Genomic DNA, 288358 nt, shown 5'->3' on the forward strand with positions numbered 1-288358 from the left:
GAACCCATTGAAACAATATTGCAACAACTCCTTTCTCAAAATTTGGTCACTCTACCTAAAACATCAAACTATGAACCTCAGGTCAAACCTGCATGGTGGAGAGATACTGAACACTGTGATTTCCACCAAGGAAGAGGACACAAGACAAGTAATTGTCACCAGTTAAAAGATCTTATTCAGGATCTTATTGACTGAGGAGAAATTGAAATTGAAGGACATGACCCAAAAACAATAAATAATGATCATCTGATGTTCAAAAATTCACTTCCATCACAAGATCAAAGGGGTCCTTCCACTTCCAGGCGAGGCACTGATACCACAGACTATACACAGGCTGCGTATAATTACACTGTAAATCACTTGTATGATGCCAGTGAACAAGTTGCAACTATAACCTTCAAAAATCCCATCTCGAATTGCAATGTTGTTACACGACGTGGCAAGGTTACCATAAAAGCTGCTTCACAAGGCACCCCCGCCATACCAAAACAGTACAATCTTGTGGAACAATTAGACAAAACGCCTGCGCTTATATCCATTTTAGAGCTATTGCGCCTGTCGCCATCTCATAAAACTATCTTGGATCAAGCACTCCAAGAGGCGTCAGTCTCTGCAAATCTGAATACAGACCAATTTCAAGCCATGGTTGGAAGTCTAAAGTCATCACCTTGTCTCACTTTTTCCGAAAGGGACAACTCTTCTTTCTAGCAACCTCATAACGCTTCACTACACATTGAAGGCTTCATCAACCAACACAGGATCAAGTGAGTCTTGATCGATAATGGAGTAGGCCTGAACATTTGTACACTATAGTTGGTCACAGCATTGGGATATGCGGTAGAATCAGTGGATCCTCGTAAAAAGATCATAATCAAAGCATATGACGATGCGGAGCATTCATCCAAAGGAGCTGTGGTGCTACCAATCTGAGTGGGCCCCGTGGTAAAGCACATCATCTGTCAAGTTCTGGACCTTCCTTTGCCATACAATCTATTATTAAGAAGACCTTGGATACATGCCATGCAAGTCGTTCCATCTACCTACCATTAATGTATCAAGTTCCCATGTAACGGTGTAGAGATCGCAATCCTGGGTGATGCAAATCCCTTTGCGTATTGCCATAATATCAGCCATCAACCAGAGATTACCGTTCCTAATAATAGAGAAGCCATTTCCTCCACATCATATATAAGTCTCGCCTCTCTTGCCAGTTCGAACACCACTATACCAAAGCAAGAAAAGCTAAAATGAAAATAGCAGAGGAAGGTCCTGGGGAATACAACTTGAGTCAACTCTTTTGTGTGGGACAAATGCCCACTTCTCCTAAAACACATGGTAAACCACAACAGTTACTCCAGCAACCACTAATCACGCCCGCATGTGCTTTGACACCTTTCATCCTTGCAAAGAGTCAAGAAGAAGAAACCCAAGATGAGGACTTAGCAAAATGGATCTATAAAGATCCCATCACCACTGATCTACCACAAGTTAAACTTCCTACAGATCAGTATGGCAAAGGTCTCCTCATTATGCAAAGAATGGGGTATGATGGTCAGAGTGCTTTGGGATGTTGCAAACAAGGACGACATGAACCTCTGCTACCGGAATTAAAGCCCAAAGGTAATATAGGCCTAGGCTTTGAAAAAGAGATATTTCCTAAACTCAAATTCAAAGGACAACCCAGCAAACCATTATGTCAGCCTACTGCAAAAAAGACACCTTTTATTATTAAAGCAGCATCAAACACCATCCCAACTGCCCCATCGAGGCTCAAAACCCCAACACAACCATCACCAACGCCATTCATCCCACCAAGTGAACCAGTAATCCAATCCACAGCAGCCATCACATCAATTATACCATTAGCAACAGTAACCGTATCAGAACCCGCAGCAACATCTATGGCACCACCAGTTCCAGCAGAAGCCACCGAGTCAACACTGCCGATACTCCCTGTACCATATTCTTTTATCCCCATCAACCTCCCCGCAACACCGATCACTACAAAGGTACATCAACCAATCACACCTGCAGTATTTAATTCAAAAGACATCCCAGTATGGTATAGTAATCGGATGTTGGAAAGTGACTCAGAGACCGACTCACATGAGTGGGAATTTGATTCTGTACAGCTTAACACTTCAGATGAGGAAGATGCATCACCACCTCCCCCACGCAAAGACATCCCTATTTACGGAGAAGCACAGATAAAGACCACTTGGGTTCCTGAACTGGAAACATCTTCCACAGACCCTACGTCTCATCCTACGCCTGATCCTGAAAGGGAGAGTACCATTAACGACCTTCACCATAATGTCTCGACCCTCACTGATACATCTAACACACTTAACCTAATCGATGAAGTAATGCCCATTATCCACCCTAAACTCATCGAATGGAACCAACCAAATCCTCCATGTCTTGACTTCTTCCAAAACGATGAGGCCATCATTGACTTTTTGGAATTAAGGGATAACCTACCAAGCAGGGATCACAAAGCTGGATTCGCCATTGAACTTAATAGCGCAGCATACTTCGGGGCGGATGCCAAACCTTTCAGCTGCAAAAATATAACAATAAAACATGGATCTTCCAGTGAAAACCACACTGTGGCACTGTTTGATCCAACAAAAGTAAAAAAAAAGAGCGTATCCAATGGTGAAAACCTCTCTGAGGCGCTTGAGGACGAAGGGTTTGACATTCTCCCTGCTAGTACACAACAAGAACGATCAACGATTCTCATCGAGGAAACCAAAGAGTACAATGTGGGGACTCCTGAAAATCCTCATCTCATACATCTGGCATCTCTTCTCACTCCAGAGGAACAACCTAAATTTATAGAGATCTTCTAGAAGCGTCAGATCAACTTTGCATGGTCATATGTAGACATGTCTGGGCTTGATCCTGATTTAGTCATGCATCACCTCACCGTAGCAGAAGGAGCCAAACCTGTCAAGCAGAAGCTTCATAAGATGCATCCTCAAATTGCAGTACTAGTCAAAACAGAACTCAAGAAACTCCTAGATGTTGGTTTCATTAGGCCAATTGATTATGCAGAATGGATCTCCAACATTGTGCCTGTCGGCAAACCAAAAGGGGGCATCCGCATTTGTACTGACTTCAAAGATCTGAAAAAGGCATGTCCTAAGGATGACTTCCCCCTACCAAATATTGACATCATAGTGGATTTGACAGCAGGACATGCCATGCTTTCACTCATGGATGGTTTTTCAGGATACAATCAGATAAAAATCGCACAGGAAAATCAACATAAGACAGCCTTCACCTATCCATGGGGCACATATTGCTGGAATATAATGCCTTTCGGTCTCAAGAATGCAGGAGCAACCTATCAAAGAGCAATGACCACCATTTTCCATGACATGATGCATACCATGATGGAAGATTATGTTGATGACTTACTAGCAAAATCACTCACCAGAGAAGTGCATCTCCACATCTTAGATAAAATCTTTGATAGACTGGAACAGTACCATGTTCGACTCAACCCAAAGAAATGTGTCTTTGGAGTAACCTCCGGGAAGCTTCTAGGATACATTGTCTCAAGCAAAGGCATTGAGGTCGATCCAACAAAGGTTAAGGCAATCATGGACATGCCACCTCCAAAGAATATCAGTTAGCTAAGGACATTACAAGGGCTACTTCAATCCATCCGAAGATTCATTGCACAATTGGCTGATAAGTGTCACCCATTCACACATCTGCTACACAAGAACATCCGCTTTCAATGGGATGCCCGATGCCAGCAAGCATTTTAGACGCTTAAAGACTATCTCATGAATCCACCATTGTTGATGCCACCAGATCCAAGTAGACCGTTGTTACTCTATATATCAGCAACAAGTACAACATTGGGTGTACTACTGACACAACATAATACATAAGGAAAAGAGTGTGTTGTTTACTACATCTCTCGCACACTGGTGGGCTATGAACTCAATTACACACCTATCGAACGAGCTTGCCTAGCAGTAATCCTGGCAGCCACTAAACTAAGGCACTATCTGTTAACACACAAGGTACAACTCATTGCAAAGATTGATCCACTCAAGTATTTACTCAGCAAAGCAGCATTGACAGGCCGCTTGGCCAAATGAGTGATGATTCTAAGTGAATTTGACATCGAGTACGTGGACCATAAAGCTATCAAAGGTCAAGTTATTGTAGATCAGTTGGCCGATGCACCACTCATAGGCGATCATCCTCTCATTTCCAATTTTCCAGATGAAGAGATATTCATGATCACAACAACACAACCATGGAAACTATATTTTGATGGTTCATACACTAGGCATGGCTCGGGGGAGGCATTATGTTTATCACACCTCAAGGTGACAGCATCCCGAAGTCTTACAGGCTCACATTTCCATGCACTAACAACATAGCAAAGTATGAGGCCTTGATCACAGGACTCAGGCTAGCCGTACAATGGAAGTTACAAGAACTACAAGTATATGGCGACTCACAACTGGTCATTCGACAAGCAACTGATGAATATCAGACCAAGGATGATAAAATTATGCCATATAAGCAAATGGCGGACAATCTAAAGTCATCATTTACTACAATTTCCTTTGAGCAGATACCTAGAGATCAGAAATGAGCTGCTGACGCTATGGCTACCATCGCATCTCTCCTAGATCTTCCACAGAATTCAACACGCTACAAGTTCTTGGTAGAACAGCTTTGGATCCTCGCTTATGATATCCCAGAATTCGAGATGATATGTCGCCTTATCGGTTCTGACTCCCCATGGTACGGTGAATTCTACACCTATCTCCGTGATCACACCCTTCCTCCCAACCAATCGAATAACCAACGTAAAACCTTCATTCGCCAAACTGCTCGATATACCATTATTGCCGAGACCCTATACCGATGCAGTCTTGATGGTACTCTCCTTCGATGTCTGGAACAAGATGAGATAAAAAAGGCCTTAGAAGAAGTAAATGAAGGAATTTGTGGAACTCATGCAAGCGGTCTGTCACTAGCCAAGAAACTCCTGCGCAATGGATACTATTGGCCATCTATGGAAAAAGACTCCTACTACTTTGTCAGGAAGTGTAAGAAATGCCAAATTCATGGAGACCTAATACATGCACCGGCACAGGAATTGCAACTAATCACAACACCATGACCTTTTTGTCAATGGGGCCTTGACTTTGTGGGTAAGATTCATCCATCTTCATCCAATGGCCATAAATTCATTATTACCGCCACCGAATATTTCACAAAGTGGATCAAAGTTGTTCCACTTACCCAAGTCACCGACAAACAGATTGTCTCATTCATCCTCAATTACATCATCTGGCGGTATGGTGTACCCATGTCCATCATCACAGATAACGGGCTTCCTTTCAAAAATCAGGATGTCCGCGAACTCTGTGAGAAATTTTACATCCAACACCGCTTTTCCACTGCCTATTACCCACAAGGCAATGGTCAGGCCAAAGCATCGAATAAAACCATATTGAGGATCCTAAAGAAGACAGTCAATGATGTCGGTCATGATTGGCACGTTCAATTGAATCCAGCACTATGGGCATATCGAACTAGCATTCGAACCCCTACAGGCGCAACTCCCTACTCATTGGTCTATGGTGCAAAAGTTATCTTACCTATTGAAGTCGAGATCCCATCACTACGGGTTTCCTTGCACAATCTCATCGATGATGAAGCATACAGAGTATCCTATCTTCAGGACTTGGAGCTACTTGATGAGAAGCGACAAGCTGCATACAACCACCTCAAAGCCTATCAACAGCGCATGAGCAGAAGCTATAATCATCGAGTTAGACCTCGTACATTCGAGGTAGGTGATCTTGTTCACTGAGAAAATCCTCGTAACCAACCAAACAGAGAACATCAAGGAAAGTTTGAATCAAATTGGCTGGGTCCATATGTTGTCACTACTATATTTGGGTCAGGGGCATATCAGTTGGCTACTTCAGAAGGAGAACCGCTAGCAGATCCGATCAACAGCATGCACCTCAAACGGTTTTATACGTAAAGCTGTACAGAGTATCAGGCTCTCATACATATCAGAAAAACAATCCAAAAACATTCAGATAAAATGTCCTGAAGAAATACAAAAACATCCAAAAAGTAAAGAAAAATCATGCATCCAAACGGTGAACAAACCACTCCGGTGGCACCTTGGGTAAATACGATGGTGAAAACCTGGCAAACAGGCACCACTCGTAAAGGCTATGGCTCCATTGTCTTTCAAACTTGTTGCGATCACATCTACTTCATACATACATCCATCCATCCATCAACCATGACTTGTTATAAATCTACAAATCCAAGAAAGTACTGCATGCATCCTGCATCCCACTTTTTTATAGACATGTCTAAAAACTGGGGGCAATGCCTTTAACCTATTGATGGAAGTGGATTCTACATTGTCTTGTGATTCATTAAAGTTCTTCATTTAAAACTATCTCACAAAATCCACAAACATTCAAAACAATTCAAAATCCAAAAACATCCAAAACACTTATGTAATCACATAAATCTGTCCACTTAATTAAATGAATACTTAGTATTTATTTGATTATTTAACCATCAATTAATAATTAATTAAATTAATATTTAATTAATTCATCTTAACCCTCTTCTCCTATTAATTAAATAAATTATTCAATTTATTTGATTTAATTCACTTAACCAAATTCAGACCATTAATTAAATAAATAAATCATATTTATTTGATTAAATATTCTCTCACATTTAAATAAATTAATATTTATTTAAATCCCCCAAAATCCCACCTCTCACATTTAAATAAATTAACATTTATTTAAATCACCTTTATCCTCTACCCACTTGCATTTTCCTACTAATGCAAGTTGCACAATTATTTTAAATAAATAATTTATTTAAATCACCTTTATCCTCCACCCACTTGTATTTTCCTACAAAAGCAAGTTGCACAACTATTTTAAATAAATAATTTATTTAAATCACCTTTATCCTCCACCCACTTGTATTTTTCTACAAAAGCAAGTTGCACAACTGTTTTAAATAAATTATTTATTTAAAATCCTATTTATTCTCACCCACTTGAAACCTTTAATGGTTTCCCTTAAAGTCTTCAAACTTGATGGCTTCCTTCTATAGTCTTCTTAAGTTTTTAATGGTTTCCCTTAAAGTCTTCAAACTTGATGGCTTTAAAGTCTTCAAACTTAATGGCTTCCCTTAAAGTCTTCTTAAGACTTTAATGGTTTTCCTTAAAGTCTTCAAGCCTTTAATGGTTTCGCTCAAAGTCTTCAAGCATTTTAATGTTTTATCTTCCTTTTTCTCATTTAAATAAATTAATATTTACTTGAATATTTATCCAAATGCAAATTACACCATTTAATTGAAATAAATGATTTTATTTTAATTGAAAATACCAAAATTTCTCCCACTTGCATTTTCCTACAAAATCCACTTACATGCCTAAACCCCTTCTATATTCTTCTAAACCCTTCCTAATTAACCTAATCCATCCCCTAAATATTGTCACATTCCTAAGCAAATTGGAGTCACTTCTCAAAGACTCCAAAGTCTTTGAAAAGCAATTAATGCTTTGTGTGTTCAACAAATTAACCTCTAAAGTCTTCCAACCCACTTATGACTCTTACATGACCATTAATGGTTAATTCCACTTGCACCCCTGGTTAAGGACTTTGACCCCTAACTTAACCCTCATGTAACCCATGTGTCTCTTCAAAGCATTTATTTCTTTGACTAGGGTAACCATCATGTCCCCTCAAGCATTTAATGCTCCTTATCACTCCTCTCAAGCCTCCTCATGGTGACACTTGTCAACATGGGATTGGGTTGAAAGTCTCACATGGATTGAATATCTTTCAATCCTAACCCTTGTTAAGATTACTCAATCTTAACCCTTCATTCCCCCATTTCTTCTATAAATAGAACCCTTCTCCTCAAGCAAAAAAAAAGCATTAGAGTATTGTTGTTATACTGGCATTAACATAGAGCTTTCTCATAGCATCACTATCTACACTTGCATAGCATTTGCTTATCATATTCAACTATCTTGAATCTCCATATGGCATCCATGGCTAGTGCTAAAAGCTGAGAGCTACACTCATTTGAGACTTGGAGAGGAGAGGAACAAGGGAGGAGCAACTATGAGCATCTTGATTAGCTATTTTATTCTATGTTTATATGCTTTCTATTTCATGCTTAATATCTCTCTTGATATGCCTGTTTAGGATAATCTTTTGTTGCTAACACTAACGTTTGTTTCTTGTGCTCTTGTGTGTGTTGCTATCAAATAGATTTTCTAATCCTTTTTGCAGAACATCAACTTCAAAATCCAAAAACATTCAAAACAATTCAAAATCCAAAAACATTCAAAACAATTCAAAATCCAAAAACATTCAAAATAATTCAAAATCCAAAAACATTAAAAAACATCGAAAATCACACAAAAACATGGCAACACATTGTACATACTCGTCCGCGCAGATACTAAACAAGCATTGAAAAAATCCTCGCACAATGATCACTTCTCAAATTGACCAAAACAATCGATATCAACAATCAAACTGTTTTCAACAAGGATGCATCCTTCCTTACCAAAACAAAGACAAAATGACATTTTCTTTGACAAGAAAATTGTGTTAAGCTATCAAATACTTGGTCGATTTGTGAAGTAATTCATTCGTTTATATATCAGGTTCCTACAACATTGTTTGTGTATCTTCGGCACATTATTCCGATGAAGTTCTGGGGCATGTACTAATGGTGTCTACGTGGGAAGTTCACTAAGCTACGTGATCATAGGCAAAAATACAGTCATAGATCACTACGGCTTGCTAACTACAGCATATACCTCGACCATATGAGCATGAACCATTACCAAGGATTCATATTCTTTACTCTTTATGTATATACTGTTTGTTTGCAGGTACAATGCTCTTTCTTTGGTTCCTCCTACCTCATCCAAACTGGATAAAGGTTTTATCTCTTATTACGGTATGCACTTGTCTCAGGATATGATCAGCCTAAGATCAAGGAGGACGATCCAAGTCATGCATGAAAAGAGATAATCCTTGTCTGTTCCGCAAGCAATACTCAGGTCAACTTGATTCATTATATCAAGTTGCTTGTATTAACTTGCTACATCAAATCCATGTAAGAAATACTGTGGTCGTCTTGAATCTTTATGTCAAGTTGCTTGTATTTTCTTACAACATTTTAAAGCTCAATGATGAAAATAGAGCACTATGGATCATCATCTCATCTCATCTGTATATATTGCATTTTGTTGCATTCCACCCATCCATACATTCATAATAGCTGCATATCATGCATACATAGTCATAATAATGCATACTTTATTTTACTCATCTTCTTCCATAGGACTCGGTCCTAATCCTCCATATCTTCTATCTAACATCGAATCCCCCCTCACCCTCCCTATCTTGATCATCAACATCATTCTAATCCCTTCATCGCTTCCCATCCTCACTCATCCACAAAATTAAGCCAGTTACTCTATCTACACAAATACATCGACTCCCACACACCTAGACTATCAACAGATACTCTGATCAAGTATCTTCGGGTCTCAACAGGTAATCGATCATGGTAATCCTAGACTACATCAGACATTTATCATAATGACCTAGTCTCAACGGGGCTGCCACGATTCCCCACAACCATCCATCACACGCACACACTATCAATTGATCAACTAATCAAACACAATCCAATGGACAATTACATCAATTGTCTACGTCTCAACTTGTATTTTGTTTCATATACCTTGACTTTATCGGGCAATTACATCAATTGTCTAAGTCACATTAGGTCACTTTGATTCACTTACTCAGACTTTATCATGTCTAAGCGACCAACTGACATCAACTGTCACGCTTTGACTTGACCGGGGCAATTAAATCGATTGCACCAGATTGTCCAACCAATTTTGATCAATTGTATAGCATCAATCCAAACTCCACACTACATCTGCTATGTATCTCTTGCATGACCTCAGGGTACTCGTTGGGTACTCGCTGGCTTGTTGTTTCTTCATATTCACTCCATTTTCTCCCATTCTTTCATCATTAGTTCTAATTTCTTCTATTCTACCTCCCCTCCACTTTTCATTCTTTTTCGAGAGATCGCCCGATTTTTCAAAAAAAATCGGGCCATCTCTTGAGGGGGCATACCACCCATTAAATTTACATTTTATGGGGCATTTCTTCACACCTATTTTTCTTTCTTTGAAACGACGCGATAAACTGCACCGTCTCAAAGAGGGGCAAATGTAGTCACATAAATCTGTCCACTTAATTAAATGAATATTTAGTATTTATTTGATTATTTAGCCATCAATTAATAATTAATTAAATTAATATATTTAATTAATTTATCTTAACCCTCTTCTCTTATTAATTAAATACATTATTCAATTTATTTGATTTAATTCACTTAACCAAATTCAGACTATTAATTAAATAAATAAATCATATTTTTTTAATTAAATCTTCTCTCATATTTAAATAAATTAATATTTATTTAAATTCCCCCAAAATCCCACCTCTCACATTTAAATAAATTAACATTTATTTAAATCACCTTTATCCTCTACCCACTTGAATTTTCCTACAAATGCAAGTTGCACAGCTATTTTAAATAAATCATTTATTTAAATCACCTTTATCCTCCACCCACTTGCATTTTCCTACAAATGCAAGTTGCACAACTATTTTAAATAAATTATTTATTTAAAATCCTATTTATCCTCACCCACTTGAAACCTTTAATGGTTTCCCTTAAAGTCTTCAAACTTAATGGCTTCCTTCTAGAATCTTCTCAAACCTTTAATGATTTCCCTTAGAGTCTTCAAAACTTAATGACTTTAAAGTCTTCAAACTTGATGGCTTCCTTCTATAGTCTTCTTAAGTCTTTAATGGTTTCCCTTAAAGTCTTAAGACTTTAATTGCTTCCCTTAAAGTCTTCTTAAGTCTTTAATGGTTTCCCTTAAAGTCTTAAGACTTTAATTGCTTCCCTTAAAGTCTTCTTAAGCCTTTAATGGTTTCCCTTAAAGTCTTAAGACTTTAATTGCTTCCCTTAAAGTCTTCAAGCCTTTAATGGTTTCCCTCAAAGTCTTCAAGCATTTTAATATTTTATCTTCCTTTTTCTCATTTGAATAAATTAATATTTATTTGAATATTTATCCAAATGCAAATTACACCATTTCATTGAAATAAATGATTTTATTTTAATTGAAAATACCAAAATTCCTCCCACTTGCATTTTCCTACAAAATCCACTTGCATGCCTAAAACCCCTTCTAGATTCTTCTAAACCTTTCCTAATTAACCTAATCCATCCCCTAAATATTGTCACATACCTAAGCAAATTGGAGTCACTTCTCAAAGACTCCAAAGTCTTTGAAAAACAATTAATGATTTGTGTGTTCAACAAATTAACCTCTAAAGTCTTCCAAACCACTTATGGCTCTTACATGACCATTAATGGTTAATTCCACTTGCACCCATGGTTAAGGACTTTGACCCCTAACTTAACCCTCATGTAACCCATGTGTCTCTTCAAAGCATTTATTTCTTTGACTAGGGTAACCATCATATCCCCTCAAGCATTTAATGCTCCTTATCTCTCCTCTCAAGCCTCCTCATGGTGACACTTGTCAACATGAGATTGGGTTGAAAGTCTCACATGGATTGAATATCTTTCAATCCTAACCCTTGTTAAGATTACTCAATCTTATCCCTTCATTTCCCCATTTCTTCTATAAATAGAACCCTTCTCCTCAAGCAAAAGAGAAGCATTAGAGTATTGTTGTTATACTGGTATTAGCATAGAGTTTTTTCATAGCATCACTATCTACACTTGCATAGCATTTGCTTATCATATTCAACCATCTTGAATCTCCATATGACATCCATGGCTAGTGCTAAAAGCTGAGAGCTACACTCATTTGGGACTTGGAGAGGGGAGAAACAAGGGAGAAGCATCGAAAGGCATCATGGAAGCATCTTAGGGAGGCTCTTCTTCTTTCTTTTATTTTGTTAAACTTTTTTCATGCTTTTTGAAATCTCTTTTGATATGTTTGGAATGGTTTCTAGTTCTTTGTTTTGTTTTTATGGTTGAAACTAACTTATTAACATTGAACTTTGTTGTTGCCTTGTCCCCATTTCCATGACATCACTAATTTTAAGGTTATAATTAAAATAAATGATTATAATTTAAATTATAATAATTATTAATTATTTTATAATTGTAAGCTTAATTTTTATTAATTATTATAATTATAAAATCATTATAACTATGATTGGGATTAAAATTAGGTTTACAACAACACTTGGTATTAGAATAAGGGTTACGGTTGGGTATAGAATTATAAATTATTTTTAAAATCAAGGTTAGACATATGCTTAGACTTAAATTAAGGGCTCGAGCTACACTTGAGGAAAAAATAGCATTAGGGTTGTATGTAGTGTTACATTTAGTGTTAGAATTAGGTTAAGAATTAGGGCTAGGGTGCAAATTAATGTTAAGGTTAGAACTAGGGTTGTGGTTACAACTATAATTTAATTCAAGCTAGACATAAGGTTAAAATTAGGGTTAGGATTAACCTTAGAGTAAGGTTTAAGATTTATTGTTAAGGTTTGACTTAGTTATGGAGATTATTGTAATTTTATAATTATAGAATTTTAAAGTTGTAACATATTAATTATTATTAACAATGAAGCGGGTGAGTGGGATTGTGTACACAAGAGTTATGGTTTTGAGGACTGGTGGAGTGGATGGTATAATTGTAGGTGATGAGGCAGATTCTATTGATGATGATGATGACTAGTTAGTGGGTGCTCAATTTTTGCTAGTTATGTTCAAATATATATGTTTTGCTAGCTATCTCTCCCCCCTCTGGTCTCTTTTCTTGTTGGTCGACCCTCTCTTAGTGGTGGGTGATGGTGTTTCTTTTGTAGAGGATTTCTTTCTTTAATCTTTTCAGTTGATAGGGTTTCAATCTGGGAGGTGTGGGTGTGGTGTCAGGGTTGCTGGTGTCACAGAGATTGGTACGGATTTGGTTGTGGGGGAGGTGTTTATTAGTGTGGGAGACTTTGAGGGAGATGTTTTTGTAGTCTCTTTAGAGGAGGATGTCAATTGTTTTGTGGATGTTAGGGGTGTTGTGGTTTTGGTTTGTGATAGTGGAGGTTTATATATTACAATATGGGCATTGTGAGTTTTTCTCTCTAGATGCTTTCCTATTCTTTTGTGGTGTGTCTGGCCACTCTAAAGTTGGAAGATGCTCTTTTTGCAGCGGCCTTTGGTTGCATGAGATCCCATTTAGGGTTTTTTTTTTGTTCATTTTTTCAGGGTGATGTAAGGGGCCTTGTTCCTTGTGGGAAGGCCTATTTGAAGGGTCTCTTCATTGATGTTGCCTCTGTTTCTTTGTTCTATGATTTTGGTGACAATTTTGCTAGGGTTTCATCCCTATCTAATGTGCTTGAGGATTTTTCTGCTCCTTTTAGGGCTTGCCTCTTATTCCTTTTGTTGGGACGTGTTTCCTATTTTCTCATCCTCTCATACCATTTTTTGTTGTTCTTGGTGGGGCTTTTGTTGTTTTCCCCAGGCTTGATTTATTGGATTCCATTCCTCATGGAACCATTTTTGTTGTTTCTAACTATTTTTGGTTAAGGGTTCTCACTAGTTTTGAGGTGATGTCCATCCCCGAGCAGTTAGTTGGAGCTTTGTGGTTTCTTGTTTCCAATTTTCTTATGTGGGTTGGTAATGCTTTTTCTCTGGTCCTCCTTTGGGATACTCCTATTGAGGTGGATTGTTATCTTATTGAGGTGGAGAACCTTCTTGTGGGGGTGGTTAGGGCTTGGCTTTCTTTGCTTCCTTCGTCCCCTCTCGCCAATCCTATTGAGGTGGAGGGGTCTCCTATTAAGGTAGAGTTTGGTTTTGTAGGTGAAGTTGGAAGCTACATTAAGGGGGCTATTATTGCTTTTGTTTTGATGGTTGGTTGCATTGGTGATGTTGATGCCTTTAATATTTTTTTATCCTTATTATTTGATAGAGGTGGAGACCTTGGTAGAGTTTAAGATTTTGGTGTTCGATGGGTTTGCGTTTCAGCACCAAATGAAGGTTTTGGGAGCCTTTACAAACCTGATTTTTTAGAAGGTTTATTATGTTTTATCTTTATGTCACTTGAGGTGAAGGTTATGGGAACTCGTTAAAACCCATTGTTAAGGTTAAGGGAGCCTAGAAAAACCCTTTGTTCATGTTGTTTGAGTAGTTTGGTTTGATGGCTTTGGCCTTTTGCTTTTGTAGTCAATTCTTTGATGATTAGTATTTATTGTTAGGTTGCATGTTGGTTATTGGTTGCATATGTTGTATCTTATGGCAGCGTTCTGAAAGTTGGTTTTGGATCCCCACAAAATCCAATGGTTTTGGGTCCCTTTAAAACCTATTGTATGGGGTTTCGGGTCCCCTCAAAACTTGCTCTACCCTTAACCAAAAATATATTAATTATTGTAAAATTTAAAATAATTATACAATAACTATAAATGTTTTAACCAGTGAAATAAATTGAAATAATTTTATAGAACATGTTTCTAAATTGACATGTTCGAACTCGTCTTTCAACCAAACAATTTTTTTTATTATTGCAATACTAATAAGCCAAGTATTGGCCATAATTATTTATTTAATATAAATTGATAAGTATTATTTATATAAATATTTATTTCATGTTAAAAATATAAATAATTGTGTTTAAAATTTAATTCTATATATGATATAAGTAAAAAAGAGCATATATTAAGAATTGTTTTACTAGAAGTATTATAGATAATAGTAGATAAGAAAAATGATGTATTGTTGTTCCTACATGTCTTTATTGCTCTTCGATTATCCCTAATCCACAAAAAACCTTAGATACTCCATTAGCAATAATGAAATCCTTTTCAAAGTTCCAAATAGATTTTCATGAGTTAACTATGGTAGGAAGGTCTGATTTGGTTTCTCGAACATCTACCATAGCAAAATAATGAACTTGGATGAGACCTTTAAGGTAGTTTTACTTGAGGGCACTTATTTTTTATGATACTCACCTTTGAAGGAATCTTCCAAAGTTTCTTAGGTTTTCACCACAATATTTCTTTCTTCTCCCACTCTAACTTCTTAACTTGTTTTTCTTTGTGGCTTAAGTCAATCTAGTGAGAATGTGATCCGAGTTGGTCCTAAGGACAAGAACATCCTCAATTATCTTTTATACAATGTTTGCATTTGTATAACCTAGAGGGGTTTTACGTAAGCATTTGGAAAGATCTAGTGATGCAAGAGGGAAATGTGAGATGCATTCTAGTTGTCTTAATCTTGAGGTTTATTCATGGGCTCTAAGCTTAAATGAACAATTTCAAAATTTGATGAAAAGCCAAGAAATTTGTTAGAACTTTCAAGAGAATGAGAAATAGATTCAGGTTTCAATTTCTTTTGAATAGTGTATATACTGTGGATCTATTTGTGAATTTACTCTTACATGTTGTGTATACCTCTCCATGGCATGTGTTACTCCCTATGAGTATTTGTGTTTTGTGTTTATATGAAAGCATGCATGTGTGTATGTATGTATGTGTGTATGTATGTATGTATGTATGCCTACATGTAGATCTCTATACATTTATGTATATGCAACTCAACCTCTATGTATGTGCAAAACCTTTTTTTGTCTCTACTCTTTTGTATCTTGCAACCAAAAAATGGGTATATGTAAAAAACCGTATGCAAGATGATATGACTTGTATGAATATATGGATTTTAATACATGGGATTTTTAGAATTCCTAATAAATAACTAGATTTTTGGAAGCTAAAATATATTAAATTATATGTTAAAATATGTCTCTCAACCTCTTCAAATGAAAATCACGACACCCTTTGCACTAGAAGACTACTAGAAAAATTTGACTCCCACGACCACATAAAAAAATCACACACCATATATCATCCTACCAAAAAATTCATTGCAACAAATAATAGATACATGCCTTGAATTGGAGACAAAAATCATGGTTAAGGATAAATGAATCCTAACCTCAATTAATGATTACACCACCTTCATTAAAACAACCACAAACTGCCATGATGCCAATATTCAATATATACAAAATCAAACTCTTTATAAATTCGATGCAAGAAGTAGTTGCATGGATTTAACTTGTCGAATCATAAAACTCAACCACCTTAATATACAATGTTGTCAAAAATGTGAATCACCATTGACTGGAAATGCAAATCGCAATGGTTAATGAAAAAATCAATGCAAAAGAGAAAAATGGTTGACTGCAAATAAACTATTACTCCTCATAATAATATTTATGCCTCATAATAATTGATTAGAGATATAACTATCGTTGCACGTAAACTCAAATAACTAGTGCAAGTATGAAGGGACTACAACAAATAATAATCGTTGTCTTCACCAATTGAAATTGTTGGTAGGAAAAAACTTCACAAATTTAATGTCAAATTGCTCTGTCCAAATTGCATTGATAGACTAGAGAGAGGAAACCAAATAACTATATATCACCATAGTCAAGTATAACAATAATGAGGTGACTTCTGAAAATTTCAAGAATTTTTAATGGCAAAGCAATATCAAATGCACGAGTTGACCTATGAGAAAGATGGAAAAGGATCTTATCAAATACTCAATTCTTTGAACGAGAAAGAAATTTTCTTGCAAAGATTAAGATCCCATCGTGAACCTAGCCCAACTTCAAGGGATCGATAGAGAAACTATCCAACCACACAAGAATGTTGCAACTCAAACAATAATGAACAATGGAGATCTAAATGAAATGCTAGACAAGATTTTGTTGCGAATTGAAGTGTTACAGTGTGTTAGTGAGCTTTCTTATATAGGCAAGAGATGATAAGTAGTTACAACTACCCTCGAGACAAAATTAAATACAAGACTATCTATGAGACTAATATTAAATAATGATATATGACTCATCTCTATCTAGAATGACATCTCAGATAACTAACATGAACAATATTAAATGATTGTTTCATGTGACAACTAAGCTATCTAGAGTAAAATTAAGCATGTATGAATAGGCGCTAACCAAGAACTAGTTGGGAAATGTTCTTATTCACACCAACATATCTTTGATAAGCACTAAATCAGGGATGAACTCAACTGTCTTGCCTATTCCACTGTGAGTAATTTGGTAGATTGAAAAGAGGTCGAAAGATAATGAAAGGACGCAAAGTACATCATTGAATGTGCCAACATCAACCTCGATAGAACGATGCCTAGTAACAATTGTGTAAGTGTTATTACCCATCAAAATATGTAGAAATGTACGATGCTCAAGAGAAGAGAACATACCCTCTCATGATGCTATATGATGTGAGGCTCCTAAATCAAGAACCCACCTATAAAAATGATGTGTGGAGGCAAAGAGAGCATGGCCCTTCATCTTGTCTTCGCCACATGCCATAGAAGATGACCCAAAATGTGTAGGTCCTTAAGTGGTAGAGGAAAATGTACTAAATGAGGGAGACTAAATATTGTGCTTTTGGAGAAGATGCATTAGTTCATCAATCTTCTTTGCATAACATTGATGCTCATTGTGTCTTGTCTTAGTGCAATATACACACTTTGACTTATGCTTCTTCGATCATGACCTCTTCAAGAGGAAAAAGAAACTGAAGAAACATGTAATTGTGTGTCCTTGGGTTGCTCATGTGACTTGGAATTTTTGTGTTTTTGTTTCTTGCCTTTGTCACGTGAAGTGTTCTAATTTGTGGTGTCCTGGGAGGTAACAAGAACTTATAATTTGGAAGACTTCAATGGACCCATTTGAAGTAACATGGTTTTCTCTTGAGTGATTTGAGAAGCAATCTCATAAAGTGAAGGCATGGTGTGATGAGATCCAAGTGCATCTTTGGTGGCTTGAAAGGTAGAAACAAAAAACTAAATAATCAAGATTGAACTTGGCAAGGATAGAGAGAATCAACTGAGAGTCTATCATCCAAATACCAAACTATTGCAATTGTAATCTAAGAGAATCGAGTTTGGTGAAGAAGTCTTGAATGTTGTCAAAATCTATAAGATTCAAGGCAATAATCTTATTCTCCAATTGGAATCCCCTCAATGTATCTTGATTCCCAAACAAGGACTTTGATGTACTTTAGATTTGATTAGGTGTGGTGCAAGACTCAACAAAAAGAGAAAATATGGAGTCATAGACATGCTTAATGTCCGAAAAGCCTCATCACACTTATTGAACTACTTTCTCTTTTCAACAATAGTTGTAGGCTCAAGTTTGGTACCCATGATTACTCTATATAACCCCTATTTCTTCAGATGAATCTCCATTTGTTTTTCTAACCACAATAGTTGAATGGAGTGAGGGGAGAAATGGTGTTTCAGATCCATGATAAATCAATGAAATAAGTACATAAATGGACTGATATAGCAATATAGATCCTCTCAATGTTAATTTTTTTACTTAAATCACAAAAAATAACTAATTTGCAACATGTTTTCCAAGAAAGAAAACCAAAAGGGCAAGATTAAAATCTCTAAGCACCTAATGAATATTCTACAAAAAAAAGATTTGAGATTTGGATATAGGACTTTGAGAGCTTTTCAACAATATTTAGTTTTGAAAAAATGAAGTCCATATATGCAAGATATGGCCCTAAAAGCGTGAAATTGAAGGTTGACATTGGAGGCTTGGTACGAAAAAATGGAGCAAAATATAATAAAACCACCTACACCATTGAATCGGTGTCAAATCTAGCTTTTTAACAATATCTCATTTGTACAATTTGGAGCATCTATGACCAAGTTACAGGGTTGATCATACCTCTAATGTTAGTTGAATACTCCCTTTGCTGGAAAAAAGAAATAAAGGCCCTTGCAAAAACATGTGCTTGTTGAAATATTTTGAGATGCCTCTTCTAAAAATAAGGGGTTTGATATTTTAAGAGGTGACACCAAATTTATCAAAAAATGCTAAAGTGTCGCTAATGTAAATACAAAGAAGGCATGCAAAGGTTCGTACACTTGCATAGGTACGAACTTGCAAATAATAAATTTCTTACAAAAAATTTGTCCCTTGCCTATAATAAAAAAATTGATTTAGTCACCCCCTTTTGAAAGTGGTTTGATTAGCAATTTTTTTAAAAATGCAGAATTTAAAAAATTTGAACCTGCATGTGAGGAGAAGGTTTACACCTACCATTGCCATGTGAATTTATAGAAATTTGTACAATCTACAAAGACCCTCCCAAAAATGCCTCAAATTTTGACAGTCATATAATTTGACAAATTGATAAGCATATGTAGGGTTCTCGAGCCTTCTGAGCATGATGGTGATCGTTGTTTTGCTCCAAAGTGTCTAAGTTTTTTAGCTACCCCTAAATTTTGTCTTAATTGACCCCCCCAAAAAAATGCCACAAATTTTTATAGTCATATAATTTGACAAATTGATAAGCATATGTAGGGTTCTCGGGCCTCTTGAGCATGATGGTGACCGTTGTTTTGCTCCAAAATGTCCAAGTTTTTTAGCTACCCCTAAATTTTGTCTTCATTTGTGTCCTCGATAAAATTGACCCAAAATTTGAACTGCTTAGATTTTGACAAAACAACATTTGATTTTAGGATTTTGAGAGATTATGAACACAATCAAAACCTTTGTTTTCAAGCGTAATGTGCATAGAAAAATCACTCAAAATTGGATCCCTCAAGCATGTGGACAAAAAATTGATCAAATATGATGCTCTGATACCATATAGAAGTTAATGAAACAACCATAAGAGCCAAGAATCATCTGTAAGTAAAACACCTACCAGACAAAAGAGATAAAGCAAAGATATAATGCTCCATAACAACCCAAGAATTTTGTATTATTGCACGCAAGAATATTGGAGATACAATTACAATGAATGAATGAATCCTTATAAAAGGATGAGTGAAACCCTAATACAATATTAAATTGAAGGAAAAGACACTTTAGTTTACCTTAAGTGAAAAAGTAATTTAAAAACCTAATTAATAAAAAAGTAGATAGAGTATCCTAATTACTCTGACATATTTCAATATATTTATTAAATATACACACAAGATAAGATATTATTGATACATATTGTGAGACATGGACCAACTCTGATACCATGTGAGATAAGTGTCTCATACCCAAACTACTATGAAATGCATGTACCTAAGTAAAATTAAGTAAGGTGTAATAATATCCATGATGAATAATTATTTACACCAACACCCCCCCTTAAGTGCAACTTAGGGGAATGCACTAAAGTCTACAATGCAACTAAGCAATGCAAGATGGGTCCTGGCTACGAAGCCATGTTAGGTACCCATGTACAAATGAAAATGCATGAAAACCAATGCAAGGAAATCTCTCACAAAGCGGGGAGAGAGAGAAAAACCCAATGGGAAAAAACCCTTCCCCAAAAGAGAGATGAAAACTAGATACAAAGAACTCTCATAGAAGTATGTGAAGGACAAAACCCCATGTGAGGAAAAAGTCCCCCCCCATATGAGAGAAGAAGAAGAGAGACTAGGAAGCCCCCCCTCAATTTGGAATCTGCACCAATGATAGAAGCTCGAAGATGAATGAAGAAACTGCTCCATGAACGTCGAACAACATTCCTCCCCTCAGGAAGAAACAAAACCAAAGGTGTATCCATGAAGTCTCCCCAACCATGAAGGGAAGATGAATAAAAAATACTCACGATGAAAGGAATCTCTGAAAACTGCTCAAGTGTCCCCATGTCGATGCTGAAAGATACCCCCTCCAAAGGTGGTAAATTATGCCACACTGCTGAAAAAGGCACTCCAAGATCTAGTGGAGATGAATGTAGATCAATATCCAAAGACTCACATGTCTCCTCAAAAGATAAAGAGACCTCCTCCAAGTGTTGTACAAAAGTATCCACAATCATGTCAACCTCTAAAGATTGATCGTGTAGAGAATGCACAAGAGGGTCAGAGTGATCCCTCGCAACAATCAAAGAAGGATCATCTTCATCAAAGAGAAGATGAATGTCATCAATGGTGTCTCCCAAATCTGCAATGTAGGAGTCCACAAAGAAACCTGCAATGTTTGTCAAGTAGCATCCCAATCAACTGAAGCTGAAAGACATGAAATATCTTGCCGCACTGAATCACAAGAAGGCAAAGTTGTCACACTAGCTGCATCATCAGGTGCAATAGGTGGTGTGATATCAAGAGAAGGAGATGATATGCAAGGCTCGAGAACGGGATCACAAGTGAGAATCCCCAAGTTCAAATGCCCAAAGTTCTCCTCAAAATCAAAATCATCAACATAGGAAGAACCAACCTTATCAATAAGACCAAAATCTAAAAAAGAGTACAACCGAGATGCATGATCAACCATCCCAGTCGCAATGATAGCTCCAATCTCCAAGTCTCTATTGATAACTGAATCAGGTGTGAACTCCACAGTTTTCCTAGTTGCCCCATGTGTGATTTGATAGATGGGAAGAAGATTATTTGTCAAGTGGGGTACACACAACATATCATTGAAGGAGTTATCCCCAATGGCAATAGATCCTTTCCCAATCACATCCATGTATCTATGATTGCCCATCAAAATTTACAGCATGTGACAAGGCTCAAATGTAGAAAACATAGACTGCGAAGATGCCATATGATGAGAAGCCCCTGAATCTAGAAGCCATCTCCCTGAATCAGGACTTGTAGTAGCACAAAGAGCTTGTCCCTTTCTTTTATCTGTCCCAAAAGAGTGATCCTTTCCTTTATCCTTGGAAGAAGAAGTCGATGTAGACATTCTAGAAGGTAGGTTGATTCTATTCTTCTCAAGAAGATTCTTCAACTCATCAATATCCTTCTTATAACAATGATGTTCATCATGTCCTGACTTCTTGCAATATCCACAAAACAAATTGTCCTTATATGATTTCCTCTTAGGTGAAAATGGTGAATCACCTTGTTGTGGAGAGGAAGATTGTGCTCCATCTTGTTGTGGTTTAGACTTAGGCTGCTTTTCATTCTTGCCTTTTCCTTGATTACTTTGATTCCCTTTGTTAGCCTCCAAAGCTTGTGACTTTGAAGATTTGAGAATCCCCATCATGGTCAACTTAGATTGCTCAAGTATCAACATCTCCATGAATGAATCAAATGAGGGAGAAGTGTATGAGGAACCTTGAGCTAACCTATGGGTGTGAAAGCTAGATACAAAGGTTGCATACTCTGAAGGAAGCTTGTCCAACAAGTTATAAACCATTTGAGCATCCTTTCTGTCAATTCCACAATCCTTTAGCTTTGCTCTTAGCTCAGATGCTTTTGTGACATAATCTTGGATTGTATCAAAATCCTTGGGATCCAAAGTTGTGAGTTCGCTATCAAGCTTGTAGCCTTTAATCTCATCAACTTGACCATACAATTTCTTAAAAATATCCCAAGCCTCTTTAATTGTTGTACACTTATCAATGTGAAAAATGAGGTCATCTGATACATACTTTCTAAGTGTTCCAAGTGCCATAACATTCTTAGTAAGCCATTCAATTTGAGCATTAGGATCAGCCTTAGGTTCAGGTGGTGTTGTAATAGTTTCATTTACATAATGAATGAGTCCTTTTTCCATTAGTTTACTCCATGCTTTAATCTTCCATGACGCATAATTATGAGTAGTTAAAAGTGGAAATTTAGGAGAACCCATAGCACCAAAATGAAAAAACACAAGATAGAGAGAGGCACAATCACACAAGACACCCCCCCAAAATACTCAATCAAGAACCCCCCCAAAATGTTAATTTTGGCACTTTATACTTAGTGCGTATACAATGGGCCACTTGCAAAACAAGGCAAAGTGGACTTCTGATTTCAATTTACAACTTCCCAAAATGAGATCTAAGAGACTTCAACAAATACTGCTAGTGATCTAAATTGAGATCCAAGCAAAATGCAAGTACCAATTATGCCAAAAAAGGCCAAATACTGAAAGTATAATTTCTACTTAAAATCACTACAAACAGATGGTAGATTATGAAAGTAGATGAAAAAATATGCACTGAAAAAAAAAACGGCACCTGAAAAGGAGTCCATATGAGCCCAAACGAAGCCTCCAAAGTTGTAAAAATAAGGATTTCACGATTTTCAAAAACTCTGTATCCAAAAATCAGAAAACTCTCGCACCACTGTACAGATCATGAAATTCTACCCCAAAACAAAAAAAATTGCTCGAAAAAACGAGTCCGGATGAGTGAGATATCGCTATTTGAAAAATGCCTGCAAAATTATAATTTCTGGAAAATTTCCGCTGCAGTGTCAAACTTCAAATGCCTCTAGATTTGGCCTCTGAAGTCCGATTTGGATGAAACAAAAGGCAAAACTGATTTTCTTAGATCCTCTCAATCCAATGGTAACCTCATATTTGACCTATCAAGCTTCAATAATAGCCTGCAATAGAAAACTCCAAAATACACAACCCCAAATAGCATCAAATTTCTCTCAATTAGCAAACCAATGACACTCTAATGGCTCTTATACCATGTGAGACATAGACCAACTTTGATACCATGTGAGATTTTGCCAATATTAAGAGGCAATGGAAAGCACAAATAAGAGAGACAAAATATATGATAGAAATAAACTGTATTCTATCAAGATGAAAATACTGATCAACTGGATCATCAATCGATGTTACATACAATGAATATGAGTCTGCTTATATAGGCAAGGCTATATGGATATGTGAGCACACAAACATGACACGTGGCTCAATAAGAAACAAAGGTATGTAGGAAATAGGTGTGGGTAGGTAGGAGAAATAATATAATAGTCCACATGAGGTGGATCACCCACTGAATGTGGAGTGTAACAACAAGATCAACACCATAAAAGGTGGAAATTATCCTACACACACTATCCCAATGTGGCACAAACACCCAAGTGTCTCATACCCAAACTACTATGAAATGCATGTACCTAAGTAAACTTAAGTAAGGTGTAATAATATCCACGATGAATAATTATTTACACCAACACATATAATATTTATATTTTATATAATATATAACTTAAATTAATGTTTAAGAAATCTAGCAACTTAACTAATCTTTTAGAGAGATGCGATGAGAGATATGGAAGGTGATGGAATAGGTAGGAGGCAAGGAGGGAGAGACAAAAAACTACTACCCTAGATAATATAATACAATAAAACTCAATTGCGCATACACTTGCCAGGTGGATAGTTTAAATTATTCAGAAAGCATTAAAATTAAGAAATCAAACTCAATTGTTCTTAGATTTAGGGTATTTTTTAGTTTATATAACAATCTCATTAGCTTCATCAATAAATAGATGAGAAGCTTCCCTATAGGTATGTGAATCTCCCTTCATACATAGACTCGAGACTCTCAAATATAATAATCAATATCACTTAGCTCTCTCATTAATATATTTTAATTGTTGAAGAAGAAATAGTCAATATGTATTTTTATATTTATTATTTAATTCCCCCCCCCCTCTCTCTCTCTCTCTCTCTCTCATACATGCATGCACTCTCTTTGTTTGTGTATATACATACATACATACATATACATATACATATCAAACTCCATGTTTCTCCCTCCTCATCTCTATCTCTTTCCCCTTCTATCTCCCCCTCTATTACTTATCACTTATCACCTCCATCTCTGACTCCCGCCCCCCTCTCTCTCTCTCTCTCTCTGTTTTGATATATATATATATATATATATATATATATATATATATATATATATATATATATATCAAACTTCATGTTTCTCCCTCTCTATCTCTATTTCTAGCTCCCTCTCTCCTCTCTATTACTTATCTTTACCACCACCTGTGTGTGTGTGTGTGTGTGTGTGTGTGTGTGTGTGTGTGTGTGTATGTATGTACCTCTCTCTACTTATCACTTCCTATATGTTTATCTTTCTATCTCTCCATCTCCCCCTCTCTTATTGTATCCCTTTTTATCTATATCTCTCTACCTCCACCTCCCTATCCCTCTCTCTATATCTTTCCTTATACCTTTCCATTTATCTATATCACTCTCTCTGTATATCTCCCTCTCCCCCTTTCCTTCTCCCTCTCCCCCCTGCGTTGTCTCTCCACTTACCCCTTTTCTCTACCTATCTCCCCCCTCTCCTCTACCTATATCTCTCTCTCTCTCTCCCTCTATCTATCTATCTCTCCACATCTCTCCCCCCCCTCACTCTCTCAATACCTCCCCATCCATCCTGCTATATCTACCTTTCTCTCCCTTTCTCTATCTATCTCTTTCTCTTCCTATATATCCCCCTCTCCCTCTCTTTATCTCCCCCTATTTCTCTCCATCTCTACTTCTCTTTATCTCTTCATCTCTTTATGTATCTCTTTTGTCTTTGTCTCCTTCTCCCCTTTTCTCCATATCTCCTTTTATCTCTATCTCTTAAATATCACTCTATCTCACTGTTTGTATGTCTATACCCCCCCTCTCCCTCTATACCTCTCCATCTCTTCCTCTATCTCTCCCCTTCTATCTCTCCATCTCCCTATATTTATCTATCTTTATCTCTCCATCTACCTCTCTATTTTTTTCCCTCCATCTCTAAACCTCTCTCTCTCTCTCTCTCTCTCTCTCTCTCTCTCTCTCTCTCTCTCTCTCTCTCTCTCTCTCTCTCTCTCTCTCTCTCTCTCTCTCTCTCTCTCTCTCTCTCTTATTATACATCGCTTCTTATCTCTATCTTCCTCTTTCTACCTCCCTCTCTCTCATTCTATCACCCTCTCTATCTATCTATCTATCTATCTATCTATCTATCTATCTATCTATCTATCTATCTATCTATATATCCCCTATCTCCATCTCCTTACCAATTTCTCTCTTTTCGTGGGCTCTATCTCTTCCTCTTTCTATCCCTATTTCTCTCTCTTTCCTCCTCTATATCTCCCTCTAGATCCCTATTGCAAACATAACATGAGCTTGTTGATAATGGATCTTGATTATCTTTTTGATTTAGAGGTTCTGTTTCAATCATGTTTGAATCCATTAAGTGGATGCATAGTTAAGTTGAAACTATCACTTCTCCATTGATACAAACAACATCATTTGCTAAATAATCTACCAATTGACCATGTGTACTACATTAAGGAATGCAAAAATACCATTTTTTTTAATTGACCTTCCACACCTTTTTGGTGTACCCACTGCATACTAATATATGATCGTTGGTTTATTATATTATACTAGACAATATTAATAAGATTCTTCAACTCTAACTAAACTATTTCTTATATTATATATTTTTAATATAATAATAAATTATTAATATATGAATAATTTATATCAATTTAACATTAATCATAACTAAACTATATTCTATATTACATAATATAATATAAAATTACATTATGTTATGTTATTTTTAATTAATATATGAATAATTATTATATTATATAAGTATTAATCATAAGTATACTATCTTCTAATGATTCATTATCACGTGTGAAATCTTTTTTATTTGCTAAATATATTTACATAGATGATGATATTCTATTGATTGGTGAATTTAAATTGTTTCTAAGTTTACTAGTGAGATACAATTCTTTCTTTTGCTCTTGGATATTACTTGTTAATATGCGACTTACCAATGAGTGTGATCTCTCTCACTACAATTATAATAATTTATTTTAGGTTTCCCATGACACATTGAATTACATGTTTCCTTAGTATTCCTATCACCTATCTTCTTTTTAAGCATTCTATTTTCTATTTGAATGCATCATTTTGATACATTAAAAAACACAATTGTAGCATTTTATTTCCTATTTGAATGCATCATTTTGATACATTAAAAAACACAATTGTACCAAATAGATAATTCACATGCAAAATAAACAATTGACTAAAAAATATTATATAGTTTTAATATTCAAATCAAAGTTATCAAGTTCCTAACCCACTAGGAATTCTTCATACTTCCCAAATGCACTACAAACACCCACAATTAAATATATAATAGCTAAAATCCTTTCATATTCTCTAATTTCTGAAAAGTATAAAAATTCTATAAATATTTAATGTAAGTTTGTTAATATAGATTTAAAAAAAAAAAATATAATCTACATGTCAAATCTAGAAAAATAACAATCAAATCATTATGAATCGTAGAAATTTGATGAATTTAATTAATAAAATTACTTAAATATAAAAGATTTCCCAGGCTGATTTGGAGGAGTGGGTAAAAAAACGAAGTCTCTGATTCAAATTACGAAAGCGATCGTTTGCTGTTGGGCAGTTGATGTCGTGTTCGATTTCAGTTTCATTGATAACGAGGACGAGGTCCGAGAGTTGTGTGGACGAGGACGAGGACGAGGACGAGGTCTCCGTCCACGTTTACAATTTATTTACATAAATAAAAAATCTTTTCTTCCCAGCAGGAATTTACAATTGGTCAAATAAAATTTACAGGAATTTCTCTACAACAGCGACTGTTCTTCCGAACACCGTCCTCGCCATGAGTACGGTGACGCAAATCGCCGGGATGCCCCCACGTCATCCCCATAAACTCAATCCGCACATTTTCTTACCTCTATTTTACATCGAACTCACTCATAGCTCTACAGAAACAGAGACAGAGACAGACGGTTTCTAAGAATTCAACGGCCATGTTGCTACGCAGGGTTTGGAATTCTCTGCGGAAAAGTTCGATGTCGCAGAACAGCGAGGATGTAGACTCCCAAGAGCTATCTCCGGCGGAAAATTTGAGTGCGGATGTGTTTGATTTGATATTGCAGCGGTTGGGGCCGAGGGGTTCCGCTAAGGCTGCTGTTATTTGCAGGACATGGAGGAATTTTGTGGAAGACGAGAGGCTGTGGGAGTCTTTCCTGCGGGAGGAGTGCGGGGAAACGTGGCAGGCTACGGTTTTTGCGGAGACCTATTTGCGGGCTGGCCTTCCGCTCAGGTGAGCCTCATTTGCTCCGTGATCACGGGAAATTCGAGAGTGTTTTCAAGGTTTAGGGTTTTTTCATTTATTTAAATTCTGCATGGAAAGAATTGCGGGAAATTTTTAAATTTTTTCTTGCGTTGCGGTTTCAAATTTATATTGATTTTGTTTTTCTTTAAATTGGTCTTGTATAGATAAATAAAATCTAGATTTTACTTTATCTACTTGAGACACACACATTATTCGTTTGTGATTGAGAAGAACTGTTATGCGAGTGATTTATGAGCATTACATTCACTAAAAGTTTGGCGAGTAGGGAAAGAGGCTAAGTGGGGGTGATTAGATGCAAGGTACCAAAAGTTCTGTCAATGGGGAAAGAGGCTAAATGGGGTAATTAGATGCAATGCACCAAAAGTTTTGTCAACGTCGAAAGATGTTTATTGAGTTGGTCAGATGCTATGTATCAAAAGTTTTGCCGATGGGAAAAAGAGTAAGTGGAGTGATTTGATGTAATGCATCAAAAGATTTATCAATCGGGAACGAGGCTGATTGGGTCTGCTTCTGTGTTAAGTGGTTCTGAAAATGAAAAACTGTCATGAAAGTAATATTATATTATATTCTTACTGGTACATTTTTTATTATAATTACAAGTTATACAAGCTAGTAGAGAGGAAATGGCGAATGTAGTCTACTACTTTGGGCCTGTTTTGAGGTTTTTTACTCCCAACCTCCTTTCTCATCGGTGCTTGATTTGTAATTACCCTCTAGCCTCTTTCTTCATTGACCCTTGACTTGTAATTACCCTCTAGGCGCTTTCTTCATTGGTCCTTGACTTGTGATTACGGTCTAGCGGTTATTCTTATTCCTTACTAGCTCTTCACTCCTACAAATGGAATCCTTCTAATGTTCATGGGAGAAATGTTATTAATTATTGAATTTTCTGGTATTATTAGGTTTTCTTATGTATTTAGAGGATTTATCATTTTTCAATATACAGGTTGTAGAAAAATGTGTGAATTTTGCTTCTGTTTGAAATTAGAACTGGTAGTGATTTTCCTCCCTTTTAATTGGTTTAGGAGGCCGTTTTTGACCATTAAATTACGTATTATTTATTTTGAATGATGCTTGGAAAGAAACACCTTTGATATCCTCAGGGAAATGTTAATTTTAAAGCTATCGAGGATTTGCTTTTTTCCCTTGATAAAGATGTTTTGAGGAATTCTTTCTATATTGAAATCTGCAAGTTTGGTTGCTGTTTGAAATTGAAATTGATTTGCCTGTCTTCTAGTTGGTTCTAGAGACACTTTTTATCTAGCGTGCAAAACTAAAATTCTTTAATTACTTTTTTTATTTTAGTTATTTTGAAATTTGTATATCAGAAGGAATTCCTTTGATATTCATGGGAGATTTTTCTAAACATGTTTTTCAAGATTTGTTGTCTTATTTATTTTTGATTGTGACATCTTGTTTTTGAGAAGCATTTATCAGGGGTAATCTTTTATGTGGGAATTCGCAAAGTTGCTGTGGTTTGCAATTATTTTGTCTGTGAGACTTTATTTTGTCTTGCATATAAAATTCTTGCAAGAGAGTTTTTGTGATATCCGTAGGGGAAATATAAATTTTTTACAGAAGGATTGCTTATTTTTCTTTTCTTTTTGTTGTGGAAGCTTGTTTTTGGAAAGAATTTTTAGGGTACTTTTTACATGGAAACGTGCAAATTATTGCTTCTTGAGATTGGGATTATTTTTCCTTTATATTAATTGGTCTTCTAGATTGCTTTTGTCTTGTGGGTATTTGTTCACATATTTGATCTTGACAAATTTTGAACTTTTTGCTATCATCAATCAACAGGTGTCATTGAGTCATTCTCTTGAAAGTCATATTGGTTTTCTAATATCTTTTGATGTGTTTTTATGCACTATGCAACACAGAATAAAATACCAGAGGCACTCTATCCTCTCTTGATCAAAATCTTCTTGGATGCTGAATTATGTGATCAACCAAGATGACTCCAAGGTTTCTATAGTCAGGTCTTGATGTGTAGATAGCTCAATTGGTTGATGTGATTGCTACTAATCCAAGGGGACTTACGTTGAGTACTTGAATGTTGAACGTTTGGGTGTTGCCAGAACTTAGATTCTACCCACTTGCTTGGAAATAAAAGGGCAAAAGACATAAGGTTTAGGGATTCTGACCTAATCCTAAGAATGTAGGAACGATGGACAATCTTTGGTGAAACTCGACTAAGCCTTGCTTTGACATTCAAAACAACAACTCCACAAAGCTTAGAGCGATCTTCTAAGGTAATTACATGATGTTCAAACAACTATCAACAATAAGGATATCATCAAGGCAATGCATATCAAAGTGTGAATAGCAATTGAAGTTAAGTTTATTTGAGGATTCCAAATTACCACACAAGGCAAACTTACAATCAGCAAATTGCTAGTGGTATGGATATATGACTTTCACCATTGATCGTGCACAAAGTTCTGTCATTCATCTAAACAACATGAAAATGAATTGAGAAATAGAGACCATGCAACTTGTTGAAATAACACATCAAATTCACCACAGCTTCAATGAAATCATATGCTTTTTACAACAAAGTCTTGGCAACAATCTTTGCCTTCTCCTAATCTAACTTCAAATTCTAGTTGCTATCTATTGATTGTTATTTATGAACTATTATCTATAACTCCACTATTATTCTACTCTTGTTAACCTTTACAAATGAGAAAACTGAGCTTTATATAGAGGTTTCTATTACAATTCAATGACTTAGATTGATTCTCAAATCAATGGCCAAGATTACATAATGAAAACCCTAATTAAGGTTTGTTATAACAACTCCCTTTTACCAATGAGAAAATTACATTTAATTTGACACGTCACATATTGAATGTGAACCAATGAAATATGACTTTAGGTATCTCAAATTTTGTGCCATCATAGGATGAGTTAGATACATTGAATCCAGAAATGTTGATGTGGAGCTCCTCAATTGGGTGAATGATGATAAGGATGCCATCTTAGTTGGGTAGATCAACACAAAGTGTTTGAGCAATATCTTGATACTCAACATTATTCAACTTGCTCAATGCGATGATGATGGGAAACATCATTATGATTAAGCAAACTTTGATTAACTCTTCTAAAACTATCTGCTTCTTTGATCATGTTCGTTTGATGTAGACTATGTGATGACCTTGGTTTATCTTCCCTTGTTCATGATATACTTGACCTTGAGCTCTAACTTCATCTCCTTCCACTTTGTGTTGCTTAGAGCCTTGACTTCTTCGTGTTGTCATGATGTAATGAAAGCTTTTGAATATCTTTGAAATCCTTCTTGTGTAGTCCCCTTCCTTGGTATCCTTGTACTTGCCGATGAAATCCTTCCTCTTGAAGATATCCATTTCCATATTTCACTTTGAAGTTGTGAGGATTGTTGATACGCTTAGAGTATAAACCTTCCAACGGAAGAATTCTAATCTTCCTTGGATCTTGGACCTTGGACCTTGACTTTGATCTCTGCTTTGCATGACTCGAACTTGGCCTTGATGTTGAAATACCTTCCTTGGAGCGCTGTTCTGATCTTCTTACAGTCAGGCTTGCCCTTTTGATTTCCTCCTTTGTTACCTGCAAAACAAACAAGAAGGTATCAAACACAGATAACATATACTTAATTTATCTATCTTTTATCTCTTATGTGCTTTAATTTATCCATCTTTTATCTCTTATGTGCTCTGATTCTGTCTGATCAAATGACGTTTCGAGGTCTGATTGAAGTCTGATTGCTGACTCTCTGGGTCTGATTTTATGTTTGCTACAGGTCTGATCATATGTGGAAAATCCGCTCAGCTCTGCTCAGGCTGCCTTCAAAGTAGATTGAAAATGCCTCCAACTTGATCTCAAACCTCCTTAGTTAAAATCGCCTTCATTGATCAATGAAATGATCAAGAAATTCGCTGATTTTCACTGATTTTTGTAATCAAAATCACTGCCTCAATGTAGAATTTGATCAATGTATTGATCAACAAACTTGCTGATCCGTCTCACCAAAATCTTTGCCTTTTAAGCATTTCGTTCTGCTCTGATTAGGATTGCCAATTGTTTGAATGATGTCTGGAATGAAGTAAAACACTCCTCTATATAGGTGCTATTGAGTGAGGGGATGTGTCTTTCTTCCCCAGCCGACTTGGTTTTAGCAAACAAAATATTCAATTTCCTCTTCTTGAGCAATACCTTTGCTTGCTGCTTGATGTGGCCGAATTAGTTTTCAATAAATAAAATGTTTTATATCCCTTGCTGGGCGCTTCATCCTCAACACTATGTGGCCGACCTAACCATTGCTTTGCTTCTATTCCTTGGCAGCCTTTTGTTCTTCATTTACACAATATGCTAGGTCGGCATTCTGTGCTTTGTTTGCACAAAATGATCGGCCTTTAGGCCTTCATTTGCACACTCTGCATTTTGATTTTTGTATAAACTTTGTGGCACCTTAGCTTGCACTAGAAATTCGGCCTTAAGCCTTGATTTGCATTAGACCATTTTGGGCGGCTTTTAAACATTTCAATTGGACAATTGAGTCTTTTTCTTGATCGGCATTTTCCTCTTGCATTGCACCCTGATTTAGGTCTTTGATCATGATTTTGGTAACATGGTCTTGATTTGCATAAGCATTTCGGCATTAAGGGCTTCATTTGCAGAACCTAGGCGGCAATTGGGTCTTTGTTTGCATTAAATTTGCCTTGAGTGGTGTAGATCATTTGCACAGCGTGCTAGGCGGCAATTTTATGTTCATTTGCAAAGCTTGCTAGGCGGCAACTTGGTCTTTGTTAGCATTATGAAATCGGTGCTGGACCCTTCATTTGCACAACCTGGTCGGTGTTGACCCCTTCATTTGCACAAAACCCTTTGGGCGGCCTTCTGACCTTCAATTGCACAACTTTATGCTAGGCGGCAACTTCTTGTTGATTTGCACAAACTTGATGCTAGCTTAGGCAGGATTTTATCATTCATATGCACAAAATCACTTGTCTAGTCAGCATTTCAACTTTTATTTGCACAAGCTTTGGGCGGCAATCTGACCTTTGTTTGTATTTGATGACCTTGCTTTGGGTGGAAATTATTACCTCATTTGCACTAACAAATCGGCCTTTAGGTGCTCATTTGCACAAGCAGATTTGATTGATCACTTCATTACTCCTAAGCAAATCGGCCTTTATGCTCTCATTTGCACAACCTCAACTTGGGCAGCATTTAAGGCTTTGTTTGCACAAGTTTGCAAGTCAGCATTTTGTCTCTTGTCAGCATAATCAGGTCGGCATTTTGCTGGTCCTTTGCACAAAATGATGGCGAGATGCATTTTCTACCTTTGCTTGAACCAAAATCCTTCCTTCATGTTGTCTTATTGGGAAAATCCTGCATGTTGAAATGGCCCTCGTCTCTTATTCACCATTTAATTCCTCTTTAGTATGTAGATCTCTTCCCTTGTTTTGAGGAGTCCTCATTCGTAGTTTGTCATCATCTTATATTCCTTGTATCACACAAAAGAGAACATCCCGAATCAAAACTTGAGAATGAAAATAAGATACAAGCAACTGAGACAAGAGAAATGTTAGTTCATAGCTTAACAACATTCATGACAATCATTGTCTACCAAAAATCATTAATAACAAATTTCTTTACAAACCCTTCCTTTTATTGAAACCTGATTTTCATTCTCTTCCTCCTGAGTCTGATCTATGGCAAAATTCACATCTGCTGCTCTGCTATTGAATTTACTCCTTGCTGCTCTAATTTGTTCTGAAATCTGATATGCTTGTCTCAGAATCTGCTATGATTTATTTGTATCTTTGCTGCAACCTGCTTCTCTGATTCTCTTCTGAATGTATTTTCGGATTTTGGAGAGGCTGTGTATAGAGTGGTGGAAATTTGAGGAGATTCACGTAATATGGAGTAGAAAAAATCAGATTGCCTTGCTTCACATTCGCCTCTATCTGCCAGTATTTGCATCTGTCTTGATTTGCATCATACTGTGAAATAATTGTTTGGACCCTTCCTTTACTGCTATAACTGAAATTTGCAGCCTGCTCTTTTTATGATCTGATTTTGAATTTAAATCCCCAACAGTTTTGTTTAAGTGTCATGTCTTTTACTTCAAAGGTGAGCTTCTTTATTCCTTAATGCCACACCTTGCCTCATGTCTCATCGTGGATTTAAGGGGCTTAAGCATGTGCCGGGGATATCAGGGGTCAAAGGAAATGGTGAGGTGGATGTTTTTCAAAAAATGCCTCAAAACTTTTATCTCCATCTTAGAGTTTGCTGGGGCCCAAGCAATGACGTGGTAGAGAGGGAGAGGAATGTTAGGTGTCGTGGGTTGGAAGTGAAGAATTGTAAGGAAAGGTGCCACATGAGAAAGAGAAGTAGAGGATGCTGGGGGAAAGGGAGACATAAGGGATATGGATGTGGAAGGTATAAGGTGTAGTGGAAGGGTAAGGGGGTGTGGGCTAGGCAGGATCAGGTTATGAGGGGATAGCAAAGGGTTGACAGTGGTTTGGGATAGGATAGGGGTAGGAGGTAGGGTGGTAAGGGAGTGCGGGTAGTGTAAATCAGAATTGTATCTTTGATAATGTTAATTTCCAGCTTATATTAACCTGTAGGTTAAATGATTAATAATGAACATTTAAACAAACATAGTAGAAGTTGAATGCATGAAACAACATAGACACATAACACAAGTTACCCTGGGAAACCTCCCTCTTGGAGGAAAAACCCAGCATGAAGTGATCCTCAGATCTGATTATAAATTAGATGTAACATTCTGAGTACAACACTTATCTCTTAGGGCTGATGAAGATGATCAAACGGCGATCTGTTTTATGCTCCTTTGATGGCTAGGTCTGCACACAAGATAGTCTTAGATTTGCACTTTTATCCGCACCAGATCTGCACTTTTGGTGCACTTTAGGTCTGCACCAAATCTGCACTTTAGTCGCACCTTAAGTCTGCACCAAGTTGTGCACCAAGTGTGCACCGATCTGCCCTTCATCCTTGCATCTGCACTTGCCTGCACTTCACTCTCTGTGCACTGATTTGCATTGCACCAGCCCGCACCAAGGTGTGCATCAAGTGCACATCCATCTGCACTTCTTCACACCTGGGCTGCTCCAAGTGCATACACAGTTCGCACCTTTGGAAGATGAGATTTGTGCTCCAAGTGCTCACACAGTTCACACTCTTAGAAGGATAATCTCGCACCTTTTCTGGATAACTTTGCACCTACTAGCTGAGATAATTCGCACATATGACTGAAGAAGTTCGCATAGAGCAGAGAGGTATTTCACCTTGATGAATAGTGTAAATGACTTGCAATTGTTGCTTGTATATATATGCAAGATGTGAGACCCATCTTTTGGGTCGGCTCAATAACTTTTGGCGCCAAACAATATTTTAGTTTACACGCCACATATGGGTCCTATCTTTGGCGCCTAAGTTACATGCTAAATGATATGACTTTGGGTCCATACGTTTGACTAGGTGTGGCCTTTAGTTTTGGACATAATACAATAAGGATAGGGTCCAGCCCTATAAAGATTCACATAATATTGGAATAGGGCCCAGCCCTATTTATAATGAATTCTAATGTTGCCTTTGGCAATTAGAATTCACCTTTTATTTTGCTTCCTAGTTACAACAAAATCAACAGGTAGTGGATGGGTAGATTAAGAGGTGTGAGATATAGGTTAGAAAATATAGGGAATGGAAGGTATGAGAGTAGAAGAAAAAGAGGAAGTGGGGATGAAGGTTAGAGGAAGGTAGGGTGAATGGAAGGAGAGGTTTAGGGAAGGGAAGTTAGGAAATGGAAGGAGGTGGGAGTGGAAGGGAGGAAGTTGAAGGTGTAGGTGAGGTGGTGATGATAGCTGAAGGGTAAGAAAGGTGGGAAGTGGAAGGAAGGGGAGATATGTTGTGACCTAATCACACATCACCCCATCCCAGATAGGGACCCCCTATCTTTTAGGCCCTTTCGGTCGTTTGGTCTTGGTTTTTTGTGTGTTTTGGTGGCAGTCTCGTCAATCTCTCCGCTTTGTGGATGTTCGGGGGTTAGTTAGAGTTGATCCGCTTCTCTGTCGAGCGAGTTCTATGAAGTCTAGGGCCTGTTTTGCCCCTTTTTAGGGTTTCTGCCTTCTGTCCTAGATTTTAGGTGTTTCTGTTAGGGTTTTGAGAAAACTGAACATACAACTGGAATCAGGACCCTTCAAGGAACCTCCCAGTAAAATTTGAGCCAAAACGGAGCAACTTTCTATTTTTAGAAAGTCCCTATTTTTAGAGATTTTTCCGAGTCTCGGAATGTCGTCATTTTGTAAAAAATCAAATTTACTATTTTTATTAATTTCTATTTTTAGTAAGTCATTTCTGCACCCTGCCTAGGGGCCTAACGCTGACACTTTGAAGGTTTCTATTTTTGGAAAGTCAGTATTGGCAGGGTCAGTCAGATAAGACGACAAAGATCATACGTTTGCAGATATTTCTAATTCCGGAGAGTCAGACAACAGACAGAGAAAGCCAGAAATTGGTCAACTGTTGGAAGCCTATGCCTAAAATGGAAAGCTTAGAAATTCACCAAGGTTCAGGAAGACACTTCAAAATCACAAGGAGGTCAAAATATTCCAAGTTTGGAAGATTGAATGATGAAAAAAACCATGCCTGAATGAAAATTCCGCCCAGGTATGCAGTTGGGCGCTAAATCTAAGTGTCCAGGGATGGCGTGGAAAGTTTGTGGATCCTCAGCCTAGGTGAAAATCCGCCCAGGAATGGGGTAGAGCGCCAAATCCACTAAGGCAAGGAGAGGTGGAAAAAGTGAAGAATCCTTCCCCTGTGCAGAATTCCGCCCTAGCCTTGTGGAGGGCGCCAAAATGGAGGAGGCAAGGAGAAATGGACAGATTTCAATAATCCTCCACAGTGGTGAAAATCCGCCCAATTGTGGACTTGGGCGCTAAATGGAGGGTCTCAAGGATTCACAAAAAGTTGCAAGAATCTTTCACATAGTGAATATCCCGCCCCAAAAAGGAGCTGGGCGCTAAACAAAGGAGGTCATGGATGGCATGGAAATCAATGAATTCCATGACCTATGCAGAATTTCGCCCAGGCATTGAAGAAGGCGCCAAACCAACATTCCCATGGACAATGAACTAGCCAAAGAAATTCCTCCCTCAAGCCAAAATGTGCCCAAGTGCTAGGGAGGGCGCCAAGTAGCAAGAGCCATGGAGAAAATGAAAAAATGAAAATTCCACGCCTCATGGAGAATAGCGCCCAAAGGAGAAGAAGGGCGCCAAAATTAGGTTACCAAGGACAATAGGAAAAGACATGAATTCCTTGCCTTGGTGGAAATAGCGCCCAAGTATGCAGTTGGGCGCCAAACTGAGGAGAGCAAGGAAGGAAGGACAAAATGGGAATTCCTCCCACTGAGGAAAATAGCGCCTGGATATGAACAAGGGCACCAAAATGCTAGGTGCATGGATGATGGACAAAATGCGGAATTCCTCGCCTTAGCCGAAATTCCGCCCAAGGGAGTGATTGGGCGCCAAAATGGACATTCCATGGAAGGCGTGAAAAATAAAAAATTCCAAGGCGTAGTGAATTCAACGCTCAAGCTAAAAAAGTTGAAATTTTGCCTAAGGCATGGAATCCAAGGGGTCAAGGAGGAATAGAAAGTAAAATTCCCCTAAGGCAAATTTTTGAATTTGCTATTTTTAGACACCGGATCTCGCCAGAATGAGGAAATTTTTATAGATTCGGAATCGTGGCAGAAGTCTCCAGCCAATAAACGTGGCTCCTAAATTTTAGGAGGATCCCTAAAAAATAGGGATGTTGAAAAGAGACATGAAAATTCCTTCAAAAGCAGGAGACGACAAGTTAAAATAAAATAAAGCAAATCTTGAGAGAATCCTTCGAATTCCCTCCAAAATTGGAAAGAGTGAAAACAACGAGTTGGCGAAGAGAATCTTCCGAGTATGATGCATGACTCGGAGCATTTAAGGAAACTTCTAAATTCAAACTCACTCGCATGAGAAATTGCTTCTGCATGGCGTAGTTATTGAGGAAAGTATGACGCGTCATAAATGCAATTACTAATTTAATGCCTCCTAACTTAGCAAGACGTTTTGAAGAATTCTATATAAGTTTGGAAAGGCATTTCATTTCTCACGTGCAAGATTCAGGAAAGAAGAAGTGGAGAAGTGAAGAGTGGTCATACTTAGTCTCTGTTTTCATCATTTTCAAGGTGCTTCCAGGATGGCGGAATCAAACAAGGCAGCTACTCTCTCTAAGCGGGCATTGATCAAGGCGGAAATGGAAGGTTTCCTTCCCCATTCCCGGCTGAATTCAAGATGGGAAGAAATCAGCGATACTAATTTAGGCACACTCAATTTGGCTGCATTCAAGATCAGAATGTTCGGGACAACAGGGCACAGTGCATCACCAACAACTGTCAAAATTGTCAAAAGTGGAATTGTTGCGGCAGCTGGCTTTCCTCCTGCTATTCAGTGCCCGGACTTGGTCTAGGAATGTGCAACACATTATAATTTGGAGCAAAAAACAATCTCAACACCTGATGGCAAGCTGCTAGCAACATTGACTCTGGAGTCAATTGGTGAGGCTTTCGGAATTCCTTCGCACTATTCCATGACATACAGGACCAGCAACGGAGCTCAAACAGTATATGAAGTAGGTCTTGCCAGGTGTGCTGATATGATTAACAAACAGTGGTTGTTGAAGCCTAGAGTGCACATTTCCAAGATGCCAAAAACTCTCACCATCTTCGAGTTCAAGTAGGAGTATGTGGACCTGATCAAAATGTTAAGTAGAGTAATGGGGTGTTCACATTCTGTGAACTTTGAGACTTGGATGTTCTTTTACATAGGCGAGATCATGAATTCAAATGGGCTAATCGACTGGGCTAGATTGATCAGTCACTACTTGCACGAGCAGTTGAAGAACTTAAAAGAAAAAAGGTCCAGTCCTTTTTAATGAGCTCCTACCTGTTCTATATGCTTGCGCGAAGAGGAGGATTCGATGGGCTGCCAGCAAGAGGAATCATGGGTTGCGGACCAACTTAGTTAAAAGTACATGAATGTTATCCCCAGCTACATCTTCACAATGCCAATTCTTACAGGTTGGCAAATGACACCTTCACCATGTACTTGACACGGCTTATGCAAAAGAAGTTTCACGTAAGGGTGTCACCGCAAGCAAGGGCCTTGGTCCAGAAATATGGAGCTGCGTTCTTACAATTTCCTAAATTCACCTACATCAGGACGCAAGGATTCTCATTCCAGTCATACAAGTTGCCTAGATATAGACAAGCTTGTATTGTTGGAGCTTATGAGACAGTTAAGTGCCTATTATCAGCTGCAAAAGAAGAAGAAGAAGAAGCAATCAATTGAATTTCCAGTTGTCTTGGGTGACTTCATGGAAATATGCCTAGGCTTGGAAGCCACTGAAAGTCTAGCAGGGGAATTGACATTCTATCGCCTGCCATTTTATACATCCAGGGCCCAATATGATCCTTACAGCCAAATCAGAAAGGTTGCTGGCGTCAAATTCATACACTAGTTTCACATAGAGGATTACTGGGCAAGTGCCAAGGATGACCTTGAGGTCCGGAAGAGAATGCATTCCGGATTGCCCCTCGACACCATCAGGATAAGTGAAGGAAGATGCAGATTTGACATAGCCCGAATTCGAGAAAGTAAAGGATCAACCTGTTCAGTTGCCAGATTGGTCAGAGCTCAAGATGGATGATTTGAGTATCTTAGCTAGACTAGTGCTGAAATTCACCAAGCATTGGATTGACAGGTAGATAAGGAGGTTGGCAGAAGGGAATGTTCATCTAACATATCAGCTAATGGGAAGTCTAGATTCCCACAGTGAGGCAACCGAAGGCTCTTCACAGGTTCAGGTAGGAAAGGAAGTTTGGATGGATAAAAGAAAAAATGCCCAGAAGAGACCAATGACAGCAAAGAATAAGGATATCCAACAGGAAATCCCACAGGAGGTTCAACAGGAAGTCCAACAAGAGGAACCTCCACAAAGGAAAGCGAGGACGAAGAGAGAGCATTCACCGACAAGTTCCTCGAGTGTGCAGGAGGTAGAGATGTTCCCACATCCAGGAGGTCCACTTCCAAAGAGCATTCCGACACCAGATATACTTAGCATCAACGCTTCACAGGGACACCATCGGCCAAGAAGTCAAAGGCAAGAAAGTCCCCCACATCAGGAAGAGGCTCGCCAGGATAGTTTCATGGAAGCTATCCTCGGTGAAATGGAGGAAGAGTTGCAGGAATAGGAACACGTAGAGGATCATAGTCACTCCATCCCTACTCTGGATTGGCTGGTGGGAAGGCTGACAAGGGAATCAAAAATGGAAACTGATCCTGTTCAGGAGCTAGAAGAATTATTGAAAAGGATGGATCAGCCAGCAGAAAAGAAGGCTCCCTGAAAATTTTCCAAGGTTGTTAGAGGAGAATTTGGATCCTGGACCTTGCATATTGATGAACCTGCAGTGGATAAAGACAAAAATGAGATCAGGCAGGAGGATTACGTCATCAGACAAATTGATCTTGGCCATGCTTCCACAGGTCAAGTAATGGGAGACTTTGAAGAATCTTCCTTGGCCATGAAGGAGAAACTGCTGAAATCAAAGGCGAAATGTAAGCGGTTGAGGGAAGAAAATAGAGTCTTATGCGAGTATGTCAGGAGTTTCAAAAGACCCCTCAGGGAAGCAGGTCCTTCATTCACTCCTCCTTCCTCCCTTCCCAAGGAAGTGGTTGATGACGCAGAGCTTATTAGAGCAGTGGCGCAAAATTCTTGGGAATGGGTAGAGGACGTTTATGTTGAGGCAGGGAAATTCATTGAGGATCTAGCTCATCTTCATTCGAAGTTCGTGGCCCTCCTAAACAGATTGGAGACAACAAAAGGATTATGGGAGGATGTGCACATTTACCAAGACTTAACCATTCCGCGACTCAGGGTTCTGACGAAGACTCAAAGGCAAATTTTGGTGGACGGGAAAGTGATTCAAGAAAATGAAGCTTATGACTTTCCCTGATGGTTCTACGCCATCTGCTCAGGAAAGAACACCTTTGACAAATTCAGCGTTGACTCTTTTACCTTTAAGGAGTCCATCAAAGGTGCTCAGGAGGAAAGCATTAGTGCAATAGAAGCATTGTTTGCAAAGAAACTCAATGACGGAGGAATAACGGTGAACTCCCTGAAATCTCAGTTGCACGATTTCTTCTTTGTGGGTTCATTCCCTAAGGAACATTTTGCAAATGTTTCTTCGTTCTCCGGTATAATGAAGAAGACATAGGAAGTCACGACGGAGTGGGAGAGCTTCTTTTCCAAGAGCGAGGAAGAAATTGCCTTGATGGAATTTGACATTGAAAATGTGCCAAGTGTGTCCATCGGAGAGCTGGAAGCTGTCGTCGGCAGATTCATTGCATACGCCATAAATGAATGGGATAATGGTCGTCCATTTTTGGACGAGAATCTTTTGGTTGAATAGTGGTGGCCTATTTACAGCTGGAGGTACTTTGACTAGGTGTGGGTCTAGGTCAATGCATGTTGCCGTCGGATGAGGAATCTTCTTGCATGCAACCTCCTCATATGGAGAATGATGGGCATTTATTCCTTGCATGGGTGTTTGCTATATTCTGGGCATAATCAACATCATGGGGCACATTTAATGTGCTAGTGGGTGCTATTTTAGGCTCTTTGAATTAATTGTACATGTGCATGATGGGTTGTTTATTACCGATTCCCACCTTATTGCACCTTGAGTGGGGAATCTTTTAGGGTGAAACCCTAATCAGGGTTTGCATGGTCTGAGGCCTATATAAAGGGGTGACCCCCCTCATTTGAAAAGGGGGAGAGAGATTATTTCTCTGAGATTGTTGCATCAGGATTGTGAAGTAGCCAACTTAATGCATTGCTCAATTTTGATGGTGTATTCTTGTTCTACTTTGGCAATTTGCATGGTCTTGCTCTCTTCAATTAGATTAGATTTGCTTACATGTTGTTAGAAGATCTGGATTTGATAGGAGTGCTTGTTGCAGAATCTGAGCTCATACTTTTGGTGTGCAGCTAATTGTTGTACACCGTGCAAAGTTAGCCTGAGCCCTTTTGATGTGTATATGTTTAACTTCGATCATCAGTAGAGATTGCTCGATCCGATGGTCCATATTGATCATCTGAAAAACCTTTATGCACCCTTTGAAGATTGCACCGCCTTCGTGTAGTTGTGCTCTGCTGGCTAAACGAAGTGTGGTTTGATTTTGCATAAGTGATCTCATCTCCTGTTCTTAGGATTAATTTAGCTTTAGCATAATCTTCTCTACCCTACTCCTATTTACTTTCCACATAATTCGAAAAATCCAAAAGATCCAAAATTAGAGCTTTCATTGCAAATCATCTGTGCAGAAATCTTTGAGCTTCCATGAGTCTTCTCCAATTGAACACACGTAAGGCCTCTTGGGTTATCAACAAACCCATCAAACATCCAAGTCACATCCACACATTGAAAGAACCTTGGGATTAGCCGTTTGAACTTTAAGCAATCCTAGCATATGGACTAATCTTGATCAAGAGAGGATAAGGTGACCGTTGGTGACTTTATTCTGTGTTAGACGCGGTCATAAAAAAACACGTCAACAAGATGGATGGATAAGGGATGTTAGATAGAGGATGGAGGAAGAAGGATGGGTGGAAGGTAAAGGATGTAAGGGGCTACTGTCTCGAGGAGGTCAGTAGGCTTCTGGGGTGTAAGTCCCCATCTGATTCTCAACAGGTGGAAGTTGTGGTGACTGACAAATGGTTGGTGTCAAGCTATTGTTGTGTGAGAACTGGACGAAAAACTTATATAGGGGGAAGCAGAGTACCACACTGTGCACGAGAGAACGTTTCTACAGTGTGCTTTACTTTTTTACAGGTGAAGGTTCATGGTGGAGAAATCCAAGGAGGACCAAAACAGCATTCCAGTGAGCAAAGGTGTTCAGAGTGATTGCAGAGCAGTGGTGTGAGTAGAAGCAGCAGAGAAAGTAGTGTGACTTGGAGTTCTCGTTCAAGGAGGGGGCTTGGGTCGTGTACTGGGTAAGTCATCGCCGGCTCACAAGAGAGTCCGTGGTGCGCCAGATCGAGTTCTGAAGGAGACAGGGTCTTTGTGGATTTGGAGTCTACGTGAGAAGCTACAACTAGGGGCGAGGTGCAGTGTGATTAGTACTAGTGTTTCAAGAGTAAGTGTGAATCCAGGGGCGGGAAATTGTAATTGGGTGCTTGGGAAGTACTCGGGGTAGTGACCGACAACATAGTTGAAATTGATTGTAGACCGGGTCGGGGGCCATTTCTTCATATCAATAAAGCTATCTATTTGCCCTAGTATTGTGTTCATCGTGTAAAGATTTCCGCTGTGCAAGTTTGTGCGTTGTTGTGCAAGTGTGTGTGCAGGTTCTGGAGCTTGGGAGTGCTAACAGGCGTAGTTTGAAGTCTTGGAAGTGCTTGGATCTCACGGACAAGTACCGAAAAGATTGTTGGTGCCGCACGGGTAAATCGAGCTCCGTGACAAAGGATATGGGGTGAAATAGAAGGAAGTGAGGGAAAGTAGAAATGTAGGATGGATGGAGAACGGGAGAAGGTGAAGTGGAAGGGATGAATGATGGAGAGGTAGTGAAAGGAGATGGGAGTGAATGTTAGAATGGAAAGATAGGAAGGAAAGATGGATAAGTGAGGGTAAATGGAAATGAAAGGAGAGATGGAGGATAGGAGAATGTGGTGAAGGCATAGATCACCATGTGATGGGCAGTGGGATGGAGGAGGATTGAGATGGAAAGATGAAAGATGCTAACTAGGGATTGGCACAAATTTGATTGGTTGTCTCAATTGAATCTTTGACTAGTGGTATAATTTTATTGGTTTTGATGAGGTTCTTTTGGTTTTTATGTGTTTTTGAGGTTTTTGAATGATAGAGTAAATAATACAATTTTGGAAATCAATACAGGAACAACTTACAACTACTGAAATTAATTTTCAGAATGTCTGATTTATTAACAACAACTAACAAATGTCAAGAATAAATGAATTTCATCACTCACATGCCAAATTGGCCTACCAGAAGTCCAACGCCTTGCCTGGAGGGCTTCTTTATTGACTTTATTGAATGGAAATGCTGCTACAGGAGCTTTCAATGTGTTCCAACAGCTCCAAAGGGTTTTATTCTTCTAAACAATAATTATCAGAAACAATTGAATGAATAACTGACAATCTTGAAGCTTATTCTGAAATCTTGCCAGGAGAGTTCACCAAATTGACCCAATTTTCCCCTCTAATTTGCTGTTGTAGCTCCAGTATGATGTAACCCTTCCAAACAAACCCTTGATTTCCTCTTGCAATCTGTTGACAATGAGTTCTGAGCAATAAATCTGAATTGAAACCTTTCCAATTATTTTCTATGGATCCATAGGCAAGAAATAATGGTACGGCTGGCCCTGGAAGGTGTGATCTGCAAATTTGGAAGCAATATCTGCTAGAAAATGTTTGATAACTGCTCAGATCTATAGGATCAGATCTGACAAAGCTGTAAATGATGGATTCCTGCTGATTACGACCTCTAATATCCAATTGCAAGTCATATAGTGCTACTGTGGTGATGCTGGAAGTGTGGGGTTTCGTCCACACAATCAAATTTTGGAGGGATTTCGTCCTCCAATAGCTGCCAAAGCTGGTACGTGCTGTTGCAGACCTCCAAAAATCAGATAGAAACAAACATAATGAATTAAGATGTGCAAAATGAGCTCCCAAACACCTTTTATTTTCAGCCCCCTAATTTCGAATTAGGGTTTCATTTGCCCTTTTTATTAATAAAATAACTTTATTTTATTTGCAAGACAATCCCTTTAGAAGTTCGATTGGTTAAAGGGGTCAATTATTGATTGAATGGGGCCAAAATCACTTAAACCAACTTCCCCAAGTTGCCACGCCTAGGAAAGGTGTTATGGCCTTAATTTAATAATATAATAAGATAAGTGATTAATATAATCACCTTTTTATTATTTAATCAACTAATATTTCCTATTTTATTCATCAAGTGCTCAATTAAACTCAGAACTGTAAACTGATTGAAGCCACTTGCCTGTGGATAATCCCTGAGCCACATAAGCCAACTAGTAGTTTTCCCCTAAAATCTAGGGATGCTCCTAAAAAAGTAGGAGACTGGACCTGTCAATCTGAAACTGAATCCCAATGGTCCTCCTTTGCTGTGTGCACCTCTGGAAGGTCTGTCAGTCAATAGGAGATGCACTCAAAGCCTCCAAAACGTTCCTAGAGGTCTCCGGATGCCCCATAGACCACTCCCAGTCAATCCCTAAAAAATAGGGATCTTTCCTAAATTTTAGGAAAATGTCGTCAACTGCTCCAAACTCCCTGAAAGGCTCATGCATGACTCTCTAAGCCCCTGAGTTGGTTCCCTCCACGCTCTGTTGGCCTATGGGAACCAGATAATAGACCAACCCTGCTAGAAATGCTGTTACTAAGGAAGGGGAAAAATTGGGAACATGACAAAAGATGGAAGGAAATGGAAATGAGGGGAGATGGAGGGGAAGTGATTGGGCTTGGGCATCCATTGGTAGTGCTAGGAGAGGCAGGTTGAAAGCTTTGGAGGGCAGAGGAAGTGTTGTACCTAACTTCATCTTAAAGAGAGAGACTTGACTTGATCAGCTCCTGACCAACTACACGTCTTACAAATGAAAGGCTAATAGCAAAGACTTGACAACTACCAATGGCTAAGCTAAGACAACTAACCTAGAAAACGAAAAAACAGGGTTCCCCATTTGCAATGGGGTGATGTGTGAAAATGTCACAACGGTGTCATGCAAAGTCTCTTTGTTGCCTTAGCTTGGTCAAATTGAAAATGATAATCTCTGCTTTGACAAGTATTGTCTGGGAATGTTCTCAATAATTTTTGCAGAGTTGATTTGTTTATCAAATCACAATCATTAGTTGTGGGCATAGTTGTAAATTCTTTTACAATTGAATCCATTCTCCTTGAAGTGTTACAAGTTCGTCTATATCAATGCCAATAAATCTGGTTCAACTCCATTATCTCTGCAAAATGATTCAATAATCTTGGTGGCAGAAAATAAAAGTTTTCAACCCTGTTTTACAATTATAATTGATTCATGAACAAGAATTTACAATTATTTAAAGGATTCCAAGAAAATTTGCCAGTTGGTTGAAATGTTCCCCTTATTTTTTTTCAATTTTCAATTTTCAACACAACATTCAACACCCAGTAGCGTTAGGAAAGATGAAACATTGAAAACATTACATGTTGGCGGTTGAACTAGCCACTTCCACTTTTACAGCGGGGTAAGAAATTATTGAAAATTTAACAAGCTTGGTGGTATAATATGCCACTTCCACTTATTCGGTGGGAGAATTACAAACTGAAAAGGAAGGCTCAACCACTTATGCAGTGGGAGCAATACATTATTAGCTGATAACCTAAATGCTGGAAAGATAAGCTAACTAAGCTAAGCGGTAAACTGGTCTCTTCCACTTATGCAGTGGCTAATAAGGAACTAGTCAGAATGATGTTTGCTGTAAGCACTACTAATCAGCATTACAATATGAAACATGCATTACAAATCAAGTAATAATTGCTGTCCAACAGCTGCAAATGATATCCAATGTTTTTCCTCAGATTTCAAGAGGCTCACAACCAAGGAAACATCCCCAAAACTCCAAACGCTAAAGTCTGATATACTTAACCAGCAAACTGAAAATACAGACCAGCAGCACAAGACGCTAAAATGCTTCTATCTCCTCGAAAACACAAAGGATTGACTTGAAACAAAATGCTAATGAAGCCTAGAGAGGAGGCGATCAACAAAACCCAGCTGCAAATCTGATCTAACAATTAATGCATGCTTCCCAAGACAGCCAGAGGCATGGTACGACCTGGGAGGAAGGGGTGATTTTCAATATAAAATTCAAATCTGCAAATTAGAACCTGAAAATCAGCAAGAAGGGCCACTTAGACCATAGAAAATAATGGGAGATTACCCAGAAGCAACAAAAAATCCCTCTTAGACTTATGATTGAAAAACACTTTCAGTTCCATAGTAAACCAGCAATCTGGAGATCCACAAACATCCCAAAAAACATCAGAAAACATCAAAAGACACCCTTACAATGAACTCCATCTGTCCTTTAGTGTAAAGAACAACCTCACAATCTCAACTAGTTGCTGTCTATCAAGCAAAAAGCCAAGAACAAGCTAGGAGGTATGCATTCCTCGAAGCAAATCAGTCTCCATCTCAACAACACTTCGTTACAAAATATTCATGGATGCCAAAACAAGAGTCTAGCACTTTTATTTACAACATGTGTCTCCAAATTCAAATTCACGTTCCCTCCAAATGGATGCCAAACCCAAATGCACATTCACTTCACATTTTGTTTGAAAATTACATTGTATTTCTTTTTTCCCCAAATCGACCTTCACAAAGAGGCAAATATATTTTAAAAAAATATCAATATTATATAATGTGGTGTCCAAAGGTAATAAAGTGCATTATATCATAAAATCAACTTATTCCTCCTTAGGCATCCATCATGCCTTAAATATTGTTTCGCTTTATAAAACATTTTAACTCAACAATGAAGTGCCCAACATAAGTTTTGAACTGCCAAAAATAACTCCATGAATGCTGGAAGACCATTTGCTCAAACTGACCTGCTAGAAATAGCCATCTGAACTGCCTCGCTGAAACCCTGTTTAAAAAAAGCACTGCAAAAAAATAGCACTTACTAAAAATAGCATACTGCTAAAAATAGTAAATGTGTCCAAATGCATTTTAACCACATTTTGAGCAGTCGTGGCCCATCGCAACTTACCAAAAATAATAAGTCCGAATTCAGATTCATTTGCATGTCACACCATCACGAAGCTCTCTGAAAACCCATAAGGAATCTAGATTAAGAATTGTAAAACTCCAACATGCAAGCCACCAAATCTGCCAAAGCATCCTCCAAGAAAATAGGAAATCCTAATTACAACTCTTGACTAGTTTATGGGCCTCTGGAATAGGCTAATGGCCAACTGAATTGATCATTGCTGAGAAGGGGACATTACATTGGTTCACAACAATATTTTAATCTGTTCTCACCAAATTGAAGTCAGATGATGCACAAATGAGCAATTGGAAAATTTAAATGCAATTGTGGTTTGCCTTTCATGAAACGTGCTTCACATTTTGTGGTTTTCTTTAGGTCACAATTAATTTTCAAGTGCAAATCGAGCAGTTCCGAATAGAAAGCTTTTGACCCTGATAGAGGGAAAGACACAATGGTCCTATCCTACGAATTCAGATTCAAGTTACTTTTCTCATAGAGGTAATAGATGTTTAGTTGGTCAAAACAAAGATAAGTAATCACTACATCAAGATACACGTGGACCACTTGATGTGCATGAAAAGGATACAACTGCCATTCTTGTACCTTCCATTTACCTTTTTAGATTTGCATATGTTAGAGATTGTACACATTTTAGAGCTGTAAGAAGGGCAAGATGTTATAGTGTTGGCTCTAAACAAGGAATATAAAAGCTTGGTTGTTTCTCTCTTGGATAAATGACTTCTAATTTATAGATATCCTACTTTAATCATCAAGGCTTCACATTTTGTGGTTTTCATCAGGTCACAATTGATTTTCAAGTGCAAATTGAGCAGTTCTGAATAGAAAGCTTTTGACCTTGATAGAGGGAAAGACACGTTGGCGGCAATATTGTACGAGAATAAAACTAGTTAATTAAGTTGTATTTGTCTTTGTTAGTTCGGTAACCGAGGGATGGTAGTTACGGGTACGACAGTTGGCCCATTGCCGAAATTTATCCGGAGCACGGGAGTATACTACATGGCACACGGGTAATGGGACAACCATTGGCCGAAGGGACGAGCAGTAACCCGGACGAAGAACCTGAAGAACTATTTGACGAAGAACTAGCACTCACGAAGGATTTTTCCTGCATCCTTCAGGTGGCGATTGAAACACACATACGAAGGGAAGCTACCACCGAGGATGTTCCAGAGGACGCTGTGTGGAGTGCGCTTGGTGTAAGCCCGACGGTAAATCGGTTGATGAGCAATTTGTCCAGCCTTTTGGCATAGGCATTTTTGGCTCTCCAAAGCCACAGGGAAGAGACCTATCAGGAGAACCGATGCCAGCAATGCCAGCAAATCCTACGGGATTTTCACGAGCGCCAAGAGGAGCGCAATGAAACCGACCGAGGGATGAATAATCCGTGAATGTGTAAGGGTGGAGAAGAATAAAACAAGAACACCCCCACTGTAGTGACATACATTGTATACCAGGGATGAATTAATAAAAGTGTTCTTTTCAATATGATGCCTTGTTCTATTGCATAAAGAGAATTTAGAATTAATGCCCTATTTACTAAATAAAGACAAAAATAAGAAGGAATACATTGGGGACTCTGAAGCCGCCCAACGAGCATTAATTCTCGAGCAACAAGTAGAACGAAGAAGAAGATTTAAGAGGATTGCCGAGGAAGGAAATGGCGGAAATGGCAGCAATGGCTCTGGCGAGGGCCAGGTTTCCACACTAATAGAAACCACCAAGAAACGTTTGGGGGACCTTTCCCTAACATTGGAGGAGATCGGTGACGGGAGTACGGTAGAGCCGTACACGCCATACAAAGGTGCTGAGACCAGGAGGAAAGACACAATGGTCCTATCCCACGAATTCAGATTCAAGTTACTTTTCTCATAGAGGTAAGAGATGTTTAGGTGGTCAAAACAAAGATTAGTAATCACTACATCAAGATACAAGTGGACCACTTGATGTGTATGAAAAGGATACAACTGCCACTCTTGTACCTTCCATTTACCTTTTTAGATTTGCATATGTTAGAGATTGTACACATTTTAGAGTTGTAAGAAGGGCAAAATGTTGTAGTGTTGGCTCTAAACAAGGAATATAAAAACTTGGTTGTTTCTCTCTTCGATAAGCAACCTCTAATTTATAGTATCCTACTTTAAGCATCAAGGCTATGGGTCAAATGCTTTGGCTTGGTTGGGTAGGGAATGGTTTTGAAGCTTTCATGATTTAGGAGAATCTTGGTTGGGTTCATTCCATCCTTGGAGTTCTATCTACTTGATTTTGTTATGATCTATCTAACCACAACTTTCATTTCTATTGTGTTTTAAGATTATTACCATGTAAAATTGAAGAATGTTGTCTTCATTGCCTTTGCTAGTTATTTTCCAAATGTATGTTATCATTTAGTACTTAGCCATCCATGCATCTCCATGGTATTTGTAGTACAGGATCTATTTATAGCAAAGTTCCGTGACTTGCGGTGAGTCACGCGAGTCAGCGGGTCGGGTGACCCCTGTCGAGTCACGGTGACCCTGACCCGGGCTTAGACAGGTCAGGGGGCGTGACTCCTTGACTCGCCAAGTCAGCGAGTCACTCCGTGACTTGCCGAGTCCGAGGGTCATGACCCGGCCGACGTCACTTAAAAAAGTGCATGCTGACTCCTCTCCGATCACTCTAGAGGAAGTCGACCCCGAGCCCGATTGGCTCATTGAGTCCACCAATCCAGTCTTCACTGATGAGGAGCTTGACTGGGTTGACCAGGCAAACAGAGAGGCTAAGGCTATGGCTATGGCAGAGGAGGAGGATAGAGCACGATCAGGCACAACACCTATGGCTACTCAGACTGGCACATCACGGGCAGAGACTATGGCGTCATCCAGGACCTACCTGTTGTGACCATTTCACACATCGCCCCATTAAATGGGGACCCCCTCTTTTTGCTCTTGTTTTGCCTGTTCTTCTCTCTGCTTTAGGGTTTTGAATTAAATGAGTGAGTCGTCTGCATTAGGGTTAAGCCTTAGGGTTTCCTTTGATATTTTCAAGCCAAAGTCCAGTCCAATTTTGACAGATTATTAAGCACCCTCGCATTGATTGCAATTTTGAAATAAGATGAGCCTGCCAGGAGGTCAAGTTTGTCTCAGGATGGGTCCAGTTAAGATTTTGAAGGCAAATTCAAGTTAGGTCTAAAGTGTTAGCATTTCAATGATTGAATTATGCAATTTTGTCCGGGTGAATTTTGACCAAGTTTTTGAAGGTTTACTAACTTACCCCTGGCCTTGGGGATGACCTAATTATGCCTTGTCAAGTGATTGAAGATAAAAAATGTGGATATTTTGGCTTGCAGAGGTAAAATCGCTCCTGTCCCTCACCCAGGGACCAGGGCGAAAGTGATATTTTGTGCATATTGGTTATTGACCTGTTTAATTTGTTTTATGCAGGGTCTCCAGGAGGACAAGTTGGACGTAAATTGAATATTTTGAAGATTTTGAAGACTCAAAAATGATGAATTTTAAAGTTTAAGACCAAATCGCTCTTGTCCTTCACTCAGGGACCAGGGCGAAATGGTTTTCTTAGGTCATTTTGGGCCTTAGTTGATCGAAATGGAGCATCAAGGACGTAATGAAAGATGAAATGAGCATAAAGGAGTATCCAGACTTCGTCGTTGGCAACGAAAGATTGAGTTTTGGGCTTAACAGGACAAAATCGCTCCTGTCCCTCACTAAAGGACTGGAGCTTGAATTCCAAACTTGCGTTGTCCACACAAGATTTAAGTGATTTTGCGATTTAAGGAGGTCAGGAGAAGAATGCTTTGTTCATTGAATATAACTTGAGCCGTCTACGAAGTTGAAAATCAACCCAAATTGGCTAAGGCGCTCCTGTCCCTCACCAAGGGACCAGAGCGAATTTCAAAGGTAGCTCCTGTCCCTCTCCCAGGGACCAGAGCGATTTTCTCAAGAGACAAGTTTTGGCCAAGGTAAAGCGAATTTCAAGCTTGATATGAAGGAAAGAGGGCATAGTCACTCCATTTGAAGATAATTTTGAAGGTTGCAAAACACAAAGTGAGCCCATAATGGCCAAGGCGCTCCTGTCCCTCTCCAAGGGACCAAAGCGACCTCCTCATAAGGCAAATTTCCCGCAAAGTTAAAACGAATTTCATGTTTGGGATGAGTAAAGGAAGGCCTAATCGCTCCATTGAAGACAATTTTGGAAGTTGGCGAAATACAAGTGAGCTTATAAATGCAAGATCGCTCCTGTCCCTCTCCAAGGGACCAGGGCGAAATATAGATTGTCCAGCCTCCCTCTCCAAATTTGGACAAGTCCGAGCCTAGACACATGATGGCAATGATATTTGGAATGCCTCAAAGAAAAACGAAGTTGCAAAGACCACAAGCATTTGATGAAATTGGCTAAGGCGCTCCTGTCCCTCTCCCAGGGACCAGAGCGAAATCTTCAAATTTGCCTGATTGCCTAACATTTTGAAGTGCTACTGTCGTTTACAAGACTCGAGATGGGATAAGGAACAATGTTTTACGCCTTGAAGAGAATTTGATGTTGATATGATTAAGAATTTGATGTTATGGACTAAATTTTGCTCCTGTCCTTCACTGGAGGACCAGGGCGATTTCTATAAAATCAAGCATCTCCCTCTAGAATCACGCCAAGGCAAGGTTTTATGAAATGAGAAACGCCTTTTGGAAAACGATGGACAAGGAAACATCCACAAGAATTGACAATTTTTGGCTCAAGTATAAAATTCGCTCCTGTCCTTCACTGGAGGACCAGGGCGAAAATCCTTGGGATAGCTCAGTTAGTCTTGAAAAAGTGAATTGGACATGCATGAAGCAATCAATAGAGATCATTGATTGCCTCACATCATAAATTGACAAATTGGAAAACGAGGATCAAGGACAAAAAGATGAAATCGCTCTTGTCCCTCACTAAGGGACCAGGGCGAAAATGGTTCTAAAGAGCATTCATTCAAAAATTGAATAGATCAAACTCAAAGTCACGAATGAAAACCCCATTTTAGACGTAAAGGAAGAAATTTCGAATGTAAAAGGCAAGAAGTATGAGGTCTAGAATAATTTCGCTCCTGTCCTTCAGTCAAGGACCAGGGCGAAATTGCTTTAAAACAAGTTCCTTCCAAAGATGAAATAAATTAAACCCCAAATGCCAAGCAAGAATGCTATTTTGGACATCCAAGATGAGACTTGGAACGTGAGAAGCGAGAGATGCAAGGCCAAATGAAAAGGGCGCTCCTGTCCCTCTCCCAGGGACCAGAGCGATATCATTGATGTCCCAAATATCTCCCATGCTTAGTCGCCAACACTTTTTGAATCGCATTAAATGCTAAGTCCGCTAAAACTTTGAAATATTTTTAATTAAAATTGGCATTTAATGAGTTCGCATAAGGCATTTAATAATTGAATATAGCCTTTTAAAAAATCGAAATTTAATTGCAAAGGCATTTAATTAATTAATTAAATTATTAAATGAAAGGAATGCGCTTGGGGTTTTATTTTAAATATTTTATAAAGGTCGGCCTCCTTTTTATTTAATTTTGTTTATTATTTGCTTCATTTCCACCAAGTCGGCCTATGGGGGAGTATAATGGTGAGCGCCTATATAAGAAAGGTATTGTGAAACATTTTGATCCATCATTCAATCATTGTTTAAGTGCGATTTGGAGAAGCAATAGAAGGAGCGAAATCTCATCCAAGGAGAAGTGCGAATCTCATCCAAGAATGAGTGCGAACTTCGTTGGAGGTGGAGCGAATTGTTCCTCAAGACGTAGAAGACCCACAAGGTGGTGAAGTTGATGAAGGAGGCGCCTTTGCTAGAAGACTTCGATCTTCATTTTGCCTAGCAAATCTCTTAATTTTTTTGCATCTTTTTTAGAGCTAGTTCTCCAAGAAAGGTATGGTGAGATTGTCCTAGTCTCAATTTTGAATTTTGAATTTTGAATCTTGAATTCCAAATTGCGTAGCTATATTTAGGAAATGATAATTCAAAGATTTATCATGAAGTTTCCTAGATTTAAACTCTTTCTAATCTATATTTCTACATTGCGAAGCATGTTGCTCATTATGAAATGTTATGTAGGTATCACGATGGCGACCCCAAAGCCAGGAGTATCCACCAGTCGTCCAGCCCTCATGAAGGAAGATCAAAGGAATGAAGAAATGGAGACCAAGATCGTGTCAAAATGGAGCAACATTGGAGATACCAACTTGGGAAACTTCAGTATGAAGAAGTTTCGAGAGGTCCCTTACATTGGAAAGCCATCACCTGTCGCAAGGAGAATAATTGAGAGTGGCATTATCAAGGCGGCCGGCTTCCCTCCAGCAGTCCAGTGCCATGAGCTGATGATCGAGTGTGCTCGCCATTATGACCCACAGTCAAGATCGATCGTGTCCAAGGAAGGAAACACTTTGGCTTATCTTTCAGATGAGGCTATCAGTGAAGCTCTTCATCTACTAGAACATAAAGATATGATTTACAAAAGCTTGGAAGGAGCTAGATCCATGTACGAAGATGATCCAGACACCTGCTTGAGCATCATCAACAAGAATTGGTTACTCAAAAGTCGTCCTCGCCTAAGCAAGATTCCCAACACACCACATAGGATCGACTTGCAGGAGGAGTACAGAGATTTGATAACCTTACTCAATCGAGTTACAGGGGCTCCTCAAGCCTTCTATTTTGAGAAGTGGATGTTCTTCTTCATCCAAGTGATATTTCAAGGAAAAGGAACAATTCATTGGGCTAGAATCATTAGCCATTGCTTGGACGTACAGTTGAGAAGACTGAAAGCTACTAAATCCTTCCACATGAGCTCGTACATCATGTATGCCTTGATCAGAAGTTTTGAATATGCAGGACTACCTCATAGAGGATCGATTGGAAGAGGACCTGGAGAAGTCAGAGTTTGTGAATCTTATGTTCATTTGCATCATCCACCTGGGAGTAATTACAAGTTAGTCAATGATACTTTCACAATGAACATCACCAGGACACTACAAGGCGGGATTCATAATCGGCTATCTCAGGAGGCACAAGAACTTGTAAAGAGGTATGGTGCTTGGTTTATCCAATTCCAGAAGTTTACATATATTAGAGTTCATGGGTGTCCTTCACCTCCATATATGTTGCCAAGATATCCGACAGACAGAATAGTACTACTTGAGGTGACTAGGCAGTTGGCAGCTTACGCGAAGGCATTCAGACACAGGCATGGAAATGGGATTCCTGTACCTATCATACTAGGGAATTCAGTTGAGGTATGTCCTAATGCTCCAGCTTTAGACGATGCAGAAAGGGAGTTGGCCTTATATTCATTTTCATTCTTTTCATTGAGAGAGAATTTTGATCCTTATGGGCATATAGAAGAGACAGTTGGTAGAAAATACAAGTATGAATGTCAGGTAGAGGACTCTTGGATGAATCTCTCAGATGATTTGGAAGTGAAAAGAAAGATGCATTCCAGATTGCCTTTGGATTTCATCAGGAAATGCAAAGTTTACAGAGTGGCCGATCAAGCTCAGGACAGTGGCAGGCACCTCCAATCCTCTTATGATAGAGAGGACAAGGCATTAAAGATAGATTGGAATGAACCTGAGGTTGTGGACTTGAAAACTTTGATGGCTCCAGTTTTGTCCTGTACTCGCAGATGGGTTGATGTGCAACATCAAAAGTTGAGAGAGCAAAATATATCAATGACTTTTACTTTGGAGGAAAGGTCGGCAGAAGGAGCAAGCGTAAGTGAGGGCCATCCTCATCCTAGAAGCACAAGCGAAGGCAATCCTCACCCCAGAAGCGTAAGTGAAGGCAATCCCCATCATAGAGGTGCGAAGAGGAAGGAAAGACTTGAGAAAAGAGAATCTTCCAAGAAGAAGCAAGAGGCCAATCGAGATCGCTCATCCGGCACATCTTCTCGACAAGAGAAGAGGACACTTGAAGTTGAGGAATCTATGGAGTCAATGGTTCAGAATGATAAACATGAAGAAGGACAGGCATCTCAACGTTCATCAGGTCAATCTCCCCAGGTCAATGAGCTACATGAAGACCAGAATGACGATGAAGCGACGTCTCCTCTCAGGAAAGAAGTGTCACTACCTAAAGAAATACAAGTTAGAGAGACAAGGTCCACCATTCCAGATTGGTTGAAGGAGAGATTAACAAGGGTAATTGTGATCGAAGACGAAGATAATGTGATTGATTTAGATAGCCTTGTTGGAGATTCTCAGGGAGTAACAGAAAAGAAGGCGGCCACCAAAATGTCCAAGATGATCAGAGATGAGACAGGGTCCAGGAAGTTGCAGATAGCTACACCGGCAGTGGACAAATATGAAGGTGAGATCCTTGCAGAAGAATATGATGTAGAAACCATTGAGCTTGGTCCACTCACCACCGAGTAGGCATTGGATGAGGCAACTGATTCATTCGAGGCGCTCAAAGATAAACTTAAGGAAGAAATGGAAAAGAGTAGAAAACTTGAGAGAGAGGTCGGTGCTTGGAGAGGCTACTTTAGTCACCTCAGTCAGCGTTTGGGGCATCAAGATCCAGCAGTATTTCCTGTGCAAGCACTTCCCCTTGAATCAGTTGGTGAAGCAGAGAAAGTTAAGAGCTTGGTCCAGCTTATGAGCTCTTGGATTGACAAATCCCATACAGTTGCCGTTGAGTTTGCAACAAGAATGATGCAGACCATTCATCGGGCTATCCAGGTCCTTGAGATCATCCACAACCTAATGATAACAGTAGCCGCCTTTGCTCATACTAAAGATGTTATCATTCCTGTTCTTCAAGTAATCATGCAAACACCAAGAAAGATCTTAGCACAAGAAAAAATAATGGATGGAGGAGCTCATAATTTACTCCAGTGGTCTACTTTACTCCAGATGAAGGAAGTTCTCTTCGAGGACACCAACACCAAATGCAATCAAGTAGAGGAGGTCATCCATCCGATCCAGGACAAGGTGTTTGGGGTTTTATGTACTATTCTTGGCAGAAGGATCGAAGTTGAGACAGATGTGGATCTTCAAGAATTGGAAGAAAGGGTCAAAGTCATATTTTGCAAAGATGAGAATGTTATTACAGATGAACAAAGAGATCAAATGTTTGCTACTATGCTCCTGATTGAGAAAATCAAGGAACTCGAACCTGAATGGGACGCAGCTCTTCTCAAGGCCTTTGATCAGATTATTCACTTGGAGGAACGAATGAGGAATCTTCTTGAGATTCCTATTGCTGAGATCGAGGGAATCGTGTCCAGATTCATTGCATATGCTAAAAAGGAGCATTGGAAAGGGAATAAGGTTCTAGAAGAGAGGTTGTTATAGATGACATGGCACCTTAATTGTCATCGGTCTATGTTTCCTAGATTTTTGTGCCAAATTAAATATTTGGCTATGCATTTAATGTTGTGCAATAAAAAGGGAACTTTTGTAATAAAACCCTAATTAGGGTTTAGGTGTCAAAATCTCAGCCATTGGTCTTCTTTTGATCTGGGCCGTTCATTGTAATTGAGGATGCTATATATACCCTCACTCATTTTCATTTTGTCATTAGAGATTAGAAGATTAGAAAATAAGAAATAGTTAGAAGTTTAGAGTATTTGGAGAGAAGAAAGTTATTTTGTAGAAAGATTGAGCATTGAAGAAGGAATTTCAAGCAATTGTTGTCTATTTTGGCTTGGAGATCAATAAAATATTGAAGTTATGGTGTTTTATTGTAATTCTTGTGGCTATCTTCATGGTTGTTTACTTTCTTGAATCATTCTCAGTTGAAGTAGTATTCAAGTTTGAAAGGACTAAGTGTTGGGCTTGATTTTGGTGAGATTCACGTTCCAAACCACTAGCTTCTTACTGATTGTGGGAACGCCTTGTGTGGTCAACTGGAGAGACTTGAATTACTTAAACCTTCAATCGTCATTGAGCTTTGGATATGTGCCTTTGTGGTAGTGTCCATGATCCTTGATGAATTGAAAAATCATTTGTTACCTTAGAAGATCGCATCAATTTCAGTTGGGTTGTTATTTCATGGCAATATTGAAATTGGTAGAATCTTGCCAAGTCTAGCCTACATTAGGTCATTCATAGGATTAGATCAGAATTTATCCCTTGCAAACTCTACCTTTTGATCTTTTTGAAGAACTTATTAGTTTTAGGAAATCTTGTTCCTGCAAATCGGAGGACGTAAGGCCCCTTGATGAAACAGCATTCACAACGACCACTGGTGCTTATCCACACGTAGAGACCCTACATAAAAGAACATTGGAGTCACCCTGATTGATCCTTTTTTTGCGACATCTTCAACAATCAGACGCTTTATTCAAGAGAGGATAAGGTACCCTTGGGTATTTTATTCTGTGTATGATTGTGTACAAAAAACACGTCAACACTACCTTAGACGCCTTTCTAGGAGGCAGATAGACGAGGCTGAGCCAGAGCCTGAGCCATAGACTTGTTTTTGTTTACACTTTACAGTTACATATATGTTTGGCAACATTTGAAGTGATGGATTTTATATACATTGGACAACATTTATAACTCTATATATCTATGTTTTCTGATTCCTTCAGCTACAATTTACATTTCTACGCATGTGATGGATGTATGTTTATGAATGTGATCAAATTAGCTTCTATTTGATGATGTTATAGTGTCTTTAAGCTTAATTCAATAATGGTTGTATGAAACAAGTTTTAAATCGTTAAAAATCTCTAAATTTCAAAGGTTTTCTTATTTTGCCGAGTTGTTGCCGAGTCGTTGCCGAGTCGTTGCCGAGTCCGAGCCGAGTCACGAGCCGAGTCAGCCTTGCCGAGTCAGAGCTGAGTCCGAGTTTGGGAACTTTGATTTATATTGTATAATATTTTGGGCTTATGTTGCAAGCGAGCTTGTACGTGTGTTTAATGTCACCTTACCCAGTTTGGTACCATTCCAAAAATGGTATTCTCATTAGGATTTGTAATTCTTGGTATACGTTTGTGTAGAAATGCAACTTCACAATAGATATCATTCGAACTTGAAATGGGTTTCAATTGTTGCTAGATAGTCTCGAAGAGAAGCATTGGAGGTGGCCACTTGTGGGAGATTTTTTAAGTTAGTATTGTGGTTGGTGTAGCAGCCATGGGAGTAGCAATTCCATATGCTTCTTTCTATATATATCTACATATAGACATGCCAAATTCCATGCCTTTTACTAGGTGGATGCCTTTGCTCGTGCCAAAATGGGAATCCATAACATTGCTAAAGTGGTTGACCATATGAAAGAACCAGGCATTTCATGGAATAGGATTATTGTACCGTATTAAAGGCATTCACCTTATAACAAATAGGTCCCAAACTAGTTGAAAACCAAACTAGAAATACTGAGAGAGGGGTGAATCAGTATTTCAAGAACTTTTAATAGATTTAGCCAAATAAAAGGGAGTAGAACAAGCAATTACCAAGATGACATAGAGTTTATCTCGTCAAAAACCCTTTCGAGTAAAAAACTATGTCACAAATAGCTTTCATAATAAAAAATGGGCACCAACCCAATTACAAAAGTGAGCTACAACTCACACACAGAGCACCAACTCTGAACAACAGAGGCACCAACCTCAAGAAGAGCTCCAACTCTTAAATTAACATAGAGGCTTCAGCCTCTAATTGAAGAAATAAACTCGAACTTACAATTCCTCTTAAAAATTTAACAAACTCCACATCATAATATACAACAAGGTAATATGTAATATCGAACGTCCAGGAACACCAACCCGATAACCCAAGCTAATGCGTTTTTATTATATCGTATATTTTAATATGCGAACCTTCCTTCTTTTATCGTAAGATGACCAATGCATATTTTATTATTCCTGAACCTGCTTTCATCGCTTTAAGACATCTTTTCGTGGCACCAAGTAAGGAAAAAAAAATGCTGCCTCAAGTCGTATGCACCTCTAAAGAATAATTTGAACAACCCAAAAAAAAACATATAATCTGCAATTAACAACTACTGCAGAAAACACGTGCCTATCTTCAAATGAAACCAGCGACAGTTCAAAGAGCCCAGTCAAAACAAAACTTTTCAGGCATACATAAAAAAAACTTTTCTTGGCACAAATTTGAAATGACTCAATAGAATAGAGGACAAAAACAAAACGTCTTCTCCAAACATCCGCAACAGATGGCAACGATTTCCCTTTTTTACAAAGCATTACAAATCAGATCAATTTAAACTTCAAAATAAAACTTTAAACTCACGTGGCTCCCACATGAAGAAATAGGCCCTTAAAAATAATATTCTGACATGGCACATAATATGATATTGCAATCTGATTTGGCATAAAAGCTGACTTAACAGTTGATGTTGATACACAAGCAGGCTGCTCAACCAGACAGGCAAACAAGTAGCACAAGTAGACAGGCAGGCAGCTCAAGCAGACAACCAAGCTGCTCAAATGTCTGACACTTAGCAATCTTGACATATATGACAATATACTCAACGCCAGTCACATTTGCAATCAAACTCCTTGTTCGTGTTGAAAACGAAAGCATTTTGGAAACAACACAAGTGTTTATTCAACATAACTTCTTGAAGGGATGTCCCCTCTTGAAATGCAATGATTCTAGAATGTGCATGAAATTGATTTATTGAAAAGGATTTAATTTGTTGGTGTGAAGACAAATCTCACAGTCTTCTCCAACTTTCTCCATGGCCCAGATAATGCTTATTTGTTTTTTTAATAGTTCCTTAGAACCTCATCGATTTTAAAGGTGTTTCTAGGAATCTCTTTGGTGCTGGAAGGAACACTTAAAACTATATGTATGTAGAATTTACAAAATGATGCGTTGAAAATTTGCACCCCATTGGGTATCGATGGTGTTCTTGGTGTCAAGCGAGTGTTTGATAGATTTCTTAAGTTTGATGAATTTGTTGAAAATATTTTAAATGGCCCGCCTAGCTCTAGATTGGATAATCAACACACATACAAGTGTGACAAAATTGGAGTTTTGTTAAGAGTTGTAGTCACAAATCCTTTGATAGATATGTATATGTGATGTGGAAGTAGTCGAAAGACATGCTAATTGTTGGATAGAATGCCTCAATGATATGATCTTATGGATGGCATTGATTCTAGGATATGCACAAATAGTGAGTTCGTAAAGCAGCCATAGAAATTGTGAGCAAATACAATTATTAGCAAGTGAATTGATGATCTTTTGCTTAGGGCAGTATGTTTTCTTCGTTAAAATTATAGAATGCAAATTTATGTTGCAAGTGATTTTGTGCTGTTCTATACTTTGAAATATGGCCTAGTATGCCATTACTAAATTGTATTCCTTGCCCAATGAAAACAAAGGCCTTTGATAATTGAACCTTAGCCTCTGAGATAGTTCCTTATGCACCCTCAGCCTTTGAGATAGCTGCGTACACTCGTTGGCCTTTGAGGTACCTGCACCTTGTCAGATGCAAATGGAGTTCATGACACCATGGCGGTGCTTGACAAACTCCGAAAGACCCTTATGCACAAAATAGATTTGTTGAAATGTTTTTAGAATTTTTGAAGCAAGTGGTAGAGGTGCCAATGTGGAAAATCACATACTAACACGAAGGTTGTAAATGATAGCATTACTTGGTAATAATTGTCAAGATAAACTTGTATGTAGTAACTGTATTGAAATGTTTGGGCATTGTAAAAATGGCACAGGCATTGTAAGTTTGTGGATGTTTGCAAAAAGTAATTTCTTTGTGAATGGTGGCCATGCGACCCTCATACATGGAAAAGCAAGTGCCAAAGGATTATATCTCACATGGATATGTAAGGAATTTACTTGTTGCATCTGCAAAAGCTATTAAATGGGGTGATGTTGCAGGAAAAGGAATTTTGTTTGAAGCAGCAATACTTCTTGTGTCAGTTTCATTATTAGACATTATGAGGAGATATAAGGACTTTCATAATAACATTGATTGATTTCTTGACAAGAAGCGCCAATGAAGATTCCTATAGAACTCCTGGACAATCTTCTACCATGATATTTATAAATTTTATTGCAGACTTTGCTTACCTTGCTTGAATGCCCATTGAAATGGGTGCTGAGAAAAGTAGGCGTGATTAAGAAAAATGTAGACTGAATGTGACATTCGTATTAATCATTTGGAAAATTTTTGTGGTTTCGGTTTGAATTGCAAGGGTCATCTAACTTGTCTGATGGTTCTAATTAGATTCTTCTTACCCCAAATGTAGAAGCTTTCTTCACCTAATTTATGAAAGCAATTTCGCCAAAATATTTTTCTCATAGTAATCATTTGTTTGGTATCATTTGCTTGAAAACACAAGGTTTCATATTGCTTTTGGAAGGCATAATATTGTTCGGATTGTTGGGTTGGATGGAAGCTTCCATAGATGTGCATTTGAGCATGCACATGGTGCGGAAATGACACAGAAAGAACATTCATGTGAATTATTTGATAAATTGTCTTGAAATGTTCATTTGCAAGTGCCATTAATTTATCTACTTTATGTTCTAATTGCTTCTTGCACTTTTTCAAATGCTTGTTTTATGACTTAAAGTGAATTTAAGATTAGAAGTTAGTATTTTAAGAATTAGTTAGAGTGGTAATGAAGTGTTAAGGGAAAGATATATTTTTGAAAAGGGTAATGCAGGTTCACATGTCTCTTAATGTTTGCCAGCTTTTTGGTCACTCTTTGCATAATATTGCCTGAGAAGTAAAGTTTAATAAATCAGCAAAACCAAAGATACGTTATTAGCATTTATATCATCCTGATGAAATTAAGTGCTTGCACTGGCCAGGTCTGTCATTCCAGGTGAATTCACGCACTTGCCATTCCGGGAAATATATAGCCAGCGAGCACATGTGCAGCGTTCAGTCATTATAGATGGTGAGAATGTAGAATCTTACTGCCCTCTTTACTTTGTTACTTTCTAGTAAGGCGTGGTTGTTACATTTGAATTTATAGTTATCCTAATAGAAAATTTATGAGCGGATTTTTAAAAATGCCATTTGATCAATGAAGATTCAAATCAATCAAACTAAGAGACTTGAGTATTTTATCCTTAAATTTGTAACCTATTGGACAATCTTTTATCCAGATTTAATTGGCAATCCCATGTACAAAACTCAAATATGTTGAACTATGCTTTATACATGGAAGCGATTAATTAGGAAGATTGTAGTTATAAATTATTACTGAATTATAAATAAATGAAGCATATACGAGCAGAGATAAAAAGTATACATGTAGAGAACAATATTTGAATAAAGTAACTCACAGCTTTATTCTTTTGAGAGTTATTTGCAGCTTTTTTCTGAGAATAGATATGAGCCATTACTCTCTAATTATTACAGATACAGAACTAGTCTGAGAATAGTGTTGAAGCTATAACACAAGGCTTTTCTACTTCTGATTTATATTTAGAGGTAATGACTATGGACCTTCCGCTATGTTCTGTCTTGTTTTGGTTAGGTTGGATTTGGACAGCGGTTCCAAGTAGTTTCTCTCCGTGGTTTTCTCCCATAAGGGTTTCCACGTAGATCTTTGTTCTCTTTTGTATAGACGTTGTTACTGCTACTGCTGTTATGGTTGCTAAGTCTTAATAAAGTGAAAATATTACCTTATACTGATTTACTCCCCCAGTATAAATTTGTGCTCATCAAAAACAGATTCAAATATATGGTGACTCTTAACTAACAGTAATTCAAATTATAGGCTCCAATCAGGCTAAACTTGATAAACTCTTAATATTGTAGTTTAGTATTATCTTGTTTAAACAACTTCTCTTTGTTCGCTATTGACACTATCTTGATGAATGGGATTATTTTGCTCGAGATTGTGACGAGGAGGCAACAAACTGGAATATGAGGTAACCTTGAACCAGCCAACCTCTAAGGCTCTCTAACTCAACGGGTAATCCCTGATTCCAAAGGTCTTTACACAACACCAAGTGAAACAATGGTTCAATCACACCAAATTACACCTTGGAAGACCCAAAGGCTCCGCAATGTCCACTTACAAACAACGAACACTTCTCAAGTTCTTGTGTGACTACACACACCCTTGCATACATGAGTGGGCTACTACTAGGCTTTAGGGTTTGAATGGCCCATTTGACCAATTCAATGCACCGATCCTTGGAGGGGTGTTCTCACAACACCTTAACACGAATGAAACAGGGTTTCATGGTTTAGATCCACCGGAACATCAATTTTGACTCACTCGCCCACAAACTGAACCGGTTGCTATTAGGCCTCCATTTGAGGGAATCAGGTGAAAATTTTTGACACCCTGAGGATCAAGGCAAACAAATTATATTTTCAGATACCCTTTTGGGAGTTCTCAACAATACCTCAGTTTCCGGTATTGGATCAACTTGCAGATATCCCAACCGGTACTACACTAATAGACCTAATAGGGCTATTATACCTATTTGACTGAACGCCTTTCACAAAATGGTTAGGTTCTCCCAATGGGTGACCTTCAATGACCATGAAATGTTATGTAAACCTCCAAAGTATTCTTCTACTACATTCAAACCCTTTTCCAGTGCTCTACCACTCAATTTTCACGCACTGCACTCATCAAATTGGTCTGTCACATAGAGATGCTAGACCTAGGGTTAGTTCTCCATCCTCTTCGCCCTGTTGTATCCTCTTAATGGCTTTTGGTACTGACATATGATACAGTGACCTATCATCTCCTATAATGGCAGAGTGTTCAGTTAAGGATTGATAGGCCAAAATCCATTATTGTAGGGGTTTAAGGGTTTTAGGCTACCCAATAGAGATTTGCTCGTAGAATGGGGCAGCGATCACTTCAAGACTTCACACCGAATGCAAAACAAAGGTAAAACAAACTAGTTACAGGATCTATGCCATGGGCATTCTTGCCAATCCACCTTCAGTATGCAATCAACAAAAATTAGGCGGTTTTTCTGAGTTTCCAACAGTTCTTGATGCTTCAATTTCTTTCCAAATCAACCAACATACATTCTTCGGTGTTTGGGGCCTTTAAAGATATCTCCCAAACGACCACAACCTCCTCCAACTGTTTTTCAAACTAATTGACCGTTGGAGAATCACGACTTACAAAAAGTGCAAAATTGTCATGACAACAAGTTGACAACATGACAACTTTTGCCTTTTTCAACCAACTTAGACTCCAGACTATCATAGTCCCCCAAAATGATTACATTTGATTCTTAAACATCAAAAATGACTCAAATAGACTTGTGGTCACTTGATCCCTCAATTTAGACCATTGTGACCCTTATTGACTCAATTTGCTCTACCATACCCTAGATGACAATTTTGACCCAAACAAGGACAAACTTGTCATACTCCTAGGACATTGAATTACAAAAAGGACCCATAGGGTCTTATTGCATTCCTTCTAGCTAATAGAAAATCATCATGTTCTTGGTTCATGTCTTCATAGGTAGGTTCTCCTGCACCAGATTGCCAAGGTAACCATAATGAGACTTGACTCCTTTACAAATGGTGTGGACCAAGAGACAATGAAGATGCCGATTACCCTAAACAATAGACAACTATTACCATGATTGATATAGAAGGGCAAAACAATGAAGTTTTAGCAATCAAGAGAGTGCAAACCAAGGTACTATTACCTAGATCCACGCATAGAGAAAGAACAAATAAGAAATGCAAAGGCAAAAGTTGAGCAAGCTATGGCAGATGAACAACAATATTCCAATTAAAATATACAGGTATTGCCATAAGATTCCAATTGGTTCAAAGCATTATATGACCAGTCCTACAAACCACAATACTTATTAAGATGGCAAATCTCTTGGAAAGTATGCCTCCATTGAAGACTTTAATCATGACTTGCATGCAAGTAACCAAGATAGGGTTTAGCCAAGGAAAAGCCGAAGATACAATATTAGAGCCTCCATTGCACGGTGGTAATGTAATCGATACCATGTTGATGAAAAATATGACAAAAAGTTCTATTGTCGTACAGAGGGAAATCCTTAGGAGGACTTTGATGAACAAAATTAGTGATGGAGGCATGGAAGTAAATGTACTTCCGAAAGACACATGGAAGATTCTTGGGAAACCCACTATTTGGCTACCAACATTTCAATTGGTAGGAGCTGACCAACAAGTGTTCAAAGTCAGCCTGCTAATGGGCCTATTGGGGTTAATCTATTGTCAAAGGCAAATAGGAGTGTGGAATGGAGTAAACCGGAGATGGGGTGGACTCAAGTGAATTTTGATGGTGCGTCAAGAGGAAATTCCAGTCCATCAGGTGCCAACTATGTGGCAAGAGATTCAGTGGGGAGTATCATTGCCTTGGGGGCAACTAAACTAGTGGAAGGAACCAATAATGAGGTGGAAGCTCAGATAGTGTGGTTGGTAGTTAAAATGGCCAAAAATTAAATCTTTCCATGATTCATTTAGAAGGCGACTCTCTAATAATTGTAAATGCATTGATCAAAGCAGAAATTGGAATGTGGAGGCTTAAAAAATATATTAAAAATATAAGGGATGTTCTTGCAACGTTCACAAAGTTTCAAATTTTCCATATTATGAGAGAAGGAAATATGGTTGTTGACATGCTTTTGAAGCTGGTAGTGGCCATTAATGAGGAGAGCGAGAAGGAGGTTTGGGAAGATCTCGATGAGGTGGAGTTGGATTTTTGAGGCCCCACCATACGCCATCATCTCTAAAATGCTCATTTTGAGGGATGTCATTTATAGTGATGGGAAAGGTGACATGATTATTTGATAGGGCGACTTATATCGCCGCATGCTTCGACCAAAAGGCAAAGAGGTTGGTGGTGGTGGGTGAGGGAGGTCTGCAACATGGAGGACAACTTCACCCTCATCATAATGAAACAATAGTTGGTGTTTTTGGGTAGGGTGACGAAAAAGTGTTTTAAGAGTTTATTTAATTATGATGATCCAATCTTTCTGCAGATTATGGAAGTCTTGTTGGGAGAGTAATTTATGCGAACGAATATTGACATCGTATCGATGGTGATGGCATGGGGACTTGAGTTGGGGAAGATGGAGGAGGTGCTGTGGATAATGAAGAGGTGTGTAGATGAAGAATGGCTCTACAACATGGAGTCCCTCTTGGCGAAGGCTCATTCTGGTGCAGGCTTCCTAGTTGATGGAGACATTGTGAATTCAGAGGAGGATACACCACTGCTTCTCCTTCCCTTCAGTCGTTGGAGCCTCAATTCAAACAAGGAGGAGTGTAGAGCAGTGGCGCTGATCGGGTGGGATGAACTGAAGGCTTTTTAGGAAAGGAAGGAAAAGGAAAGAGTGGAAAAGGCGAATCCATGGCAGACAAGGGCAAGGAGAAAGCAGATTACAACCTCAAGGACTACTGGGTGAATGGTCCAATCATGCTTGGTGTGAAGGAAAATTGAATCCCATGTGTAAATCTTGTTAATTTTGTATAATGTTTTGTATATTCTATGGACAGTTTCAATGCTTGTATGTATTAGGCGGGGAAGGCATTCTCAAGGCTTGAATGTAATAAATTATAATATGGGCTATACATTTTGTATTAGGATAGAGGCGAGGTAGTTTCAGGGTATATTTTTGGGTTGTCTGTAATGGGTTATGTCATGGGGCCTGAATTTTTGATTGGATGGTAGGGCATGGTTTTTATCCGAAAATCTCAGACTGATCGATGTAATACTTTTTGTTTATAATAATATAAGTAAATCATTATTATCGACCAATAAAAAACAAGTGTTCAAAGTCTTTGTAATTTCCCCATTTTGTGTTCTCTTGTATTACAATTGGCACTGAATTTCTGGGTGTGTTAGCCTTACCAGAGGGGTTATTTGATGTTACAATGAGCTTAGATGGTTCTAGAGGACTCATATGACGTTTTTTGATGTTATTTGAGATGTAATTTCCAAGATTCTTGGAGAGAGCGTCTATTTATAGTAAGTCTCCTAATCGGGTCTGATTCTCATTATTTATCATTGGTATCATTCTAGTGTAGTCAATTTTTGATTCTAATGCTTTTCAATGATTTTTGCAACTTGGGTGTAATATTGAGCTATTAATTATTTTTAGTAAGGTTGATATTTTAATTCAAATAACTCAATGGGCACCTTAGTGTTATAGCTCGTTGGAACTAGGATGGAAAGTTTTAAATATTGGGATGCTGATAAAGTGGCTTGAAGTCCTGAGAATATTTTAAAAATAAATAAATCCTTTTTTTGAGTATATATGACTTATTTAATTAATAAAGTGATTTTATATTGAGTCTAGAAAGTTATTGGGTATTAATTAAAAGGAGGTTTTGGAGTTCATTTGGTATTATGCAGTCTATTCTACTTTCTTTGATTGAAACCCTTGTGGTTTGGGAGTTTGAACTTGGTTCTTCTCAGCCTTCTTGAGGACGAAGAACCTCTTGGAGAAGATTAGTCATGGTTCCTCCTTGATTAATACTGTGCGATTCATTTAGGATCACAATTTGCGCAAAAAGGATTTAGAGGTGGATTTGTACAAGATTCTCAATTTGTGTTGAGTGTTGATGAATCAAAGGTTTTGTGCTGAATGTTTGAAGTTAATGAAGATTTTGTAATTTTAGGATTTTTTTGAAAGCTTGCTACAGTGACACTGCTATAGTGTCAAATGAGCACTTGACTGTATATGTTATTTTATGCAGTTATATTCTTATATTTCAGTCTGTTATTAATCAAACAAAGGTTAGAAATCAAGCTTACCTCTGTATTCTGCAAATAATTTAAATATTTAAAGAGATCCTTCTATTGCTCTTGTTCATGAATGTCTTTATTTATGCCTATTTCTTTGAGTTTTCATACTAAGAATTCTGCACTTTAAAATCTGCAAACACAATTGTCATCTACGTGCAAAAACTCAGAAAATTACTTAGACAAATACTCAACATTCAATAAAGGGAAGAAGAGCAGTTTTGGGAAAATTTTGGTAGAAATTGTGGAAGGATATTACAGAGTTATGGTGAATATTTCAACAAATATTGCAAATCAAACTTAATAAGCAATCTACAAATTAGAAAATAATTACTTGTGCATGCAAACTGTTTGTCATAATGGCTGTGAACTGAAGCAAAATCTTTGCTACAAGGGTGGTATTTTACAGTCTTAGGGGTTCTTAATGGGCCAAAAGATATGAATGGGACTCTGTTATTTCTGTTAAACTTTGTTGTTATCTCTCTGCATAAAAGGGCCTATGATGCACTGTTGGGTTGGGGATGGCTGATAACAGCCAAAGCTGACCACAATTGGAAGAAAAAAAACAACATCCATTGAGAATAAAGGAATAAAATATATAATTGATTTGAAATATCAAGCTGTGAGGAAGCAGATTCCTTGGATTTAGAATTAGAACCAGTGGAAACTTGGGGAGAGAATGAAAAAGGGTTCACGGAGTTGAATGAAGAAGGGTATCTAGATCTGAATCATTGCTTTGGAGATGAAACTAGCTCCCTAAGTGGACTTTCTAGTGGCAGCTATGGGATTACATGCTCTGTCAACTAGAGTGCATTATGATCCTGATAATTGAAAGTGTGGACAATAAAGAAAAGAAAGAGGCACGAGGAAATTGTTCAATATCTATAAATCATACATTCTTACGAGAGTGCAAAGAATACAAAGAAGGGAAGACAAGATTAGATGAGACACTAGCATAAAATATAAGCAAAATAAAGATATAATGTATAAAGAACTCTTGATTAGAGATCAAATCTGGGGGAAGAAGGAAGTTTCAAAACAATAATGGTTGGTGATGATTGGGACCTATTTTTAAGAACAACAATTAAAATGTTCATAGAATACAAGGATGTTTTCATATGGACCTATAATCATCTTAAGGGATTAGCTTTGGAGTCACATGTACACTGAATTCCCATCATACCAGGAGCACGACCTGTAAGGAAGAGACCATATTAGATGAACCAGAATTATGCAGCTAGGGTTCAGGAAGAAATAAATAAAATGCTACAAGCAAATATTATATTCAAGGTGGAAAGTATTGAATGGTTATTACCTATAGTCATCTCATTGAAGGAGTCCAAACAAATTAGATAAGTGTAGACTTCAGAAGTATCAATATAGTGACCGTTAAAGACAATTTCCAATACCAATTACAAACTACATGCTTAAGAGTTGGTAGGGCATGAAATATACTTCTTTATGGATGGATTCTCTGGCTACAATCAAATTAGTATTGTCGAAGAAGATAAATTGAAAACTTCTTTGGTGGTGGAAGATGGAGCATACACATACATTAGAATGCCTTTTAGCTTATGTAATGCTCTTGCAACATTCAAACAAATAATGCTGCTTATTTTTGACAAGATGTCTATTGAAAATTTAAAGCCTTCTTTGATGATTGGTCAATGTATAGTTACCAAGAAACACGTTTAAACATATTTGGCCTAGGCAGTTTCAGTTGCAGGCGATTCTGAGGTGTTTTGATGTGTTTCTGGGATACTTACTATTTAAAGTAAGTCAGTTGGGCCAGGTAAGGATCATCAGTGGTTCATGAATAATATCCTGTCAATGGTTATTGATGATATGGGTTTGAGATTTTAATAATGATTTACTATTATTAATTAATTTATCAATAAAGTTAAGTTATAAAAAAATTAAAATATTTAACTTTATTGATGTGGGAACTTAAGTTAAAAGGGAAAGTAATTTAAATATTAAAAGTTCCCTTTATTAAAGTATGTGGAGATGTGAATGTTAAAGGGAAAAAATATATCTCTTATCCCACATTGGCTGTAAAGTGTGTGAGCTCTCCCAGGAAAGTTATAAAAGGCTCTTGAGAGCTCATTTATGGACATGCTTGGTTTATTATTTTCTCTTGGAGAAATTGGGAGCTTTTGCTTTCAACAGGTTTGAGGACAGAGACCCTCGAGCTTGGAGGCAGTGGAGGGAAACCCATTGACAGTTGTAGATATCATTCAGGTATCTCACTTGTGTTTCACAATTTGGAAAAATGAAGGTACTGTTGTGGTAAGTCTGGAGTTTCAGCTTGGTGACCGCATGACTGGTATAATATTTAAGTACAATTCAGTTGTTGTTTTAGTTTGATCATCTTCAGCAAAAAATAGCAAGTTGAGGAGGAATGTTTTGAGGCATTGAAGAAACTTAATGGCTGTGATTATATAACTTGTTGGCTGTGAAGTTGTCTTCTTTCTGATGTTTGTATGTGGGATTATTTTATGCATCATTCATGTGGCAGAAACTATTAAGGAGAAGTTGTGACAAGTTCTTGCATTCGTGGAGCTTCCTGGAAGGATTCTTAAATTTTGTGTCGTCAGCTATGGTGGTCATGAACAGTGTCGCAGCTACAGTGATCGTGAACAGTGTCGCAGTTACAGTATTTGGTTTTGGTTTTGGTGTGGGATGTTTGCTGTTCATACTTGCAATGCTATTCCTGTAGCTATTTATTGAAGCTTATAATCAGAATTTGTAAGTCTTTCTTTTGATTCATACCGGAATTTATGAATGAATGTCTCTGTAATCAGCAATAGTTGTAGTCAGCTTGCAACCTGCAAATAAAGTAAGTCTGGGCATAATTATCACTGCTGTTGCAAATTCCAGTGTTATTTGGCACCTCTAGGTCAGAATTTGGTCTATGAAAACCCATGTATTTCTGTTTTCTTCAATAAAATGCCAGCGAGTTGTATTCTGATTTAATGGCAGAAAATTAGACTTGGAACAGTTTATTAATTCTCTTTCATTGGTATGCTTATATATAAATGATCTTAGAATTTGGCACAAAGAGGCATTAACATACATTTGCAATCACTGTCATATACATGCAAATTGTTTGTCAAAATGACTATGGGGAAGTATGCATAAAGGCAGTGAACAACCAATAAACATATGCAAACTGTTTGACGAAATACCAGCTGATTGTCAAAGGAGAAGTGGAAAAATTTAGTGGCAAATAGGGGTAGGATACTACAGTGGTATCAGAGCTAAAGTTCTTGCCAGCCTTTGGGTGATTTAGGAAGTTGGTTTTCAGTCCGGAGCATGGCAATAAAAGATAGGAAACAATTGGCAAGATCACTCTATGAAGTAGGTTGCAAGCTCAGTAATCAATTTCAAACAAGGGATGTGTTGTGACGTATTCACACATCGCCCCATTGCAAATGGTGACCCCTACTTTTTGCTTTCTAGGGTTAGTTTTCTTGGTCTTTTAGGCTCTTGGCTATTAATCTTTGCATTGGAGAGTTGCCAGTGAGCTCATTAGGATAGGATGGTCTGCTTAGGCTCAAATGGGTCAGTAGGTGATCCAGGTCAAGGTCTCTGTTGAAAGTTTCCTCTTAGTTAGGCCTGGGTCTTGCTTCTAGGGTTGAGTTTTGATTGAGTTTGAGGAAGTCTTTGTATCATGCTAGGAATCTTGCCTTTTGAGACTTATGTCATTGAGTTAAGGAAATGAATGGAGGTATGTGAGCGGGTGTTCTCAAGGATTCTTCCCTTTGAGGGTTTGATATTGGTCCAGTTGATGAATGATGAAGTTCTTTTACTTCTAGGTATTGATTGATGTGAAACTGACCTATTTATCCTTGGAAAAGGCCTAATGACCAAGCCTAGACTTGAAAACTTGAGAGTTGAATAAGAATTTGAGCACAAATGCAAAATTCGCTCCTGACCCTTCCAAAGGGACAGGAGCGAAATCCTCCTTAGCTCCCTTTTGACTCCTGTTCTGGACAAAACCTTCACTTTAAGGCGTGGATGGGGAGGAAATTAGCCTTTTGGATGCCTTTGATCGAACTTAGACTTGGAAATTTGGAAAAAAGGTCAAGAATTTGAGCATTATTGCAAAATTCGCTCTTGACCCTTCCAAAGGGTCCAGAGCGAAATTCATGTTTTAGGCTCAATTTCCTCGTCCCATCTCGTTCCAACTTGCTCACAAGGCATAGATAGGTCATTCCTCATTCAATTAAGGCATAGGAGCAAGCTTTGAGGTCTTAACTGGGGGCAAGAGAAGAGTCTAAGGAATCCTTCAAGGGACCTCTTATCTCACTCAAACAGTTGAATGAATCCTATTTCAAGTAGATTTGAGGGCGAATAGACTTGATTGAGATGGATCGGGACCCAAAAGCCAAGTCTAAGAGCAAAGTTGATGGGAAAATTTGGAGAATTTGAGCTAATTGCAAATTTCGCTCCTGACCCTTCCAAAGGGTCCAGAGCGAATTTCCTTTGATCTCCCTTCTTGGTCCTAATTTGCATCATAAACCTTGTCCCTATGGCATTATTGAGAGAGAATTGATGTGTGCAACAAAGTGAAGTGATGAAATGTGAGGGATTTGAGCATAATTGCAAATTTCGCTCCCGACCCTTCCAAAGGGTCCAAAGCGAATTTCTTCTAAGCTCCTGACCCTTCCAAAGGGTCTAAGCATTGAATGGTGGTCATGCATGGCAAAGAAAGGATTCAAAAGTCAAGTTTAAGATAAAGCCAAGTGAAAAGGGATAGTTGAGTAGTTCCAATTTTATGCAATTGTAGGGAAAATTTTCAAATTAGTTCCAATTTCACAGGAGGAACATCTAGAGGGAAATCTATAGCAGCCAAAGAGACACCTACAGTACCTAGGGGGTAGTTTGCCATAGTCGGAGGCAAGTTCTGCACCATCACTAATAGGTAGTTCCCCTAAATTGCAAGCTGACCCATAGTTGCATGAGGAGTCACCTAGTTCAAAGCAATAGAGTGATGAGGAGATTATCATACAACTCTTCAAACTTGATGAAAGTAATCCATTGGGGAGTATTTAGTGATACATCCAAGACTTGGAGCCGATGGCCTACATCATTAGCGAGGTGGTAGGCATGGATTGCGAAATGGATAGTACCCATTCTCTTTTGGTCCTACAATAAACTTGGTGGATTACACATTTTATTGAGGGAGAGTGCCATGAAGACTTCACTAGAATATTTTTCTCATGGTTGGCTCATCATTGAGACATCAAAGATGACATAGTCTTGGCATCCTACATGGATTGACCCTTACCTTGGAGGCTTGAATGGTCAGGTATTAGGAACACTATATTGGATTGAGTCCAAATTGTGCTCCTTATACCTCCAACTACAAAGAGAAATAGCCACTCATAAGAACATTGAATTGAGGAGTCTACTCATCTCTCAAAAGATAAGGATTATGAAAGTCAAAGGATTTAGGCCCAGTTGGCACAATAAACGCTCACTGAGTTTGAGAAAATCAAGGTGGTTGACAAGGAAAGGGTCATTTCTCAAACAGATCAAGACATTGCAAAGATAGACACGCAATTAGTTGAGAAGAATAGGGAAATTGTTGAGTTGAAGCTTGCAAGTGGGAAGGCTAAATCTCAACTTCTAGGGGTTGTTCAGAATCCAGATGGTCAAAAATTTGGTGGGAAGAGAACTTTTGGCAGCTCATCAGCTAAAGCAATGAAAGAAAGTTTACAAATTGCTTCAGTCAGACTTTGCACACTCCACTCCATCTTCTCAATCTCAACAACTAGGGATTTCTTTTCACCCAGCCCCTTAGTCATAGTCAGGTTTAATCTACTTTTTGTTGTTTGGAAGAAGGCTTTTCTTTTAGGGAGGGATGATGTACATATTTAAAGTACATATAGTTTACTTTTGTTATGTTGTACAATTGACAAGAATAGTTAAATCTTGTTGGTTGGGCTGAGTAGTTCTGGCTAGTTGCTGATGCCATCATCAAGTTCTATATTTCCTTGTAGTTGGGACAAGGGACCACATTGTGTAAGAAGTTCTTGATCCCAATTTTGTATGAAGAACATTGATAAATAAGATATACTTTTCATACTCTCTCTTTTCATATGCTGTTCAATATGTTCTTACCTAGTTCATTTCTTTGTGAATAAATCTGTTTACTTTACCTTGTTAATTGGCTAACTGTAGATGAAGTAAACTGTTGCTTGATGAGTAAATTAACAAAAGAAACATAATCCTCATAAACTTTCATAGCTCTTCTAGGATAGTATTATATTGTTTTTTTGATTGATAAATCTTGGAATTTTTTTTTTGATTGATAAATCTTGGAAAAATTTAGGCTGGCTCGAGCCAATTGAGGTCACAACTGGGGGACTTCATCCCTTGCATCAATGCAAGTTGTCCAAACCTATGAGCTTAGTGGTTGAGTGGGGCACAAAGCTTGTGAGCGTGATGACCTCGTAGGGGTTTGGACCTTGGTGTCAAGAACAACAATGCTAAGTTTGATTTATTTTTGAGCTTAATTGTATTTTTGAAGTCAATTTATGCTGAAATTAAAATTGAACTTGCTTAGTTGTGTGGTTTAATGAGATATGGGCATAGAATGTTATACTGTAAGTTTATATAGCACTTTTTATATTGTAAGCATAAAAGAGTACCATGTGGTTCTAAACAATGTGTATGTGCTCTTTTTATAATGTATCTGCACATTTCAGAAGCACATAGTACTTTTCTATATTGTAGGTTTCTATACTGTGCTTTAAAAGAGATGAGCATACTCTGGGCTTATAAAAAAATGTTGGTAGTCAAGTTTCTTTAGCAGGGCCTTCCTTTGATGTGCTTACTTCTGTAACCTTGTTTTGTCTTTCCAATCTATCATAGGGTTAACTTGTTTCAAGTTCACTTTTTGTACGTTTCTTTCTTTTACTATTTTAGTTTAGTTATTTTACTGATTTTGGGGTTCCCTTTTATCACTCTTTGCTATTGTAACTTCTACTTTTGAGTGTCATTCACCTAGTTTCTTTACTCTTCCTAGCTTGGAAATCACACAAAATTAGAGCCAAACAACTCAATAGATAAGGGTTAAAAACAATGTTTGAATTTAGTTTAAACTTTCTTTTGGATTGGCAAAAGCACTTTAGGTTATCAGTGAAAAATCAGAGGATACCTTGTAAAGGAGTCACTCATGCAGCTTAAGGTCAAACACAAATTTGAAAACTATGATAGAAAGTTCAGGATGTCGTGATTCTCTCTGCATAAATATCTAACAGGTCCAAGCATTTGATTTTATGTTTATAGGCATAAACATAAAATACTTCTAAATGTTGAGACATGGACCAGCTAGGACTCGAACCTAGGACCTTCCATACGCTGCTGGAGTGCTCTACCACTGAGCTACTGGCCCCTCTTGGACCAGTCCATCGTCGGACCGGGTGTGGCTTATTTCCAACACCAACACCCCCCTTTAAGCCACACCTCTCGTGTGCTTGGGGCTCCTAGCCTGGACCTGGCTCTGATACCATGTTGAGACATGGACCAGCTAGGACTCGAACCTAGTCCATACGCTGCTGGAGTGCTCTACCACTGGGCTACTGGCCTCTCTTGGACCAGTCCATCGTCGGCCCGGGTGTGGCTTATTTCCAACACCAACACTAAATTGAATAAAAACTATGTTTTCTTTGATCATATGTATTAAAGCCTCTTTATTTTGGAGAGAGTGGATGAATAATGAGCCACAGTTTATCCAACCGTGGTTTATCCTAAATAAAAAATTCAATATGAAGTTCTACATGCTCTTGGATATTTGTGTAGAAAAAATTCAATAATTTATTTCTGATTTTGTTTAATGTTTTTTGAACTTCCTGTATTTTTTTTATATGAACATGGCTACTATGGTCATGTATAGTTAAGAATTAATTATTTGTGGAAAGTGTTTTGCAAGCTTTATGAAATTTTCCTTGTTTTCCATCAATTTGACTTTATGTTGAAGTTCTCTTTTATTCAATGTCTCCCTAAAGTTGGTTATTCTTGTCTATAAGAATGCAAGATTAGGGCTGTTATATGGCCTTAGATACAGTTATATGTATACAAGCTAGTGTGTTGGATGATGATAAATTTACACATTCAGATGGATGTCAAAAAGTGAGTAAACACAATCAAATGCAATTATAAATTTTTCATTCAAAGTAAGCAAATAATATTTGCTAACACAAAAATGGAAATTTGGCATTATTTTCTATTTAAATGGAGATTATTCCTAATTGGTTAGCTATCAATGTTAAAAGAGCAATTAGAATCTGTTAATCATTATTTTCTGCAATGAATATTTGATATTCAAGGGGGATCGGGCTATTGTAAATATGGATGGAGTACAAATTCTGGACCATCAGGTAGATCAGCCACATTTCTGGTATGCAATATTGTCTTTTCAAATCATATCATTTAAACTGTTCTCTAAAACCGAGTTCTGGAGTTTGAAAGACTTAACCCAATGAGATCTTTAACATGTTAATAAATTTGACTGTTAATGCTTATACAATTTTATTATGTAAGCTAGGCAAATAATTTCAAAGAATAAGTGAAAATTAAATAATGTGAAAACTACAAGAAATAGAATCCTTGGTAACGATGGTTAATATTTTAAAGCTTATTATTTGATGTATTCGCTCCTTTGCAAGGATTACTTATAACTTGGTTTTAATTTCAATTCCATCTCCACTCTTATTTGTTTCAAGATAAAGATAGTCGTTATTCTAACTTGGTTTCTATTTCAAGTCCATCTCTGCTCTTATTTGTTTCAAGATAAACATAGTTGCTATAATTGTAGACTGTTTTTTTATCATGTAGAGCTGTGGGCTATCTAATGAGTTTACACTTTTATGTAGTTATTGAGTTTGTATTAAACTGTTATTTGTTTTCATGATAAATTGAATTTTGTGTTGCTTCTATATTAGTGAGTTTTTAAGGAGTTGGAAAAACCCCAGATAATCTCTCCTGCAAGATTGCCAATGTGCCAGATGAGACTGGATCTCCATTTGGCAATTGATGCCATCAGGATCACCAAGGGTTGGCACCTATTTCTTGCTGTTTCTTACCCTAGTTAATGTCTGAGCTGGCCTCCATTTTCGCTACTAACTCAGACTGATCGGACTTATTATTTGTTTCAATATAAAGATAGTTGTTATTTGTTTTAACCCGTTTACTGCACTTATTTACACTCAAAATTTTGGTCAATATGTTAGTACACAATTCCATAATCATAATAAAAAAGACTTGCACCAAAACAATTTAGCATCATTTAAATCTCAATGTTATGCATTTTGGCAATCACATCTAATTATCATTCACGCACACATTCATCAATTAACCAAATGAAATAAGGCAATTGTTCCAATGGTTTCATCCAGTTTTTATGTGTTATTAATTTAATGTAAGCCAAAATCAAGATGTGACATTCTTGCACATTTTGTGAAGAAAGGCCTGAACATTAATGATAGAATTTTGAAATCCACACAATCTTACAGTAACTTCTTTGGATACATGTCATAGGCACTGTTGGAAATGGGGTTGAATCAACATTACTTTCACTATTCAAAAAACTACTAGATGAAACTTCTTCACCACCTTGCCTAAAATCATCCTCAGCCACACATTTTGCTTTGTCAACAACCAAAATAGGATCAATTGATACGCCAACACCATATTAAGCATTGGGAATCACATCATTGATTGGAACAAGAAGACCAACACCAAATGTGTTGTCACTCTTTCTTATGAGTAAACGTTTAGGTCCAATGGGGATGTAGCTTTGGGGCCTCTAGGAGGGGATTGAGATCATGAGAACAACATTCCATAGAAGTAGGAATAACAGCAATGGGATCAACAACACTACCAAGAGAAACAGCATGAGAAAACTATATCACTAGAGGATCAGAAGGATTGTCAATGCTATGAGGAGAAAAAATATTATTGAGCTCATGAACCCTAGAAGCACCGATCACTTCAATTTTCTTTTGCATGGGCCAATTTTCATGATCATAGAATTTTTTTGGAACCACAAACCATTGCAAAGGTTTGGGTTCAAGAATAGGCTTACCGTCTGAAGATAAATTTCAGAATATCCTCACTTTTCTTATGCACTTGCTATTGGGAATCAATTTGATAGTGCAAAATTTTTCTTGAATCCCAACCCCATGGTGTCTTAGGCCTCATTTTTTACATCACCTTTAATTAATCTAAGAAGTCTATAAATGAGTTATAATATTGCTCTTATATAGAATATCTATCTTGTAGTCTTTCTCTCCACACTAGTCAACCCAGCTCTGATGACAGATTTCTTGTTGCATTTTTTTTTTAAATAAAAAATTCCAGCACCCAGAACACATGTGAACCTTTGTATGATTGGGCAATCTCACACCTCCATAAAAAAGAAGTCACAATTTAAAACTTTGATCAGGACTTTATAGAAAGGACAAAAGACCATAAAAAGTGCGTGTTCCAAAAGGGTGTGATTTTTCCAACTTGAAACTTGACTGTAGGTTTTAGAAAATTCAAAACATTCTAAAAAGTGCACCCCTCTTCTTAAATATAGGCACAACTTTTCATTTTGAAAGACATCTTTAGAAAATGCTAAATATCCTAAAAGGTGCACTCGGTTTATTATGAGCTAAGTTGGCATTTTTTTTTGTTTTGAAGTGTTTCTCTTGCTGATTGGATCCTAAAACTGACCACTTCTTCTCCTCATTTGCATTTTCCTGCAGATGCTTTTCTGACTGCTTCTTTTTTTAGACTTTTTCTTGCTTTTTGGTTCTTTTGCTGATTGCACACTCTGTAAGGTTCACTTGTCTTATCGCAGAATATCAGCTAGCTGGCGTCTCCATTTTTTAAATATCTATATTGGTTTGTTATTTTTCTTTTTGCTCTTTAGCTTTTCATAAGTTGCCAAAATTTCGGAGATTTATACCGGCCACAGCTTTTTCTGAAGGTTGTGAATCTTTTATAAAATAGACAGCTGCCATTTTTCCATTTTTAGTTTTTTAATTTTCAAGTTAAAAAAATGAGTTATCAATTAAAATAATAATTGTTTTTGGAAATGATGGACAGTATGACAAAATGCAGTATAACTAAAAAAGCTTTACTATGATTTTAGCTTTGGTACACAATTAATCAGTTAACTGTTGGCAGAAAACAATTAATTTGATAACACAATTGAGGTTTGGATTGGATGCAACATATAAAAGCTTATACAACCCTTTAAAAGCACAAGGCAACTTATGGGGCTAGACAAAGGAAAAAATTCAAGTTAAATAGGATCATGATCAAAGAGACTAGTAGGAAGAACCTGAACAACACTATTGTCTTGAATAGGAGAAATACTAAAAAAGCCCCATCCAACATAAACCTGTCGAATTTGAAAAACACTGTTAATGCCTTTCTGAAAATTTTACCAAGCAGATCAAACTCCCTCACAGTCACCCTTACAAACCTATAAAAGGTCAATTGAATTTATCTTCTGCTTGAATAAATCCCAATTTTTTTCATTACCTTTCTATTCAATATTTATGGGCATCAATTTTATTCATTCTCCTCTCAATTATGTCAAAGTCACCCGCTACAAAGCTGAGGAATATCTTTCAAATTATCAGCCAATCAATTCCACTATTTAGATTGTAATGCCCCCTTCTCACACCTAAGCAGCTTTGCTTACCATTAACCCTTTCCCGGGTTCGCATAGGCTATTAGATGATGGTTAGGGGGCTCATTGTTTTGTGGAGAGCTCGTGTTTCTAGTTATAGTGATTTTTGAAAACATGGCTATTTTTAGTATATGCTATTTTTAGGAGAGCTATTTCTGGCACTTGGCATCTGCTTCAGCTTCAGTGAGAATTGGCTTCTTTTTCGATACATTGGCAAATTTTTCAGTAAGGTAATGGAAATTATTTTTAATATTTGACTTAATTGTTTTCTAAGGGACACAAAATTGTTTCTATAAAAGGTTATATGGGGGCCTTTTCAAGGGAATAAAATATTCAAAATTTTGAAATGCCCTAATTTTTCCCTCCAAGCTCTATATATTGAAGTTTGGGCTCTCATTTCTTCATTCAGAGTTTGCATGCATACAGAGATGCTGTTGGAATGAGCTTTGAAGTTCTTCCTAGAGTTGTTGAGAACGAAAACCTTCTGCAATCTTTCTGGTTTTGGTGATGAAAGACCCACCTTAGCTGGTTTGGTGGTTTCATTCAAAGAATATGCTTAGTTTATATGGTATATTGGTTCAGACTTTGGGGTTTGCTGTGATTGATGACATCCAATGATTTGATGCATTTACAAGATTTTTCCGTGAATATCCAGACCTGGCTGTAACATCCAGCTATAGGTTGACCCTCATTTTGGTTCATACTTTCTAGGGTATCACTCATTTGCTTCTGGGTATTGTTTCAATGCACTTCCTTCAGCTGGGCAACTAATGTTGTTTGTAACTAGGTAAAAATGGGTTCGTATTGCCTTAAGGCAACATCCGAACCCATATAGGACTGGGTCCTATCCTAAAGGGGTAACGTGCCCCCAAGTTGAGCCCAGCCCTATACCTCCACGCCACCCTAAATACTCCATGCCACAATAAATATATTGGCGCCAAAAGAGGGAGGCCGACTTGGATTTAATAAAGGCTAAGGAATCATATAAATAAAGGTTAAATTTCAAATGCAAATACAATTCAGTTATCCATGAAATCAGTGAATTAGCTTTGCAAACAAGAGGTGCGAAATCACCAAAGAAGGTTGTGCGAATTTGTCCAAGGATTGGGCGAACTTATTCAAGAGGATATAGGGCATTTTGGTGCAGTCTTGAAGCATGCAAAAAGGGCAGATCTGATATATAAAGATCAGATTCAGAAAAGCAAGCTAAGTATTGTATTTGTGCAATAAGAATGAATACATAATCTGACCTGTGGGTCTTTAATGCTGGGTTTTTCCTCCTTGGAGGTTTTCCCAGGGTATTTGTGTTTGTCTCTTGGTTCCTTGTTTCATTCTTGAATTTACTTGATTATAGTTTACTAAATTACAAATCTGATTAATAAACTAGGGCATGATTAAATGTTACAAATCTGATTACTGATCTAGGGCACAAATTTAACATGGTATCAGAGCTAAGGTTATACTAACCCTCAGATTTCAATAAGCTCTTACCTTCAGGTTGTTGTTTGTCTTTTATTAAGATAATGACAGGGGTGAAGTTAGAGGGCATCATTGGGTCCTCATCAAGGAGTCATTCTTTAATTCATTAAAGATTGTGGAGATTCGAGTGAAGAATCAAAGAAGGAAGTAACTGATATTTCTCCTTTCAGATTTTCAGATCTCTGGAATGCAAAGTGTATACTGTGGAGTTATTACCTTATTCAGACCTTCAGAGTTGTTGATTTTCAGAATTGGTCTAAACCCTAGATTGGAATATATTTCATGATTCTTTGATGTAATGCCCCCTTTTTAGCGCAACATGATATGGGGTGTCGTTAGCCTATTCTGACACGGTCCCGAAGGCTAACAAGGACATTGGTGGGATCCCGAGGTGTTTTGGCCTAGGTGTTTTCAGTTTCAGGCCAATCGGTGCTGCTTTGACAGGGTTTCTAGACACTTACTATTTATAGTAAGTTAGTCTCCAAGCAGTGACTTGGAATTTTTAGTGTTTCCTTTGGTTGGCATAATTATCAGTAGAAAATATTTGAAGGCGACAATGATTTAAAGGGATTATCAACAAGATTTTAATATTTAACGATAAAGTGTAAAGTTAAATTAAATATTTAACTTTATCGTTATATTATAAGGTTGGGAATATAAAGTAATGTTTAAAATATTAAAAGTTCCCTTTAATGTGTACATTGTGGGAAATAATATTTTATTCTAAAATGTATTATCCCACATTGAGGAAATGAAGTGTTTGCATCCAGGAAGAAGATATAAATGGAGGTTGAGAGCTCTCTTTTGGGATATGTTGGGGATGAGATTAATGTTATGCTGTTGGATTTCGTAGAGATCTGATTATTGGGCTTGGAGGACGGAATCCCTCTTTGCTAGCATTCTCTTCGCTGTTGAAAGACACAGTCAGGAGGATTAATGGTGTTTTCATTCAGGAAACACATTGGGCTTCATCTGGTGCTCTCGCATGAAGTTTTTACAGGGGTTGGAAAGTGCAGATTTGAAAATAGTGTTTTTGCTACAGTACCGCGTGAATAGTGTTTTTGCTACAGTACCGCGTGAATAGCGTTTTGCTACAGTGCCGCGTGAATAGTAAAAATGCTACAGTGCCGTGAATAGTGCAGCTACAGTGCGTGAACAGTGTTTTCAGCAGGTTCTATACTTGTGGAGTTCAGGTTTGAATTTGTTTTTTATCATATGGTCTGTAATATTCTTCAAATCTGATTTGTATGCTTGGAGTTGGAATTAAATAAATACCATCAGCATTAATCTTCTTGTTTTTGGTATTTGATATGTCTGGTTGTTATTATATTGAGTAAACTTTGAAAGCTTTACAATAAATATCAGTTTATCCAATTTATCCTATTGCAAATCAAAAACCAAAAATCCAGTAGTCAGCTTGCAAGCCAACTGTTTGACAAAATTACACTAAGTAAAAAGGACAGATTTAGTGCCGAACAGGGGGTGCCCATTACAGTGGTATCAGAGCAGAAGATCCTGCCATCTTGTGGGAAACTTTCACCAAAACATATTGCAGAAATAAAACAGGTCCAGAATGTATGATTGAGCATGCGACAGGGGCATTATAATTTTCGCAATACCAGGGCCAGACAAAATAGAAATTCGGATAGTCAGAGTGAGCAGTCTAGTTCATTCGTGCAGGCGGACATAGAATCCAGTCATACAGACATAGAGGAAATATTCTTCGATCAGGACAGCAAAATGGGTGACCGAGATGAGAGGAATATCGTTCCAGATCAGGGGGAGGTAATGTTCAGACAGTTGTTGGGTACGTTAGAGCAAGGGCAGCGTATGCAGCAGGAGCAGAATAGGCGAATGGACATGATGTTGCAGCTTATGGCTAGACAGATGGGCGTTAATATTAATCCAGGTGATGCCAACAATGGAAACAATAACAATAGGGGAAACGATAACAATAGGGGCAATGATAATAATGGAGGCCGAGGCAACAACAATGGCCCTGAGAATAATATTAATGGTAATAATGGACATGGCAACAATGGGAATGAGGCGGATAACTTTAGACACATTGCACGCCCAGCTCGAACAGCGAGCTCGAGACCTCTTCTACCCACCTTTCCACCTAGGGATCCGGTTCAACCAGTGAACGAACCGCAGATTACTGAGTTACAGGGTCAGTTCAGGAGGGACTGGGAGGCCAGTGGACCCGAGTTTCAGGCAGATATTTCCCTCAGAGATTATATGGACTTGAGGATGAGACATATGCCTAGAGCAGGAGGGAGGAATCAGAATTTTGAGCTGAGGAAGAAAGTTGGAAAACTTTCCTTGCCTTATTATGATGCTTCAGGGAAGATGACTGCACGAGCTTGGGTGCAGAAGATAGATACATACTTGCAGCTTAATCCTATGCCTGAGGATGAGGCTATCAAGTATGCGGCTATGCATTTGGACGGCGTTGCGCATGAATGGTGGCATCATGGCATGGTGACTCTGGGGCATAATCAGATTATATCCTATGAGGAATTCACATAAAGATTGATTGAGAGATTTGACACTAGAGATCCCGAGTTACATTTCAAGGAGCTAGCACAGTTAAAACAGTCAGGTTCAGTGGATGCTTATATCGCCGAGTTTCAGCGTTTGTCTGTACTTGTTACTGATATCTCTCCTAGGAGATTGGTGGTGTTATTTTGTGATGGGCTTGCTGATCCGTTACGTGGTTGGGTGAAGGGACATGATCCACTCACCTTAGCAAAAGCAACTAAAAAGGCACGAGATTTAGCCCCTTCGGTATACAAAGGAAAATACCATTCAACAGATTCTTCCTACCGCAAGGACAAAGACAAAAAACCATTTCAGAAAGAGTATAACAAACCCAAAGAAGGATCAAAAGGACTAGACAGTGAAACCTTGAATGAACTTCGAAAGAAGAAACTGTGCTTCCAGTGTAGAGAGCCTTGGGACTTATCTCATAAATGCCCTCTCAAGGCTAAGGCAAATCAAATGGAGTATTTTTCAGCAGAGGAGTCAGAGTCAGAGGGGGAGGATCAGCACTCTGATTCAGATGAGGGTAACACGATAGAGGAGAGCAGCATTCCTAAGGATGATAGATCGTTGGCACGCTTGACAGGGGCCCAAAAGGCAATCACATTTAAGGTCAGGGGTACTATCCAGGGGCAGAAAGTGATATCTCTCATTGACACTGGGGCTACACATAACTTTATAGATACACAGTTGGTAGCCAGGAGAGGTTTACAGACAGAGGAGCATGATGGTTTTAGAGTCATGGTGGCTAATGGCCAAAAGCTATTATGTACTCAGAAGGTTTCAAATCTTCACATTAGATTTGGAGATGGCTATGAGTTGGAGGATGATTTCTATGTTGTGGACATGGGAGATTACGACGTCATCCTCGGTATGACATGGATGGCATCGCTGGTTGAGTTCACTTTCAACCTAGCGAAGTTGGAAATGAGGTTTCAGCATGAGGGTAGGACTGTTGTACTCAGGGGACTTTCAGATGGGAGTTGCAGGGTAGTCTCTTTGAGGAGAATGGAGAAACTTTTTCGACATAATGACATAGAGTGGGCAACAGAGTGCTTAGTTATGCCAACTTCACCGGAGCCTCGAGTGAAGAGTCATCCACCAGATATACAGGAGATTCTTGACAGACATGCCAAGGTATTCAGTGATATCCCTCATGGGGTTCCTCCTGACAGGGGTGCAAAGCATGTTATTGAGCTCGAGGAGGGAGCCAAACCAGTGATGATCACTCCCTATCGTCATCCTAAGAAACATAAAGATGAGATAGAGAAGGCAATTAAGGAATTGTTGAAAATGGGGCACATCAGGCCTAGCAAAAGCCCCTTTGCTTCAGCTGTAGTTCTGGTAAAGAAGAAGGATGGGACAATGCACATGTGCATTGATTAGAGGGCATTGAATAAGAAAACAATAAAAAACAGGTATCCCATTCCTAGGATTGATGAGCTGATTGATGAGTTGCATGGGGCATGTTTCTTCACCAAAATTGATTTGCGATCCGGATACCATCAGATCAGGATGAGAGCAGAGGACATTGAGAAAACAGCCTTCCGATGCCACTATGGCCACTTTGAGTTTATGGTTATGCCATTTGGACTAACCAATGCACCCGCTACATTTCAGAGTTGTATGAACCAGGTATTCAGGGAGCAGTTGAGGAGATTTGTTTTGATCTTCTTTGATGACATCTTGGTCTTCAGTAAGACCTGGGAGGAACATTCACAGCATCTGGAGGAGGTATTATCTATCTTAGAGAGAGAGTCTTTATATGCCAAGGAGTCTAAGTGTGAGTTTGGTATGACAGAATTACTATACCTTGGGCATATTATTAGTGCAGATGGAGTTCGAGTAGACCCTGAAAAGATTAGAGCTATAGTAGATTGGCCTACTCCCACGAACCTCACACAGCTTAAGGGGTTCTTTGGTTTATGTGGGTTTTACAGGAGGTTTGTTAAGGGGTTTTCACAGACTGCAGCACCTTTGACAGACCTCACTAAAAAGGGAGCCTTCGTATGGACAGAAGCAGCGCAACGATGTTTTGACCACTTCAAACAAGTGATGTCATCTTGTCCGGTTTTAGCTCTACCAGATTTCACGAAGCCATTTGAACTTAAGTGTGATGCTTCAGGTGATAGGATAGGGGCAGTATTGATGCAGGAGAAACATCCCATTGCATTCGAGAGTAGGAAGCTCCGAGGTGTTGAGAGGAGCTATTCTATCTATGACAGGGAGATGTTGGCCATAATGCATGCATTGGCCAAATTCCGATCATATTTGGTAGGTGGGCGTTTTGTGATCAAAACTGATCACAACAGTATTAAATATTTCATGAACCAGCGCGATCTTAATGACCGACAACAGAAATGGGTTACTAAATTGCAGGCTTATGACTTTGACATAGAGTTTGTCAAAGGTAAGAAAAACGTGGTGGCTGATGCCTTATCTCGGAGACCTCACTTATGTGCCCTGGCAGAGATTTCAGGAGATTGGAGAGATCAGATTATAGCAGAGTATGTCGGAGATGCTTGGGCTTCTGGATTGATTTTAGGTACTATACAGGATGATCGCTATGAGGTGATAGATGGATTGATCAGAGTTCAGGACAAGGTTTATTTGATTCCGTCATCACATTTGAGAGAGGTGATACTTAAGGCATTTCATGATGCACCCACAGCTGGGCATCCGGGGATCTTCAAGACCTACAGGCAGATCCGAGAGCGGTTCACATGGAGAGGGCTCAAGGATGATGTTCAGAGGTATGTCAGGGAGTGTGCGGTTTGTCAACAGAATAAGGGAGAGCACACATTTCCTGCAGGTTTATTACAGCCCTTGCCCATTCCAGATAGGAAATGGGAAAGTATTTCGATGGACTTCATCACTGGTTTACCACGAGTGCAGGGAAGGGATTGCATCTATGTGGTGGTGGACCGCTTGACGAAGTTCGCTCACTTCTTTGCTATTCCATCCATTTACACAGCAGCACAGGTGGCAGATCTTTTCTTTAGAGAGATATTCAGGTTACATGGGTTGCCTAGATTCATTGTCAGTGATCGGGATAGTAAGTTTATGAGTGTTTTTTGGCAGGAGTTGTTTAGGTTGTGTGGTACAAATCTTACACCTAGTACTAGTTATCATCCGCAGACAGATGGGCAAACAGAGATTGTGAATAAATGGGTGGAGGGATATTTGAGGAACTATGTAACTGCACAACAAAAGGCTTGGGTCAGATGGTTGCATATGGGAGAGTATTGTTATAACACCACTTATCATATGTCCATCAGGATGACTCCTTTCATGGCACTCTATGGTTATGACGCACCTAGCTTCATGGATTTAGTTTTGGGGGACAGCAGAGTGCCCAAAGCCAAAAACTTATTGCAGGATAGTCAGGACATCCTGAAAGTGCTCAAGGAGAATATACAGCAGGCCTAGAATCAACAGAAATTGTACGCTGATCAGCACCGAATAGAGCGCAGTTTCGAGGTAGGGGATATGGTTTACTTGAGGCTACAACCATATAGACAGTCATCACTCAAGAAGAGCGAAGCTGAAAAATTGAAGCCTTGATTTTATGGTCCCTACAGGGTGATTCGCAGAGTGGGCGAAGTCGCCTATGAGCTTGAGCTTCCAGAGGGCAGTCGGGTGCACAATGTGTTTCATGTGTCTAGGCTTAAGAAAGCCATTGGTCAGAGTGTAGTGCCTTCTGCAGATTTACCCCCTTTGGATGAGGAGGGGAAGCTTGTGTTAGTACCCGAAGCTATTCTGGATGTCAGGGAAAGGACACTCAGGAACAAAATCGTTAAGGAATACTTGGTGAAATGGAGAGACCTGCCAGATGAGGATGCTACATAGGAGAATGAGCAGGTATTGCAACATTCAGGACTGAATTTGCTTGAGGACAAGCAATTTCAAGGGGGCCGGACTGTAATGCCCCCTTTTTAGCGCAACATGATATGGGGTGTCGTTAGCCTATTCTGACACGGTCCCGAAGGCTAACAAGGACATTGGTGGGATCCCGAGGTGTTTTGGCCTAGATGTTTTCAGTTTCAGGCCAATCGGTGCTGCTTTGACAGGGTTTTTAGACACTTACTATTTATAGTAAGTTAGTCTCCAAGCAGTGACTTGGAATTTTTAGTGTTTCCCTGGTTGGCATAATTATCAGTAGAAAATATTTGAAGGCGACAATGATTTAAAGGGATTATCAACAAGGTTTTAATATTTAACGATAAAGTGTAAAGTTAAATTAAATATTTAACTTTATCGTTATATTATAAGGTTGGGAATATAAAGTAATGTTTAAAATATTAAAAGTTCCCTTTAATGTGTACATTGTGGGAAATAATATTTTATTTTAAAATGTATTATCCCACATTGAGGAAATGAAGTGTTTGCATCCAGGAAGAAGATATAAATGGAGGTTGAGAGCTCTCTTTTGGGATATGTTGGGGATGAGATTAATGTTATGCTGTTGGATTTCGTAGAGATCTGATTATTGGGCTTGGAGGACGGAATCCCTCTTTGCTAGCATTCTCTTCGCTGTTGAAAGACACAGTCAGGAGGATTAATGGTGTTTTCATTCAGGAAACACATTGGGCTTCATCTGGTGCTCTCGCATGAAGTTTTTACAGGGGTTGGAAAGTGCAGATTTGAAAATAGTGTTTTTGCTACAGTACCGCGTGAATAGTGTTTTTGCTACAGTACCGCGTGAATAGCGTTTTGCTACAGTGCCGCGTGAATAGTAAAAATGCTACAGTGCCGTGAATAGTGCAGCTACAGTGCGTGAACAGTGTTTTCAGCAGGTTCTATACTTGTGGAGTTCAGGTTTGAATTTGTTTTTTATCATATGGTCTGTAATATTCTTCAAATCTGATTTGTATGCTTGGAGTTGGAATTAAATAAATACCATCAGCATTAATCTTCTTGTTTTTGGTATTTGATATGTCTGGTTGTTATTATATTGAGTAAACTTTGAAAGCTTTACAATAAATATCAGTTTATCCAATTTATCTTATTGCAAATCAAGAACCAAAAATCCATTAGTCAGCTTGCAAGCCAACTGTTTGCCAAAATTACACTAAGTAAAAAAGACAGATTTAGTGCCGAACAGGGGGTGCCCATTACATTTGATGTGATCCGATCCAATTTTAATAATGATTGAATCTTTGATGGTATGGTAGATTTATTTTGCTACTAGACATGCAACTACTATTTTGTATTGCTAACAAAATCAGTTGTATTCCCACCAATCTTCAAACCCTAGCTGACTGTGTAAGGCACATCAAGAGGAGATTGCAAATTATGGCCTTTTGAAGATAGACTGCAAAGATAGTTTCTTCTGGGGAAGCTTTCGGTTCTAGTGTCAGTGATATCTAAACATCAACAGGTGTATTTTTCTTAATTCTTTATTAACTTTGTGGTGAGAGACTTTATGATAATTGAAGGTTAAGTATTCCTGTTGAATAACTTTGTCAATTTGTTTATATGGGGTTTCTTTGTCAAGTTGTAATAATAAGGGTTTCATTATCAATATTTGCTTGTTATGGGTTTGTGCTTACTTAGTTTTGTAAAAACCCCTGTTGGGTTGTGTGAAAGGAAAATGATATTCTCTTTGAATTAACTTGTGTTGGGCCAATCATGTTTTGAGGTTCCCTATGTCAGGTGTTTATCCTTGTAGGTCTACAAGCAAGTTTGTGCCTGTGTTATCCCAAGTTACCATCCTTATATCATCCCTGTTGCATTCAAGCTCATGTCATTAAATGTTGTGACAAATGCAGTTTTATTATGTGTCAGTTATCTGTTAAAATAACTGCATGACAGGTTGCTTTCAGTTAATTGGTTATGATGATGCTCTTTCCTACATAGTAGAAGTTAGAATGTATTGTTGTAAATAGCATATGTAGGAAGAGTGAAAGATGATCAAGTCAGTGGTCTCCTTCTGTGATTAGCATTGAGATCTCTTCAGGCTGAGGTAAGCATTTTACTCATTAACTTCTTCTACTTCCACCAAAGCTGAATATAATTAGGATCTTGTTCAGCAAAGTATGAAGATTCTGTTCTACTTGATATTTATCAATCATATGTATGTAGTCATACTATATCTTGTGATTGGGTTTCTAAGAAATCTCAATTTCAGTTGTTCAGTTTGAAAGATGATTTGGCTTATGTATTTTGCTTGCTTGAATAAGTATATAAGGATCCTTTCAGGCATGTAATTTGGATGGGAACTAGGTTGTATCTCAGCCTCTCGGGGTTAAAGATGAAGGTTTTCTGAAAATTCACCTTGCAGAAGGTGAAAGGAAGAGAAAAGCAAGTAGCATCTTCAGTGTTATATTATTTCTAGTTCCTTTATTGATTCTTATTTGATTAAGGATTAAGAGGGAGTCCTATCTTCAATAAAGACTTAGTATTTAAAGAATTGACAATCATTTGTTAAGTCTAGGGTTTTGTAAAGTTCTAACTTCCTTTCTTAAAGTATTTTGGTTTTTGATGTGATGATTTAACTCTATTCTCATCATTGGAATATAAGGAATAATTAGCGCAAGGATCTAAATTTATTGTCTTCTAGGATTAGAAATATGTCAAGGATCTAACCAAATTATTCCAAGTCAAGTATACTTTTGATATTTAGAATAATGGATTGTAAACCTTTATGAAAAATAACATAAAGATTGAGGATGTCTGTTGCAAAGTCTGATTTTGCAGATTCATCTGAAGACAAGTAGCTGATTGGTGGATGCCTCAGCTAATTCATGATCAAGGTTGGAGCATGTTGTTGCTGCCAAGCATATCTTGTTGCATTTTGAAAATCTCAAATGATTGTGAGCAGAAGACTGTAATCACCTCAGAAGGCTAACTCAGATTCTGAAGTGTCTCAGATAAGGGAAGTCACTTCAATCTCTTGTTGTAACTTGGATTCCCTATGATCTCTTAGGACTACAGCAAAACAGTCCTCAGTCACACTGAGTACTGCTGAAGCTGAATTCATTGGAGCATGAACTGTATCAAGGAAATTGTGTGGTTTTTCAAATTCTTGTTGAATGCTTTCTTATAATTATTTATTATCAGAGTCATATAGAGATACCTGAAAATTCAGTGTCTTATGGCAGGATAATCTTGTGTTGCAAATGTTCTCACCAAGTCTTTTGAAGCTTGAGTACTTCAGAAGATAGACTTGGAGCTGTGAAGAACACCGCCTTGATTGAGAAGGAGTCTCAACCTCAATGATGCATTGTGTTTCATCAACTATCCTCTGCGGCTAATGTAAGGTGGTAGTGTAATCTTCTCAGGGAGAAGAGTAATTGTTACCATCCTCTGCGGGCAATGTAAGATGGTAGAAAAGATGGATTTTCATCCTATGCTTGTGTGCTAGATGGAAAGTGTACTAGATAGAAGATTATGTTTATTCATTCTTTGCTTGTGTGCAAAATGGAGGACTATGGCTTATGTAACTTCATTCTATGCTTGTGAACAAGATGAAAGATTATGATTTTTTGATGTTACATTTTTCTTTGGGAGAAGATTGAGGTAAAGGTAATGCATTCTTCTCTGGGAGAAGATTAAGGAGAATACTCGTGTGCAAATAAAGATGGTGCTCAGAGAAGATTGAAATGGAAGCTCTTCATCATTCTTAGCAGGCAATGAATGGTGTATATGCGTGATAGATATCATGAAAAGAGTCCATGATGAGCATATATATACTTGTGATTGTATTCATGTCTTGCAGGTGTACATGATAAAGTTCAGGATTCATCCTCTACAGGCAAGGCAAGATGAATATTATAAAAGGATCCATGATGAGTTACCATTATGTGATTTGGTTACTTATTACTTATGGTTACTGGCTACTTGTTGTGATCCTCTCTAAGGAGTGCTGGCTGAGTTCAGATTACAGATTGCACAATGAATGTATCAGGAAAAGTACTTCGGGTATTTGCTTCAACTTGGGCTCTGCAGTGATCTCTTGGGCATGTAGAAAGCAATGTTCCGTAGCATTGAACACTGCAGAAGCTGAGTACATTGCAGCATCTGTTGCATCCAGAGAACCAGTGTGGCTTTGCAAACTCCTCGTTGGATTATTTGGTCAAGCTAGTGGTCCTACCACCATTCATTGTGATAATCAAAGATGTATAAAGATGTCAATAAATCCTGTGTTCCATGACTGGTCCAAACATGTGGAAACACCCTATCACTTCATTCGAGATATGGTGCAAAGAGGCGCCATTCAACTAAAGTACATTAGCACGGATGAACAGGTTGCGGACATCCTTACCAAACCCTTATCCAGAGTGAAGTTCGAATACTTCAGAGACAGACTTGGTATTGTGGAAAACGGAACTCTGATAGAGAGGGACCTCCAATCTCAGTGACTCTATCTGCAGCACTTTGATCATTTTTTGCTTGTGTGCAAGAATGAATTGTGTCCAATCTATGCTTGTGTGCTAGATGGAAAATTGTAATTATGTAAAGACCCACTTGTGTATTACACTTTCTATGCTTGTGTGCTAGAACCATCCTATGCTTGTGTGCTAGGTGGAAGATGTAATTCTATGCTTGTGTGCTAGATCCATTCTATGCTTGTGTGCTAGATGGAACTCTAAAGGTTCAGATTATGTATTCTCTTCTTCCCTAGTTAAGAGGGAGTGTTGTTTGTAACTAGGTAAAAATGGGTTCGGATTGCCTTAAGGCAACATCCGAACCCATATAGGACTGGGTCCTATCCTAAAGGGGTAACATGCCCCCAAGTTGAGCCCAGCCCTATACCTCCACGCCACCCTAAATACTCCACGCCACAATAAATAAATTGGCGCCAAAAGAGGGAGGCCGACTTGGATTTTATAAAGGCTAAGGAATCATATAAATAAAGGTTAAATTGCAAATGCAAATACAATTCAGTTATCCATGAAATCAGCGAATTAGCTCTGCAAACAAGAGGTGCGAAATCACCAAAGAAGGTTGTGCGAATTTGTGCCAAGGATTGGGCGAACTTATTCAAGAGGATATAGGGCATTTTGGTGCAGTCTTGAAGCATGCAAAAAGGGCAGATCTGATATATAAAGATCAGATTCAGAAAAGCAAGCTAAGTATTGTATTTGTGCAATAAGAATGAATACATAATCTGACCTGTGGGTCTTTAATGCTAGGTTTTTCGTCCTTGGAGGTTTTCCGAGCGTATTTGTGTTTGTCTCTTGGTTCCTTGTTTCATTCTTGAATTTACTTGATTATAGTTTACTAAATTACAAATCTGATTAATAAACTAGGGCATGATTAAATGTTACAAATCTGATTACTGATCTAGGGCACGAGTTTAACAACTAATTTCTCTGTCATTTGAAGGTTTTTTGGTGACTTTGAATTTTCTAAGAGGAATCGCCATCGAGGCATGCCATACAAGTGTGGGTTGCTTTGAGTTTTGTGCCGAGGGTTTTATCGGTGAGATTTGAGAATTGCAAATCACTCTTTTTGAGGTATTTGGAGTCTGGACTGGTTAAGGAAATAACATGTTTTCCAAGGCAGTTTGAGTTGGAAGGTGGTGTTTTTGAATGACTAGCTAGCCGTCCCAGTGCAAGATACCAGCCAATCATCTATAGAAGTCTCATCTGGAGGGTTTCTGAGCATTATTGTGCCCCTATTAAGTGGTATTCTTGTGTCAAAGTGCTTTCATATAATTCTGAGGAGATTGGTGTGGTCTTTCTATGTTTGGGAAGGGTTCTTTGACCTATCGCTGCCCTCAGAGGTCTAATTCTGTCAAGGGGAGACACCATGTATAGGTCATAATTTGACTGAGCATCAAATTATGACCTATAACAGATCTGGGATGAACTTTAAGACTGCAGATCAGAGTTATTTTGGCGAGTTATATGTTTGTTATACATTGTAATGTCATTTTGGAATGTTTTAATGTATTTTGCAATTCTATGGATAAGCTTTGAAAGAATAAAAGACTGATCAGAACATATCAGTAAGCATTTTCAGTTGTATTGGCAAGTTACCTTGAGTCGCAAAAAACCATTTTCCAAACCAATTTTTTTTTTGCAGGGGTACACATTACATAGATGTCTTTTTAATAGCATCTAATAGGGGTATAAGTAGAGCAAATAGCAAAACTTTTATCATCAAGATTAAGCTCAACCCACATGACCCTGTAACAGGGGGAGGTGCCATGACTAAAAATATTTTGGCCCAACAAAGGGTTAAGAAGAATGCAGACCCCCTCCCATTCCCCTCAGCATGCTTTGAAGAAAACAGAATATAATTAGTCTAGCTAATCTTGCAAGCACCATCTAGAGAACAACCAACTGATTTGACATCTTGCAATGGGATACATTCCAAATTAGCCTTGGCTCTACACAGGGATTCAACCAAATTTCTGTCATGTGCCTCGATGCCTCGGACATTCCAACTAAGTATTTTCATCAAAGCAAGACAAAGAGAAAGACATGGCAATTAATTCAAGTGAGTGGAGGGATGGTTGTTTCTCCCCTATTCATTCTCTTAAAGTAAGAGAGGAGAGCATTGTTCTTCAACCCAACTAAAGAAAAACCAATTGACCTTCCTCAATTATCACAGCACCTCTAACATTCGCCATTTTCCAATTCAAAGCCCCCATATTTTTTTCAGGATTTTCGTAAACTGATAATCTTTTTGGAAGTACAAATATATTACTTTTATAGAAAAACTGGAAAAGCATGATTACCATGTTATGGTCTTTAGTTCATTACTGTTGATTTAACTGTCATTCAAGGAGTTTGGGTGATCAATAAAAGTGGCTGTGTCAGAACTATTGAGGGTTAGGGCTGCTGTATTAAGAATTTCTTTTGGCGAAATTTAATAAATGACAATGTGCTACCATGTAATTTAGTATTACTGTATTAATAGGTTATGCTTCTTAAGTACAAAAATAAGATAGACTGATTTGATCCTTATGATTTCTGATAGGTTGATTTCAATTTGTTTGGTTTTTCCAGTAGATTCCAATTTCTTTTCTAGCAAGAGCAAACGTCATAAACAGTCATGTGAATGCGAGGGTTAGAATCTGAAAATAACTTGATCTGTTCGTTTTTTGTGCCTTCCAAATTTTTCTCTCTTGTAGAATTCTCAGAGGTGGCCCATATTTGACTAGTTGAGTGATCGTATTACAACAAATATTCACATTGGTTTTTTACCTATGTTATCTATGAAAAATTATGGAATGTGTTTATACACATTGCAAATTATTTTATGCTACTGTAGTATTCCATTCTATTGTTTTTTGGTCATTATCTCTGTCTGAAGTTTATCAAGACATTAAAGAAGATCTTTTACCTGAATCATTTAATTGGATCACTGGAAACACGTTTTCCTTCAATTTTAAGTTAGAAGTATGCTATACTAAATACACAGTTGTTTAAGATTGAAGCAAACTTACCAAAACATTGTATTTGACGTTTAGTAGTTCTCGAGTTTATGATGTTAATTGCTCCTCAAATTTTTAATGTAGAAGATGACCCTTACAATTTATAATATTCAAATTTTCTTTTGTATGCTTTGTCTGAATGAGCTTTACCCTTGATGCTGTACCCTATCTTGTTTGACACCTTGCTCACATGCAGTCATAAGATTGTCATCCTAGCTATTGGAGTGAATATTTGTGGACATGCAAATAACTGATGCCATACTGAGAAGGGCTAAACTTAAAAATGCCACTGTCAGGGACAATAAAATTTGAAGTGATTATGTTCAACTTATGTAAATCTCCTAAATGAACTAGTTCTTTGTCTTCAAGCTGAAATGGAAGAGGCAACTACCTTTGATAGTTGCTTATACCTGAAATGCTTAAATTCTTTCTGAAGGGGACTTCCATTATCTTCTAGTTGCTAGTATCATTTGGAACAGGAATGAAAGTTGATACATGCATGTGGTGTATGAAAACAAAATGTACAAGCCCTTCAATGAAAGCATATTTTTGCGATTTGTTCTCAACCAATTAGGTTATATTTTTATTAGTTTGAACACTAATTAAGTTTGGATGCATTTAATTCTCTCTGGGTCTAGATGAACAATTGTAGCCATCATTAATGACCACATCCATTTCTTACAATGTTTTCTCTTTCTTTCTGTTTGAAGTCATGCTAAACTGAAATGTATATGACAGTTGATGTAGGCCTGGTCTCTGCACTCATCTTATAGAAGATAATTTCAAAATTCATACACAGCTTGAATCTGCAATGCAACAATGAGCCAAAGATAATGTAAACAAGCTTCATGCCTTTACAGTTGCTTGAGTTGAGTGACAATTGCATTATTATTAGTTTCATCTTGTAGGAGGTACTTTAATTCAAGCTTTCGTGGGCAAGTCTGTCATCTGAAACCAAGAACCTCAGGGCTTCTTGGCTCTTTTGGTACCCAGTTGACCCTGTGTAGCTTGCCTTTAACCATATTCTCTCACATATCACTGGTCACTTCTAGGGCCAAGTCCAAAGTATTCTTAAATTCTAGAGGATCAGTTTTCTACTAGTAGCATGCACAGATTTCTCAGAAAGAATTCCCATGGCACAATTCTTAGAATTGTTTAATATCTGATAAAATGTGTCTTTTAGGCTTCACTGTCTTTAAACATATACTTATTTCATCTTTTTCTACATAACTATAATGCTAAAACTCAAATGATACATCAAAGGATGAATTAATAAATTGATATTGTTGCCACCATAAATACTAGGATTTTTTAATTTTTAGTGACCCAACTCCTTGAAAACTGTATGTGGACAGTTGGCCTTGAAGTACTATGTGTTCCTCGGCCAATTTGAGAAATTTGATGGCAAATTATCACATCTGGATGTGTCAATTTCTACAATCTGACCTTGTTTACATCTGATTTTTTGGATGCACCATTTTTTATGCAATAGGCTTTAAATTTATGATTTAAATCTTGGATACTGCTAAAAGATGGATGTTTTAAGTAGAAATACATGTTTCAAATCTATGGTAAAAATCTTGTAATACTTCTAAAAGATATGTTTTAAATTTAAGATAGAAATACACGTCCGTAACTTAAAATGGCATCTTCAATAGAACATGGTTCTTGGGTAGTCTATGGCTATCAACTTACATCCATGGAGACAAGTTGTGAAGTCTAATGGGATTTTGTTTTATTCTTAGCTTCTTCCTTCAACAGGTGACTAGCTCTCATGGCATCAGTTATGCTAGTTACACAATTTCTTTAAACCCTTAAGTCAGTATTGCCAAAACGGTATCTAAGACTTTCTTTTCTGTTAGCATTTTGTCACTGGGGACTGAATCAGAAAAATTATTTTATTATGGAAAACCTATAAGTACTTATTTCAAAACATTAAAAAGTCAAAACACATTTATAATTAGAGGATAACATCTATATTCTTCTAATTAATAAGAAGGTTGTGCATGTTTGTGCTTTTGCCACACTATAAATTTGATCTTTCCCAATCTCTCAATTATGAGAGGAATTTTCACTGGTCTCATAATAATGTCACCTTACAAGTATGCATAACACAAAAAGACTTACATTTGCACAGGTTTACCATTTGGATTATTTAACTTCGTGTCTAGTACTTAATCTCTTTCTACATCCTGTCTAGTACTTCATCTCTTTCTACATTTTTCTAATGCCATTAGTTTTTTGCAATACTAATTTGGTTGTTGGCTGTAGGAGTTTGCAAACATTGAATCTCCAATTCATTCAAGGCTTAAACATTTTTTCTCAACAATATATCGCAAGTAAGTAAAATGAAGAATATTTGTCACTTAAAAGTTTAAACAACTCTTGGCTTAAAATTTGTCAGAAGCGATTTGATGACATCTTTTTGCTTAATATTTGGTGCTAGGTTGAATGTAAAACCATTAGCACAACCTCTTGTGATTTCCACACCTATATGCCATTGTGATGGTGAGTCGTTCATTTGTTCTTTATCATTGTGTTCGTTGATATCTTTTATCTGTGGTGTTTTTCCTACCATCTTGTTTTCCTTTTATCTTCTCTTATTTGAAAACTTTTATGTTGGAATAGTGATCTACAATGTCCTTTTGTACATAATAATAATTTAATATTATTCACTCTTTTCGTTGTTTTGCAAAAGATGCCTCTAGTGGACTGGATTTCAAAATTTAGGAAGAAACAGGTGCAGGCTGGAGCAATAATTGTAAAATATATTCAAAACAAATTTTCAAGAGACTGCAAACGTTATTCATTTGCAATTGGCTTTGTTCTATTTTTTGGTTTGTAATGGAGATAAATGGTTGAATTATATTCAACTTTTGCTTTATCTCTAGCTACTAAAAAATATAAGAGGATAGTTTGCATGAAATGTATGTTTGAGCTATGTTACTGATTCTTCAGAATTTCTCTTGTTTTATTCTGGTTCTAATTCTGAGTCTGGTTCTCCTTGGCAATTTACTGGCCCTCGGGTTCTTCTGAAGTTCCAAATCCTTCCTGGGGATGTACCAGAAATGCTGATGACATTTCTGGTCTGTTTCAGAAACAAGCAGTATAATTATTTGAAACTTTAAAAAATAAAATAAAAAGCAAAACAAAAAGAACTATGTAACTTATCCTAGGCCTACTTATATCTGATCCCATACTTACCCAAATTTTTCCAAACCCTTAACCTCTAAAGGTTTATAGTTTTTCTTTATGTTAACCGTGATTATGACAAGTAGATTCATTTCTAACAAATGGAGAAATTTTGTCTGGAAAAAACTAATCAAGCATTGGGAATAAGGTTTGAATATGACACACAGACCAGATTTTTAGTTAAAAGGTATTTTTCAAGATAACTTTTACAACATCCATTAGTAAGGTATATCACCTTAAAAATATGTGGGAACTACCTTTACTAGATCTCACAAGTCTATCCTCACTTCTTTGTTTTTTTTCTGAGGCCTTAAAGGCCAGTGATTGAGCCTGCACATGTAATGTGCAGTAAAGGAGCTGCTCTCCTAGGTTACTATCTCTGCGTCTTTCCATTCCAATTGGGGTGTAGGTTATCACACCAGCATCATAGTACAGTTGCAAGAGTAAAATGAATTAGGGAGATCAGAAATGCTCCCCGTGGCCCCTTTCTAGAGGGGAGAGAAAGAACTAATGGTGGTGGGTGAAAGGGAATACAACTCCCAGAGAGAGATAGACTATGCAAAATATGACCTTCAGCAACATTGAGCAACCATTGTTGCTTTCCTAATGAGATGATCCAAGATAAAATGAAAACCATGTAGAACACAAGATATCACTGAGAGGGGGGGTGAATCAGTGATATAAACAATTTCAAACAATGTGTGCAACCGGTAGGATAATGAAAACACTAACAAGCAACCACACACAATAGCACATCACATAATAGCGGATATATGAGGAAAACCCAATGTGGGAAAAACCTCGGTGAGAAATGCTGTTGGAGATCTACTACTCCTATCTAGCCTCACAATGAAATAACAGTTTTACCATGTTTTAGGGCACCAACCCAAGGAGCACCAACCCCTAACAATTTATGGGCACCTACCCAAAGGAGCACCAACCCCTGATCTATTCGGAGCACCAACTCAAGGAGCACCAACCCCTACACTAAGCACCCACTCAATGAAATACAATGAGATATAAAAACAATACAATGATAAACACTTTGTTACAAATGAGTTTTGTAACCTTTGCAACCTATTCACTTTGCCGGTTGAACTATTTTTTGTCACACTGGTTCTTCTCTACCGGATCTTAGTTCTCTGTCTAAATCCTCTTCAACTCAGCTTCTGCCTTGCTAGATCTCCTCTCATACTCTCTCTGCTCTCTTTCACTCTCAGTGGCTACCTTACTGGTTTTATCTCTGCCGGTTTGATAGATTGTTATGCTCTGTAACAGTTTACCAGTTACTTTAAACCTTGCCGGTTAAGCCCTTCTTGCCGGTTCTTCTTCTAACACTCAATCACTTCGATATTTTGCTATCAACGCTCAGACTGATCAACTCTCTTCTAGTATGATCACGCTTTTTCATTACCCATCCATCGTCAAACTGCTCAAGTCTTTGATCTGCATATTTATACACATGCTTTCCCGCCAAAAACAGAGTTCAAGCTTTACGTGCCTAGGGTTTTCTTCACCAACCACGATCCGTATCAAATTGGATCTCATCTCCTTGAATCGACAACTTGCAACAGTTCAACAAAAAGCTTTGTCCCTTTTTATTCTTCCTATAAACGTTTACCATATTTAGCAAACTGGACCTTGTTCATCGGCCTTGATTTTGTTGATCACAATAAATGATCTAGTTGTTCCCTTCTCCAGATCAACAAGACGATCAAATATCTCGCTTCGATCATGACACCAAAAAATAAAATCTCTCTTTCGATCTGCTTTGAGCCGCAATCCTCTGCAATTGATCCGTGATTTCCGCAATCTTCATTTAATACCTACCTAAGCCGCAACTACTTGATGATGCACCATTCATCTACCATTGCATGTTCGCCACCTGAAGTCCACGTGACATCTCTGTCAGCATCCAACTCACTTGACGGTGTCGGTTCAAACTCGGTCACCGACCAAACATACTACCAGTATACACTAACCGGTTAACCTTCATATCGTGCACTTCTCTGTTCTTCCGGTTAGGGCATGTTATCATTTACCGGTGATAGTCAACTGATTTGCCAATGTAATGTCCCTACTAGTTAGAGATTATTAACCTCCAAAACAGATTGTTAGAACATGACAAACATATATATATATAAGTAATCTGGATTGCAATCTAACTTTTATACTTAATTAACATAATCATAATCTTCATCTAATAAAAAGGATACGAATGCCATAAGAAAGTATATCCTTAGGCGGCCATGAAGCTCGCCTTCTTGGAACCCCTTGGTTCCAAGCCCTTCAGGAAATCGAAATTGAGTTCGAATCCTGTCTTGGGTGTAACCTCTTACACCCAAGCCCTTCAAGGAAGACCCTTTTCTATTCCTTGCCTTGGTGATGCCTTCATCATCCAAGTCCTCAAAGGGGACCGGCCAGATCCGTCTCTTCTTGGTTGAGTTTAATCAACCAAGCCATACATATGCATATCAATTTTTCAGTACATGTACTGCCCTGGGGATTATCACAATCCCTTCCTTAGACTACGGGAGTTCCCTCCCTATAGCCTCCAATATGTAATTTCCTTTATAATACATTGATAATTTAATATTATTTCATTTTGTACTTCACACATATATTCCTAATGTGTTCCTTATGTATATATTCAATATTCCTTACCATCATTTACCTATGCATTACCTTCTTATTTAATTTCCATTTACCACATCTATTTTAACATAATCATACCTTAGGGTGTGGATCAATACATTAATTCCTTATATTTATTAACATGCATAAATGACAGCGTCTACCTATTCATTACCTATTTTCCATTATACACCTTATATCCTAGTGAACATTCTATACATTGATTATGTTCATTACAAAATAAATAATATTATAAAAAATAAATATCATGAACTTACCCGCAGATGCTCCCTTCCTACCTCTGCGTCCTCCTTCCTTTTCCCTCGATCCCTGCAATTTAATTGGGTTAAATACCCGTGGAGGGGAGTAGACGTGTCCCTCCACGAGGCACCCTCCCGTGGGAAAGGTGGTGACGGCTCGCAGCCTAAGCTGCGGCTACCGTCACACCATTTCCCTTCGAAGGAAGCGGTGGGACGGGAAACGCAGCCCCCGTGGGAAAGGTGGTGACGGCTCGCAGCCTAAGCTGCGGCCGAAGCGGTGGGACGGGAAACGCAGCCCCCGTGGGAAAGGTGGTGACGGCTCGCAGCCTAAGCTGCGGCTACCGTCACACCATTTCCCTTCGAAGGAAGGGGTGTGATGGTAGACGCAGCTTGGGCTGCGTTTCCCGCCCCACCGCTTCCTGCGGGGGTGGTGTTTAAATATAAAACACCTTATTTACTAAATGAATTAATATTTTAATAAACATTTAAGTGAAATTCCTTTTTATATTTTAATAATCATTTTATTTATTAAGTGAATTAATCTATGTAATATTAATAATCACTTAATTTTAAATGAATTAAATCCTATTTAATCTATTTAATAATTACTTAATTTATTAAATCTATTAATCGTATTTAGTATATTTAATAATCACCTTGATTATTATTAAATACCAATATACTTAAACCTATTAATTGTATTACATCAATTGAATATCAATGTTAATGATTTGTTAATATTGTTTTAATAATTGATTTTGTCTTTTATTTAAGAATAAGGCCTTACATCATATGGAGCGGTGGGGATATCACAGTCCCTCCGTCTCAATTTTGCTTGTCCTCAAGCATCTTTAGGTCCTCTTTTTCCCAAGTGGCATCCTCGTTTGGGAGATTCCTCCATTTTATCAGGTGTTCGGTGATGGTCCGGTTCCTAAGCTCTCTTTTTCGTGTGTCCAGAATGATCTCTGGGTATAATGTGAGTTTCCCTTCATCATCTAGGGGAGGTAGTTCACTGCAAGGAACCAAGTGTTGCCTGAGAACCTTCTTAAGTCGGGAAACATGGAACACATTATGTATTTTGCTGCTTTTGGGAAGTTCAATCTCATAAGCTACTTCTCCAATCCTTCGAATGACTTTGTAGGGCCCATAAAATCGGGGTTTCAGTTTTTCAGTCCCATTCTTCTTGAGGGATGATTGCTTATATGGTTGTAACCTTAGGAATACTAGATCTCCGACCTCAAATGTCCGTTCTACCCGCTTCCTGTCGACATAGATCTTTTGTTGGTTTTGCGCTTGTTGTAAATTTTCTTTCAGAGTCTTCAGGATGTCTCTACTCTGTTGTAAAAAATCTTGTGCTCTAGGTACTTTGCTTTCTTGGGTTGTTAGTTCCCCAAAGCTTGTGGCCTCATAGCCGTATAAGGCTTGGAAAGGACTCATCCCTATTGACATGTGGTGAGTCGTGTTGTAACAATGTTCGCCTAAGTGTAGCCACTTAATCCAAGCAGTCTGTTGCCCTGTAACATAGTTCTTTAGATAGCCCTCTATCCATTGGTTCACTATTTCTGTTTGCCCATCGGTTTGAGGATGGTAACTGGTACTAGGGGTTAAATCTGTTCCCGCCATTCTAAAGAGTTCCTGCCAAAACTGGCTAATAAACTTGCTATCTCTGTCACTGACAATATTTAGAGGGAGCCCATGGAGTCTGAAAATTTCCTTGAAGAATAGATTTGCTATCTGGTGGGCTTTGTATTCGGTGGAGATTGCAAGGAAGTGGGCATACTTCGTGAGTCTATCTACCACCACAAAAATGCTATCCTTCCCTTGCGTCCTTGGCAACCCCGTTATGAAATCCATAGAGATACTCTCCCACTTTTGATTAGGAATAGGTAATGGCTGAAGCAATCCAGCTGGGTGGGTGAGTTCTGTTTTATTGCGTTGACATGTTAAGCACTCTTGAACATACTTTTGGATATCTCCTTTTTGGTTCCTCCATGCATATCGTTCCCTAATATGCTTATAAGTTTTGTAGTACCCTGGGTGTCCTGCAAGGGGGTTGTCATTAAATTCTTTGAGAATTTTGCTTTTGAATTTGGTCTGAGGAGTCAAGTATATCCTTCCTTTATATAAAATGAGGTTTCCTTTAATACTGAAATCTTTGTTGGGTAGATTCCCGACCAAAATTTCCTTTGCCTGGGGATCTTGATCATATTCATTAAGGATCTCTTCCTTCCAATCTTTTGAGATACTGGTCATGGTATTGAGATGAGCTCTCCGGGATAGTGCATCTGCTGCCCCATTGTTCACCCCTTTCACATATTCTATATCAAAGTCGTAGGCTTGTATTTTGCTCACCCATTTTTGTTGCCTATCATTTAGGTCCTTTTGGCTCAAAAAGAAGCGTAGACTGTTATGATTAGTCTTTACACCAAACCTACCACAGACCAAGTATTGGCGAAATTTGGCCAATGCGTGCATTATGGCTAGCATCTCTTTGTCATAGACAGAGTAGTGTCTTTCTGCGGCGGTGAGTTTGCGGCTCTCAAAAGCTATGGGATGTTTCTTTTGCATGAGTACGGCCCCAATTCCCTCCCCTGATGCATCACACTGTAGTTCAAAAGGAATAGAGAAATCGGGAATGGCTAATACTGGGCAAGAGCTCATGGTTATCTTAAGTCGTTCAAAGGCCTGTTGGGCTTGGTCATTCCATGCGAAAGCCCCCTTCTTAGTTAGGTCGGTGAGGGGTGCTGCAATCTTGGAGAACCCTTTTACAAAGTGTCTATAGTAGCTGCATAGTCCCACAAATCCCCTTACTTGGGTTAGGGTTCTAGGGGTGGGCCATTCCTTGATGGCTTTGATTTTTTCTTTGTCCACACTTACTCCTGCCTCACTAATTTTGTGTCCTAGGTAGATGATTTCTTTCATCCCAAATTCACATTTGGAGGCTTTAGCGTACAATGATTGTGACTCCAGAATATTCAATACCTCTTCGACGTGCAGGAGATGCTCTTCCCATGTTTTGCTGTAAATGAGTATATCATCGAAGAATATTAGAAGAGACTTCCTCAATTGTTGTCTGAATGTATGGTTCATGCATGACTGGAAAGTGGCTGGGGCGTTAGTGAGACCAAATGGCATAACCAGAAATTCGAAATGTCCATAGTGACATCTGAATGCTGTTTTGGGAATATCCTCTTCCCTCATTTTGATCTGGTGATATCTTGACCTTAGATCGATTTTAGAGAAGTATTTTGCTCCATGGAGTTCATCCATTAGTTCATCGATCCTTGGGATTGGGTATCTGTTTTTTACAGTTTTCTTATTCAAGGCCCGGTAATCTATGCACATTCTCATAGTCCCGCCTTTCTTCTTGACCAATACTACTGATGAAGTGAAGGAGCTGCTGCTGGGTTGGATGTGTCCCATTTCTAATAACTCCTTTATGGTCTTTTCAATCTCCTCTTTGAACTTGTGGGGGTGGCGGTAAGGGGTGGTAATGACAGGTTTTGCTCCTTCCTCTAATTCAATGGAGTGTTCGAATCCCCTTTTTGGGGGTAACCCTGGGGGAATGTCCTCGAAGACCTTTTTGTGTCTTCTCAGGATAGGTTGTATTTCATTTTGAATGATCTGGCCTTCAGTTGGAGATTTGTCCAAGACCATGCATTGGGCGACCCACTCTCCTTGATCGTGTCTAAGGATTTTCTCCATTTTATTGCATGATACTATTTTTGGAGAGCCATGGGGAATTCCCTTCAATATTATTTCTCTCCCCTCGTGTTGGAAGCATATCTCCCGATTTGGACTATCCATGGTGAATCGTCCTGTTGGTGTTTGTTTTATCATCTATGAAACATTAGGATAGGATACCTGAAGGTATTCTATCCTCTCCTGAAAAATCACTATTGATTCCAAGGTCTATATGTGCGAACAAGCGACTTTAGTGGAATAGCTTCTTCGGCAGTGTATGCTGAAATTTTCAAGGGGGACTTACGTTTGACAAGTATTTTGAACTGCTGGACTTAGATGGATTTAGCAATTTAGGCTCTTCTTTTTTTTTGGAATTTTCTGGGATTTAGACTTTCAAAGAAATGGGAAAAGGGAGATAGGGTTTAGGAAGGCTAATCTAATCCAACGAATTCTGGAGACGGTATCAACTGGGTGCTTTCGAGAAACCAAACCTTGCTTCGCCACACTAGGGACAACTACACAAGGCTGGTGCAATCTTCAATGGGTTGTGCTTATGATCAAGATGTTGGCATGCACAGGGGATGGGCTCAGACTAACTTTGCACGGTAGAATGGAAATCATCCATTTACCAAAAGTATGAGCGGAAATACACCATCAATTGATACTTATCAAATCCTTCATTCAAATTACCAACAATGAAAGCAAATCTAAATTATTTCTAACTAAGTGTTGAGGCAATTGAAACCATGCAAATCATTCAGATAATAGAGATTACAAAGCAGCGCACATGTAATATATTATCTCGAAATGACCTTAGCAACAATACATCAAAAACCTCACACCCTCCAAATGAGAGGAGGTAGCCTTATATAGTTTTCAAGAATAAATGAACGGCCGAGATCAAACAGTGATCAAGGGCCCAGATTGAAAGCTATAAACCCTAATTAGGGTTTCCCAAAACTAACTACCCTCGACCAATTACATTTGGGACACTTGTCCTTCTTGCTAAATATGAACCATCAATGAAAATAGAAGGTTGTTGCATTGTGAAGTGTGCCCTTCTAGAAGCTTCTGGATAAGTCAGGTTCATCGAACCTGGACATGCTGACTTGGAGCAATCTGATTGGTTGGAAAATGACAAGGCGTCACCTCAACGTGTTGGATGTCTTTCTTGAATTCTCCAATTTGTGTCAAGAAATCGTCTAAGTATGGAAATTTGATTCCTTTTTGTCGCCATTTGATTCTGCTTGGGAGCTTGTCTTTTTTAATTCCTTCAGGAGATGAAATTCTTCAAGAAGTTGGAAGTTTATCTAACTTTTCCATATTTTCACCAAGTCTGAGAACTTTTCTTTCTTGATGCCTTGAGATTCTTTCAAGTGCCTCAAATTTGGAGGAGAAATCTCCCCTCGTGAAGTTTTTCTCATACTTAGCCAAATTTTGGCCCTCTCTATACTCGGACGAACCTTGCTCGTGGTCCTGTCTTCAATTCTGAATTTGGCTCGAAACTCCATTTGTGTTTTCTGTGATGATCCTGCCTTCAGTTGCCAGTTTCTATTGCGTGGGAGGAGGGTAAAAGCTCTAGATAACCCCTTGCAAATATGAAAGGATGGGATCAAGTTGTTCAGGCATTCGCTGTGATCATGTCCTTCTTCTCGATACCCTGACATGCCTTCAACATTTCCCATACTTAGCCAAATTTTGGCTATCTTCACGCCCGGATGAACCTTGCCTGTGAACTCCAACTGCGATCTCTATGATGATCCCGCTTCTATTTCCTCTTGCGACCTGTAAAACCAAAGGAAAATAAGTTAGAAATCTATCTTGGATTAAAGAAAATCGAGGCTGCGAACGGCTAAGTGTTTGGAAAATTTCACTTCATTTTCATACTTAGCCATAAAAACTGAAATTTCATCCTCAAAACCCTTTAGTCTTCAAGGGTGGTTGTGATCGTAAATCAACACCAAGTGTTATAACTCCGAAAATTTCTTATACTTAGCCAAAAAAAAATGATTTTCATTCTCTAGAAATTCGAATAAGTTTACTAAAAATCATTTCTTAAAACTCTGAAAAATACTTAGAAAATTCATAAATCTGCATCATGAATTCCATTTCACCTTCGAATGGATGGAAGTAAGGCTGGATTTTCTCAAGAACACTCAGGAAATTCAAGAACGATTCAATAACTCTTCCTTATGCTGGTTGTCTTTCTCAAAAAAATCTATGAAACTTTTGTCAAAAAAGTTTATCCAACCTCCAACACTGTTCAAAACTTTCTCCTGATCATCTTCAAACCGAAAATACTTTACTAAGCTCTCGTTAGTAACTCAAACTTCTTGGTGTAGAAATGAAGTTAACAACTAAGTATTTGTAAATAAAGTTAAATCCTCAATCAGAAACCCTTGAAATCTTCCAACTCATGTTTCCAATTTTAAATTCATTCTTTAGGAAAGTGTTGTCATGTTTCCAAATTCGAAGAAAATATATTCCAGAAGTTTCCAATTTGGCTATAAGTTCGAAATATTTATTAATCTTCCAATATTCTCCTTTTGCAAACTTTCTATTTTGGATTTAAGTTCGAAATCTTGAAGGATTTTCTTGACATCATTTTGTATTTTCGTTGATTCTATTTGACTTTTATGTGTAGGTGGACTTTTTGGAAGTTTATCTTCATCTTCTTCAAGTTTTGGCGGATTTTGCTTACCTCTCCAAGGTATGGCGGAGTTTAGAGGGCCTTCCCCTATCATACTTAGCATCTACTTCCTTGGGCGGAGTTTTGAAGGGTCCCTTCAACATGGAGGGCGGAGTTTGAGCAAAGCTCAATCAAGGCGAATTTTTAGCTAAGGCATAGGGTGGACTTTGGAACACACCCCCTAGGCACCCCACACACATGGCGGACTTTAGAGTGTTGGCCATCATGGCCTCTTCCAAAACATGGTAGACTTTGAAGGGTTGGCCACCAACATGGAAGGATAGGGCGGAGTTTCAAGGCCATTCACTCAGCAACACCTTGGGTGGAGTTTTGGATGACCAGCACCATGGGCGGAGTTTTGGTGAGTCCCCTTAGGCATGGCGGACTTTGGTGGCACCTCCTACATGGCTCTCTAACCTTTGGCAGACTTTAGACTTGGCTCCATCAAGGCGAAATTTTGGCTAAGGCATAGGGTGGACTTTAGACATTGCTCCTTCATGGCCTCCATCAAGGTGTAGATTTGACTAAGGCATGGGGCAGACTTTGAAGTTAGCTCCCACATGACCTCTCTTCTTGGGCGGACTTTGGTGAGTGTTCCTTCATGGCCTCCATCAAAGTGTAAATTTAACTAAGGCATGGGGCGGACTTTGAAGGTCCCTCCTCATGACTCTCCTAAGGCATGGCGGACTTTGAAGTTAGCTCCCACATGACCTCTCTTCTTGGGCGGACTTTGGACAAGGCTTCTCCATCACTTGGCATGCTTGGGCGGACTTTAAAGAGTGCTCCCACCTTGGGCGGACTTTGAGGCGCTCTCCACATGCTTGGGCAGACTTTGAAGAGTGCCCCCACATGCTTGGGCGGACTTTGAGGCGCTCTCCACCTTGGGCAGACTTTGGTGGTGTCTCATCTTGGGCGGACTTTGGTGGTGTCCCCAACTTGGGCGGACTTCTATCATCTCTCCCACCTTGGGCGGACTTTGGGCATCCCTCCTCTTGGGCCGACTTCATGCATCTCTCCCATCTTGGCGGAGTTTTGGTCTACCTGCCAACATGGCGGACTTTTAGACATCTCCAACATGGGCAGACTTCTAGACCTTTGCTCTTCAAGGCGGACTTTTGGAGGCTCTCAAGAGGGCGGACTATATATGAAATATAACATTTAAGTATAAGTGGTCTTATACTTTAAGTTATATTTCATATATATTGTCAGGATGTTTGAGAGTGGTTTCGGGCCTCTAGGACTAATAATGCAAAATCTAGTTTTTGGAGGATTCTCCAATTTTTCAGACTTAGTCAAATTTCAGGATCAGGATGACATTCCAAACTTAGCCAAATTTCAGGACATTTGAGGATCAGGATGATTTTTCGAGCTGATTATCCTTAGAAGGTGCCATGACCCCCTAAAATATAGGAACTTAGCTTTTTAGGTCAAAACTTGAAAATTTTGGATCGCGGTCGAAGCAGGTCAGTGGTACAAGCGTAAACCCTAGGTTTGCATCCCGAAAAAGCAAAAAACCTAAAATCTAGGGATTTAGCTTTTTTAGGTCAAAACGTGGAATTTTCGAGTTCCGGTCGAAGTTGGTTAGTGGTACAAGTGTAAACCCTAGGTTTGCATCCTGAAAAAGCAAAAAGCCTAAAATCTAGGGATTTAGCTTTTTAGGTCAAAACTTGGAATTTTCGAGTTCCGATCGAAGCTGGTCAGTGGTACAAGTGTAAACCCTAGGTTTGCATCCCAAAAAAGCAAAAAGCCTAAAATCTAGGGATTTAGCTTTTTAGGTCAAAACTTGGAATTTTCGAGTTCCGGTCGAAGCTGGTCAGTGGTACAAGTGTAAACCCTAGGTTTGCATCCCGAAAAAGCAAAAAGCAGACATCCCTAAAAAATAGGAAAAACTTTCTAAAAATAGTCATACCGGGGATCGGGTTGAAAATGCCAAAAACGAAACTTCCTAAAAAAAAGGAAAAAGCAAAAAAGCAAACTTTCTAAAAATAGAAAGTTGTCCAAATTCGTCCAAATCAATTGGGATCTTCGTCCCTTGGCCTCTCTAAGCACTCTGGTGGTGTTCGCATTTCGGAATCACATAACTTGCAAAAACTAACTTTCAATCGTCAGGCCTGAAACGCTCTGAACTGGACAAGGCTTGGTGAAACTGCAGCAAAAGGTCACAGGACACTAACAAAACCCTAGAAAGAAGGAAAAGAGAGGGTCCCCATTTGCAATGGGGCGATGTGTGAAAAAGGTCACAACATGTCCCAACGAGTTTATCCATGGCATCCTGTTGTGACGTTTTCACACATCGCCCCATTTAAATGGGGACCCCCTCTTTTCGCTTTTGTTTTGCCTGTTCTTCTCTTTGCTTTTAGGGTTTTGAATGAGTGAGTTGTCTGTCTGGGCTAGGGCTAAACCTTAGGGGTTTCTTTTGGATGTTTTTCAAGCTGAGTCCAGTCAAATTTTGAAAGTTATTAAGCATCCTTCCGAGGATTGATTATTGAAGTAAGGTGAGTCTGTCAGGAGGTCAGATAGGTCCCAGGTTAGATCTAGTCAGGGTTTTTGAGGGAAAATTCAAATTTTGTCTAAGTGTTAGCATTTTGAAGATGAAATTGTGTATTCTTGCCTAAGTAAATTTTGATCATTTTTCGGAGGCAAGATGATACCTGAAACAGCAAAAGTGCTCCCGTCCCACTCCAAGGGACCAGGGCGAATTTCATTCTAAGTGCAATTTCTTATTTTGCGAGGGCTTGCTAACTGATTCCTGACCTTGATGATGACTTAACTCTGCCTTGTGAAATGTTTGGAGACTTAAATTTTGAATATTTTAGCCAGAAAGGACAAAAGTGGTCTGGTCCCTTGGAAGTGCTCCCGTCCCTCTCCAAGGGACCAGAGCACAAATATTATTTTATGCATATTTGTCAATTGTCACTGACTTTTCTATTTTGTTTTGTGCAGGGTCTTCCAGAATGATAATTGGACATGACTTGATACTTTTGAAGATTTTGAAGGCACAAAAATGGTGAATTTTGAAGGTTAAAGGAAAAAGTGCTCCTGTCCCTCTCCAAGGGACCAGGGCGAAAAGACTTATTTGAGCCATTCCTTGTCTTGTTTGGTCAAATTGAAACATCAAAGGCATAGTGAAGTACGAAATGAACATGATAAAGCATCCAGACTTGATCAAAAGCAATGAAATGATGAAGTTTTTGCCTAGAAGGTCAAAAGTGCTCTTGTCCCTCACTGAAGGACCAGAGCACTTTTCTTTATATGCACAATTTTAGACCTTTATTGGACATTAACTTTTATTCATAGCGTGAAGTAAGATGAAATCTTCCCTAGCAAAGGAATTTCGAGACGAAAAGTGAGACAATTTGGCTAAGAGGGCAAAAAGTGCTCCCGTCCCTCACTGAAGGACCGGAGCACTGAATTTCAAATTCGCACTACCTTTGCAAGATTAAAGTGATTTTATGATTTGAAGAGGTCAAGGGAAGCATGTTTTGTCCATTGAATATAATTTAAGTGGTTCACAAAGGAGTAAATCAACCCAAATGACAAAAAGTGCTCCTGTCCATCACTGAAGGACCATGGCACTTTTTCAAGTTTCTCCTCTTTGTTTGATATTTTATGGCAAAACTTGACTTGGATGGGAAGGACGAAGGATGTTTTATGCCTTGGACGCAATTGAGAGGTTTAAAGAACAAAGAAGTATGCCAAGATGAAAAAGTGCTCCCGTCCCTCTCCAAGGGACCAGAGCGATTTTCCAAAAAGTGCTCCCGTCCCTCTCCAAGAGTCCAGAGCGATTTTCCAAGAAAGTGTAAATTTCTTGCAAAGACAAGGCAAGTTTGTGATTGAAATGAATGGAAGAGGACATGATTAGCCCATTGAAGATAATTTGGGAAGCTAGCAAAGGACGTATAAGCTTGAAGTTGAAAAAGTGCTCCTGTCCCTCACTGAAGGACCAGAGCACTTAACATGTTATCTAGCCTTTCTCGCCAATTTTGGACAAATTGAGGCCAAGGTGAAAGTTTGAAAAGTGTTTAAAATGCCTTGAAGTGGAATTGAGATGCGAGAGTTGCAAATTTTGGCGACAACTGGCAAAAGTGCTCCAGTCCCTCACCAAGGGACCAGGGCGCAATTTCCAAATATGACCATTTACCTTGCATTTTGAAATGATATTTTTATTACCAAGGCTCAAGATGGAGTGAAATGTGATATTCTACGCCTGGAGGATAATTTGAAGTTGATATGATCAAGAATTCATGCAATGGACTCAAAAGTGCTCCTGTCCCTCACTGAAGGACCAGGGCGCTTTTTATGAAACAACAAATTCCCTCCGAGATTATGCTAAGGCAAAGTTGTGTGAGATGGGAAAGATCTTCTAAAGCATGGTGAACAAAGGTTTGACTTCAAAAAATTGAGAATCCTAGCCTAAAAATGAAAAAGTGCTCCTGTCCCTCTCCAAGGGACTAGAGCGAAGTTAATGGCATTCATTATTTTTTACCATATTTGGGCGTTAATATCCTCCAAATCGCATTAGACGCCAAATTGCTAACTTTGGAATATTTGAAAAAATTAATTAAATTGGCATTTAATAAATTAATTTTGGGCCTCAAAAAATCAAATTTCTATTATAAAGGCATTTAAAATTAATTTTTGTGAAATAAAAAATTAAAAGTTGAGCGCACAAGGCATTATTTTGTCTTTATTTATCAAGTCGGCCTTCTTCTTAGTGTTTTTTATATTTTATTTTAAGGCTTATTTGCTAGGTCGGCCTCCTGGAGGAAAGAAGGTGAGCGCTCTATATAATAGGGGGGGCATTGTTTCAAGTTCAAATCATTCATTCATCCCTTCTAAAGTGCGAAAGTGTGGAGACTAAGGAGGGCGAAATTCATCTTGAAGGCTATTGGAGAGGCGAATTTCTTGCTAGATTGGAGGATAATTTCCAGATTTTTTGAAGACATTTGAAGGCGAATTTCCAGATTTTTGAAGAGGCTAGTGGAGTTTATTCTTTTTCAAACTAGAGGAGGCGTACTTCATCCAAGGAAGGACTATAAATCTTGCCCAACAAAATCCTGTCCTCTTCCTTCATTTTTCAAGGTTTTGTACTTAAATACTCAAAGGGAAGGTATGAAGAATAATTTTTTGAAGTTCTTATTCAAGACTTATTATGATCCCATTGCAATTTTGTAAAGTTTAAGTCTTGAAGATCCAAATTCCATTCATTATTAATTTGAAAATGCGTAGTTCTTGATTTATCCTGACTTTTTTCAAATTAATATCTTAAGTTTTACCGTTGAAAGGTCTTAAATTTCATGCTTTGAGGTTTGATGCTCAAAAGACTAACTTTAATATTTTGTGTAGGCATCAAATGGAGATCCCGGAGTTGTAAAATCAAGCCAGATCAAGGACGGTCTCCTCCAAGAAGATCAAGCAAGGACAAGGGCGACCTCCTCCAGTCTAGCATCGACAAGGATGGCTTTCTTCGGACTAACATCATCAAGGGCGACCTCTTCCAATCCAGCATTCCAAGGCAAGGTACATCATCATCCTGCAAATCAGAGACAAAAGAAGTCAGAGCAAAGGGTTCGTTGAAGAAGCAGATAATTTCAAAAGAGTTAATTAAAGATAGCTTCTCAACAACATCAAATTGAATATCTACCAAGCTACAAGTGTCAGACGAGTTGGCATCCTAGTCATCACTCCTCCAGTCGGATTGGTCCACCTCAACAATGTCCAAATTCAATGTACCTAACTCATAGAAGGTAGCACAAACTTCAATGTACCTACCCCAGCTATCCATTGGTCGAATTTTCCAGAGAGGACATGTGTCCAAGCAATACAATTATTTCATTGGTCAAGCATTAAATGTTATGTAATGGTTGTAACAAACCCTAATTAGGGTTTTCATTATTGAATCTTGGCCATTGATCTCAAATTGATCTAAGCCATCGAATTGTATTGAGGGCACTATATAAGCCCCGGCTCTTCATTTTGTAAAGGGGAATAGTTAGAGAGTTAGAAAGGAGTTAGTGAATAGAGAGTAGTTAGAAGGTGATTAGCAGTTGATAGAATAGCAATTAGAGTAGAGTAGAGAGAGAAGGCAAAGATTGTTGCCAAGATGTTGTTGTAAAAGACTTGTAACTTCATTGAAGAAATGGTGAAATTTATGGGTCGGTTCGACAATTTGCATGGTCTTTATACTTCTCATATTTGATTTCGTGTTATTTGATGAGTGGAAGAAATGTGCTTGATTGATGGTGGAATTCGTATATCCATACTACTAGCAGTTTGTTGATTGCAGGCTTGCCTTGTGTAGTCAACTGGAATCATTCAGCTTAAGCTTAACTTCAATTGTCGCTTCTTCATTGATATGCATCAACCTGATGGTGTCTATGCCTGCAGTGATGATTTGAATATCATAAAGCTTTCCTTCGAAGATTGCATTAACCTTGTGGAGATGGTCCTGTGATGTCAAAACAAGACTTAGTTAGAATTTCATCAAAGATCAATCATTGCTCCTACATTCCTTAGTATTAGGATTAGATTCTTTCCTCACCCTCATCTTTTTTTTTTCTTTTTCAAATCTAAGGCAGTAAGATCCTGTGTTCCAGCAATATTCAAAGCAAATCAGAAGTTCATTCATCAAGTGTAAGTCCCCTTGTGATTCCAGCAAGTCACATCATACCATAGAGAGCTTATCCACACGTAGAGACCCTACATACAAGAACCTTGAAGTCATCCAGATTGAACCTTTTCGCGACATCTTCAGCATTCGGAGGCTTTATTCAAGAGAGGATAAGGTACCCTTGGGTATTTTATTCTGTGTTTGATAGTGTACAAAATAGACGTCAACACATCCCCAAAATGATATCATTCTCGAGGTTTACCACAAAGAAGTTTCTTGTGATGGTGTGTCCTCCCAGGGTGACTTCCCATCCTTTCATCTTCTTATCTGGGTCCTTCAATTTGTCTCTTTGCTTGCTTATTGGTTGACATACTTACCGGTTGACATCAACATGCCAACAATTTGCAATACTCCTATTTGCATACCAGTAACATCAACTTGCATATTGGTTGACATCAATGACAAGACAATGCCAACAAACCATAGGTCGCACTTTGTGCTCCTCAAGATCTTTTAACAAGCAACTCATGCAATGCTATTTCCAATTCAAGTGTTCAAGATGAACTTTCTCATGTTACCCTGCATTAAATTCTTATTTCATGAGTCTATTAAGGCATGTTCTCACTATACTATGATTCCAATATTAAATGAATTTCTAATGTTATATACAACCAACAAGTGAGAATATTGCAGTCCCAAAATGTGGCAACTCACTTTGAGATGGATCATAACTTCACAAAATATTCAATATTCAGGTGTACAATTTTTTCTTGATAGTGGGAACTAAATCCTTCCCGATGTGGTCAGGACAAAATCATAGTAGATACCCCTAGAGTTGGTGGGAATTGCTAAGGAATTTAGATCAGTGATAGAGAAAAACAATAGTCTAATGATATATAGTAAGAATAGACTTTTAACGTGATCACTGATATGTATATATTGACCACTGATATATATATTTGATTCTATCAAATAATAACTGATGAATATGGTAATTATCGACTGCTCGCTGTATCATGTAATTGCCGTTGTTATTGATTATCATCCACAGCAAGCGTCGATATCATTGTATATGTATATCGGTGAAGGGTTATGTTGTAATGTCCATACTAGTTAGGGATCACTGTCCTGCAAAATAGATTGTTAGAAATACAACAAATATACATATATAACTAATTTAACTTGCAATTTAACCTTAAAATACTTAATTAACACTAATCACAATTCTTATCTAATAAAAAGGATACGAATGCCATACGGAGATATGTCCTTAGGTGGCTGTGAAGCTCGCCTTCTTGGAACCCATCTTGGTTCCAAGCCATCCCTGAAATCGAAGATGAATTCGATTCCTGTCTTGGATGTAATTTCTTACACCCAAGCCATCCAAGCAATCAAAGGTTATTTCGATTCCTGTCTTGGACGTAACTTCTTACACTCAAGCCATCCAGGAAATCGAAGGTTAATTCGATTCCTGTCTTGGATGTAACCTCTTACACCCAAGCCATCCAAGGAAGACCATATGTCAATTCCTTGCCTTGGATGATGCATCCCATCATCCAAGTCCTCAGAGGGGACCGGCCAGATCCGTCTCTTCTTGGATGAACTTAGTCAACCAAGCCATATATATGCATATAGATATTCAGTATATACTGCCTACCAAGGATTATCATAATTTCTGAATTAGACCACCAGAATTTCCTCCCAATAGCCTCCATCATATAATCACTTTATTGTCATTCATTGATATCCAACATTTCATAACCATTCATATTATCAATATCATCTAATTTATAATTCATATTATCATTATTATTTAAATTATAATCTTGTGACATACACATTGAGATATAATTCTGTAACATACACATTATAATAATGACGACATAATTCTGTAACATGCACATTATAATAATCATGACATAATTATGAAACCTACACATTATAATAATCATGACATTACTATCAAAACTGCAAGTATATTTATATGTGTGTGTGCGGCACACACATCCACACACATACGTACCTTCGGTGTCTCTGCTATCTTCCCCCTTTCTCTTGCCTCTGCTTATGCAGCTATCCTTTCTAATCAATGGTGATCTCACTAGATGTTTTTGATTCCTTACCTTTATATCTCTCAATATGAGGGATAGGTCACACCTCTTCATCATGTATGTCCTTTGGCAAGAGACATACCCTTTCACCATTAGCACCCTTTGAAAGAGTGCAACTCTTCATTATTTCTACCCTTTGAAAGGGACACAACCTTTCGTAATCAGATCTGCACTTATTATTTAAATCAGATCTGCACTTCTCATTTCCAATTTATCCTCCCTCTCAAATGAGGTTCTCTTATCTTTTTTATATGGATTGTTGAGGGAGTCGCAACTTTTCCTTTCATGTCTTTTGACTTTTCATTAACTTAATTAATTTTTAATTAGTCATATTTAATTATATTATTCTATATTTTAATTTAATTTTTAATGTTTTAATTTTATTATCATTTATTATTAAATTCTATTTCGAAGTGGGGACATTACATATGTCTACGTAGGGGCATGACTCCTATGTGGCTTTATGCCACGTATAGTCATGACCCTACATAACCATAACTCTTCACATATATTAGTCATTGTCATTAGTCATTAGTTATGTACCGAAACATTCACCGTGCTCGATACTATCGGACTTAACAATAATACTTCAACTTCGATAGTCATCGGATAATACAATGATGACAGTCATTGATCTGCCATAAGCAGTCAGCAATATGTTAATGTTACTTTCATTCAATATATATATGTATATTTCCATTCAAACATATATATATATATATATATATATATATATATATATATATATATATATATATATATATATATATATATATATATATATCTATGTATGTATGTATGTATAATATATTGCCTTCTTCAATCCGAATGAGGCTACATCCTTAACAGGAATGAATGCATCCTATGGTGAGAACTCGAGTAGAACAATAAATGCGAGCTTTGGTTGCTGTCCTATCAATAGCCAACCAGTTATGGTCCAGTTAGTACCATCAAATTTTTAGAGTCAAACTACTGCAACCACCGGACAGTAAATGGGTGAAACACTATTTTGACTTGGAATTCAACAAGTGTATTTCAGCTGAAGAAAACAAAACTACGAGCCAATAGAATTCCAATGGTTGGAAACCAGCACTACGTACATGCCATTGATGGTTTGATTAATGTTATATAGTTCTTGTTTGAACATTTTCAAGATAAGGTGCAAGTAAGGGTCCCAAAAAGGAATATATTTTGCTTACTTTTTGTCAACTTGCTATCATAGTTCTTCATTGACTCTCATTTGGGCTTGTATATTATCCTTCGAGTTTCCAATACTTATATTTATTAGTTGGGCATAATATTCACATTGCACATAAATAGTTCCTGCATGATAAAGTTATTTCACCCATACCAAATATGCGATGACCTAGAATATTAAATAATTCCTTGTCATACATCTTGGTTGAATTCACCTTGCACAATGCTTACAATAAACATGTCACATAAACCTATTTATGCAAGCACCCAAAAACATAAGGTGCCTATCAGCAGGATATTATACAACCCGAGCTCAATAATTTGAGCATCAATTTTGAACAAAAAATATCAATCTAAGCATAAGTCAATAGAAACAAATACTTACAATGTTCGTACTTAGTGTGATAGTTTTTTGGTTACTATTGAGGATTACATTTAGTCTTCTGTTTCAAACTCAAAACACACTCACTTTATTGTAACAATTGTTTCAATTGATTGATACCATTGTAAAGGTACACGAGATTAATTGGTTAAAGGTAAGCAACTACCTCATACGTTGACAAGAATTTCATTAGGCCTTATAGGTGACTCGTTGACCAATTATTAAGCTAAGTATGGGTGGTACCTAGCTTCAGCCGGAATCCTAGATACCGACTCTGCAGATCAAATGTGTAAGTGGCCTATCGGCCACGTACACATTTGGTGAGAACTCGAGTAGAACAATAAATGCGAGCTTTGGTTGCTGTCCTATCAATAACCAACCAGTTATGGTTCAGTTAGTACCATCAAAATTTTAGAGTCAAACTATTGCAACCACCAGACAGTAAATGGGTGAAACACTATTTTGACTTGGAATTCGACAAGTGTATTTCAGCTGAAGAAAACAAAACTACCAGCCAATAGAATTCCAATGGTTGGAAACCAGCACTACGTACATGCCATTGATGGTTTGATTAATGTTATATAGTTCTTGTTGAACATTTTGAAGATAAGGTGTAACTAAGGGTCCCAAAAAGGAATATATTTTGCTTACTTTTTGTCAACTTGCTATCATAGTTCTTCATTGACTCTCATTTGGGCTTATATATTATCCTTCGAGTTTCCAATACTTATATTTATTAGTTGGGCATAATATTCACATTGCACATAAATAGTTCTTGCATGATAATGTTATTTCACCCATACCAAATGTGCGATGACCTAGAAAATTAAATAATTCCTTGTCATACATCTTGGTTGAATTCACCTTGCACAATGCTTACAATAAACATGTCACATAAACCTATGCATGCAAGCACCCAAAAACATAAGGGGCCTATCAGCAGGATATTATACAACCCGAGCTCAATAATTGGAGCATCAATTTTGAACAAAAATTATCAATCTAAGCATAAGTCAATAGAAACAAATACTTACAATGTTCGTTCAATAGAAACAAATACTTACAATGTTCATACTTAGTGTTATAGTTTTTTGGTTACTATTGAGGATTGCATTTAGTCTTCTGTTTCAAACTTAAAACACACTCACTTTCTTGTAACAATTTTTTTCAATTGATTGATACCATTGTAAGTGTAGCTTCAGCCGGAATCCTAGATACCGACTCTGCAGATCAAATGTGTATGTGGCCTATCGGCCTTACACATTTGATAAATCAATCAACCTTATTTAAATCTAATAATCATATCGAATTGCTTATCATGCTATGTCGGGTTAATTGATTATTGACTGATTATGGTTGAATCGGTTCAAAGCATAATTGACTATGATTTGTTAATATTGGTTATGTAATTGATTATATTGATTATCGATTTAAGTTTATCATAACCGATTCTATTTTTGTTATCGGGCTGCTGAAGTGATAATCATCGGTTATTCATAACTGATTGTATATGATCCCGATTAAACATAACTCCGATTATATTAATTGGTCTGTAACAAACTAACATAGTGTATGGTCTTTGTGTCTCTTCAGAGAAAGTCACGACTTCAGTGGAAGCCGTCAGGTTTCATATATATTATAGTGCGTTTTCTTTTGGAGGTGTGAGATAGCAATACAATAAGAAATATAGAGATACAGTTTGACACAATATAACAGTACATGATAATATTCTGCAGTTGGTGAATATAGATATACAGTTCGACACAATTCATGATTATATACTATAGTCTGTGTGATTACAACAGTGCGTGATCTATAGTCTGAGTGATTACAACAGATAGAATCATATTCAAGTGTGACTCATATACATATATGTTTGAGAGTTTCACTCATAGTAATTTCAATCTATATTCTGCAGATTGGATTTGAATCTTACATAGGTTGAATTAATATCAGACTGAGATCAAAGTTAAAATTTAAAATTACCCGCTTACCTAAATCTGATCTAAATCTAACATGGTATCAGAGCGGGATTGAGCAAAGATCAGATCAGATTGATATGAGCAAGATTATCTTCTATTATTGTCTTCAAGTTCATCTATTTCTATCAACGTCAAGATGGTGAATGGAATTAGAGTTGAGGACAGACTTGAAGGAGCATTAAACTTCGTATCTTGGAAGTTTAGAGTTATGCTTGCCTTGGGGTAAAATGAATTAGATGAATTCGTGAAGGATGCCATACCGGAACCAAAAGAAGAGGATGAGAAGCTTCAATGGAAAAGAAAGAACAACAAAGCAATGAAAATATTGGTTGATTCTGTGAAAGATCACATTGTGCTCTTCATCTCCAAGTTGACGAAGGTATGTGACATGTTCAAGACATTAGAGGAGATGTTCGAGATCAACAACACAAGTCGAGCTCTCGCACTAAAACAACAACTTAACCACATCAAGATGACGAAAGGAGAATCCATCATGTCTTACTTCATGAGGATTACTGAATTGAGAGATCAACTCTCTACCATTGGACACACTATCAACGGAAAAGAATTAACCATGGTTGCTCTTAATGGTCTCCCTTCATCATGGGAGTCATTTATTCAAGGGATAAGTGGAAGATCAAAACTCCCTAAGTTTGATTGATTGAAGGTAGACTGCATTCAAGAAGAGTCAAGATTGGCTACAAGAGGTATTGGCCAAAGCTCCACAAATGAAGATATTCATGTTCTTGCCTTGCACTCCTCAAAGAAGAAGGGTAAGAAAGGACACTCCAAAAGAAAGAAAGATGAGGAATCAAATGGTGCTCCTACACACAAAAGAAGGAAGGACATTTCTGAAATCCAATGCTTTAGATGTGACAAATATGGTCACTAAGCAATGAAATGTCCAACCAGGACTATGCCTCAAGCTTCCATTGTGGATGTTGGTGAGACTATTCCACATAAGGATTCAGATGGATTCATATTTTGATTTTAAAGAGGCTATAGAGTTTTGAAGTTCTATTTGTGATGAAGAGATTGGAATTCAGGAGGAATTTGCAGAGGACTTTAGTGGAGATTATGAGATTTTTCATTTCCATTGTTTTATATATAAAACAAATATCTACTTGCAAAGGTGCAACAATTCACTTGTGAAAGTCATAGAGGCACTTGTGCTAGTAATGATAGCATCTAGGGTTACAAAGCCAAGTTGAGACAAGAGGGCTCTCTTAGTGAGAGGGAGCATACTGAAAGGGGATTTTGTTCTAAATCTCAAGATGATCATATTCCTGCCTAGGGCTTGATCTTATGATAGTAGATCCATGGTGTTTTTGGATCTAGCACTTCCAACCGTATGAGGATCATACCAGATGATGAGAGTCTCCTAAAGCAAGATATCTTCCATGATTGGGACCATGTGAGCAGGGGATGCTTCTGGACAGAGGGAGCAACTAAGAGGATGTGCTTCTATTGATATCCGAGGATCTTGGTTATATTGGTTCAGAGGGAGTGGACCATGTCAAGATGGTTTCTCTAGTGATCAGTCAAAGGACTATGATTCATGAGATGGAGTCCCATTTATGTAGGCTAGAAGGCCTTTATGCTGACTTCTAGGTTATGATATTCCTGGATAGATGAGTACTTAGTGAGCTTGGAATACACCAAGAGTGATGCAGACTCCAACCTTGTATTTCATGAAAGGTCAAAGAAGGTGGAGATCAAGTATCACTATGTTAGAGACATGGTGGAAAGGTATGCTATTCACTTAAGATACTATGTGAAAGGCTTTCTAGAGACATGGCGGAAAGGTATGCTATGGTGGAAAGGTATTCTTCTTTTCAAAAGATGTTTTAAGGTGTAAACTCTTGTGATTGCATTTCTCTTTGAGAGAGACTTAAGGTGAAAGCCCTTATTTACACCCTCTGATATGGTTCATGGTGGATGTCATGTGTGTGACGCCATGACAAACATCACGTGAGAGAGTTCGTGATGATTTTCTTGTACTTGTGTGTTTACCCTCTGGATGAGCCACGATGTATATCATTGTGAGGTGACGATCTCACAATAATGGTTGATATCACGTGAGGTGATATCTATGAATAAACCATAATGGTGGATGTCACGTGAGGTGATATCTATGGATATGCCATAATGGTTGATATCACGTGAGGTGATATCTATGAATAAACCATAATGGTGGATGTCACATGAGGTGATATCTATGGATATGCCATAATGGTTGATATCACGTGAGCTGATATCTAAGAATAAAACCATAATGGTGGATATCACGTGAAGTGATACCTATGGATATGCCATAATGGTTGATATCATATGGGTTGATATCTATGGACAAACCATAATGGTGGATATCACGTGAAGTGATATCTATGGATATGCCATAATGGTTGATATCACAGTGAGGTGATATCTTTCCTTTCCACACATGGATGTAGCCATTGTGGTCAATCATCACAATGCAGTGATGTAACTTGTAAAGGATAAGAAGGATTCCTCCCTAGCTAAGAGGGAGTGTTGAAGATGTAGCTTTAGTCGGAATCCTAGATATCGACTCTGCAGATCAAATGTGTAAGTGGCCTATCGGCCTTACACATTTGATAAATCAATCAATCTTATTTTAATCTAATAATCATATCGAATTGCCTATCATGCTATGTCGGGTTAATTGATTATTGATTGATTATGGTTGAATCGGTTCAAAGCATAATTGACTATGATTTGTTAATAATGGTTATGTAATCAATTATATTGACTATTGATTTAAGTTTATCATAACCGATTCTATTTTTGTTATCGGGCTGTTGAAGTGATAATCATCGGTTATTCATAACCGATTGTATATGATCTCGATTAAACATAACTCCAATTATATCAATCGGTCTGTAACAAACTAACATAGTGTATGGTCTTTGTGTCTCTTCAGATGAAGTCACGACTTCAGTGGAAGCCGTCGAGTTTCATATATATTATAGTGCGTTTTCTCTTGGAGGTGTGGGATAGCAATACAATAAGAAATATAGAGATACAGTTCGACACAATATAAGAGTGCGTGATAATATTCTGCAGTCGGTGAATATAGATATACAATTCGACACAGTTCATGATTATATACTATAGTTTGTGTGATTACAACAGTGCATGATCTATAGTCTGAGTGATTACAACAGATAGAATCACATTCAAGTGTGACTCATATACATATTAGTTTGAGAGTTTCACTCACAATAAATTCAATCTATATTCTGCAGATTGGATTTGAATCTTACATAGGTTGAATTAATATTAAACTGATATCAAAGTTAAAATTTAAAATTACCTGCTTACCTAAATCTGATCTAAATTTAACAGTAAGGACAATCCCTCCTGTAGGCTCTATGGGCCAAATTGTGACTTCTCTACATTTGTGTAAGAACACCCCCTAATTTTTTATTGGAAGTGTGGAGGGGAAAAACCGAGATCGGGTGACTAGGACCTAATCCCACTTTTGCCAACACATTGGGAATACGAAAGAGCCTAGGGAGATAGCTCACTTTGGCTACTTTTTGTGAGAAAGAGAGACCCAAGGATTATCTCTTAGGGTTTCTATCAAAGAAACGAGACTCGGACTCGGCAAGGCCGACTCAGACTCGGACTCGAGAAAGTGAAAAACTCAAGAAATTTAGAGATTTTTAAAGGTTTTGGACCCCAGTCTATGTCTGGCCGAGTTTGGCTGAGTCTGGCTAAGTTTGGCCGAGTCTGGCGAGTGTGGCCGAGTCCAGGCGAGTTTGGACCCCAGACTCGGCCGAGTTCGAGTTCGAGTTTGCTGGACTCGTGGGGGGTGACTCAGACTAGGACTCGTAGAGTTTGGGCGATTTTTGGCGATTTTTTCGTTTCTCTTGTTTCTATTCCTCTTGTTGTAAATGAAGGAAAGATATGAAAGATTGATCAACTAGACTAGGAGATAAACAATGAAGCATATATGAATTGAAATTGCAGAAACTCACAGATTTGAACTGAGATACTGAAAGCAGAGAAGGGGGAGAAATTTGGATGTGTACCTGATGTTGAAAACTGAGGCAAACTGACCAGGACCAGGGCGCCACGCCCCTGTCCCTGATGATTTGATAGAGAGCTACGATTCAAAGGCTGCAAACCTAAGATCCTGAGCCTTCACCCTGTCAAAAATTACTGAAATTAAGGGGGACTAGGGCGCCACGCCCCTGTCCTAGGCAGGACCAGGGCGCCTTGCCCTTGTCCTTGATGGATTTGGGGCAGTCTGAGGCCTTGGGATTGTCCTTGTGCCTTTTGCTGATCTGGGAAGCCTTTTCGGGTACTTGTTTCTGCTCCTGCAATTGAAAAAGAAGGGGGTTTGGGTGGCTATAGGGATTTGCCTTGGTCAAAACCCTGTGTTGGTGATTTCCACCTGCACAAATAGCCGATTTTGTATAGTAAAATAGTGTGTGCAGGAATCTTGTGTGTGTGCAAGACCCTAAAATGAGAAAGATAAGAAACTAGAGCTACCCTACGCTTTGGAGAGTAAACCCTAAATGTATGTAAATGTAAATGTGAATGAGAATGCTCTAAATCAAATGTGCTAAATGATCTAAAGCATGAATGTAAATGTGAAAATGAGAGTAAAGAAGCTCATACGAAGACATGAAAATAACATGAAACCATACCAATCCCGAAGGGAGAGATATAAGCCACTTGATCTCCTATTATTCTTCAATGTCTTCAAGGCTCCTAATTGATGATTTGATGAATACTTGATGAATGCTTGATGAATGTTGTTGAAGACTCCACATAAGCTTCTCTTTCACTACATAGAAGGCTCCATGTGATTGCTTAGCCGAAAAATTCCTTTTCGTAGATCTTAGTTGCCTTCAAATGAAGAAAGAAAGCTCTTATGTATGAAACCCTAGATCTTAATTTCGTCTTTAGGCCGACCTAAGATTTGAATTTCCCCCCAATTTCTTGGGGTTAAGCATTATAATATCATAGAATTATGTTCCCGAAATTTCGGGAAAAATGTCAGGGACCATGTTGCACTTGTACACGGTCCGACCAACTTTTCACCAAATTTTAGGGCTGTTAGATATGATGATATTAGAGTGAATCCCAAAGTTATAGCTGATTTCGAGATGTTTTGATATGCGAAATCGGGCCTTATAGGTCGAAATAAAACATAATTAGGGTTTATGATTTAGTGATTCATTGGAGGAATAAAATAAAAAGGGGCACACTTAGGGTAAAGGGCCCTATTTTTTGATGTGGGGAGTGATGAAATATGATTTTAGATTTAATTAAATTAATTAATTAAATGCTTAAAGGGAAATTACAGTGCAAGATGCAAACACACTAAGGCGGGTGCTAAACTAAGCGTAGAATTGTACCACCCTAGCAAGGGTGTACAATTTACGACGCTACAAGAAGTTTATGCCTATAAGGATATCACATGAACATCATAATAGAGTGTTCCATTGTAATAGTTTTTTGATTGTAAAATTTAGGCACATGAACTGCTGATATAGATTTCATCAAGAATAGATTGTTTTCTGATTGTAAAAAACATTGAACAAAAAATTAAAAATAGTGTTGGGCATGCAACGGCAGGCAAGGAGTTCACGGAAGCAGGGAGGAATTCACGCAAGCAGGCAAGGAGAAGGAGATGACTGATCATTGATTCAAATTTCAATGATATTACATAATTAGAATTAGAATCAAGACTCTAATTTATAAATGTTATTATGTTGCTATGATTAAATTTCAGATTATATATATATATATCCGTGCCCTGTTCCGGGAAAAAAAACCCCGTCCTGTTTCCCCGTTTCCCTATCCCCCCATCCCCCTATCCCGGAAAATTTGGGGTAACATAGGTTCCATGCTAGAAGTGAGAGCAATATGTTTATAGATATGAAAATCGGCCAAGGAAAGAGTTTGAACAATGAATCAAGTCATACAAGCTATCAGTATTAAAATAAGTCAGCGAATCATTGAGTTTGATTAAAAGGATGAAGTAACCACATTCAATCAATAAACTAATCTACCCAAGTTATAATATTAAAATAGTCAAGAATATGACTATCGGTGCCCAAGGAGAAAGGAACTAGTTCGATCTAAAGTTTATTATTTAATTAATTAATTAATAACATTGTTAATTAACGAGGAGGAAATCCGATTAGGTGAAGGGACATGAACAATTCAGATTGTTTGCAAGGGACGTGGCTGTGAGAGATACAACTTCTCACATCATGCCCATTTTATGGATATAAGAGGAGGATCGTGGACTCACCATGAAACATGTAGATTGGTTTTGCATATATTTCAATCAGATTAAGAAGCGTTCGAAGAGCCATCAAGCAGCCAACTGGAAGTTGGTATTTATTCACCATTTTTGCAAGGCTAGGGATTCATGAATAAAGAGACCAGTAATCAGGAATAGCTCGTCAATCAATTGCATGCTTATAAGGCCTATATTCAAGGAAAGCAATCAGACTAATATCAGAAACTCAGTCGCTTATATCAGATCATTATCTTGAGTCAGTTATACGAATATTAGAATACAACGATCCAACTGATCCTTAGCAGACTTGTTCACGCATTATATCAGTTATCAGTTTTTTAATAGCATACAGCATATCAGTAATTAATCTTTTATGCATAAGTGAAGTTATGTTAATATAATCACATTGATAGAGTCATTTCTGCTAATCTGATAAGAGTCATTCTTGGATTACTTAAAGGATCAGAGAAGTCATATGCATCACTCTCTTAATTATATTAATCCAATCAAATTCTAAAATCAATATCACAACTGGCCTGATATTACAAACAAGTTGGCAAAGCAATCTATTCAATATCAGGCAAAATATGTAGATGATTGACAAGGGCTATTACATTGGCCCATTCAAACTCCATGAAGTCTTGTGCCAAAATGGCCAGAAAATCTTTGTATTCGAATTAGAAAAAAAAATTTCAAAATCTAAAATCAAAACACCATGTGAATACTCTTTTTTTGAAACATTAAATTCTGAAACTTCATGAAAATTAGTTTGTTCCCTATATTTAAACACCAAACCAGCTAGAATGGATCTTTCACCATTCAAACTAGTGAATATTGACAAGGGATTGTATCTTCAATCAACTCCAAGAACTCAATGTTCACTTTGACAACATCTTGGTATGCATGCAATTGTGAATACATAGAATGAGAGCCAAAGCCCCTTTATATAGACTTGGAGGGAAAAATGGAAATTTAAAATTAAAAATTAATTCATTCCCTTGAGAAGGCCTCATTAGCAATTTAAAACAACTTAATTGAGATTTGCTAGTTCTGGCTTTGATTCTGTTAGAGTTTTTGCATCAACATTTCAGATCATACTCTGTGATCCGTCATCAGGATGAGAGTTTTTCTCCTTCTCCTTATGCACTCTCTCATCTTGATGATGGATCATAGAGTGTGATCCAAAATGTTGATGCAAAAACTCTGACACAATCAAAGCCAAGAATAGCAAATCTCATTATAATGGATTGTGGAAATCTAATGTCATTAACAACTTAATTTCCAAGTTTCATTTTCCACGGCGTTTAACATGGGTACACAACTTCACTTTAAAACATTAACATTGAAGTTAATATTAAAACATTACTTTATAACTTTAGTGCAAATATTAAAACAATTCCAACCACATTGTGGAAAGCCCTACCAAGGCATTGGAAATTGAAATTGATCATGCTGAGACATAATTGGTACTGAAAAACAATGCCAGGTGCCAAAAAAAGCATTCACTATAAACAGTAATGTTCTCCAAGAATCTTGGAGAATAACCCAGAAGACCAAAAACGCTACATAGAATGTAGCCACCAACTAAAATACCAATTGAACACTGACACAACTGTTGGAAATGAAGAAAGATGAAACCGAACTTTTCAAGAAAACATGAGTCCCCTAACCACCACCAAATAGTCTACGGGAACTCAAGAATAGGCTAATGGGGAGCAATAGATGACTAGCTCTGGGAAGGGAACATTACATTTTGTTCTCTTTATGCTCAGACTACAAACACTGGTTAGTTAGCTTAGTCATTCTAGAGTCTCAAGGCTGCCTATGAACGCTCATTTTTTGATATTGTTCTTCTTGATGTGGATGAAATATTGGTTTTTTGAAAGGCCAATCTACATCTTAGAAAATTCTAGCATCTAAAGGGTTAGTAGCATAGCTAGTAGGACACCCATTGCCTTGTGTGTGAAGACATTATCTTGTAATAATGGTTTCAGGTGACCAATGCCATATAAGGGCAATCCCTCTCAAAGACATTATCTTGTAATAATGGTTTCAGGTGACCAATGCCATATAAGGGCAATCCCTCTCATAGGCTCTATGAGCCAAATTGTGGCTTCTCTACTTATGTGCCTTTTGTACCTAGACTAAAATTTGTGGTTATAGAGTTTAGTCACATAGAGTCTCAAGGATTCCTATAATTGTTCATTTTTTGTATTTATTCTTCTTAATGTGGAAGGAATATTAGGTTTCTTGAAAGCTCAATCTACACCACTAAAAATACTCAAACATGTGAAGGGCTTGTAGCTTGGCTGGTTGAGCAGTCAAAAGTGCACTTGGGAGATTCTCGATACTGAAGTGATAATTTGATGTTATTAATTGAGGAATACTCCTTATATAGAAAATTACAAGAGGATTTTTCCATAATGGAAATAATTGAGAATAGAAACACGAAAGGAGACATTCTAAAAAAGAAACTAAACACGAAAAGAGAAAGATCCTAAACTAACTGAATGATCATTATAGAAACACTACAAAATTACTTTAATACTCTCCCTTAATGGTCATTCTACTAACTACCTGTTGTGTTTTTAATGTACCTCGAACACAAAATAAAATGCCAAGGTATTCTATCCTCTCTTGAATACAGAAACCTTATATGCTGAATGATATGATCAAATAAGGAAAGTCCAAAGTTCATAATGCGACCTGTGACTTAAATGCTGTTGATAGACTCAGTGGTATGATGTGATTTTGTTGGAATCACAAGGGGACTTACGTTTTGGTTGAACTTTGTTAGAACTTGGGCTCTAACTTTATATAGAAAATAAAGATAAAAAGGATAAGGGAAAGAATTTAGTCTAGTCTAACCTAATCCTAAGAACAATGATAATGATGGATGATACTTAGACAAATTCCCTTAAATCAAGCCTTGCTTTGTCATGATGACAACAACTACACAAGATTGATGCAATCTTCTAAGGAAATGGGAGATTTTCACACTGCAAATACATCACTCAAATACCCAATGCTATAGCAACTTGAACAAGTATCCACAATCAAACTTAGCACAATAATTAGGTTCATGCTAACTTTACATTGTGACTTACAATCAGCAAACCACAAAAAGTATGAAGCAAGGAATTCATTACAATATCTTCATAAACATCCACCATGATAAATGAACTTTAATTAATCTATGAAAAGTGGAGACCATGCAACAAGTTGAAACAACACACCAAAATCCACCATAACTTCAATGAAAACAATGTGTTTATTACAACAAACCTTGGCAACCATCTCCTTTCCTCCTACTCTACTATACTTCTAACTGCTTCTGCTATGAACTATTAACCTTTACAAATTTGAGCCTTATATAGTGCTCTCAATACAATTCAATGGTTCAGATTGATTGTCAAATCAATGGCCAAGATTACAAGATGAAACCCTAATTAGGGTTTGTTACAACAAGCTCTGCTCTGGCCAATGAAATCACTACATCATATAGGACACATGTCCCTCTTAAATTCTAACCAATTAGACCTGAGTTTAGGTATATGAAACAAACTCCAATGCAATGCCATGTGTCACTATCTCCATGTTTAGATGAATCAGGTTCAATGCACTAGGATGTGTTAATTTGTCACAACTTGAATGGTTCGACAGTGAATAGAATGCCACCTCAGCCTACCTTGTAGATTATCTCAAAGAAGTCCTCCATCTTGAGCAATATTTCTTGATACTGAGCATTTCCTATTGCTTGACTGATGTGATGTTGATTGGGCATATTCTGAAATTGTATCATCTAAGTATGATCGAGGAAATTTCCCAACTTTGCTTAACTCTTCATCTTTGTGATCATTGTGATTGAGCAGAATTTCATCTTCTTGTTTGGGAATTTCATCCTTCTTCATGATATGCTTCCATCCTCATGTTGGGAATATTGAAATGTTCCCTTCCTTGACGTCTTCTTCAGCTTTTAAATTCCTTATGATGCTTTGCCTTTTACTTGGATATTTTGACTTTGTCATGTCCCCATCTTTGACCCAAAAATTTAACGAACAATGAACAGTTGTGTGATCAAGGGTGGCCGCTTTGATAACAATTTTAAGTAGTTAAGAAGTTTAAAGACGGATATGTAATATCTTTCGATCAACTAGTCAATGAATACACTGACTTCATTAGTACGGTGACATGAGATTGTTCAATAACAACAATATATCTTATTGATCCAAAATACACGGCAATGTATGTCTTGATATGTGCTGTAGTCTTCATATGGTCGACTCATCATGGGGGAGTTTCTTTTTTAGGATGATTGACTTCATCATGGGCCATTGATAAGAGATTATAGAAGACTTTATTAATAAACATCAATGGGAGGATAAAAACGGCAATAAATAAAAGTTTCAGTTAAGTGATGGAGTGTCCAAAGGATAAAACAACACTTTGTTATTAAGAGAAAACGATAGTTGACAAGATACGATAAATAATAGTTTAAACTAAACAAATGTCTCAAGAGATGTGATTTGATATTCCCAATAATAGCGGACTGATGTACCTGGAAAGACACGATCTTGAGTTGTGTCTGTTTATTTAAACAAACAACTATTATGTGAAAGGAAAAATTCTCTATATTGGAAAAAGACGGCGATTAGTAGAGAATAAGATGTCTTTTGAAAGAAATGGTTATTCCGATAAGTTATGACCTTTAGAAGTGGAAGGCATAAATAGAGAAGAAGAATAGTGGTAAGAGGGGGGATAGCATTCGATCTGACATAGACATCAGAATTAAAGTCGGGTTAGCATTCGATCTGACACAGACATCAGAATTAAAGTAAGGGGACTTCAATAAAACTTAAGATTTGTTAGTATTGAAATAAGCTTGCCAAAAGTGTTTTGTGGGCCCCAAACAATCAGCAGCTGAATACTTGTTTTTCTGATTTCTATAGTAGAGGGACCCTCAAACGCTGACTGCAGCATTAGGAAAGATTCCACAATTATTGTGTGTGTTTTGCAACAGCTCCACTAAAATGGAATGGGACCCACTTGGGAGAGTTTGGAATATTGGTTGTGGTTTTTATTTCAGCCCCTCTTAAGTCTGCCGATTATTGATTTTAATTTGAGCAATCAGCATTACCAAAAGGGTCAACGAAGGTTTAAGAGGAGTCAACAAACTGTTGAAGATTGAAGATTTTTGTTTGGGAAAACTATTTTTGTTTTTTACCCATTCTCCACTAATTATGAGGTACCAATCAGATAAAGGCTGCAGTAAATCATGATCAACAGTAAGAGTCAACACATGGTTTAGAGGGCTGTTGGGAACAGCATGGAAGATCTATATTGAAGAAGAGAAGCTGGATTAGATCACACACTCCCGAACATAAAGGATGAATATTAAGAAGATCAATGGAAGATCTATAAATAATTTTAGGATTAGACTTTTGAAGCATTTATAGAAGTTTATAAAGAAGAATGTTTGCATATTAGAGCATAGTAGAATTCGACATTGCATAAGTCCATTTGCCAAATTAGGAGATAAGTTCTATCCTCCAAACTACTATTAAAATTTAAGTTAAAAATTATGATGAAATGTATTCAGTTCTGATAAAATTATGTTTGTTATTATATTACAACTCGCTTTAAGTTAAAATTGATGTTTCGGGACTACATTAAGGGAAATTATAAATGGGGGCATTACAAGTGGTATCAGAGCATGATCTTGCCATCCTGCAGGGAAAAAAGTTAAATCAATGAATCATTCTAATCAATGAGAAGAATCTAACAAAGTGAATTTATGTATCCTTCATGTCTTTCATGTGTATACTCCGTGTTTGTATATATGGAAGTATATACCTTGTGTATGCTCTGTGTTTTCAAATGTATGCTTCGTGTTCATACAAGTGTATGTTGGTTTTAGGTAATCAGATGTTAATCTAGTTACTTAAGTTATAAACAGATTGAGAATAATCAGAAATAATAATAAAAACACACAACACAAGACACAAGTACCTTGGGAAAACCTCCCTCTTGGAGGAAAAACCCATCATGAAAGATTCAGATCAGATTCTTAATTATAAGCAGATTACATGAATCAGATTACTTATCTGATTTGATTGCCAATCTAGGGCAGACTGAACCTAGCATATGCAGCTGTAGTGTGTCTTCAGAGAGAGCAAAATATCGACATGAATTGAAGAGGGAGATCACTGAAGTATAGTGCACCACCTTGCCCAGCAAATTGTCCAATGGATTCGCTCTCTAACATGCAGATTCGCTGACTGTTCTTGCATAAAGCTGATCACACTTAATTAGGATAGATGTTGTGAAGAATGAATCTTGTTTATATACAAGATTCATGTTCAAGTCTTCTAAGTCGACCTTAACTAATTTCCTTTATTTTACATATTTTGCTTTGCACTTTGGCGCCCAATTTGGGGCCTACATAACTTGCAACTTGTCACACGTTTCTTGTTTGGGGCCCAGCCCTATGAAATGCTTAACCACAATTAACATTTGGGCCGAGCCCTATAAAAATAAATTGCTTAATCCATATGTTACATTTGGGCCCAACCCTATAAACATAAATCGCTTAACCCATACATTACATTTGGGCCCAACCCTATAAACATAAATTGCTTAACCTTATTACAATAAGATAATATTTTAATTGCCACAAGGCAACATTGAAATATGATCCAAACTAGCTAACTATTTCAACACTCCCTCTTAGAGGATTCTATGAATAATCAAGTCTGAAAGTGGCTACCACCATGGCTACTCCCATGGATGTAAGAGCTCATGATGGAATTTCTTCCATGATACCCACCATACCTACTCGCAGAGGGTGGGACCACCATGCCTATTCGCAGAGGGTGGAATTTCTTCAATGATGCCCACCATACCTACTCGCAAAGGGTGGGTCCACCATGCCTACTTGCAGAGGGTGGAACGAGGGCTTTCACCTCAAACTTCTCCTAGAGAAGAATGCATCACCACCATGCCTACTCGCAGAGGGTGGATCCACCATACCTACTCGCAAAGGGTGGAACAAAAACTATTACACAAAAGATGAGGCTTCCTCTGAAGCTGAAAGAAACTGGCTCCCTCTCAGCTTGACAAGCTCCCTTTGAAGCTAATGATGTCAAGCTCCCTCTAACATTTCTTTCTTTTAGAAAAGGAAGTCTTCATTTGACCTTTAATCCTCCTGAGATGTCCCTATACCAACTTCTGCAGAGGAAGCAAGAGGGGTGGACCTGAATTTGCAATCCCAAGCAAAATGACCATACATGTCACACTTAAAGCACTGGATGTGAGATAAGTCCTTTTTCCTTTTCTTAGGGGCATCGTCTAAATCTCTGTCTCTATCCCATTTCCTTGCTTTGCCTTTAACCATATGCAAAGCAAGGACTTGATTATCTACATCATAATGATCACGCTCAATTCCTCTTGCTATCAATCGTGACGACTCTTGTAATTATCTACATCATAATGATCACGCTCAATTCCTCTTGCCATCAATCGTGACTCTTCTTGTATGCAATCTGCTCTCAAACGATCGAACTTGGGAAGATCTGGTCTTGCACTGATTCCTTGAATGTAAGACTCCCAAGATGCCGGAAGACCATTGAGGGCAAGCATGGTTAAGTCACTGTCATCAACAACCTTCCCAATGGATGAGAGCTGATCTCTCAAATCAGAAATCCTCATGAAGTATGCTATGACTAATTCACCTTTCATCATCTTGATGTGATGAAGCTACTGCTTCAAGGCTAGGGCACGACTGGTGTTGTTGATTTCGTACATCTCTTCCAATGTCTTGAACATTTCGTTGGCAGTCTTCAGCTTGGAGATGATAGGTACAATATGATCCTTCATGGAGTCAACCATCATTCTCTGAGCTTGAAAATCTTTCTTCCTCCATGAAGTCTTTTCTTCTTTTGCCTTCGGTTCAATGGAAGATCTCTCCACAAAGTCTGCAAGATCACTTCCATTTAATGCAAGCATGATTCGGAATCTCCATGACATGAAGTTGGATGCACCATCCAATCTATCTTCAACCCTAAGACAGTTCAACATTTCAAATGAAGTAATAAGAGCAGAAATGGAAGGAGGAACAACCACAATCAATCTGATTACCCCTAATTCGAACTTGGCTCTGATGCCATGTTGGTTTTAGGTAATCAAATGTTAATCTAGTTACTTAAGTTATAAACAGATTGAGAATAATCAGAAATAATAATAAAAACACACAACACAAGACACAAGTACCCTGGGAAAACCTCCCTCTTGGAGAAAAAACCCAGCATGAAAGATTCAGATCAGATTCTTAATTATAAGCAGATTACATGAATCAGATTACTTATCTGATTTGATTGCCAATCTAGGGCAGACTGAACCTAGCATATGCAGCTGTAGTGTGTCTTCAGAGAGAGTAGAATATCGACATCAATTGAAGAGGGAGATCACTGAAGTATAGCGCACCACCTTGCCTAGCAAGTTGTCCAATGGATTCGCTCTCTAACATGCAGATTCGCTGACTGTTCTTGCATAAAGCTGATCACACTTAATAAGGATAGATGTTGTGAAGAATGAATCTTGTTTATATACAAGATTCATGTTCAAGTCTTCTAAGTCGGCCTTAACTAATTTCCTTTATTTTACATATTTTGCTTTGCACTTTGGCATCCAATTTGGGGCCTAAATAACTTGCAACTTGTCACAAGTTTCCTTTTTGGTGCCCAGCCCTATGAAATGCTTAACAACAATTTACATTTGGGCCCAGCCCTATAAACATAAATTGCTTAATCCATACGTTACATTTGGGCCCAACCCTATAAACATAAATCGCTTAACCCATACGTTACATTTGGGCCCAACCCTATAAACATAAATCGCTTAACCCATACGTTACATTTGGGCCCAACCTGTAAATGTATTGTAATTTCCAATTTAATGGACAAGTTATATGCAGGATGGTGTATTTTAAATTTGATATTATGCCTGTGACACTAATATTGCTATCTTTCTTTTACTGCAGGTAAGGAGGATGAACATGTATCGATTTCAATGTCATCTCCTTTGATTGGAATGATGTATAAATAGTAGGGTGGCCATGATCAAGTGGCACCTTGATCGGACATGTCTTTTAGACATGTTCGACCAAGATGTCACTTGGTCGTGACCCCTACTAACAACAACCAATCCATAACTAATCGGTGCTTCAAACATACCCGATAATGAATCGGTATCCTTAATGATAACAACGCTTATAACATGCCCGATAATGAATCGGTATCATTGCTGATGATAATAGTGCTTAATCATATCCGATCGGTATCATATGTTAATGATAATAGTGCTTAAACATATCCGATCATGAATCGGTGTCATTTGTTAATTGTTACAGATATAAAACATACCCGATTATGAATCGGTATCAAAGCATATGGATTAATATAACATAAACAATAACAATAGTTGTTAGCATTATATGCTATCGGGTTAATACCCCGATAGCATATTAATGCCGATATGAATCGACATTAATATGCTATCGGGTTAATAGCCCAATAGCATTTTAGATTGACGCTTAACATAGTTAAGCAGGTCATCAATCTAATCCAATATCAATATCATAATTGTGACCAATGTTATAGTCTGATAAACATAAAGCATGAATGAGTAAACAGAATATAGGAGATTATTGAGTTAGGAGAGTCTTATCTTGCAGAGGCTACTAATGCATTAACACAACCCTATAAACATAAATTGCTTAACCTTATTACAATAAGATAATATTTTAATTGCCACAAGGCAACATTGAAATATGATCCAAACTAGCTAACCATTTCAACAGTGTATACTTTGTGTATGCTTCATGTCTTCATGCATTAATATGTATACTTCGTGTTTTTCACATGTATGCTAAATATTGCCTGTAATCCTCCTTGTAGGAGAGGGCTTGAAGAGTAAGAGATGGGTCGCGAGGGGCTCGTAAGTGACCTAAAATTGGGTCCTTACAATTGAGGAGTCAAGTCACCCCTTTCATCTTCCCCTCGATCCTGGAAGAGGAAATGCATAAAGATTGATAGTATGAAACCCATCTTGTGTTGTGCTTGAAGAGTAAGAGATGGGTCGCGAGGGGCTCGTAAGTGACCTAAAAGTGGGTCCTTACAATTGAGGAGTCAAGTCACCCCTTACATCTTCCCCCCGATCCTGCAAGAGGAAATGCATAAAGATTGATAGTATGAAACCCATATTGTGTTGTGCGCTCGAGATGCAACAAAGTATTATATTCTCCCCCCAACTTCACAAGTCTTCTATTGTGGGCTTGAGATGCAACAAAGTATTGTCATTCTGCCCCCGACTTCACAAGTCTTCTGTTGTGTGGGCTTGAGGTGCAATAGAGTTTTGACATTCTCTCCCCAACTTCACAAGATGGCGAGTGCTTAGGGAAATGAGGCCTTGATGGGAAAACGGCTCTCAGCAATCCCATCCCGTCTCTTCCCAAAGTCTAACATGAAATGTATTCAGTTCTGATAAAATTATGTTTATTATTATATTACAACTCACTTTAAGTTAAAATTGTTGTCTCAGGACTACATTAATGGAAATCCTAAATGGGGGCATTACAGACTCCTTCCTCTTGATAGTCCTTGATTTTGCTATCATCCACATGTCACAAACTTGCCCTTTCCTTGGGCATTAGGAGGAAATTCTTTCCTTGAAACTTGATTCTCTGATTGGTGCTAGATCACTATACCAGCTTTCTTGGATGATTTTGATCTCTTGCTTTGTGAAGAATTATCTCCATGACGCTTGAGTCTGTATCTCAAAGTTGATTACTTTAATGCTGCATCCTTGAATCCATGCATCTTTATGAAATGAAATGTATCTCCTCGTGTTGAAGACCTTGATGCTTATAGAGTGATCCTTGTGCAATAATCCATCCTTGCCACCTTGTATATCTTGAACCTTGTCCTTGAGCTTCCTCCTATGGTTGATTTATCATGTCACCTTGTGTCAAACCTGAAAAGGAAACATAAGAGGAACAAAACAGCAGAAATAATATTTCACAAAATTTATACTTCAAAAAAAAACTTTTCTAGGCTGGAAATAAGTTCTCTGACTTGAAATCTGATCAAATTGTGCACACGTTGATGAAGCTGGACCAATTCACACTAATTAGGTAGATTCACTCCTTGTTATGGCTGGAAACAGGTCTGATTTACATACGCAAGTGCTGGAAATTATGACTCTTTCTAAGTCTTTGTAATATCCCCAGCAGTGTATTGACTGAAATACAAGGGATATTTACTAACAGCTGTCTTCCCAATCTGCGTGTTATGCGGTTTATAGAAATTTGCGTGTTATGCGGTTTATAGAAATTTGCGTGTTATGCTGTTTTGCTGTCTCGGAGTTTGCAGACTTATTCAAGAGATATGAACCATACATACGCACCAATGAATGACTATCAACAACTTCTAATTGATAGAATAACCACCTAGGATGATTATGAACTAATGCAAGATGTGTTTGGACACATAAACATGTATTTAACAGCTAGCTGACATTTCATCATACAATTGTCATGTAACCTTCAGAACATACAATTGGGATGCAACTTACTTTCTTTCTTTCATTCAAAAGGGATGTTCCAATAAGTCCTTACAGTGATAACACAATGTCCCAAGCGCAACTTATTATTGACTCATAATTTTCTGAGTACTAGACAACCATGATTGCATACATAAATATCATCAAATACTCATTGAAAGACAACACCAAAAGAACCTGGTAGAGACGCTTTGATGCAAGGATGTAGAAGCAATCAATATCCTTTTTGTTCAGCCCACATCATCACCATATTGAAGTGTTTCCAAAATCGCCCCTGCTGTTCATGGCAGTCTGAAAATAAATGAAGGATCAGCTGCAAGTCTTCAATGCTCTTCTCCAAAATGTTCGCTTTCCCTTCACAATTATAGCGCTATCTTGCTTGATGTGGTTTGATGCCAATGTGGATGGCTATGTGGAAAATCGTGGGTACCTGTCAGTCTGGTTCGGACTGTCTTGGACCTGAAATGGATATCAAACTCAACTTATTTCTCCTTCAATCTCATCCCAAAAGAATCGCCTTCAGCTCCTAAAACCAGTGCTATCCTTCAAGGTAATCTTCAATGCTCAAACAAGGGTATAAAGGCAAAATCAAGGATTTGTAGGAAGGAGACGATTTTGTCTCAGATTTGCAATAAGCAGCTACCTCCTAGTTTCCTCTTTCAAAATGATCCTCAATGAAGTCACCTTCACCAAAGCTGTTGCTGCCTTCTTGAGAATGATTCGTGGTCTGAATGAGGTGGTATGACCAAATCGTGGCTTAGGAGCAGAAAATACAATTTGGTCTCAAGTCTGAAATTCTGATCAGCATGCTCCCAACAATGCTCCCAAATGATCATCAATAAAAATCGGTTTCTTCTCCAATAGAAATCAATGGGTTTAAGGCTCCTCAAGGATAAGTCTGAAAACTTCATGAACCCCAACCACCATGATCATGTAGTAAATCAATAATCTCTATATGGAAGACTGAGTATCTTCCACTCTCAGCTGCAACCCCTCAGAAGGTCTTCCACTCCCTCAGTTATGCAATCTATGGGAGTTTTCGTTCCCAAAGACCAAAGTCTGTAGACACCTCTCGGTTCTACAAAACCCAATCAAAATCAAAATCCCAAATACAAGCTGCCTTGAAGCTTTATCTTGATCTCCTTTAATACTTTTTCACCCCAACATACAGAAGCTTCTAGAAGGACTTTATGAAATAATATTTAATTAGTCACTTTATTAAATTAATTAAATATAAAGTCATCTTTTAATTTTTAATTTATTTGATAACTTTATAAATAATTAATTTAATATTATTAATTAAAATAATTAATCAAGCTATCCATAAAAATATATCAATAATTTGGACAACTTAATTAATTAAATTAATTAATTAATTCTTCTTCAAAATACCAAAATTCGCACCAAGGGCTGGTGGTTGTTTGCTTATATCGGCTCCCAAAGTCTGAGTTCGCTCTGCCTTATCTGCTTGCAATTCGAATTGTTGTTCAAATGATAGTGAAGCTCCCCTTTATAAAAGCATCGAAGTTAAGGTTGCATCCCTTGGAAGGTAAGCCGACCTGCTTATATAACAAAACGTTTTATTCATTGCCTTCTCACCATAGCCAACTTGATGTCAACTTTAACTTCCTTGAGTGCACTAGAATAGGCATTTTGCATGGCGGGATTATAAAGATTGCTTGCACAACATCATCAAGCCAACCTCATTTTGGAATTGCTTGTCTTCTATACCTTGAAGCTCATTAGAATGGATGCTATGTATGGTGGACTTGACGGGGTAATCTTGCATTATTTCTTCACATCTCTTGGCTGACCTTGTTTTAAATATTTTTGCTTGCAATTAATTAATGTTCGCACTCCTCTCATTCCTTAAGTCAGCAACCTTCATCATGCGATTTGTAATCAAATTATTGTGTAACATGGTGCTCTCAAATAAGAAATCCATGCTTTTTAGCCTTTGTGATTTCCGCTTGTTTTTTGAGGAAGATTGGTTAAGGCAACTTAAAGTTCCTTGTCTTTTGAGAAAGACTTCCACATTTTTGGAGGTAGATTTTTACTTCTTTTGGAGGTAGATTCACACAAGGTAAAGTTCCAATTTTTAGAGGAATATTTGCAAGGTAAATAACTTTCCTTGTTTTTTGAGGAAGCTTTACTTAACACTTAGTCGCTCATGAGAGGGGATCTTAATCTTGTTTTTTTTTTAGGAAGCTCGAACAAGGCAATAAAAAGTTCCTTATTTTTTGAGGAAGATTGATCAAGGCAATAAAAAGTTCCTTATTTTTTGAGGAAGGTTGATCAAATTTCCTTGTTGTATAAGGAAGCCCCAATTTCATCCAAACTTAACCCTTTAAAATTGTTCTTCAAAATTGCTTAGAGTAGGAGCGCACAAAATATGGAAGGCTTAAATTTCCTTGATTTTTGAGGAAGAATATCACATTCGTTCAAGGCATGCTTAAATTTTCGTTGTTTTACAAGGAAGTTCGTGTAATTCCATTGCCTTAAATTTTCGCTCTCTCTAAAGGCTGAAAATTAAAATGCACAAGGGAGATTCTATTTCCTTGATTTAGAAGGAAGATTCGTTTTCCTTCAAAATTGACCCCTTAAATTTTTCCTCAACAGTGGAGAGTCGACCTCCATAAGGGAATCTCAAATTTCTCTCACTTAGCATTTATTCTCCAAGGGTGAAAATCGAATCCTAGAAGGAGATTTCCAAATTTTCGCTCACCATGACCTCTTCTTGACAACCTTGCAACATGACAAAATTTGATAATTTTCTACAATCTCCAGCAATTTATCGTCAAACTCAATCTAACGAAACCCACCTCCTCTCACAAGCAAGGGTTAACGACTAGGAACTACCACCAAGCTAAGCAAAACTAAGAAAACGACTGAGCTAAAAAGAGAAAAGTGGGGGTCCCCATTTGCAATGGGGCGATGTGTGAGAATGTCACAACACTATTGTTGTGATGTTTTCACACATCGCCCCCTCACAAATAGGGACCCCCACTTTTTCTGATCTCTAGGATAGTGGTAGAGTCCTTCCCCATTAACCTTTGCATTGAAGAGGTATAGTTGGTCAAGTGGCTAGAAGTTAATCAAGTCAAGAGTGAAGATAGCTAGTTATCAAGGCTTTTGGAATGGATGACTCATCTTTTTCTTGCAGGGCTAAGAATGAAATGAATAACTAAGGCATTATCAGTAACTTCCTTTGCCCTTCCTGTGAGATGTGAGATGAAGCGATATGAGATGAGGAGTCAAGTCAAGAGGGTTAATTGCACTCTATTGAGAGGTAGGTCGCATAGGGCAAAATTTGTCTAAGTATGGGGAAATTTCCTTTGCCCTTTTGTAGGAGCAATTTCCATTGCCCCCTCCTAGGAGCGAACTTCCATTGCTCCTTTGGAGGAGCGAACTTCCTAAATTGCTCATTAGCTTGGCATAAACAGGTGTTTGATAGAGAAGTCTCTTAGATCAAGTCTAGTCAACTATGCAAGTGTTTCCTTTGTCATCTGGGTAATTTGATCATACTTCATTGAGAGGTTGCAGGAGCAAAATTTGACTAAGTGTATGAAAATTTTCATTGCTCTTTCTTAGGAGCGAAATCCTCTTCCTTTGCCCCATTCTTGGAGCGAATTTTGCTTCCTTTGCTCCTTCTCAGGAGCGAATTTCTTCTCCAAGCCTTCTAAGACATATGAAATTCCCTCTAGTCATCATATGATGTCTTAGTTTGGGCAATGAATGCAGTCCTCGATCAACAATATTGAATTTGGCTAAGTATAGGGGTCATTTCCTTCGCTCCCTCGTAGGAGCAAAATTGACTTCCTTTGCTCCCTCTCAGGAGCGATTTTCACTTCCTTTGCCCTCACCTTGGAGCGATTTGGACTTCCTTTGCATATTTGAGGGTAATTTGAGGAATTTCAACTAGTGCAACCTTGTTTTGATCATTAAAAGAATCAAAATCATCAAGTTCTTGGAGATTTTGACTAGGGAATGGAGGGAAGATGGCGAATTGAAGTGACTTCCTTTGCTCCCTCTCAGGAACGAAATTCACTTCCATTGCTCCTCATTTGGAGCGACTTACCTTCCTTTGCTCTTTCATTAGGTCGAAGTCACCTCTAAGGCATTCATGGAGGGTGATTTGATGACTTTTTTGCACATAGAGACTAAAAGATTTAAGGTATGAGTTGATGAAAAGAGAGTAAATGGATGGAACTGAGCTAAGTGCCTAATTTGAGACTACTTCCTTTGCTCCCCTTTAGGATCGAAATCTACTTCCATTGCTCCTCATTAGGAGCGAATTTGCCTTCCTTTGCTCTTTCATGAGAGCAAAGTTGCTTCTAAAAGCCTTTCTTGATGATAATTCGACACATTCACACGCATGGGTAGCAAAATCACAAGAGATAAGTTGATGGGATGAGGGCAGATTGATAAAATCTAGCTAAGTGGGCTGGGTTTGCCGCACTTCCATTGCCCCTTCCTAGGAGCGAACTGCACTTCCATTGCTCCTTCCTTGGAGCGAAGTGCACTTCCCTTGCTCCTCCTTAGGAGCGAAATTCCTCCCATTGCCTTCTAACGAGCCTAAGATCATCATATGCTGCCTTTGTCGACCAAAGAATTCAATTTCTAATCAGCAACCTAAGAATTTGACTAAGTCTGAGCAAATTTCCTTTGCTTCTTCTTGGGAGTGAAAGTGACTTCCTTTGCTCCTTCTCAGGAGCGAATTTCATTTCCTTTGCTCTTCCTTAGGCTCCTTTGCTTATATCTCTGTCTGGTACTCCAATCTCTGTGTACTGATCTTTGTCTTCAAGAACTGTGCATACATCTGAAGATAATCTTCATCAATCTGCTATAATGATTATTACTAATCAGTCATATAGAACTGGTCATACTCTCCTTATAAATCTGAGATACAAATATGTTTACAAACCCTTCACAAATTTGTCCATAATCTGCCGATATACCTGGAACTAGTCTTCTTACAGTCTCCCTATAAATCTACACTTGATCCTCTTAAATCTCTTCTTATACTTTCTGTTTTATGTACCTCTCTTCATCATGTATAGGCTGTTCTATTTCCAGCATTATTATATTTTATATTTAAGCACACTTTTCACAAACTGATTTGTTTGATTTAACTCATCACTGTTTTCTTCTGTTCTTTACGATGGCTGCCACTTAACCGATCACATACTTTGAAATGTTTCATTCTTGACAATTTAATCCAAATGCATTTTTTTATTGCATTTGCAGTCTTCTCTCATTTGTCATCAAATGCATTCTTTGTATTGTATTTGCATTCTTCTCTCATTTGTCATCAATATGAAATCTGACAAACACAACTAAGTGTCTTGACATCAATGACAATTTCAACAACATTCTAACATATTCTTTCATTCATAAAGACGATGACTAACCTCTTGACATCAATGACAAATGTTTCAACAGTTCACCCCTTCATTTGTAAGAGAGGGAGAATTTGTATGAGATTGTCGCTATAAGCTATCAGGATAATAAGAAGTAATTATTTGGTTTTGGTGATTACTTTTGTTATTTTGAAAGTTTGCATGGTTTCTCTTCCTCATGTAGTTAGATTTGTTTTGAAGCAATTAGATGAATGAGATAGATAATATTGTTTCATGGTGAAATCATTTGCTCATACCTTTTGCAAATAGATGATTTCTATATGCAGTGTAAGGTTGGACAAAGCTTTTAAATGTGTATGTTTAACTTCGATCATCGAATGAGCATTGTTCTTTGATGGTGTTCATTGATGGTATGAAAATCCCTAGCACAACCCTTGAAGATTGCACCTCCCTTTGCGTAGTTGTCTTAAGTTGGCGAAACAAATTGTGGTCGATTTCACCCAAGCCTTTGTTGTCTTTTGAGTTCTTTAGACTTAGATTAGAACCCCTTAATCCGTTCACTCATTTACTTTCTGCATATTTCATTGAGAAAACGTTCCAAAAAATACTTATCATTGCTAAATCATTCGTTATACTTCCTTGAAGTCTAAATTTGTTAACTCTTAAGGATTGTTCCATTTTACGTAAGGTCCCGCTTGGATTACCAACAAACATCAAGCCAAACGAGCTCATATCCATCACAAAGTTGCAAGTTCGTAGTAGGAACCATGGAATCTCTTGTATGATCTTCCACAATCTTAGCATAGATGGGGTGTTGCTCAAGAGAGGATAGAGTGTCCGTTAAAAACTTTATTCTGTGTTGGTGTGGTCATAAAACACCCGTCAACACCATCCACAATTTTTGGGGAGAAAATCGTACAAAACCCCCAGTCTGTTCAGAAACTTTATTCGTGGCTATCACGAGTAGTAATTAGAAATAAAAACTCCTTGATTTTTGTGGAAAAAATCAAGCAAAACTCTTCCATGATTTTTTGTGGAAAAAAATAAGAAAACCCACAAATTGGTTTACTAAAATATTCGCCAAAAATGAACCTAAGCTCTAATACCATGAAATGATAATTCGATGTTGTTATTAATTAAGGAGAGGAATACTTATATAGAAAGTTACAAGAGGATCTTTCCATAACGGAAATGATTGAGAATAGAAACACGAAAGGAGACATTCTAAAAAGAAACTAAACACAAAAAGGGAAAGGTCTTATAACTAATTGAATGGCCATTATAGAAACACTACAAAATTACTTTAATAGATACAAGTCATTATTGGTCTGCATTTTGCATCACAATATCAGATCCAGGTCAGGTGATCTCAAGCTTAGTTGTAAGTAGGTTGAGGGAGCAAGAGGGAGTGATGGGGATAGGTACAAAGGGGCAAGTTGTTGTAGCAAGGTCATATCCACACTCTAAAAAATAGTTCTACATATGAATAGCCAACAATTTAGTCAGCTTATCCATCCTTTTGTTATTCAACCTGCATTTGACAATGTATTACATGTCTCCTTGTTTGTCAAAAACGATATAATGTAGAGGTTTATAGATGTAAGATGATAGGGATAATAAGTTTCTTTTTTGATTAACATTAGTATAACTTTATGCATCCAACTTTGTTTATATTTTTAAAAAGAGTTTATTTGTAACATCTTGTTGAAATTTGCTATTTCAGATACACAGTCTGCCAAAGCTGCTAGACAAAATTTAAGAGAAGCCATATATCAAGTGTTGTTTGATATGAATGTACCTGCTATATGTGCAATTGATCAGGTATCCTAATGTTTTCTTTATGCCTTCAAAGCTCCTTTAATTTAGCTATATAATAACCTGTTGTGCAAGACTATGTTTCATTCATTCAGATAACTTTAATTCAAGGGGAAGCTATCACTAAAGGCGGTATGTTTTTGATACATGTAGCCACCAGAAGAACGTATAATAGTATATCTTCTAGCTCTGGTAGTGGAATATGAATAAGTCTTCCACTTCTATTTAAAAAAGAAACTAGAATTTGAAGCAAATCATAGTTGAAAAACTCTGACCTGGCAATAACTGAGCTGAGGCAAAATTTTAAAAACTTGGGACCCGGGAAAAACCTGGCGAATTTATCAAGCATTAAAAAATATTCTTCAAAAAAATTGCATATTACTGAATCTATCTAAGTATGTCATGGATATTTTTCATATATAAATCAAAAGTAAAGTTGAAAGATATCATAGACAAACAAATGAGTTCAATACATATTACATATAAACTTCAAGTTTTAATATCAATAAAAAATGCATATACCTGAACAACTGTGTAAAAATTGTATATCTGCGCGCAAACAGCTGTGGCATATATGTGTGTGAAGTTGACATTGCAACATTATAATGCCATTGTTGTGTATTATGTTACCAAAAAGAGGAATTGGAAATGACTGAAATAGCAATGCAATGGAGAACAAGGTGAGATAAGGTTGCACGAGAAATGAATAAGAAATGGTTTTTATATTTTTTAATATAATTTTATTATGTATATAATTTATATATTATATAACTAATTATTACAGAACTTATATTAACATATTATGAATTAATGACTATATTAATTATATCTAATATTATATTATATATTGTTGGCTTTTTAATTTGCATCTTTTAGTGCAACATAAAATGAAAGAAATGTGTGGTAGAACCACTCTTCAAATTAGAAGGGATAACTCTTTGTAAAACAAAAACTAAACTCATATGAACAATATGTACGTGCTATATAAAATTGCTATAGTTGTTTTTATGCTGGTTCACATTCAACCTTAATAAAATTAATAGTGTTTTCTTGGATTCACCTAAAACAAGAGCCTGAGACACTCTTGAATTCAAGTCAAATAATTTTATGCTTTTTGGTTGAAAACAAATGTTATGACCAGACTGTTGTGTTGTTGAACTAAAAATAGTGTTAAGGTTTGATCAGATTTAGAGGTTATGGTATTTTAATTTTTCTATATAAGATATTGATCACAAAGTCTTTATAATTTCTTCTTGAATATTAACATATATATATATATATGTGTGTGTGTGTGTGTGTCAATTTGCAGAAATTATAATATCAATACTGATGATATGGAGAAGTAAACAATATAAAGAGATTGTAATGCAGATCAGAATGGTGTATATAATGCTGCTGATGTATGCTTAATCCAACGATTCCGAAATATATATTTTGCTGTAACTTGTTCGGCACTTATTGATTACGGTACCTCCCAAGTCATATTGAATCGGTTTTATATATACAACAGCGTGGAGACATGTCTCCGTAGGGACATGTCTCTATGCGAACATAGTCCGCATAGAGACATGCCTCTACGTAGACATGTCCACGAATTGTTATCGGCTGTTTATTATCGATGACTAACATTGATACACATTGCGATATAATTAAGTTCGATACACATTGCAATATAATTAAGTTCAATACACATTATCGAACCGTAGTTACATCAAGGCATTACTAATGATATCGGTATCATAGTATGCTGTCATTGATAGCATAGTATGATATCGATATTATTAGTATGGATATCGATACTCAATATTGATGTATGAATTATATTATTATTATCAACAATGCGATAAGTATTGTCAGCATGATTATTATTATTAAATAGTATGAATAACAGCATGATTTACATCATTAGCAAGATTAACAATGGTTATATTTCAATCATGTATATATGTATGTATAATATACATATACAATATTAAATATATATATATATATATATATATATATATATATATATATATATATATACATGATAGTTATCTTACTATTATTAATCATGTATTATGATAATCAATAATCATAGTGAAATACAAAGAAAATATAGTAATCAAATGCTCAAGGCCGATAGGCCACTTATGCATTTGATTTCATCGATAGGAGTAATCCGACCGAAGCTACAAATCATTAACAAATAGAAAATAAACAAGGCAAGTGCACATAACAATTGGATAAACATAAATACAAAAACATGAATGCTTTGGTTATTTAATTAAAAGGATTGATACAAAGGCATGATCTCCACCTTCCAACAACCTGAAATGTAAAGCTTGCAACGTGCTAAAAACAATCTTAATATATCTTATAATAAAACACTTCAATAGACATTTATAAGTAAGATAGGGATAATAAATTTTATTAGATACTAAATATAAATTTTAGATTAACAATAATGTAATGTCCCTCCTATGGTTCCACCTACAATTTTGCCAAAAAAATACAATTCCAACTTAAGTCTCAAGAACATAATTCAATTTGAAACCTTACTCTATACAATATTGTTAGTCATAACTCATAACACTAAATTTTCAACATTATATAGAAAAATCAATTCAATATTAAGCAATTTTCCTTCCGTAGTCATATTAGGAATTTGTGGGGAATTTTTGCAAACCAAAGTCTCAAAGGGGAGATTCCCTTGCATCGTGAGAGCATGGGTAGGGCTTAGTCCATCCACTAGGGTTGGCATAATTGAGGGGAACCTCAAGCCCAAGGGAACTCATTCACCCCTTGACCTCACGATATCCATTGCAAGTTGGTGTACTTGGAGAATTCCCCAAGCCCAAAGGCACCCATTTGCTCCTTGGCCCACATGTATGGTAGGATCATAAGCTGACTTCACCCCTCAAGCCACCTTGGAGGTATCACACCCTCCTTGATCAAGCCCAAGAGCACTCATTCGCCTCCTAGTCCATGATTGCTGTATCTTGGGGTGGCATACTTGATAAGACGCATGAGGACTGCCTTCCTCAATAAGCCCGAGAACACTCATTTCCCTCACCCACAAACCAACAACTCGAAGTGGCGTGCTTGTTGTAGGGTAAGGGAACTCTCTCACCGCTTGTCACTTGGAAAGCTGAAAACACCTTTCTATTTGCCATTCATTTCATTTGGATTCCAAATAGACTATTTCAAGGAGACTATAATTAGTTTACAATTATAAAATTCACATAATATAATCATCCTACATTATCTACAAAGTTATGACGGGACAGAGAAAAAAACTCGGCACAAACTTGACAAAGTGAAAAACCTAGGAAATTTAGAGATTGTTAAGGATTTAAAACTTGTTCCATGCACCTTTTATTAAATAAACCTTAAAGACACAATAGGATCATCAAATAGAAGCTAATGTAATCATATGCACAAGTATACATCGATCGCATAAAGTATAAGCTTAAAATGCAAATTGTAGCTGAAGGAAATAGCACACTTAGATATATAAATATTGTCATATGTATACAAAACTCATGGAATAAGAGAGTTGGCTGGTGCGGGCTGAGGAGACGATACGTCATCCTCCTTGTTCCTTGGACCTGCAAACTTGCCATCCGTTCTTGGTGTTCGATTTCTGCTGCTTAGTTTCCTTGTTTGGGTTTAGTGTCTTTGCTTGTTTGGTTTTCTTTTGTGGGTCTTTTTTGTGTTTCTGTGGTTTTCATTCGTGTGTTCATTTATTTTCTGCCCTGGTTATTTTCCCGGCCCACTTGTGGCTTCGACCCTTTTCCCAGGGCTTATTAATGCTGGCTATGGATGAAGTCATGGGTGATACAAATACCCCCACAGAGAATAGGGATACAAAACAATTTAAAAGTGTTAATGATTAACCTTCCGTGGATAGTAATTTGCAGAAACCGTCATATAAGGCTGCCCTATTTGTAGAGGAGAGTCGACTTAAGTGTCCATCTTCAGCGGAATTTAATGGAGGAGTCATGGTCGTTTGTGGAAAGGGAACAAGCGGATTATTGGGGGCTGACGGACATGGACTACGAGATGGAGGCGACGTCCAAGATGGAGACCCCAAAGGAGGAAAAGATGGTAAGGTTCCTTCCTCTGCATTAAAAATTCTCTCTCTCACTCCAAATAATGACATGCTTAAGGCAATTAAAAGTGAACAAAGTCAACTTAGGAGTGTTGTTGTGTTCTTTGTCAGTATGGATGCTTATTCTCTTCCCTCCAGGAAATTTTTTGATGACTGGATTGGTAATGTTTGGGGAAAGAAGCTTGGCATTTATGTAAGTTTTTGCAGAATGATGCACAAAGGATTGTTTGTGGTAGTGTTTAAATCTCATAATATGCAAGAACGGGTTTTGAAGAAGAGTTTTTGGAATGTGGGTCAATCTCTGCTTAGGGCTTTTCCATGGTCGCCAAGAGGTGACTTAGAACAAGTAATTGCCTGGTCTGCTCCGAATTGGTGTGAAATTAAAAGTGTACCTGCCGAATTCTGGCCCTTTTTGCCTCATATTCTGAAACCAATTGGTAATGTTCTTCAAATTGAAGAGTTTCGAGTGACCCTGCCGCATTTAAATGCTAGGGTTTTACTTGCACTTAATCCAAAAGTAGAAATTCCTAAAAAAATATCCTTAAACATTGAAGAGGAAACCCTATGTTGGGATATTTCATAATTGGGTAACCTAAATGCTTGTTTTCACTGTAAAAAAAATTTGCATAATAGAAAAGATTGTCCACTTTTAAAGAAACCAAATAATGAGGCATTTAAGGTTACTTCTAATCTAGCTACTGATAGTGAGAAAACTCTTCAGGGAGACAAGGGCTCTCAGGTCCCTGAACCTGCTAAAATGGTCATTGAAACCACAAAAGAAAATAATGCCAGTAATGATATTGTAAATAATGTCCTAGATGGAATGATAAGTAACTGTAGTATTTCTTTGACCAATCCTCTATTCGAGGATGAACTAGAAATTGTACCAGCCAATTCTAATGAGAAAGACATGCCCCGAGAAGTTGCTCACCATGAAACCCCTAATGGTGACAGCACTCAAAAGAGGCTTAATGCACAACAATTGGCTTTGGCTACTATCAATGTTAGAGCTGAATTGTATAAGAAACTTAACCAGATCTCCGAGCAAGATACTAAAAACCAAGATGAAGATGAACCTAACATTGCAGCCACTGGCAAGGAAATAGTTATGGTTAATAATGAAATAAATATGACTGACGCTAAACAGATTGAAGACTCCCCTCCTTTTGTGGAAGTCATTAAAAAGAAAAAAAGAAAGACTTCTGACAGGCAGTCCCTTTCACAATCCAATGGAGACAAGAGCACTCCTAGAAAGGGAGGTGATATCCTAGAGTGCTTCAATAGATTATACAAGAACCATAAAAATCCTTCCCTCAATAATAAATGAGTGTAAACATAGCAAGTCGGAATGTTAGGGGGCTGGAAAAGAGAGACATAAAATATGTGGTTAGAGACTGGTGTAATAAGATGCAAAACACAGATTTCTATTGCCTGCAAGAGATCAAAGTTGTGGGTTTTATTGCCTCTACCACACTCAAGTTCATTTGGAATCATGCTAAATGTTTTTGTTACTGATCATGAGAAGGGGAAGGGAGGAGTTGCAATTTTGGTTGGGCCTTGATGGATTGGTCACATAATAAAATTCGGAGTTTCTCCTTGTAATAGGGCGTGCTAGGTCATTGTCAACTTCCAGGGCACATATATTGGCTTATGCAATATCTATGCACCTAATGATTATAGAGAGAGAGCTTCACTATGGGATTGGATTTTCTTATCTCTCCCCAAGGCTCACTTGATATTAACATGAGACTTTGATATGGTTGAATATCGGGAAAATAAGATTGTAAGTTCTAAACACGTGGAAGGGTAATGAGCAATTTTTTTGGGCTAAATGCAAAAGGAAGCTGAATTTAATTGATCCACTCGAAAGAAAGAAAGAGTGCTCCAAAGGTATTTGGTACACATGGTGTAATAATCAAACCAATCATCAGAGGATATATTGCAGACTTGATAAGATATATGCAAATACATCCATCTTTGCTTTTTGTGGGGAGATAGATAATAATGTTGTGAAAGTCAGTACTGTGACCATGTCTGATCACTCTCCTATTAGTGCCCTTGTTAAGATTGAAAGTCTGCTTCCACCTAAACCGAGAGCCAAGGGCAAGAATTTATTAAACTCAATAACTCCCTACTTAAAGATGAGGACACTTTGGCAGCCATAAAGGTGGCTACTTGCTTGTCTAAATTTTGTTATAAGGATGCTGGTCCTATTGAAAAATGGGACTCATTGACTGATCTATGGAGGAAGATGTTTCAGTTTGTAGGAGAAAAAAAGGCATGGATAGGAACAAGATGGAGGAGGTACTTAATGGGAAATTGAATAAACTGGAAGGCTTTTCCAGGATAATAGACAAGATATCCTGGTGGAAGGGGAACTTGGGAAGACCGAGATGGAACTCAGAAAGATTGAAAACTTCAAATTTAAAGGACAGAGAGTTAGAGCAAGGATGAAATGGTTGAAAGGAGGAGACAAAGTGTCAAGTTATTTCTTTAACCTTATCAGACATAAACAGAAAAGGGAAATGATTGAGGAAATCAACCTCAGTAATGGCTTGTCTTCTGGACCCTGAAGAGATTAGAAAGGCCTTCTTTGAATTCTATAGAAAATTATTTACATCAGAGCATAAGAGGGAAAACTACACTGTAATGGCATAGTGTCTCAGAATGATACCAAGGAAGATATCTGAGGAGGATGCAAAAATGTTATCAAAAGATATCACTGTGACTGAAATTGAGGAGACCATCAAGTTGCTGGCTAATGGGAAATCCCCTGGCATTGATGGGCTACCAGCAGAGTTTTTTAAGAAGAATGTGGAATGAATTTGTGAGGAGCTCCTACAGGTATACAATGAGGCTTATGTTAGAGGTTCCCTTGGACCAAATATTAATAAGGGAGTGATAAAATTGCTACCTAAAGAGGGGGATAGAACACAAGTTAAGAACTGGAGACCAATCACGTTGCTCAATCTCTCTTACAAAATTGTCGCCAAGACTCTTGCTAGGAGGCTCACCAATATACTGGGAAAAATCATCTCGGTCACACAAACAGGGTTTATCAAAGGCATGCATATCTTGGAGAACCTAATTACTAGCTGGGAGGCAATGCATTGGGCTAAAGAAAATGGGAAAATGATCTTGCTTGATTTTGTAAAAGCTTACGACAGGATTGAATGGCCTTTTGTATTGGGTATGTTGCAGGCATTTGGGTTTCCTCTTTACTTTTGTAGGAGGATAGAGATCTTATTTCAAGACTCCTCTACTGTGATTGAAGTCAATGGCAAACTCTCTGAGCCTATCCATTTACAGAGGTTGATTAGGAAGGGGTGCCCCATTGCCCCTGCTATTTTTGTGATTGTAGCTGATTCATTATTCTATATATTAAGGAGCATGGAGTTGGGTTCCCGAGCCAGAGGCATTAGGTTACCCAATAATGAAACACTCTTGAATGCACAGTTTGCAGACGATACAAGTTTGTTCCTTGAATTGAATGAGGAGAACTTTGATAATATCATGTATAGGCTTCAATTCTTCTGTGTAGCCTCGGGGGCCAAAGTTGCTCCACAGAAGTCTACTATCATTGGATGGTCGGAGCATCCTCCTAGTCGGATGGCAGATAAAGGATGGGGATGGGCAGGCCCTTCTGAGATCACCAGATATTTAGGGACACCTTTTGCAATTTGCTCTTCTACAAAGGATATGTGGGACTGGATCTTCAAGAAAGTGGAAAAGAAACATCTGAAGTGGCAAACTCATCTTCTTTCACTTGCTAGAAGGGTCCAAGTTGTTCAAAAAGTTTTATCTTCTCATGCTATTTATTATTCATCTACCGGGCTTTTTTCTAATTATCAGATTAACAAGTTGGAAAGAATCTTGAGGGATTTCTTATATTCTGATGGACAGGGTAAGGAGAAAGGCACAATGTTTCTTGGGAGTGTTGTTGTACCCCAAAAGAGCTTGGTGGACTTGGCTTGAAAGACTTGAAGGCTCAAGGGATTTCACTTGCAGCGAAATGGATATATAAGGCCATCCATGGAAATGAGCCTTGGAAGGTCTTAATTAGAAATAATATCAGTTTGTCTAAACCTAAGAAAGGCAAGGGATGGAAAGAGCTGGGGTTGTGTGACATGCTGATGGGGGACTTTGAAATTAAACCTTTTGGTTCTGTTATTTTTGCTTCCTTATGGAAGGCATGGACTCATGCTAGGGGTTATCTCTGCTCTAGAGATTCAATTGGACAATCTCCTACATACTCAGTGGTGGATAGATTCTTGTGGTGGGGGTTGAATCTCAATAACAAACCTTTGGCTTTAACGCAGTGCTGCTCTGCTAAAGCTTGGAATGCTCTGGGCATTGTCACCATTAGTGATCTCATGGTGAGCAACCGGCTGGGGACTTGGGATGAACTAAGTGTATTGTTTGGTATTCCTCATTCACACAAGAAAACATATACATTGGTGGGCAAGGCCATAGGGCCCTTTTTCCTCGAAAGAGTTCTCTCTACTAATCAGTTTTTGGAGCAGATAAAATGGAAGGATGGTACTCCTTTGAACAGTATTAAAGTGAAACAAATATATTAGATGCTTAAAGATGACCCAAAGATCTTAAAATGGATTAATGAGTCATGGGACATTGATTGGCCAGACTCGAAGTGGACCTTTGCTTTTAACCAGTTTTGGCACCAACCTTGTGAACCTAAGAAACAATGTTTTAGATGGTTGATCTTGCTTAAAAAAGTCTCTGTAGGTGATGTGCTATCTGTTGTTGGTCCTTCCCCTCTTGTTTGTCCCCTGTGTAATACCAGTGAATCTATCAGTCATTTTTTTTTTGAATGTTGCTTTGCTAAGCGTGTTTGGTCTCTGTGTATTGGTCAGCCTGTAAATTGGAACTGTCGACCTGGTTTGTCTTGGATTGAAGTTCTTGCTGGTTATGTTGAGGGTTTTAACTTGTGACAACAAATTGAATTCATTTTCGTCTGTTCTTTTTAGTGAAGTTTTGTAATTTTTGTGGATCAAGAGGAATGAGGAGGTTTTTCAAGGCAAAAAAAGGAACCTTACCGAGTTTAACTGTACAATCACCTTCTTCCATATCATGTTGCAAGTTTCAGCTGTTCTGGAGATTCCAAAAAATAGATTTATGATTTTGGTACAGGAAGGGGCACTGCTGATCTACAAATCTGACATCAAGTTTGCTCTTTTTTTTAATGCCTACAAAGACATGTTAGACCAAGAAGAATTAAATGCTCTTAATCAATTTATGCAGGAGAAAGGCATATCAAAGGAGGACATTGAGAAGGAAAACAAAAACAAGAACCCGAAGCTTACAAGCACTCCAAGATGGGATGCGGTTGCAGCACTAGAGATAGATCCCCCCTTGGGGTGATTTGAAACAGATAGGGCTGAGGGTAGTAACAATGTCGTAGGGCAATGGAATGTTTAAAAGCTATGTTTATTACATGTTGATCAGTCAAAACTCTCTCGATCATCCAGTTTTTTTTGTATTGGATAGTTTGCTGCTCATAGACTGTTATAGCTAGTTTGATGATTTTGTTGTGATTATGGAAATGTAATGGTCTATGATCACTGCCCAATAATGGGTAGATATCAGATATGATGGACAAACAGTTATGTACTTCTTGGTAAACTATTTCTAATACAAAAAAACTCGTGGAATAGGAAATCCATGTCATCAAATGTTCCAAACAAATATCAAAACAATAACTACAAGTTTGGCTTAGAGGAGCTTGCATCCTTCCTACGAAGGCGTCTAAGGTAGGTCCTAGATGATGTGGTAGCCATAATCTTTGCTTTTGATTCCATGTGACCCTCACCAAAATCATTTGTGGCTGTGTTTGCTTGTGATCTATCCTCCTTTGTAGCCATCTAGCCATGGCTACAACCTCAGCCTCTCTATTTGCCTAGTCAACCCAATCAAGGTCCTTGTCACTAAAGACAGGATTTGTAGCCTCAGTGCTCCACGTAGATTTTGTATTGACCTCCTGTAGCATGGTTGGGGTGGAGTCGTGGTCGAAAACCTGTCCGCGTCTAAGACGAAGGTTGTAATGAACATAGAGTAGACATTCAACCTCTCCACGAACAATCTATTGCGCCTCTTCAAGTGTATGTGCTCAAACATACTCCAATTGCACTCACAACTCGAAGTACTGCATGGTTCAATATGTGAATCGCAATCCTCTAAAGGTTTGAGTCTTTAGCACTAAACAATTGCTACCATCTATTGTGCCTCTTGGAGTGTATGTGCTCAAACATACTATTGCACTCACAACCTGAAGCACTGCATGGTTGGTTCAATATGTGAACAACAATCCTCTAAAGGTTTGGTGCTTTAGCACCAAACAATTGCCACCATCTATCTGAGATGAGAAAAAGAAAAAAATCAATCTCATTTCCAGCTTTAAGTTTCAAGTTTCAACATTTAATAATAATATAAAAAGTGGAAAGTTATGCCCTTAAATATATTTTTACTTGGCTGCAATGTCATCCTACTAACTTTGCACATTTGACAAGAAAAGAGCTCTCCTTGTGCATTAGTAAAGGCCTCTATCTCGTGGACTATATGGTCGGTATCACTAGGCATCATCCATTCTATCACTAAGTAGAGTCCATTAAGACTCTCCTCATTTGCCTTGAAATCAAGGTTGAATTGGAATTCCAGATTGAGGAAATAAGTAGCTTTATGGAGGGGCTTGTGAAGTTGGAGGTGCCATCTCCTATCAACGATCTCTCAAATGGGACGATACTTACCCTCAACTCCCTCATAGACAGATCTAATAGTCTCCTTGGCCCTATCTATGCTCTCATATATGTAGCCTATTGTGGGCTTCTCCCCTTTAGCAACTCGTAGGTGAACTATGAAGGGCTTGATGAACTGCAAATATTGTGAAACATTAACTTAAGTGTGAATGAAAAAAACGCAAATAAAAGAAAAATATGCATAAAAATAAAAAATGTAGAATTAAATTTTACCTTCACAATCTGTGCACAAGGTGCCCAAAAGCCTGGCTCATCACAAATGCGATTTGCCACATCAATTCCTGCAGTGGTTGTAGCATAGGAGGAGGAAGTCTGCTTTCCATCAACAAACATACGCCTAAAAGTTGCCTTTGACCGAATCAGGGATTGTAATGTGATGAAATTAGTAGCAAATCTAGTGATACCAAGACGAGCCATGCCTTGTGTATTGCCTCATTAGGCTGAGGACTCATGTGTGTTTGTATACAAATTCGCAAATATTTTTGGCCATATCGACACATGTTTTGATCCATGGAAGCTTGGCAAGATCCTCCAATATGAGGTCAGGGAACTGGGCAGCACATGGAGTCGAAAATATTGTTGGATGCCTCTCGGTCAATAGTCTACATGCAGCAACATAATTTGTTGAATTATTGGTCACCACTTGAACCACATTCTCCTCTCCCACCTCAAGTAGGACTTCCTTTAAAGCCTCACAAAGGTATGTGGCATTTTTTTGTACTTCTTGAAGCATCAATTGACTTGATGAACACGGTACCACCTAAAAAAGAAGCAAAATCAATAATTCAATAAAACATAAATAAAAAATATCAATCACTAAATCAAATTCAAATTATTTAACGTATTGAGGGAAGTAAATCACTTGTGAAAAATAAGAGAAAATCCAGTAGCGTCATATTTCTTCTATCGGTCCAATGATCGGTCTTGATGGTGCAACCCTTCTTGCTCTACACCAAGAGCTGCCTCCTCTATTGTGGCTTTTACATCAGCAACCTTTTGTGTCAAAATTGGGCCCTTTAAGTCATCTTCAAAAGGGGCTTTGAACCCTGCCCCACAAATAGTTATGGCATCAACCATATTTTGCCAAAAAGGAGACCTAACACATGTCACAAATAAATTAAATAAGTATTGTAAAATGGAGAGTTTGATTTCAAATTTGAATTTGACATACATCTAAATATAAAAATTCATGAGGCAAAGAATCGAACTATAAATTTTAAAACAATCAAGCAAAAAGGAATTACTTGGCTACATGGAATGGAGTGGTGAAATGGTACCAAAAGTCCCCAATTGCACGTCTAGTTGCATCATGTACCTCCTTGTTCCAATCCATGCTCTCAAGCAACGGTTGGGAACTAGGAGTAGTGTGTGGCACAAAATATGAATCCATCCTAGATTTACAAACTCTAGGACCAATGCTAATACTCCCACTAGCAGTCCAACACTAGCATTAGGACAAAATGGAGGCATGGAAGAAGCCTCTCCAACACCGCCAATGCACACCAGCTCCTCCCTTTGCCTCTTTTTAAATTCTTTTTGCATTTCAAAGGTTTCTAATTGCACTTGCACCTCACAAATAGCCTTAGAAGATGTGTGATCACATCCCATAGTGTCATGCCCCGTCAGAATTACATCCTTCACTGTCATTAATCATCATTAAATAAACACCGAGTAGTATGAGAAATTCAGGTGGTTATTGGGATAAGTCAATAAAACATGGCAGACTAAATAAGAATCACTTAGATCAATTATTCTTTGTCTGGCTGTTAGACTTAGCAATGTAGCAAACTTTCATGAGAAGGAAGATGCAGTGATTGAGGTTGTTTTAAACAATAAACACCAAACAACAGTTTTATTGAAAGATTAATTTATATAAATATTAGTGACTGGGATTTGTTTATATGTATGTGCAGCGATTAAGACAATGATTGACAATAAAGAGAGACTGTATCAATATGTCCATATATATATATATATATATATATATATGATATTAAGGAGCAACGAATCAATGTTCATTAAGGCAGCAATGAACATTATTATACTGAACATCACCTTAGTCAATGATTTAATGATGCTGCGATTTAGGTAATAATAAAGAAATAATTATCATTAAGCAAAAGCAGCAAACACCTCATTTACAATAACCATTATGGCTCGTAAATAAAGAGGCACGGTTATATAAGGGATATAATTATAATTATTGGTTTAAGGCAGACAGCCACAATTTGAAGGGGCAGCAGCTGATAAGAAAGAGACGCCACTCTTGGGAGGGTTGTGACCATGGAAAAGACATAAACCAACAATTACTGATTGAGGAATATTTATAGTGAATGGGCACTCAAAGGGAAGCAAGAAGGAGAATCATAACCATTCGATCTGGAAGTAATCAGCATTGAAGGAGCAGATCATATTATACTACTAGCAATCATTGTTGTAACAGTAGATTGGTATGCTGTATCTCACTTATGAACTAATTGCATATTTACAGTAATGTTATATTTGAATTCTATTAGAAATAAGGGGCTGATCATATATAGCCTATATTATAAGCTGTTTCATTTATTCCTATATATACATATAACTGAAATAATGCCAATAAGATTTATATCTGTTAATAGTAGGGAAAGCGGATTTATATGACAGATACTTAATTTCATTTATTTACATATACATTCATAATACATTAGAGATTAGCATATTAATGACCTAATTCTTAATCATTCTCTATTGCCCCTCATGAGGATAGGTTTGTTTTGTTAGGGAAAGGTGGTATTAATATCTCACAAAGTAGGTGAGCCCAAAGAGGTGGTATGGACAGGTGTTCATGGAACCCTTAGGGGGACCAAGAGGTGGTATGGAGAGATTAGCATTTTAATGGCCTAATCCTTAATCATTCTCTATTGCCCCTCATGAGGATAGGTTGGTTTTGTTAGGGAAAGGCAGTATTAATATCTCACAAAGTAGGTGAGCCCAAAGAGGTGGTATGGATAGGTGTTCATGAAACCCATAGGGGGACGTAGAGGTGGTATGGACGTGTGTTCCTAAAACCCTTGGGCCTATTTGTGTAGAATGGCTTTCTAATGCCCTAACATAGTAATTCCCCATCCTCTGTTAGGGTTGATGATTAGGAAAGAAGTAAGGATTGGGAGCTTAATATTTTGGTTATCAATTGTAATATGAATACTAGTTGTTCTCTTGTATTAATAATCTGATTTAAGGCATAATAATGTATAATGATGTATGTTTAATTAGTGGAAAATAGACAGACTTCTAGTAGGGGACTATTAAAATAATGTAATGTTTCTTTAATGATCATCCTAGTTAGTTTAGTTAGTTTCTAATTTTGGCTTCCGTTTATGTTTGTTTTGTTTAGAAACATCGTAATGTAATTGCCTATATATGTAAATTCAGTTTTCGTTATTGAATATACAATTACCATTAAATGGTTAAAGAGTGGGTTGATGGGATTTTTTAAGATTTGGCAAATTTTTTAAATTTTTTTGTAGAACCTAGAACCCCTCCTAGAATTTTTTCTAGAAATTTTTACGTTGGTGGTTTTTTCCGAAGGTGTTTTTTTTCTTTGATTTTTTGAGGGTTTGTTGTGGAATTTTTCGTGGCGGATTTCTTATTTGTAGATCATGAAGATTGAGGGAACTTGTGTATCGTAGTTTTTGTTTTGTGCAAAATTGCATGTCTAAAGAGGTGTTTTTCATGGGTCTTTGTTGCAACTTTTTTTTTTCATGTGTCGCCTCTGTGTTTTTCTTGCGCTTCTATGCGACGGTGGGGGGTTTGCAAAACCTGTGTCTCTTCTCTTGGCGGGTTTTTGAAGTAAAAATCGTGCGCTGTCATTTCTTGGAATCGCCGTTTTTTCCTTATGCGCAGTTTTAGTGTCCGTAGTGTTTATTCTCGTCCGCGACCTAGTGATTTTCTGCAAGTGAGGGTTCTTTGTTCAGGGTGATGGTGTTCGGATTTGCACATTTTTCATGGCTCCGTTCTAGGGTTTTTGGAGCAATGGGTTTTTTCATGTTTTTTTGTAAAAAATGTGATGTTTTTATTTGGGTTTTGTGCGATTTTTTCCCAAAAACTGTAATTTTGTTTGTAAAAGGCTTTTGCTTGATTTTTCCCAAAAATCAGGGTCATGGGTTTTATAATTTTTTCCTCAAAAATTATATTTGTTGGTTTTGCTTGATTTTCTCCTAAAAATCATGGTTATTTTTTCTTTTTTTGCATGATTTTTTCACACAAAAATCATGGGATCTTTCTCTGCAAGAGAGTTTTTTGATTTTTTGTGCAAAACATCATGACTAATGTTTAAATTTCTTTACTTTATTTACTTATTTCTTTTATGTTGATATCCTTGCTTTTTATGCACTTAATCCCAAGCAGACTTGATTCCTTCAATGCCCTTCTTGGATGAATTGCTCTTCCCTTTATATCTTTTATTCGGAGGGGGTGCCCTTTCATGATGACCATTACCTTTGCAAGGGACACATCCCTTAATGATTTAAGTGTTGTCTTTTTGGGGTTATCTTAACTAATCCAATCGACCCTCTAAAATATAATTATTTCTTGAGTAGCCGATGATCTTTCTTTTAACCAAGCTAGGCCTCCATTAAATGGTGGTTGCTAATTGTTATTTTAATCCATTTTATTCTGGCTGGACCTTCTTATTTAGTTGCCAACTAATTATTATTTATAAGGCCAGATTTGAGATTTGTTCTCAGTTTGGCGGGGCATGACAAATAACAATTAGTAAAACACAATTTCTAGAAAAAGAAGGCTTGACAATTATCATTGTCCATCTAAGTGCAAAGGTGGCTCTAAATTGAATATATAAAATAATAATACTGATGACAATGCATACCAAATATAGGAGTAAAATATATCTTTATTCACACATGAAATTATTACAGAGGAGAAGACTAGAGATGGTTGACCAAGGATTCTAGTTCATCTAACTATACCATATTACCTTCCTTGGCGGTACACAACATATTTAAAGGACCCAATGGTTGCCAAGAGGAACACAACAGTCAACCAATGAACACAACTACCCAAGAGTGACAACCCACTTAATACAAATAATTAATACATTGGTAGATAACCAATATTATTGGAAATAACAATAGACGTTTTATGCTGACTACATCATCCCCCTCAAAAGAAAAAGTTGTCTTCCAGATGACAAGTAAACATCAAGTAATATTCGGGAAGACTAATGGTAAGAGTGTGGAGAATGACTTGTATTGGCAACCCCAAACTTGTAGTGTACCTGACAAATCAAACGGGGGTCTGGGGGAAACATTAATTTTCTGATTTTTGAAGATAGCATAAACAATGCTGATGAAGCCAAAAAATAGTGATTTCTTATGAAAAATATGTTCAAGTCGTACTCTCCAGTGAGATTCCAAGACGACATGTCGGTCCACTATGTGTTGAGGATGTATGGAAGGATGGCACTGAGATGACTGTATGACATATGGCTAAAAAAATGTTAGCACGTGATGTTTGGTAGGGTCTAGTCAGTACAACCCAGGTGGCATTTCCATGTACAACTTGTAACATTTCCTCATGTATGGCTCAATCATGTATAGTAAAGGTCGTACTGCTAGACTCCCCCTATGTACGGACTCTTTAGCTTGTTTCTTCGTACGATGCTCTTGTTCGTACGACATGTTTTCGTACAAATTGGCGACCTCCTGCACGTACGACTTTGCTTCCTCCCTTGGTCTTGCAGCGTATGGATGGTGGTGCTCGTACGGTGTGTTCATCTCTTTTCCATAGGGTATCTTGGCAAATGTCCCTTGGTGCATTTCACTATGCCAAGTCTTCACGTACGTTTCACTGTGCCAAGTCTCCTCGTACGTTTCATTGTACCAAGTCTCTGCCATGAACAAACTTGTGTGCAACCTGTACGAATTTGTTGGTTCCACGTATGGCCAAGTCTTCACCACGTACGGATTCCCTTGCGCCTCATACAATTTATCTCCATCCTCGTATAGGTCTTCATGTGCATTTTACGGATTTTGGTGTACTTCCTTCAATTGCCAAACAAATTTGTCACCTGTGTTTCCTTCGTATTATGTGCTCAACTTCAACGTGTACGGTTCCTTCAAATTTACTTCCCCCCTTCGTATGGTTCTTGTACATAGCTCGTGTGCGCTCCTTTCTTCAACCCCATATGGCTCCTCAATGCTGCTTTGGTCCACATGCGAGCTCACATTCGGATTTCCCTTTCCTCGTCCGTACAGTTCACCTCCACTCCCATACATTGTCTTCCAATTTTTCTTGTCCTTTACATACAGCTTGACCCCGTACAATTCACTTGAGTCCAACCCCGTACGAAATGTTAGGACTTGGCTTGCATACGGACTTTGCCCTTCCTCAATTTTGTCGATCCATAGCATGTTGCACTTGTGGTGGAAGACTTCGTAGTCCTCCATCTGCTAGTGAAATAATCCATTTAGGGAACTCGTTTCATCTTCAAAGCAGTATTCTAGCTCAAGCACCCCTTTGTCATTAGGTTCCATTGTTTTCCCTCCTTCGTCCATACTTGACTCTCTGTCTTCAGACTTTGATTCGGTGGATGCCAACTCCTTGTTCATAGCTTGATTTCTCAGGTCAATGATGTACTTCCTTCCTTTCCCCTCAATGGAGAGCTTGTTCTGCGTCCAATTATGTTCTGGCTTGGCTGCAATCAACTACCCCCTCTCGAGGAGTGTGTCGTATGCCTTCTTTTTGCTCAGGGTTGCCTACGAGTCCAAAACAAATTGTTGTGTCCCAATCATTACTTTTTGTGCCATCAATGTTCCCAATGGCTTGATGCCATGTTGGTTGGCACTTACCAAGTGGAAGGTCGGCGGCTAGAGCATTGGTCTTCTGAGGCCTTTCCAAGTATCTTCTAGCAGTACGTTTACTCCCGAACCTCCATCGATGATGGTGGTTGTCAACTTCTTCCCCATTATTTCCATCTCAACGACTGCCGACTTCCTCCTAATGCTCATCGTCAACAACATTCGATCACTGGCCTCATTCCCTTCAAGATTTATAACTCAAATATAATCTTCAATCACATTTGGGATAACTTATTATGATAGTGGGGAGCTGACCCTCCTAAAGTGTTCAACCATTATTCTTATGAAGTGGGGCATCCTTCATTCATATTTGAGTGGTGTGCCTTCACTACCCATCAATTTTTTTCACCTGTATTTATATTTTTATATCTACATTCACTATATACATGACTTTGTAGCTCATTCATTCATTTATTGGTTGAATCTTGGATATTATCATTGAATCATTGTATTATCGTTATGATAGTGGGGAGCTGACCCTCCTAAAGTGTTCAGCCATTATTCTTATCAAGTGGGGCATCCTTCATTCATATTTGAGTGGTGTGCCTTCACTACTCATCAATTATTTTCACATGTATTTATATTTTTATATCTACATTCACTATATACATGACTTTGTAGCTCATGCATTCATTTGGATATGCCTTACCATTAATATATCTTGATTTGTTGAATCTTGGATATTATCATTGTATTTCATGTCAAATTTCCAAGAGTGCACTTCAATGATACACTATTTTGTGTTTGTGTTGGAAATAAGCCACACCCGGACCGACGATGGACTGGTCCAAGAGGGGCCAGTAGCTAGGTCCAGGCTAGGAGCCCCAAGCACACAAGAGGTGTGGCTTAAGGGGGGGGGGTGTTGGTGTTGGAAATAAGCCACACCCGGACCGATGATGGACTGGTCCAAGAGGGGCCAGTAGCTCAGTGGTAGAGGACTCCAGCAGCGTATGGAAGGTCCTAGGTTCGAGTCCTAGCTGGTCCATGTCTCAACATTTTGGTCAAAACTTATGAGACGGGGTAAAATATTATATTATCCAGAATGGAAAACTGTACTTGTCGGTATTGGATCTACATTCACTATATACATGACTTTGTAGCTCATTCATTCATTTGGATATGCTTTACCATTAATATATCTTGATTTGTTGAATCTTGGATATTATCATTGTATTTTAGGTCAAATTTCCAAGAGTGCTCTTCAATGATACTCTATTTTGGTCAAAACCTATGAGACAGGGTAAAATATTATATTATCCGAAATGGAAAACTGTGCTTGTTGGAACTGGATATGCACTATTATTTAGTCTGAATGAATTGACAAGCAGTTTTGAAAGATGGATAAACTTTGGTTGGCAGTTACACATATAATCAAATCAAAATGCCTGGTCAGGGCTTTGTGTAGATGGTCTAGTGTCAGAGTGTTGAATAAATGGTTTGTCATATCTTAGGATAAGCTAGCAAATATTCTATTACGGTACATCTCTGAACTTGGTAACATCATGAATTTTGTTGGAGTGGAACACATTCTGCTAGAGGAAATATGTAAAAGAAAGACAGTCTTAGAGTCTTGAAGTTTTTCTGCAATATCTTGCTTATGCAAACATTAGTTCTGTTGCATTTGTTTTCTCTTGCTTTTAAATTTTTGACACTCTTTAAGCAGTTCATTTAGATTCAAACTCAAATTTTAAAAAACCATAGTTATGAAATCATAATTTTTTTCGGTGGTGCATAGCATCTATATTTATATTTCCTAATTTTTAAATCTTGCAGGCAGTTTTAGCTCTATATGCTGCACAACAAATATCTGGAATAGTTGTCAACATTGGTTTTCAAGTCACTTCTATAGTTCCAAGTCAGTTACATTTCTTTTCTGAATTTTCGTATAATACATACCTGTGGATATTCAATTATTTTTCATTTAGAACAAACTCATCTATTCATTTTATGTATGAAATACAAATGAAACTCTGCAATGTTCCTTTTTTATAATTTTTGCTATTTTCTGAGTTTTTTGTATTTTTTCTGGAACAAACACAATTGGAATGCCAACTGAACTTGTAATATAAATGCTGATTAAAACGACCAAGCTGGAAACTTTTTTTTTTTTTTTTTTAATTTCAATATGGAAGAATGATTACGGTAATTGATATTCAAGGTAGAAGTAAGTTTCAGAATATTAACCTTCTCAAATTAACTCAGAAGTGTTCAAATGGTGAGGTTTATGCAAGATGGCTGCTGGTAGGGCACTTAAATGATTTTCTAACACTCCAAATGTCAGGTACATAAATATAAAAGTCTGATATAACCCTGTAAAGATTGATACACCAGCTTATATGACTGATGTAACCCCCAAAATGCTGGTACAGCATCCTAGATGACTGTGGTAAGGCTGTAAATGAATGCTGGTGATTGGGAAAAGATGTAGAAGTTCTGGGAATGGGTTTTGGGGACGACTCATGTCTTGTATCATATTAAGGCCTTCAACTTTGATCAGATCTTTAAGGGGGGTTCATTGGGCTTCAAGGTTCAAGGATGTGTTGGAAGAAGTACTCGCATAAGGGGACAAGTGAAAGTTTGACTTCGAAAAGATGATAAAGGAAACAATGGAGTTTTCAGTTAGAGGATTACACAAAATACGTACTTGGGTAAAAATAAGGTTGTAACTTTGACTTCAATAAAGTAACTTACTATAAATATTGAGTTAGGATTTGAGATTTGGAGATGACATGGGAAGGGTACTAGAGTATGGGCGAGCCCAATAGCGGCAAGGAACAAAGAAAAATTTGGACTTGGGTGAAAAGGCATGCAAGGAAGGGAAGCTTAGAAACTCAAGGAACCTACCAAAGCTTAAGGAAATGACCAAAAAACACACCATACTTAGAAATTTAGAATTTTCATGGATTTCGGCAACTTCCAACACATGAAATGTAAAAGGGGAGGATAAAGGACTATATTTATGCAAACATTGACCAAGGAAGATCCATTTGGAACTATCTTAGATTGGTCATTTATGATGGGATAAACAAGATCAAAACGGACGAAGGGGTATAGAGCATGGAACAAAGAGACACATTATAGTGGGGTGCAAACACAAGGTATTCAGAGTTTTAAGCCTAAACATACTTATTGGAACTCAAACACTTTTATTAAATTTTGTTTTCATCTCATTATAGAAGAAAGTGTATGATGTACTATTGGGCTAGGGCTGGCTAGTAGTAGCCAAAGTTGACCACAATTTGAAAAGGAATACTCTCTCCATTGGAAAAATGGGTAGGATGTATATATCGATTTGAAGAATTCGGCTGTGAGGCAGAAATTTTCTTGCATCCTTCATATTTCTCAGATTCAAATTCCATAGAAGAATGGATGGAGAACCATGATAAGGTTTCTGTGGAGTAGAACGGTGAAGGAATTATAGAATTTTATTCATGTTTGTAAGATGACACAAATTCTCTTTGTGGCATGTTCCATAGGTAAATGGAAGACTGAAATTTTTCCGTTGACTTGCAATTTTATGAAGCTATAGATAGTAATGAAGTGGACCAATGTTTACGTGATGACAAGAAGGATTCAATTCATATTGAGGAAACTTGTTCGAGTGATCTTGAATTATTAAGTGGTTCATCTATGCCAAATAAATTACTTGGTTTAGAATTCATGTCTTATTCTCAAAGGCTACAAGCTTCATATTTGATTCACATTGGCGCTTCAACAACAATACTGAAGGCAATTGATGAATTTAATGAAGGTACTATTGTGACCTAATCACACATCACCCCATCCAAGATAGGGACCCACTAGCTTTTAGGCCCTTTCGGTCGTTTGGTCTTGGTTTTTTGTGTGTTTTGGTGGCAATCTCGTCAATTTCTCCGCTTTGCGGATATTCGGGGGTCAGTTTCAGTTGATTAGCTTCTCTGTCGAGCGAGTTCTATGAAGTCTAGGGCCTGTTTTGTCCCCTTTTTAGGGTTTCTGCCTTCTTTCCTAGATTTTAGGGGTTTTGTTAGGGTTTTGGGAAAATTGAACATACAACTGGAATTAGGACCCTTCAAGGAACCTCCCAGTAAAATTTGAGCCAAAACGGGACAACTTTCTATTTTTAGAAAGTTCTTATTTTTAGGGATTTTTCCGAGTCCCAGAATGTTGTCATTTTGCCAAAAATCAAACTTACTATTTTTAATAATTTCTAGTTTTAGTAAGTTTCTATTTATAGTAAGTAATTTCTGCACCCTGTCTAGGGGTCTAACGCTGACACTTTGAAGGTTTCTATTTTTGGAAAATCAGTACTGGCAGGGTTAGTCAAACAAGGCGACAAAGATCAGAAGTTTGCAGACATTTCTAATTCCGGAAAGTCAGACAACAGATAGAGAAGGCCAAAATTGGTTAAGTGCTGGAAGCCCATGCCTAAAATGGAAAGCTTGGAAATTCACCAAGGTTCAGGAAAACACTTCAAAATCACAAGGAGGTCAAAATATTCTAAATCTGGGAGATTGAATGATGAAAAAATCCATGCCAGAATGAGAATTCCGCCCAAGGAAATGATTGGGTGCTAGATGAGGCAAGTCAGGAAATGTTTAAAAAATTAATGAATCCTCCACATAGTCAAAATTCCGCCCAACTATGGACTTGGGCGCTAAAAGAGGGTCTCAAGGATTCACAAAAAAGTTGTGAATTCCTTCACATAGTCAAAATTGTGCCCTAGCTTGATGGAAGGCGCCAAAGTGGGGGGTGCATGGATAACATGAAAATGTTGAAATTCCTTGCCTTGTTGGAAATTGCACCCTAACAAGGAGGAAGGCGCCAAACCAGGATTCCCATGGACAATTCACAAATCAATGAATTCCATGACCTGTGCAAAATTCTGCCTTAGGCCATAGACAGGTGCCAAAGTTGATACATCATGGAATTCCTGCCACAATTTGCGAATCCTCACCCAGGTGAAAATTCGCCTAGGAATGTGGTAGAGCGCCAAATCCACTAAGGCAAGGAGAGGTGCAAAAAGTAAAGAATCCTTCCCTTGTGCAGAATTCTGCACCAGCCTTGTGGAGGGCGCCAGAATGGAGGAGGCAAGGAGAAATGGATAAATTTCATGAATCCTCTACAGTGGTGAAAATCCGCCCAACTTTGGACTTGGGCGCCAAAATGGAGGAGGCAAAGAGAAATGGATAAATTTCATGAATCCTCCACAGTGGTGAAAATCCGCCCAACTGTGGATCATTGTAAGTTTTTGAAGGAAGCTAAAAATATACAATATAGACTTGAGTTTAACAAGCTTTGGGGCATTCTTGATGACACAAATATTTTAGTCCCTACTACTTTGTCTGCTAGGGCAGCCCTTCAACACAACCAACATGCGCCACATACTTCTCCTCATGCTTCGCAGACTAGAGGAATGATGTTTGGGTCTCCATCCACTTCCACTTCTAGTGCCATGCCCCAATCACGAGAGGCTACGGGGATAGGGAAACGCAAGTTGCAGACATCGCAGAGTAACCCCATAGCTGATATGTTTAATGTGTAGCTGAGAGATGAGATAGATGAATCCATTGGCAAGTTCTTCTTTGCCAGTGGCATCCCATTTCATGTTACACGGTCTCCTTATTATAGGGAGATGATGGCTATGGTGGCGAAGGGAGGAACATCATATGTGCCACCAGGTGAGACGAAAATGAGGACCTCGATCTTGGATAAATGCTATTCCAAGATCAATATTTTGATGGAGAAGATGAAGGCATGTTGGGTGGCATCTGGGTGTAGCATAGTTATGGATGGGTGGACGGACATTAGCCATCGTCCACTCATCAACATCATGGTCACATGTGTAGAGGGCCCATACTTCCTAACGAGCCAAAAGAATGGCTCTATTTTATCTATGTTTATGTGTCATTACTGGGACATTAGGAGTCTAGATATGTCTTTTGAGTTCAGAACCTTTGCTAAGTGATAAGACTTTATATGTTTTGATGGTGTGGTCATATGACATGAATTCGTTTGATATATGTTCCTTTTTGATGCAATATAAGAGGTAATTATGCTATGAGGAGTATCCATGGTAATGTTGCATGTAGATTTGAATGTTACTCTAATAGGGATAATTAGTCCTATATTTGTGCACGCTAACAATTTTATGTAGGACTAAAGAAGAATGTTGAACCAGTCCAAGATGCTCAACAATAAAGATCATGGAGTTGCTGGCCGGTAAAAGAGACAACGAGGATTGTCATTGAAAGAGTCAACTAGCGGTTGAAGGTAGTTCATTATGACTTATCTGAAGACTTAAATGATTTCCGTTGCCATAAGAGTAGATTCTCTCTGCTGTTCCAACAGACTCTGACTGATTCTCAGCGCTTGTAACTTTACCTTCTTTTTCTCCTTGTTCAATAAAAGCATCCTCCTTGAACTTTGGGAGTGGTATGCGATGGAGAACTTAATAGTAGCATTGATTCCGCGATCCTCTTTGATCCCTAAGAGATTACTTGGATGAGAATTATTTGGAACTTGAAGCAAAAAGTCCATATGCCCTATGTTGCAAGATGTATCTCTTACTCTATCACCCATTTTGGCATGCTTTCCATGATGATGAGAATTCTATGATGACATAGGGAGCAACAAATTTGAAACATTTTCATACCTTTGGTTTTGAACCAAATTCTCATCCTTAATTCTTTTTTATAAAACAACCAATGACCCGTCATGGGGAAATTTGAAAGATGGTGCATGGTTTGGTGCATCTTCCTTCAACTTGAGCTCTTTACTTCTAACAAGTGGAACCTTCCACGTCCACTTCATTGTTCTTCTGTTTACACATGCCGTCATTAGAAACCATTAAAATATCTTCTCCTTGTAAAGAAACTTTACCTTCAACTTGGCATTTTGGTTCCTCTTGTTCTTGTTCCATGATATCTTGTTGTTTTGAATTTGATTGTTCATCTTTCTTCCCGCTTATTACCTTAGCCATTCTCTTTGAATGCTTCATCCATGCAATTAAATCCTTCTGATATTTATGCAATTCCTATAACATTTCTAATGTAGATTGTTTAAAAGATGAGATACCGGTTCTTGGGGAAAAAGGCTGGGTTCGGGTCCTGGTTCTTGCCCAGTCCTGGTTCTCCTTGGGTTCCACCCAGGTCCTGCACAGGTGGAACCCAGGGAGAACATAGGCGGACCTGGGAGAACCAAGGCCCGTGGGTTCCCAAAAACGGGTTCCACGGGTCATAAAAGTCAAAAAAACAATTAAAAACAACTATGTATCATTTATCTGTTATCATTTATGTATCATTGTATGGGAAAGTTACATTGTATGTTTGAACATATATAATTTTGATGTTTGAACATATATATATATATATATAATGTATGTGTACGGACGTACCCATACCCGTATCAAAGATTTATTTATTTTTTGCCGAATTTGCGAATCCGTACCTGTATCCGTATCCTTATCCGTACCCGAATCGGTAACTTAGTTTAAAAGTCTTCATTTCTCTAGCATGCAACACGTTGTCAAGATCCCTACTCTGATACCAATATAATGTGCCTTAAACATTGTAATGGAAAAGCTGAATTTTTATTTCTAAATTTTCAAATGAAAATAGAACATGAGAACCAATACTTAACTCTGAAAACCCTATTCCAATACTTAACTCTGAAAACCCTATTATTGATTCGCCCCCTTGAACCAACCGGTTTGGCTTGGGTTTGGTTTTGGATTCCGTTCAGCATGGAGTGCGAATAGGATTTGTGAAACCACTTGTGGGTTCATGTGGAATGGTCTAAGATGAATTTGTGAGGAATTGCAATGTTTTTTACTTTTGAGGTTGTTGCGACGAACCCACCTTTTCCTTTGTACTTGTATTTTGTGCATTGGTATTTCAATGTTTTTTTTGGCTGGTCCTAGATGCAATGCTTAGTATGCTTCCTCTACTGATTCATCTCCTGCTTGTGGTGGAACATAGTAGGGGGATTAGGGGACCCATAGGCCAAAAATGGTGGCCCCAAAAAATTCAAAGATAGTCAAGGTAGAGAGGTTCAAGAGAATAGAAGGTGTTGATGAGGGTGTCTGTAATGTCGCTTTTTAGTAAAAACCCTAATTTTTGCCCTAAATCACCATTTCCATGTAAAACAATAAATGGAATAGGATGCGTACCTGATTGAGATCGTGCAATAGGTTAGGAAACCATTGAAATGTATATAATTAATAATATAAATCTTCTAAGAAAGACAATTAAGCATAAATTCTCTATGCTTAGGGTTAGGAACATTAACTTAATAACAGTTCTGATCTGATCTTATCAATGGTGCTGTCATTGTAGACTTTTGATTTTTTACCTTTATATCTCTCAATGTGAGGGAGAGGTCACACCTCTTCATAATGTATGCCCTCTGGAAAGAGACACACCCTTTCACCATAAGCACTCTTTGAAAAAGTGCAACTCTTCATTATTTCTGCCCTTTGAAAGGGACACAACCTTTCACAATCAGATCTGCACTTCTGATTCCCCGAAATTAGCCCCCTTGAAATGAGGTTCTCTTCTCCCTTTTATAACTCATGTTTGAAGGAGTCACAACTTTTCATTTTATGTCTTTTGACCATTCATTAACTTAATTTAATTTTAATTATATAATAATTATATTCTTTTTAATTTTAAAATATGGGAGAGGACCCAGTAGTTGTGCACCCTAACTTCGTGCTTCTCAAAATCCTACGTGGAAACTTCAAATCACTCTGAATTTTTTAGAGCAGCTTACTTGGTAAGTCCCCTGCTTATACTAAGGTTTCAGGGCCACATCAGCAAATATGATGCCAGATCAGTATTCTTTTTTCCAAGGTGTCCAAAACAGCCCAAAAACAAAGTGAGACCAATAGGTGTGCAAAGGGGCCCCAATACTTGTGTAGCTGATGTGGCATCACATGATTGGTTACGTTTCACAACAAATGGTATATTTCATTCAATTATTGGTACTTATCATACAACTATTGGTGCAATGTTGTACAAAAGTTGGACATTAAATCAATAAGTATGGGGGTATTAAATAAACAACTTCTATCACAAGAATTGGAACACGCTCAACTACTGGGTCCTTTCCCCTATATTAATTTTATTATTATTTATTGTTATTGAATTCTATTTCAAAGTGGGGGCATTACAGTGTCCCAATTTTTGAGATTGGAATTCATGTTTTATTTGATGGACTCATAAATTTGATCCAAGCTTTTCATGTTTTATTTGATGGACTCATAAATAGGATCCAAGCTTTTGCAAGCCTGTACAAGGCGAAAAAGTTGGAACTTAATAAGAGTGAGAGATGAGAAAGACCAGGGATGGGTGCTTCACCATCATTAGGAGATGAATCTTCAAAAGGGAACTGGAATTCAATCAACTGGAGTAGATATTAACTTTATTATTTATTAGTATGAATTTTCTGAGTTCTTTTATAATTGTATTGTGATATTATTAATTATATATTAATGTTTATTATTCATTAATATTACATTTTTATAGTTTATTTATATATTAATTTTATTTATCTTATATTATATTAACTTTGCTTATATATATATTATGTATGTATGTATTTATGTAAATTTTATATGCATGCATGTATGTATGTATGTGTATATTGTTAGAGTTATCTTGTATTAGCTAATAATTATTTATTTAATTATTAGTCTATTAAACTCTACGCTTAAGCTAAACTTAGGCATTTAATAAATATTGTAATTATTTAAATACATATTATCCCTTTAGGGTTTCTTTAGGGTTGCATATCTTTAGGGTTTCTATTATCCTTTTATAAGGATTGTATTGTACTTTTTCATAAATTGATTCCCTTTCTGAATGATAATTTTTTTCTTCAGAACATTTATGCTTTTTTGCTTTATGTGCTTCCATTCTTCTCTTGTGACAGGTATTTGCATGCAGGTGTTCTTGGGATCTCTGAAGTTGTATTTCCTCAACTTCTTTATGGTATCAGAGCCTACATCTGTTGCTGCTTGTTCCTGATTTTTTAGAAGATTTTTTGGAGGAGGGTTTCAAGTTTTTTCAGAGTTTTTTATTGGATTTGGGGTATTTGTTTTGTTTTTGATCATTTTGGGTTCAAACGGACCTCACTGTTGAGCTCAGAACGCCCCAAAACCCCCATTTCCATATAAAATTTGTCAATTTTTGACAAATTTGGGTTCTGAAATTTTTTCTTTGATTTTGCCTTTTTTGGCACGAATTTCGAGAAATTTGTCAAAAAAATCATTAAAAAAATTTAGAGCAGTTTGGGCCAAAAAAGACCTCACCGTTGGCTTCCGAAGGGCGTTTCCAATCATTTTGATATATAATTCGACCTATTTTAGTGACAAGTGCATCTAGGCCATGATTTTTTTATTGGCACATTTTTTGAGGCACTGAAATCCGTACGGCTGTACCTGCAAATGCATCAGAAAATTTTCGTCAAAATTTTTTTTTTACCCTTTTTATGCCCTAAAACAGGGGTTTTTTCTTTTGGCCATAACCTGGTCATACGGAGGCGCTTTTTCAAAAACCTTATATCGTCGGAAAGCTCTTTCCGAGCTCTCTCTAGATCTGGAGGTTTGATCTTCTGATTTTTCTTTTTTGATGGTTTTTTTTTCCATCAAAGTCAGAAGTTCATTTTTGCACTTCGGGAGACATCACTTGACCAGCCATCCGAACTCCGTTTTTTGAAAACTTTATATCGTTAGAAAGATTGTCCTATGTACTTTCCAGCCATATGAGTTTTCTTTCCAGATTCTGCTCCAGGAATTTTTGCTTCAGTTTTTTGTTTTTCAGCACTCTGTGGATATCTTGGTTGTTTCAGGTCCTAGAATCTCTTCTCTGAGTAGGATGTCTCGGTTTTGGCTGTTCTTTTTATTTCCAGTTTTCTTATCATTGTAGCTTCTTTTATGCAAACGCACTGCGATAAAGTGCCATCATGCATTGTTTACTTGGGATCTTGCACATCTTGTGCCTTATTGTACATGCACTACTTATAAAGTGTCATGAGGGGGTTGATGTTTGCCTTGTTTGCCATCTACCTTTGTCCAGTGAGTGTTCCTTCCACGACATTCGCCTCATGTTGTGTGCCAATTGAGTGTTCTTTCCACGACACTATGTACTTTCTCTGCACCTTCGATATTCCTGGTTCTTCGTCATGCAGTTCTTGTTGGCCGTTCTTTTCAGTGTACATGTCCCTCTCCCTTTTCAGCATTATGGGGAGGTTTGTCCTATTGGTTCTAATGCTTCCTTGGTTCAATTGATCAGCTCTTTAGGCTTTGGTGTCTCATGCCATCTGTATCTTCGAGTTCAGTTGTTTGCCTTTGTTTGCCATCTGATTCGAGTAGTGTCATTTGAGGGCACTCATGCAGATTACAGTCTTCTCTACCTGGTCATGTTTTATTTCAGTGGAGGTTCTTCAGATCAGTAGTTACTCGTCGACAGTGTTTGCAGCTATTTTTTGCTTCAGTGGTGTTCTTCTTGCTTTTCCATCTCTTTTTGGAGTAGAGTTTTTTCCCACTTGGTTTTCTCTATTTCTCTAGTTCATAGAGATTTGGTTGTGATTGGGTACCTCATCAGGCCTTGTTGCGGGGACCCAAATTCTTTTCTGCCTTCTCATGTAGTTGCATTTTTTTTGCTTCATGCATTTAGTTTTTTAGCTACTCCCTAAGTTCATCTTAAGGGGGGGTGTTAGAGTTATCTTGTACTAGCTAATAATTATTTATCTAATTATTAGTCTATTAAACTCTACGCTTAAGCTAAACTTAGGCATTTAATAAATATTGTAGGTATTTAATAATTATTCTAATTATTCTAATTATTGTAGGTATTTAATAATTATTCTAATTATTCTAATTATTGTAGGTATTTAATAATTATTCTAATTATTAAATACATATTATCCCTTTAGGGTTTCTTTAGGGTTGCATATCTTTAGGGTTTCTATTATCCTTTTATAAGGATTGTATTGTACTTTTTCATAAATTGATTCCCTTTCTGAATGATAATTTTTTTCTTCAGAGCATTTATGCTTTTTTGCTTTTTTGCTTTATGTGCTTCCATTCTTCTCTTGTGACAGGTATTTGCATGCAGGTGTTCTTGGGATCTCTGAAGTTGTATTTCCTCAACTTCTTCATATATTAAGTCTAATATTCTTAATTTCAGGCTGTAAATATGTATATAAAAAATTATATGTTTTTGTAGTGACAAACCCAAAACGAACCCAACCCACAATTTTTTTTTGACTGAACTCGAGAACCAAACCATCAAACTCGAATCCGAACCGGTAACTTAGTCTGAAAATGTAAGTTTCTGGTTTGTGCAGTAAACCCTAACTGCTGTAGAAAAATCAGAACAAACCCTAGGGCAAAAAATAACTTGAAACCCTCCAAAATTAATTTGTTTTTATTGCCAAAATTTTAATCAGATTTTTACAACCTTAGAAATAATATACAATTGAACCTTTTGCACGTACAAGTTGTTGCATGGCTTGGTATAGTTGTATGCCACTGCATTAGAAATTTGGAGAATTCTACAATTGCTGTTAGGAAGGTACAATGTAACCGAAATTGATATGTAGACCCTTATTGATGTTGATTCCTCTCACAAATGACGAATTATTGTTACTTTTAGTGCTGCAATTTTTATTCTATTTGAGCTGTAGGATTTCTCTTGTGGATTGCAAATTGACTAGACTTTTGCCATCTTGCTTGACTATGGTTCTTCATATAAATTTTGATTTTATTTGATTGTCGTTGATACCAATGTTGGTAAAAATTGAAGAATGAGATTGATAGAAAATGGTGTGCTTTCTTAGGTTGAGAGCATCACATTAAATTATTGATCATGTGCTAGACCTAGATTTAGTTAGTTACTAAAAATAGATGGTAGTTACAACTAACTACTTATTAGAGACAAGTGTACATACACTTTATTATATTATTAAATTAATATTCTAATATTAAGCACATTAATCCCTTAATGCATGTGTTTGTGACCAAATAATTAAGGCAACTTGTATTGAAAATTGGTTTGCATGAATGTAGGATATCTATTAAAATAGTTTGTTGTACAACTCCACAAATTATCGTGTTGGAAGATTTTTGTCTTCGATTTTTTTTTAATATTAGTGGTTCATTACCATGAACTTACCTTCAATAAATTCATGTTGTATGCTAAAATATGAGTAGCCTAAAGAAGATGAATATTTTGAAATTACCATTTCTTTACCTTCTACAAGAAATTATTATCTTGATATTTTTAGTTAATAGACAATTTCTGTAATAGTGAACTTATGATCAAGTTAGAGAATTTTTAGATCAGGCATTTGAGAATACAAGATTGAAGATATTTCCCATTTAGCATGAAATATAAGCTGTATATAAGCATTGATAAGGAGATAAAGTTTGTTGGAGTTTAAGTTCATATCCTTGAGTGCTGTAAGTAATTCTAAGAGATTCCAGATCATTTTTGTTCTTGGAAATATGCAATGTAAGTTATACTTGTTTATAGTTTTTGCTTGAAAGTAATCAAGAGAGATTGTAGCTTAATTTTGTAGTTATGTTTGTTATTTGTCTTTTTCAGTTTTGTGTGGTAAAGTCATGCGCAATGTGGGTGTGGAACTTGTGGGCCAGGGAGCATTACGGATTACTGGTTTTCTTAGTGAATTGATGCATGGAAGTGGAATTGAATTTGGCTCAATGTACACTGTAAAAGTTCTTAAGGAGGTATTTGTACTCTTCTTTAGCTGAAAAGTGCTTCAAAGTGAGAATGTCCCTATTTCTGAATTGTGCATTGTTTTGGGGAAATATTATAACAAGAAACCTGTCACCACAAAATACAAATATTCTAATTAAATGTTATGAATTAGATATTCTACTTTTGAAGGTTACTAGATTTAACTGTTTAGATCTCACTAATCAAGAGTTTAAATAGATGATTATAATAATGACAGATTATACATTATTGTGGAATTTGCAAGCAACAATTGATGTTTGAGTAAAATTAGCTTTCATGTTGTTTACACTGGTGACATTGGTGAATTAACAAGATAATGATGCTGCTCTTGATGTCACTTTTCTACTTAGTATAAATGAGTTAGTTGTTTTTCCCTTCCTAATTACTTTTGACTCAGTGGTGTACGTGTTTGATAGCTTTGTAATATCTATGCAATTGTTGGAATATTTGAATTTTGATGAGCATTAATTTTACCGTTTGATGAATTGAGTTCATGATCAGTTCAAACATTCATTTTGCTATTTGTAGTGAATATATTTATTTCATACTGAATAATTGTCTAATTTTGTAAATGTTTGGAAAGCGCTCGCTTTTTAGAATATAGCTGTGCACACAAATTCTATATTTAGTCAAACTATATTAGTACCCTATTTAAACTAGGGTGGATGAATGTGGAAATCAAGATCTGTTTCACATTAGAATTAGTGGTTACATAGAGTATTAGTAATAATTTATAGCCATGTTCCACCAAGTTTCTAAGATGAGGAAGTAAGGAACCGATTAACAATTTCTTATATCACAGCAGACCATCAGTTGTCATGAAGGATCTTTTGCTTGATACTTTCCCTTTAGCAGTGTTTGTAGTAGACCGTTTATTTCAGTTAGAATTAATCATCAACTATAGTGCCTCCTACACCTCAATTATCCTCTCTAACAAATTTAAGTAACCTGCATAACTAGTCTTCACAAGTTTGAGGAATTCTTTCTCCAAAGAGTATTGGAGAGAGCAACTGAGGTGTGGTGGTTAAAAATGAGCATTTGAATATCTCTAGCTTTTGCCACCACTTGCTACACCAATTTTATCTTCCCTACGTCAAAATTGTAGGCTTGAAGTCTACTCACCCACTTATGCTGTCTATCATTGAGAACTTTCTCATTCGTGAAATATTTTTTGCTTTTGTGGTCAATTTTGATGATGAATTTGTCCCCTGCTAAATAAGGTTTGAACTTGGCCAGTGTATGCATGATAGCCAACATCTCTCCATCAAATATCGAATACCTCTTCTCCACACCTCTTGACTTCCTACTTTTAAAGACTATGGGATGCTTCTCCTGCATTAGTACAACACCTATCCTCTCTCCTGAAGCATCAAGCTCCAACTCAAAAGGTTTGGTGAAATCTGGAATCACCAAAACTGGGCATGTAGACATCACCTGTTTGAAGTGATCAAAACACTTCTGTGCTGCATCGGACCACACAAAAGCTCCAGTTGTGATAGTTCCTGTCCATTTGACCAAGTAACTTAATTCACTTAAGTAAAAATAAAAATAGTAATTCACTGAAGTCACTAAGGTGACCTTATTACAAAAGTAGGCCTTATCTTTTAATAATTATTTAATATTATTCTAATAACAAAAGCAAAAGTCAATAAGGGTTAAGAAGAAAACTACTTCCTGTTTTTAAAACTGGTGATTGCATTTAGCAGTGACTTGGCAAGTTTTATATTTGCAGCAACTTGTGGTTTTTGGTGCGAATACTTGCTAGGAAAAAGGTAGAAGTGGCTTTTGCCCTAATTGGCATTGTGTACAGAATGTTGAACCATTTGATTATGTCTATTTCTAATCTAATACTGGATCTACAAGTAATTGGGATGATCAGATGTAATAGTTGCTTGCATTTTTCTTTCTTGAGTTCTGTTAGCTTCTCTATGCTTATCATTTATTAGCAGATCTCCTATCTGCTAAAAAATCTCCAGTTCACATTTTTATGTTACATGCTGTGTAGTATGTACCATGCTTGAATGACATACTTTTGAGGGTGTACTTATGTTATGGTACTTATCCTATCATGTTTGGCTTCTATGAAGATGACTTATTGAAGTTGAATACAATGCCATTTTAATTTGAGAGCAGCATATGTACTCATAGCTCAGCTGCTTTGAAGAAAACAACTGTTACAGCTTAAAATGTTAAAACTTGCAGAACTTGTGTTATGTGGCTGAAGATTATCATGCGGAACTGTTGAAGAATACAAAATCATCCCATTTAGTTAAAGATGAGGGGATCTTTACTCTATCACATGAGCGTTTCCAAGCAACAGAGATCCTTTTCCAGCCTCAGCTTGGTGGCATGTAAGAACCAGTCTTCCATTTATATTTCTTGTATGTGATAATGAATTAAGGAGGGCATTGCTATAGTATCACGCTGAATTTGTTATCAGTTCCCAATCTGTATGTGTTATGTGTTTTGTTCTCAGAAGTATCTTTATGTTGGATAGTCCTTGCTCGTCACTTACAGATGATTTGATGTTTGCATATAACATTTCTCACATGAGTCACAGTGAATATGTAGACAGCAATGCAATTCCATGTAATGATTTCGCAGTTGATTTTCCTTGATTTGCTGTGAATTTGATGAACTAACAAGTGTGTATTCTAATAAGGTCCACCCTTTACCATCTCTTTACTCTGTTTAGCTTAGAACATGAGGCATTTTTGTTTAATGCAGTTCAGCACTCAATATGTATATACATTTCAAATTGTAAGAATGCACTTGATTTCTCTCTTGTAGAAATGAATTTTCTTTTGAATCCCATTAAATGAATTATGTCAGCAGTCGGTCCATTATTTTTGAGTCAGATTGAAATATTTGTCATCCATAATATATACTTTGTGTTGGTTGTACAGTTGAGTCCCATAGAGTGAGGGTTTGGTGTAATTTTTATTGAAGATTTTTTTATTCAACCCTTCTTATAATTGATGGTGTAAATCGTGTTCTGATCTTCAACTGAAGAAAAAATGGCAACATTAAGATGTGCTAGGCTGATTTCCTGCACCAAATTATGGAAAATCCTATTTTTGCAAACTAACCTATTATTATAATATATTTTTTTTCAAGACTAGTTATGGCAGCATTGAATAATCTAAAGTTCAAACTGTTAGTGACTAAGAAAATCATCCAGGTTGAGGAATGGATTCACCATCTAGTATGAGGAAACGAGGAAGGGATTACTTGTACAATTTCTTATAGATGGCATTCTGAGGTGCAGGGGCAAGGACATAAGTCACGTTTTAACCTTGAAACGAGGAAAGAACAAAAAATTAAGATAGGTTGAACTGCTTTCCCACAGTAACTTTACAAGATCAGGACATATACTTTCAAACTATTGGCATGGTTTCCTCAATTTAGTGTTAGGTGTGGCAGCATGAAGCATCTGAAGTTCAAACCTAAGTGATTAAGCATACTCTCTATGCTAAGGACTGGATCTGCCACACCGAGTATGGTGTAAAGAAGGATGGGGCACCTTAATCAATCCCTCATCGAGGGAGGCATGTTGTGGTCTAATATGATTTGTTCAATTACTTCCATGAGCTAGGTGGACATTTAAGACGATTTTGGAAAATAATAAACACTGATGGATCATCTTGTTGGTGTAATGCTATAGATGCTGATCAAAATTTGAAATTGGAGGATACGTTGCAGTGACTAGGTCATGCTTTACAATAACAAAAATGGTTGTTGAAGGAATTTATTATTATCTAATGGAGTTCTACCACCAAAAAATGCTTGTATTTTTTATTAGTCTCCAGTTGTGATAGTTCCTGTCCATTTGACCAAGTAACTTTTGTCATGTGGTGTTTTAGACTCTTAGGTGAATCACTGCATCTATTTTTTATAATTTCCATTTCTTGCCACAAGTATCTATTTAGGATTTGACATTTCAATGTAAAAAATTAGTGTTTAAATTCAACATATTTTCCTAAAGATTGCTAAATTTTAATAACTCCCTTCTACTATAGTGCATGTTTGTTTAAATCACAACATCAATATGATTATTGAGTTTATCTTCCTTTATATTAGACACAATGTTTACACATAATGATCCATAATCACTACATACATTGAGATTGTGGCTATAAAGTGATCCAAATTACATTTCTACAATTTAACTGATTTTTATTGAAGATTTAGATAAAGAAATATGCTTAGATGTACTGGAAAAATACAATCACACTATTAAACATTTTGCATAGATTTTTCACTTAGGAGATCCACAATTTGGGAGGAAAAACGTAGTTAATAGTTGCCAATGGCATTCCTATCACTTATATCAATGTATAGTACAAGAAAAGTGTTACAATGCAAATAACTCCTATCCTCTTTGTTTGCCTTGTGAGATGAAATGCATGCCCTTTTTTGACCTTACCAAGTGCTACATCTTTGCAATTTCTTCAATAGCCTCCTCTTCTATTTTTTTCTTTATCTAGGATTTACTCCTATGCATTGGAATGATGCATACATCAAAACATTTGAAGAGTTGGTTGAATTTTTTGCCTTCTCATTTTTAGACTTGGAGTGATGAAACCATCATGTCATTTCCAAAATCGCTTTTATTGATTCCATTACCACCTCTTATACATTGTATTGTCTCAACAAGTATATAAGCATACCAATGGAATTGCTTTTGTTCACCATCGATTGCAAAATCATCTCTCGATAAGATTGACATTTTTTATTGTGTGAAAACAATGAGTATTTCCCAAATTTCAATCATGGTGTGCTATTATTGTGCATAGGTACCAAACCTGGCCTTCTTGTTAAGACCTATTTCTCTAATTTGTACTTAAGGGGGTGTTGGGGTAATATTCATAGTTCACCCAAGATTGTGCTTATCCTAAATGTCATATTGCATCTACTTATTAAATTCACTTTTATTAATAGGATTATTTATTTATCCTCACTAAAGTAGCTAATAATGATGTGTACATCCTAATTTTAGGTCATCAAATGACACAATTGCATTGTCATGCTTGATTAATGGTAGTTATGTGTTGCCTTTGTCTAATCAAGGTCACCTTTACTTCAATTAATTAACTTGTCCCTTAAGTGAGATTGATTAGGTAATTAATACCTCCTGGACAAGTGTCAAATTGATGCATGCATCCACAAAGCTTGTGTGCTTCACTTTTTGTATTGTGGATCAATTATATTGAGTACATTATATCCTTAATTATTCATAGGTTTTGTGATTAACTCAGACATTAGGTCCTGTTGTGACGTTTTCACACATCGCCCCATTGGAAATGGGGACCCCCTCTTTTTGTTGAATAAATCAAGTCTTTTGTGGTTAGTGTCGTCTCTCGACCCTAAGGATTGAGTCGTCAGTCTAGATTTTTACCCTTTGGAGGTGATGAAAGGTCTAAGTATGGAATGGATTTTAAAGAGTATAGAGCCTTGACAATTGTCATCAAGTCGAGAATCAAGCTTTCAAAGTATTATCAAATTGCATTGTGTTTATTGATTATCCTTTGAACTTTGCATTTTGTTAACTTATGATTTGATTGATACTTGTAAGTTTACGTTTTCTTGTCTTTTCAGGATTGATGCGAGAACAAGACTTTGGTGTTGAGAAGAGGACTTCGTTGAGTGGATGATATCATTGTCCAAGGAAGAGAATGCAATGGTAGAACAAGGAATTCACTAGCAGAAGGATAAATTGATGGAAATTTGGCTGTGTTGAAAGGTCTACATGAAGGAATGAAATTGAATAGGCAAAATTTGGCTAAGTATAGGAAAAATCCTTCACGGAGGTGGATTTGCGCTCATGATAGGAATTCCTCCTCCACCCCTAAATTGCGCCCAAGGAAGTAGTTCTGTACATCAACAGGATTTTGTCCCGGGGATAGAATACTCCTCAGGGTCTTATTTGTGGTCAAGTACAAATGTAAAATGAAGAATTTCCTCCAAAAATCCAAAATTAAAAGTCAGAAAGTTCAAGTGTGAATGATTTCAAGAATGACAGAATTGTTGACAAGGGAGTCCAATCCATTTATAAGAAGGTGAATTCCCAGTCAAGTACATGGAAGGAAGAAGATGATCAAGGAGAGATAATTTCAGAAAAATTAATCAAAGTTAGAAACTTGATCACAAAATGATGCAATTTGAGAATATTGCTCGTGATTAGTTATCGAGTCTACATGGCACCTAGTATGGTGATGTGGCGCCTGCTCACCTTCATCGGCCAATCACGTGTATTCAAGTCGACATGACTAGATTCAATGAACCCGACTTATCCAAGAGATCTACTAGAAGGTGTTGATAATATTTTATTATTGGTTTATATTCTAAAGGACAAGTGTCCCCAAATGTAATTTTCTCATTGGTTGACTTGGCCCCACTTTTCTATGCCACAAAAGCTATTGTTAGTAAAACCCTAATTAGGGTTCCATCTTCTAATCTCGGCCCTTGATTTCAAATTAATATTGGTCATTCATTTGTGGGAGGAGCTCTATAAAAGGCCCTGCCTTCTCAATTTTAATTCATGGTTAGCTCATTAGAAGTGAAGAGCTCTTGCTCCTTAGAGTAGAAGTAGAGTAGGAGAAGGAGAAGACATTGTTGTAAGACTTGGAGAAATAAAATTTGATTTCATTGAAGATATGGCGGATTCATGTTTATTTCAACTTATTGCATGGTGTTCTTCCAATGTCTCAATTGTTAAACAAAGTACTTTGGTTTTAATGGAGAATGCAATGGTGTTTGATGAATTTCCATGGCTCATATTTTTTGCATCTTATTGATTATAAGTTGCAGTGTAAAGTTAGCCTGAGCCTTTTATATGGATGCTTAACTTCAATCATTGAATGTGCATTGTTTGTTATGATGGTGTTCATTATGATATGAAAATTCTTTGCATAACCCTTGGAAGATTGCACTAGTTCTTGTGGAGTTGTAGTTGATCTTGGCGAAGCAAAACTTGGTGTATTTGGAATTCGTCCATTAGACCACTATCCATTGATATCATTGTCCTTAGGAGTAGAATAGATTCTCTAACCCTTTCACCTTTTTACTTTCAGTATATTCCTAGTTTGTTTGAGGAGAGAGGCATCACAAAATTGCAATATTTGATGATCAAGTTCCAGCCACTAAAAAAAAGTGAAAGAATGATCCAAACGTAACTCCCTTTGTATTACCAGCATATTACATCAAGCCAAACGAGCTCGTATCCAACATAAAGTCGCGAGTTCGCAGTAGGAACCTTGGAGTCACTGCTATGATCTTCTCAATCTTAGCATACGAGGGGTCTTTGCTCAAGAGAGGATACAGTGTCCTTTGGCACTTCATTCTATGTTGGTGAGGTCATAAAACACCCATCAACAAGTCCTAGTGAATTTGTTGTGTTGTACCTGTTGTCATATTATGACACCCTTGGTCCATCAGTGAGAACCGATCAGAGATATGTTCTATGGACCAGCGCAGCCCCAGTTGATAAAGGAGAGAAGAATCATGAAGTGTGAAGTGTTGCCCTATCCGGAGGAAGTTCCTCCCTTAGCCTTTTCTTCTTCCCCGGAACTCCAGAACCCCGAGGTTCCGAAGTTCTTTTCTCTTTGCCCTTGTCTCTTTCCTTCTTCCTTTTGTGGAACTCCAGAACCTCGAGGTTCTGAAGTTCTTTGCCTTAGCCGCTTTCTTTCCTTCCCCGGAACTCTAGAACCCCGAGGTTCCGAAGTTCCCTTCCTTCCCTTGGCTTTTCTCTAGTTTCTCCGGAACTCCGGAACCCCGAGGTTCCGAAGTTCTTTCCCTAGCTTAGCCCCTCCTCTCCTTAGTCTTTCTCTCTTTTCCCCTGGAACTCTAAAACCCCGAGGTTCCGAAGTTCCTTGTCCCTTTTCTCCTTCCCTCTTCGGAACTTCGGAACCCCGAGGTTCCGCAGTTCCTAGCCTTCCTTTCCTTCGCCTCTTCTCTTAAGCTTCTATCCTTGCTCGGAACTCCGGAACCCGGAGGTTCTGAAGTTCCCCTTCTCTCTTTAACCCTTTCCCTCTCTATCTCGGAACTCCGAAACCCCGAGGTTCCAAAGTTCCTTGCTCCTTCCCCTGTCTTCCTCACTTCAGGGGTCCGAGCTTCCGAAGTCTTTGGGCTTCCTTCCGACTAGCGACACTTCCGGATGGCGTGATCAACACTCAAGGCTTTTAACGCTTCGACAATTTTGGTGACTTGTGCACTTTCTTTTGTGGAGCCACAAGGGTGCATTAAATGTTTTTTGGCAGGATTTCCATCAGGGAGGTACGGGGCCATGCTTGGTGACTTATGTCATGTCTGACTTTGGAAGGTTAGTCAATCCTTCTTCTCAGGATTGCCTTTTGGTGGTATGGCTAGGTTGCTTGCATGTACAAGTCAAGTGCATGCACTTCCCTGCACTTCCAGACTAACATGCAGGGGTCATGATCACCATTGTAACCCACTTTTCTATATAAGGCTGTTAAGCCTCATTTTAAAGGGTTCTCTCCCTGCTGGCTTGAGCTTTCTTATGCTCTTCTCTTCTCTTAAAGACTTGTAATTATTTTTGCATTTCTGCAACTGTAAGATTGGCTTTTGGCCTTATGATTAATTGAAAATCACCATTCTTGCCTCCTTCTAACCTATGTATGCTATCTATGCTTTCTTACCTTCATTATAGGTGTATGTCTTGTGGCTTTTTCTCTCCATCTATGCCGTATTAACTTGTTTTCTGAGTGTGACTTGTGGGAATCCTTCTCCCCTCTTTACATTTAGCAAATTCTAACCTCCATATATGCGTCTGGGTCACTTATGCAATTGAAGTTGTGCATCTCTTGGGTTTTTTTTTAGTTAATTTCCTAGTGCCATTTCCGTAGGGAGAGAAACAATCTCTTCTTGGTGCATCACCTCCTTTTATTTCAAGCATTCTCTCTTCCCTTTACCTCTGCAAATTGTTAGGATAGGCTTAAGAGTTAGTTTTGAAGTGTTGAGTTAGTTCAACACTTGCACCGGGATTGAAAAGGAAGCCGGCCTTCTCCGAAGATTCAATCCCTTGCGCAAGGTCCCACACTTTGGGGTTGTTTCCATGTTTCACAAGGTTGTTGAGTTGATAGCTCAGCAAGGGTGCGAGCTTTTGTGATAACAATACCCATAAGATATTTTTGTATTGTGGCAATTTTAAAGGCAATATCCATCATTTTCACAAGTTTAAGTCATGATCAAGTCTTGTCCAATTTTTTATTTTTTTTTTGTCTCTTTTCTGAATGTTTGCAAGATCACAAAATGGAGCTCTTGAAGTCATCTGTCTTGACAAAGAAAGGAAGTTGTTGAAGATTTTTTATAAGCCCAGAGACTGATCATCTCTACAAGGAGAAACCAAAGTTATGTCCAAAACATAGAGAAAATAGCTAATGCATGAGATAAGGTGTACATTTTTGAGAAAGAGGCATATGAATAAAAAAATGAATAAGTATGGTATTGAAGTGTGCACTTGGAGTAGAGGGGTGTACCTAATAAAGGGTGAAAGTCCAATGATCTACTTAAAATTGTTTGGTGTGCATGGCATTGTGAGTTGTCCACACTTGTGAAGGTGAAAATCAAAATCTAAGTTACAATGCACAAGTGTGCATGAGAATATAAGATGAATACCTTAAAGTAGAGATCAAAGGGCTTGTTTGCCTTGACAAGGGCACACTTTGTAAAGTAAAAGTTCATTTAACAATGTCCTTTACAGGGGCACACTTATCAAAGGGAGAAGTAAGTTTTGAATCAAGCTGAAAGTCGTGAAGACAAGTATGCACTTTGTAAAGAAATTTGGAGTGCTCTTTATAAAGGAAAGCATGGACAAAATATGGGTATACACCTAAAGAAAAGTGTGCACCTCATTAAAGATGATTTTAATGTCTAGTTCAAAGTTTAGAGGGACACATACAGGTGCGTGCCTAAGGAACCTGGGACACACCTGATCAAATAAATATATAAATTTAGAGATTAAAATTTACTATTATAGGTGCACATCAAGGGGGCAAATGCTCACCTTTGTTTATAAAATTTCCGATTGCAAAGTTTCCATTATGAGATACATTTCTATTCTATAAGCACACACTTGAATGAGGCACTCGATTCAAATTTTGAAAAGTTGAAAGATAATGTACAGGGTGCACTTATTAGTGCAAATTCGGGGTTTGTTTTGTTGTCAAGATGTGTGCGTATACAATAGAAGTGCATATCTATTGAAGTCATTCCCATTTTCAAATTTCAAAAAGAAAACTCAATCCTATATTAGGTTGTCAATGGGAAAGGTTGCATTTCATAACAAAACCCAAAATGTTGTTGTGAGGTGCATACTTAGCCTGCCAGTGTTCTCCTCAATAAAGGAAAATCATGTTTCAAAATAGTAGTATTGATTCCCTTTCTCAAGTTTGCATGGGGTGTAGATGCTCACCTTGTCAAAGTAATATTCAAATACAAATAACTTTTACAAAAGTGCATGTAGAATTCAAGAGTGTACACTCTCGAAGATAATGCTATTTCAAGTGCAAAATTCAAACCCATTATAGTGATGCATGCACTTAAGCAAAATAATCTCAAGTCAAAATTATCAATATCAAGGAGCACACTTAAAGAAAGAAATTTGAAGCTGAAAGAGCATTGAAAGCAGGTCACAGGACAGAGGGTTTTTGTAGAATGCAAATTCGGAGCAGGTTATGGCAGAAAAATGTCAACATAATATTATGATCATTTCTTATATTTTTTGTTTTTTTACCAGCAGCTGAATGCCATGTACAGCAGCAGATTTGTTTCTTGAACAGGGTTTTGACAGCCTTCAGCAGCAGCAGGGTGCCATTTCTTAAAGAAAAATCAGAAAAGCAGTAGTGTTTAGTCTTTTTTTTTTGTGCTTAAACCTATGCAATCTTAATGTGTACTTGCATTATTTAGTTTTTGCTTTTAGCTGAACAATGCAAGTGTCTGATTGTAGGTTTTTTAAAGTTCAAAAGCATAGAAAATTTTATTTCCTTGCATTGAAGTGTGTCATCCTTTTGCTCTTAGTGTATCAAAAAATATACAATTTTAATTTTGTTCAACATCATCGTAAACCATCCCAATAAACAATGCAAATGGTAAGCATATGGTGTGTAAATTAGGTTAATTTTTTTATAGGGAACCTCCCCTTCTAATTCGAAGAGTGGTTGTATTTCACATTTATTTTGATTTATATCACACTAAAAGGTGCAAGTTCACTAACATCGTATTTATATCAAATTCTAATAGTTCTCATAGAGGAGGACAACACTTGCATTCTCAGGATGAAGGATATAGTTCATTGACTCCCTTGCATTTAGGAAATTGAGGATATATGTGTAGGGTATTTGGCTGGAAAACATAAAATAGACATTTTCTACTGGAAGTGCATGGTAGGCCAAAGAGATTTGTAAGCTCAGTCTTTCTAATTTGGTGTGAGCTATCTTGAAAATCTGCAACAACATCATGGGTAAGGCATTTTCTTTGTTTGTTTGATGATTACACTTTCAAAGGGATTCACGAGCTTAATCATTTTGATTGGTGTGAGCTGTCTTGAAAATCAGCATCAACATCAAGGGCAAGATAATTTTTGTTTGATGATTATTCTTAGAGACTGTGAGCTTACTTTCTTAACTCTAAATGTTTTAGTAACTATTTAAACCTCAAAGTATGGATCGGGACACTAGAACCCTTAGGTCAACCGTCAAATAATGATGCAAAGTTTACTTCCAAACAGTCAACCAAAAGAATCTTGTGACAAGGGAGGGGTGCAAGGGTAATCTTGGGCTCCGACACCCTACACCAAAATCCATTTGTATAAAGGAGGAACCCAAACAATTATGGCAATGGTCCTTTGCATGTTTTAAAGTAGAGGTATGTTGTTTCAATATTGGCATGATGCATTTGATGAGTGATATCTCTTTTCTAGTATTCCATGCAAAACCTTGAAACAAATGATTCTTGATTAAGCACTGTTTGAACAAAAACCAAAGGTAAAACATCTCCACCTTTTTGGTTTTGGATAATAAAAGGAAAGAGTTGGATGTTAGAGAGTAGGAATACTTAGTGTTCCACGGGCGTTGGGGACGGGGGGACGGGGGGGACGCGTTTCCGGGACGGGGGGACCAAGGGCCTAAATTTGGGGATGTGTTGACGTGTATTTTGTACACCATCATACACAGAATAAAATACCAATAGGCATCTTATCCTCTCTTGAGAAAATAGTCTCTAACTGCTGAAGATTCGCATAAAGGATCAGTTAGGTAGACTCCAAGGTTCTTTTAGTAGGGTCTCTACGTGTGGACAAGCTTCCAGCGGTATGATGTGATTTGCTGTTTCCTCCAAGGGGTCTTACGTATTCCGAAAGTTCAAGATTTGCTAAACTAAGGAAACTTTCAAAAATAACAAAAGAGTAGGGTTTGAAAGAGGTCTAATCTAATCTAACCCTAAAAATGACTTCGTGTAAACAAGACTTGGCAAGATTCAACCAACTTTAATTTTGCCATAAGGTAACAACTCAATTGAAATTAGTGCGATCTTCTAAGGTAACAAAATGATATTCAATGCATCAAAGATCAAAGACACTACCACGAAGGTACATATCCAAGATACAATAATGATTGAAGATCAAGGGACTCAAAGTATTCTCCAGTCGACCACGCAAGGCGTTCCTACAATCAGCAAGAAGCTAGTGGTTTGGATTACGAATCCTACCAAAGATCAAGTCTCACACTATGTCCTTCAAATTAACACACTACTTTGATTGAGCATGATTCAAGTAGATTAAACAACCATGAAGATAACCAAGAAAGTTGCAACAAAACACCATAACTTCAATATTTCATTGATTTCCAAGTCATCATGTACAACAATTGCTTGAATTCCTCTCTTCAAAACTCAATCTTGCTACAAAATAAAATTGCTTCTAACTCTAATCTCTCTTCTCTATTACATCAACTATTGACTATTACACTATTACCAAATGAAATGAAAAATGGGGGTATAAATAGCATCCCCAATTACAATGAAAGGTCCAGATTGAAAGTAGATCAACGGTCAAGATCATGACACCTAAACCCTAATTAGGGTTTGTTACAAATGGCCTCCTTTTTACTGAACAATATTAAATACATAGCCAAATATTAAATTTGGCACAAAAACCTAGGAGACATAAACCAATGACAAATAAGATGCCATGTCATCTATAACAACCTTTCATCTAGAACTTTATTCCCTTTCCAATGTTCTTTTTTGGCATATGCAATGAATCTTGTCACAATTCCTTCGATTTCTGCAATTGGAATCTCGAGAAGATTCTTCATACTCTCTTCCAAGTGGATGACCTGATCGAATGCATCTAGAAGAGCTGCGTCCCAAGAAGCTTCAAGTTCCTTCGTTCTTTCAATCAGGAGCATGGTGGCAAACATCTGATCATATTGCTCATCTGTAACATTTGCGTCCTTGCAAAAGATGATCTTGATTCTATCCTCTAGTTCCTGCGTATCCACATCTGTCTCGACCTCGATCCTTCTGCCAAGAATGGTACGAAGTACCTCAAATACTCTGTCCTGGATCGGATTGATCACCTCCTCAACTTGGCTACATCTAGTACTGATATCTTCAAAGAAAACATTCTTCATATGGAGTAAGGTTGACCAATGAAACAAACTGTGAGATTCTCCATCCAAGATCTTCTCTTGTGCTAAGACCTTCCTTGATGTGTGTCTAATAACTTTCAAGACAGGAATGATAACATCCTTGGTATGGGCGAATGCAGCTACTGTTATCACCAAATTGTGGATCATCTCAAGAACCTGGATAGCTTGATGAATAATCTTCATCATCCTTGTAACAAACTCTATGGCCACTGTATGAGATCTATCCATCCAATTACTTGTACGTTGGACCATGTTCCTGAATCTTTCTGCTTCATTGATTGATTGAAGCGGCAATGCTTGTACTGGTGATCTAACTGGATCCTGACGTCCCAAAGGTTCATTGATGTGACTGAAATATGTCCTCCATGCACCGACCTCTCTCTCAAGCTTTCTGTTCTTCTCCATTTCTTCTCTAAGCTTGTCTTTCAATGCCTCAAATGAATCGGTGACATCATCTAAAGTTTGCTCTGCTGTAGATGGTCCTAGCTCAAATGTCTGTATATCATATTCCTCTGCTAGGATCTCACCTTCATATTTGTGTGCTGCCGGTGTAGCTATCTGCAGTTTCCTGGATCCAGTCTCATCTCGAATCATCTTGGACATCTTGGTAGCCTTTCTCTTCTCTGTTACTTCGTGTGAACGTCCAACAAGGCTCTCTAAATCAATTGCATTGTCCTCGTCCTCTACTACGATCACCTTGGTTAATCTTTCCTTCAACCAATCTGGGATAATCGATCTTGTCTCTTGAACTTGAATCTCTTTATGCACTATTTCTTCTTGTCTGGGAGGAGATGTTATTTCATTGTCTTCTTTATCTTCATCTAACTCATAGTCCTGGAGAGATCCATCTGGTGACCCATGTTGTGCCTGTCCCTCTTCCTGCCTGTCGTTCTGTACCATAGACTCCATGGATTCTTCCACTTGAATTGTTCTCTTCTCTGGTCTAGAAGATGTACCGGATGAACGATCTCGGTTAGCCTCTTGTTTCTTCTTGGAAGATTCTCTCTTTCCAGGTCTCTCTTTCCTCTTCGAACCTCTTGGATGGAGATTGCCCTCACTGGCACATCGAAGGTCTCCTTCACCTGAATTTCTAGGATTAGGATTGCCTTCACTCACACTAGCTCCACCTTCGGCAGGTTTCTCTTCCAAAGTGAAAGTCATGGCTATGCCTTGTTCTCTCAACTTCTGATGTTGTATGTCAACCCATCTGCGAGTACAAGACAAGACTGGTGCCATCAAAGTATCTAAATCCACGACCTCGGGCTCATTCCAATCTAACCTTATTGTTTTGCTTTCTCGATCATAGGAAGACTGGATATGTCTGCCACTGTCCTGAGCTTGGTTGGCCACTCTGTAAATCCTGCATTTCCTGATGAAATCCAAAGGTAATCTAGAATGCATTTTCCGTTTCACTTCAAGATCATCTAAGAGATTCATCATAAAATCTTCAATCTGATACTCATGTCTAAACTTCCTGCCGACTGTCTCCTCTAAATGTCCATGTGGATCAAAGCTTTCTCTCAAAGCAAAAGATGAAAAAGAATACAAGGCCAACTCCTTCTCTGCGTCATCCATAGCTAAAGCATTAGGACATACCTCAACTGAGTTACCCAAAATGATAGGTACTGGAACTCCATTCTGATGTCTGTGTCTGAATGCCTTCGCATATGCTGCCAACTGCCTTGTTACTTCAAGTAACACAATTCTGTCTGTCGGATATCTTGGCAACATGTATGGAGGTAAAGGACATCCATGCACTCTAATATAAGTGAACTTGGGAAACTGAATGAACCAAGCACCGTACCTCTTTATGAATTCCTGGGCATCCTGAGATAACCTGTTGTGAATTCCACCTTGCAACGTCCTGGTGATGTTCATCGTGAAAGTATCATTAACCAACTTGTAGTTGCTCCCTGGCGGATGATGCAAGTAGGCATAGGAATCACAAGCTCTGACCTCGCCGGGTCCTCTTCCAATCACACCTCTGTGAGGTAGTCCTGCGTATTCAACACTCCTGATCAAGGCATAAATGACATATGAACTCATGTGGAAGGACTTAGTAGCCTTGAGTCTCCTCAACTGTACGTCCAAGCAATGGCTAATCATTCTAGCCCAATGTATCGTACCTTTTCCCTGAACGATCACCTGGATGAAGTAAAACATCCACTTCTCAAAATAGAAGGCATGAGGGGCTCCTGTAACTCGGTTGAGCATGGTAATCAAATCTCTGTACTCCTCCTGGAAATCAATCCTGTGCGGTGTGTTTGGGACCTTGCTCAGACGGGGACGGCTCTTAAGTAGCCAGTTCTTATTGATAATGCTTAGACAAGCATCTGGATCATCTTCGTACATTGATCTGGCTCCTTCTATACTCTTGTATATCATGTCCCTGTGCTCTGGAAGATGGAAAGCTTCACTTATAGCTTCCTCTGAAAGGTACGCCAAAGTGTTTCCCTCTTTGGACACGATCGTTCTGGACTGTGGATCATAGTGACGAGCACACTCGATCATCAACTCATGGCACTGTACAGCTGGAGGAAAGCCGGCCGCCTTAATGATGCCGCTCTCTATTATTCTCCGGGCGACAGGTGATGGCTTGCCAATGTAAGGGACCTCTCGAAACTTCTTCGTGCTGAAGTTGCCCAAGTTTGTATCTCCAATGTTGCTCCACTTCGACACGATCTTGGTCTCCACTTCTTTGGTCTTCTGATCTTCTTTCATGAGAGCCGAACGACTGGTGGATGCTTCCGCCTTCGGGGTTGCCATACCTACACAACATTTCATAATAAGAAGCTAGATTTTGCAATAAATAACATAGATTAGAGAATAAATTTTAGGAAACTTCATGATAAGTCTTTGAGTTATCATTTCCTAAAATAAAAACGATTGAGCTAGGAATTCAAAATTCAAAATTTAAAAAAATTAGGCTATGACGATAAACAATTCAAAATTAAAACACTAAAATCAAATCGCCATACCTCAGAAGAGAGCTAACACTAGAATGCAAATAAAGAAAATTCGCCTAGGCAACAAGATCAAGAATATATAGTCTTCAACGCGATCTCTTTCTTCAAAATATCAATTCCGCCACCTTTTGATATGTCCTTGATGTGATCTCCAATGTCTTAGCAAATTCGCTCAAATAGATCTTCAAGTTCGCACAAATGAATCTCCAAACTTCGCACCACCTTGAATGATATTAGCGCCACCTTTGGATATCAATTCGCACTTTCCTTTGATTGATAGTTCGCACCACCTTGCTTGGAATGAAAACTCGCACTTGACTGGTAAAATGACAATGTAAAAATGATGGTTTTCACCTCCCTTTATAAGCGCTTCTCACCATTCACCCTAAGGCCGACTTTTGTGAAATAAAGCAATTTTTAAACGATTTTTAATTAAATAATGAAGGCCGACCTCCATATTTAAGCGCTCCCTTTGATTTTTTAATAAATTAATAAATAATTAATTAGATGCCTTTATCATTTAAATTAATAAATTCAATTTTTTTAAAGGCAAAATAATTAATTAATATTAAGCGCAATGTTTAAATGCTAATTTATTGAATTTCAAAAATTATCGATTTAGCATTTAACATAAATTCAAAAAACATTTGTTTGAGCGCCAAAAATGAAAAGTGGGGAGATTCAAACCTCATTGCCCTGGTCCCTGACTGAGGGACAGGAGCGATCTATCAATTTTGTCTCGATCTTGGCAATTTTGGCGTTCGAGATCTCCATCTCCACGTTGAATTTGGCGTTTTGGCTAGGTCCTTTGAACTTGAATATCTTGCTTGTATGAACTAATGCCTTTATAACCATTATCGCCCTGGTCCCTTGGAGAGGGATAGGAGCGATCTTCATGTTTTCACGTTGATCTTGCATCTTCGAACTCCAATTTTCATCATAAGGCAAATAATAACATCGCTTGTTCATTCCATGCTCGTCCCACTTGCTTTTCACAAGACACTTTGATGTTCAAAGGATCATCGCCCTTGTCCCTTGGAGAGGGACAGGAGCGATCCTTGTCTTTCTCCATTTTAAGCTCAAATTGGTAATATTAACGTCTATCTTCCTTTGTATCACCTTCCAAATGATGTTTAAAACCCTGTGCAACCTTATTTCAACGTGATCTTTAAAGGATATCATGTGTTTCGGCAAATATCGCCCTGGTCCCTTGGAGAGGGACAGGAGCGATCTCCATGTCCTGGCTCAAATTTGTAAACATTTGATCTTCGTTCTTCGTTCATTGTCTTCCAAAGGTCGTCTTTTACTTCGCCACTCCTTACATTGTCTTGATTTCGAAGGAGCATGAGTGTTTTTTGTAAAAATCGCTTTGGTCCTTGTCCAAAGGACAGGAGCAATATAGGCTCTATAGCTCATTTGATAATATTTTAACGTTCAACACTTTGGTATATCACCTTCAAAAGACGCCTTGAACCTTTTACAACCTTGTGAAGTCTTGACCTTACGTGATTTTTGCATGAATTAGCCAATACATTCAATATCGCTCTGGTCCCTTCCCAAGGGACAGGAGCGAACTTCAACATTTTGAGCTCATCTTTGCCTTGTTCAACTTGCAATTGTCTTCAACGCGTGAAATAAAGTCTTTTGATCCTCCTTGATTGCTTGATGCTTGATAAACTTTCAAGATTTATGCCTTTATGCAACTTTCGCTCTGGTCCCTTGGAGAGGGACAGGAGCGAACTAGGAGTCTTTAGTGTAAATCTTTCAATGTCGATGACCTTTGATGCTTTGTGCTTGACGAAGATGCCTTAAGACGTCCTTGCCACCTCGTTTCTTGTCTTGGAGTGCCTCGAATTTGGAGGAATGACAATACAGCCATTATATCGCCCTGGTCCCTTGGAGAGGGACAGGAGCGATTCTAGCTCTATAGGCCTCATTTCACTTCGTCATCTTCAATACTTATATTCAACGGATTCGCAATGTTCTATTCCATTCATCCATGCCTTGGGATCTACTCAAAATGGGCAAGAAAATCATCTACAACAAAAATCGCTCTGGTCCCTTGGAGAGGGACAGGAGCGAACTTAAGCATTTAGGGTCCTTGCTGACGTTTCAAAATCTTCAATTTATCTTCAATGAGTTCATTTCACATCCTTCCTTGCCTTCAAACATAAACTTGACTTGATCTTCGCCTGAATCTCGCCTTATGAAGAATATCGCTCTGGTCCCTTGGAGAGGGACAGGAGCGATTTTGGCATTCTGGACCATTCTCCTTCACGACGGCATCTCAAGTTATATTTATCTGATAAAACATCTTCCCTTGGACATCTTCAAATCGTTAGGTCATTAAAATCCTGCAAGGACAAAGCAATACTCGATTTGTAGCTCCGGTCCTTCACTGAGGGACAGGAGCGATTTTGCTCCTATAGGCCAAAATAACATGATTTTATACATTTTATCACTTCACAAGGCGAAAACAAATCATTTTCAATGTCCGGGATCAAAAATCAAAAAACTCAAAATTTGGTCAAAATTGGTCAATTGGTCAAAATTCACATTTCATCTTCAACACTTAGACAAATTTAAGCTCTGCATTCAACATTCCAATTGAAAATAGACCATTCTGGCGAACTCATTTCATTCAAAATTGCATCCAACGAAAGGAAGCTCAAAAGCTCTCAAAACTGACTGGATTCTGGCTTGAAAAGACGTTAATTAAAACCCTAAGGGTTGACCCTAAATCCAGACAACTGACTGACTAACAAAATCCTAAAAGCGAAGCGAAAAGCGAGCGAAAAACGAGCAAAAAGAGGGGGTCCCCATTTGCAATGGGGCGATGTGTGAAATGGTCACAACAGGACGGCGGGGGGGACGGCGGCGGGGGGGTGGCGGGGTGGTGGTGCTCATATACTTGTACATATACATATAGTACTTGAAAAACTAGTTTTGAAAAGATGTATGACAGTATTACAGTGTAAGAATTACATTTCAAATGAGACTATAGGAAATTTGAAATACTAAATCTAAATACCAAGATTTCTAAGTTGTGTTGTTATATGGAGCCTAATCAAACTCGGAGGTTAGATTTTCCCTACTTCTATCGGCGCGGTTTCCCCCTATATTTTTCAACGGGGGTTTGGGGGCAGCGCCCCCAAGTTGGGGTCAAGGGGCATCGCCTCTCGCGGGGTCAAGGGGCTGCATGTTATTTTTCTATTGGCCCATGTCCAATTAGAGTTACCCGTTAACCCTCAAAAAACTTAAAAACTCACTTTTTAAAAAAAAATTAATTTTAAACATTGCATATAAGTGGGGGCGACAGGAGGCGCCTGGGCGTCTCCCCGTCCTTGGAGAGACGTCTGCACGTCTCTTGAAGGACGGGGAGACACCCAAACGTCTCCCAAGGAGACGTGGAGGCGTCTCCATGTCTCTTTAGGAGACGCCCAAATGTCTCCCAAGGAGACGTCTCCACGTCTCCACGTCTCCCTGGGAGATGCGGGGACGTCTTCACGTCCCGGTGGCGCTTGGGTGGTGGTGGCGGGACGGCGGGGGACGTTGCGTCCCCGTCCCCCCCGTCCCCGAGACGTTTCTGACGGGGGGACGCGCCCAAAAAGCAGGGGGACGCGTCCCCGTGGAACACTGGGAATACTTAGTTGTTGGTTATAGTGAGCAATCAAAATCTTGGGAACCTTTGTTGTTACTACCAAAAATCCTGAGTTAATAAGGATGTGTATATATAGGAGACTAGGTAGTTCTTTTTGAGTTCATTTTCAAATTGTGGTAATAGTTTTAACTTTTAAGTCTCATGTTTGATAGAATGAATACTTAAAGTATGAACAGAATTAACAATGCATACCAAATAGAGTAAAAGTATATCTTTATTCACACTTCAATTTATTATAAAAGTAGACTGAACATGGTAAACCAAGGATCAAATTGATCTAATCAGATTATACTACTTTCCTTGATAATACAAAATCTCTTTAGGACTCAACAATTGCCAAGAGGAACACATCTATCGACCACATGTTGACGATTGCACATTTATAGCTTTTGAATTTAATCACAATTTGGTTTTTTGAATTTTATTAGTTGACAAACTGTTTTTGAATTTTTTCTTTGTTGAAATTGATCAAAAACACAAACCCTCTAACATAGCCTAGGACTTATGCTTGCAGCTAAGCCAACCACTCTTTGATCTCTCTTGTTGGTCTGAATAAGGTTTTGTACCTAGTAAAGGTCTTGTACCTAGCTAGTTCCTAGTGGGGACTTATTCACATGACTTAACTTTACTTAGGTCCTAGGTGTCCTTCTAGAAGATTGATTAGTTATCACATGAACTTATCTCATGACAAATCCTTCATCAATACTTTAGTTGTCTCATTACATAGGATTATGACACATGTCACAATCTTTTCTAATCCTTCCTCCCACTTGCTTTTATAAGCAAGGCCTCTCTTGTACCTTGTATTATATTGTATTCTTGATTTGGTGGGATGGCATCTTCTATTGTTGCTTCTCTCGTGTCATGTGGAGGTTATTAGGTGTTGTAGATTGAAGATCTTGGATGATTACTTCAACATGGTATCAAAGCTTTGAATATGGCAAGCCCGTTTTAGAGAGTTTTCATCAATCAAGTTTCTTTCGTTGTGCTTTGAGTTTCTAGTTTGATCTTGTGAACACCCGTATGCTTTTCTCTTGTGTTTTGATGCGAACTTGAGAATCAGAAAGAGTTTACATAGATATTTGCATCCCATATTGCATGTTGTTTTTTGGTGAGATTTGGTGATTGCAACGCTTGTGGATATAGCGGCAGTATTTTTGGCCATCCGATTGCATCTAAGGGGCTAAAGAAAGTCATATTTGGCTTGTGTTTTACTCATTTTGGCCACCATTTGCATCTTTGGCAAACAAGGGTTTGAAGCTTAGATCTGATGGACAACTTTTTTGGGGCCATTTTGGCACAAGTCGAGCTCACCATTGCGTTCAAGAGGCCTGATAGATGAATTTTGACTATAAATTTGGTAATTTTTCTTTAAAGTTGTTTTTGGGGCAATTTTCTTTCTTTGCCTAGGCAGGCTGTATGGCCCCTCAAGCGCACGGACCCGTACACCATTGTATTTTTTGCAAAATATTAAATTTTTTTAGATTTATGCATTTTGTTGTAATCGAATGAGCTATAACCCTGGGATGCGTCCCCATCGTGAAATCCCCCGTCCTGGTCTCGGGGACTTGGGGATGGCTAGGGGATGTCCCCCCCCGTCCCCAAATATATGGGTATTTGTGGGGGATGTCCCGGAAACGGGGGGACGTATATCCCAGTTGTGGTGGACATTTGTACGTCCCGGGGATGGCTGGGAAGTCCCCAATCCATCTCGGGGACGGTTGGATGTCCCCCACGACTGGGGCTAATTTAAAACATTAAAATATGTCATATTTTTTATTTTTTTGCTCTCCTAATATTTTTAAAAAATTTTTTGTTTCAAAATAATTAAAAATAAAATTAAAACATGATCGAATGCCTTAAAATTGTTTTGAAATTTTCACCCTAAATGGTTTGAAACTTTGAAGTATTAAAAAAGGAACAATATTAATATCATTATATGAATTTTTTAATACTTGAACTATCATATTAAATTTAATAGTTAGTACTTAATACGTAATAGTGGAGTGTGAATTTATTTTCATTTTTGACGTTTTAAATTTTTGGAAGGGAACAATTGTTTTATTTTTATGTTTGCACCTATGGCGAACATAAAAATGATATGCATTGCCGAACATAAGACTATTATTCTCGCTGCTGAACATATTCACTGCCAAAATACTGTTTTTATCATTTTAATTTTTATGCGATAAGGGTTACGGGCTACGGCTGGAAGTGGATTAGGGGCAGCATTATACTTTGTTTTTTTGTATTTACTTAGTACTATTTTGATTTTCATATCGTAATTGACAATGAAACTATATGGCAGCAGTGTAGCCTTTGGGCATTTTTGTTTGTCATTTCTTTAATATCTATTATGATATGCATATTGACAATGTGAATGAATTGAAATTCTGAATTATGAATGCATATTGAGTATTGACAATGTTGTATGTTCAAAATTTACATGCTACATCCATGTTTTCATATGAATATAATATATATATGCATACTTTATCCATGTTTTCATATGAACATTTAGAATTTTCTTATATATTTTAAATTTTCCCTATATTCTATATAGCCGTCCCCCCACCACCCCCCCCCCCCCCCCCTTCCCCAAATATGGCAAAAAAAATTGTCGTCCCGAAAACTCGAGGTAATGTAGATTTTATTGTATGGCCGAATTAACAAAAAGTTCTAGGTGACTATTTTTTATTTCAAAAAAGAAAAAAGAAAAAAATAGTTTTCGGTCTATGTAGACCCTCTGTAGATTCACAAGGTACCTTGTTGGCCTACGTGCCCGATTGTTGGGCCACACATTTAGTGGGTGGTTGGCTTTGTGGGCTCGAGTGCTTACCTTGTTAGTCGGTGGGTATATTTCTTTATAGGCTCCTTAATCAATCTCTATCAGTGCATTAAAAGAGTTTGGTCAAAAGGTTTGTTTGATGCATGCTTGGTGCGATTTACAAATTTTGCTCAAGATGCCCCTTTTGTTTGGACCAACAGACGGTTATATTGTGCTGGCAGGCCCGTATACTTCCTTTGGCAATGCATTACACATTGCTTGACATTTTGTATTTGTGGTGGCATTTTGATGTTTTATTGGTGCATGTATTGTTTATGTGGTGTTGGCATTTGGCACAAGTGCCATGCCCATAAGCCCTAAGCGCCTTTAGTCTCCTTGCCACCTCCCTCCCTCTCCGCTTGACCCCACCACCACAAGTGGAGCTTGGCCATCTCTTGCAACCCATCCGCCGCTCCATCAGTGGTGGGGTGGGGGGGGCTCTTTTTCTTCCAACCGAGCCCAAGGTCGTATGGGCAACCAAGGGCCAATAAAAAGAAAATGGTTTTTTTCAACTTGGCAATTTTGGGAAATTCTGCATAACTTCTACATATGGTGTCAGGTATTGTCAATCAAGATAACATTGAAAAGCTAGTATCGAGCACTATCCAATGGTGTAGATATTTTTTTGTGATTTTCTTGCTGGTGCATTTTGTTACTTGTTGAAGTTAGAAGGGTGATTTTTTGGTCTCAAACTCATAAATTTTGACAAGTTTCTCCATTTTTTCATTATTCTTGCAGTGTTCGAAAAGTCTTTCAAAGCACTTTCAATCTATCCAGGCAATTTTGGGAAACCTTGCATAATTTCTATATATGGTGTCAATTATTGGCAAACAAGATATCATCGAAAAGCTGGTTTCGAGCACTATCCAATGGTGTAGATATTTTTCTATGGTTTTCTTGTTGGTGCATTTTGTTGCTTGTTGGAGTCAAAAGGGTGTTCTTTTGCTCGCAAACTCATAAATTTTGACAAGTTTCTCCATTTTTCGTTATTCTTGCAGTGTTTGAAAGGTCTTTCAAAGCACTTTCAATCTATCCATGCACTTTTTCCATATTTTGCCCTAGGTATAATTTATACAAGATTTTGAGTTTTAACTTTGCTTAATTACTTTGTTGTTTTGACACCTAGAAACATTATGTTTGTGTGGGATGGCTTCATTTGGGTTGCTTCATATCTATGTACAGCATTTTGTCCTTTGTGGACTCTTTGAGCATCTTTTGTAAGCATTTTCTTTTGTAGACACGCTGAAATAAAGCACCACACTTTTGTACATGTATTTTAGGACATTTTGCACAAATGTTGTGTCATACTATTGTACTTGCCCTATATTATGAAGTTCCACGAGGGGGTTGTGTAGTGCCTTTGTTATTTTTCAATCACATCTTTGTCAAATGAATGGCCCTCCACGACAACAATGGATTTTCATGATTCTTGCCTCGTGTGTGTGTGCCTTGTGGCACACCCTTTTTTAGTTGCAGGTACTCTCTTGGTTAGTTTAGATGTATTTTCTCCTTCATGCATTGCTTGGTGACACACAATTTGAGTGGACTTGTCATGCCTCTCCCTAGTCAGCATTATGGAGGGTTATTATATTGTTCGTGCTAATGGTTCCTTGATTTTGCTTGACGTGAGATATGAGACACTCTTGGATTCCTATTTTGTGGAGGCAACCTTTCATCCTTAGTTTATCTTGGTTCTTTAGACTATTGCACCTATATTTTTAACTTGTATTGGTTGAGTAGTGATGATGAGATCACTCATGCAGATTCATGGGCCATCTGTATTTTCAATTAACAAATGTTATTGCAATTGTTACCTTCTGATCATTGTTGGAGTAGTGTTACTTGAGAACACTGATGGAGATTGTTGTCTTCTTGATTGTAATCATCATCTTGTTTCAAAGGAGATTCTTTAGTTACAACACAATATCTGCATCTTTTGACAGTTGTTTGCAGCTTCTTTATGCTTCAATGATGTTCTTCATGTTCTTCTTGTTTTTGGGACATTGTTTTGGAGGTTCTTAGTCCTTCAATTTCTCTCTTTTGGAGAGGAGTTTTCTCCCATAGAGTTATTTCTCTTCTCCGTTTGTGAGAGACTGCATTGCATTTGTACATGGGTACCTCATCAGGCTTTGTTGTCAGGACCCATCTTCTGCATCTTTGCATTTTCCCCACATCACCCTCCTTCACAATGGTTGACCATAGAAAAATATATAATAAACAAATAAGATTTAATTCTTTCAAGATGAGGAAAAGGAGTATTAAACATGAAAATGATTGTGCACTGTATGAAATAAATGAGAAGCATGGGTGCCTACATGAAAAGGAGTGATAGGAGACAATTACCATTTATGGAGAGAGGATGTGATTCTGCAAGGAATGGTGTGCATTTACTATGGCATGACATCCCTGCTCTGGAGTCGTCCAAAAACTCACAATTCATGGACAAATTTCAGTACACAAAGGCTGACAACCCGTCACCCATGACAGGACTAAAAATAAAAAGGCAAATAGGCTGGGTAGGAGGGTGACTGCAACTAACTTGATGGACATGTATGCAAGAAATGCGAAAGATAGAGGAAGGCAGAGAATGCAGAAATTGCTGCTATGGATGAGGAGAAATTCACAGAGGGAAAGAGATTCACACTTTGCCTGTGAAAAAGAGAAAAGAGTGTGAGAGAAACAAAAAGAGAGGGCAGCCTGGAGGGGACAAATAGGTAGGGCAGAGGTTGGAAAGGGTGTGGAAAGCAAGCTTGATGCTTGCCAGTTGCATTTTCTTAAAAAATTATAAAGCTTCTTCAAGGAAACCATTTCGTGCACATCCTGTAATCATGGTAGTTGCGAGACCACATTTCTCTTAGGCATTTTGTTATGTAGATCATGTGACAGGTCTATGCTTCCACATTTTGTGTACATGTCTAACAGGGCTGTTGCAATAGCAACAACCCCAAAGCTCCCGATTTGGCACAGGTAAGGAGGATGCAGGCTAAAGGTTGTGGAGTCAACCTTTACATCCACAAACAACATTTGCTTGGAAGTTTCTAATGCCGTATCAACAAATCCATTTTGTGCATATCATGCAAACCTTGCCGCCTTGAGATCACATATTTGTGAAGGAAAATGCCTCAAAATTTGATCTCCATACTGGGAAGCAACTCATTGCAAATACAAAGGAGAGGGTGTGTAGTAGAAGAAAGTATGAATATCCATTAAGTCATTGAATGGGGTAAATATATTGCAGATGTGAGATGATGGAGGTGATTATCAGAAGGAAAACTAAGTAAAATGCAAAGGGGAAAGAATGGCGCTGAAGATGGATTTGAGAGTGTTAAAAAAAGAAGAGAATAAAATTGTGAAGAAGAGAGTTTAATTGTGGAGTTAGGGAAAGTGGCTTTCAAATGTGCAAGCAAATGTAGATTCTATATATTTGAAGGTTCTATTGCGGAATTGATTGAGTAGATTTTTGTGCTGCTTCAAAAGTGTTTCCTTCTAGAGATGAGTACCCTCGTTGCCCTTGTTTTCTTAAGATAGTATTTAATTTTAAATTGTTTACTCTTGCAACCAAGAGGAATGGATTTATTGAATTGGGTTTGTCTAAATGATGCATTATATAATTTCTCCCATTCTTACGTATAAATTACATTCCTATGACATTTTGTCAATTGTCTAAATTCCTTGTCTAACCGTAGAAATTGCTTCTAAGAGATCCTTGAGAATTAAGTATTAGTTGAAATATGTAGCCTATCAAATTATTGATCTTGAAATGTGTGATTTAAAGCGTCATGCTTAGTAAGGCAAATATACATATACTTTGTTCATTCCATGTTTATTTGAGATGATAATAAGAATGCCACTATCATGTCTTAGAATATATGTACTACCATGTTGTAGAATTTATAAGTTTCTTAAACATCATTAAAGTTATTGGGATTGGGAGTATCAAGCATATGAAGATTCAGTAGATACATTGTTTCCACTACCTTGAGCATCACTTAGGTGCCAGTTGGGCTTAAGAAAGTTCATAATAACAATTGTATGCCTTCTTATAGTTGGATAAAGTACTACAGTTTATGTACTGTAATTATATTAAAGAAAATAGTTTTAATGATTTCAATAATGGTATACGATATGAAGTCCTATTTAATACATCCAAGTATAATATTAGTGAATGAGTTTTGAAAGTGAGTTTCCTATATTTTGTAATTATTCCAAGATCACATTATGACAAGGTGAGTAATTATAATTACATGAATCATTTAGTTATACGTGCTAAGTACAAAATTATCTAGTTTGAGAACCAAGCTACAATGAGAATATTGACCCACTTAATAAGGAAATGAAAACAAAATATTAAGAATATTAGTGCTATAGATACTAGGGAGTATATCTCTCTATATGAATATAGGATGAGTATAATGTTGCCAATTGTCTCAAGTATAACCTTAACAATGTTAACATTTATCATGCATTTCATGCTAGTTGTAAGTATTGACGTATGTCTTTTGAGGTTCAAAAGTATTTTACGTGGCTTTACGAGGACAATGTCATTATGATACTTGATGTCGTTGAACCATATTAAAGTAGGACCCCACCCGAGGCCTTGTCGAGGCTTTTGCATTAATCTTGCATTATATGAATATTATGACTACATGAAGTTTGTTGGCCTCATAAGTACATTAATCTTGATAGGGGAACTATCATGGGAACTATTGGGTGATGATATGATTGTGCAGGAATCGTGGAAAAGGCAAGGATACACCTATGTTTTAAGACCTATGGCATTTTAGATACTTGTGATATTGAAAATATTAGATTTAGTGTTATATTGAAAAGATATCAAGTTTCATGTAAACATGGACCATTCATAAATTCTATTGAAGTGGCAATAGGTGTAATAAGTTCCTTTAATGTCATTTTACCCTCTTGGCTTAATGTAATGATAAGACATGCAATATAATTATAGAATGTTATTTCAACATTGGGGTAAATAATTCTATATGTCTACAAGATATCTATTGATCCCTTGAGTATAAGAATATCCATATCGAATCTATTATATGAATATTAAATCGAAGTGTTTTCCTATGTGTTTGTGTAAACCGAGGTAATTCTCATGTTAAGTAATAAGTTTATCCCTATGTGATAAGAAAAACCTTGGGACATTCAAGTTGGTTTATGAAAAATAATGGGAGGACTTTGAGTCAAAACTTCAATACTTTAAAAGGGAAAGTGTTATAGTGCTAGTTACTAAATTACGAACTATTTATGATTTTCTAACTATTTTTAGGTGTTATTAATGAAAGAGAAATGTTGATGAAACCTTGGTTATGGGAATGCGTGCATATGCATCCCTTGAGAGAAACATTTTAAGGAGAACTATGTGTAACTTTGACCTGTTTGGAAGAGGGAACGTAAGCGGTCCTTGGGAGAAGGATGCCCCTGTGACCTCAAGTCCGTAGGGGGAGGGTCTAGGGGGGAATAACTACCAAGTTTAGGGGTTGTTCCCAATTGCTTTAACCATCCCTCTTAGTAGGCTTCAGATGAGGCCAAAATAGGCATTAGAATATTATGAAAGAGTTAAGAAAATTGATATCTTATACGTTTTATATAATTTACTTTTGAATAGTGGTTTGAAGGAAATGAATGGTGGACTACCTTATGGTCAGTTTGTATAGCTATTGAGTAAAGGCCATCTTATGTTGTATCCAAGTGATCTTATACAGTTGTGTAATTTAATCCTAGACCTATAAGACTTCATGTATATACTCCTAGAACAGTGAATTATGATCCATCTATTCCAAATTGAGAACCTCTCTTCCAGTTATAGTGCTAAGCCAAGTACAGGTGTTGGCTTTTACGACAACGGACGGAGATAGGACCCTACGAGGGCATAGGTAGAGGATTGTATTCCTCTAGCACGTAGTCTAGTCCTCTCTATTCATGGTGATCATTGAAGGATAAATCCTATGGCCTGCTTAAGATAAGCTTACCCACTTGAGATTGACAGTAGTCAAGGAGCGTACTATGCCGATAGACTATCAATTGTACCACCTAGTTAGTGGATGGTTACCGCTAGTTGCATGCAAGTGAGGGATACCTTGAATTGATCTAGGGTATTGGATAGATTCCGCTAGGAGCATTTAGGCCTGGAGGCCCATTGCATGCCAACAGTGGATGTCCTTGTTGCTTAGTCATCCGATGGGCTGCAAGGAAGGGAGTTTCTAGTGAAGAATAGGTAGATAATAATTGGACCAACCCTTGTATTATTTGGGCATATGTTTATGTGGAAGTGTTTTACTTTACTTTGTTAGGATGAGGATGTGCACTCAGTATAGTATGTTATACATCGAATTGTAATATCACTTGCTTGTTGGTGTAGAAGACTGGGCAAAAGAATGTGTCCCATGATGTAATGTGTAGTGCATCGACATTCTTTTATCTGGGATGCACTATGGGCAAGTGGTAGTTAGCCATTATGGATATGTCAGCCCCTCACTATGTATATGCTAGTCACTATGTATGTGATGCCTACTAAAGCTAGTCACTTTATATGAGTGGTGTATGTTGAAGTTAGTCGTTATGAATATGTGACGTATGCTAGAGCTAGTCACCATGTAAATGTGATGTAAGCTAGAGCTAGTTGTCGTGTGTGTGATGTGTACTAGCTAGCCACCATGTGTTTATGGGAAGAGTGCTTGAGTCACTCTTTATGGAATTGGGAAATTTTGGAAGGATATGATCTCCTATGTAATTGTGTATGTATGCACACTACTTGAAGGCAATTAGATATTGCTTTATTATTGTTGGGCTAATTTTAATAATTTGTCTTGATTTAAGAGAGAGATCAATGATCTCATATGAGAGGAGAGAATGAACTCCCTCTAAACTTCAAGGGTGAACTACGAAGCCTCTAACTTCTCTCGAAGGGATATGTAGGCAAGGTCATCTGCAATGAACCCTCGCGGTGAAGGTCTAGGTCTAATGGGGATTCTGATCTCAAGAGCTTACCACCTTTGAGTAGAAGCATAAGTGGTGGAGTAGAGTTGTCACCACTATGGTGATTGAAGAAATTATGAAGTCAACACTTCTAAGATAGAACAAGGAGCTTGGTCAGTTAAGTTGGTACTTGGAAAAAAAAAAAATTAGTAGCAATTGAGGGGCAGTTGTAACACTAGTAAAGGTCTTGTACCTAGCTAATTCCTAGTATGGTCTTATGTTGATTTAAGTTTACTTAGGTCCTAGGTGTCTTTCTAGAAGATTGATTAGCTGTCACATGATCTTATCTTATCTCACGACAATTACTTTTAGTTACCTAGGTCAAGCCTTAGTTGTCTCATTGCATATGAATATGACACATGCACAATCTTGTCTAATCCTTCTTCTCACTTTGCCTTCATAAGTAAGGCCTATCTTGCAACTTGTATCATATCATATTCTTTATTTGGTGTAACAGCGTCTTCTGTTGTTGCTTCTCTCTTGTCTTGTGGAGGTTATTTGGTGTTGCAGATTGAAAATCTTGGATGATTACTTCAACATCTCCTGCCTTCAGTAAAACTATTACCAAAGATGATCCTCGTCCTGTCCACTTTGGTTTAGAAACCAAGGTTTACTAGCGAATCGATACGTGGCATGGTCCTGAATGAAATAGTTTGCATTTCATCATGCATTCTTGTACACATGAACTTATTTCAGGATGTTGCAGCAGCATATTTTTTAATTTGGAAGAGGTTTGTTTAATGCATTTCATATTATAAATTTGGAGTTGAAAAGGCTGATAAGCAGAAAATGAATAGAAGCTGAAACCTGTCATTGGTTGTTTATCAAAGATTCTGTACTTAAAAACCTATCTGTAAACTTTAAGATCTAATGTCCTATCCTCTGGAATCCTGCAAGAAGTTGCTGCAACTTAAAACCTGAAATAAATAAGGATCTTAAAGACAAGAATCAAGATAGTATATCTCAGATTATACATTGGAGATATCCATTAGTGTTGATCAATATGGGTGTGCTTCCCTTAAAGTAATTGCTTGTACTTTTACATAATACTTATTATCAAATTGTATGCTAAATCAATAGAACCATAACCAAAATGGTCGCCCAAGGCAATACAAAAATAATTCTGTCGTGGGTGCTTGTAAGTTAGTGCAAATAATAGCATTTTATTATAAACAAACATGTTTGCATGATACCAAAGATTTATTTTTATAGATATCTTCACAGTTTACATTGTATCTAAGTGAATCTGTGGCAACAAGAGTCTGATAGACTAGTAAAGACCATTATGAAGCAAGATTTTTGATAGTTGTAGACTGAAAAAATTTAAGCAAAGCAAGCAACATTTCTCTACAGTCATAGACTTTAAAAACCATAACAAAGCAAGATATTTGATACGGTTGAATTGAAAAAACAAAATGACAAAAAAGTCCCAATGATGTGTAGCTGGATAGTCTATATATAATCACAATTTCAACCAACAGATCTTTCCAATTTACTGTAGGAAATGACCTGAACTACTGTACAAGCGGGAAACTTTTCAGATTCGTTTTTTCCTGTGGGAACGCTTCAATTTGTTGCAAAAATGCTGATCCCTCCCAGAGTTATTGACAACATTTCCAGTCTTTTTCCACAGATAACCTGCCACACCTCCATGCACAACCCATGGCTCTGAGTAATGAAAAAAGACATTAAATGTATCTATCCCAATTCATTTCTAATGTCTTCCCTACTCTTCTTCCACTGCTCTGCACCATAAAATAATGATATTATCAGTTATGTGATGTTTTCTTTATTTTTAATTTTTTGTTAAGTTTCATGCTGCTTATTGAGTTTTTTTTATATTTGTTTATATTTAGTGTACTGTCATCGCAACACAATATTGTATTAAGGGTCCCCAATAGATCAGCTTTTCAAGTACCAATACCCTTTTATGCTTCTGGGAACATAGCTTTCCCGTAGAAAGCCACACTAGAGTAATTTTATGGCTTAAAAATTCTGAACCTTTTTTGGAGGAAAATAATAAGAAAATTACATTGTGAAGAAATACAGCCAACATGAATTTACACAAGTCGCTAATATTTATTTGGAGAGCTAGAAAAAACTCCAGAGTGAAAGTTATGGAACTGTTTTATTCCCTCGCAAAAAACATATTTGTTCATAATGGAATAATATATTTTGTTTTAGTTTAAATTTAATTTTGAATCTTCTTCAGTTTGTTGGTCAATCAATGAAAGATGTATAGAATTTTTTGGTTACAAAACGTCTGGTCCTCCCCTCTCATTGTTGATGAGATGTCTCAGACTCTCAACAGGTACCAGCCTTATATTACCTCAGGTCTGGAAGCTCAATAATCAACACCTAGTTGAATACTGTTAGATGATTTTAGTAGGGCTATACCCTAGGCTCATTTTTCATTTGATTTTCCATGATTATATTAACTTGTAACGAGACCATTACCAATCTTCAGTTTTGGAATGTCAATTCGTTGTCTGGTCTGAAACATTTCTTAGGAGGATTTTGGTTTGACTGCAATTTGATTTTGGGGAGAAAAACAGAACATGAAACCTCCTTGTATTCCGAACTTCATATGTTTGTAGGTGCCAGAACAACTTTCCTTGTAATCTGCATGTTTCATATAAAGAGTGGAAATATCCCTTTGTACCATCTCATTTTCTTTTGGGAGCGTTTCACTTAGTTGAAAAGTAGATGCAGATTTCTCTGTAGGGAGGCTTGTTAAGTTGTATTTTTATTTTGCCAAAATTCAGCAGGTTGTCATATTTGGAGAAGATTTTCATCTATTTTTGTTCAGCACATGGCTACATTTTCTGCCATTACTTATTGATTTGGAGAAGCTGACATTGTGTATTTGTTTTGATTTGGAGATAGACGAGCAATGAGTTTGCATCGAGCAGTTGCACTCTGCATCGACCATTGTCATTCTTTTGAAATGGAGAAGGTTGTAGATGAAGGATGGTTCAAGACTGTTGTTTTGACAGGGGGCACAGCGTGTTTACCTGGCCTTGCAGGTATGCCTCATAAATTGTTGTGTTTTAATGGCTTTTATGACACTAAATGTTATGGACCTTGCATTGGTTAAGCACTAATCCAGAATGTGCATATTACTCTTAAAATATAAGTCATTAATGTAGAACAAAGTATATTGTGTATCTTATTTCCTAGAAGCCCTTTGGGGTTTTGTCCCCTTTCCGAACTGGATATTTAAGGGTAGTTAAATTTAGCCTTGCAGGTGAAGAGCACTTATGCCCTGCATAAAGTGAATCTTCTTGCCCTTTTATAACAAGAAGCATTCTCACTGAGTAATATTGGAACTATGCTTTTTTGTTTTACGCCTGAAGCATTTATGTGATGAAAGTAATCACTATCCATGTAGCTAGACATTCAATATTCAATTGTCAGTAATGTATTTTTTAAAATTCCTTCAGCAAGGTTAGAGAGAGAGCTGCATCAAGCATTGCCTATTTCAATATCAAATGGTATTAGAGTGCTTTCACCTCCTTGTGGACCTGAATCTGTGTGGTTTGGAGGAAAGATTGTCAGCAATGTAAGTTGTGCCTGCTAAATATAAGATCACCACTGCCAGACTATGTTTCAATTACTAAAGTTCAGCTTTTTATTCAGCTAATGTTGTGATCTTTACCTTTTGTATGATCTCTCACATATAAAATGAATTGCACAGATGAGTACTTTCCCTCAGGCCTGGTGCATAACAAAGAAACAATTCCGACGAAATGGTCCAAGTTTCATCCATGCCATGGCTCTTGATGATGACTGAACTAGATTGGAGTTTAGTAAGTTTGATATGCATGACAACAAACGTATATGTGGCTCTGAATTGACACAAACCATACAAGTGGATTCCTCATCTGCAGCATACATATCAATTGTGCTTATATATCATTATGATATGTGTATCATAGCTATCCAAATATATGAATCATGCAAATTACTTTTTCGTTATCAATTAGATATCATAGCTATCGAAGGATAAGTAAGACAGACTTGAACATGAGAAAGTAAGATTATCTTCTAATGCATAATTTTAAGTAAAATGATTTTCTTAAGTTTCCAGTGAATCTTTAATGCTACATTTTTTAATATTGATTCAAAATCATGTTAGTTATTTCATTGTTTCATTTGAAAAGTTCTACATAAATATTCATGTTCGCATTGAATCCTCACGAACTAATAGTTGCATGCATTTCCCATTCTCTCAAGTCTCTCTTATGGTCAAGAATGCCATAGTAATTTTTAATCAGGACTCTTACACATACTTTTGAAAACAATGTCTTGGCATGTTTCCATTCCTAAAGGCTTTTCAATGAATTGTTGACCCCTAAAAGTATCTGAATAAATCTCTTTATGGTAATTGCCGTATGCACTCAATTGTAATGAAAGTTGTCTCCATCAAACTTCATGCTTTGGTCTCTTATGGGGACAAGCTTAAATTTGAACCTAGGCCATTAGTAGTTGTAGTTGCCATATTGATCAGCCAAAATCCAGTAGAGCTTTGTGATTGCATAATGGAGTAATTATTAAGTTTTTCATTTAAACTTTTTATCTCTATGCAACTCACCTTCTTAAATGTGTTATTATACACTTGATTTTTGAGAGGATGCATGATGACTAACATTATTTTTTAGACTATACAACAATGAGGTAATTGAATTGATCCAAAAATCTGCTGTGATGCCTTCTGCCAACGGCTCTCCTGCCCATAAGTTTTTGAATGCTGCTGCAACCCGCCCTAGAGCCTTGGCCCCCACGTTGGGTGGCTCACCCCTTCCCCCCCATCCTTGTTCGGATGCTACTCCTTCCCGCTCAACACTCAGCCCTCCTCCTGTTGTGTCTGTTGTGTGCTCCACTCCTGCGCCCTATACTAAAGAGTGCCCTCCCAACGATATTGTGGTTGGTTTGGGCCTTCCCCCCCACCTCTCATGGGTGTTGTCGGTTCTATTGGTTTGGGGGGTCTTTTTGTTGTTGGCGATGATGCTAGGGGTCTTTTTGCTGCTAGTGATGTTGGCGGGGGTGTGAATGCTTGGGTGTCATGGATGTTGTGGTCCCTCCCAAACCTCCTCCTTTCACTAGTGGGCGAAGTTTTGCTCGTGTGGCTAGATCTATTGCTCATACTCCTAAGGAGATTCGTCCTCTTCCTTGTGGTGGTTAGTGGCCAACATGTTGTGGATAATATTGGTTTATATCAACGTTGTGCATTGGTGTGCAATTTTTTTGGGTTTCAGCCTTCTCTTCCAGACTTCCATCATTGGGTTAGTGACTCTTGGAAGCCTTTGGTTGCTCACAGCATTGAGCTTTTTTTTTTATGCTAAAGGTTTTTTCATTGCTTCCTTTACTTCTTTCTTGGATTAAGATTTGGTGTTGAGCAAGTTGTGGGTTTAGGGAGATCACTCTCTTTCTGTCAAACCTTGGACAACCTTTTTCAATCCCCTTACCAAACCACTGAATGTGCATCCAGTATGGGTTCACCTTCCTAATCTCCCTCTCATTTATGGGAGCATTCTTGCTACGAGGCTATTGGTAACTACATGGGCCATTTCTTGAAGGTGGATGATGCCACGTCTTCTATGGGGCACTCTGCCTTTTCCCGCATTTTAATCGACATTGACATCTCTTCGCCTCTCCCAAGGAATGTGGTTCTCATGGTTGGGGATAGGCCTTGGACTTAGTCATTGGATTATGAGGGCCTCCCCTTCCACTATCGAAAATGCTCCCAATGGGTCATCTTGCTTTAGACTATTCTCTTCCACGTCATAGGGGTGCTACTATAGATCATTTGACGGTCAATGCTATGGATTCAGATTTTGTTAGCTTCGATGTCTCCTTCTGGGATGAAGTGCCTCTCACTGCTACTGAAGTATCTATTGATCCTCTCGATTTTACTGTTGTGGCCTCTTTTGTTCTAGAGGCCCTTACCTCCATTACTCCTATTTTGGAGCCTCATTCTACTTCTACTTCTACTGAACCTAATCCTGGTGTTGTTCTGTCTCAACAATTTGTTGTTATTTCGATGTAGCAACAACACTCTACAGTGTCCTCCCCGCTCAATCCTTCCTTGGAGGGGCCTAGTGATAGTATTGCTTGGACCATGGTTTGTTGAAGGCAGAAGGGGAAGTCTTCTCTCCTCCCCCAAACCCCTCTTTGCCAAGGTTTGGGTGCTTCTCCCCATCCTTGAGCTCGGTTTTGGGTTGTTGCAGGTTGGATAGGTTTTGTGTTAACTTATCTAACTTTGGTTTGTTCGGGGTTCGCATCCCTATTATGTATATACTCTTTGTTGCCCACGGGCTTTGTATTAAGGGTCAACACCCTCGTTTTTTGTTGTTTTTTAATAAAAAAACAAAGGTAATTGATATGAGATAACTAATTTTGCCTACTCAGCTTTAAACACAATTATAGAAACTTGCTAATAACCAAAAGGCTCATACCTTGACCTTTCATACTTGTCTGACATACCAAAAATATGTTCTTGTATCTCTAAGGGGACATCTCCAAAGATTAGAAAACTTCATATGAGGTTTCTTTGTATCTCTATACATCTCCTAAAAGCATCCTTGGAAACTTGGGAATTTTTTTATCATAGTTCCATAGAGTTTCTAGACGGGGAGTGACAGTGGCTATATATGGTTGAGCCCCTAGTAGGGGGAGGGGTGACCCCTTGGGGGTTTAGGAGAAGTACTCCTCATGGGGTAGTTGCCTTCACACGTTTTTGGTAGTAGTACAAGACAAGGTCAAGGGGTGAATCTCCTTCCATAGGCCCAAATTAAGGCCTTCAAAACCACATAGATCTTCTTGATTAACACCATCTTTCATCATTTTATCACACTATGTTTTAACTTTTTTCACCAACACCATGTCTTTACTATTTTTGACAAAATATTCATTCGTCATAAAATTAACGATGAGCCGGGAATATCCCTGTTGTTTGGCTGAGGGTGCCTGTTAGACCCTCGTCATTTACTTTTAAGTGTTGTAGCTCGAGGTTGTAGCCTTGTTGGTGTGACCAGCCTGTTTTGTATTGGCTATATTTTGATTGTTTGGCTGACACTTTCTGCTTGTGACTGCACTGGTATTTGGCTGGCGTTAGTCAGTTCAGCTTTGTTTGGGTTGTTGGTTTTCATGGTTTGTTATCTTTGGCAGCGTAGTATTGTGGGTTCCAAGTCCTGGTAAAATCTAAGGGTTTCGGGTCCCTTCAAAACCTATTTTATCCTTAATAAAAAACGATGAAGCTAGAAAAATTGATTGATCTAAATGATGAGGGCTATGCAATTCAAGACAAGAATATCCAAATATCTAAACTTCTTAAAGTTAAGAGTGTGCATTTGACTAAACATAAATGATAAGTCTTTTAAGTCTATTTTGCCTCTAATAGCATGGTTTTATTCCATTTTTCTTCCGAGGTCAACCATTTGTACATTTTAACATGTCTATTTGTTCAAAGCTTTGATTCGATAAAAAATGTTAGCATGATGTAGAGAAGTTGTGGAGACACTTAGTAGCTTCAAGGACATTCGACAGACTTATGGAGATACGTAAGTTTTTGCAAGGGTGCCTTTCCATCTAGGTGACATCTTGAAAATGTTCCCTTTTTTAGCAAAACATCCTAGAAAATGTCATCCTTGATGTCGGTGGTGGAAGGATGGAAGTACATTTTCCCAATATCTCCACATCTCGGGGATAATTTTGTCTTGGAAATGATAGGTTTTAGAAAGCGTACATGTTAACTTCTCGTGGAATACTACTTTTATAGAGGATTTTCAAAAATATCATAGATATTAGAAATTGTTTTTGGGTTTCATAAAGTGCTGCTATGTTGTTGACAAAAGATAAATGACCTATAGAAATGCCCTAATGGAAATGCAATTTAGGTTTCTCATAGAATGTTACAAGCTTTTTGTAGTATTAAGTTATTTTATTAAATTTTAAAGAAATATTATGATTAGCAACAATAATTATAGTTAAGATGTGTACATGAATTGGAAGTCTCAATGATTGAAAATATATACGTGGCTAGATGACTATTGTTATGTTGGCATTGTATTGTCATTGATGTCAACCAGTAAGTATGTCAACTGATATGCAAGATATTGTTACTGGCATTGGAGGTCTGCCAACTGATAAGCAAACAAACCAAGTGCAGTCCGATATAACATGACCTAACCGGCAGAATAGTGAAGTGCACAATATGAAGGTTAACCGGTTAGTGTATATTGGTAGCATGTTCAGTTGGTGACCAAAGTTGAACCGACAAAATCAAGTGAGTTGGATGCTGACAGAAATGTCAGGTGGACTCCAGGTGGCAAACATGCGTTGGGTAGGTGAATGATGTGTCGGTAAGGTAGTTGCCGACTAAGTCCGTATTAATGTTGACTGCGAAAAATACAGATCAGTTGTAGAGGATTGCGGCTCAAAGCAAATCGAAGGGCAAAGATTTGATTCTTTGACATCATGATCGAAGTAGGATATTTGATCGTCTAGTTGATCTGGAGAAAGAAACTGCTAAATCATTTATTGATCGACAAAATCAAGACTGATGAACAGAGTTGAGTTTGCTAAATATAGTAAACGTTCATAGGAAGAATAAAAAAGATGACAGCTTTTTGTTGTACTATTTTTGGCTGTCGATCTAGGAAAAATGATATTCGATCTGATTTGGATTGAGGTCGACAAAGAAAACCCTAAGCGTGTGAAGTTTGAGTTTGTGTTTTGGCGGGAAAGCATATATATAAATATGTAGATCAAAAAACCGAATAGTGTGCTAAGAGAGTATGTTTGATGAGAGATTTATGATATAGTGAATCTCTGTGAGGAAAGAGTTGATCAGTCTGCGTAAGAGAGAAAATATTGAAGCGACTGAGTGTTGGAGAAGAACCGGTAAGGAAGGTTTAATCAGCAAGGGTTAAGGTAACCGGTAAACTGTTACAGAGTATAACAATCAGTTAAACCGACAATGTCTGAACCGGTAAGAGATCAACAGATGAAGGAGAGCAAGGCGAGTTTCAGTGAAGATCCGACAAGGCTGAAATTGAGTTGATAAAGGATTCAGAGAGTAAGAACAGAAGACTGGTAGAACAGAGACGGAGTAATACAAAAAATAAGTTTAATTGGTAGAGTAATAGTTTTCAGGTGTTACAAAACTCATTTGTAACTAGGGGTTTATCATTGTATTGATTTATATCTCATTGTATTTCACTAAGTCGGTGCTTGGTGCAGGGGTTGGTGCTCCTTTGGGTAGGTGCCCATAAACTGCTAGGGGTTGGTGCTCCTTGGGTTTGTGCCTTAAACATTGTAAATTGTTATTTCATTGTGAGGCTGGATTGGAGCAGTAGGTCTCCAACAACTTTTTTGACCGAGGTTTTTCTCACATTGAGTTTTCCTCGTATAGCCAGTGTTATGTGATGTGCTCTTGTGTGGTTGCTTGTTAATGCTTTCATTATCCTACCAGTTGCACACATTGTTTGAAATTGTTTATATCACTAATTCAACCCCTCGCCCCCTCTCAGTGATATCTTGTGTTCTACAATTGATATCAAAGCATCAGATTCCCTATTTGTCAAAGCTGTTTGTCAAAGCTTTTTCTAGCTTGGGTAGATTCTGGTTTAAGAACACAATGGCAAGGAATGAATCCTTCTCAAAAGTTCCCATGTTTGATGGTACCAACTATGCCTTTTGGAGCAGAAGAATGGAAACCTATCTGCCCTCCCTAGGTTTTGATGCTTGGATGTCTGTGCACAATGGGTATACTATCCCTAATAATCCTCCTACAGATCCAGATGCTAAGGAGTACGAAAACAATGCCAAGGCCAAGCATGCTATTCTCAGTGGTTTGTATGACAATGAGTTTGTTAAGGTCATGCACTTCTCATCCGCCCAGGAAACTTTGGATAAGTTGAAAAGATTGTTTGAAGGAGATGTCAAGGTCAAGGAAGCTAAACTGCAAACGTTAAGAGGTCATTTTGAAGGCTTGAAGATGAAAGATGATGAGAAGATTGCTAATTATCTTCACAAAATTGATGAAACGGTGATTACTATTAGAGGACTTGGAGAAGATATAGTTGATGAAGTGATTGTCAAAAAGATACTTAGATCACTCACATCTAAGTATGACACAAAGGTCTCTGCAATAGAAGAAGCCAAGGATCTGAAAACGTTTTCAATGGATTAGTTATTTGGGTCCCTAATCGCTTATGAGATGAGAACAACCGGTGAAGGAACTTCAAAGAAAGAGGTTGCTTTCAACTCCGTCAAGAAGGGTAAGAAAAAAATTACTCATGGAGAATCTAGTGAAGACTCGGACACAGTGGTAGCAAATTTTGTAAGGAAGCTTAAAAGAGGATCCAGTAAGTACAAAGGAAAATTACCTCTCAAATGTTTTAACTGTGGTAAAATAGGGAACTTTTCTTCAAAATGTCACTATGGTGAGAATGTTGGAGGAGCAACAAAACGTCAGCAGACCTGCGGGGAAGGATAAAAAGAAGAAGACTTACCGACAAGATAGAAGAAGCTACCCGAAGCAAAACAACTCGTATACTATTGAAGATGATGCCACAGATGAAGAAAGTGCCTCAAAAAATGACTGTTGTGAGGATGAAAGAGAAACCAATCTCTTTATGGCACTAGATGAACCGGTTGATGAAGATAATGAAGATGAAGACATTGAAGCTAAAGTGGACCTGGAAGGTGAGCTTATAAGTGCTCTTGAGGAGTTGAGTAAAACAAGAAGAGATCTCAAGAAAGTTAAGTGTGTTGCTGCTGAAGAACAAGACCATTTGAAGCAATCCCTAGATGAGTCCAAGAAAACAATTTCTGATTTGACACTCCAGTTGGAAGAGGCCAAGAGGATATGTGAAGTTACATCCTCCGATTTGATAAGGAAGGAGAAGGAGCATCAAAATTTGGAAGAAGAAATTGTAAGGCTCATAAAGGAGCTTGAAAAGAGTAAAGATGAATTGAAATGAGAAGCAAGTATGAAGGCAACACTGAAACCTTGGACAAAATGTTGAGTAATCAGAAGCACTCAAAAGATACTGGAGGTTTAGGATTTGAAGAGGGACAAAGTTCAAATAGCAAAGACACATTCGACAAGGAGATACAGTTTGCTTCTTCAAGTGAGTAAAGAAAAACAAACCTTTACTGTCAACAAAGCTACCGAGAAGACGACCTATGTTGAAGCTGCAAAAAATATGCTTGTGAACTGGAAAGCTTACTCTCTATACTAGAATGCAAATCATAAAGGCAAGTTCAAGATTGATGAAGAGGGGTATCCTACAATTGTTTTTGAAATTCATCTTTCAATGTCAAGTGTGAAATGCTATTATTGTCAAAATGTTGGCCACATTGCAAAGCATTGCAAACTGAAGACTTCTAAGCAAAAGAAGACAGTACCGGAAGCAAAACCGGAGCAGAAAATTACAATTGACAAGAAGAAGAAAGCCAACCCAGTTTGGGTTGTGAAGGATAAGAATAAAACAGAATCAAATCTAATTGTGCAAACTATCCTGCATAGAGAAAGAAGAAATTTATGGGTTGTAGACTGTGGATGTTCCAATCACATGACCGAAGACAAAAAGAAGTTCATCAAGTTTGATGATTGGAATGGAGGTTCAGTGAGGTTCAGAGACAACTCTTCCATCAAGATAAAAGACAAAGGTACTCTGAACATAGATGACAAGTTAAAAGCACATGATGTATACTATGTGGAAGGACTAAAGCATAATTTGCTAAGTGTGACTCAAATGTTTGATAAAGGATACAAATTCACATTTAACTCTATCGGTTGTCAGATAAGGAAGGATAGTACCAGACAGATTGTTGTAGAGGTAAAATGATAGATGAAAATGTGTACAATCTGAAGGAATGCTTTGAGTTCCAATGCATGATGGGACAAGTAGATGAGAGCTGGTTGTGGCACAAAAGATTAGGCCATATAAGCTTTGATAATTTGGTTAAGGTGAGCAAGAAAGGTTATGTGAGACATATACCACCAATTATCAAACTGGCAAGTACTTTTTGTGATGAATGTCTAAGAGGCAAGCATACTAAGGTAACCTTCAAGATCAAAAAACATAATACCTCAAGGCCCTTAGAACTTGTGCATACAGATCTATGTGGCCCAACTAGAACAAGAGCTTTAGCCGGTGATAGATACTTCATGTTGTTCATTGATGATTACTCAAGAATGGCATGGGTCACTTAACTACATGACAAATCACAAGCTTATGAGAGGTTCAAAATATTCCGGAAGATGGTTGAGAAGGAAAGTGGATGCCAAATAAAGTGTCTGAGATCAAACCGGGGTGGTGAGTTCACATCAAATGGGTTTGTTGACTATTGTGAGAGACATGGACACAAAAGACAGTATTAAGCTCCAGGAACACCACAACAAAATGGTGTTGTAGAAAGGAAAAAACGGACTGTCAAGGAGATGGCAAGAACTATGTTGAATAAGGCAAACAGATCGGATATGTACTGGAAGGAAGCAGTACATAATGTTGTATATACATTGAACCAGGTTTCAACTGAGAACAAATAGCAGAATGACACCTTATGAACTATGGTATGAGCGGAAGCCATCAGTTAAATATTTCAAAGTGTTTGGAAGTAAATGCTCCATCAAGAGACATGAAGATAGTTTAGGTGGTTTTGATTCTAGGAGTGATGAAGGCATCTTTTTGGGTTACTCTACTCACATCAAAGCCTACAAATGCTACAATAAAAGACTGAGAAGAGTCATTGGAAGTGTGCATGTAAGAGTTGATGAAGATTTGCATAAAGACAAACAAGCACATGTAAACCGATATGATGATTCATGTGATAAAGATGAAGTTCAGTTAGAAAATGAATTGGGAGAAGCATCCAGCAAGACCCCTAATAGATATGTGTAGAAAAATCACTCGGAAGAGAAGATTATATGCAATAAAAGTGACGGTGTACAAATAAGAAGACTTGCTCGGAACAATGAACAAGTGAATTTCTGCCTCATGACTGAAATGGAACCTGAAACACTCAATGAGGCCAGCAAAAGTGAGAAATGGATGGATGTAATGGAAGAAGAGTTGCAACAAATTGGAAAGAAAAAAACTTGGGAATTAGTTCCTAGACCAGCAAATAAGAATGTCATAGGTACTAAATGGGTCTACCTGAACAAGGTGAATGAAGAAGGTAAGATTGTCAAGCATAAAGCAAGGTTAGTGTGCAAAGGTTTTGCTCAAGTAGAAGGAATTGATTTTGAAGAAACATCTACAGCGATTGCAAGACTTGAGGCTATTAGAATGTTCTTAGCATTCTTTGCCTTCAAAGGATACAAGGTATATCAAATGGACGTCAAGTCCGCTTTCTTGAATGGTAATTTGAAAGAAGTCTACATAGAACAACCAGAAGGTTTTTTGTTGCATGGTGATGAAACTTTTGTATGCCAATTGAAGAAAGCATTGCATTGTTTAAAGCAAGCTCCAAGAGCATGGTATTCAAGGTTAGATAAGTATCTTAAGGAGCAAGGTTTCAGAATGGGAAGTGCAGATAGTAATTTGTACATCAAAGCAGATGAAAATCACTTGATTATTGTTGTTTTATTGTTGTTGTATATGTGGATGATATAATTTTTGGAGGCAACAAGGATATCTTGTGTAAAGAGTTTACTGATCAAATGCAATCAGAGTTTGAGATGTCAATGCTTGGAGAGCTGTCATATTTTCTCGGTTTTCAAATTTCAAAACAAGATAAAGGAATATTTATCTCTCAAACCAAGTATGTCAAAGATATGTTAAATAAGTTTAAGATGGAAGACAACAAACCGGTAAGTACCGCCATGGTGTGACCGGATGCAAGTTGAGCAAGGTTGATGAGTCATCAGAAGTGGATCAGAACCTGTATAGATCCATGATTGGTAGTCTATTATACCTTACTGCCTCAAGATCGAATATAGTGCAGGCAGTATGTATGGTGGCAAGATTTCAAACCGCACCTAAATAGTGACATGAGAATGCAGTTAAAAGAATCTTCAGATACCTACAAGGAACACTTAATTATGGGTTATGGTATCTAAAGAAAGGAGATTTCACTTTACAGGCCTACACTGATGTTGATTGGGCATGTTGTATTGATGATCTAAAAAGCACAAGCGATTGCGCATTCTTTTTAGGTGACCGGTTAGTTTTATGGCACAACAAGAAGCAATATTCGGTCTTCTTATCTACTGTCGATGCAGAATATATTGTTGTTGTTACATGTTGTTCTCAGGTGTTATGGATGAAGCAGACCCTCAAGGACATTCCGATAGAAATATCTTACCCTATTTCAATCTGGTGTGATAACTCAAGTGCAATCAACATTTCAAAGAATCTGGTTATGCACTCAAGGACAAAACACATTGCTATCAAACACCACTTTCTCAGAGAGAAGGTTGCAAAGCAAGAAGTGAAGGTAGAATATGTTCCTACAGGTGAACAAGTTGCTAATATCTTCACAAAACCTCTACCGGTAAATACAGTTGACTATCTAAGACACAAGTTAGGAGTTTTCTCACCAGCTTTATGCACTTAAATGTGTATGGAGATCTGTGGTTCAGGGGGAGTTCATAGCCATACATTTTTTACTCTTGAACCATATGTTGTACTTAGGGGGAGAGTACGCATCCCCAGCTTGTTTGTGATTTTAATAGTTGTGTCAAAGTGTCTCTTCAATTCACAAGACTGGTAGAATTTTTAGTATCAAAGAGGCAATCAGGTTTGGGACTTTGGCATGTCGTCTATTCAATTTGTCTATCTACCAAAGTCACAATCCACTTGACCGGGAGAGTAACTTCATCGGGGAGAATGTGCTCATCAGTACCTTTTGTGATCTTTTTTCTAGTGTCTATTCAATTTGTACTTAATAAAAATCATAAATTTACCCACTGGGTGAAAGGGACAAGTAGTTTGGCCTACCGGGAGATACAATATACTAGTTCATGAATTACCTGCAAAGGGGGAGACCTCAGAAAGCTGTCATGGCCCTTTGTCATTGTTGTCAAAGGGGGAGAAAGTTAGCAGTGGTTAAAATTAACAAGGGGAGAAAGTTAACAGCTAGAAAAAGAACTGCAGTTGAAGATAGTGCATATTGTAATCTCGGGTTGTGGAGATTAACCCGATAATATGGGTGTTGTCATCAATGCCAAAGGGGGAGATTGTTGGCATTGTATTGTCATTGATGTCAAATGGTAAGTATGTCAACCGGTATGCAAGATATTGTTACCGACATTGGAGATTGTTGGCATGTTGATGTCAACCGGTAAGTTTGCCAACCGGTAAGCAAGCAAACCCATTAAGTGCAGTCCCATATAACATGACCTAATCGACAGAATAGTGAAGTGCACGATATGAAGGTTAACAGGTTAGTGTATACCGGTATCATGTTCAGTCGGTGACCAAAGTTGAACCGACACAATCAAGTGAGCTGGATGTTGACAGAAATGTCAGGTGGACTCCAGGTGGCAAACATGCATTGGGTAGGTGAATGGTGCGTCGATAAGGTAGTTGTCGACTAAGTCTGTATTAATGTCCACTGCGAAAAACACAGATCACTTGCAGAGGATTGCAGCTCAAAGCAGATTGAAGGGCAGAGATTTGATTCTTTGACATCATGATTAAAGCAGTATATTTGATCATCTAGTTGATCTGGAGAAAGAAACTGCTAAATCTTTTATTGATCGACAAAATCAAGACTGATGAACAAAGTCGAGTTTGCTAAATATAGTAAACGTTCATAGGAAGAATAAAAAAGATGACGGAGCTTTTTGTTGTACTATTTCAGGCTATCGATTCAGGAAAGATGATATCTGATTTGATTTGGATTGAGGTTAGAAAAGAAAACCCGAAGCGGGTGAAGTTTGAATTTTTGTTTTGGCAGGAAAGCATATATATAAATATGCAAATCAAAAAACTAAAGTGTGTGCTGAGAGAGAGTATGTTTGATGAGAGATTTATGATACAATGAATCTCTGTGAGGAAAGAGTTGATCAGTTTGAGTGATAGAAAATATTGAAGCAACTGAGTGTTGGAGAAGAACTAGTAAGGAAGGTTTAACCGGCAAGGGTTAAGGTAACCGGTAAACTATTACAGAGTATAACAGTCAGTTAAATCGATAGTGTCTGAACCGGTAAGAGATCAACAGAGTGTCAAGGAGAGCAAGGTGAGTTTCAGTGAAGATCCAACAAGACTGAAATAGAGTTGATAGAGGATTCAGAGAGTAAGAATAGAAAACCAGTAGAACATAGAAGCAGTAATACAAAAAAGAAGTTTAACCGACAGAGTAATAGTTTCCAGGCGTTACAAAACTCATTTGTAACCAGGTGTTTATCATTGTATTGATTTATATCTCATTGTATTTCATTGAGTGTGTGCTCGGTGTAGGGGTTGGTGCTCCTTGAGTTAGTGCTTAGAATAGAATAGGGGTTGGTGCTCCTTGAGTTGGTGCTTAGAATAGAATAGGGGTTGGTGCTCCTTGGGTTGGTGCCCTAAACATTGCAAACTGTTATTTCACTCTGAGGCTGGATTGGAGTTGTAGATCTCCAGTAGCTTTTCTCACCAAGGTTTTTCCCACATTGGGTTTTCGTATATCCGGTGTTATGTGATGTTCTCTTGTGTTGTTGCTTGTTAATGCTTTCATTATCCTACGGGTTGCACACATTGTTTGAAATTGTTTATATCACTGATTCACACCCCCCCCCCCCACCCCACACCTCAGTGGTATCTTGTGTTCTACATGTTAAACAAATAAAATTGGTCTATTGAAGACAAGAATACATCTTATTGTCTCAAGTGAAAGGTTTGATAGCAATTAGAGTAGGGTTTGGTATTGTCTAAATGAGACATTGGGATCCTAGCTTTTACTATTGATTGTAGTTGTTTCTGGCAACTTGGTTGCAATTGCATCTCACTCTTCTACCTTGTTGAGTAGTTTGGTATGCCCCATTGATTATGGTACATTTTTCATTTGTCTTTGGTTGTTTTGTTGTACATGGGTTCAGACCTTTCAATCCCATTTATCAAAATCAAAACAATACATCTTATTTGATAGAGAAAATGCATCGACGACATATTTTATTTATATATGCAACAAGATGTCATTTCAAATGAGAGAAAGGTGTGTGAGTCAACTTTAGTAGCCATTGAACCGCTACGGTGAAGCAAGACATACATAACACAATATGTTGTGTGGAATAAAGTGTGAAATTTTAGTTTTCCTCCATTTTAGTAAATAGCAGTAACACGTCTGCATGGGGTTGCATTCACATTCAAAATGTAAATTGTGTACTTAGATCTTATATAGAGTAACCAAGTATTTAAGTTTGGCTTGTTTCCAATGTTGGACAAGTTTTTGAAATTAAAGCTTTTATGTTTTTTCTGATCTCATTAGAAATTGTCCTTTAAATGCAGAAAAAAAATGAAATGTATTGGAACTCTGTGGTAAAGATTGTGGCAATTGTCTATAAGCATTTTAAATTGTAATAATTAGTTTGGATCATAGTTGAATAACTCAGACTTGACAATAACTCGACTGGTCCAAAAAATTTAAAAACTTTAACTCGGCAAAAACTCCTATAATTAACCAAGTAGTTAAGTTTGGCTTGTTTCCAATGTTGGACAAGTTTTTGAAATTAAAGCTTTTATGTTTTTTCTGATCTCATTAGAAATTGGCCTTTAAATGCAGAAAAAAAAATGAAATGTATTGGAACTTTGTGGTAAAGACTGTGGCAATTGTCTATAAACATTTTAGATTGTAATAATTAGTTTGGATCATAGTTGAATAACTCAGACTTGACAATAACTCGACTGGTCCAAAAAAATTAAAAACTTAAACTCGGCAAAAACTCCTATAATTATATTCTATATAATTCCTAGTCTCTAACAAAGTTCAAACTTTAAATTTCAATAGTTGACCGTCAATGGATACCTATTCTCGTAGGACATTGTCACTCCTTCATTTGCATCATGTGAAGAAAGTTTTTGGTCAATACAAATACAAAAATGCTTTAGTTGTTTTGTTGTGATTCCTTTTATTTTCACTTTTGATGAGTTTATTGCATGTCTCATGCAAAATATTGTGAGTGTTTTGTGTTTTTGCAAGAAATAGTGCCACGAGTGTTTCAAAACCTCATTATCGAGTACTGGTGTGAGTTCTTCAGCATAACATATCATCTGCGAGCACTCGCAGAATATTTCATTATTGCTTTTTGATATTTGTGCATTTTGATAGAAATTATAATATTTCAGCAGGATAGAACACTTGAAGGGTAGTGTACTAATTGTAAAATACGAAAGGGTAAAATCTAGGATATCAACTATTAGTGATAAATACGGGAACTTGGATGAATTTGTTACTAATATTGAAACTTGTTGGAGTAATTAGGACATTTAATTATTTAATTAATTAAGTCTTTTAGGACATTTAATTATTTAATTAATTAAGTCTTTTAATTATTTTATTCATCGAAGCTAAACTTTGGTGTTTGTTAGATTAGGCGAATAATAGATTAAGTTCACTTAGTTGAGCTTTATTTAGCTCCTTTATTTATTTTTTTAGTTTCCTAATTTTAGATTAGGTTTCTCTTGTTTTATATAAAGCAAGTCATTCATTCATTGTAATCTATTTAATTCTGTATAGGTTAATCTACAAATCGGATTCCTCTTGAGATGTGATAGCTATTTTGCTTGCAGGTGATTCATGGGCTTGTGAAGTTGGTATCAGAGCTCTAGATTTGCTAGGTTCTTGTCTAATTTTTGAGAGATTCGGCCTTCAAGAGACAAATTGACACATGTTAAAGCAAAACAAATTTCTGATTTTTTTTACAGCCACGGAAAATTGTTTGGGTTGCTCTTGTTCTACAAGATTCGTCACATTTTTCATGAAAATATTAAAATAAAAATAAATAAAATAAAATAGAACCAAAAAAAATAAAAATTAAAGATTTCTCCATAACTTTTTCTTAGAAATTATTTGAAAAAAAAGGTTTCTCCAAAAATCAAATTTCAAAGATCATGTTTACAGGGTGTCAATCGACTAAATTTACCATGTTCTTCTTTTTCCATAACTTTTGCATACAATGTTCAATTTTTAAAAAAACATATTGTTAGAAAGCTAGTTCCGATCTTGATCCACTAGTGCTAGATTTTTTTGCATATTTTGGTCCTAATGAATTTTATAGATGCCTCAAATCATATTTAGTTGTTTGCACTTAAAAGGCCATATCTTTCATGTTTGAACTTCATTTTTGCGATTCTTGTGGCATCAAAAAGCTGATTTGGTCCTCTATAGATCTTAGTCCCTTTTATCTAGAATCTTCGTTAGGTATTTGCTATTTCAATCATATCTCAAATCTAATCTTTTGGGGCTCCTTTCTACGAGCAAATTGAGTTTGTATTTGTATTGAAGGTTTATATTTTTGTACTACTTTGGGGATTATCTTGAGGAGTGAATCATTTATAAGGGTTGTAGATGTAAATATTGTGGGAGTAATCAACATGGGCATGAATGGTGTCTTAATTTCTCACATAATGTTTTTAAACTCTTGCTTGAGAGTGCATTCAATCCATCATTTGATACCATTAAAAAAGATAATTCATCTTTTGTTGTTGATTCATTGAGTCCTGCTAGTGAGTCATTGCAACAAGTATCTGTTTGTCTTCTTGATTAGGAATCCTATTTGACAAACATTGTTTCATTGTTTGTGGAGTCTCACATTTCAAATTTGGAAGACACATAAAATGATTTATCTCTCATATTTGATGGCAAGCATGGCATAACTATTGTGACATGAAGTTTGTTCGTAAATCTTGTTCAAAATTAGTTTCCATCGGTTCATTGTTTTACACCTTTTATTGTGATTTGGGATGTACTTGATTGGGTTGTGACATTTTTATCATTCAAGGACTTGGTGACACGAGTAGATTTTCAGAGACATCATCACAGATTTGGATTCCACTTCCTACCAATTCTTATCCAAAATAGGAAGCTTTCCTACATTTGTACTTGTTTTATCTTCTTTCAAAAGGGAGAAATGTTGTTTGTAGGCATTAGATTATTATTTGTCTTCGAGCACTCACCATTTCTGAATGACATTGTTCACTCTCTCTCTCTCTCTCTCTCTCTCTCTCTCTCTCTCTCTAGGGATGATATTGGTTGTACTTTTGTGACCGATTCGATACTTGGGGTGACATTTGGAGTCCTTCATGCTTAGTCACATATACTCTTGCATGTTGTCCCACTGGGCTTTCTTGTTTTCTCTATTTTTGAGAGTTGCATTGATCTGTACATGGGTACCTATTCAGGCCTTTGTTGTTGGTACCCATTCATGTTTGCACATTGCATTCATTCTTAGATCTTTAGCTTATCTCTAATTTAATATTAATGGGGGGTGTTGGAGTAATTAAGATATTATTTAATTATTTAATTAATTAGGTCATTTAATTATTTTATCCACTTAAGCTAAATTTAGGTGTTTTTTTATCTTTTATTAGATTAGGTTAATAATAGATTGAATTTATTTAGTTGATCTTTATTTAGATCCTTTATGCTTTCTTTTAGTTTCCTAATTTTAGATTAGCTTTCTCTTGTTTTCTATAAAAACATGTTATCCATTCATTTTAATCTATCCAATTCATGTACAAGTTAATCTACTTATCAGATTCCTCCTTAGATCAATTCTCTCTCAAGGTTGCGTACCATATATCATGGCCTTTTCTCTTCTGATGTGATAGTTGTAATGCTTGCTAGTGGTTCATGGGCTTGTGGAGTTGGTAGTAGAGCTCTAGATCTGTTAAGGTTGTGTCCAATTTTTGAGAGATCTAGTCTTGAGGAGACAAATTAACACACATTAAAGAAAAAAAACTTTCTGGGTTTTCTCTATAGCCGCAAAAAAACCATATGAGTGGCTCTTAATTTTCCAAGATTCAACATATTTTATGAGAAAGTAAAAAAGCTAAAAATAACACAAAAATGCAAAAAAAAACCCAGATTTAGCCATAACTTTTTCTCAAGAATGTTTTGAGAAAAAAGGCTTCAGATTTGGGTTTTTCGTCTCAATAATATATTTGGGTATCTTTATGGGGAATGCATTGGGTTGGGATTGTAGAAATAATGTCACTTGGCAATAATTTTTGTGTGGGTATGTCAAAGGTTTGAATGTTGATCTCAAAATATTTTGGATTGTTTTATTTCCTGAAATTTTATGGTTTATTTGAAAAAAGAAAAATGAGGACTTGTACTAGGGTAAAAGTAGATGCCTTACTAATTCTATTGGTAGACTCAATTCTCTATTGATTATTGAACATGTTACTTTGACATTGAAGCTTTGAAGAACCAAAATTTACAAGATCCTAGATGAAGGTGTTACTCGTGTTAAAATTAGATATTCAAATGTTGTTTTTCAACCCTAGGACATGAAGAAGGTTGATAAATTCTAAATGGAGTATATAGACATCGAGAATAGTTATAGTAAGTTGCACCAATATGAATTAAAAAGAGATGAGATAATTAGAGACTTGAAGATTACTTGTCAAAACTTGGATAGTAGTGGTTGGGAACATATCTCCCCCTAATTGGCATTGTTTGTGGTATCACTCATTTAAAGCAAGCAGAATTCAAGCTATTAGCAAGAACCAGAATAATGAAGATGTTGATGACAATGAGAACAACTAGCATACTAAGATGTTATAGATTACTATGTAATAGATGTTGATACTCATGATCTATCTTTGTTAGCTTTTGATATCTAGCCTATCTAGCCTAATGGGTGTGTGATGTGACTACCTGAATTCACACATATTATATCTGAAGTATTTTTATTTTGGTAATTGAATTCCAGTTTTCTCTTGCTTAAACCTATCTAAGCCCACCCTTAAAATGTTGCAAATGGGACAAACTAATTATCATCAACAAAATGTACCATTGTTTTAGATTTTAGTGAAATTTTTCCTTCAATTTTTGTGTGGTGGATAATAAAGAAGGTTATTTTACTCAATATTTGTAGAATTTTTTTCTAATTTTAAATATGATTTGAGTTTTGAAAAAAAAATAAAAAATTCTAGGTTTAAAATTAAATAGGGGAGGAAACTATCTAATGCAAGTTGAAAGTATCAAATTTTAAAACACAAGCTAAATTGAATTTTATGTTTATCTTTTAACTAAACTTTCACCACTTAATTATAATTTTTTTTTCTCTAATATAATTTTTTTATAAAGAATCAACCCTACATAATTACTCATGAACTTTGCTAAAAATTAAAAATGACAAAAATTGATGGCAAACCTCTCACCTACTCACACTTTGATACCACTTGATGGCAACAACCTCACATACACACATTATGATACCAAGTGATGACACAAATGCACACACACAGATTTATTGCCAAAACAAAAACATGAACTTCACAGTTCAAAAGACAAGTTTCACATTATTAATACGTAATAAAAAATCTACAACACCAACTCAACTAAACAATCAACAACTGACAACCATTTATTTATTTACTCAACTACCACATTAATGATTACAATTACATAATGAACGTCTTTGTTCTCCGAATACAGGTCTTAGAACCATTTTATCAAATTATTTCTTTCCACTTATGTCACTGCTTCATTCACTCTCTGCTCCTCACGTGGGTCTTCAACTTCACCCATCTCATTCTTCCTTCACATACTTGTGTTTTCATTGTTTTGGTTGCTTCCTTCCCTCAATGTTATACTTCATTATGATCTTTTTCATTCATTTGTTTAACCTATCAACTCTACTTGATCTTTTTGTGCAACGTTTGTTATACTTTTCTATCTGGCCTCTCCATTACTTCCATCGACCACTGCCCTCTACAACACTTGTTGATGACCTCCTTTTATTCTCCCCTTGGCATTTCATTTTCACCTTCCTTCTCTAACCATTCCCAACCAATCATAATTGATTCTTTTAACCCCTTCCATTTTCCTCCAAAATTGATCATTAATATTTAATTGTTCATCTCCTCTTGTTGAAGGCAACTATATTGATTTGTCCAACTTTCTGCCCATATGGTGACAGGAACTCCAAGCTTCTTACTCATCATATCAAAATTGTGAACAAAACATAAAACCGAACAAAGTAGGAAACAAAAACAAAATATTGATTGATGCTCTTGCATCAGAAATGGTGCCCCTGGAGAAAATTATTGAAAGATTATAAAACATGGGCTTAAATTTGACCGCTGAGTTATAGAATTAATTCTTTTACTAGTAAAAAATATAAAACTTTCTAAAAATATGAAAAATAAAATGAAAATTGTGCTTTATAGAAATTTAATGAAAAATAATACAATTGTAATAACTCAAATAAAATTATCAGAAAATTTCAATTGCTTATCTAAATCTTCCTTGATTACATACCTCAAAACCCTATGTTGTGAAAATTAAACTCTTAGTTTAAATCATAGCTTTGATGTGACTTGTTAGGATTTTTCTCAGAACTAAATATAAAATTTAATAAAATAGTAATCCACTTCAAGGGATGACTCTAATAATGACAAAAAAAAATAAAAATAAAAATAATATCAATCCAATTTTCAATCTTATGATGGTTTGGAAGAGCCTTATATTTCTTATTGTAGGCATACAAATGTAAGGACACGCTCTGTCCTAACCAAGAAGTAAAACTAATAAATAAAGCTATTCAGATTAAGCATGCTACAAGTGTCTATTATTATTAGAGTTAGGAATTTTAAAATTTTAGGATCATAATGATGGATCTACCCATTGCATCACACAAAAGAAAGTGAATCCTTACAACAACGTTATTCACAATCTAGATTTGAGAAAACTATTATGATACTAGACTAAATACTTAATATTTCCTAATAAATCTCAATGGTAACTAAATATGCACTTCCTTAATAACTAAGAAAGGAAATAATTAAGGTCAATCCCATAAAATAAAAAAAAGAAAACATGCCTAAAGTTGAGAGCATACAAGAGATTCAGATCAAGAAAAGATCACTTGTACAATCATTTTTTTAGTAGACTCATAAGAATAATACCGATTTCATTGTGAATCTAAATTTAAAAAATATTTTTTTAATCTATTAGATTGAAATGAAGATTTTTCAAAATGTTTTATTTCATCATTATTTTTATCAAACTTTGTGATTCATCATTGGGAAAAGAGAAAATTGACCATGATGTTTGATCCAAAATATTGATTAAATAAAAATACACATTTTTGCATATTAAAAACAAGTATTCTATATAATTTTTTTTATGAAAAATAATTTATATGATTTTTTTGGACATTCTTCTAAAATAATATATATTATTAGAAAAAAGAAAAGTGGAAAATAGAATGGTCATATTGTACATCAGTTTGAAAAGTAGGTTAATGCAAGCACCACATTCAATAATATAAAGTATAATATTTTTATAGTAAATAAAAGTTTGGAACTTTGGAATAATCTAATAATGGTTTGGACTCTTGAATATATCATTAAGCCATTTTGAGACAAGGGAGGTGACAATATTAGTGTGAATGAGGTTATTTCCTATCTAGTCATTAGTGAGAACTTATTCATATGCTATGTTTACTTAGGTCCTAGGTGTCATTAACTAGAAGTTAGTTATAATTGGGCTATGCTCACCTCAGTTACTTTTAGTTATCTAGGCATTTAACATTTGTATCATGCATTTAATGTTTGTATCAAGGGTAGTTGTCATACCCCATCACACCTTTCATATAAGCAAGGCTTCTTGTATGTTCAACCATATTCAATCAATGCATTCTTATTATGAAAGTTATCTTGACATTCTCTCCTGTGGAAGTTGTCTTGGTCTAGCAGGGATTCTTGGGGTTTTCACAATCTACTCCTACATGGTATTAGAGATCGAGTGCAACAAACATCTTAATAGATATAAGAGTTATCTAATGGCTTGAAGATATTGTTAAGTGCATTTTGAGCTTACATTAACCTCAGAGTTGAATCTAGGTAGTTAGAGAAACTCATTTTTGGCTTTTGTTTTATCAAATTTTGATATGTTTTGTCAGAGTTATGAGGGTTTGTAGATTGGGCAAGTTGTTGATTCAAAATGTAGCTGAATTTTTAGGGTAGATTAAGCAAAATTAGACCCTACCATTGCATCTGGAAGACTTAAAAACCCTAAGAATGCCTATCAAATCATCGAAATCCAAGTTTGTGACCTCAGTTACTATGGATTTTTTTGCCATTATTATAGTTGTATGGAATTCACACAACCATACAAATCCATACCATACAGACCCGTGTCAATGGTCTACATCATCACCTTGTTGACAAAAAATAAGTGAATATTCCCTATCTTCCAACATATTCTCTAAAGTCTCTCACGTAAGTATTTAGTTTTCCCTGCATCATTGTACCACGTCTATGCAACATCGCTTCAGCCTAGTAAAAATTGTTTGTTTTTATATAAAATAAAAAAAATTTCAAAAAAGTTTGGACAATGATTTTTATTTTTGGGTTAAGCGTCTGAAGTGTTGGGCAAGGTTTAATGGAGCCATGCAGGAGCTACCCCACCATCGCCACCAACCACTTTTCCTAGGTGGTGGCACCACTAGGTAGGCATTTTTTTTTCTAGCCCCAAAAACATGCAGTTAAATGGAGGGCCAAGTGCAATGCACTTAGGAGCTAGGTTTTTTTGTCCCTCTTATAGTCTAATTGGGCATCTTTTTTTTTCAATGAAGCATATCTTGGGCATGAAGTCAGTGTTTTGGAAAAGAGATATCGTTGGAAACTTGGTTTCACCAACTTTGTAGTGGTGTAGGTGATTTTTCTAGGTTTTGTTGTTTGATAGTATTTATTGTAGTTAGAAGTCAGATTTTTCATTTTGGATTTTTTAGGTCATAAATTATTGCCATGATGCTTGATTTTCATGATATTTGTGATGTTGGAAAGGTATTGAGGAGTTCTATCATTGTGTCGTGCACTTTTTCTAAATTTAGCCCCAAACATTATTTATTCAATTTTTTTATCATATGGAATATTGACTAATTACTTGGACATCCTACTTCCTAGAGAAGTTTTTTTTTTTTGAAAAAGCTTCATTTGAAGTATTGATCATATTTGGGAGTTTCTATATTCCTGTGATGGTTGCTATCTTTGTAATTTTGAAGAGTTATCATAGTTTGTCATGGGTTTTTCATTTCACCCTTCTTTGATCATTCTAAAGAGAGGGAATCATAAACAATGGAGATATTATATCATAACACATCTTACATGGCTTCATTTATTGCCCCATCTATATAATCTTGTATTCCAACCTAGGACACCTAGTAAGAAATTTTCTTGGACTCATAAAAGGGATCACATCTTAGCGGTTATTGTTATGCATGCTAATTATGCTATATTGAAGTTTATTGTTGATTTTGAGTGCCCTTATGTTCTTTGGAGTAAAATTTGGGAGTTATGTGGATATCTTGATACTAGGCCATTCCTAGATTATCTAGTTTCAGATTGTAATGCGCCTCTTAACTTTTCAAAAAGGATGCCCTATGATTGTGATACTATTCATAAATTTGATCCTTTGGAACTAATTTGGAACTTCAAAAGATGAGGATGAGGTTGCTTTAGAGGTTCTTGATTCTTTTTCAAAGATAGTTGATGTTCCTTATGTAGAGGGAGAAAAAACGAACTACTCCGACAAGCAGATAATAACTTCTCGAGGACTCACTAATCAACCTCTCCACTCAAGATGAGTACAAAGCCTAAATCTATCAAGTACCTTGCAAATAACACAAGATGGGCCACAAAGATCTTCTGACGACCTTCACCAACTCTCTGGCCAAGGACACATGCGTAGGTCGTGGACAATAGCACGACACGTTGGCATCCTGTATGGACAGAGTACAAAGTTTTGTACAAAAAAATAGAGTGATGAGATATGTGTTTCTAATATATTTAAACATGATAAATGTACGACATAAATAAATAAAAAAATGACTGTAAATATTAAAGTAGAAGAATAGAAAAAGGGAAAGAGATGGTCTCACAATTGGTCTATGAATGAAGCCTCAAGCAATGAAATCTTCTTAGCAACCTGCACACAAGACAAAACGGAAAAATATTGGGGTTGTGTTTTAGAGGTTTGCAATAGTTAGACACCCATTTTGGCGTTTCCATTGCCATGAACAACCAGGATAGATTGATAGATAAATAGATAGAAAAGATACAAGATAAACAAGATAATAATTGTGATATAGAGATATACAAAAATGATAAAACAAAGAGAGGAAGAGACTCTCCTTCCACACCCAAAAGTGAAGAGCCTATGGGAGAGAAGAAGAAACACGAAGCCCTCTTGAAGCACTTGGCTATAACGATGGAATTTCAAGCACAAAGTAGCAAAGAGAGCCAAGAATGTGTGAATGCTTAAAAAATATTGGAGATTGAAAGAGAGAGTGATTTGAATGCTAGAGAGAGCCAAATGAAGGCCAAAGAGGCCAGATAAACAAGCTAGAAGAAAAACACACGTTGGTGGTCGTAGCAAGGGGTGTTACGAACTCTACCATTTACAGGTGTAACGCTTCAACAACCACCTTCAAACTATAGCTTTGCTAGACTTTAGTGTGGTGTATGGACGTCTCTGCGACATAGGGGCATCCACGAGTCAAACAATCAATAGTCAATAAAAGGACAAAAGAAAGGATGATGGGGCAAGCTAAGCAGACAAAAGGACAAGAAGGTAAAGGGGTTCTTCGATCAGTTGAAAGTGAAGGTGCTTATCTAGTGTGAAATTACACAAGGTGCAATTAATGATGTTACATTTTGCACCAACTTTAGCGAGCATATCATTATCATGATATGTGAGCTAAAGTAGAAAAAGTTGAAAATATTTTTACTGAGGTATGAAGGGGAAGCAAAATCCTCTAACAGTGCAGAGTTGCCCCCAAGGAGATGTTTCCAAGTTGTTTCATCACAAACATGTTAGTTGTAGATAAAAATGTTAGACAAAAAAGTGAATTTTTTTTATGCAAAAATGATACAATCAAACATAGAGATAGCAAGATGGTGATCACTGAGATAAAAAAATATTTCTCTTGCATGGGTAGAAAGTTGTGTTATGCTAGATAGTCATACGATAGGGTGACCGTAGATTAATTTGATAGTAGCTTGGCCCCCACAAAGGTAGTAAGATCAAGTGGTTTGATCCCCATAAATGCGATAAGATAAAATAAAGATCAAGTGGTTTGGTCCCCACAAAGGTGATAAGATAACAAGATACGATCCGAGATCATTAGAAAAATTGATGTTGAGATGCAAAGATGCTAATGTAGATATCCAGAAATATAGAGATATGATAACCCCCCTTAGAATGGTATGCATGAAATGTGTGTCATTCTAAGGAGAAGAGATGTGTCACTTCAGCATGACGATATATTTTCATGGAATGCCACCTTGCAACAGATGACACAAAACCTACAACATCAACAAAAACACAAACAAACAAACAAACAAACAAACAAGAGGATATAATAGTCAAGCGTCAAAAGAACTCGCAGTAGTGAAATTAAATAATGCATATAGATGCATATGAGTTACTCATCATGGTCTCAGAATTTTTGGATTTGAAGAAGGCACATGGAGACAAGGATAAAATAAATTTTGGGTCAACATGGAAGAGACCCTAAATGCACCCAACACTTTGTATCATCCTCGAATGTCAAAAATCAAGATAGGACAAACAAAGGAAGGAAGATTAACAAATATAGAAGGTTTATGATCGATAATCCATTGTTTCAAAGCACCTACAAAGTGACTTGGGTTCTCCATGAGAGCATAAACACATAAAGACAGTCAACACTCTTTGCTTCCAAGTACCAATAGAGTAACTTGGGTACGTCAGAGGGGTACAAAACACATAAAGCAAGCACGAGGGAACACAGACAGGTACACCCTAATCTACAAAATAAGAAGGGTGTTGTCCTAGTAGTCACCCACCATCACGTCATCATCCTCCCAAACTTGATCATATGGAGAGGGAAGACAAGATCGAAGAGGGAAAACCGTAAGGGCAACACCAGGCACTTCACCCATGATAAGAGCTAGGGATGATGCAGCTTCCACATCATCATCTTAGAGCTCCTGAGAAGAAAGAGTCAATAATCATGTAAAGATCATAGATAGCGTCAAAATATCCTCCAAAGAGTCAAATAAATTCCCCTCAACGAAAGAGGCAAGTGAGTCAGCTTGAGGCGAGGAAACAAGAGTCAGATTGTTGACCTTTGAAAGAGAGAAACTTCGAAGAACGTGGGACCTTCTCAACAATGCAAACAAATGTAGACGAATAAACATGCATTGAAATAGATAAATAAATAGAAATAAAGATTGTCGGAGTTGGCTTTCGACAATGAAAATCAGGAATAGGGCCTACTCAAACTTTCATTTAGGTTTTTTATGAAGGTGAAGGCCTCCAATCAACCATTGTAGGTTTAACTATCCTAGGAAATATTTGATGACAAGGAGGCTATGAGGCACACGAAGCAGACAATGTCATGCTAGACACAACCTATGCATGTAGCATGTCGATGGGTTGCGAGAATGAAGGAACATCAAGAAAATAAGTGATGAGAGGTGGCTCCAAGGAGGGAGCAATGAAGACCTATACCCTTTTGGAGTGAGGCTCATCGACGGTCTCAAGAGCGGTAGGCAATAACATGAAAGAAAAAGAAGACAAAGATGCAGTACGAGAAAAAGGAGTGGGAGAAGGCATGGAAACAACAAGAGCATGAGCAAACACTGACGAATTATTTATAGCTTTCAAGACAGCCTCACATTCCAGGGCCATCGCCTATCGATGATACTTATACTCACCCACAAGTTGGTTCCAGTTTAAATAGGGATCAGGACGAAAGTTTGAGAAGGTTCAGCAAGATCATACTCCATAGGAGAGGCCTTCGGTTTTGTTGCCAAAAAAGGAAAAGGGCCAATTGATAAAGCAAAAGGTGTTGCTCAAACAAGCTCCATAGGTGCAATTGCAGACACCCTTTTTCATTTTGTTCTAGGAGCAGTCAGAGGAATAGGGGGTAACCTTAGAGGCTATGATGTAGGAACAATGGGTGATGGACGAGCTCTAGCTGAACACCTACCCTTATCATATTGGGTAGGATGGGGGATATCAACAATGATTGGGAGCTCAAAAGGAGGGAAATTAGCATACATGAACAACATGGGTGTATTTCCTGTGCCTACACTAGGTGGAGTTGTAGGAACATAAGACATCAACAAAGGTTGTGTAGTTCTAGCCGAGCCAGAATATCTACCCTAAGGAACATGTTTATACCTAGACCTTGATGAAGAATGGGCAGATGACACAATCCATTGTAATACAGGAGAAGATAGGGAAGGAGTGAAAATTGATGCAGTAGGAGATAGAGAAACCGTAGGATGAAACAATGTAGAAGCTAACTCCTACATCTTATAGTTATAGTAGGCTTTGTATAATGTGTTTGCACAAGGAAGCATAGGCCCAATCAAAGCAAGCCAAAAATGATCTAATGAAAAGCCCCCATGAGCAATCACCGATTGAAATCCAATATCTTGGACAACATGAATTGTGCCCTCATGAGGGAACTTCAAGCACTTGTGAATAAACGAGAGGATTGCTTCCATGGTGATCAGTTAGGGGATACCCAACTTAACCTAGAGCAGGTCCAATTAAAGGATAACAATGAATGTACTCAACATTTCCTTGGGTTCCACAAGAACTACCAAAGTGATCTTACAAAAAGGAGGAACAAACAACTCGTCATGCATGCAAACAAAGGCACGACACTTATCATATCTCACCTTATGTAATCCATTAATAAACAAAGCCTCCTTTATAATAACATCGACTCAACATATAGGATTGTCCATCACACCTGTAACAATGTGACCATTTATCTTAGCCAAGATGTATAATGGAGTAGGCTCCCCATTGTAAGGAGCATCCAAAGGTGTGAAGGATATGCCATTTTTCTTTGTTCTCTGACTAGTGGGTGAGATCGAAGTGATAGTGACCATGTTAACGTACATGCCACCACTCAACTCAGGGTCTAATGATGCAAAGATGATGAAAAATGCAAGACATGGAAATAATAGTTAAATAAGGTGCTAACGCATTCTAAAGTCAACTACATGAACACAAGACAAGCCTTCATGTCAAGTTCACCAAAATGTAGAGGGGGAAAAATGAACCATTCTAATAGGTGGATAATAACCTCTTAGGGACTCACTAATTGGCCTTTCCACTCAAGATGAGTACAAAGCCTAAGGTTGTCAAGTGCCCCAAAGATAACATGGGATGGCTCACAAAGATCTTTTGACGACCTCTGCCTACTCTCTGTCGGATGACACATACATGGGCCATGGATGATATTGCAACGCGTTGCCATCTTGTATGGACAAAGTATGGAGTTTCATACAAAAAATACAAAGTGATGAGACATGTGTTTCTAATATATTTAAACAAGATAAATCTACTGACAGAAAGTGAAAATGACTATGAATATTAAAATAGAAGAATAGAAGAAGAGAAAGAGGTGGTCTCACAATCGGTTCGTGAATGAAGCCTCTAACAATGAACTTTTCTTAGCAACCTGCACAAAAAATAGAAACGAAAATGTTTGGGTTGTGTTTTAGAGGTCTACCATAGTCGGAACCCTGTTTTGGTGTTTCCACTTACACGAACAACCAAAATAGATTGATAAATAAATCGACATAAAAGATACAAGATAAATAAGATGATAATTATCCTATCACTAATACATTTGGACTAGATTTTTGACTGAGGTTTCCGACGAAGAAGGTATATTGTGGCCAAATTTGATTTTTTTTTTAAAATGCCCTCATTTGTCATAATTCTGACCGAAATTACCCATTTGGTTTCGACGAAGAAGGCATTAGCAATGAGAATTTTCTTTTTTTCAAAAAAGTGCTCAAGTTCGTCGTAATTCTGACGACAGCAGCCATTACAAAATAAAAAAAGAGGCGGGGAATTGATTTGTGAATTGCAATCCCACGTAGGCGTCCCTGGCGACTTCAACCCCTAAGAACATCAAACCCGCATCGAAGGCAATCCCACGCAGGAGGTAGATTCAAATTGCCCTAGTTTTTAATTTCATGTTGCAAAAAATATACATGTGGTGGTTAATTGTCCTAGTTTAATCTCATAAAACCATAGAACTGTGATTGAGGAGTGAGCGTTCAATTTTGTATCAACAATCCCTTCCTCCCGTATACGTGCATGTTGATTGTTCACATGAGATCACATCTCTTTGCGACATCGTATCAAACAATTCACGAGCCTTGTCCATGTTTTCACATTTTGCATTCATGTCAAGTAGGGCATTTGCAAGTACAACACCTAACAAAATTCCTCTATTCGTTATGCTTTGATGGATGTCCATACCCTGTTCCAAAGCTCCCATTTTTGCACAGGCAAGGAGGATGCTAGCAAAGGTTGTGGAATTTGGCTTTATGCCTTCCAATTTCATTTGCTTGAAAGTGTCTAAAGCCTTTTTGACAAATCCATTTTGTGCATATCCAACAATCGTTGCAGTCCACAAGATAACATTTCTTTCAGGCATTCTATCAAATAGTTCACGTGCCTTGTCTATGCTTCCACATTTTGCATACATGTCTACCAAGGCAGTTACAACTACAACATCTGACAAAATTTCTCTATCCTTTATGCTTTGATGAATGTCCATACCCTGTTCCAAATCTCCCATTTTGGAACAAGCAGGGAGGATAGTAGCAATGGTCGTGGAATTTGGCTTTACACCAACTGATTGCATTTGCTTGAAAGTTTCTAAAGCCTTCTCAACAAATCCATTTTGTGCAGTTGCAACTACACCTGACAAAATTCCTCTATCTTTTATGCTTTGATGGATGTCCATACCATGTTCCAAAGCTCCCATTTTGGCACAGGCTAGGAGTAGGCTGGCAAATGTAACTAAAGAAATGCAATGATCAGCTCCAAAGACATCAAACCACTACTAACAAAACCGAGAGTCTAAAATATGATAGGGAATAGTGTGAGTTGTCCTGAAATAAAATATTTTATTTTCAATTTCAACTAAAACATAATTACTCAGCCATTTAATGTTATTAATAAGTGTTTAATTTATGAAAGAGATAAATGGTTGGCCACAAGTACATGAGTTACTAAATGCACACAAATAAGTGAATTTGATATTCAAAACTATCTACAATGAATTCAATTCTTGTCCATTAGTCATTTATGTTTGCAATAAGCATCTTTCTTTGTTTTTCTTAATCTTTATTCATAGTTATGTGCATATTTCACATTCTATAATTAGGATATCAATTGCTATGGCTGAACACTAGCATGATGTTTGTGTTGTGGTATAGATGCGTGGAAACATAATTATGGGATTGTTATATTATAGAGATCATAAATCTAGATATCGCATATTAGTTCTAGCTCTTCTTGGATTGAGTCTAAAGTTGGCATACAGTCATAAAGCCATTATGAGCAGATCTATCTATTTCTAGTAAAGACAATTGAGAAAGTCATTTTGATATTGAGAGTTTCTTATCTGTTTACCTATTGATCATTATTAAGCCATAATATTTAGGTCTATTTATCTCTCTTGCAAAACCTCTGTAAGTGTCCTAGATTGTCCCTACTACTCACTCTTCAATTCGGAAAAATGGAGTTCTAAAGATTTGTTGCACAAGATGGTGTTGAACGTATCAACAAGGCTAGCATGGAAGGCATGTTCAAGCTTCCACTTGTACAACTTACAACAAATGATTTGTTGATAGAAGAAATTCTTGAAATAAGGATACAATCGAAAGACAAGTAAGTACATACAAACCTCCTCAGTTGAAATTAAAATCTGTGTATAAAAAGAGTACATTGAATCCCAATCCATAAACACAATAGAGATACTGATGGAGACTTAATTGGATGTAGCATGTCGCACCAAAGTTGTTAGAGTATGCTAAGCTAGTACATAATGTTTCGTAAAGCCACATTAGTATTTTACCCAGATCATTATCTACCCAAACTAACTATAGTAATCCTTTTGAGGATTAATTTCATGGTGCTAGATCTTCATTTAGTTCCACTTCTTGTTGGAGAAAAGAATAGTTATTTCTTGAGGTAGATGAATATCCCATCAACAAAGGACAAGACCCTTTCTAGAATATAACAAATTCTACTCCAACAAAAGATCATGGGGGTTTCACTAGAGATACTGAATAAGAGATAGACTTCTACTATTGCATTAAAAGAATTGGCATGTTCTTCATTTATTGATGTAAACTCTCTGTGATGCCACCACAACCAACAAAGGTGTAAAAAGTTGTTTGCAAGGCATGGATTTTTAGGATTGTCCTTTGAGAAAATAGAATTAAAGTATGGAAGCAGGATCTGCCAGCTCCTGAGGGAAAGACCATGTCAGACAATAATTTCTATTTTCTTGCCTGTGAAGAAAGACCATGTCAGACAATATCAACAAACAACAAAATAAGGAGACAATTGCTAGATTGTGGTCTAACTTGAAAAGAAAAGGTGATGGAAAATGTTATTGTCGGTGCAAAATTTGTAAGGGGTTAAAGACTAGAAGACTTCTAATCAAAACATCGAAGAAACATTGTAGGCTACATGGTCACATTGAAGGTGGACATGATTATCATCCATTGGTAAGTTTTTTATTATATCATTTTGACAATTTATATACATAATAAATCACGTGATGATGAGATCGTGATCACAATTTATTTATGTATATCAATTTTATATAGGTCGAGCACCCCAGAGAACATGGTATAGATCAACACAACCTTGAGAATATGGTTTTTGAAGTGGACGAACATGGAGGTGTGAATATCGAAGCTGAAGATAATGATCCCATGGAAGATGACGATCATGAGCAAGAAAACACAATTGAAGATGATGGTACAAATACATTGATCCATGACTCATTTAGTACTCACACAGTTGATCATGATGATGAAGATGACCTTGATGTTGTTCATGATGTCCCTCTACTTGAGAAGGCATCTGAGGCCCTTTATGAAGGCTCGTAGGCAACTCTTCTCTTCGTTGTATTGTTGTTGGTGAAATTGAAGGTTATGAATGGTTTATCCAACATAACAATGTCACGTATGTTAAGGCATGTCATATATGTCATAATAAATTGTGAATCATGTTGTACCATTAATATTCTTTATTATAACAAATTATATTTTGTTGTTGTAGATTGATAGGTGAGTTTTGTTACCACCATCAAATATTCTACCTTTCTCATACCGAGAATTATCTGTCGTTATGAAAGATATTGGAATGGAGTATCAAGCAATAGATGCTTGTCCCAATGATCATATTATATATCACAAACAACATGAATTTCAAACTGAATGCCCTGAATGTCATATTAGTAGATATCAAACATATCAAATAACAAAAAGGGTTCCTCGCAAGGTTCTTCGCTATATTCCCATTATTCCACGTATGCAACGATTATTCAAGTGCACTAGCTTGGCACAATTTATGGATTACCATGCACCTAATAGAAGTCGAGATGACATTATTCGAATTCCTGCAGATGGTTTAGCATTTATGGACATAGAGGAAAAGTGGCCACACTTTAAAGAAGAACCTCGTAATCTCAGGCTTTCATTGGCAGCGGACGGTGTCAATCCATTTGGAGAGATGAGATCTGTTTACTCAGTGTGGCATGTTTTTGTTATCAACAATAACATTCCTCCATGAATGTCAATAAAGAGGGAGCACATAATGTTGGCAATGATTGTTCCAGGTATTTTATCATTTAAATATAGTTATCTAATTTTAATTATAAATATTGCAGTAAAATGGTCATAATAATTATGTAATGTTTTTGTTCATTCAATTAGGTAAGTACCAAGTTAAAGATATGAATGTATATATTGTGCCTCTTATCGACGAGTTGTTGGAGTTATGGAATGGTGTCACTATGTATGACGTCTCTAGACCAATAGGACAAAGACAATTTCAATTACATGCGATGCTTCTATGGACAATACACGATGCCCCGGGGCTAACACATTTTTGTGGTATGTTATAGTGTTTAAGTTGTGCATAAACATTATAATTTAAAAAATTATCATATTTACTACATTATACATTATCTTTTAGGTCTTCAAACAAAGGGAAAATTTGCATGTCCTGTTTGTGGTCCAAAGATGAAATCTCATCATTCAAAAAGTTTAGGAAAGCAGGTGTTTGATGAGTATAGGCACTTTCTCCACAAAAATCATAAGTATCGAAATACTGAAAAACATCTTTTCAATGGGAAAGAAGAGAATACATCAAAGCCACGAAGAATGACACCTCACCTGTGGAAGTTGGAATATAATAGAATTAATCGTCAAGGTAATGCCATTCCATCTATTGGTTTGTCATAAAACATCTTTTCTATTTTGTTTTGTTTACTGATGATGTGATTGATGATCATGAAGGTCGTGAAGCTATAAATGACCACCTTCCTAAGGGAATAAAAAGTTATCCCCGACAATTTAGTAGGTTGCCCTACTACGAGCAGTTACAAATTATTCATTTGTTTGATAGTATGCATATTGGAAAGAATATAACAGAGACATTATGAAAAATATTGGATGGAAGGCGTGACAAAGAAAAAATTGTCAAAATATGTAGTGACATTCAGGATTCCAATCATGCAATGATAAATGTCATTCAATCAAATAGCCATGGAGACCAGATTAATATAAGTGAGCTTCCTTGGTTATTATGGCCTCCCTCTTTTCTTTTAAGGTTTGCATGAGATCTTCAAAATAAAGAATCAGGAATTTTATTTTCTCCTCAAATGGATTGAAGCTAGAAAGGGGGTCATAGCCAGTGTCAAATTGATGGATAAAATCAAGGGCTTTCTTATATGCCACCCACTTCTCCTTCCTCGGTTCTTGCTTATCTAAGCTGAATTCATTTCTAATCAAATCTTCTGGGAACTGAAATTGATGTGGCCTACCTCTGCACACTGCTCTTTTTCTGAACATGCCATTGAAAAAATCCTCGGGGTCTGCACATCTTGACACTGTAGTAGACAACCTATATGGCTTAAATAATTCTTTAAAAAATCTCCATCCACCCTTAGTGATCACAAAATGGTGAGCCATGGTAATAGTTGGGAAAATAGTCCCTTTACCTCTATTGGTTAGCTCTGCTTCTTGTACTCTCCCAATTTGTCTCAGGACTTCTGCAATCCCTATCTTCAATGGGACCTGATAGGGTAGTAAAAAGGGGGTGCCTCTAAATCCAAACACTCTAAAAATAGTAGACACATTGTACAAATATATGTCTCCCCAATTGTGAACAATCTTGATATCCTCTGCAAACTCCTTTGGTTTGAGAAACTCCAAAAGAGCCTTAGGAATTCTAGGGTTTTCTCTGTATAGAAGAATCCTAATTTTAGGTGCAAAGCATCTATCAAAATTTAAATAACTTGCATCTTCTCTATCCCAAGATAGAACAGTACTCCACAATTGCACTGGCATCTCCTCTTTATCCTTGACCTTAATCAGGTCCATCTCCTTTCCAAAATAATCAGCCCCTTTGAACAGAAACATATGCATTAACATGGAGTACCATCCAAATGGCCTATCCACCTTACCATTTTTTATTCCTACTAGCCCTTTATGAATTGTATCAGCAAGGTATGAGGCATAATCAAATGTTATTGCTAGGGAAGGGTTTAGAATTTGTGCAATCATTAACATATAATGGGTTGGCATATTCTTTTCAGCATCCTCTCCAAAAATCTGGCATAATTCCCAATACATACCCTTAGCTCTCAAAGTGAATAGGTTGAGAGAGAATGGTTCCATGGTGCTGGGGCCTACAACTGTTAACCCCCCTATCTTTACAAAGAATTCTTTCAATGGGCCACTTCTAAGATGATCCCTTTGTGTGTTGTAAACCTGGGCTAACGACTCAAAGTCAATAGGTTCTAACAAATTGGAGGACTCGCTGAGTTTAAACACTTTCCTGAATTCATCTTCATTTATCTCAATCAAGATTGATCCCTTTATGTTCCTGATGCATCTTGCCACACAGTCATAATTCTGTGCAATCAGGGCTAACAGATCTACATCCATAAAAACACCTGGGACCACAAGCTTTCCTACATCCTGCTCCCATATGCCATTCAAAGGAGCTGGGGAATTCCTCTGCCCAAAGCTGACTTTGAAGAGTCCTAAGCCTGACAATCCTATTTCAGGGTCCCTCAACCAATTACCCTTATCATAAAGGCCATCTCCAATTTTTAGATGAGGGTTCTTAGGTACTAGCTCTTTGGCTTTAGCCCTAGCATTGGTGGACATGGTTAATTGCTCTTAAAAATCATCACAGATATTTTGGTCCTGGTAATTCACCTTCCCTATCAATTCTCTTCTGGGTGCCATTTTGGTCAAACAATTATACCACTAGCAACTAGCACAGACCTCTAATGAAGTAATTCACACAGCAGTATTTGAGAACAAACCAAGAGTTATCAAGAAAAGCACAAGAAACCTGATTATTCACCTGAAGAAAATCGCTCTACAACAAACTTCGATGAAACAATACTTAGCAATCAAGTTGATGCGGACTCAAAAAGGACAAGTTGACATTTAAGTTTTAGAAATTAACTCCGCATGCTTCGGCTTTCTTTTCAGAATTGAATCTGCCAAATCGAATTCAAAACTGGCTCCAACGAGTCATAATTCCTCTAAGTCTTTCCTCTGTTTCACTATTTCGCAGAACATAAAACCCGTGCTCTTTTCTTTCGCGAAACAATGTCGGTCGTTGGATCACGAGAACTTGCATCGGCTTTATCTCTGTTTGATCTCTTTGCTTTAGTGTCGGGCCCTACTTCCTTTTCGCCACTTCGCAGACTTTAATAGTCGTTCACTTTTCCTTCACGAGGCTGCACCAAGCGTTAGATCAAACTCAAATCACCCGGCCTTTAACTCCAACTGGGACCATCAATCCTTTTAATTAACCGCGCCTCATCTTGACGGCTAACGATTTTTGCCATTTCGCTAAGGTTAGGCTACGGGCATCTTAGGGCCATGAAACAACGAGAAGCGTTGGATCAATCTTGAGATGAATGCCTTTTAAGTGGGCCCTTTACCCGCGAATTACTTACCCCACTTGTTCTTCGGTTAATAAACGCCACATGGCAGTCAGCCATTAGCCCTGGAAACTCCTTTTGTTTCCACCCTTAATCCGCCAAGTGTTCCCTTTTACTATTCCTACATAACTGCTGGTTACACCTTAGGTGGGCCCTCAACCACTTTTAGAACCATGTGGCATTTGACACATCGCTATCGAGCTCTACAAAAAGCGGCAGCTGTTATGCCATGTCACACCTCTGTGTGAATTCCACCTGTCTTTCGCGACTTCGTGAACATTATACTTCATTTGGCTTGCGACCATGAATCAATGCGAGCCATTGATCTTTTTCCAACCCGATCATTCTTTAACCAAAGAAGACCGCTTATCTCTAGGACCCGCCAAACCCTTTCACCACTTCGCGAAGGTTAAAACACGTTTAGCTTGATCTCACGAAACCACGCTGTCCGTCCGATTAGATGAAACTTGATCGGTGTTTAGCTTTGGTCCAAACCTATATGTTGGGTCCACCTTCACCTTTCGCTACTTCGCGGAAACTAACTTTCGAGCACTTTTTGGTCACGAATCAGCACGGGCCGTCAGATCAATGGAAAAATCACATGATACTTATAAGGCCCAATGGACATTAGAAAAGGCAGATGAAAAGCGAACAAGAATAAAATATTTAAAGGGGCCGCCTAGGTAAATGACAAGTGGAGAACACTTTTATGATAAATGGACCCATCGCTTAAGTGAATAAAGTAATGCCAAATTAGAAACCAAAAGGGCTTTTCTCAGGTATTGAAGCGACTTAAAACCTAAACCTTTAACCCCTTAGGATTTAAAACAAATTGAAAGAACATAGGCGTACCAGACACAAAATTTTCAAAAAACCTAGCCATTATGGACTGAGAACATCCATTTTTAAAACAATGATAACAGGACCATCCCTTTCAGTGAGTCTTTTTGCACCAATAGTGTTATATCCTCGAAGACCTTTTCTTGTCAATGAGAACCATCTCCACTTTCCTTGATATCTTTTATTGATGGAGTTACTATCTTCGATGAGTCCTTTCTGAAGTTCATTGGCATTTGCTTTCTTCAATGCCCTTTTTATATCGATGAGACATTGCTAGGTCTCGTCGATACTATTTGAATCTTAGATACTTCGATAGAATGCTTTTAGACTTGTTCGATAACTTATGGGTTATTACGGTATCAATGAAAATGATGATTTCTTCCAAAGAGAGATGGTTTCTATCGATGAAACCATGTGTATCAGAGACATGTCTTTTAGTCTCCTCGAAACTCATTCTCGTCGAAATCTTTTTGCTGTCCGTCAGGTTTCATGTTGAAGAGACTTTGGACTTCGGTGACTTCTTTTGTCCTCCCATCAAAACTCATATCCTTATCGATATCATTCATCGATGTAGTTTTCTTCTGTTTTATCGATATCACTTTTTCGATGAGAATGCTTCTTTCGGTGAATCTTCTTTATCTTGCATCGATGATATTGTTTCTTCGAAAGCCTTTTCTCATCGGTGGGGACCACCTTTGCTTTCTTCGATACCTTTTGTTGGTGGGACCATCTCTTTCGGTGAGTCTTTTTGCACCGATAGTGTTATATCCTCGAAGACCTTTTCTTGTCGATGAGAACCATCTCCACTTTCCTCGATATCTTTTATCGATGGAGTTACTGTCTTCGATGAGTCCTTTTTGAAGTTCATCGACGTTTGCTTTCTTCGATGCCCCTTTTATATCGATGAGACATCAATGGGTCTCATTGATACTGCTTGAATCTTAGATACTTCGATAGAATGCTTTTAGCCAAGAAAGAAGTCCTTATCGGTGGGTCTCGCCAAACCTTTTCACTACTACGCGATAGGTAACTTTCGGGCATGTTGAGTTCGCGAATCCACGCGGGCCATCTGATTGACTGAGAGTTGCACGACAATTACAAGGCTCGATGGTCATTAGAAAAGGCAATTTAAAGGCGAATACAAATTAAAACATTTAAAAGGACCGCCTAGGTAAAAAACAATGGGGGGAACACTTTGCATGACAAAAGGACCCATTACTTGAGTGAATAAAGTAACACGGAAATATAATTATAAGGGTTTTTTCTCAGACATTTTGAAAGTGATTAAACCTAAACCCTAAACCCTCTTTAGGACCCAAAGCAATAGAAGTCACAAGGCCATACCAGACCCAATAATTTCATAGACTTAGCCAATTATGGAAAAGAATACCCATTTTTTAAACAGTGATAACAGTAACCTCTGAACCTTTATCTCTTCCCTCAAAACTGAAACTTGCCATTTGAATTCCTTTCTCATATTGATTAGCTTAATAATATTTGTTCAATGTTTTTTATCGTTAAAAGATTACCTTCCTTTTAGATAAATTAGTTAGATTCTTATTATGTTGAAGAACATTTAGTTAGTTTTCTCCTTCAACTGAAGTAGTTATGTTTTATTTTGAAATGCTCAATTTTTTATCTTAATATAGATCACAATTTATTTTCTTTAAGTATAGAATTAATGGAATATTACATATGGTATCAGAGTAACCAAGTTCGACATTGAACCTCAGGCTTTCCACCTATAAACAAAACTATATACATATGCAGGCCCACCATGGTTGAGATAATATGCATGCGCACTATATACAAAACTATATTCGCAAGTAAATGTTTTATTCAAATCCACAATATGAAACATAGAGTTTTACTGGAAGAACACAAGTAACCTTATCTCCTTTAGATAATATCACAAGCAACTAGCTACAGAAAGATGCAGTAATCCACAACATATACACAAAGGAAAGACGATTGATTATATTATGTATGTTCGCAAAATGGTACAATAGTAAGCGTGAGGCTATATTCTACTTCTTCTCTAATGATCTTTATTGTTACAAAAATTCCCTCATTTATATGAGGGTATACATTGTCACCAAGCATCGTGGCTTTTCAACACATAACTATTAATTAGCACTTTTGTTAACAAACTGGAAGATAAACAAGTTCAGCATTCCTATGTGTTCAATGTACTTATCATCTTTATACATTAGAACGTCATTGTTTAATGTCCTCATGTCGCTTTTTGTTTGGAAATGATTGGATAGAATATTGTTAACACAAAGTGACAAATCTTTGTCTCGATCCAACTCTGCTACTGCTCGATTCTTCTCATCACTGAACTCTTGTTTCCATTGTTCCAACGATACTAACTCACCATACCTGTAAAAAGAGGGCACCCTAGGGGTATTCCCATCGTCCAGCCTCTGATGCTCTTTCCTTAATTGATTTGCCAATTCATCATGGGACTTCAAGTGAGCCTCGACTTCAATTTTCTCACCTGGATTCATCAGACTATTGTCATTCATCAAGCCTTGCAACCGAGACCTGAGCCTTTCATGCTCTTTCATAACTTTGACTGTTCTAGTGTATGTCTTCCAATATATTTCTGCAACCTGCATCATACTTTTGAATCTATGGTCAACAACCTTGAGAACTAACTTATCCATCTTTTGTTGTTCCTTTTTTAGTTGCCAAGATGTCTTTTCGGCCCTGTTCCTCCAATACATAGCGTCTGTCAAGGCATCCATGGCATCTCTGTCAACACTATATGTCATCCCTATTTGACTGGTACATGTATCAATCTGAAGCAATCTTGCTTGCAACCTCTGTTTTTCTTCATCGGTTTTCTCATATAGGCTTTTGTATGTACAATTTTCTCGGACCAGAAACTCTATCTGATCCTGGTTTAGTTTAGCGACATCCAAATCTAGTTTGGCAGTTGTTCTAGGGTCAGTCTTTCCAACCTGCTGCACCATCAAATGTCCAAAAGCTTCTTCTGTATCAACCAATATAGGTCTTTTATCTTTGGGATAGATAGCCCATTGTAGAAGAGCCTTCTGATCTGGATCATATCCTAATCCTATAAAGAGTTTATCAATCTCTTTTGGCATCATTTGCCTACTTGGGTCATGTTTCTTGAGGAATCCATCAAACAACAAGGCATAGTTCATGTCCCATCCAGAGTATAATAGCACACCAGCTTCCTTAAGCAATTGTCTTCCCTTCTCAGGTGTCATTTCTCTCATCACAAGATCCATCTCCTTTTGTAACTTTTGAAGCTGCTTCTCTTCTTCACTATTTCTCATGTTATTCCTAATTTGAGATCCTTTATGTTGATAGAGGAATGCGGTGAACTCCTTGGAAGCAATGAAGTCACTATCAGCAATGAAATCCTCATGCTCCAGGAATCTGATGTCAGCCACTTCTCGGACATTCAGTTGTCCTGTTGCCAAGTCTATTGGTGTATCCTCTACATAACCAGGGGGGTAATCCTCTCAAGGAGTGAATGGAACGATGCCAGATGTGGAAGAAGGAGACATGAGCCAAAGGCTCTGTATTCCTAATAGTATCAATGTAATCCCTAAAAACATGAGGCGGGACTCCCTCAAATATTTCCAATTCATGCTCCACAAGTTTGTTGGCCAACTCCAAGGGGTCTTCAATCTTTTGTAGCACGTTCTCATCCATTTTCCTTCTATAAAGCTTCCATTTATAAGCCTGCATTGCTTTCTCAAACTTTATTCGCTTCACTCTGGCCTCTTCTCTGCCAATGTTCTTAATGAGGTCATCCAGTAGGTAAGATTTATGCTCTCTAGCCTTTAGCTTTTGTGATGACCGAGCTATCCTTATGTATCCTTCAGGATCGAAATTAGGCCTTGGATCCCCCATAGCCATGCCATAATAATCCAATTTTGTCTGCAGCAGGCCATAACTCTTTGAACTTTTCACAATAAAATTTGAAAATACTAACAACCCAGGTACAATTGATTGTTTTCCATGGCTTGTTAGATGTTCTATACTCACTATTGACAGCTACCTCACAATTTCCAGACAAGCCACTCTGTTAGGGACTGTAAGTGGTAGTAAGTATGGTCTTCCTTTGAACTCGTATACCCTGACTTATGTGTAGTCTGAAAAACAATACCAATCTCCCCAATTGTGTTCAATTGAGGGATCTTCAACGAAATCTTTTGGTCTTAGGAATCTTTGAACCTCTGGTGCAAGGGCATGATCGAACGGGCATCCCAACAGTCTATATAATTGCTTGACAAAGAACTCCTCAAAATTCCAATATTGATTATTCACATACCTCTGGTCCCATGAAGAAACCCATAGTTGCACTGGTTTTCTCATTCCAGCATTGTCATATGTCCTGACACATAACTCTTCTGGTCATAACCCTTCATCTTGGCCCACATACAATAGCATATGCACAAGTAAGGAATAATGCTTGAAATGAACATTGATGACATCCCCCTTTAACTTTTCTAACCCATGATTCAAAACCTCAACCAAATAAGGAGAAAAATCAAAGAAGCGGGGGTCCTTAGACTGCAAATCAGCACAAATGACCATGGCTGCAATATCCATCAAGGGATGGGCTTTTATCCCTAGCACTTGGGCAACACAATAATAGGTATACTTGAAATATGGATGGAAAGAGTTGACATCATAGGGAGCTTTGTCATCCTGACCTAGTGGCACTAAGGACCCTACATTCCTAGGTCTATGTATAGGGAGTCTCCACATTTTGTAAATGTGCTCTAGGTTAAAATATTCACTTGTTAACTTCTTGAGGTCAACCAATTCTTCAAATCCCCAATCCAACTCGAACACGGTGTCAATAACCTCCTTTGTGATTGCAAGAATTGGCTCACCCATGTAATTATATATGGTCCTGGTTTTAGGGTCATAATTGTTTGCCAATGCCTTCATGAGCTCCACATTCATGAATACATTAGCCACAACTAACCTTCCTAAGTTCAATTGCCATAAATTGTTGATAGGTTGAGGGGCAACTCTTCTGTTGTACCCTTATATGAATAATTCATACCCTCTCAACTCTGTCCATATGTCTCCAAGATCCTCAAACCGGTCCTCCAGGCCTTCCTCATCAGCTCTAATCTTCTTGGACCTCAAACTGGATGATGGGCACTGGTCAATCAGGTCCTGGGCCAAAGAACACCCTTCCCTTTTCTGTCTTTTAGGTTTTTCTTCTGCAGTGATAGGTTCTTTTCCCTTTTTGGTCTTATTAGTTTTAGATGATGATTCCATTTGAATTTTGAAAAAGAGGTTTGTGTGCAAACAACTTACTTGGAATTACTGAGCTTTATCTGTGAATTCGTGCAATTCCTGCTTTCAGTTCGTCACCTGTGAATTCCTTAATGTTGTGCCCTTTGATGGTTGATCCACTACTTATGGCGTATTTAATCAGTTAGTAATGGCGCTTTGGACAACGGTCACTCGGGCACACGTTTGAATTTAATGGCGATGTGACCTTCTCTGGGATTTGTTTATGATTTTCGCGACAATCAATAATCATTTCGATGAGGATATGTCTTTTGATCATTTGTTTCTTTAGTCCATCGATCTCTTTGTTTCTATCGACAATACTTTTGTTTCGAATATTACTTCGATCAAGTATTTTTTCCCTTCATCGAAATACTGTATTAGGTCAGTATGGTTATCTCCTCATCGAAACATATTTGATATCCATCGGGTCTTATGTCAAAGAAACCTTGGGCTTCAGTGTCCTCCTTTATTTTTCCATCGAAATACTTCTTTCATCGATATCACTATGCCCCATTGATGAATGAGTCTATTATCTCACCAAAGCTTTTCTTTATTTTCTCTTATCGTTCTTCATCAATAAAGTTACATCGACAAAACCACGCATATCGAGAACATGCCTTTTAACCTCCTCGAAACCTATATCCTCATCGATATCTTTTATCAATTTAGCTTCCTTTTGTCTGATCGATATTATTCTTTCGATGAAAACGCTCCTTTCGGTGGGTCCTTTTTATGTTGCACCGATAGTATTATCTCCTCGAGAACTTTTCCCGTCGATGAAGACCCTCTCTGCTTTCTTCGATATCTTTTGTCGATGAAGTTTAACCTCCTCGAAACCTATATCCTCATCGATATCTTTTATCAATGTAGCTTCTTTTTGTCTGATTGATATTATTTTTTTGATGAAAACGCTCCTTTCGGTGGGTCCTTATTATGTTGCACCGATAGTATTATTTCCTTGAGAACTTTTCCCGTCGATGAAGACCCTCTCTGCTTTCTTCGATATCTTTTGTCGATGAAGTTATTATCTTCGGTGAGTCCTTTCAGCGTTTCCTTCCTTCGATGGCTCTTTTATATCGATGATAATTATTATTTTTTTAATAAAAATGATCATCGTCGGAATTACGATGAATACCAAGCTTTCGACTGACGACTTCTTTGACCATCAGTAGAGTCCATTGGATTGATGAATTTCCGATGGGCATGGCATCGTTGACCAATCCGACGCCGAGTTTTCAACGGTGGATTTTATCGACACTCCGACGAAAATTCGTCGAAAATCCGACAAACGGCCATCGAAAATCAGCTCTGAATGTACTAGTGTATGGAGATAGATAAAAAAAGATAAAACAAAGAGAGGAAGAGACTCTCCTTCCACACCCAAAAGCGAAGAACCTACATGAGAGAAGAATAAATACAAATCCCTCTTGAAGCACTTAGCTTTAATAATGAAATATCAAGTGTGAAGTAGCAAAGAGAGCTAAGAGTGTGTGAATGCTTGAAAAATGTTGGAGATTGAAAGAGGGAGTGATTTGAATGCTAGAGAGAGCCAAATGAAGGCCATAAAGACAAGATAAACAAGTTGGAAGAAAAATTGATGTCGGTGGTCGCGGTAGGGGGCTTTATGAACTCTGCTTGTTGTAGGCGTAACGCTTCAATGACCACTTTCAAACTACAAATTCATGGGATGCTAGCGCGACACACAGATGTCTTTGTGGTGTGTAGGTATCCACGAGTCAAACAGTCAATAAAGTCGGGGAAAAGACAATAGAAAGGGTGATAGGCCAAACCAAGTAGGTGAAAGGATGAGAAGGTAAAGGGGTTCTCCAATTAGCTTAAAGCAAAGACACTTTTGTAGTGTAGAATTGCATGGTGTGCAATTTATAATTTTTCACCTTCACTTCCATTAATTCCTTGTGCAATGTCCTTTGAGATTTTCATCATTTTTGTTTATTAGGACCATCATTGTCTTTCAAATTTGGAGGACACATTTGAGGGGTTAACTCTCCTCCTTAATTACAACCATCAGACTTTTGTTCTCAAACCATATTTGTCTTTGGAGCTTGTTTAACATTAGTTTCCATAGAGTTCTATTTTGTCACCGTCTTCTTTGATTGGACATGTACCTAATTGGATTTTGGCATCTTCATCTTTCATGAACAAGGAGGCATATGGGAAACTTACAGAGACATTATCATCATTCTTCGTGCTTCCATCTTTCAAAATGTATCTTGAATGAGAAGAATTCCCGCATTTGTACTTGATTTTGTTTCTTCCTAAGGGAAGACAAATTATTTGTAAGCATTAGATCATATTTTGCCTTTGGGCACTTACTGTTTTTGTAATACAATGTTTATCATGGGGGGCTTCTTTGTCTCTCTCTTTCTCTCTTTTGAGGAGGAATTTTTTCCCAATGGGTTTTATCCTTTTCTTTGATAATGAGAGATCATTTATACATGGGTACCTCACATGGCCTAGTTTCCAAAACCCATCATCATATTGCATATTACATCATCATCTTCCATTCATTGCATTATATTTTCTTCTCCCTAAGTTGCACTTAAGGAGGGTGTTAGTGCAAATGAGGTTATTTCCTATCTAGTCACTTGTGGGAACCTATTCACATGTTAAGTTTACTTAGGTCCTAAGTGTCATTATCTAGAAGTCAGTTATAATTGGGCCATGCTCATGTCATTTACTTTTAGTTATCCTTGAGCATTTAATATTTACATCATGTGTTTAATGTTTGTATCAAGGGTAGTTGTTGTACCCCATCACACCTTCGTATAAGAAAGGCTTCTTGTATATTCAATCAATGCATTCTTGTTATGCAAGTTATCTTGCCATTCTCTCTTGTGGAAGTCATCTTGGTGTAGTAGGGATTATGGGGGTGTTGAGTAGTCACCTATCTACTCCTACAGACAAGAGATGATTTAATTATTGTTTATGTATAACACTTGCTCTAAGTTGGTGGTATGGATTTTTTTCTCAGTATGGTTATGGGATGGTGCACTTTACTATAGTTGGCATTTTTTTCTAGTCTAAGTAGGTTAGTGAGAGCAAAAAGGTTCCTTAAAAATAGAGTTTTTTTGGTAGGAGATAGTGGTCAATTTCACGACACTTTTGAAGAGAAATAAAAAATTCAAATTTGCAACAATAGATTATGAGGATTTATGAGCTTGTTAAAGATATGGATAGAGTTCCATGCATGGGCATATAAGAGCTTATGTTGATTGTTTTGTTGAATAGTGGGTATTCTTGTAGGTGGAGGACTATGTTTGATGTTGATTAGACACTTAGTTTTGCTTCCATGCTTTCTATTATGACTAGTTCATTTTCTTCATGATGATATTGAGAATGTGGTCCATTAGACGGAGGTTTACTTCAATATTCCTTGTATCATATGTATGTGGCTAAGAGGTCATAAATGTGTTTACAATGGGCAATGAAAGTGGGGGCTAAACACTTGAAGGTGGTTTTATCTATTGACAACATTTCAACTTTGAAATTATTGTCAGGAAGTTTGAGATGAGGTGTTAAGATACTTCTTTGGGTAATGTTTGTAAAAAAATGTGTAAGTTTCATTTGGGGTTAATAGGACATATGTAATTTGCCCTATCCCTTTGGTAGTTAGATATTGTGTCTTTTTGTTGGGTGGGTTCTCTTGGTTTTTGTAGTTTATAGTTTTGTACTTTTGGTTTGGGTATAAGAATTTTTCTAGTTTTGGTTTTAGTGGTCTCCTTGGTGCCAATATTTGGTTCGTTATTTTGGATTTGACTTTTGGGCCTTACACGGAAAGACTAATATTATGAACCCCAGTGGTCTCCTTGGTGTCAATATTTGGTTCATTATTTTGGATTTGGTTTTGGAATGGATATGATACAAAGAAAATGACTACTATTAATAAAAGACTAATATCATGAACCCTTGCAATAGCTATATGTAATACACTAACACAAACAAATTAGAAGAAAAAATTGTTCTCGAGAAAACAAATATCTTATTTGAGTTGTTTAAGAGAATGCAATCATGATTATATTATTATCAAACAACTACATTATCAAAGTTTGAAAGTAACGAGTAGAGACTTTTATTTTTGTAATTTACTTATGCATAAACTAAGGTTATATAAACTATCATTAATATTTTGTCGTGTGACAACTCATTCACTTTCATAAATTCTATTTATGAAAAACTTTATAACAAAAATACAAAAAAATAATATAGAGGAATTTTTTGTGTTAACTAAAAGAGCTCAATAAGCTCACAATATAAGGTGTGGATTCAATTATTGTTTAGAATCCACACTTAGGAATATGGTGTCTAGAGTCAAATGTGTGAATATGACAACCCATTAATTGCCATATACACCCCCCATTTAGGGCCTCAAAATATGCCTCCTTGTGGTGGCTATCCACATTGAAATGAATTTCTATTGGTAATGAGTTCATAACATCAAGATAATAGAGCAAAAAAAGTAATGAAGGAAATCAAAGGAACCAAATATGTAGGTCGTCAAATTGCTATTACTTATTACCATGCACTTGTGTTTATGGGTGTTCGACTAAAGGCCACACTGCACCCACATTGATTAACAAAAGGTGGATGTAGATCTAACAATTCAACTTGTTGCTACCAATTCAACAACCATGTCGTTGGGGCAAAAAAATGCTTGTACTTGTGTTTATGGGTATTTAAATAAAGGCCACACAACTCAACGAAGGTAGATGGAGATCTAACAATTCAAACTTGTTGCTACAAATTCATCAACCATGTCATTAGAACAAAAAATACTTATCCAAAGATGAAATATATTGTCTTCCTCCACAAACCAATTCACACAATATATTTTCTAGAGAGCTCTATATGTGAAGTTTTTTTTTTCTTTTGGGCTTGGGAAAAGAATTCCATTGTCAATCCACCTCCTTGACTCTTTAGCAAAACAACAAATTATCTAGAGACACGCGCCATCAACATATTAAATTGAAGGTTACTATTAACCATACTCATATCCAACACCTAAACTTGTATTTATTCACTAAAATTTATTTGCATCTCATACATTTAGTAAATACCCACTCTAAATTTCTTTAAATTTGAAATATCTAACAAACACCCAATTATGCTTTAAAACAATTTAGCAAACACCAAACTACACAATGGTTTCAAAAAGACATGCATCCTCTTTTTTCTTACTAAAACAATAGGAAGTGTGGGATTTAATTTAGAATATGAATTGAGAGTTGCTCCCTCCTCTTCACAAAAAAATCATTTTAAGTACACTTTGTATTCAAATTAAGAAAATGTTTGTAGAGTGCTTTTAGGGTAAGCAATAGATGAATGAAGGAATTTTATTGACGTTCATAAGACCAAAGGATCAATGAGATCAATACCATTAACACATTCTCAAGTTCCTTTTGATGTTAGCTCTTTAATGGCATCCATGAGACCAAGCAACCTAAGGGATCAAGACCATTAATACATTCTCAAGTTCTTCCTTTCAATGTTGGCTCTTCTATATTATGAATCTTGATCAAGAAACACCCGCTAATGGGTCTAATAGGGTTAATCCGATTGGGTCTAGAGTAAGTTTATCTACGCAACCACTAGATCAGGGTTGGGTCAAAGTGAATTTTGATGATGTAGCCCATGGCAATCCTGGTCATGCTAGTGCAAGATGTGTTGCTAAGGATTGCGAAGGCAAAATTATTGCCAAGGGTATGCAACACTTACCTCCGAGTACAAACAATGATGCGGAAGCCCAAGCGACTATATAGGCAATCCATGTGGCAAGAAGATTAGGTGTCTCAAAGCTCCAATTAAAAGGGGATTCAAAGATTATGACCCAAGCCATTATCAAAGGTGAAGCTCCAAATTGACGAATTGATAGGGAAATTCAGAAGATTAAAGCTCTTTTATTTCATTTTCAGCATTTTCAAAGCTTTAGAGTCCCACATGTTCTTAGAGAAGGAAGCAAGGAGGCCGACAATCTTGCTAATAAAGCTTTTGATCTCCAAATTGGAGAAGTCAAGATTGATATTACACTCCCAACAACTACTATTTGAATTGTGAGGTTGTTTATGGCTTATCGGCAAATATGGGAGAACATTTAACACTTGTCAGGCTGGGGAGTTGATCGGATCTCTCTGTATCTGAGGGTATCCTCCATTTTTTTCGGGAGGGCAAGTTGTTTGAACTTGGCCGCTTTCTACTTGGCCAAGTTGACAGTTTCTCTTTCAAGATATGTACGGTCGTACAAGAGCATTAACGTTGTCTTAGCCTTCACACATGCCACCACCGTATCCCTGCGTAACTACATTTAAAGCCCATCGGATATGTTGTATCAAAGTTTGAGTGAGGCTTCCTTAGCAAGGGTGTTGGACTAAGATTCTATGATAAGTCCTGTATCGAGACGTTTGAGACTTGATTTTTCTATCTTTCATCTGCTTGCAAGGGTGTTTTTGGCAGAGTTTTATGGAACCAAATTTCTCTCTGCGTGCTTCGCACTCGGTGCTGGCTTTCTGGGGTCCCATTTCACACAAGCGGTTGACAAATATATTCTTGTTTGAAGAGGAAACCTTCCTGACAAGAGTGAAGATTGTGTTTGGAGCTAAGTCATCCCATTCGGGGGTGTCCTCATCATCGCGACACAAACGTGGTCATCTGAGAGGAATGAGGAAGAGGAAGGTCTGTTGCACCTTATGGATCGTTTTCCCCCGGCAGACAATGACGACGAAGAGGATTTCGAACTGCATGAGTAATAAACCAACCCACCCAGCGGGAAAGGCAAGGAGATAGTCTCTGCGATCTAATGTAGAGACAGTTTTGTTTTTTTGCAATGTTTTTATAACGCACATATGTAAATCTGTATAGACATTGATCAGTTTGGGTGGGTATTGTTTTGATTTTTGATCTTTCATGCTCTGTATGGACTGGATAGGGGGCTTGGTGATATGGGTCAGTCACTGTTATGATAAATCTTATGTTGTACTCTCGTGATTTATGAAGATGTAATTATTTTTGAAGTAATAGAAGAAATATTAATCCATCAAAAAAAATCTTGATCAAGACTGGATAGGGGGCTTGGTGATATGGGTCAGTCACTGTTATAATAAATCTTATGTTGTACTCTCGTAATTTAAAAAGATGTAATTAATAGAAGAAATATTAATCCATCAAATAAAGTTACTGTTATGATAAATCTTATGTTGTACTCTCTTAATTTATGAAGATGTAATTTTTTTTTTGAAGTAATAGAAGAAATATTAATCCATCAAAAAAATCTTGATCAAAAAATCTACAATCTGATGAAGTCTTCCCACTTCAAATAGCTTATTCAAATTATCCACCTTCAAATTGTTTTCAAATAATTTAATCAGGAATTGATCTATGGTGGAGAACTTGTATTATGGAAAGACAGATCACAAGATCAAAACTGCAAGGATAGGGTATGTGTGCCTTGCCTAAATTGATATATGGTGGAGAACTTGTACTCTTGAAAGAGACATCATAATATCAAAACCTACAAGTGTAGCGTAGGGTATGTTAACATCGTTTGAGCACAGTTAGATTCCCCTTCAATTTGTATGCCTTAATTGTACCACAATTAAATTAAATGACAAATCATTTGTAGATGGAAAAACGGATCATTTGTTCCATTTCCAAACTGAATTAAATATACTCATACACTGCACATTCATGATCAAGTGGAATGCTGCAAAAAAATGAAGAGAAGCTTAAAAACCCCAAATTTCTATACGTATGTATGTGCAGATGTAAACAGAATGCATTAAGGGCTCATACACTGCACATTCATGATCAAGTGCTATGCTGCAAAAAAAATTAAGAGAAGCTTAAAAACCCCAAATTTTCTATACGTATTTATGTGCAGATGTAAGCAGAATGCATTTAGGGCTCCTTATTAGCCATATACCACGAAGGGGTTTCAAAGAAAACCAGGGTAGCTGCCAAAGAAGCAAAACCTAAATGACACCAAAAGGCCAGAGAAGCGGCGATGCTTGTAGACACAGAAGCAGCAGGGACCTTGACGGGTAAGAAAATGGCGGAGCCCTCTTCAGACAGAACAATTGCCATAGAAGCGTATGTGTGGGAGCTACCTGGCGCAACAGCGTTGCGACGGCGGCCGCCCTGAGACAGAAAAGCACGCATGGTCTTCTGGCCCTTGTCAAAATGCCTCTTTGTGGCGCTAGTGAAGTAAGATAGATTGCCTCCTCTCTCACCTGTAAAATTGAATCCTTCGCCTTGTACTTATCGAGTCAACAAAACAATTTACAAAATTGGATTTAAAGCTGCTCTTTTAGAATCAGATCAAATTAGATATGACGCCCATTCCATGGATAGATTTGATATGTTTTTTTATAGTTTCAAATTCTGATTGAAGATTTGATCTGTGAGTTCTAATCAGGCTGCTTCTGACGAATCAAGAAGACTTACGCTCTATGTAAAGGGTTACCTGTTATAAATTTGATGTCATTTTGGAACGATTCTTAATTTCTGCTATATAAAATTAGCCATTCTTAGCCAACTAGCTAGGGTGCTCCCTATGCTTTCTTTTTTTTTTTTTCTTTTTTTTATTGTTGGTGCTCCCTATGCTTGCTTGTTCTTCTTTTTTTTGTTTTTTTGGTGCTCCCTATGCTTTTGCTTATGCAATTTTTTTGGGAGGTTAAAACTGTGCATAAATATGTATAAGCTGAGCTAGGTGAATTTATGAAATGCTTTCATCCAGGTGCATGATTAGCGAAGTATAGTTTTTTTGGAGTATTTTTCGAGATTTGTTTAATTAGTGAAAGTTTTTGATAGGGAATAATTTTATGGTTATAAAAGTTTGCTAACTTGTCATAGTTTTGCCAGAAATTAAGCTCACGTTTAAGGTCTTGCTTCTTGCCAAGCTTGAACTCCAATCAATTTAAATTTAGTCTCTTACTTCTTGCCAAGCCTGAACTTCTATCAATTTTTAATTGCTTATTGGGGGACCTGCAAAAGATCCTACAAGTAGGAAAGGTTGGTATTTTATCAATATGTTTGCAATTCAGCGTTTTCATAGGTAGCATCATTATCATTTATTGGCTTTGCAGAGCAGGGATTTGTGGTTTTATGTATGAGATTTTACCTTGTGAATGCAAAGACTTAGATAATTTTATACAGGAATCTGCTACTGCATGGATAGTGGAAAGCTAAATATCTGCTGAATATTGTATAAGTTGAGCCATTTTACATGCAAATGTAATCACCGTAAGAAGACCAAACAGAGATCTTTAGTGAAACAATTACTTTCATTTGGTTTGTTGTAGTCTACAAATATTGTTTTAGGCTTGCCTGATGTAAAACACGCCTATGCAGGGAATTTAACTCTATTCTGGCTGAGGATTACCAATCTAGAGTGGCAATTGGATTTATTGTTATAGAAGGAATGGGTTGCATAACATCTAAGAAAGTTTTGAGAACAAAAAGCTTCCAGAATTTTCATCAATCATTTACTCCAGAAGCAGCAATGCCTAAAGTAGAAGAGCGCCTTCCTGCACAGAACCATGAGCAGTTTGTGGCTATGACATGCAATAACTATCTTAGCATGCAAGCTTCTGTTGCAGCAACACAGGAGACTTTGCAGTCTTCCATCAGCAAAGATAATGATGGTCAATCTTATTGCCGTACGTTACTCTGTTTATTTTACTCTGAAGTCAAATTTACTCATAGCTCATGGCACTGTCTGTCGTCCCTATGTAAACTGATTGTGGGTTGTGGCTTATTTTTCTCTTAAGTCAAATTTATTTATAGCTTATCGCCATTAGTGGCACTGTCCATAACCCCTACGGTAAACAACTAATGTGTTGACCAGAGCACACCAGCTGTATAAGCTCCTCCTATTGATGTCTTTGACTAGAAGCCAAATATATTTTGTAGCTAGGCACCGATGATTACTTTGACTAGTTTGCTCAACTCTAGTTTCATTGTTGGATTCTTACAGAGTCAGAAGAATGCAAGCCCATGGAGGACGAGTCAGAAGAAAGCAAACCCATGGAGGACGAGTCAGAAGAATGCACAGTTACAGAGGAGGACAGGCCAGAGATTATCAATACATGGGAGCTCATGGAAGGTCTGGAAGATAGAGACATTGATCATACTTCTGAGAAACCATTTGACAATGGTGAGCAGGAAAGAGCTTTAAGGACAACCGAAAGTTTGAAATTTATGGAATTGAAGGAATATGACACAATTATTGCGAGAAGAAAGGCTTCTCCGTGGAATAGGAAATCCAAAATGTGCCTCTATCATTTGGGTCACATGATGCCCTTAGAAATAGACATCAGTAGTCGGGAAAACAATCACCTTGTTGAGGCAAATGAAGGAAAGCTATATTCAGCAGAGATAAATTTAGAAAAACATCAATCTACAAAGCAGAATTCAAGGAAGAGAAATTCGCATGAAAGAGTTAAGTTTAGTGATCTTGGTCCCATCAGTATCCTATCTAATGATTTGGGTCACATGCTCTCAGAAATAGACATCAGGAATCAGGAAAACAATCACCTTGTTGAGGCAAATGAAGGAAAGCTATATTTAGCAGAGATAAATTTAGAAAAACATCAATCTACAAAGCAGAAATCAAGGAAGAGAAATTCGCATGAAAGAGTTAAGTTTAATGATCTTGGTTCCATCAGTATCCCATCTACTCTCAATTTTTCTTCAGTCGGAAGCGTGAAAGACTGGCCGAACAGTGGAGAACATCTCTATCCTGCAGGAGTAAGTACTACTAGTTCTGGCAGTTACATCCGTGGAGATCAAAGCTCAACTCCACGCACCGTTGGAAGCTCTGAGCAGTTTTGGATTGATAAAGCTGAAATCGAGATACATTCTTCCCCTGCCCATGAAATGAACAGAAAAGCAATGACCATCATAGACTCAGGTGTTTCTTCTTATTCCACCGTTTGTTGTAACTGTAGTCTTTCTGCCATCGTGAGGGAAAATTGGGAGGATTCTCTATTTGACCCAGAACTCATAGCCTCGTTTGAGAAGGAGCTTAAGCAGGTATCCGATGAGCAAGAATTATTATGCATCTCGATTGCCGTCTGAGCTGTTTACATTATTTTAGGCTTTTTGTACGAGAGCTTGCTCAACTTTAAAAAAAGCCTAATTAAAAAATGTAAAATAGAATTCAGGACCTGTTCTGATTGCAAGTATATTGATTAGGCACAATTGTATAAAGAATATATTTTTATTCTAAAGATAGAATGTTCTGCTATCGAAATGCCAGCAATGATTGCCATTGAACTAATTGCCAGGCTAATATCACAAACTATTATTAACGGTGACAAAATACATGCTCCGGTGAGATAGACCATGATTAATGAACTTCAGTGATTGAATTAGCCAACCATCATTATTTATAGTATGGTACAGCCACAGAACTATTTTCCCTGCATTCTGAAAAGATTGCTCTACTCATCTATTTTTAAATAATCTACTACCATCACAGTCTACTAGATTTAAAAATAGCCAACCAAAAAAGTAAAGATTTCATATTGTCTTTCTCTGAATCCAACTGTAAAGCAAGAAAATTTAAAAAAAGGGGGTATTTTAGATCAAAGAAGGCAAGCCCATTGTATTGGAGAAAAGAAGCAAAGCTTGGATAAGAAGGTTATAAGTTGATATTTTAAGAACTTTGGTTACCAAATGCCCATAAAAATTGCCTACCAATAAGCTTCCCAACCATTCAAATCCTGTTCTCAAAACTTAAAAGATATACATGGAATTGAAGTCATAAAGAGTGTGCCTTAAAGGATTCACGCCTCTTGTAAATTGTACATCTTCCCAACTTGAAGTCGTAATTTTGCGGATAGACTACTATGAAAGGCCAGATTAAAACCACCCTCAAATAGTTAGATTTTCAATTGTTGCAATGCACAGTAACAAGGGACAGGGTTTTGGAGGTAAAATTACATTTTTGCCATCGTTTTTAATCAAATTTTTGTAAGGCCGCATACCACAGTAAAAACTTAAAAGCCTCACATTTTTCCAGCTTTGATTATCATCAAAAGCTTAATGCTTGCCGTGAGGATCTTATATTCCATGAGTTCTAACTTGAGCTTTGATCACAGCTTAGTCTCCTTTTATTTACAAGAAACAAACAGTTTATTGTTTGTGCTGAAGTAATTGAAAAATGCCTAGCATGAATATATCTTAACCATGTTAACATTCTTAATTCAGCTGCTGTGCGTTGCTTCTTGCAGCATGGCTATTTGAACATCCATGGATATCAGACTGAAAATTAGCGAATTCCATTTTGATGGCTGCTGCCAATTTACATATAGCTAATGAATGTGGACACAAGGATACTGAAAGAGTCATTTGAAAAATCTGGCAGATGCAAGCTATGATAACTCAATATGTTCTTGGTAGAGCTTGATGCAAGAGCATCCTTCATTGACCACAATCCTCATCACCAAAAAAGTTAAAAAAATAATTAAATTCTCGACTTCGTCCTTAAAATTATTCTGAGGCAGTTATCCCGACTTCTATGATTCTAGCTTCTACACTTAATAGGAAAAATAAAATGTACCAACTACAGTTGATTTTTTTTTTCGGTCAATAAACGGCTAAGCCTCATTATATTAATTAAGTCCATATACATAAACAGAGTTTAATTTTCTTATTTTTCTCCAAACTGAAAAAAACCAATCAGAGTCTCCTTAAGAAACTGAATTCTATCTAACACAAAGCTAACCAGACATACGAGAGTTCATGAAAATGTATAAAAAGGAGACTTCTATAAGTCTCTACAGACTACTGATGATGGCCATTAACATCTATCACTATCGAGATTGTATGTTTACAAAAAATAAGGCCTATAATATCCAAAAGAGCAAAGCATTTTCAAAATCAATCATAAAATCCTATCTATGATTTGAAGGTAATCGGTCCTGAGAAGAAGTTGATGCCTGAGAGTGTCCACTGCCGCGCGGGCGACCCCTCCGTTTGCCTGGAGCTGCTTGCCTTGCGCAACATGAGCCCTTTTGTGGCTAACAAAACTAGTCGCTGCATATCTACACACCTCCTGCTCAATTTTGGAAGGGAGAAAACCATTTAACCTTGAGAAATTCACAAATTCCTCCTCCTTGTCTTTGTTGTCCAAATCGTTTGATAGCATCCTCCAGTTTAGAAACCTGATTGCCATTGCCGCAAGAGCCCTGTGCTGCTTTAAGGCAGGACCTTTGAGGTCCAGTAGAAATGGATAATAATTAATGACTTCCCCAGGAACAAAAAGAGAATCAAATCTCCTGGACGTCTTGACTAAATAATGCATTTGTCAATGAAAAGACCTCTTTGGCGATTTGATTATCCAGGAGAGATGCCACAAACTTGGAGGAGATGAAGGTATTATCCCTCAGGTATTCGTTCCTCTAATGTGCCCACTCCCTAAAATTAATTTGACCTCTAAGATAACTAAAGGCTCTGGCATGGGCAGTAATCTTTTGAGCCTAAGATCTGAAATCTCTTTGAAAGAGACTCGTAAGCTCTTCGAGGAAAGGGAAATGGGAGTGTCAGCTCCAAAGCAGGAGATAGGGCGTGGAAAGGCTCTAATGATGAAGCCAAAGGGGTCTTTTGAAGCCATCGTAGGGGATAGAATGAGGAGGAAGGGGAAGAATCGGAACCAGCTTTCGAAAGAGCTAGAAGAGCGGATGGAAAGACGAGAATGAATCGCCATAAAATAACTGTCCTTCAAACACACCACTACTTGCAGCCTTTAATGCAAGTTAACTCAAGTAGGATAACCCTAGAACGGAAGGTGGCGAGATACAAATTTCCAAGCAAGAGAAATTAAAGGCTCAACATTAGATTTCATTCCGCCGAGACAACTCATCATGTATGGGTCCTTTAGGCGACATCCTTTCAGTTTTGCAGGGGATGCGACAGATTTTGATAATGTCATGAATCTCTCGAGATGTACGCCAAAATGCTTCTCATTAAATGATTTCTGACAGCAGGTGAAAGAATTTAAAATGTCTTTCCGAAAAAAATAAAATAAAAATTTCCACCAAAAGCTTTGTTCATGTTGGGCGAGACATGGCAGAGGAGGCGCTGATTGCCAGCTTAGCCTTTGAAAAGGTACTTAAATTTCCAACAGGAACATTTGATTCAAGATAAATAGTCATTGAGAGTAGTGAGTCCCTTGTTTCTGATTAAAAGAACTTTTTATTCAAACTTTGCGTACCAATGAAGAGAGAAATGGTCCAGTCAAAGTGTCAATCACTGAGCTAATTTATGACCTCAAACTTATTCTTGAAGTCTATTGAATCTCCTCAATCTAAAGCTAGGTCGCTTTATCAAACCAGGTCGAGCATCAATCACTAGGACTGGTTACTTTAAATTATTCCGCCCACCAAGACAATTTGGTTCCATCTGCCACAATCTTAGAGAGGGCATTTGCCTCTGAATTTGCTTCTCTATAGACATGCTTGCAAGAGAAATCATCAAATCTGGACAATTCCTTCAAAATCCTTTCCAACAGAGCTTGTAGTCTCCAATTTGGTAATCTCATGGTTTTAACTGCATTAATTGCTATAGTTGAATCTCCCTCCACAACTAGATGTTTAGTCCCTCTACTTGAGCACTCTGAGAGTCCTAGCAATAAGGCCTTGAATTTTGCTATATTGTTGGTATTCGGGGGTATTGATCGAGCCATCTTTCCTATGAAGAATCCATTATGGTCCCTCACCACACATCCTATACTAGAAGCACTTGGGTTTCCTTTTGAAGCCTCGTCGAAGTTCATCTTTAACCATCCAAGTTTGGGAGGGGTCCAAGCTACACTATCTCTGCCATTACATTTTTTCCCAACATTAGGGGGAATTTTTAAGCCATACCACTTTAGTCTGGTTCTGTCATCCTAAGCCGTAAAATTTTTGCTTAAGCTTGTAGATAGGGCTAGACTGTTGTTGGTATTCTCCACTATTGAAGCTTCCAATGAATAAAGAATTGACTCTAAACTTCTTGCTTTTCCATCAAAAAGCCTTCTATTACGTTCTTTCCAGATCTTCCAGACAAGGCAGGAAGGAGAGATTTCCCAGAGAGAGCTGAGAGAACCATCATTTGGTCTTATTGGTCAAGTTTGATAAAGTGAGACTATGTCATTTGGAAGAGTTGTTATCCAACCTAATTTGGCCCATAGCCATCTCCAACACTTTGCCGAAAAGGGACAGTTGAGTAGGAGGTGGTCAATTGTTTTCTTCTTGAGCTTTACAAAGAATGCATCTAGATGGACCCTCAAAACCCATCATTCTAAACCTATATGCTATTAGATTTTCTTTTTTGTTGCTAGCCACGAAAAATGCTTGCCTTAGGGATAATTCTATTGTTCCAAAATAGTTTTTGAGGGATTCCTTGATCCTTTGAAACCCCTTGACTTGCTAGAGTTTTGTAACCATCCTTAGCACTATAGTTACCTGATTTAGATGGGATCCATATCAGGGCATCTGCTCCTTCTCTAAAGAACAATTGTCTCTCTTTGATTGACTCTATTAATTGGCTTAACTCAGCAAGGGGAAGAGGCAACCCCTCCAAATTCTTCCACTTCAAGTGTAGGATAGGGTTCTCCTTCTCAAAATTGACATAGTCCTTAACATTTTTCCCCCAATGTTGTTGTAACCACTATCTAGTAGTTGGAATGGATAATAAACTATCTAAACTCGGATAACCCCCCCAAGAGTCTTCCCAAAAAAGACTAGAAGAACCATCATGGACATCCCAAGAGACATAGTCAGCTATCAGATTTTTGCATTTGTTAATGAAGTTCCATATCCAAGAACCTTTTGGGTGATTAGTAGACCTTAAAAGATTAAGGGATTCGCCTGCTTCTACATATTTGGAATTCATCATTCTTACCCATCTTGCTTTGGGTTCTTTAAGCATCTTCCATACTAGTTTGGCTCCCAATGCCATATTTTGAATCTGAAGGTTGTGGACTCCCAATCCTCCTGAAGATTTCAGTTTGCAATTTTTTTCCCAAGCTATTAATGCAATTTTGTGCTTCACTTCAATTTTTTGCCAAAAAAAAATCCTCACCTTTTGAATGACATAATTATTCATTCCTACAGTTAGAGCTAAGTAATAAATTAAATAAATTGGAAGAGGTGAGATGACTACTTTGATGGACTTGAAAAGCACTAAGAGAGGGGTGAATAAGTGACACCAAATAAAACACTACTTCAAACAATAAATGATATATGAACTTAACCAAACATTTAAACAAAATACATGCTATCCAAAATGATATAACAACATCCACAAAAAGTAAAGCATCCACCATAACACAAGTGTTTATACGTGGAAAATCCAAATAGGTAAAAACTACGGTGAGATGGAACTCACAAGTTAACTATCTACAGTAATAGATAACTGACCGGTTAAGGTCTACAAAGTGCTCTGCTAGGAGCGAATCTTGTTAGAGATCCCAAAGCTTGACTAGAAACTTATACCCTGTTAAGAGTACTACCCTGTTAGGAGTAACCTCATTGGAGGATTTGAGAATCTAAACTAATGGATCACCTTGTTAGAGTATTTGTACAATGAAGCTTGTTAGAGCTTACTCAGTTAGGGGATTTGATGTTGTTGTAATGATTAGAAAACAACAAGAATAGTTTGATCTGTTCTAAGTAGCACAATACTTGCTTGATCAGATCCTTCTAAGTACATTCAACACTGCTCTTCATCTTAACACTTATCGCTCTTCAACAAAAGCTTTCACTCTTGATGCATATCAGTATTTGCATAACATCATAACCATACTCATCCTCTACATACCAAATGATTCACTAAGATGTCTTAAAATAGACATTCAAATCTTATGTTGGCCTAAGGAAATCAAAACACAATTTCCTAGGTGCAGTGTATCTAGACAAGTGATCAAAACTCATCACAAAAATTAGCGCTAAGAAATCGGTGCTGGTAACTCATCACAAAATCAGATACCGGTTAGGACAGTCAATAACGATTGGAACAAAACATGTGAACCGTTGTCCTAGAATCTTCCGCTTGATCTCCATCTTCATCTTCATCTTTATTTTGATGCCGAGTTAGTGTAGCCATAGGTTGTCTCTTATGCACATACCGGTTGACACAAAGTACCGGTTAGAGATAAAACCTTAAACATACCGGTTGATAGTGTAAACCAATTGAAGTTACACCGGTAGTCAATGTAATCATATGTGTGTGAGAGAGTGTTTCATCAATGACAAAATGTGATGAATACATTACAATCATCATCAAGCCAGCATGCTTGAGGCATAACCAGTCTACCCGCCCAAGATAACCACTTCCCTTTCCACGAGGTAACATTATGGTCCAACTTTATCTTTAAAAGATCCCACAATTTTGAGTTCCTCAGGCTCCTATCTATGGGATGCCCAAATAGATGCAAGGTAGAACACCCTTTTTGCAATTGAGAATCCTTAAGATCCTGTTCTCCAAAGGCAATGGTGTGGAGAAGAAGAAAATCTCTGATTTATCTTTGTTTCCTAACTGGACTGACACTTTGCCATAGGAGTCCAGGAGTGTTTGGAATTGACGTGCTTCTTTGGCTTTTGTTGTTCCCAACAGAAGGTTATCATCAGCATATTGTTGATACGTTGCTATAAAGTTGGAAGTTATCTTGATTCCTTCTAGCTCTCTGTTAGAGTGCTTTGCTTTAATGGCTCTTCCCAGGGCTTTAGCCATAATTATGAAGAGGTAAGGAGAGATTGGATCTCCTTGTCGAATATCTTTTGATGATGAAAAGAAGCCTTCTGGTGTTCCATTAATAAGAATTGAGAATCTAGGTGTAGAGATGCACTCAAAGACCCAATTAATCCATTGATTACTGAAACCAAAAGCCTGCGGAACTTTGCATAAGAAGCGCCAATCCACATTGTCATAAGCTTTGGATATGTCCAGCTTAATTATCACACCTGGCCTTTTCATGTTTTGAAGAGTGTGAATTGCTTCTTGAGCCACTATTACTCCGTCTAGAATCAAACGCCCCGGAACAAAACTTGTCTACTCTTTTGAGATAATATTGTCTAGCAAAGGTTTCAATCTATTTGTCATCGCTTTGGAGAGGATTTTGAAGACAGTATTGCAGAGGGAGATTGGCCTAAAGTCTCCTAGATGGATAGCTTTCTCCTTTTTTGGGATTAGCACAATAAAGGTGTTATTAGTTTCCTTGAGAAGATGGCCAGACCTTCTAGCATACTCCAGCGCCTCCACCAATTCTAGCCCAAAAAATTGCAAGCATTTCTTGAAGAAGCCAGTTGGAAATCCATCTGTCCCTGGTGCTTTATCAGAAGGGAGTTGGTTAAAGGGAGTTGGTTAAGAGCAGTTGTGATCTCCTCTAGTAAAAAACTTTCATTTAACTTCCCATTTTTCTCTTCCGTAATAATTTTTGGGATGCAAGATAGGAGCTTCCTCTGCTCCATTAGATTTGAGCCTTCCTCATTGAGGAGCTTTGAGAAGAAGCTAACAATTTATTTCCTTAAGGCCTTAGGATCTTCAATAGAATTGTTGCCTTGGAGTTCTAGCCTAGTGATCTTATTTATGCTTCTCCAGACTTTTGTTACATTATCGAAGTACTTAGTATTCTTATCCCCAACTTGCAACCAGTTCTCTCTAGATTTTTGCTTCCAAAAAATTTCTTCTTTGGATAGAATATCCTATACTCTGCCAACAATTGTTTTTCTTCTAAGAAGGAAGCATGCGACATACCTTCTTTAATGATTCTGTCATTCAAGGCTTCAAGTTGAGATTCAATATTCTTTTTAGTAGAGAATATATTTTTAAAATGTGATTCATTCCATTGTAGAAGCTTCTTTTTCACATATTTAAGATTGGACACGAAACAAAAAATCCTTGATCCCTCAAAGTTGATCTCTTTCCACCATTTTTTATATCATGGACAAAAAGTTAGGATCCTTCATCCACATGAACTCAAACCTTAAGGGTGGTTTCAAACAACATGTATCCCCTTAGAGAGAAAGAAGAAGGGGGAAGTGATCCGAGCTTGAGCATGGAAGAGCAGAGCACTCCAAGACAAAAGGGAAGGAAGTGAGATCTCCCAACTAGAAAATTCTATCTATTTTCTCCGCTATATTACATAAGCCTTGCCTTTGATTGTTCCAAGTAAAAGTGCTATACCTTGTTTCGATTTCTAGAAGCCCATTTCTGTCTATCCAATCATTAAAATCCTGTTGTGATCTGCCAAGTCTTGAGATAGCACCCCTTTTATCTCTCAGACCTCTAATGACATTAAAGTCCCCTCCAATAAGAAGATTTTGACCTTGAAGTTGAGAGATCACTCCATCTAGATTGAGCGAAATATTACGTCTACAGGAAGGGGATGAAGGTCCATATGCATTGAGCAAGAAGAAGGAGACATTAAATTGAAGAAGCAAAACTTTCACAAGTAACGAATTTCTATCAGAGGCTACTCCATCTAGCTGGACAAAGGAAGGTTTCCAAACTATCATAAGACCCCCCGAAGCACCATCAACTGAGACCACAATCTGTTGCGAAGCCTAAAAGAAGTGTCCTAATCCGGCACCAAAAGACTCTGCTTGCTGACAATCAAGTTTTGATTCCTGAAGCAAAATTATATCTGCATTCGTCAAGCGAATTCTTCTCTTAACCACCCTTTGCTTGTTAGGGGCATTGAGGCCCCTAACATACCACGACAATATTTTCATTGTTGTTCAAGAAGGGGGGATCCCTTCCCTACTTTCCACATGTCAGTGAGCTTGGTCCGAGCCTCATTCTCCCCTTCTTTAACTATCTGCTCATTGAGATATTTTCTGCCTCTCTTGGGAGGAGTAAAGCCAAAATCTGACCTTTCCTTTCCATCTATCATATGCTTAATTCCCAGCTTCCTTTTCTTCTTGATTTTAGAATACATGGCAGCAAGAAGGGTATACATTACCTACTCCGAATCCTCTTCTTTAGTCATAAAGCCATTAAGAAGTTGTTGAGTATTAGCATCTAAGTTTATTTTAGCACTAGGAGCTCGTAGAGGAGGGGAATCTATGAAGGGATTTGGAGATTCCGAGGAAAGGTTAACAAACCTTTGTAGAATGGGGGAGGAATGAGAAGAATCAGAATGATAGGCTTTTTGCTCCTCCAGCTGACCCTCCTAAAAGGGGAAGCTATTGGATTTTGGAAAGAGGAAACTTTGGTTGCAATCATCTCCTGAATAATATCATTTTTTAGAGTCTTCTGATAGCATATTTGATAAAGATAAGTCCTTCTTCTTATGAGTAACTACTAGAGAAGGATTCCCCACATTGTTTTGATTTTTCACTCGATTCCTTTTTTGGAAACCTTTCTAGGTTTCAAAATAAAGACATTAAACGCTCCCTGGTTTAAGATAGGGTTCTTTTTTTGGCCAAAAAGTCTTCTTGAAGTGTTTTTGGTCTTTAAATTCATTTTAGGAGAGAGAATCAAATGGGGATCCTCAGAGGACACACGGGGATCAGAGGGGATATAAGTCGGTGACCTGCTTATCTGATGGGTTTCCCCAATAAGATTTTGAAATTGGATCTCCTCGGAAAAAACATTCCCTTGGAGATCCTGTGAAGCTAAAGCAGTGTCCTGAAGCTGAGGCTAGACAACGGGGACCCACTGAATGTTATAAAGGAGGGTAGGTTGTTGTATTTGCTCCCTTGACTGAAATAACGTTCCCCTTGATCCTTGCACAAAGTTCCCATTAACTATCCGATTTCTAAGAATGCATTAGCTAGGATTTTCATCAACCGATCTCTTGATTCTCTATTTCCATCTTTCGACCTCCGAGACTATTTCCAATTCTCCATAGAAGCCTTGGTCCAAGTTTATTTCCACATAGATGTTGGCGACATCCCCTTTCAGACCATTCAAAAAGTCCTCTTCAATACCCACTAGGAAGCCTAAAGCATCACCTATTTTCAAGAGTGCTTTCGGACACTAGAACTCTGAGGGCAGACCCTCTAAGGAGAGTCAAACTAGAGATTTTTCAAACTTATGAGAAGATGGATCAAAACCTGGCTTCCAGTCAACAAAGTGGAAGGAAGAGCCAAGATAGAAGATGGGGCTTCCATTGATGATGCTATCCTTCAAACTAGAATCAATGATTCAATAAAGAAGAAGTCATTTTGCATGGGGCAAATAGAAACCATACCAGAAAAGGAAGAAGACCACCAATCCATGATATCTTGACAACTGCCTCCAATACCACACAACTTGGCAAAAAGGGCATTCTCTTTAAAGCGCCCAATATTGGGGTTCAACTCAGATGATGACATGACAAAGACTTTACTTCCTAGGCCTTTCCTCTTCCAGTCAGAGTGAGGAGGTGTTGAACTTATAGGAGTAGATTTCAGCGGAGGAAGGCTTTTCCAACCTACCTTCCACCCATTCTTTCTGGATCCTTCCGAGCCTTGTGTGGCATTGAAAGAGTTCAGCAGGGGTCTAGCAAAATCCTTAAGAGGGGGTGGTCGCGGGAAACCTTGATGAGACTTGTTTATGAATTGATTACCCTTTAAAGGGTTTTAGCTTCTACACTTAATAAGAAAAATAGAATATACCATCTACAGTTAATAGAAAAATAGAATGTTATTTATTAGTGGATAGATTTTATGTGGAAGGTTTTTAATTCAGAAAATTGTTTCCTATGCTAGTTTTTAATATATCTCAAACAATATATAGATTATCTTAAATTTTTTTAATATCAATCTAGGAATTGTAGATTATTTTGAATATTATAAATGATTATCAAGGATTTTTTCTTTTTAGCATATTTTGAATATTATATTGAATAATTTTTAATATCAATTTAGAACTTTAAGATTTTTGTTTCAGAGTATAAATATCTTCAATATTATATTTTTGAAATTATAAATGATTTTTCTTAGAATATTTTGAAAATTATCTTAAATATTTTTTTTATATCCATTTAGAAATTTAAAATTATGTTTTGTGTGCAACTTTTTGTCATTTATAATGAAATCAATACTGATTTATAATATTTAAAACATAAGATAATAACGATTTTTCTTATTAAAATTGAATTATATGTTTTCAATTCTTCCATTTAATCTATTACTACAAATTGTCCTTGATTTTAGGGAGATGAACCCAATGAATGTCTACATTAGATTTGTATCCTACTTTTTTTAGTATAAGTTTTCTTTGTTGTTTGAATTTAAAATGTTCGATCTTATTATGGAAATATAACTAATTTTATTACATTGTTAGTTAAGAGTTTTATGATGTTGTGAAGGGTGTTGTGATTCATATGCCTATCGAAAATGCATAAATTAAAGCATCTTCATTTGTGATCTTGATATTAAATATTTATAATAGAAATGTATTGTTGAATAAAACATAGAGAAGAAATCAGACATTTGACTTCCATGCCAAAACATTCAATTTACAACTTAATTTTCAATTTCACATTTGAAAATGTGAACCTATCGACATTTTGTTGCATGGAAAAAGTGTGCAATTGCTAGTATATATATTGGAACATAATGGATGTTTGGTAGTCATTATTCTAGTGGGTAACTGAAATCTGAGTAGTTGTTAGTGATTTATTTTAAGAGAGTAATTTGAGTTTGATGAGATATCTCAATCCATAGAGTCCTTGGCCACACAAGGTATCTAAGCAAGTCATTATTTTGGATGTAGGTTTTACCATCTAGGTTTTTCTCAATTCAAGGCTTAGTGTTAAGTGAAGTAAAGTTTGAGATTTAGAGGTTGTGATGTGGGGTTTGGGGGTTCAATGGGGTTCATGGGTTTGGATTTCAAGTTTGATTTTAATCTTGGAAGTATTCTAGTGTTTGAATTTTGAGGTTTATGATGCAAGGCTTTGGGTTTAGGATGTAGGATTCGATAGTAACATGTTTGGCTTTTAGCTTTAGTCTCTAAGATGTGGGGTATCTAGATTTTTTTCCAATTCAAGGTTTGATGTTAATGAAAATAGAGTTCAAATGAGTAAATTTGGGATTTATATTGTAGGGTTTAGGATTCAATCAAGTTTGAATGGTTTTGGGTTTCAAGTTTGGTGTTATATCTATGGAGACTATTGGCTTGATGATGATTGTAATGTATTTATCACTTGTTGTCATTGATGAAACACTCTCACACACACATATGATTACATTGACTACCAGTGTAACTTCAATTGGTGTACACTGTCAACCATTATGTTTAAGGTTTATCTATAACGGGTACTCTGTGTCAACCGGTATGTGCTTAAGAGATAACCTGTGGCTATACTAAGTCAGCATCAAATGAAGATGCAGATGAAGATGGAGATCAAGTGGAAGATTCCAGGGCAACTGTTCACATGTTTTGTTCCAATTGGTATTGACTGTTCTAACCGGTATCTGATTTTGTGATGAGTTACCAACACCGTTTTCTTGGCGGTCATTTTTGTGATGAGTTTTGATTACTTGTCTAGATACACTACACCTAGGAAATTGTGTTTTGATTTCCTTAGGTCGACATAAGATTTGAATGTCTATTTAAAGACATCTTAGTGAATCATTTGAAACTGATAGAGAGGATGTTATGCGAATACTGATATGCATCAAGAGTGAAAGTTTTTGTTGAAGAGCGATAAGTGTTAAGATGAAGAGCAATGTTGAATGTACTTAGAATGATCTGATCAAGCAAATATTGTGCTACTTAGAACAAATCAAACCATTCTTGTTGTTTTCTAATCGTTACAACAGAATCAAATCCCCTAACCGAGTAAGCTCTAACAAGCTTCATTGTACAAATCCTCTAACAAGGTGATCCTTTAGTTTGGATTCTCAAATCCTCCAACGAGGTTACTCCTAATAGGGTAGTACTCTTAATAGGGTATAAACTTCTAATCAAGCTTTGGGATCTCTAACAAGATTCACTCCTAGTAGAGCACTTTGTAAGACCTTAACCGGTTAGTTATCTATTACTACAGATAGTTAACTTGTGAGTTCCATCTCACTGTGGTTTTTACCTATTTGGGTTTTCCACGTATAAAATACTTGTGTTATGGTGGATGCTTTACTTTTTGTGGATGTTGTTATATCATTTTGGATAGCATGTATTTGGTTTAAATGCTTGGTTAAGTTCATCTACTGGTTAGTGTTTGAAGTAGTGTTTTATTTGGTGTCACTGATTCACACCCCCCCCCCTCTCAGTGCTTTTCAAGTCCATCAATTGGTATCAGAGCCTAACTTCTTTGAAGCCTAACCGCTTAGAAGGGAGTCTTGAAACTACCATGGGGGACAAGAGCTACTTCGAGATGGCTAGAGAGCTAGAAGCTAGCAAAAATGAAGTTGAATTCCTTAGGGGCAAACTGAAAGCTTCTTAAGTCAAAAGGAGAGAACTATCTGAAAAACTATTAGAAATATCTGATAATAGTTCTTCAGATGAAGCCAATATTGAAGCTTTAGCAAGAGAAATTGAAAATTTGAACGGTAAGAAATTGGATGTAAGGAGAGAGCTAGAAGGTCTCACTATCCACATGAGTTAGGAATTGGAAGCCAGAAGAGCTGCTGAAGATCTTATCAAGGTAAGAGATCAAGAGATTATAAAGATCAAACGAGAAAAGGACACTATGCATGAGAACTTGATTGCTGAAAAAGAAGAAAAGGAGAACCTAAAGCTAGATCTTGAGCTGGCATCGTCTCTGAAAGAGAACCTGTCTAAGCATAATGAAGATCTTGTCAAAAAGATTACTGAAACCAATGAGAAATTGGAGAAGTTCGTCAAAAGTTCTACCATGCTAGAAGAACAAATTCAATCACAAAGAATGAAGGGTGATATCTCTGGACTTGGTTTTCATTCAACTGAAAAAGGTGAATCCTCTAGTACAAAGAACAAAACTGCTCCTAAAGTCAATAAGACTACCAGTAAGAAGGTTTTTAAACCTGTTTGCTTTGTTTGTCATAAGCCTGGTCATACTGCAAATGTCTGTAGAGACAAACCTAATAGAAATACAAATTACAATACTTATGTATCTAGAAAGTTTGAAGGTCATTGCTTCACATGTGGAATGTATGGGCATAGACATGTTGAGTGCAGATATGGAGCAAACAATCATGTACCACACATGCATCCTAGACCAAATGGTGACTGGATAAGGAACTTTGATAACCGGGTAAACCTGAACTGGCAAAGATCCTATGGCATCCGGTTTAGTCCATTTGAGATGGAAAAGGTAACAAATGTTATTTGCACCTTCTGTAATAACTTTGGTCATGTGGCTATGAACTGCAGAAGAAGAACAAGAAGAGGAAATACAGGACCCTAGAGATCATCTGGTATGGTCTGTTACCACTACAACAAACTGGGGCACTTAACAAAATTTTGTAGTTCAAGCAATAGCAAACCTGTCAACTCTTTCAAGGATCAGAAAGGCAAGCAGAAAGTTGATGTTGAGGAAACCAGAGAAGATATGAATTAGATTTGGAAAAATAAAGGTGATGACTCACTTGGAGAAGAAATGTTCCTTCACCTAGTGAAGAGAACCCAACACCAGTGACTTAAGCATGTTTAACATGACTAAGGGGAGCTTAACGGTAAAGCATCTCTGGACCCCTTGTAAAATGAGCGGGAAAGAATTTTTGAATCTTGAATTTTGGTGACTTTTTGTTGACATGTTATCAATCGGTATTTCACTTAAGCAGTGAAATTAGGGTTTGTAACCTAAAGTGCAAGCATTTATTACAGTTGGTAAAAAGGGATAAAAGCAAGTTTTACTTTAACTTTTTTACCCTAACTCTTTTGAGAAAGAAATTTGAAGCGATTGCAGAGCCGAACAAGATTGTCTTGGTGTTAATTAGTGAATTGCTTTCTGATTAGAGAAATTAAGTTGAATCGAAAGTTGCAGAGAGGCAAACAGGTGTGCATTTGGGCATTTCAACCGAGAAACGGAGCGACGCGCAAGAAACAAGATATTTCTTTGAGTATACTGCTTCGAAACTTGTTTATCTAGAATGGCATCTACTTCTAAGTCTGTAGAGAGGTTGATGATCACTGTTGAGCCTAAGGAAGCTCTAAAGGCATACCAAATTATGTGTTATAATGCATTTCGCAAACCCCGAGTGGTGTTGTGGTCAAAGGTGACTTGTCCAACTATATAGATTGCAAGATAGAAGATTTAGGAACTCTACACATTTATACACAATTGAAATCACTCTGTGATAAGAACAGAAAGATTGAAACAAAATATGTTAGGGTTTTTGAAAAAGGTTTTCATAATGTTGCCTACTTTCTTGAAGATTTTGAGGAAGAATACATAAGAATCATTTTGAGTCGAGTCCACAGAGAGAACATGTAGTTAGAAAGGACTCGTACAATAACCAAGGAAGCTATTCAGGCTGTAACGGGTTATTTCTCAACTGGTGAAATTCATGTGCTAAGAAGAATTTCAAAGGATACTGTCTTCAAATTAACCGGTTCTACATCTGATAAGCGTGCTTTTTCTATCAACAATATTAGAGACCCTGCTGTGAAACTAGCAGCAATGGTGATAGGCTACCGGGTATTTTACTCCAGTAGACTTAACAATGTTCCATCTGCAACAATTCATACAACACATAGAATGATTGTTGATAATGCAGATTATGATCTTTGTGAAGTCATCATAGTGAAATTATTTCAAAATTTGCAATCCATTAAGAAGGACAACACACAAAAGTTCAAATATGCTCAACTATTAGCTGAGTTATTTTTCTATTTTCAGAACTTCCTACTGGGTATTGGAGACATTGAATGGTCCAAAGACCTACTGTTCAATGCACATATCAAGAACAACATTAAGGCTATGAAGATTACTTTTTCAGTTGTCGTGAATAAGCATTTTAATGAATTTCAAAAAAAGATGAGCATGAGAATGAGATTACCTGAAGACGTGGTAAAACACTTTGCAAAAGACATAGTCTTCACTGTTACCACTGACTTTTGCTTGATGCAAGCAATTGAACCTAGAGAGGAAGAGATGGAAGATATGAGCTATGAGGTTAATCATGATTTATTGGTCAGCTATGCTAATACCCTGTTAGCATCGCCTAAAGATAAACAACAGGCAAAAATGAACATTGTCACAGTCCAAGTTGCACCAACAGAAACCGGTACTATACTTGTAGCTAATGTGAAAGGAAAGAAAAAGAAGTCTAATGAAAAGTCTCATGTGAAAAAGACCACAAGGGTGACTCGGAGTGTCCTAACCAAAAAGGAATCGACACCTAAAGTATATGTAAAGAAGGAGAGTGCACCAAAGAAGGAAAAAGCAACTAGCAAAACACCCAAGAAGGTAAAGGTGGTGTTGAAGGCAACTACACCTATAGATATTGCTACCTACAAACCTGACATAGTTTTTGAGAGAACAATGAAGACATTAGGAAGAAATAGGTTTGACAATGTCAAAGAATATTTTGATTCTTTCACTGAAGATGAGCAGAAGCAAGTCATTCAACAGGTAATAACTTATTTGGGTCATTACAATAGATTTCCGCATGACTTGGAAAAAGATATTTCAATCTCTTTATATAAGACTCTTTTAGATAAATGGGAGGAAGCTATTCAATTGGAAAAGAATATTATTGATGAAATATTTGTATAATATTTTCCCAATTTATCATCGGATGGAATTAGTGCTTTAGTTGAGCAATACAAGGTTTATTTTGATTTTAAAATGAGAAGATTTAATCTTCTTAATGCAAAAAGGACAGTCATTGAGTCTGAGACACATCACCTAGCTTGTGTAATCAAAAAGAGGGAAGAAGTTGTCCACTCTAGCAATAAGGATAATACTATAGATGATGTTCCTCGACCGGAAATGGATGAAGAGGAGATTGTTCAACCTGACATAGTCTATCCAATCAAGAAGAAGGATGATTTCATTATTCTTGTTGATGAAGATGTTCAGAACACAGTAGACCTATCTAGAGACATCACTGCACCAGATGTAGAGCCTCCTACAATCACTGAAGTACAGGTTACATTAGTTGATCAACCGACTGTTCAACTAAAAGTGGACAATGAACCGACAATAGAACAACTGGAGAAACCCCAATCTCCACCGGTCATTGAAAATACTCAAAAGGAGTCTACTGAGAAAGTTGTCACTCAGTTACCTGAAGAGACAACAAAGAAAAACACAAAGAGAGCTATCATTAAGAGTGTATGCCCTGAATCGGCAAAGCAAAAACTACTTGAAGATGATGATGATGATTCTTTAAGTATTTCAGGACCCATTGACATGAACACTTTGAGCGCGTCAGAAATGATGAAGATTGCTAATGTTATGCAATCTAGAGCGCACAAGAAGAGACTGAAAGAGAAAAGGATTGAAGCAAAGACAATCCAGAAGGTAGTAGACATTTTTTCTTGTTTACTATCGGAAACAGCTGTTGCACATCTTCCTACACCCATTAGCAAACTGGGTCAGTTAGTTGCAGATGCATATGATCAAATCAAGTTGCTTGAAGATGCTGCTCAAATGTCTGCTTAGAAGAGCCACAAGAAGAAATATGGAGATAAACTGGCAAAGACCATTGAAAGTGGCAAAATGGCTCTATCTCATAATGGAAGTCTGTTGAGAAAAGCTATTGAATCTGGAGGAAAGTATCTCGCCTTTACCTCCTATGTTTCTTTCTTTTATTCTGACATTTCTAAGAGTCAAATTGAAACTGAGAAAGAAATGGAAAGGATATGCAAGGCATATGTCCCACTCCAAGACTTCATTCATGCCTTTAGCTGGTCTGTAGATGATTTGCATGACAGATTGAATAGGAATGATAATGAGAAGGCTAAGAGACTCTGATCTCTAAAAGAGCTCAAGAGTCTGCTCACCTCACAGGTTGACATTCTTCAGAGAGCCTACTCCAATGCAGAAGCTATTCTTGCTACTCCTGAAACCTGCACGCTAGATTGAATGGAAGAATTCCATTCCCAGTTGATGTCTACATTTGAGTATACTGCTAACATACTGGAATCATGGGAAAATGCTTTATCATAGATGAAGCAAAACTTTAATGATATTTTTATGAGATTAGCCAATGCATGAACTTTTTTAAGTTGTAATATATGTTGAACAATTTGATACAGATTTTCTATGTATATGTATATATTTTACTTTTTCATTTTGGCATTGTTGTCAAAGGGGGAGTAATAATATGTATGTGTGTTTTTGAAAATTTTGTATTTATGCATGCATTAAGGGGGAGTGTGAGCACATGTGTAAATATGTTGTGTATGCACACTTAGCGGTATTGTATTACTCTAAAAAATTTCTAAGTGTTGTCATTAATGCCAAAGGGGGAGATTGTTGGCTTGATGATGATTGTAATGTATTTATCACTTGTTGTCATTGATGAAACACTCTCTCACACACATATGATTACATTGATTATCGGTGTAACTTCAATTGGTTTACACTGTCAACCGGTATGTTTAAGGTTTATCTCTAACTGGTACTTTGTGTCAACCGGTATGTGCTTAAGAGATAACCTGTGGCTACACTAAGTCGGCATCAAATGAAGATGAAGATGAAGATGGAGATCAAGTGGAAGATTTCAGGACAATGGTTCACATGTTTTGTTCCTACCGGTATTGACTGTTCTAACCGGTATCTGATTTTGTGATGAGTTACCAGCACTGTTTTCTTAGTGGTCATTTTTGTGATGAGTTTTGATTACTTGTCTAGATACAGTACTGCACCTAGGAAATTGTGTTTTGATTTCCTTAGGCTGACATAAGATTTGAATGTCTATTTAAAGACATCTTAGTGAATCATTTGAAACTGATAGAGAAGATGTTATGCGAATACTAATATGCATCAAAAGTGAAAGTTTTTGTTGAAGAGCGATAAATGTTAAGATGAAGAGAAGTGTTGAATGTACTTAGAATGATTTGATCAAGAAAATATTGTGCTACTCATAACAGATCAAACCATTCTTGTTGTTTTCTAATCATTACAACAAAATCAAATTCCCTAACCGGGTAAGCTCTAACAAGCTTCATTGTACAAATCTTCTAACAAGGTGATCCTTTAGTTTGGATTCTCAAATCCTCCAACGAGGTTACTCCTAACAGGGTAGTACTCTTAACAAGGTATAAGCCTCTAATCAAGCTTTGGGATCTCTAACAAGATTCGCTCCTCCTAGGAGAGCACTTTGTAAGACCTTAACCGGTTAGTTATTGTAAAGCGGAAAAATCGAACCCTAGTTGTTCTCCCCTCCCAACTCCAAGGAGAGAGACGGGAGAGTCACTAGGGTTGATGGTTTTCACTTAGGGGAGACTTTACATTCAAAAGAGGGGTTGAAACCCACAAGATCCAATCCCACGCAATGCAAGATTGGATTCTATATGAGTTTCAAGGGTTGTGATAGCAAGGATACCCTCTTTTGTAAAGAATGTGGATAGAATGATTAAGCTAGGAATGCATAGAAAGTAGGGAAGATTCACTTATAAACAGAGATAGGAATATGATATGAAGCTGCGGACCTGGAATTAGCAGTAAAATGTCGAGACGGTGCTGTTCTGCAAATTTGAGCAAAAGTTGACGGGACGATGGCGCCCGGCGTGCACACGGTCCTCCGAAAAATCCGCGAAACGAAGGGGGATCTGTTCGTCTCTGCACAAGGATTCCAGATCTTCAATTACAGCCGCGTACCTGCAACCTACACACAGAAAAGAGAGGACGATTGGGGGGTTAGGGATGAGGGGTTTGCCTTTAGGTCAAACCCCGGTTTTGGAATTAACCAAGAAATGAGAAATTGCTGTAAATGTAAATGATTGTAATGTAAAACAAGTACTAGTACCTTGTTGTGAGAATGTTTGTATTCTTACATGCGAAGGTGTAGATGTTGTTGTATGTTGTATGTTGTATGTGATATGTGATCTCCTCTTCAATGGTTGAATCCTTGTCTTGAATGCAACACTTCGCCTTGAATGGAGACTTAGAATGATCAATTGCTTGAAGGAAATGCTTGAATGCTTGAATGCTTGAATGTTTGAATGTTTGAATATCGTTTCCGCGTCTTGTACACATATGTCCTTCCTCCTTTTTCCTTTCTCAAATGGGAGAGAAAAAGTAGTTTATATACTTGTCAATTAGGGTTAATAGACTGATTTTTCCGACCTTGGGCCGACCAGGAAGTACTATTTTCCAAATTGCAAACATAAAGACCCGAAGCCCCATAGGAGACCGGGCCCAAAATAGGGCCAGGGACCAGGGACTAGGGCGCTGGGCACCATGGTCCTGGGGGACCAGGGCGCTGGGCGACCTAGTCCTGAAGGACCAGGGCGCTGGGCGCCATGGTCCCACCTCCAGGGACAGCAGGGTGCAAGGAGGATCAGGCTAGGGTGCTAAAAAATGCAGTTTTTGGTGTCATAAACAGGTTTCGGGGTCTCCATTCAGGTTCCGTGTTGCATCGCCATCGTGAAGACCCAAATGCGGTCGAAATTGCAAGTGTCACAATTTTAGGATGCTACAGTTATCTATTACTACAGATAGTTAACTTGTGAGTTCCATCTCACCATGGTTTTTACCTATTTGGGTTTTCCACGTATAAAATACTTGTGCTATGGTGGATGCTTTACTTTTTGTGGATGTTGTTATATCATTTTGGATAGCATGTATTTGGTTTAAATTCTTGGTTAAGTTCATCTACCAGTTAGTGTTTGAAGTAGTGTTTTATTTGATGTTACTGATTCACCCCCCTCTCAATGCTTTTCAAGTCCATAAGAGACAATAGTGTTCAAGGTTTACGGTTTAGGATGTAGGGTATATGGTATGGCTCTAGGCTCTTGAATGTAGGATTTGGTGTCCAACTTTTTCTTGATTCAAGCATTAGTGTTAAGACAAATAGAGTTTGGAGATTCCAGTTTGTGATGTAGTGTTTAGAACTAAATAAGGTTCATAGTTTCAAGTTTGGTGTTAAGCATAGGAACTTAATACTATCTTAAGGTTTGGGGTATGGGGTGTAGGATTCAAGGGTATGAAGTTTGGATTTAGGTTTTAGGGTGTAGGGTTTGCAGATAGGTTTTCTAATTTAAGCTTTCATGTTAAGGGAAATTGAGTTTAAAAAAAATGAGGAAATTTGGGGTTTGTGATATAAGCTTTAGGATTAAATACATTTTGAATGGTTTTTTGCTTCACATTTGATGATAAACATATGAATTTAAGTGATTGAGGTTTGGTGTTAAGATGAAGAATGGGTATAAGGTTTGTGTTTATGGTTTATGATGTCGGGTTTGGCATCTAGGTTTCTATTAATTAAAACTTTGGTGTTGAGTGGAACTGAAGGGGGGGAATTTAAAATGCATACAACACAAAATGATGACAAATTAACACGAGCACCTCAAAATTTATCTTTTTCATTCTTTTTGGATTGAGTTAAAGTGATACAACCTTCTCACTTGATTTTCTCTTTGATGTTGTTGGGATGTGGATAGCTCTCCAAACAACATAATATTAGTAAATAGGAGAATTGGATAACAAAAAATTGTTGCACAGATTAGTGCCTACAAAGTGATGATAATGGAGGATTAAAGGTTCAATGTATGGATTTTTGGATAGTGGAATGGAGGTTCAAGATTTTATTACAAGATGAATATTTGAGATTGAAGGAGAATGAGAAATATTAGTTTTGTGACAAGTCACAAGGTGGAAGCATGTGAAAATGGCACTTGGCATGGGGAAGAAGGAAACATGTGCTCACACACGCGTGTACACTTTGGGAAGACCACTGAGATGACACACGTAAACATAAGTGACAATATGTAAGAGAAGTAAGCTTGGAAACATGACAAATGGGGAAAAGAGGAAAGTGTAGAGTGGCTTCACGGGAAAGAGGATCTCACACGTGTGAGCATCCAACGAAAGGAGTCAAAGGGTGACTTGGAGGGTGAGTGTAATTTTAAGAACTTTGGTTATCAAATGCACATAAAAATTTCTACCAATAAGCTTCTCAACCATTCAAACCCTATTCTCAAAACTTAAAAGATATGCATGGAAGTTATAAAGAGTATGTCTTAAGGATTCGGTCCTCTTGTAAATTGTACATCTTCCCAACTTGAAGTCGTAATTTTGTGTATGGACTATTAGGAAACTGTAGATTAAAACCCCTCCTCAAATAGTTATATTTTCAATTGTTGCAATGCACAATAACAGGGGAAAGAGTTTTGGAGGTAAATTACATGTTTGCCATTGTTTTTTATCAAATTTTGGTATAGACACATACCATAGTAAAAAGCCTCACATTTTTCTAGCTTTGGATACCATAAAAAAACTTAATACTTTCCATGAGGGTCTTATATTCCATAAGTTGTAAGTTGAGCTTTGATCACATCTTAGTCTCCAGATATGGAGACAATAGTGTTCACTGTATATGATTTAGGATGTAGGGTATAGGGTATGGCTTTAGGCTCTAGGATGTAGGGTTTGGTGTCCAAGTTTTTCTTGATTCAAGCATTGGCACTATTAAGGCAAATAAAGTTTGGAGATTCAAGTTTGTGATGTAGTGTTTAGGATTAAATAAGGTTCATAGTTTCAAGTTTGGTGTTAAACATGGGAACTTAATAGTATTTTAAGGTTTGGGGTTTGGGGTGTAGGATTTAGGGGTATAAAGTTTGGGTCTAGGTTTTAGGGTGTAGGGTTTGGAGATAGGCTTTTTTGCCAGTTTAAGCAATGATGTTAAGGGAAATTGAGTTAAAAATGAAATTGGGGTTTGCAATATAAGCTTTAGGATTCAATAGGTTTTAAATGTTTTTTTGCTTCAAATTTGGTGATAAATCTACGAGTTTAAGTGATTGAGGTTTGGTGTTTATGATGTAGGATGGGCATAGGGTTTGTGTTTATGCTCCATGATGTTGGGTTTGGTATCTAGGTTTTTAATAATCAAAACCTGGGTATCGAAGGGGAAGAGGAGAGGAAGGAAATTTAAAAGGCATAAAACACAAAATAATGACACATTAACACAAGATCACCTCAAAATTTATACCTTTTCACTCGTCTTGGATTGAGCTAAAATGATGAACCCTTTTCACTTGATTTTCTCTTTGATGTTGTTGGGATGTGGATAGCTCTCCAAACATCATAATCTTAGCAAATGGGGGAACCAGATAGTGAAAATAGTAGCATAGATTAGTGCATATGAAGTGATGATGATGGAGTAAAGGCTCAATTTATAGATTTTTGGATAGTGGAATGGGGGGTCACGATTTTATAAGATGAACGGTTGAGATTGAAGAAGAATGAGGAGTCTTAGTCTTATGACAAGTGTCACAAGGTGGAAGCGTGTACAAAAATGGAACTTGGCATGGGAAAGAGGACAATGTTTTCTCAACGTGTGTGAGCACACTTTGGGAAGACCATGGAGATGACAAGTGGAAACATTAGTGGCAATTTGTAAGAATAGGCTTGGAAACATGACAAATGGGGAAGAGAGGAAAGTATAGGGTGACTTCATGGGGAAGAGGATCTCATACATGTGTGAGCATCCAATGGAAGAATTCAAAGGGCGACTTGGAGGGTGAAAGTGACATGTGCATGCAAGCATTTAAGAAGGCTTGGAGGACACATGTCATATGACTACAAGTTTGGGGAGTTTGGAGAATTTAAAATTGCAGGAAATGTTGATGTATATTTTATTTGAGTCTTATTATACAAGAATTTTGATGACATGCATTGTATAATAATAATTATTATTACTAAGTTATATGAGATGGTGATTATTTTGTTTGCACTCACTATGTGTTGTATCCATATGACTATGATATATGGATGTTTATGGTAGTATGCTATGTATGTAGGTTATGGTTTTATGTTATCGATGATGTATTTATGTTATGATTCTATAACAAGATACTTATGGATGTGTTTTTGTATATATATAGATATGATCTATGTGATAGATATATGATTTTGTGTTATGTTGTGGATGGAGATGAATATGTTATGACTATGATTATGGATATATGTTATTGATAATGTATTATATGATGGATACACTATGAAACAAAATGCTATGAAATATGTAAAATGTAAATCTAAATGAGAATGATACAAAATATGTAAATATCACTAAGCTACAACAATGATCACTTGTATACAACATTGAACACCAAGATGAAGACATGAGATAGGATGCACATGTACACAACATTGCCAACAACATAAAATAAATAAACTGTGGGGATGTAAATAAAACAAATAAAGCATGAGGATGTATATATATGTATATGTATACATAAACATGTATATGTATATGTATAATATATATACATACACATAAGTATACATGTACATGTACATATATACATACATATAAATGTATATGTATAAGAAACTAAATAAACCATGAGGATGTAAAGCATTAAGGGTTTCACAAACTATGAATGTTTACATACACCCCCTATAATGAGGACTGCAAGAGAGACACTACATTCTGTAAAAACTTTTATAGTATTAAATTATGTTGCATATTTGCAACTCAGTTTGAATTGGTAGAATGCAACATAATTCATTACTATAAAAAGTTTTGTATGATGTAAGGATGTAAAACATAATTCAACATAATTGAATACTGATTCAAATCCAAAATATGTAAATATCACTAAGCTACCACAATGATCACTTGTACACAACATTGAACACCAAGATGAAGACATGTGATAGGATGCATATGTACACAACACAACCAACAACATTGGTAAAAATTTGATCATTGTTGTCCAAGCTAATTTGAAATGAGATAGAATGCACTTATACACAACACAACCAACAACATTTGTAGAATGCAAGCTAAGGCAATATTATGGTGGACAAAATTAGATAAATAAATAGTAAGGCTTTAAGAAACTAAATAAACCATGACGTATGTATAT

At 37.4% G+C, this 288358-nt stretch overlaps 3 protein-coding genes across 9 annotated transcripts; 2 read left to right on the plus strand and 1 right to left on the minus strand.

Moving 5' to 3' along the window:
* Positions 1-27288: 27288 nt before the first annotated feature.
* LOC131026781 (actin-related protein 8) lies at positions 27289-211236 on the plus strand. Of its 7 annotated transcripts, XM_057956755.2 has the most exons (12): positions 27289-28007; positions 62741-62829; positions 76989-77059; positions 98028-98095; positions 98203-98264; positions 145480-145577; positions 165068-165149; positions 176881-177023; positions 179236-179384; positions 210034-210173; positions 210591-210709; positions 210845-211236. In XM_057956755.2, exons 1-12 carry the CDS (start codon positions 27712-27714, stop codon positions 210938-210940), a joined length of 1413 nt encoding a protein of 470 aa, XP_057812738.1. In that variant the 5' UTR covers positions 27289-27711; the 3' UTR covers positions 210941-211236. The 7 variants fall into 7 exon arrangements, with proteins under 7 accessions (XP_057812738.1, XP_057812739.1, XP_057812740.1 ...); XM_057956756.2 differs by lacking the exon at positions 210591-210709; XM_057956757.2 differs by lacking the exon at positions 165068-165149 and having other exon boundaries at positions 176931-177023.
* Positions 211237-259906: 48670 nt separating this feature from the next.
* Positions 259907-263667, plus strand: LOC131026780 (uncharacterized). The gene is made up of 3 exons (XM_057956751.2): positions 259907-260677; positions 261824-262131; positions 262449-263667. Exons 1-3 carry the CDS (start codon positions 260631-260633, stop codon positions 263549-263551), a joined length of 1458 nt encoding a protein of 485 aa, XP_057812734.2. The 5' UTR covers positions 259907-260630; the 3' UTR covers positions 263552-263667.
* A 3179-nt stretch (positions 263668-266846) lies between these two features.
* On the minus strand, positions 266847-267251 carry LOC131858471 (uncharacterized). Its single transcript, XM_059211720.1, has one exon. It carries the CDS (start codon positions 267249-267251, stop codon positions 266847-266849), a length of 405 nt encoding a protein of 134 aa, XP_059067703.1.
* Positions 267252-288358: the final 21107 nt, after the last annotated feature.

This window comes from Cryptomeria japonica, chromosome 1 (assembly GCF_030272615.1).
Source record: "Cryptomeria japonica chromosome 1, Sugi_1.0, whole genome shotgun sequence".
Taxonomy (NCBI): domain Eukaryota; kingdom Viridiplantae; phylum Streptophyta; class Pinopsida; order Cupressales; family Cupressaceae; genus Cryptomeria; species Cryptomeria japonica.

Coding starts and splice junctions, on each gene's coding strand:
- LOC131026781 (XM_057956755.2), top strand. CDS start 27,712: ATGTTGCTACGCAGGGTTTGGAATTCTCTGCGGAAAAGTTCGATGTCG. Junction 77,060..98,027: donor GTAGATCAGCCACATTTCTG/GTATGCAATATT, acceptor TGTTGGCTGTAG/GAGTTTGCAAACATTGAATC. Junction 210,174..210,590: donor GTGTTTACCTGGCCTTGCAG/GTATGCCTCATA, acceptor AAATTCCTTCAG/CAAGGTTAGAGAGAGAGCTG.
- LOC131026780 (XM_057956751.2), top strand. CDS start 260,631: ATGGTCTTCTGGCCCTTGTCAAAATGCCTCTTTGTGGCGCTAGTGAA. Junction 260,678..261,823: donor CTCTTTGTGGCGCTAGTGAA/GTAAGATAGATT, acceptor ACGCCTATGCAG/GGAATTTAACTCTATTCTGG. Junction 262,132..262,448: donor TGATGGTCAATCTTATTGCC/GTACGTTACTCT, acceptor GGATTCTTACAG/AGTCAGAAGAATGCAAGCCC.
- LOC131858471 (XM_059211720.1), bottom strand. CDS start 267,251: ATGAACTTCGACGAGGCTTCAAAAGGAAACCCAAGTGCTTCTAGTATA.